Source organism: Pimephales promelas, chromosome 1 (assembly GCF_988280905.1).
Source record: "Pimephales promelas chromosome 1, fPimPro1.hap1.1, whole genome shotgun sequence".
In the NCBI taxonomy this organism is placed as follows: Eukaryota; Metazoa; Chordata; class Actinopteri; order Cypriniformes; family Leuciscidae; genus Pimephales; species Pimephales promelas.
Genome location: NC_142769.1, coordinates 8,608,655 through 8,897,012, shown reverse-complemented (window position 1 = coordinate 8,897,012; position 288,358 = coordinate 8,608,655). Strand labels below are relative to the sequence as shown.

The window sequence follows — 288,358 nt, the reverse complement described above, 5'->3', positions numbered from 1 at the left end:
GTCTTATCAAGCGAAAGTTTAAGTTTTATAAGCTCAAATGCTTGCCTTGCTCTGTTCTGTGACGCATGTTTGTGACTCTCCTGTTTGAACTCGTTCATCAAAAAAATGAACAAATCTTTTTCCGAGTCATTTGGTTCATTCAACGAACTAAACAAACGAATTGACTCGGAAAAACAAGAGAGTCACAAACATGCATCACAGAACAGAGCAAGGCGACCATTAGAGCTTATAAAACTTAAACTTTGTTATTTTTTTTTCAAATGAGCGATCGTTTCGTTTGATAAAGCCATTATTAATCGTCTGGAATCGTTTAAAGCTCTTTGAACTGTTCGCAGTTTGCATCGAAAGTGTATTTTGGACCTTGAACCGTTTGGTTCTCATTAAAGTGCATTATATGGAGAAAAATGCTGGAATGTTTTCATCAAAAACCTTAATTTCTTTTCGACTGAAGAAAGAAAGACACGGACATCTTGGATGACATGGGGGTGAGTAAATTATCAGCAAAAGTTTTTTTTTTTTTTTTTTTAAGTGAACTACTCCTTTAAATGCATCACAAAGTATACCTTCAGACATAAAATTATTATGGATATATTTTTTTGGGTTATGCATATAAATGGCACTTCAGACAAAAGCAATACCAATACTTAAAAAAAAAAAAAAACGTGAACATACACTATAAGCACAAACCAACATGACTGGCAGAAATCAATATTTTCATTTTATTTATTCATTTTATTATTATAACTGACCTATCCATGCACATTTTTTAAATTCATGTGCCTCATAATCTTTGAACAATTAAACTTCCCCTCCCTCTTGCAGCAACATGTCTTCTCTGATGACATGTTTACGGATGCGAGGGCGGGACCAGGACCCACAAGAGATCCACCAATAGCAAACCACAACAATCCAACCATCCAATCAATTCCTCATGGACACAATCAGGTCTCGCCTTCATTTTTTGTTTTGTTTAAGAAGCTGTTTCACTCAGATGTACGTCACATTAGAAAAGACAAACGCGACTTTATTAATGATTACACTTACATTTGTTTCACACTAAAACATATGTCAGAGGTATACTAGGAAAAGATGACATGGACTACTTTTATGTTCTGTTTATGGTGCTTTTAAAGCTAAGCCATTAAATGTGAGAGTGTGACAGAGGGATATTTATAAAAATTACTCTTTTTATTTCCCTCAAAGTGACTATGTGGTATAAGCAAGTGGCAATCATTATCTTTTACATCAATTCTGTGTGAATGAAAAGAGATGTAAGCTTTTGTACTGACTGTACAGTTATTATTTTGTCTTGTTGAATTTAAGTAAACATCTGTAATGTGAAAGAGCCTATTCAGGCCAATTCTAAAAAAACAAAATGCAATGTGTGTATATATATTGTGTAAAGCACAATTACATGCTTTTATTTAGCAAGTCCTTTGTACGCTAAAGTCACATTTCGTGCTCATGTGATGATTTTTTGCAAAAAGTTGTGGAATCGTCTGATGAAAAAACATTTTAAATAATTGCTGTGGCCAGTTGCATAAACGGCTTAGACTAATCTTAAAAGTTAAAAAAAAAAAAAATCTTCAAGACTGGTCATAACTTTTTAAAGTCAGTTACATAAAAAAAAGGTAGATTGTATAATTTGAATTGGAAAAGTAAGATAGATTACCCAGTGGTAAAATGCTGGGTAAAACTAATTCAGTCACAGTCTTAACATAGTGGAAAAGTTTATTCAACTGGCCCCAGATTGATGCATTTTTTTGCCCTGAGAGAGCGAGAGAGAGACACACACATGTATGTATGCATGTATGTATGTATATGTGCATGTATAGACAGCTAATGGCAGGAGGTGGACAGTCAGACAGTGTTTTAAATAGCCCAAATTATCAGCTGTTCATATGGTGATGGCATTTGCTCAGAAAAGTATCAGTCAAAGGAATTCCTACAAGGACAGGCATGCTTTTAATAGAGTGCATGTGGCCAAGACTACACAAATAAAACACAGGACCTCCAAAGCAATCGGAATATCACAAATAAAATTAAAGCTGCAGTCAGAATTTCTTAAATCATTTTAAAGGAAATCTAGGAGCTTGAAGTTGTATAAAAACTTAAGTAATTTAGTCATCAAACTCACTGCATAAACATCAACTTTCTGAATAAATTCGTTCTCGGCAACAGTGCCCTATACGCTTGTCTCACCACCACATCAGATTCAATATTCTTCACAAAAATATTTCACAGAGAATTACAAAACTTTACGCAAACCTGAAAAAATTCATGCATTAAAGTCACCATGGAATAAAAATGGAAACTTATATTGCAGTATTTATTAGAAACGATTTATCCTTGCACGTCTCACAATAGCGAAGAGAAGACTCTCTCAACTTTAGTTTCATGCCGACTTTAAATTATACAACACTTTATGGATTTAGTCTCACTTTATTTCTCAATGTTTTTATGTTGACCTTAAATCAGTAAATAAGACCATATAAAATAACGACTTGACTTGTTTGACTCATGTTTAATTAGCCTAATGTACATTCATTTCGAACTTGGTGCATTTTTTTTCACACCAGTTTGTTGTGAAAGGGCTTTTTTTTCTTTGAAAATATTTGTATTGTAATGCGTTTTAAAACCGAGTTTAGTCAGTGTCAACCATGTTGAAATGTGGGAAAATAATCAAAATTGCAATGACTGACATATCAAAGCGTCAACTTTGGGTAACAGCAATAATCTAATTCAGAAATTGTTTTGAAGAAAGGTAAAGTGCATGAAATTTACCTACAAAATTATTTGCATGTAAAGTCTATTACATTAATATTCACAATTACACTGAAAAAATAAAATGAGGATTTACTTTGCAATTAATTGTGAAATTTATTAGCAATTTATGAGTGCAAATTTCAAACAAAAGGCAAGTAACATTGAAACGAATGCGAAATTTAGTATGAAATGAATGAGTATTAGAAATGGTAAAAACTATAATAATATTGGCTTAATTTACAACTTAAAAGAATATTTTTTGTGTGTGTATGGAGTAAAATAATCAACAATTATGATATATAATCGTGTCTCTACTGTGTATTGCACATTTTTAACTATCTGGCTGTTATTCCATCACAATGAGGTAGATAGAAGTCTATCTATCTTGCAAAACCAATCAAACACTCAGATTTTGTTAAATAATTATTAAATAAAAACAGTGATTAATTGCAATTCTGTACACACTTTGTAAAGCAATTAGCATCTACTAATAAATATATTTCATGCACAGTATGTACTCCATTTAAAAATATAAAAACTATATAATATCGATAAAAAAACGGAAAAAAAAACGGCGAGATTCCAAGATGATCCTCACACCAACTGTGCTCGGGCGGGCCCTAATAATAATAATTCAAAAGAGCAGTTTTCTATTAGTTGTCAAGTGAAACTCGCTTATTCCAGATTGAAGCAGATTCCTGGGGACCTTTTGATTTTGTCAGCCTTGATGAGTGAACCCACAGCTTTTCCCACAAGCCTTTACTGGGGAGGGTTTGTCCCACAATGCTCGGCAGGGGTGCGAGGGGCCCAACAAAAGCACCATAGGCAGAACGAGCTGCAGTTAAAAGTAGAAGGGAGTCGTGAAACTCACACTTTCTTATCCCTCTTTTCAATGTCCCCCCATCTCCCAAACCCCAACCTTGGAGAAAACCTGAGCCACAGAAAAGGAGTAAAAGGAGGAAGCAAAAAGAAAGAGGCTGATTGATTGAAAGCTGTAGGTAGGAAATACTTGAATCTCATACCAAAACACTAACAAAGCCAGTTCGCCACAGGACTCAAAAACAGCTTAGCACTCCTGAAAGGTTCACACACACACACACACACACACACACACACACACACACACACAAACACACACACACACAAAAGCAGTTTAACGTCTAGGAGCAATGATGAATCAACAATGTAAAATTTACCGTAACTATAAAGGTACCCTACATGCAATCTCAAAATGGTGTCTGATTTACTGTTGTACAACAAACGACAGATATAATGCTATAGCGACTTTTCATGAAAACGTAACGTCCTCTGAGACTATTCAAAAAGGATAAGGTTTCATGTTAGCATGATGAAATCAGAAAAGTGACACCAAGATCACACAAAACCTTGACCGTCAGCATAAAACAGTGGCTATTAAAGGGTTAGTTCACCAAAAAAAATGAAAATTAAGTCATTAATTACTCACACCCATGCTCTACAAACCCCGTAAGAACTTCGTTCGTCTTGATTGAATTTGAGAGGTGGATCACTGCTACATAGGCTGCCTAAGGGATCGAAACTTGACGGCCCAGAAAGTCATTGAAGAAAATGTTTAAATATTCCATGTGACTACAGTGGCTCAAGTATAAGTTTATCAAGCTACGAGAATACTTTTTTGTGCGAAAAAACAAACAAAAATAACGACTTTATTCGACTATTCCTTTTCTTCCTTGTAGGCCTCAGACGAGAGTTCAAGAGATTTTCATGAAGCACGCACGAGAACTGTGATCTAACTCTGCTCCTTGTTCAGTTCTCGCGCACGCGTTGTGGAAATCTCTTGAACTCTCGTCTCAGGCCTACAAGGAAGAAAATGAATAGTCAAATTGTGTTCATCTTCAACTCTACTTCAGTTCATTTCTTGCGCATGTGTCGTGGAAATCTCTTGAACTCTCGTCTGAGGCCCACAAGGAAGAAAAGGAATAGTCGAATAAAGTCGTTATTTTTGTTTGTTTTTTCGCACAAAAAGTATTCTCGTTGCTTGATAAACTTATAGTTGAGCCACTGTTGTCACATGGAATATTTAAACATTTCCTTCAATGACTTTCTGAGCCGTCAACTTTCGATCCCTTAGGCAGATATGTAGCAGTGATCCACCTCTCAAATTTAATCAAAAATATCTCCATTTGTGTTCCGAAGACGAACGAAGGTCTTAGGGGGTTGGTTCAGCATGGGGGTGAGTAATTAATGACTTAATTTTCATTTTTGGGTGAACTAAAAAATAAATTAATTCATGATACCCGCTGAATTGGGTTGGGTTGTATGACGTTTGATCCAGAAAGGCGTGTTAGGGGCGGGGTTTAGGGCAGCGTTGTGGGGCTACTGGCCCGGCAGTGGAAACGCAAGCCCGGTGCTTCAGGCCCGAGGCCACTGGCTCGGCTCGGCTCGCTGTTAGCTCTGGCCCAGCCCTAGCCCGGCAGTGGAAATGCGGCTAGTGTGAACCAGGGCTAACAACGTGCCGGCCGGGGCCAGTAGCCTTGGACCTCGAGCACAGAGGCCAAAAAGCAGCCTTTCCACTTTCGGGCCCCCACATCGCTGCCCTAAAACACCTTCATAGAACGATGGCACACAACCCCACCATTTCATCAGCGTGGGGAAGCTAGAGGACTGAAAACTAACTAGATTGGGAGTGCACATCAAACACGCTGAATCAAACTATCATTATTTCACATAAAAAGACAAAACACCAGCTTCCATTTATTTGTGATCACGGCAATGCATAAAACTCTAAGTCCATAGACTTACACACTATTAAATTATCTATAATACTAATATACTATCTAAAATACTATTATATTATCATATTTTACGTATCATTTCTTATGAATCCGTAAATTTTCCACGGAATCATGCTATCTAAGGATGTTTGAGCGATCTCACAAATTAACCAGAGAACATGTCATTTATGACATACGCGGATGCAGAAGCAACAAAAGCACAGGGAAGGGACAGATGAAACCAAATAAATACACAGACAGAGCATATATGATTATAATTAATTCTTCAAGCATACTCGGGTATTTCTGTGTATTTATATTATGTGTTTACTGGTAATATGGCAATGGTTAGAATTTGGCATCACGTTAAATATTTATGCCGCCTCATACTGTAATCTTAATCCCCATCGGATCGCAATCGGAAGGGATTGCGATCCGATGGGGAGAAGTGTACAGGACTTTGTTTCTTGGTGGATGCATCAGAGGCCCATATTTAGTAAAATGCATGGACATGGAATTTCTGATCTTGCATACCTTTGCAAGCCATAATTAAAATACTGTCACTATACAATATTTAATAGAAGATAAACATGGCATCTTTGACCTTTATAATGAGTAGTTTGTCAAGATTAAATAAAGACTTTACTTATGCAGTTGTGTACTGTTTTATGTGGATGACCTTGTTCGCCAGCCACCACCGAAGACCTCGAAGCCAGGCAAAACCCTGTGTGCATGCATTTATCAGTCATCGGCCACCGAGAAACCTTGTATGCATGTCAGTCAACGGCCACCGAGCTTTCCAAATCGGCCATTGAAAACCTAATATTCACCACTAGCATGCGTGTGGGAGTATGTGTATATAAATTCAGGGTCCGTTCCTGACGGATATCTATTGTATGGATTAGATAACAGCACATGAGTTATGTTGAGCACTTTTATAATGAAATTTTAGTCATTTTAAACAAACTAATCCTTTAGGAATATGATTCGTTTTGCAGTGCAGGAGCATGTTTAAGAATAAACCTAGCTCATTATAGCCATTTGTCTCAATCTCCTGCTTCCTGTGTCTCAGTGTGGCAAGGTGAGAGAGATAAACCATCCCCTGGAGACGGATAAGGTCTGTTTGAGTTAAATGGCTATTGTCAGTGAAAGTTTATTTATAAGATTAGACATTTTGCTTTAGTGGGTTGATTTTTTTTTTTTTTTTTTTTTAAGTACACTCGCATGATTGCAGTCACAAATGTGGCCTATGTGTGCCATGTTGAGATCACAGCTAAACACTTACTTTATCTGCATACCTGTTAAAATTTCTACAAAATTGTAGTCGAAAGATTGTGTGATTCTACATGCATGACAAGATGTTGGTATAAAGTCTGAGATCGGTAAAACGAATGATTCGAGGTCTGTTCACACAAAGCACAATAACTACAAAGATGTAGTTCTAAACATAAAAGAATAGTAGCGTTGCACTAGTAGGGATGCACGATATATCGGCCAGCATATCGGTATCGGCCGATATATGTTAATTTTTAATGTTATCGTTGTCGGCCTGGAAATAAAATGTGGCCGATATATTAAAGCCGATAAATAATGTATTATTCCCTTCAGCTAAGACACTTGTTGAGAACTGTTTATGTTTTTGAATTTCTTGAAATATGATTGAAATCTCTTCAAAAAATGGTACAACATGTGCAGCGCAAATCTGTCATATCGGCTATACAACACTATAATGGGAACATCATTATAATCGTGCGCTTGGGACATGGATTTAATTGTGAGACTTTTGTTTTTGTAATCGGGCTCTCAAAATTATGTAAAAATTTGGATTTAAATTTATCGGCCGATATATCGGTTATCGGCTTTCAAATATAAAGAATTATCGGTTATCGGTATCGGCCAAAAATTTCATATCGGTGCATCCCTTGTTGTTATCACATTCGGAGCGATTTTTTTTCCAGCTGATGAACGATAAAAACATTGACAGCCAATCAGAACCCATCCTACCTAAAGAGCTTGACGATTTAAAGCAGCAGCCGACAAACCTAGGAGCGTACGCTTATAATAAATAGAAAGATATTGACCGCTATAAAGTGGATACTAATATAGTAATTGTTATAGTTATCTTTATAGTCACACTTGGTGTGAACCAGCCTTTATTGCACCAAATAAGTTCACTTTCAACTGCTTGCAACAAATGGCTAAGTAAAAAAAAAAGAGTAGAAAAAAATGCAGCATTTAAACACTACAAGTCTGTTACAAATTAGTTTTAGAAGTTTTACAAAAAATACTCTTTTCAGTCTTTCTACTGAACTTTTACTCAATGTCTTACTTGACCATTTCTTTGTAATTATTTTATGAAATTTACTAGCAACTGTTTTTCAGTGTCCACAATGTCAGTTTTTACTGACTTCCACCTGCCACACAAGTACAAAAGGCCCTCGCTGGCTCAGAGATACACATTTTAAAGCAGCAGAATGGAAGCTGTATTGGCAAAGGCTCATGGGGCCTCTGATTGATAGACCTGTCAAAGACCAATAGTCCTGTGTGGAACGCATGTGTCATTTGCTCTAGACACAAGAGCAATGAAAATAAAGCTCTGATCATATTTGCAGAAGAACAAAAGGAGACAGGCCGTGCGTCCTTTAGACAGGACGTGCTAAAACCGAGTGCGAGTTCAAGAGAGTCCCAGAGGGACTGACTGCTATTGACTGGGCACAGCTGACGGGCCAGTGGAGGAAAAAGAAAAAGGGGGCAGGGGTTCCCCAAGAGAGCTGGAGATCAGACAATGGTTCAAGAAAGGTGCATTATAGGCCAGTCTCTCTAAGCAGCTGGTGTGAAACTTACGAGAAGGTTGGGATGAGGGAAAGTCATAGCTAATAGCAAAACAAGTGAGACATGATGCATCAACCAAACAACTAAGGAGATTCAGAAAAAGAGGGGGGTGAAACAAGTTAAGATTACATGATCAATCAAAATAAAAGTGAGTAATTAGTGTGTGATTAGAGCGATTATCAAATCCCAAAGGCTGTGATTTAATTAAACGAACACTAACGGTTTGGAATTATTATGTATTTTTCAATGTTCTTGAAAGAATTTTCTTATGCTCAGTATTTATTTGATCAAAAAAGTAAAACAGTAATATTGTGAATTGTTACAATTAAAAATCAATATTTTAAATCAATAGGTCCTTGCTAAATGAAAGTATTAATTCATTTTCGTTTCATCTTTTTTGAATAGTGTTGCATCATGGTTTTCAACATTGATAAAAAATTACCTTATCACCAATTCAGCATATTAGAATGATTTCTGAATGATAATGTGACTGAAGACTGGAGTAATGATGCTGAAAATTCAGCTTTGCATCACAGGAAAAAAAAAAGAAAATACATTTGAAAATATATTCAAATAGAAAAGTTATTTTACATTGTAGCAATCTTTCACAGTGACTACGTTTACATGCAGCCAATAACCCGTTCAATAACCTGGTCATGAACGGCCATGTAAACACCGGCAAAAACCTGAATATGCTCGTATCCCGGATTTTAAAAACCAGGATATTCTACCTGTACCCCTTTTCTAACCCGAATTTTTGGTCATGTAAACGCGTATTGGATTCGGCATATCCCCATAGTGATTTGTGTTCTGCGCATGTTCTATTCGCAAGGAATCTTGGTATTTTGAGTAGAGAAACTTCTCGGCTCATAAAATAATCCGTGTGCAGTATACCGGAAGTAAACATGGCGAGACACAGCACAGCATACTTTGAGCGAGCTGAGTAACGTTAGCAGCATCAAAGCGTAAACAAAGGCGATCGCTATCTGCCCCGAACTATTCATTATCCGCGTGCTGCTGCTGCTGTTGTTGTCTTTGGATACAGGAAGAAGAATCGGAAATGCGTTTATATTGCGTTTTAAGGTTGTCCATACGTCTAGATGCTAACCGCGCATCGCCGTTTACATCGGGATATTGAAATTCCATGTATACGGGGGAAACTCTCTCTCCTCACGCATGTAAACGGGTTGTTCCTAATGTTTCAGGAACCCGAATAGTGACCTTAACCCAACCATAACCCGAAAATTGGCTGCATGTAAATGTAATCAATATTGCTGTACCGCACTGTTTAAACACACTTGACAGTCCTTATTTTGTCTTGTCAGCCCTCATAGAAATGAATGAATAAAAGTAAGAGATAATATATAGCGAGAGGGTTGTCATAGCGAATACAACCCCACGAACTCTAACGCAAAGTGGTCTTGAATCAGCCTGAAGGGTTTGTATTCGCTGTAACAACCATCTCGCTATAAATTTTCGCATTTATAACATAGCTACCTACCAAATAAATCAATAATTTGACACAAAATATTGATTTAAAAAGGAGTTTATTAATTTAAAAACGATTATATTAACAGAGTGAACAACTGCATCCAAAGCAACACGATCTAACGTTAGCTGTTAAAACACATGAAATGGTAAAATATGTGATCAACAAAAAAAGCAAACGTTATATGAAGCAAAAATTTAAAAAAAAAAATGAATTGGAAGTAACGGAACAGCTTTAAATCCCCTCTCTGCAAATCAGTTGGACCGATATGTTTACAAAGTAGATAAACCCTAAACCAATTTTTTTAGTTAATGATCTGTAAGAATGGATCTTTATTAATAACAGTCAATCGAGTAACTTTGACATGTGTATAACGCGTTTTATTTCTACAATATATGGTGTAAAAACGTCTTAGTGCTGCCCTCTTCAGGTTGAACGGTGGCTACTGCAGTTAAATTTTCCTATTGGATGTTCGGCACTTCGTGACGTACGCAGGTTTAAGCTCACCGCGCTCTTGGCACGAGCTACGCCCTTGGCAGTATAAATACCAGCTTGTTTCGTCGAATTGCAAGTATTGAAAACTATCAGGATAGAGTGTTTTAGCATCTATTTCATCCCCTCTATCTCCGCTGGGGTCTGCCCACTTTTCAGCATTTTTCAAATATTGCCAGTGGGTGGAGTCAGGTTCTGACCAGGGGTTTAGTTACCCTTTAATGTCAAACGTTAGGCTGTATCAAAATGTAACTTCTCTTGTGTTTTTAACACAAGAGAAGCTCATGATCTCAGAGACGCTCACTTCACAGTAAACACTTCCATGTATCTGCTCTGAGCTTGAGTCACTATAATGTGCATTTGGGAATGAAACATGAGCCAGCCATCCTCACAAACTGGTTACGAGAAGCGCTTATCAACAAAAGCGAAGGTTTATACAAAAATCACACAATTTTGGCCAAATAGCTAACATGAGGTGGTATTGTATACCAGTATTGCAGAGAGAAGGGTATGATTATCAAGTTTGTACCAAAGCACTTTTGTACTTTTGACATCACCTTTCCAAGTTGTGCTTTTTATGCTGATTTTGCATTTCTCATTGAATGTGTCCCATGTTTGGAGGGGACATTTAGAGATCACTTTAGACGTATGGAAACAGATGGCTACTGACCGGGATATAAAAGCTGTGATGCCTGTGACAGACTACATTAATCCTCCACCTTCATTTGACTGCACACTCAGGAATACAGAAAAAGGACAGCGCAAAGAGTCCGTCCACATACAAATAAGTTCTCCCTCCATCAGGGAGCCACATTAAAAGGTTTTGCGGATAAGCACTATGACCCAGATTTGCCATGATGTCCTGTCATCTGCAGCCTCCTCGTGTCTGGACATCATGCTCATGAAAAAATGATCAGAGTACCTGGTGCATACTTAAACAGCTCCAGTGGGATGTGTAGAGGCACTTTTAAAAAAGCCCAGACGCCATTAGAGTACACGGCTTAAGTGAACGATTGACCCCCCCGTGGGAGAAAACCTTCATTTACACACTCGCTTTTAAACAAACAGCTTTCTGACCTAAGTGAAAAAGAAGTACACTTTACTGTTATTACAGATATTAAAAGAGGGGGATCAATTTAAAATAACATTGTTGAATAGATATGATGACCATCAACACACTCCTTATCTGCATACAAAACTCAGTTGTGATGGAGACAAAAATAATGCAATGATTGTCAAGTCATGGGACGAAAGCCAAAGGCAATCCACCCATTATCACTATTGAGGGCTTCTTCTTTTAAATTCTTATCTTGCATGCTAGGAACTTAGTCCTATGAATGAATTCACTGTGAAGAAGCCAAGGGTTTGTTTGATCTTGGCGCTTTTCTACAAATCATGTGACTACTGACACAAGGCCCTCATCTGAACTCTATTCATTGCTTGCTGTTGCTTCCTCAATATTGTTAGCAATATTGTTCATTTTACAAGTGGCTCACTAGGTAATAACATAAGGGGTAAACGGTGACAAAAAAGGATAGGCAATCTCGGGACACATCACACATGAACCATTTGCACACAAAAAAAAACAGCTATGTGGGACAATGATAACAATAGCCGATTTGCCAGATTTAGGCATTCTATGCACGTACCTGTTTGCACATAATTTGGGGGAGGCCAAATTACAAAGAGGAGAAATAATACACATTTATTATTATTATTATTTCACTCTGATGCAATCATTCTGTAAGGCAATAACTTTATGAATTAATACATTTTAAAATAATGTCGCTGTTGAGCAGAAATTGCGTATCTCTATATTTAGTCTAATAAATCATTACTAATGGTCACCCTTTACATCTGTATGTGGGTTTTGCAATTATTTAATCAATAACAGGACCTTGTGATTAACCCTTGTAAATGCATTAGATCCTCAAACTGTCAGTCAAACCTCCTTCCCACCTCAATCTTGAATGAAGTCCTGTACACATTCTCTGCTTGTTTGCAATGCAATGGTAACAAAAGAACTGGTAAGAAATAAATACACACACATACATATATATATATATACACATCACCAATTATAACATGAGATTTTGTCTAAATGACAGAAAAAACTGGGCACCCAGCCGCCCACATATCTACAGCTACAATGCTACAACTTCATAACCAGCAAGTTAATGAAAAGGTAATGTAATGCACCAGCTGATGGGCAACATGTATATCATATTTATATCCGCCATTCGCTGGGAAAAAACTATGGAAATTGAATGCATTTCCATATGGTAAATGGACTGCATTTATATAGCGCTTTCAACAGACCCATGGTCACCAAAGCGCGTTACCTACTGCCTCACATTCACTCATTCATACACTTGGTCAGGTGGAACCAAGTTGAACCTTACTTACCGGTGGTCAAATGTTAATAATATAATGACACATGCAAGTATGATCACATAGCCAGTTAGTCACAATCTCAACTAGGACAACACATTGGGTTTAGGTGGGGTTTGCAATGTTTGGGGCTGCATGTGGAAAACTGCACTTTGTTATAAAACGCTGTAAAACGAAGTCTTGTGATATTTGTACTTCCCTTAAGTACAAGAGATTCTGTTGACTTTTGCTTCACTACATTTATATGACAAAAATAATATTTTCATTTAAAAATTCTCCAGACTCTTTTCTTACAAAACTACAAAAAAATAACAGCAGGAAAACTGAAACTACAGTACATGCAGGAAGATGATAACGATTCTGGATTTGCTCAAAATATTTTGATCAATCGGTCAAACCAGTTTAGGTCAGAATGATTCATTTCACAAATCTATTCAATAGATCCAATGGAGTATGAAAGGGGTATCTATTTTCATCTGTGTTTATAGAAGATGCATGCATTTTTGGTTTAAGTCTTATGAATACTATTATGACTTGTTAAATGTGATTTGTTGAGCATTCATAAGTTACCATTTAACCAAGGTGCTATGTATGAATCAATAATAACCAGACGCACAAGACAATAAAATGCCAATAAAATATCATATAATATCATTAAAGCTGTAGTATGGAAGATTTGGCACTCTAGCTGCGCAACAATGATTTTTCCATTTTTTGTTATGTACTTGCTCACTAATCTTCCTACAGCAGCTTTAAAGATAATTTTACATTTGCATGTTTACATCATTAAACATTTTGTACTAAATGTGCACTTCAAATCTTAAAAGTATGTTTTTTTAAACTGTACTTGCAGCTAATATAATATTAATAAAATGTTAACTTTACAATAAGGTCTCACTTTTTAATATTAATCAATACATTAGCTAACATGAATTAATGTGCAATTTTTTATCTTTTGTAACGTTATCTTTTTGTAAAAAAAAAAAAAATCAAATTTAGTGTGTTCATGTTAGTTCACTGTGCATTAAATCTTAACAAATACAACAAATTATATACATATATATATATATATATATATATATATATATATATATATATATATTAGTAAATGTTGACAACGTCAATTACTAAAGATTACTAAATGCAGTGGAAGTATTGTTCATTGCCAGTTCATGTTACCTAGTTAAATACTGAAACCATATGGTAAAGTGTTTCCAATAAAATAAATGTGTGTATGGTACGCAAGTGTACATGAAGTCAAAAAGCACTTTTTAGCATTAAAATGTTAACTATAAATGATAAGCTTTAAATAGAATTTACCATATGCTGTATTTTTTTAATCACCAAAATAAATGAATTCCTGCACAACATTACTGATACAATATTAAAAAAAACAATGAAAAACTAGAAAACAATGCCTGGTTGATGGATTCAATAGGGCATATAAATACCATAGCAACTGAGCAGAAATACTAATTTTAGAGTGTTTTAGAATAATTAGAAATACAACCCTTTTTGTATGTCTGACTATGTGGGAAGAGTTCAAAGAATACCACATGAAAAGAGAGGGTGGGTGGAAGTAAGGGCAGGCTGCCAATGGAAAATATCTGACCATTGACTATGAAGCCAGGCAGGCACCAAATGAGCCATTTTTTTCTACCCACTGCCACGACTGCCCAGCAACTGGACCGCGCCATGCACCTGTCTCACACACACACAAAACAGTCTTTAGACACATATGCAATAAGGATTGTGCATGTCAAACTGCAAAAAGTGGAGCATGACCAATACACACCCGCATAGATAAAAGTGTGCACACACACAGAACTAAGCCGTGGCACCTGTCAGACTGTAAATGAGGGCTTACGTATGAGACTGGCTGAGGGGAACACTGGCACATTCACAACATTCCAGCCCAAATCCCCATGATTCACTATGAAACCTGCAGGAGACAAAGTATCTCAACACTGGCCAAGCAGTAGAGACTAGGGGTGTACCTTAATTTAGTCTCACAGTAATATACCAGCTGAAGTATCATGATGCCAAGTAGTATCACCATACCATCCATATAGTTTGGAAGTGCCAGGGTCTCTTGTATATATTCATTCAACTTTACACAAAGATATGTATTATTATTGTGAATACTGAAACATTAAAAAAATATAAAATCTTTGAACTGTCACAACTTGATTGAATGATTCAAACAAACCCCTACTATATATATATATATATATATATATATACACACACACACTCAGCTAAAGGATTATTAGGAACACCCTACTAATAATCTGTTTGATTATTATCAACAGGATGCCAGAGGTGTCCGTTAAAGATGACGTGATAGTATGTCCCAAAGCTTGCCTACTCTTTTGCTACACACTCAAAACTATTTACTTTTTCTTCACAAAAAGAGTACATACTTTTAGGGCACGATATAGGTAAGCGAATTGGGACGCAGGGTATATAACCTGTCCTATACCGAACACAATTTGGTGTACATTTCGATTTTTGCAGTTGATGATTGGAGGACATTTTACAAGAGAATAATTTCATTCTTTCTACTTCAAAATTTAGAATTTTCGTCTAGAAAATAGTATTTTCTTGTGAAACATACCCAATAATATTTATTTTATTTAAAGCTTTGAAAAAACATTTTCAGACATGATGCGATAAGATTCAAGCAACTTCTGTCCAATCAGTCTGTCCACACCAGATGCATGACACCCATAAGAATAAAATGAATCACAAATAACAGCCAATCAGAAGAGTGTGTGGGAGGAATCTCTCTGCAAGCAAACTAAATGGAATGATTAACTAAATTAATTGAAACTAAAAATAACATAATCACATAAATTAAAAGTTAAAGCATTTTAACATTCACAATACATACTCTGTGGCGAATACGCTCTTTATTAAGTAATACACTTGTTTGTTTTAAGGCTGGGGCACAACAATGCGACGGTCAAGCATAAGGCAATGTCAGGCCATTTTTGAGCATCAATCGGCTTTTTTTTTTTTGGTGAGTCCTCTATCGTTGGCTCTAGTCGGACACCATCAGGCTTTTTTGGTCAATTCAGCATGTTTAACTGAGTCTGTACCATCTGTGAGAAAGAGAGAGAGAACTCTGATTGGGTGTTTGGCTCAGCGAACAAGTCAGTGCACAAGAATAAAAGCGAAAGGTATAAAAGCGGAAAAAAAATATACAAAAATCAAGGCGGTACAAACAGAAGGCTATTATAATTTGAATGCACAAATATTTTCATATTTTTACTAAATCATAATCAGTTTCAGCAATGACATTGCCAAAATAATCGTGTATCACACAAAAACCCTGAACAACAAGGCGTAGTAGCCTACATTGTGTACATTTTCTTACATTAAATTGGTTGGTCTACATATTCATGAGATAAACATTTTAGCTGTTGCATCGCTTTGTTTTTTCAGCATCTTGTAACATGTCTTCTGTTAAGATGCTGTCAGCGGAGCTTGAGAATCCCACTGTTTCATTATGGCAATATTTTAAGGCTTGTGTACTGTAATACTGCCACCAGCATACCATGCAATAGGAGACAGACTAAACAAGCAATATTTGTGTAATCGGTTTACAGATTTTCATTCAACAAACTATAGAGCATAGCATTGTAAAAATGTGTTATACTATCAAACAACGGTGAATCAAAGGCAATTTGCAGAATCAGTTAGTTTCAACTGCTTTGTTGTCAGTTAGTTTGACTACATGCAAACCCAAAGCAACATGAAGCAAAAGCTCACAATTTATATTTAGGTGAAGGTTTGCAATTCAAGACAATACCAAAGGTGCAAGAGCCTTGTCAAACAATCTTACCAACCTTATTATATAGGGAAAGGGAAGCTACTTTGAAGAAACACTATATATATGAAAAGTTTGGCCAATACAAAAGAAAAAGAGGATTGAAGGGACAGTAAAAATCATGTAAAAAAAGGCAATTCATTATGTATTTTGTGTCTAAAGAGTTGACGGGAAAATAGGAATACACTACTAGGAGCACTGTAATATTTTGTCCACTACTCGCAGACAGAAGCTGGTGAATATCAAATTTTACTAGAAGCATTTGATCCCAACTGTTGTCACACTCACTCAACAATACGGTATGACTGTTACAAAACTTTTACTTTAAACTTGTATATGACTTTAGGTTTTTAGATTTTTGTTAACAAGTATTGTATGGATCCAAATTCCAAAAAAAATGGTAATAGTGAGAGTTCAAGGCCACATCTCAAATGGGTTTGTAGCCTTAGATTTCATATATCCAAATCTCATAATACTGGTTGCTAAGCAACCACTGCCATAATAATCCCATTATTTAAATTATTATATTTATATGTTGACAAAGCTCACAACTTATTAGAAGTCACACAAAAAACATGAAGACTTCTTTAATATATCATTCTGCTTTAACTTTTTTTTTTTTGCAGTCAGTTCGGTGAAGAAACTACAGATTGGAAATGGAAATCCTTCTGCAAAATAGCATAGAAAACACTGTTGCCATGGTTTTCGTGGTCTTTAGGCTCTGCTACCTGAAAATCTGAAAAGCTACAGAGCTGGAACAAGACTGGGGGAAAAATTGAAAAAAGAACTCTAAGAGTGAAGATTGTGGCTGAAGATAAGGTTGTAATCATGAATGTTTATTGTAGAATTTAGTTTGAGCACAATTTCTGCACTGTTGAAGGACAGCAAATAAAGCTAGCAAGACAATACACCACTTTGGTGGAGGATTTACTCAGAAACGGCTAATTTCACACATAATTATAAAGAAGCAACACATAAAACATTGAATTAAACAGGAAATTTTGAAGTAGAAAGACAGAAATAGCATTTTGTAAAACAGCGTCTGTGTTGCTTGGCAACCATTTCGCTTCTGAAGAACTATATTGATTGGAGAGAATAAAATTGATCAATAACATTACATTTTTATATCTGCAAGTATGTAGAATAACCGGTTTATAAAAGCAATAAAGTTGGGGCTTCTTGTGACTTATTGCTTCATTATTTATCTAGTCCTTCAAAGGACTTGCATCCAAAAGGTTTAAATATTTTTTTTTACTGCTTTTGAAAGAAGTCTCTTATGTCCAACAAGGCTGTATATGATGAAAAATACAGTAAATTATGTAATTTTACATAAATAACTAGAAGATATTTTGTGATCAAAGCTGAAATTCCAGCGTCATTAGTATTTTCGAATTACCATGCTTTTTTTATGTTGGTTTTTTTTTTTTTTTTTTGTCTGGAAAAAAATCCTCAGATGACACAAAAACCGTCATTTTGCATCAACAGATAATTTTTTGGCCAGAGGCCAAAGACTACAGCCAGTAGTAGGGGCTGTCCCGCATGTTTTCAACCCGCCCATAGAGGGTGGGATCTCACTCAAAGAATACATAATGTCAGCCATCTGTTTTTTGGAAGTTAAGTCTTGTTCTGTGGAGAAATCTGAGTAGTAGGGGTAGGGGTGTGCGATATGACGATTTTTAATCGTGGACGATTAAAATGTCTCCACGATCTGCTTTTGAAGAAATATCGTAGTATCGTGTTACAGTGCATTCTATCAGTTCAGTTCTGGCGCCGTCTCAACTGTACAACGCGACGTAGCCTACACATCACACATTAATGAATAGGTATGGGACACTGCAATTCACAAAAGTTCACTATTTGCATAAGCCTTGCCGGTTAAACATTTAATTCACGCGCTGATGTGCTGTTCTAACGTGCGCTTTCCTGACCGCATACCCACGGCGCTCACAGGCACTTAAAGCCTGTCAAACAGCGCCTGAATACTGGACTAAGTTATCGTTCGAGTCTTATTATGCTAATACTGTTAAATACACACAATGTTTACATAAACAGGCTATGTCTAAAATGAAAGCAAACATTTGAGAGAATATCTGGTGTAATATGCGTCTATATTAAACGCGTCGCGTGCTGGTCTAAAAGCGACAGGAATAATACTGCCGCATGTCCTTAAAGGGATAGTTCACCAAAAAAAAAAAAAAAAAAAAAAAAAAAATCTGGATTCTGGCATTATTTACTTACTCTAATGTTGTTACAAACCTGTATTAATTTCTTTCTTGTGCTGAACACAAAAGACGATTTTTTTTTAATGTGGGTAACCAAACAGTTGCTGGTCCCTATTAACTTCCAGTAGAGAACCTATAAAAACTATAGGGGGACCAGCAACTGTTCGGTTACCCACTTTATTCAAAATAACTTTTATTTTCAACAGAAGAAAGAAACTTATTTGGGTTTAAAACATCTTGAGAGAGTAAATTAAGACCATTTTCATTTTTGAGGGAATCTCTTTAGTAAAAGGAAAAAAAAAAAAAACACAAGGAGAAAATCACTCACTGACTGAGAACTTTAATAGTAGCTTTAATAAGAATCAATTTATTCAGTGAAGTCTCTGTAGTGTTTTAATTTCATATTTGTTTAATTTAATTACTTTCTTCAATGCTACTTCTAAATACACCTAGTGCATCTGAAAAATAAAGCACTATTTATTTAATTTGAATATTAATTTGTGTAATGTTTATCTTGTCTTATTTTTTTAATAACAAAGAAAATAATGACAAAGATTTTTATCTTCGCCACTGGCCTAAATGTATGCCTTTCTTTTTTCTTTTGTTACCTAAGGCTTTGTTTTTAACATAAGGACATTAGTTTGGCTGTAATGAACAGCCACTTGCAAAATTTTAAAACCAACTTGAAAAAGAATCGTGATAAAAAATCGTGATCGTGATTTTCCTAAAAAAATCGTGATATGATATTTTTTCCATATCGCCCACCCCTAAGTAGGGGTTACCATCCTCTCAAAATGTCCGGGATTCAGCTTTTGCTTTCTGCAGTCACCATTCATTGTTTACATGCACACCTTTTGTTTCAATCTAACTGAATTCATTCCGATTGGTGAATCTGAACGTAGTGTTTACATAAACCCGAAACAAGTGATCGGTTGATGTGCATTTTAACTTTTAAGAAAATTCCCGCTCCTCAGTGAGAGATACGCGCTCATCGGTAATTACGCCACCGGCCTCGCGCCGTTCTCCTGCGGCCCTAGCCTTGTCCTGCTCGCCAACAAAATGAATGGTGAATGCAAAAGCCGAATCCCGGACATTTTGGGCGATCTCGAAACTTCAGGCAGACTCATCACGGAGACTCACTAGTAGCCTAGACTTGTTGTTTAACTACTGCGCTGTTACCGGTAGGCGTGGCCTCCTAGGTCTTCAAGTTCAGTTAAGTGAATTCTGGGAGTTGTTGTCTTTTATCCACATAAGCCAAAAATAAATTTTCTGGCTTTTCTCAGTCTAGAAAGCTCCAGATTCAAAAATAATTTCACATTTTTTCAACATAAATGAAAATGACCCATTTTAAATACACATTCATCTTTCCATTAAGCATTGTCCACTTATGATTGGGTGACCCAAGACCAATCTTGATAACAGCTGTAAATGAGGTCATTAAAGAAAGGGGTATTGAAAACACATGATGATGATATATTGATATATTATCTACGCAGACATTTTTTTGCCCAGAATACAATTCAGCGCAGTTTCCAGCTGAAATGAACAACAGTGTCTGTAAAACACCAACAAATTTCATTTCTTTTTACAAAAGTTATGATTAAAGGTGCAGATTATCGATTAATAAAGACTTATTTTGCATAATACTATGTTATGACCCCAAAACTATTTTACCAATAGCCTAGTGCATGATTTGTAAACTATTATATATTCTTGTTTCCATCTCATAAGCTCCATGTGCATTTGTGACATACTAAACTTGTGGAGTGTTCAGGTACAAGTCACGAGATATTAATGGGCTTGGTGTGACTTATAATTTGCCATTCTCAATAAATCATAGGACTTTCCATTTTCCTCAAAATAGTTTCATTACTTTAAAAAAAAAAAACACACATTCCATCCTTCCTCATGAAAATATATCCATCACAACCAACATAAACTAAGGGAAAAAAAATGTTTAATGCATTAGTTAACGTTCCCTAACAATAATCTTTACAACATTAATTGATCTTGGTTTGTCAACTTACACATTAACATTTCTTAACATTCAAGGTATACTACATTGACATTACTTAAAGCATTATTTACCACAAAGTTACAATAAACTGAATTGTATTAAAGTTACACAGAAACAATAAAGAATTTAATATACACATATAATCTTGGTTTAATACAATCCAAGATTAATAAATGCCAAAAAATCATTAGATCATCATTAGTGCAATGCTAACAAATTCAGCATTAATATTAAAAGATATCCAGTATTTAGTACAAAATAACATTAAAAGAGAGATAATGTTATGTACAAAAAAAAGTTAATTAAATGTTAACTAAATACAGATTCAAGCTTTTTTTTAAATGTTAAAAGTAATAGCACTAATTTCTTACTAAACACTTAAATTGAGAATTCAAAGTTGTAAACCAAACAAAGATTATTGAAGCAAGTTTAAAGAGAAAATACTATTTTAGTCTTACTGCAAAATTCCTAATTTAATTTGGTGTTACATGCAGTTTCTTTGAGATTAATTGTGCAATTTCTGAGTGAAAATTCTTTCAAAGTAAATCCTACACTGAAAGAAAAAGCGCAGACACACCACTTTTTTGTTTTCCAACCCTTTTCCAACTGCCTCCTCATGGGGGAAAAACAAACAGGGACATTACACAGAGTCAAAAGCTATTGTTTGCATACATCCTATACTGCTAGCGAGAGAGGCTGGCTTGTTTGGACATTTTGTCCTGACACTAAAGGACCACTTAAGTTCTCTGACTTCATTAGTGAGGGGAGCTTTTAACTTGCATACTGCTACTTAAAGCCTTGTGTTGTAGGACTATTACTATTAGAAACCCATATTGTCTCTTTAACAGAGCCTGTTGCTGAGGCCTCTTGGATGGTTTAGGGTATGCAGACATAGTGATGTGAATGTATTTCTGTGTGAGTGTGTGTGTGTGTTGGGGGTTGGACAAGGGGTTTTCAAAAAAGAGGGACCACTGAACGTGACATGGATGAGTGAAAGATTTCTAGCCCAAGGACACAGAAAGCCTTTGACAGAGAGAAAGAAAGACAGAGACAGCCTGGGAAAAAGAGTAGAGAGAGTTCATTAGACACAATACACCCAGTAAATAAAATTACTTACTGCTTCATTCTATAGCCGTTCTAGATTTAGAATGCTTTCTTTAAACACTAGGAATGCCAGCTATTATGAACACACGAATGAATACAACAGATACCGATTAAAAGGGTAATTTGCCATTACGGACACTAAACACCTTCTCAATGCACATACTAATGTTGCATTCACTTAAATTACATTTTTACATAGCGACCTTCATTTTTCTCTTCAACTTATACACTCAATAGCCGCGTTTCCACTGCCGGGCTAGGGCTGGGCCAGAGCTAACAGCGAGCCGGGCCGAGCTAGTGGCCTCGGGCCTCAAGCACCGGGCTTGCGTTTCCACTGCCGGGCCAGTAGCCCCACAGCGCTGCCCCAGACCCCACCTCTAACACGCCTTTCAGGATCAAACGTCATAAAACCCAACCCATTTCAGCGGGTATTATGAATTAATTTATTTTTTAAATTAGGAAGATAGCATGTATATTAACTCAACTGCCGTAGTGGCTGCAATAGTGTCCCGAGACCAGTACAGGCGATTCTCCATTTCAAGCAGCGATTTTTTGCGCGATATAACAAGTAGGGCTGCGGGCACGTTTTCAAGTTATTCATTAATCGTTAACCGAGGCCCATCGGTTAATACTCGGTGCATAGTGTGCGCGCCGCAACCTCGAGATACAGATTTTTATAACACCTTTAATAACTGATTGGACCCCATTTGAAACTAAATTAATTTATAGAAATAAAACGCAGCAAGTACGGAGCAGTTAAAGCCCCATTTCCATCACCCTTCAAACTGAAATTGCCAATTGAAAATAAGCAAAACGTCCATTTCACAAAAACTCTGTGTCTGCAAATAATAATAATAATAATAACCATCATCATCATTATTGTAACATTTTATTAGGCTGCATATGTAGAAGACGCCTTTATCCAAAAAAGGAACAGAGCACAAATAAACACAATATTTTTGACAAATATCAGCGCATATCCAGAGCACGCACTGATGGCTGCGAGACGCCCATGTGAACAGTTTCATTGCATTTCTTTCAGTGGAAACAACTTAAAATACTCTTTAATTTCTGGTCATACAGAAAATAATAATACATTATTCGCAAATAAATTTATTTATAACAAGAAAACGTTGTGCTTTAACAATTAATCAAGGCGCGCTTCATGATCTCCGTGAACTGAAGCGCGAGACCTGAAACAGCCACCGCATTCGAATTTGTTCGTTTTAAATTGGACATTTAGTCTAAAGCTTTAGTCTACAGGGGTTATATCCTTTGTAGATTAAAGCTTTAAATGTCCAATTTAAAACGAACAAATTCGAATCGAAAGCCATCTATGTAGCTTAATTTCTCTCTAAATGTGCATCCGGAGATGGAGATATGTTTTTAGCCGAAAATCATTTAGAAAACAATAGTTTATTAATAAACAATTAATGCCTCGTTATTTTATATTATTTTATTATCAGACACATTTATTATAGCCTATAAATCAAAATCACCCATAAATCCCCTTTCTGTAGGCTGTGGTTACGGCTCTTCTCATTCAGCACTGCGGGGAAAATATCATTTCCAGGTTCTAATTTGGCCTCAGAAAACCAGTAAAATATATATTTTTTTTCATATTAATTTGTCAAATATTTTAAATGTTTAAGGGGCAAAAAAATCAAACAAATATCTGAAAATTCGTCTTGGCTATATGTAGCTATATATAGCCTATATATTGTTGCGCAGCATTTGGCATAGGCCTACAGTTCAAATTAAAATGTTATGCAATTTTAAACGGTTAATCGGTTAACATGGACACCCCTATGTGCATCTTGCTTCAGATCATAACGTTCCATAACACCGATAAACTCCGCCTTTTACCTTGAGCACGCCTCTAGCCCGAGCTGGCCCCCTCTGGCCCAAGGTATTCGACGGGCCAGAAATCCTGGCCGTTGGCCCTGAGGAAGCCCCGATCAAGCCCCGGAAGTGACAGTGGAAACGCGACTGGCCCTGGCACGCACTAGCACGGCCCGGCCCTGGCCCGGCAGTGGAAACGTGGCTAATGTCAACTAATCAAGGCTTATTGTGGTTCCTTGCACAATAGAGCCAGGCCGATATATCGGCAGGCCGATATTATCGGCCGATATTAGGCATTTTCCAAACTATCGGTATCGGCAGTTATAATGGCCGGTAAATTGATATTTAAAAAATGAAATAAAAACGGACGAAATATGCTTGAACCATGTCAGGAGTGTTGGAGTTGTACAGTTTGTCCAACTGAGAGCACTCTACACCATCCCTGTTGGCAACACTCGTTGAGTTGGTCATGATAAATACATTGCTTGAATAACAATTAAAAGAACATCCCCATCAGTTCTCTTAACTCAAATAAGCATTACAAAATTTGTGACTATCATGTCCAGTTTTGCTGCTGTTAAATAAGCCACGAGTGAAGAGGATTAGCTAGTAATAATTTGTTACAGTGTAGTTGACTGACTGTTCTTTTAACTTTTGACAATGTGACTGAAGTATTTATTTGATAGCTCGTGACAGTTATAGCAATAAGCCGCATCATCTCTTCTTGGCCTGTTATATTGAAAATGTATGTTTAACAATTTGCAGTATGACGTAATCCATTGCTAAATTATGGCTCATCAGACTAGCTAACCATAAAGCTAGCTAATGCCACTATCATCAAGTCTGTTCTGTTGTGACAATAAAAGAAACAAGTTTCTTTTTAAAATGCATTATCATATTATTTTAGTTAAAACTCATAAATAGCTACAAATAACTAATGTTAGGGAAATCTGTTAATGTTTGGTTGCGCGTTTCTGAAAAATAATAATAAAAAAAAAAATATCGGCCGATATATCGGAATATCGGATTTTAAAACCCAAAAATATTTGTATCGGTAACGGCCTTCAAAAAATCCTTTATCGATCGGGCTCAAAATGTTATGGCCTCAAAATGTTTTTATCATAGGCAAGTACATGATTTGTATTGTAAACTAATACATTTTGAAGTTTGCATCACAAACTATATCTACATAAGTTTGACTTTTCCGATGTAGTATACTTGCACGATTGCTCACCATTGTAGTTGAAATGCAAAGCACTCAGGTAAAAGTCTACAACAAGTCTAAAACATCTCATTTCAAAACTTTCGTAATGATAAGAGCCCAAAGACTTGTAGAATCAACGGAAATGGCATGGTTGATTCAGCAAATGTGTTTTTATCTCACGTTTGGTTTTGTTAAAGGTACAATATGTAAGTTTTTGTTAAAAAAAAAAATAAAGAAATAAAGAAACCACTTACACAGTGTGATATATTAAACATAGATCAAATGAGGCAAGCAGGCTTTGGGACAAATGGAGAAATTAAACGAGTATCAGTATCGGTGTGGCATTTTCATGACAAACTTAGACTTGATCTGTCGACAGAGACTCTGCTCATGTATTTTACAACAGATAAGCAATATATTATTAATTGTACACATACAGTTATATTAGACTGTGTTTGTACTTCAGTAACGCTTTTGATCAAGTCTGGTGACCATAGCAGTGAAATGAAATACAGTAAAATTTGTGTTGCACAAAATAATTTAGCAATTACATGCAAATACTGTGGGTTTGTTCAAATGTACTTTTGGTACGATTGTTTTAAACACGCAGCATTAACGCACCAAATCATTTGACAAATAGTCACATATTAGTACCAGGCTAATATAACATTACATTTCATTTTCCTTGCAGAGAATTCATTATGATGACATAAAATAGTGTGGTTAAATGTTCAGATAATACAAAAACTAATTTATTAGCTGATATATAATTTATGATTAGTGAATTCCATACATCTCTGGATTGTGTAAACAACACCTCCCATTGGTCCACTCTCAGTCTCTGTTATTGTTTTAAAAAAGCGACCTCTGGTGGTGAAAAAATTACCGATTGCACCTTTAACACTATTGGTTAGTGTGCGTTACTTTCCAACACAATAGAGCATTAACCTTTTAGCGCCACTCGTCAGACATTTCATTTCCATACTGCCGCAATAATTTATACAACAACTAACATAAAACCTTCACGTTCATCTGTTTTGGATAGAACTAAATGCACTTTTAGCACCACTGACTGCACATTTCAATACACCCAAAAGCAAAAAATATTTTGCAGAAAAGGCGCACACGTTTTCCAATGTGCCTTAGTTGAGTAAAATAATGAATAACCCCTCTTCACCATGATTAAATGTGATGGTGTGCAGACTGAAAATCCTAGTAACTGTTGTCATGTACTGTGCAAAATAAGATCAATTTCATTCACAGGGTGAAAATCTCCACTTTCTGAGACAGAACTGGGCAGAGTGTCAGAGAACATGGGTGAGCAGGCCCGTAACTTTTTTGCCCACTTTATCCACATTTCAGTAAAACAGTAAAGTACTGCCTACTCACCAGTATAATCAACCAATAAGCTAAAAGTGGGTTTTCTTTAAATAGCCATCTGAAAGTTTGGTCTATTTGTCAGAACTGAGTTGTCTTTCATGACTTAAGCCCAACGACACTTTTTTTTCCCGTTTGCTAGCGTATACGCATAGCCTTTCAAAGTATACTCCATTTGATAGCATGCAGGCAGTCGACATTTTTCTCCTGAAGTTCTAAATTATAAACATGTCTTGTTCTTTTGAACTAAACTTCTAAACTATCTCATAACAACCTTGCACAAGTGCTTGTCAATGCAGGCGTCTGTTGTTTTTGCAGTCTTCGGTATTAATTACTCTTCCCTCTCTTTAGTTTCATTTTTTACTGTGAAACCTTATGGAACAACTAATTAAGTGCAAAACAAATTCAATGGGCATGTGCGACCTGTGCATACAAACTTAACACAGTTACATAAATCAGGCGGCGAGCATACTATTCTGGTGATGAAATTTGAGTCACACACATTGTATGCGGACCATTGCGTACACGTTAAAACTAGGGCTGCACGATTAATCGCAATGAACCCGAAATCGCGCTTAATTTGATTTGGCTTAGTGCGATTATTTTTTATGCACAGCTAGTCAGTGAAGCACGGCTCTGTGATCAGTAGTAAATGCTGCTCCATCTGAAATCACTGTGAGTTTGATTCGCTTATAACGTGCATTTGAAAAAGCAACACGCAACAAGTATTTTTCTAAACATAAGAAACAATTGTGAACCTCTTGCCCAACAATGTTCAACATTTAATAACATGATTTTACTCCACTCACTTCATAACGTCAGTTGAGCGTGAATTCATGCACCTGATTTAGAATTTTATTATTATTTTACATTTGATTGTTTACAATTTCTGCTAAAATAAATAAAAGCTTTATTTGGATAGACCTACTGCCCCTGAAAACTATTTCCTATTTTTTTGTTATTTTCGAGTTTATTATATTAAATGAACAAAGATAAACTGAAATCAAAATAACTATACTGTGGTGATACTGTTATTGTGAAATAACATAACTCATATGTGAAAAGATTTTAGTCATATCGCCTTCCCTTAGGCACAGAATTTTTTCCCCATTATTTACATGGATCCTCCAAATCAAACATAGAAACCTTTTTAACTTGTGCAAATAGCTCAAGACTCAAGCTTGTCACCTTTTTCTTAATCTTAGAAAAAAAAAGGTTCAGTGGATTTCTATGTAGAACCCTTGGGTTCTTGACTCTTTTTAAAGAACCCCTTAATGCCAAAAAAGGTTTTATTCAAGGAGAAATACCTTAAAAGATTGCATAATAATTTCATGTTTAATGGGTTTTCTATTTTGCCTAGTGTAAAAGTATGCTTATGTGCTGCTGTTTAATTCATAATAACATAAATGTAAATAAACAAAATTAATTAAACCATTAATTAATTACAACTAAATCCATAAAATGATCCCATGATGGGAAGGTTCTATGAAGCTCCTGACAGAACTTCTTCTAAGTGTATTGTATGAACTCTCTTGAAGACCTAATAATTACAAAAATATTACAGCCAACAAAAAAAAAAGTCACCAAGAGCTGTTTAAATGTAAACTTTTCTCCAAATAAGATACATAAAACGTCCTCATCGCATTAAGTAAACAATTCCAACTCCAACTAATGAGATTGCTTTTTGATATTTGACTTATTAGAAGAGGTTAACAGAGATTGGTTGCTTCCCTTTTTTAGTTTTATTTTATTATTTTAGTAAATTTTAGAATATTTATTATTTTGGTATAATGATTTAGGTCATTCAGAATATCAAAAATCAGTTTATACCTACATAATATTTTCATATATATATAATAAAATCTCAAGGAGAAGAATTAATTAACCGATTTATTACAAATATTGAATCTGTTCATTTGCGTGATGCATCAATGGAAATGCTTCAACTTGTGCTGTTTTTGACCGCCGGATTCCGTAGGCAATTAAGAGCTCATTATATATATATATATATATATATATATATATATATATATATATATATATATATATATATATATCTTATGAGTAGTTGAATATATATATATATATATATATATATATCTTATGAGTAGTTGAATGAGATCATGATATTAGAGCTAATGCCCAGGGGGTTGTGAGAAACCCAAGACATTGCCACACATTTTCACACACTATATAAAAAGCCCATACACTTGTAAGCAGGACACATATGCTGCCAGTGACTATAAACGCAAAAAAACAACAAGGAAGCATCAGCTTAAAAATACACCAAAGAGAATCCTCCTGTAATGAGTTTAACATCTCAAACCAACTACATTGATGATAAAGATTTAAAAAGTTCATCTTTAACATTAATGACAAAATTGTAAAACCAGTATACCATACAGAAACAAGTTGCTCATGCAGAACGTGGATGTTGGAATGTGTTGGCTGGTTCATATCAACCTTCATATTTGTTTCCTTAGAAATTAGCCTCTTTCCAACTCAATTTAAGTATATCTGATATCTGGTCAATTCTTCTGCAAAGTTTTGCAAAGAAAGAAAAACCTAGAGTAAAGAAACAAATGATGTCCATGTGACCAACCTTAACTGAATTGTAGCTGAAGTGTCTTAGCAAAAAAAGTTCAGTTGTGCACCTAAACAAAACATGATCTACATCTTTAACAGTGTGTGAACCTCAATGCAGTTTGTGAACAGTGCGTGAACAATCCAAAACAGTTTGTGTCATGACTCAAGAGAGATAAAGTTTATTCTTTAGATAATATTATAGGCTATTATTGAACAAGACATCAAGCTATAGCGATACATTACATTTCATTACAAAAGAATAATGTGAATATACAATAATGCACATAAGAAGGGATGGTTAACACAGATTGCCAACATATAAATTGCACGTGTTATGTAAGACGTGAAATTGTTTGGAAAGCATACAGTGAATAATGAATCTCGCAGAGATTGTGCACACTTTTTTTGGCAATCGCTCCAAGGGTCTTTTGTTTCCTGATACACAGGGGTAGATATCTAGTTGACATTTACAGACATTTTCACTGATGCAACACTGTAATTGATCCGTGTAATTCTGTCAAAGCTGCGTCCGTGTATTTCTTTATTAAGGCCGAACCTGCGCTTTGAAGTCGCTACATTCCTGCCCGCGTGCAGCGGCTGTTCCAACATGTTGCGAATATAGTGAGCGGCGATGTTGACTTACAACGAAGTGGCGTTTATGTATTTCATAAAAGACGGATGGTGTTCAAAAGAAAACCTACTTTGCGTGTTATATTGTAGAAACGTCCGCGTTTCCATCGAAAAGCATCAAGTTCGCTTCAGTCAGGCAGCATTTTTGCAAGGAAATTTCTCTGCACGGTAAATTAAATTCTATTTATATAATATAGGCTACATCAACAACTAGTATTAGTTTCATATCTTGGCAAACTGGCCATGGTGGGGTGATTTTCTGCTTTAACGCGGTCGGAATCTATCACGACTCTGTTTTGTTTTGTTTGTGTAACGTTAAATGTCTGACAACTCTTTGATGAGGATACGGTTTAATTCTGTTCTGTGGGCTATTTTTGTTTTGTAGACTGTATTTACAAGGAACGACGTGTTTACTTCTCAAAGCAAATTGCAAAGAACTCCAAAACACTTACCTTCGGCGAGAAGCATGAAAGTTAAAAGACTGCCACAAAGCACCGCAGTGAGCCTCATCGCGAAGAATCCTCTTTCGGTCGCGCTGTGTTTTCGCAAATGTTTTTGTTTTTGGGTTTTTTTTTAAGTATCAGCACCCTTTAGATCAACTGAATTAGATGAAGAACTCTTTAAAAATCATTGTTTAAGGCGTCTGTGATCCCGTTCGGACACGGGTTAAGTTGAACTACACAGACAAATCAGAACGCCGCCGCAACTCCACCAAGAACCTTGAAATGTTGTTCCACAGTCAGTCGCTGCTGCTTCTGCTGGAATGATCAAAAGGTGCATTGGATTGTACCATGTGTGTTTCAGGGGTAGTTCTTCTTCCAGCGGGAGATATCTAGAGGGAAACAGAGGGCACAAATCGCCGTTCCCTTAGAAACTTTTCTAACTTCGCACTCGTGGTTTCTGCCGCTCTGTATGTCCAATGAAAACAACTCCTCCGTTACATTTTTTCTGGAATACGATTTGGTTGTGACTCGCCACGGAAACTTTGAAGTTCTTTGAACCCTTTTCAAACGGCGGACTATCAGCGGCCCTCATACAAAAGTGAGGCAATCCAAGTCAAATAAGGAGACGTCAATAGCCAGTTGACTGTACTTAACCAACGAACACTGACGCCTTCAATTACTGTTGTAAAGCACACCCTATCTGCCCAGAATTTACTGAATGGTAGGATATCTTTACAACCAAAAAAATAAAATAAAATAAATAAATCACACAAAAAAAATATCCCAGTAAATTAGGCTAGCCTAATGCTAATCAATCAAGATCGGTGAACATTTTCACACCAATGCTTGCAATGAGACTTTATTCAGTTTTTCAGATTTAACCTCAAAGGAGTAGTTCACTTAAAAAAAAAAAAACTTTTGCTGATAATTTACTCATCCCCATGTCATCCAAGGTGTCCACGTCTTTCTTTCTTCAGTCGAAAAAAAAATTAAGGTTTTTGATGAAAACATTCCAGGATATTCTCCATATAATGGACTTCTTTGGGAACCAAAGGGTTCAAGGTCCAAATGAGAGTTTCAGTGCAGCTTCAAAGGGCTTTAAAAGACACAGACGATGAATAAGGGTCTTTATAGGACCCTTCGATTTGTTCATTTTGATGAGCAGGAGAGTCACGAATGCTCATCACAGAACAGAGCAAGGCGAGCATTTGTGTTAAACTTATTTATTTTTTAAATGACCGATCGTTTCACTAGATAAGACCCTTATTCATTGTCTGGTATCGTTTAAAGCCCTTTGAAGCTGCACTGAAACTCTCATTTGGACCTTGAACCGTTTGGTTCCCATTGAAGTCCATTATATGGAGAAAATCCTGGTATATTTTCATCAAAAACCTTAATTTCTTTTCGACTGAAGACAGAAAGACATGGACATTTTGGATTACATGGGGGTGAGTAAATTATCAGCAAACATTTTTTTTTAAGTGAACTACTCCTTTAAGTTGTTAGGCTAGCCTAGGTGTCTCATACATATTTTTATTTCTAAATAAGTGTTTTCCCTACTGTTATTTGTTAATCAGTTTTAACAACCCCCTCAGAACCCCCTTGTGCCCCCCCTAAATGTGGAGTGTGAAATAATTTTTTACAGTGTGACAGTCACTCATTTCTGTCTTTTGTCACGCACTCCCGTCACACATTGAATTTTTCATGCGGAAAAAATATTTATTATATATTTAATATACCGCAATTTCTCTGGCCGCGCCGCTCTCACTTAGCCTGGGTTTCCCCATGCTGCCTTGCCGCAGCACGGTTTAATTCATGCTCTTAGGCAGCCTGGACACCATGAACCAAATTTTTGCCTGAGATAGGCAACCAATCACAGAACGGGAAGGTAGCGGCAAAACGATGACGACGTCTATGCGACACCGAAGCAGTTTGTTTATATCTATGGATCCATCTTGGCAGCGGACGTGAAGTTACCTTTTGATACAGCCTTTGTGTATACATACCGTAAAACTTCAAATAGTAGTCCGGGGTTTTATTTTCCCAAATCGTCAAACTGCACCGGCTTGTATTTGAGACAGACGTCTTTATAATTTATAATTTATAATTGAGATGTTGTTCATTGAGTCTATAATCTCTAAAAATCTCCAAATGCTTCACGTGATACTGCGGTCTTCCAAACTTTTACTATCGTGTCAATTGATTTGATTAATATGCGCGAGGGAAAGAGAGCAAGGCTTGTGTTTGAAGACGTGAGAGTGCACGCGCGTCTCTCTCTCTCTCTCTTCTCGTTATGCGCCGTCAAGCGCAGTAGTCATTCTATTCTACATCACTCACCGATCAAAATAGCCTTTGGCCGGACAAAAATTTGCTTTGGCGGCCACCAAAAAGCGAACGATCTGACGGGTTTAGAAGATTAACAACCCGAAACTAAAAAACAGACCCGGCCTCTATTTGAGACCGGCTTTTATTTACCCAAACATTCAGTCACACCAGGCGTGTAAAAGAGACAGGCGTCTATTTGGGACTCGGCTATTAATTTAATTTTTACGTTAAATCTCCTAAATCTCTGACCCATCGTCTTTTTCCTTGTCTAATTTTCTGTCACTCTACATACGTCATCTGGTATCATTGAACCGATTGGCTATGAGCTACGTACAGGCGCTTTTGATAGACATTCGTAGCACCCAATAATACGGCTCTGGGCATTCGTAAACGTGGTTTCCAGACCACGTTTCATTCTCAATGAGAAATGGTCGGGCGTTAGCCAGGCTAGCTCTCACTATGGAACCGGTGAGAATCCATCACGTCTTGATTCAGCAGTTCAGCAGTTGACCCTGACACTTATCAGCCAATCAAAAAAAAAGAAAGGTGCTACTCAATAGCCAATCAGAAAAGAGCACTATTGTATCTGGGTAAGATTTAATGCAACAACCAATGTAAAAAAAAGCGTGAAACTAACTACTGGAGCTCCGAGCATCACTTTGAGCACAGAGTAAGTCATGATCTCCTGTATTAACGTTACAACAAATTCACAACTTGTTTGACAAAAACAATGATAACTTGACTGATGTTAGAGGACGTTTCCCTGATAATTGCATCAGTTTTTCATGAGTGTCTGTAACATAGCCAACAGTTTTACAGCCTGTTCACTGACAACACCTGCTCAGAACAAGTATTTAAGTCCTAGTCATTTTTTTCGTTATCACACGATAATTGACATATTGTCACATTATAAAAATAGGCTTAATAATTTTATTAGCACTATATATATATATATATATATATATATATATATATATATATGCAAATGTAAAAATAAATGTAATGGAAATTCAAATACAGTTACTGTGACTGATACTGAATATGTAACGCAAATGTAAAAATATAATGGAAATGGAAATACATTGCTGGATGATTATAAACATGGTATTTTGCCTGTTTATGCCTGTTAAATGATATGACAACAATAAGGTCTAAATGTAAATGGCCCCTCTAACAGTACAACTGGACCCAGCTTGGCCCCCCAGTTGAAATGTTCTAGAACCACCACTGATTAGCTTGCAGTACCTCTTAAAAGCAAATTACTTTATTTGGGTTGTGTATGTCAAGATAGTGTACCTTATGGGTGTGGAAAAATGGAGGAAATGGGTTGAATATATCATATAGAAGGTCTGATTTTGCTGATATAAATTATTAAGTGTATACTGTGTAGGTATGTTTGCATACAGTATATACAGAATATATACAGTACAGTATATATATATATATATATATATGTGTGTGTGTGTGTGTGTGTGTGTGTGTGTGTGTGTGTGTGTTTAATATCTACATAGATGTATGTTTATTTTCAAAATACTGACTTTAATGAAAGTCGTTTGAGTTTATTCTGGATGGAATTTAATTAGGCCACATGTTCTCTCCCTGGATGTAGTTACTATTTTTACCTTTTATTCTATTTTCCCATTATTAATTTATTCATTGTTTTGTTTAAAAAAAAATAGGAAATACTTTACTTCCTAAAAGGCTATACTTTGAAACAACTTACCAAATCTGGAGTACAATTTACAACAACTGGACAAAATACCTTGAGGGCAAAACACAAATTGTATCACCTTTGGGAGAACTGTAACAATGCAAATTCCAAGGTTGTGTGAAGCACATGGTGTATAACAAACATGAATATTTCATAACATCATATTTTTGTCCTGTGTTTATGCAAACTTTCTCTTCCTTTCATGCCAACCCCATCTATAAGAGGAACTCTCATGACAAACTAAATAGAAAATCCAATGGCCATATTGTCTGGAAATGGTTTCTACAAATATGGCGGCTAAATTATGGCTTTTTATCTTCAGTTGCAATTTGCAAATATAATATATCATGGCATTAGCCCTAGTCAATAAACTGTTTAGCGAGAGTCTACTTCATGCATTTACTGTTGTTGTTGTTGTTGTTTTGTTTTTTTTTTTTGACTATTTTCCCATTCTCCCTGCAGTTATCTTTCCACTTAATTTGCTGTTTAACGTAGTTAAGCCTGTTTTACTGGGTTATTTAGCTGTCCCCTTTGAATTTAAGCAGATTTGGGTTTGGTTCGCTAGTGCGCACACAAGCATAACATTCACACACCCCTGCTATTTTAGTGTATTGCTTTTATTATATTGCTATTTTTATCTTCAGTTTATAATTTCAGTGCTCAAACTTAAACTTATTTCAGTTTAATATCAAGGGGGAAAAAATCCAATATCCATGTAGATTAAAGGTGCATGAAGAGGTGATCTGGGAAATGCTAACTTTAGCTGGCTAGCTTTGAAAGCATATGTCCCCACCCTCCCTACAAATCGCCTTCCAAAGCCACACGGTACCTCCTCGAAAACACATGAACAAACCAGAGACAACATTTGATTACATTACGTGTCAATCGACGGTGAGAAAACTTTACAGTACAGAGTAACAGTCCTACAATTATGAGCATAAACAACTGTTTGCCAGCCATTCTCGCTCTGTCTGCACTGTGTTTATGGGGTGCAATATAACATGTATTTGTGGTTTTTCTTTTTTAAAAAGTCTTATTTTTCATAAACTTCACCTTTATTGTAAGCCGCGCTCTCCTCTGTCCTCGAACGACCGGTCGGTCGACTTCCTGAAACTATGAAACCACTCCCTCATAAACAGGCAGTGGGCTCAGATTGGTTAGTTTGGGCCGGTGTGTGGTGATTGGCTAAACTGTCGCTCATGTTGTCCGGAAGGTTAACGCCCATTACCTTTGCGGGCGAAACGTGCACGTCATGAGCTCCGGTCCAGATGTATATGTGTCGAACTGCAGTATCAGTCTGAGGCATAATCAGAACGAGAAAGCCGCGATGAAGAGAGTCAAACAGAACGGCTCTTACTAAACGTTTCTGAATGATAATTTGCTATATTTTTTTAACTTTATACACGTTTGTTTTACACAATAGCATCTGACTGGCAACAATAGCAACTGACTGGCTGCTAATGTTATACTCAAACAGTGTTGGCAAGTTTACGTTCTTGATCAAATCGAAAATAACGTCATAAAACATATATACATGAAAAATACATTTATAACATTAGTACTTATAGAAAATTCAGGTCCATAATGTTTGTACGCGTTTGTCGTAGACACAAAATAGCATAACTCGTAGCCTAATGGCTATAAAGCCAGCGCTGGCATTTGAAAAAAATAAAACACAAGGCTACGTCTAGAATTCTACATGCAAATCCATTTAAAATGATGAAGTCTTAGCCTACTTACAGGTTGTGGCTCAACAACTGCTGCCTCTTGTTTTAAAGTCGGAACTGCTTCATGTTTTAGTAACAGTTTCTTGTTGAATCCGGCATTGAATTCGTTCAGATTCTGGAAGCTGTCTCTCATAAAATGCGTAGCACAGAGAGCTAGATTACGATCGTCATTTTCAGGAACATAATCAAACATAAATTGTATCCATTGTTGACGAAGTACATCGTCCCTGGGAAGCCCGAACACAGAAGACCTGACAGCTGGGTGAACACAACACACTCGACATGCCGCAGAAATATGCGCATGCCCTTTTTTGCATATGCAAATGTGTGGGTTAGTGACGTCTAAAACCCAGCTGTAGTCCCAATCGAGTCGTTTTTGTAGGCAATTATACTTCCTGATTTTTAAAAGACTATATCTCTGCTTACACTAAACTTTCAGCGCTGAAACTTTGCAGATACTGTTCATGCACCAACAGCAACATTACACACTATTTAAAATGAAAAAAGTGAAATCGCAGTCAACCCCTCCTTTAACATAGTGAGTGCTATCAGGAAATGAGGAGGCTTTCAACCAGGAAAGCAAAGAAGACATTGTTGAGAATCACCTATTGCAAGTTTTTCAACTAATTGTTTTGTTTTATTTCGCCTTTATATCAATTAAAAGAAATGTTTAAATAGTTTTAGTAATAACCCTAATTCACACCAACCAAAACGAACCAAACTCACATCCACAAAATCTCTGATTGTGCTGAGACAAAGATTTCTCGTTTTTAAAAGCTTTACCAACAGTGTTTCTTTTCTGATTCCATTTTTGGACTGATGTTAATCAAAAGTTTTGCTGTGGTAAATTGAACACAGTCTGTTGTGTGATGTCTGCGAGTCTTTTTGAAGGAATTGCATATTCAGAAGCCATCTGTTTTAACAAGGACACGCCACTACTTTGCAAAGACTTGAATAACATTCACAGGATGAATATTAAACACTGTTGCAACACCATCTGTTTTTCTGTGGAGGTGTGTTGACACTATGTTTAAAATAATTCTGGTTGCACTTTATTTTACAGTTCGCTGTACTTAATATAATAACTAGGTATTAACCTGAACCTTACCCTGAACCCAACCTTAGTTCATATTAAGTTCAAGTAGTTACCTTATATTATGCCACACTTTGTTTTTTTTTTTTGTTTTTTTGGATAAAGTGAAATACTTTTTTTTTTTTTTTTTTTTTGCTTTTTTATGGTGAACAAAGTTAACCCTTTAAATACTGTAAAATAAAGAGCATCTTAATTCTGATAATACAAGATAATACTTTATCTTTACCTGAAACTTATTTGACTGAATAGCAAAAACAATCAAGGCCATCCATCCAGGGTGTTTCCCTGTAGAAGCATTGATGAATTGAATAGAAAATTCAGCTTTGCATCACAGAAATAAATTACTATGTAAATTATTTCCAGGATTTCACAAGATGTATAGATATTTCACAGTCAATTACATTATTATCACTTCACCGGCTTTAAATGTGACATCTCACAATGGCCTACCACATTCAGTATTTATTGTAAAAAATAAGGGAGGCTTGGCAATTATAGGAAATTAGCCTACTGTAAATTCAGTTTTTCCCGTGCGCTGAGCTCTCTCGTTTTCTCAATGGTCTCATACGAGGGATTCAGCGGTAAGTGTTGAAATGTCAAATTTTGTCAAATAAATGACAGTTTTTTTATGATAGGGCATGATATTAAAGTGTTAACCAATAGTTTTCACACTTATTCATGTATATGCATTTATGTCCACATCTATTTATTTCTCTTTATTTCCACATTTATTTATTTCTGCATTTATTTATTAGTACATGTCTTCCTCTGTATGCTAATGAGGGGGTGTGTTTTACAGTCTATGGTTTTACCTCAGACATAGCAATCGAGTTCAGAGTGGCAGTGCTGAAGCTTTGAGGCCACAGTGACACCCTGCTGTGGTGTGACCAAATGATACACACAAGGCTTGTGGAAGTGCCTTTAAAGGAGTAGTTCACTTTTAAAAAAACTTTTGCAGATAATTTACTCACCCCCATGTCATCCAAGATGTCCATGTCTTTCTTTCTTCTGTCGAAAATACATTAAGGTTTTTGATGAAAACATTCCAGGATTTTTCTCCATATAATGCACTTTACTGGGCACCAAACGGTTCAAGGTCAAAAAGACAGTTTCAGTACAAACTGCAAACTGTTGAAAGGGCTTTAAACGATTCCAGACGAGGAATAAGGGTCTTATCAAGTGAAACGATGGCAGACCCCGACTTCATCCCACTTACCCACAACCTGGACACTTCATGCCCGAGTGACATGGGCCCCTCTGCCAAAAAGGATTGTGTGCAGCCTGCAGTGGAGGGGGTTGAGGACAAGGATGACAATGATGAGAACAAGGATGAAGACCACTCAGCTCCCCAAGCAAAGGGGCCCACCAAGAAGGGGAAGCCAGCAGCCAGGCTAACCACCTGGAAGAAGACTTGACTTGGACAACCATCCCCTGCCTGAGTACCAGCACTTTCCCCCTGATTTTATTGAGACTCCTTCAGCAGGTACTTCAGCCCCCATGTCATCATAATATAGCATATAACATACCAAACCAACTTGTATGCAACCCAGAAGGCCACCTTTAAAACCACTGAAGAATAGATGACAACCTTTGTGGCCATCCTACTCTACATGGGTATTTCTGAGCTGCCCTCCATTGATGACTACTGGGCACCAGAGAGTCCCTCAAGTTGCAAACCTCATGTCGTCTAAGAGGTTCAGGCTGATGTGAAGGCTTGTCCACTTTAACGACAACACCCAGATCCTTGGAACCATCGACGGATTCTTCAAAGTCCGGCCACTGTTCGTGCTCCTGGTTAAGGCCTTCAGGAGTGAACCACAGACCCCCAAACAGTCTGTGGATGTGGTTATAGTTGCCTACAAAGGCAAGACAGCTGGAAACCTGAGGTAATACATCAATAACATGCCAGAAAATGGGGATTTAAGTTGCTTGCCAGGGCTTCTAAGGATGGCTTTATTCATGACTTGCTATACTAGGGCAAAACTACGCTGGAGACCCACTGTGTCCCCATGACGTCTGAACAACAAACCATGGGTGTCACCAGCCAGACAGTCTCCGTCCTGGCCCCACCATGTCCTCCTCCACCACCACAGCCATTTTTGCCGACAACTTCTTCACCAGCCTGGAGTTGGTGTGGTACCTCAAAGACAAGAATTTCAGGTAAACTTTCTGGACTGGAATTTTGATATGTGAAAATGGAAAAATGTTCCTGAATAATTTCCTAAATAAAGGTGTGGTATAATAGAGTAGCAAAACTCGAGAGCACGTAGATGTGAATTTGAGAGCTTGTGCAATATTTATTCAAACTTGTACGCTAAAAGCATCAGTCCTTCCGGCGCACTCAGTGTTCGAATTTGCTCACTCGTTTTCATTCACTCCTTTAAGTGGATTATATTGGTTGAGTAATGTAGGGGATAGTGAATGAGGGTATAGAGGGCGATTTCGAACACAGCTCCCAATAGCATCAAATATCTAATTAAAACCAAACTTATCAGAAAACAGACACTTGAAAATACGGTACATTGGTGTGATAAGAACTGCCTGAAATGACAGAAATGTATTTTACATGTCCTTTCTGCTAAGATGGAGTGGGCGGGTTTTATGACCTATACTGCAGCCAGCCACCAGGGGGCGACCAAGATATTTTGGATTTATTTTTGGGGAACTGTCGTGTCGTCCATCATCTTTATATACAGTCTATGCATGCTCCTGACCTGTATCTGATGTGCTTTTGACACCAGCCCACCATTAAAATAAAAGAAGAAGACATCTATCTGAATGATTATACATTGCACAGCTGCCCCATGATTGGCTGACTGGATAATTGCATGAATAAGGAGGTGTACATGTGTGCCTAAGCTGAAGTGCTTTGTGAGTGTACACAAAGTGACTCGAAGTCATGATAACAATTTTTAACAAAACGTTAACAAATGTGCACTTCCTAAGCTAAGATAAATCGATGGGGGCAAGGGATAATTAGTGTCCAAATTTTGACTCTGTGCTACCATAGTAAAGATTGTTAACAGTTGAGTCTTATTCTACAGATATTATTTTTGCAGGATTGTGCCACAGCAACGACATTTTGAAGGGATTGTGATGCTAGCAAGCACCCCTCGTTTGATTGTCCACGGTAATGTCTTCCTCATGTTTAATGTAGGCCTATTTTATAAGTATCAAGTCGTCTACAGATTTGTTGTGAGAAGTTTGGCGAAAGCCGAGGACAAATCAGCATGAAGTTTTAACATCTACACTCGTGTAATGGAAATCAATCATGTAGTTCCTACATGAAACTAATGTGTGGTGGGCGTTTTGGAGCTGCCGTCACATCATCCAGGTGGATGCTGCACAGGAGATTGTTCAAAAGTTTGGGGTTAGTAAGAATTTTAGTGTTTTTAAAGTTCCCCATTTCACCAGTGCTGATTTTATTTAATCAGAAATACAGTAAAACAGCCAGATTTTTTTTTAAAGGTTTAGGGTGTGACGAAAAAAGTTTGAGAACCACTGGTTTAATGGATTTTTTATATATATATATATATATATATATATATATATATATATAGTTGTATGTGTTTTTTAAGATAAACAGACACAGTAAGGACACATAAGGGCAAGTTTACATTATTTCTGGTTGATTTCCATCCGGGACATGACAGCATTCTCTGCAATGAATGAATAAATAAATAAATACAAAATAAAAGCAGTTTCAAAGCAGTCAGCAGAAAAGAAGATGACATGCAAAAAGCAGAGTTCAAAAAAATCGGAAGACAGTCCAAAGCAAGCATGGCTTATTTTTTCTGATACCCATTTGAAGTCATTTAGTATATATATATATATAAAAAAATGCACTGTGGCCTAATAAAAAAAATCCAACTTCCATTGAGTCAAAGGTTGATTCAGCTATAAAATAAATATTGAAAAAATTCACATGAAATTTAGTGTGAGCAACATAAAATAAACAGCAATGACTATGACTTGCAATATCAAGCTTGGTGTTGAGGATCCAATTAACATGCTCTGTTTGATCACTGGGTCAGAGCATGCGTTATTCCGAATTAACCGATTCAGAATGCATGTAGTGTTTCCAATAAGATATTGTTGTAACAGATTTGTTATGTTAAAAGTCACAATTGGAGTGTTCCCTTCGGTTAGGTTTATTCAAATTTAATGAGCATAGTTGAGTAAACCCTTGTTGAACAAACTGAAAAGGTTATTTCTTTACTCCAAAACTAGTCAGACAAGTACATAAAATATGCAAATAGACATTTTAAAAATGTAGCAACCTTTCCTGATCTGCTATTTCTTTTAAACATTTTTTACCCTGTAGTTAGTGAGATTAAAACAAATGATGACATATTTAATTTGAAATATTACTTTTATCCATCTTGCAGGTCCAATACCTGCGTACATTTTAAGAAATGTACTAGCATATTTAGATATACAGTAAGCAATATCTAGTCTCTTTATACTTTATGTATTATTATTTAAGAAGGTTGTGCTCCATCCTCATTGTGTCCAAGTATGGAAAGCAGGACAACATACATTCACTCCAAACAGGATGTATACCAACCAAGTACTTTTTTTTTGCATTAAACTTTTTCTTATTACAATAAACAATAAATAAATAAATCTAACAAAGAAAAAAAAACATATGACATTCTCAAAATGTACAATATAACAAACTGAGGCTTTGGACTACAATTTAGGCGAGAGCTCTCTCTGGTGGGCTGGAGAGAGAACTGCATGCCACAGAAGCTCATGCCAAAGAATCTCATTGTCTAGGAACTTTCTCACTGGATTGATTTCTTTTAGGATGTTGAAGGGACCAACATATCTGGGACTTAGGCCACTTAAGCCCTGATTGACAGCCATATTATTTAAGCTGTCTGATAACTGGGGTCCCCATACCAGTGGTGGCTGCTATCCTGTTATGCAAGTCCCAGTGGAACTCGTATGTCTATTTCCACATCCATGATTACTTCTTCATCTAAACACTATTCCTCTATACCTGAGCACTATCTGCATTATTTGTATCCAAAACCATTGACCCCATTCATGGTCCTGATTATACAATCTAAGCACCATGAGCTCAGAATGTGGATTTGATAATTATTGATTGCAATGCAATTGGTCAATGTAAATGTTAATTGCAATGAAGTGAAAATGTATTGTTAAATTGATATTAAATGCAATTAGCTGAACTTTTTTGATGCACTTAATTAAAATTAAATAAAATTGTAAATTAAATTAAAATTAATTAAAATTACGGTAATTAAATTTTATAATTACTTCTATGGGCTATATGCACGCATAAGTTCAGCATTTGACGCAAGGATGCTCGTCAGTTTCCGGTTGGGGAGATTAAAGCGGTGGAAAACCGAGGAAAACGGCAGAGTCTTCAAAATTGACTGTCCTCCCGTCTTTGAAACAAAACTTTAATACATTTAGATGTAATTTTATATATAGTTATGTTTATTTAATATAATTTTAAAAAGAAGCATAAACAAAACGAGGGGTGTCTGTTTTGTCTGTTTTTGTGACTAATGTTTCTTTACTATAACCATGGAGTATAAAATTCAATATAAATTCTCGGTATTGCATTGGACTCTACGATCGGCGGAAGTTATCGAGCATCCTTACACCTTCACCGGAAATAACGCCGTGCATAGAGCCCATTGTCAGTGAAATATAGTTAAAGTGTACTGCTGAATGTACTGGCAACCATTTATGTTAAATTTAAAATACATTTTAATGTAATTTCTATTGAAAAGTATGTATGTAATGTATTTATATATTTGCAGTTTAGTACAATAGACATATTTCAAACTTTAACTTGAATATCAAATAACACTGGTTAAAAGTAAAATTAAGTACTTACATGTTTTAGTATTATTGTCAGCACATCAAAATAAGTGTACTTTTGAAGCACAACAAAAATATTATTCAAATATAATGGCTTAAAATTTACTTATTTTAAAGTGTTATTAAGTGTTAAGAAACACAAAAGTGTTCTCTCTGCAACATATGATTGAGTTATAGGCTAATGTTACCAGTAGCTACCGCGATATCTTATCTGGAGATTCAACCAGATAACAGAATCTGGAAACGACACCTCCGGCCATTTGTTTGGGTTATTGACCCAATTGACACATTTTCGGTCCAATGATTCTAGATGGTCTTGGAAATGATTGGCTGGAGTTTTTTGAGTCCTGCCCGCTCCACCTATAATTAAATTGCTTAATTTTCACGTCAGTGCTTCTAACTCAGTGGCTGTAAGAGGGTTAGGAATAGGATTTTAAGTGATTTTGACAAAAATAGTCAAAAAAGAAAATCACATACCCCACCCCACCACAAGTAAGTGCATTTCATTTGCATAATGGTAAGTTTAAGGCCACACTAGTAGCAAGGTTTTGTAATCAAGTTTGATTTTGCAAATAGTCTTATTTAAAATAAATGTAAAAAGTGGTTGAGTTGCATTAGCGCTTTGTTGAAACTCGCAGTTCTGGTTAGGGAGGTGACATTTCCCAAACATGCTCACCAATCACACAACATGACATCATGACTTTTGCGTAAACATACACACCACTTTCGAGTCAGGTGGCGTGTTATCTCTATGCATTTTGAGCTATGCGCGTGTATCCGCGTGTATGCGTGTATGTCTACGCCATTAACGTCCGCGTCATTCCGCGTGTCTGTACACGCAGTCAAATTAACCATTAACCCCAGTGACGGTTAGGTTTAGGGACGGGGTTGAGGTAAGTCATATATTTATATAACGTTAAGTCAATGGCGTTCATAAACACGCTGAAAGGCGATTATGCGTCTTGATAGCACGCCAAAAATGGAAATACGAATTGGCGTGGCATACACACGCTACTTAATGAGATCAGTCTGAATCACAACACACTGGTCCAGCCGACCAATCAGAGCACATTGTGCTTTTTGGAAGGAGGGGCTTCTTATAGGCAGTGGTGCAGTGGTGCGTTTCCCGAAAGCATCGTTAGCCAACTATGGTCGCAAGTTCAAATTGCGACCAACTTGCGACCATAGTTGGCTAACGATGCTTTCGGGAAACGCACCCCAGATCGTTACTGACAGATGGGAAGAGAGGTGCTGCAATAATAAAAAATATTTCAAAAATGTGTTTTTTGAACATTAAAGCATATGGTAATTTTGCTTTGACAAATCACTTACATTCCGTCATTAACAAGAATTTACAAACAGTTTTTTTGTGATTGCTGTTTGTTAACATAGTGTCTTTCACTAACCTGATAACTGTAATTGGAAACTACATTTAGTCATTGTGAATTCAAACCTGAATTATTGATCAGACAGACAGTTGCAGTAGTAACCATCCTTTTTTCCCCACTGTTAGACAGTGAACATGTCCAAGAAGGTCAAGGTAAGCAAATGGTCTCTGTTTCATTTGTAATGGCCATATATATTTATATTTTTAGAGACTTATTGTTGGGGCTAGGGTGAGAAAGGGAGAAACTTGAGTGTGTGCACATGTTGGTGTGCATCTAAGTAACCATATACTCTTTGTCTTAGGAGTACAACATTAGTCTTCTTTAATAAGACTTTCATGTTATAGACACCATACAAAAAATATGCTATGTATATATAAAAAATATGCAACATAAGAATGTTGGTGTAATGTCTAGATTGTATCAGATCGTAAACTCAGTAAATAGAGAAACAAAGGATAACTGTATTAGCTGAGTAACAGTCTGATTAGTTTTAATTTGGGTTAAATCAGAACACAGTGCAAAAACGAACTGAGAGTTCAACTCAAACAAAACACACTCAGATCAAACGTAACATTAGCCACGTTAACAAAAATGTCTAACAGAAGAAGGCATGAGAGGGCTTAGGCAGAGGATGAGGTGCTGGCAGAGGAGACAATCCAGGACCAGGGAAGATCTAGGGAAGAGAGGACAGCAGGAGGAGCCAGGAATTGACCCTAAACCATGCTACCAGGAAGACGAACTAGATAGTCAACTGACAGAGGCGGAGCTGGTGGAGGTGGAGACCCAAGCGGAGCCGAAAACCCGGGCAACACCAAAGAACCTGGAAGCCAAGGCAGAGCCATAATGATGAGTGCCCATGGTGGACTGAGGTGGAGCCAGAGGGAAGAAGGAGCACGACTGAGCTGAAAGGTGGAGAGACAAAGCCTTTCAGCTCCGCCAGGCTCCTCCAACGGCTGGAAGTCTGTGGTGTAGGCAGAGCCACAACTGACCAAGATGGAGCCAGAGGGACTAGGGAGCTTGGTGGAGTCATAAGGACGATGGTTTCAGGTGGAGCCGAGTGAGCGAGGAACCAGGATGATGCCGACAGGCCGAGGTAGATGGTGGGACACGGTTGTTCAATGTGGAGCCAGGGGGTCGACACACCAGGGCGGAGCTGGTTAACTGGAAGTCCAATGCAGATCAGAGCTGCTAGGAGCAGCCAACGAAGGAGGAGCTGAAGAGAGCCAGCGGAGACAGGACTGAAGAAATGAATAGCAAAACGCTTATGAGACTGCCTCCGTGGCCAATACATGATAGACAGAGTTCTCAGAAAGCTTCCTTGACTGATACATGACAGACAGAGAGTTCACAGACAGCCTCCTTGGCCGATATGGGACAGGCAGAGATGTTGGAAGTGGGAGACAGATGGTTGACATGGTGCGGGGCGACGAAACAAGCTTGGGTGTTTGGTAACAAAACAGGCTTGAAGATTGATGGGAAAGACATCAGTTGGAACTGAAACATTTAAACAGCAGGATGGGTCTGGTGAGCCCGATCTCATGAAAGTTCGTATCTATATAGCACGAATGTCATTTCTCGTGTATATGTTACGCGTTTTCCGCCTGCATATGATACGCACTTTTTGGCGTATAATAAGTACGAACTCCCCTCCCCCCTTCCCCCTCAACCTACCCAGGGGGTTTTCAGTGCGTAGCATATGCACGCAAAAAACATTTTTGCCGTATAAATTCCCCGAAAAAATGACAGTCATGGTATAGATACGCACTTTTATGAGACTGTGTTGGTCTGGTTGGGAGGAGGTTATTCAAGGACCAAAACAAGGAGGAGAACTGGCTCTATGTCACTCAAGTTGATCAGCCACCAAAATTCCCTCTTAGACGGTTATGTTCATTACCTGTCTTGCAATGTATGTTTATGCTGACAAATAATTGAATAATGGTTTGTATTTTAGAAAACCTCTCTTGTGTGTGATTATGTGTAGTGAGTTGGCTCTTGTGATGTATGTTTCGCACTTTTGAACTTCCGTTAAGGGAACATAGCATTGATGGTCCCTGGTTTTAATGGTGCATTGTGGGACTTTTTAGAGAACGAACGTTTTAGTGCACTGGAAGGATTTTGCAATTGAGAAAAAAAAAAAAATTCCGGCTACCTGATCAGTGCCCAGACTACTAAACAAGGAAGCTGATAAAGACACACCCATTAACTAACACAGGAAACTGAACAGGAAATCCAAATCAAAACTCAAACAATCAAAAGATCAGACTTACTGTAACAATTATGTTAGTGTTAAAAACAGATAACGTGATTAAAAATAATTGTGCAATATATTTTTTTTGGCTCTTATTTTATATATATATCGTTGTATGTGTCCTCAAAGTATCACCAGAGCCTCTACACATGAACTTGAGCATTGAATTCATTGTTTGTGTACACAAAGTTTATTAAAAAGAAAGGTTTTGTACCACTCACTCACTTTTAGCAGTTAGTGATTCTGGTGGCGGGAATTTTGCAGGTCAAAAGTAGTCCATCTCCGAATGTTATAAAGTATAAATTATTATACATTTAAAAGTGGGCCAGTTTAGTTCCTAGGGCCCCACCCCCTCTAACGTATCACAAGATGTACAGCCTCTGAATGAGATTGCTGGTTCTTCTAAATATGCCAAATATGGAAGGCCAAAAGTGCCATATTGAAATACACTTAAAAGTACAGTATATTAGTAATACCTTGGATTTGTAAAAAAAATAATTGCAAGTAACATTAAAGTATTTTCTTGTAAAAAATTGTTTTATTAACAATTTGTTTTACAATACACTTAGTTTAACCTTTATGCAAAGTTCCTTACAAAGAATTTGAAGAATACTTTTTTGTAAGGGATGCCCTGCCCTGCCTTCAAAGTTACAAAATAAGTTCGAAGTGCGGGTAGGAACCCGAGCACAAAAAGAAATAAGAAATTCAACTGCTTTACGGCATACGTCACTTCTCCCACTTCCTCAGAAAGCCTTTCGCGAGAGCCCAACATGCATTTTTTCCCCCCCTCTGCATGCTGTCATGGCTGAAGCAGCAAGTAAAGCCAAGCCAAAGGTTTTTTCGGAGGACAGTAGAAAGAAAAAAAGAGAGAGTGGCTAAATGAAAGGCTGGACGAGAATCAATATTGGTCCAGCTTTAGCTCGCTGGTGTGAGCCAAAGGAGGAGGAGGGGTGCCCGACCGATCCAAGAGGTCCTCGCTACTAAAGGTAAATTTTTTTGCGTACGCCAAAATGAGCGAACGAGTGATTTTTTTTATACTAATACTATTTTAAATACATTAATTTGTAATACTACTCCACAAAAACGTAACAAAGTCCCCCAACTCCGGTCCGGTGCATCAATCTTCCCCCGCCTAGCAAACGTGAGAAGTGCGTCAGAAACAGAGCGCGCGCGCGTGATCAGTTTACTGTTGGTAATGTGTTGTATAGCTTCGTCCCTTGCCGCATCCAGTGTAGACTGCATTGCTTTCTTTTAAGGGCACTTAACACACTCAAGCATCCCCGTAGAGCCGGGGCGGGCAGCTCGCGCCAGCTCGAGACGTGAAAGTATACTGATTACTGAGTTTGGTAGGGGCTACATACATTCTTGAAAGTAAATAATACATGATTAGACGGACAAAATAATCGATTTGCAAATAGATTTTTCAAATATGAAGATTCATCTATGGTAGCTTGAAATTATAATATTGACAATATGGCTATTATCTACCAACAAACATTGAATTAAATTAGCATATCCATTATGTAAAACAGTAGACAATAGGCTAACGTTACTATAAAAACGCTGGCTTGTAAAAGTGAGCTACGCGATCTTTTGACGTTTGATAAAAATAAAGCCCATGACACTATAGTCTACATACATGCTGAAATATATGCCAATGTACCTGGGATGAAGACATTTCACACGCAACACTGGAGTCTGCCCAAGATGTGAGAACTCCTTCCTTCTGCAGAGTTCGGGGGTATCACTTTTCAACAAACGCACACGTGTATTCCGTAGTGTAACCATGACAGATTTTACGACAGTAGTAGAAGACAATACTGTTTCCCAACTGTAGGGGGACCCCGAGAGCAAAATTTAAAAAATAATATAATGGGGCTTTAATGCTTTACTGTACTTTGTTATACACTGAGAGGAAAAAAAAAATGTTGTTTTTTTTATGAATAACACTTTTCACAAAACCACTTATGAGGGCAATTTTTAGGGTGAGGAGTTTGGCAACGCTAGGAAAGGGAGAGCAAGAGTACAACAGCGTTTCTCACTTTATTTTCTTTCACGTCTGTATAATTTTGTACTCAAAACAACATAAAAGGGCTAAATAGGACTGGAATCAGAATACGTAATGCATTAATAGTATTCAGATACATCCCAAATCTGTATCAATGAATTATAGCGCTGTCACTTTAATGAGTTTATTTAGTCTCCCTTATTTGCATTAAATAGTTTTTACTAACCTTTGGTACGTGTGTGACTCCACATGTAGTTATGTGCATGTCTGAGAGAGCATGGGTTGTTTGTGGGATGGACTGTCACAGTGGGTTTTTTTCTTAGCGTGGGAAAGAGAGAGAATTCTGGGTTTAGTAGAGCAACTTGACGTGCTTTTGGGAGGAGAGAGAATGTAGACTAACAGACCATTCATTTTACAAGCACATATTTGAGCCCCTTCAAACTCAGCCCACAAGAGCGAGAGGAAACCGCTCTTCCTTCTCCCCCCTTCTCTTACTAGGACTGTTTGTAGAGCAACTGGGTGGAGTAGTGCTCTCTGACACACACATATTGCGCACACACACACACAGACAGATGTTCATAGACATGTACCTCTCAACCAGCGAGGAGTCTGATTTGGTGAGTCCCAAATATCAGTTTTAAGCTGCTTACACACTAGTTTTTGTCAGTCTTTGTGACGTTCAACTTCCATTTTGTTCTTTTTTAAACAATGCACGGCTCCTTTCTGGAATTTTCGAGGCTAGGATTTTGTGGGTGGGAATAACACATTTCCTGAAAGTTTCCAGAAGACTTTTTTCACAAACTTGCATTGATGTGTGAATGTGTTAGAGACTGCAAAGATGTGATTGTCTTAACTACGTATGCGATGGGTTTCAACATCATGTATAGAATAAATAGAGCTTTCGTAGGCCATAGTACATAGACTCACTGAACTTCAGGATTCTAAAGAAGTGTCTGCAACTGCTTGGAATGATAAAACTCAAGGAATAATAACTCGAAATTCATCTGTAATGTCTGGATCACTTTTTCTACTTTTTCTTTTAAGACTAGTTATAACATTCATACACATTTCCTATTGGGTTCGGCATATAGGCCGAAAACAAGAATCGTAAATACAATCATGCATTTTTTATTGTTTTCTTAATATACATTTTTTATTTATTTATCTTTGTTTAGTGAAAAGGTGTGGAAAATACAATTTAATGCAGTTAATGGGTGCTCCACTTGTAATGTAAATTTGTGCATTGGTAGCATGTGATTTTGTAGGTTTCTAGACAGAGATAATTCTTGGTAAAATATGTTTTGCCATAGTCATCTCGAGGACAAATAACTACACAACAAATTAAACGGCTTAATAAGTGTAAGAGAAAGGAAATCATAGATGTAAGATAGTGACTGTCACAATGTGTGTGTGTGTGTGTGTAAATCTTTGGGATTTAGTCAATATGTGTAATTATCCACATTGGCGTGTGGTGTTCTAATTTAAACTGACAGAGTGCAACATGGTCGAACACATCCGAGTGATTTTGGGTGTCTGTGTGTGTGTTTCACGCTCTCCAAATTGCCTGAGGAGCACAGCTGAGACTATGTGATTGTGTGTGTGAGTGAGTGAGTGAGACAATTAAAAGGGATAAAATAATAGGAACAATGGTCTCATTGGAAAAAACATGCTAATACCCGCATTTCTGCCAAACTTTTCTGCCAAAAACATGCATACAAGCTACTACAGTTTCCAGCTGAAATGAACATTAGAGGCAGTAAAACACCAATTTGTATTCCTTTTCACAGAAATCATGATTACCAAGGAAGAAATTAGATTAATAACAACTTATTTTCACACATTTCCTTGTGCAATAATGTGTTACGACCTCAAAACATTTTCACATTATGCATGATTTGTAAACTAATACATTTTGATGGTTGCATCACATCATCAACTCCATTTGTACAGCTTTTCTGATATAGTAAACTTGCTCGGTAGCTCACGTACAAGTCCCATGTAGAATGTCATGATACTCAAAAGAACTCAAAGATTTGTGGAAGCCATGGTATAGTTGCTATTTTGTTTTGATAACACTATTAGGCCACGTTTACACAAAGCCTTGTATATAGCAAAACGAATATTTTCCCCCTCTCCGTTTTCAAAAATAACATCGTTCACACACCCGCATAAATACGCCGTCGAGCGCCATCATAACTATGCCAAACCTATTGGCGGCAGTGTAGGGGTTAAGGATAAAGCCATGCAAGCCAATCAGAATCCTCAGAATCGACAAGCGAAAACCTAAAACGGCGTTTCTCCCAGTTTACACGGCAACACATTTCAGAAATCTCCACTTTGCCCGGAATTTTTAGAAATAATCGTTTTCTGTGATAAAAACGGCGTTTTCGTGTAAATGAGAGGGCAAAATGCAGAGAAATATCTGCGTTTTCCCATTGTGTAAACGGGGGCTTAGTTGGTTAGTGTAGATGGTAAGCTATTTTCACGGTAGAGCATTAACCTTTTAGCCGCTCGCTGAACTTTTGCAGATTTGCTTTAAATTGACTGTTGGTCCACGACCACTTCATCCAACGCTTAATTTCCTGTTACGACTCCCAAGTGAAAAACTACTTCAGACGATTTAGTGCGTGCAGGAAACTGAACAAATAATTCAAACTCAGATTCGCGAACCAATTTAGACAGTTTTGCTTACTTGTTTGATCAAGTCTTTGAAAAGAATTGACTCAAAAGAGTGATTCATTTCTCATTTGTGAATAGGGCATCGCTCGTGCCCCAGAAAAGAAGAGATGGCGCACTTGGAATAAATTATGCGTTTCGTATCATGCATTGCATTAAAATAAAGTGACTAGAGGAACATTGCCCAGCGTAACAAAGTAAAAGTACAGATTTTTCAGTAGAAATGCACTCGAGTTAAAGTACCCACAATAAAATCTACTCTTAAAAGAACAAATATTCCCCAAAAATACGTAAGTAAATGTTCTTCTTTCTCCGGAAAGCTTGGGTCTGTTGTTAGCCAGCCACAGCTTGTGTATAAAAGGACAGCCACAGGTCTGCTCGACACTTTGGGAAAGCATGGGATCATGGGGTCTCTCGCTCCCCAACGTGTCGTGTGCCGTTGCCCTGCTGGGCTGCAGTGCGGGTTGTCACGGCAACCCAGCACTCGCTCCGTGCTCTAGGTGAGCATTCTCTGTTGTAGGGTCTACTTTGGTAAAATAGCTTGGGAGACCTAAGTGGTGAGGTCTTCTCCAAGGTTGGGAACCAACCTTCATAGGGCCCCACCCCCTCTAACGTATCACAAACTGTGCAGCCTCTGGATGGGATTGCTGGCCCTTTTAAATATGCCAAAAATGGAATGCCAAAAGTGCCAAATTCTGCATAAAAGTTTTCACCTCTCTCACTACCCTTGACGGTGGGGTGGCTATGCCTCTGGCAGGCCACCTCCATCCTGCATGCTAAGCCAAGGCGCTCTTATTGCACAAGGGTAGTTCTGACCCGGGGTTGAGCTCCGCATGTTGACTGACCGTGATCAAGTCACGGCGCAGGCCCTCGGCCAGACGATCCAGAAGCGCCCCCTGGCTGGCCTTGCAGAGGTGCGAGAGGTCGTTAAAGTACGTTTTCTCGATACTCCCATCACACAAGGTGGCCTTTTCGGCGACACTTTGCTCTGTCCCATCCGCGCTCTGCGACGGTACGTAAACAGAACTCAAAGCTTCTGGACCTCAGACCAGCTCTTTGTCTGTTTCTGAGGGCAGCAGAAGGGAAAGGCTGTCTTCAAGCAGAGGATGGCCCACTGGATGGTGGATACGCGTTGGCTTACAAAGCACAAGATGTGCCTTGCCTGCTCAGGCTGTGAGCTCACTCAACAAGAAGTGTTGCATCCTCCTGTGTGGTGGCACGTAGCACCTCGCTAACAGATATTTGTAGAGCTGTGGGCTGGGGACACCCAAACCAACACATTCTCATCCCAAAAAGACCATACGTCAATATCCGCCTTTTTAGGGCCCCCTTAAACGTCGGTAGATGGCGATCCCGGGCCGTCATACAACTGACGCTTTACCTTTAACGTCAGTTAGGTGACGGGTTAGGTTTAGGGTTAGATTTAGGTCTGGGGTAGAGTTAGGATCCCATAACCTCATCTACCGACGTTTAAGGGGGCCCTAAAAAGGCGAATATTGACGTATGGTCAAAAGACGTCCCAAAACGTCGGTTATATGACTTTTTGGGATGAGACTGCGTTGCCCAAACACTTTAGCTAGGTTCTATAGCCTACGTGTAGAGCTGGTTTCCTCCTGTGTTCTCACCTCAAATGGGTAAAAATATCGAGAGGCTCGTCTCTTTTCGGCTTGCTGTGCCTACAGTTGCGTTCATGTCTCCAGAGTGAAAAACCTGTTGAGTCCTCTGTCGCCCTCGGCAGTTGGACTTGGCGGAGCGTCTGGTGCCAGGCCTATATCCCGCTGAATCCTTGAGAACCAGGTGCTGGGAGACTGGGTGCAATATGTTGCTTTTTTTCCATGGTTGCTCCTAAACCGAAAGCCTGTCTCTTCCTTGGGAGAACCCATCTCTTAGGAGATTGCTGTCACCCCTAGTAATTCCATATGCAAACAACCCCACAAGGTCCAAATGTTATCTCCACATGTCTCCTTCGGGGAAGGATGTGGCTTCCTCAGTGTTCCTTTTCCAATGAAAAGGACACGCTTTCCCCGTGTTATCCAATAGTCTCACTGAGTCAGAACAGCAATGATGAACTTCTCTGTGTAAGTCCTGTCCAATCAGGTAAGAGCGAGTAGGAGGTTTACACAGGACGCTGGATGGAGTCAGCAGCTGTGGCACTTCGGTAGGGGATTTCAATTCATCAGTCACCGACGTGACGTCGAGAGTGACTGAAAATAAAAGGACACACGTTTAAATTTACATTTGATTACCACTATTTTTGATAATATATTTGGATTAAATCATAAAAATAAACATTAATTCTCTGATTTTGAGTTTGTTATAGTAAAAGCATTTGTTCAAAAAAAAAAATGTTTTCATTAATTTAACTGTCATTTTAACTGATGAGAATAATAACCATAATTTAATAATACCGTTTATTTATTTAAAAATTAATTAATACTGTAAACCGTGATATTTTATATACTTTTACTCTGAGTACATTTAAAAATGAGTAAATTAATTTTTAGATCAGTAATTTTACTTGTACTTGTAAAATTTAATTGAAGTAGTAGTACTTTTACTTGAGTAGAATATTTTATTACTGTGGACGGGCCGCTCTGAGTATTTCACAATCTGCTCAGTTACTGGGATTTTCTCGCACAACCATTTTTAGGGTTTACAAAGAATGGTGTGAAAAGTAAAAAACATCCAGTATGCGGCAGTCCTGTGGGCGATAATGCCTTTTTGATGCTAGAGGTCAGAGGAGAATGGGCCGACCGATTCAAGCTGATAGAGCAACTTTGACTGAAATAACCACTCGTTACAACCGAGGTATGCAGCAAAGCATTTGTGAACCCACAATATGCACAACCTTTACCACTCATTTCCACTACAAAGAGGCTACAATTTGCAAGAGCTCACCAAAATTAGACACTTGAAGACTGGAAAAATATTGCCTGGTCTGATGAGTCTCGATTTCTGTTGAGACATTCAGATGGTAGAGTCAGAATTTGGCGTAAACAGAATGAGAACATAGATCCATCATGCCTTGTTACCACTGTGCAGGCTGGTGGTGGTGGTGTAATGGTGTGGGGGATGTTTTCTTGGCACACTTTAGGCCCCTTAGCGCCAATTGGGTATTGTTTATAAATTATAATTATTATAATAAATTATTATTATTAAGAACTTTACATGTGCTATATGAAAAGTTGTTAATGAAAAGTTTTACTTGTACATTTTAAATAATTATCTATGTTTTAATAATCTTGTTGTGTTTTAAAGAATACATCAAAATAAGTGTACTTCTTTAAAACACAACAAGATTATTAAAACATAGATAATTATTTAAAATGTACAAGTAAAACTTTTCATTTGAAATTACATATTTTTTAAGTGTGGTAAGAAACAGAAAAAGTGTTCTCTCTATAAGTAGGCTACACTTAGTTTAATTAACATTATCCACAAGTACAGATTTAAGTGCATATTCAATACAATTAAGCACACTTTTTTCACAAGGGTAGCTGCACAGTTTGCAGAAACAGCACACATGCTTTCGCACACAGGCACACACACACGTAAACGTGCAGCAGGATTAATCACAGAAGACGACACACAGATGGAGAGACTGAAGACCAACGCAGAGCACAGAGCGAGGAGGATGGGGAGGGTGGGAGATGTGAAAAGAAGGCTGAGTGGAGGCAAAACAGAGGACGTATCAGAGACACAGGAAGACTGAAGCTTACAGAAAGCTGGATGCCTGATGTTTAACTGAGGAATATGCAGAAGGCGGGAAGGACAACGTGTGAAAGAAAATCTGGCAGTTAGAGGTGCAAATCACTGCAGCAAACCTGCTTGCATTTTAGCGTCGGAGTGCTGGGCTCTGGGGAGCGGGGAAGGGCTCTTCATAGAGGAGCATGACAGCCTGGCTCGGTGGTGTTGCTGCAGCGGGATGGACCGAGACTCATTCATTTTAGGAGGAAATACATAGGCCATTGCAGCTCTCACCACTATGCGCAGGGATCGAGAGCAAGCACATGGAATTGTGTGCCATCGTCAACAACACAGCAGAACTCTTCCTTTCCCGGACCGTCAGCACATCTAGCATTGTTAACATTAGCCCGGGCAACTGCCAAGATATTAGGTAGCACTTGACTTTATCTGGGTTAAATTTTAGTTTTAGTCAAAGCTACAAAAACAGCAGTAGTTCATTTGTTGAGGTCCTTCGTGAACTTTATCAAACGAGGACCTTCTGCTCTGAAATTGATTCAGCTGTTTTTCCTCTTAACGATAATTTCATTTTTGACAGTAGCAGTTCTCGGGTTTAAGTATGATGTTTGCATATAATTTGATAGATGATGGGCGGTTTATAGTTGTTGTTGTTGTTAGAGTTAAATGAAGTTTGTGGTTGGTATGGTGAGGAGAGCAGATGCTCTAACTGGATTGGCTGATGAAGGCCTCCTGGATACGACTGCTGAAACGAGCAACAGGAAACCGAGTCAAGAACAACATTGGCGTAAGATGCTATAAATCTTAATCAACACTATCTGTGTGTTTGAGTGAGTTGTGCATTTGAAAATTAACAGCGAGTGATTTATTGTCTGCATGTTCTTGAATGACACCCACATTTCACTTCTGACCTTGCTTGACATTAGATTACCATGATTTCATGTTCACATAGTGTCTATTCAGTGTTAAGGTTCAATCTCTAAACATTTCCTTGAATCTCTCTCTGAAGTCGAGTGCACGAAAGGGGGTAGAAATACGTACAGAGGTGCACACATTCTAATATGTTTAGTTATTATTACTAGCCTTATGAAAAAGTGTGCTTAATTGTATTGATTGTGCACATAGTTTTCAACTCTCCTACTTAGGTATGTCAAAAAGCACTCCTAAAGGCACAATATGTAATTTTTTTGACTAAAATATCCCAAAACCACTAGAACAATGTTATTTATGTTTTACTGTATTAGACAGGTGAGCAACTGTTTGGATAACGTCATTGACCGAAAACTTGAGAACGCGTACTTGAGAAAAAAAAAGGTACCTTTTCAAAAGGTAAACTTTTGTCCATTTTAGGTGCTAATATTACATTTGAAGTGTTAATATGTACATTTTAGGTGCTAATAAGTATATTTTAGGTGTTAATGTGTACATTTTAGGTGCTAATATGTACATTTTAGGTGCTAATATGTACATTTAATGTTCTAATAAGTACATTTTAGGTGTTAATATGTACATTTTAGGTGCTAATATGTACATTTCAGGAGCTAATATGTCCATTTTAGGTCCTAATATGTACATTTTAGGTACTAGGTACTAAGAGAGCTCTCCCGCACATGTTATGGAGATTTTTAGAGATTAGAGACTCAAAGAACAACATCTAAACACTAAATTACAAAGTCTCAAATTCAAGCCGGTGCAGTTCTAGTTCTACGATCCCACGGCTCTCAGCCTCGCCCTGTCCCTTTAAGTTCATCTAACTGCATTTAAAATATTTTTTAAATATAATAATTTTTATTTGATTACAATTAACATTCTGTGATGTGTCTGAAGCATTCAGTTTGCAATTAAATAACTTACTTAAAAGTATTCCCATTGTAAAAACAAAATTTTAAAATACAACTTTAGGTGGTGCAGGTGGATAGGTCCTGACTTTGCAATCACATCATTCTCTATAGACCATTTCAAAAGATGTAAACAACACTGGTCCAGAAGCACTTCATGTTTCAGTTTTTTAACACTACATAAAAGCTGGGATAAAATACAACCAACAGAACATTTAAAATTGAATCAAAAAGTTAAACAAACATCTTTAAGATGTTTTCTTTACATGTGAAATAAAGAAAACCGTTACAAACTGAAACAGGAAGTATTTCTGGACCAGTGTTGTTTACATCTTTTGAAATGGTCTATAGGGCACAACTGATTCCTGCTGTATCAATAGCCAATGAGCTCGCTGCTCAACCTTCAAATACTTGGTCAGCATTTGCTTTAGCAGTTGCGGAACGCTTTCAGAATTCCTCTGAAATTCAACATCTAAGATAAGTGAAGTCTTTCTTGTGCTACAATATGCATTATGGCGTGGTCTACCTTAATTACTTATGAAGTAACCATAGTTAAGGGTTAAAATCATGCGTCATGTTAACAATCCTGGTTTAATGCTTAGAGCGAATTAAGCTTGCAGTAACTGCAATATTGCATATATGCAGCAGCAGCAAGTGGACAATTCAGTTGCTATGAGGATACAGTGGCAAAGCATTGCTGGCAATTTAACTGACTTGTTAAACTTAAATATGCTTAGTTGCGTATTTGCATAATTCAAGTGATCTTACAGCAATTTTAGTACTTTTGTTCAGCTGCAGTGTATAGTAAATTCAGATAGCAATGTTAGCGAAATATTATGTATCAACAGCACGCTAGCAATGTTGCTATAAAGTATAAAACACTGTTGTGTCTTTAGGAGTAGTTCACTTTAAAGTGAAAATTAGCCAATGATTTACTCACCCTCAAGCCATCCTAGGTGTAAATGACTTTCTTTTAAACCAACAGTATGAAGCTCAAAAAAGTGAATCCATCCATCATAAACAAACTCCACGCGGCTCCTGGAGGCTAAGTAAATGCCTTCTGAAGCAAAGCGATGAGTTTATGTAAGAAAAAAATTTGAAAATTGTTGAGATTCACACATCAATTCTTGATGTCTGTGTGTGTCTGGCTGATACGTTTCAAAGATAAATATTCATATTTTCTCATTGTCAAAACACAGATTGATGTTATTCTGTAATATCACAGTGATACCATACTCAAAAATACAAAACATTACTCTTATAAATATATTGGACTATAAATGAAATCAGTTAATCGGGCCAGTATATGGAGATTGTGACCATTAACAAACAGCCATTGTCATCTGTTCCCGTTTCCATTCCCGTTGCCATAGCAGATGTTTTTTTACAGACAGCTACTGCCATAGATATCTATATAAAGGCTAGATGTCTTAAGGCAGAGTTTCTATCGTCATCACCGGCGGCCATCTTGTCACAGGTAAGCTGATGTAAGATGGTCAGCACGAACACAAATACTCTTATCTCGTTGAAATCTTGACAGATTTCCAAACGGTTTGGTTTCTTACAAACGTTATTAACGTGGCTATAATTATCTGGATTCTGGATGATTATTTATTTATACACTTATTATTCATAAGTATGCTGTGTCATAACTACATCTCTGACGTTTATAACAAACCAAACCGTTTGAAAATCGGTAGAAAATTGAGCAAGTTATGGTTATTTAAATAGTACATGTACCATTAACACAATGTTATGAGTGAGCGAGCTGCCTGTGACAAGATGGCCGCCAGGTGCAGACGTCGACCTTCATTGGCTAGCAGCGTGGACGAGATATCTAGCCTTTATATAGATATCTAATGGTTTATATAGATATCTAAAACTAATGTTCAAAAGTCAAGGGTCAAGAGCCCAACTAAATCAAACACTGATCACCATCATGGTAACATCAAATGAAACAAATAAAATGACATCTAAACCTCTGTCACATTTTAATAAGAACTTCTGTAGACGTATGACAGAAATATGGTCAATCTGGTTAGTAATAAGTTAAGCTGATAATGCTGTTTGTCGAGTTGTTTAATCATCCTCTGCTGAGTTCTTCAGAAATTGAAACTTTTTAAAAACTTTTCTTGTTCGTCTTTCCTACAACGATTCTGCTTGTTAACAGAAGGTGTTCATCACTGTCTGAATTAACTCTCTTGTTTTTATTCACTCAGTCAAGTGGACTAATGTAGGGAATAGTAAATTAGGGTGTATGGTGGGATTTGGAACACAGTGTCGACTTGAAGTGGTGTTAATTCACAGTATATTGCTGCAGACTACTTTCTCGAAAATGACAAAAATCACCCAGAATGCATTGTTTTCTGCAGCATGTTACTGTCAGAATTTGGCCCTTTTTTACAGAATTCTTTTTTTTTTTTCTTCAATGTAGGCATGTAGCTAACACCACACTGGTAGTAGGGCTGCTTGATTATGCCAAAAATCATAATCAAGAGTATTTTGCCCAACATTGAAATCACGATTATTTAACACAATTATTGGTGGGTGTGATGTTATCAAAATCTTATTTCATAAGTGATTTTAAATGTCACTGAAATATCATCACTGAAATATCACTGAAATATGATCAATACTTCAAAAACTAATACTAGATTAATATAAATAAAAAGTCCTTACAAACAGTTACAGAAGAGATGTAAACGCTCAGCAATACAATACGAGCAAAGAAACTGAATTTGTTCTGTAGTATTTTTTGTTGTTTTTGTTTGTAATAAAATAAATAATTACTTAGGTTTTTCTGGAAGATATCCTAACAGTGGTATTCAGTAATAAACAAAAGAAATTTAATGAAGTAATCAAATGAAAAGTAACATTGCTGTATAAATGAAATATAGACTAATCCTTATTAAAACAACAGTTTATTCATTCAAGAGCAGTGAGTGAATTTATCTTTGTCTTTTGTTGTTTGATTAACAATAAAGAGCTGGTTTAATAGGCTGCTGTCACTTTAAGAGCAGCACAGATCTAATAGACTGAAACAAACGCGCTCTTATGCCTGGTTCAGATTACACGATTTTAGCCCGATTTTGGCACGATCCGATTGACGTAGGGTGTCGTGGGGATTCGTAAACGACAACGGGCGTCGGGACGCAAGATTCGATCGTATCAACTCGTATAGTGTTTCATAGTGGGCGACAACCTACGTCGCGTCTGCGATGCTTCACGACATCACGACAAAAAGACTAGCATGTTTAATTTTTTTAACGGTCGTCCACGACGGTTCCGTCACATGTATGAGGTTGACCAATAGGACCACAAGCTTTTCCGTATAAAACTTTCAAAAAAGACAAAACGAGAGAGACAATGGTGCTAACGTTAAAACTAGAAGTAAAAATATATAAGAAAACAAAATTTTACCTCAAGTTCTCTTTGGAGGATTGACAGCCCTACTGTCCTCTTCGAGCAGGGTTCTCAAGTCTCACGCAATGTCCGTGAGACACACGCAATTCAACCAGTTCACACACTGAACCAGGCATTACTCAGTGTTTACATTACCTTGAGATATAACCGACTGTGTTAAAGAGGATACTTGCCAAAACGGCATTTTGACATATTTGTGTACAGGCTATTTGACCGATTAGGCATGTGTAAAGGAGACCACAGTATACTTTGCTTATGTGTGTTCCGCCCCGTCTCAGAACGCACAATCAGGAGGCCGCCTAGGGAGCAGTATCTCTTTTGCGGCTTAATATGCTTTTAATAACACTGTTTAATATCAACACGTCCCACGGTTTAACAACAGTAGACTGCATTTTAGCCTACAACACTCACTTATTTGGCAGATATGCATGTATTAGCTGCACATTAATCGTTTTCACATATTAGGGAGGAGCTTTGGATTAATCACACAGCCCTGACTGGTAGATCATAATCGGGACACCCCTTTAAAAAAAACAAAGCGAAAGAAACCCATCTTAAATGCACATCATGGCAGCCAACTTGTCTAAAGGCCAAATCCATTTGGGGGGATACTTGAGTAGACGGATTGAGTCCACCAAGACCATTTCTGAACCAAACACTCGCAAGAAGTAATAAGGAAATAACGTAAGATCATGCATACGCAAGACTGAAATTGTTATTAAAAACGATAGCATGCAAGAAGATAGTCTGTGCGTTGATTTGCAGCGAAAAGGAGAAAAAGAAAAACAGTGTGTTCTAATAGAGTTATAATTTAACACAGTCTCATCCCAAGAAGTCATATAACTGACGTTTTGGGATGTCTTTTGACCATAGGTCAACATCCGCCTTTTTAGGGTACCCTTAAACGTCGGTTACATGACGATCCCGGGCCGTCATACAACTGACGCTTTACCTTTAATGTCTGTTAGGTGACGGGGTAGGTTTAGGTCTGGGGTAGGGTTAGGATCCGATAACGTCATCTAACCGACGTTTAAGGGTACCCTAAAAAGGCGGATGTTGACGTATGGTCAAAAGACGTCAGTTATATGACGTCTTGTGATGAGACTGCGCTGTATAATTTTGCAATGTGCTGCTGGTCAAGCAAATGTTGTTTTGTTTCCGTTTGATATAATTGTAAATATATCTTTTAAAATACTGATATTCTGGTCTATAAATACACCCCAAACTTCCCGTTGCCCATTGCTCTCATTGACTGTAGTAGGTCATCGCCCATGTAGTTTTCAGTCAGAAAACTTTCGCAGACCCCTTTTTTAGAGAAAATCGAGGGCTAAAAAAATCATTCAGTGTGAACTCGGCATAAAGGGCACACATAGCTAGCAAACACGCAGTTCTTATGGCTCTTCGGAGCAGTAGCTTTACATGTGTTTCACATAATAATGTCGTATTATGCTTATTACAAAGCACTTGGTCTGCAGCAGCAATAACCAGCAGAAAATCTATTTTTGCCAAGAAAACAGATCGACCATGCCAAACTCAAGAGATCTGTCATGACAGAAATGTATTTCTTTTTTTAGCCGGGTATTTCTTTCTTTTTAATTATCCATGGGACATAAAAATTTGCTCAGTAAGACTTTGTTTACTTTTAACTGGCTCTTTTTCATCCCAAATGGTCAATGGTTTTACCCTGACACATATGGCTCTTGATGCATTAAGTTTGATAAACTGCTGCTGAAGCTGTTTGTTTATGTTTTGTTTCAATGGTAACCAAAACTGTTTGGTTACCAACATTCTTTTATGTATGAAAACTAAATCTCTCTGCTCTTGCCATAGGGTTCTGCGGACTCATACACTAGTCGGCCATCGGACTCAGATGTGTCCCTGGAGGAAGATAAAGAGACCTTACGCAGAGAGGCTGAGAGACAGGCTCAGACTCAGCTCGAAAAGGCCAAGGTCTTGCTGCATGTTTTACTCACTTACTATTACTGAATCAATATTAACTGGCAGTTTGACAAGGGTTTGTTAAGTCTGTTTTTCTGCCTAATCGTCAGTCTATCTGTTGCTGTATTCAGAATATTATGCTCTTGCTATTACTCATGCTATATATTTAGTAATGGTGATTTTTAATACTGGCATCGAGCAAGGTTAAAAAAAACTTTTGCTGATAATTTACTCGCCCCCATGTCATCCAAGATGTCCATGTCATTCTTTCTTCAGTTGAAAAGAAATTAAGGTTTTTGATGAAAACATTCCAGGATTTTTCTCTATATAATGGACTTCAATGGGAACCAAACGGTTCAAGGTCCAAAATACAGTTTCAGACAGTACAAACTGCAAACTGTTGAAAGGGTTTTAAACGATTCCAGACGATGAATAAGGGTCTTATCAAGTGAAACGATCACTCATTTAAAAAAAATAAATAAAGTTTAAGTTTTATAAGCTCAAATGGTCGCCTTGCTCTGTTCTGTGATGCGCGTTCGTGACTCTCCTTTTCGAACTCGTTCATCAAAATGAACGAATCTTTTCCCGAGTCAACTCGTTCATTTCGTTTGTTGAATGAACCAAATGACACGAAAAAAGATTCATTCATTTTGATAAATGAGTTCGAACAGGAGAGTCACAAATGCGTGCATCACAAAACAGAGCAAGACGACCATTTGAGCTTATAAAACTTAAACTTTTTTTTTTTTTTAAATGAGCGATCGTTTCGATTGATAAGACCCTTATTTATTGTCTGGAATCGTTTAAAGCCCTTTGAACAGTTTGCAGTTTGCACTGAAACTGTCGTTTGGAATTTGAACCATTTGGTTCCCACTGAAGTGCATTATATGGAGAAAAATCCTGGAATGTTTTCATCAAAAATCTTAATTTATTTTCGACTGAAGAAAGAATGACATGGATATCTTGGATGACATGGGGGTGAGTAAATTATCAGCAAAAGTTTTTTTTTAAAGTGAACTAATCCTTTAAGAGTAGTTTGACCAACTAGAAAAGTGGTAATCCGTCGTACTTTTACGATTTAATCTAAAAGCTAGACCCATCTAGCTTTTAAAGTTAATGACTTTAAAAAGTTTGGACCACTCTTAAAGATGACTAATTTTAAAGAGTAGTCTAAGCTGTTTATGCAACCAGCCATGTGCGAAAAGTATTTCTGTTTGGTCAAAGTTTTAGAAGCAGCTTTTATTTTAACAGCGCTAAGAACGTAGTACTTGATGTTAAGATAAATTGTCAAATTCTTGTCAAATGTCATAATGTCACTGTGGACTGTACAGTTAACAGTTTGTTACCTGGTCTTTGCTTGAGAAAATATGATTCCCAGTGCTGTTGGTTAAACTGTATACTCATTTTCACTAATAGCCTATTTATTCATGTGTGAAAAGTGCTATAATAGGATTACAGAATCAAGACGTTGCTAAAACATGAATCGGTTTATTTAAAAAAATTTAAATAGTAAAATTTGTGTTAAAAATGTTTAAATTACATTTTCCATTTTGAGTCAAAAATGTTATGGTTTGTCTGCACATTGAGTGCCATCTTCATTTTTAAACAGAACTTTCTCTGAGGAAAACCAAAGCAGTTGTTTGGAGGCAATACATGACATCTCTCTACAGTAGTCTTTCCAATCTATTTTTATTCTTCTGTCTATTTAATCTTGTTATTGTCACTCTCTTTTTACCTCTAGGGGAGGTAGATATTTTTAGTGCTTAGCATCAATGAGATTTGATCTTTTATTTATGCAGAATCTCACATTAATATTGAAATAAAGCCAGATGGCAGTAAAATATTCAGACAGAAGAAATTCTTCACTGACCATGTGAAATATCTGCATCTGCTCTCTCACACACATGCAGTTTCACAAATCAAACCTTAAAGGAATAGTACACCCAAAATTGATTTTTTTTTCTTTATCATAACAAGAAATGCTCCAAAAAGAGCAAAACATCACATCCACGACTTCTAAAGCCATCCTCCAAAAAAACAAAACAAAAAATTTTTTATTTATTTTATTTATTTTTGTAACTATACAGTACCAGCCAAAAGTTTTGATTTAATTAAGATTTAGAGTGATTTCTGAAGGATCATGTGACACTGAAGACTGGAGTAATGATGCTAAAAAATCCAAGTTTGACTATTGTAAATTGATTACAATTTCAAATATATTAAAATAGAAAATAAAAATAAATATTAAAATAGTTATTTTAAATTGTTGTAATATATCACAATAATACTATTTTTACTGTATTTTTGATCAAATGAATGCAGCCTTGATTGAAATATCTACCCTTGATTGAAATCTGCTTTGTTAGCTTGCTAAATCTGAAATATTTTACGATATACTGGAGATGCAATTGAAATTAGTACGTTTTTTGTCAAATTTCTTTTTGGATAATGAATGAAAGCATATCGCTAAACAGGCGTGTACCCAAGGTTACGATCACTATGTCTGATCAATACTGCACGTATAATGGAAAATGTTGTTACATAATAGGCAGACAGTGGCTGTGAAAGCAAACAGGGATTTAAAAATGAATAGAGAACTGCTAACAATTAAAAAAAACACACAAAATATAATTTAAAGCTCTGTTAATAAATATTACATTGCATAATTTTGCCTTTTTATTATAAAATAAATGTGAAACGCAGCTCAAAATAAAGAAAAGACAGCTAAAAGGAGCATTGTCTTGAGTTGACAGATCATGGAGACTCATGAAGTGCATGTAAACACACCATACCCACTGCCATTAAAGGACACTGTGTCCTCTGATTGTCATACCCATAATTCATTGTGTGTGCAGTGCAGACCGTCTTGTGTCCATATTGATTTTGCCCTCTAGTACATGCTCCTGCTTTTTTCTGTTTTAAAAACATTGGGGTAAAATACATTGCAAAATTCCCCTCCCCCATAGAACACAAAATTAGAATTTTAAAAGAATAATCTAGCAGTTCTGTTCTGAATTGATTTGTAATGACAACCCCAATTTGGAAAAACTTCATTCAGCAAGATTTTGGCTGTTGCATTTGCTGTGCAGGTTTCTAAATGGAAACGCTTCTAAAAAAACAAAATTATTTTATGAGCTTGGGGAAGAAATAATAAAAATTAAATAAATACACAAATAAAAAACTCTGAGGCGAACTATTAATTACGTTTTTGTACAGCTCCGTCTTTTTATAGCACGCGATGTAAGATGCATCTTGTCCTCCAGCAATCTATTAACAAGGCAGATATCGTTCGTCAAACTGAACTATAATACATAATATACAAGTCTTTTTTTGTAATTTAGGATATTTTTATTCATATTCGCACACATACAAATACATGCATTCATAGGCATGCACACACCACATACTAATACCTCCATCCGCCTAGTTTTATTAAAAAATCATCCTATCATGATCCCAATCCCATCTTCTGCTGTCTAGCACTTCTTTCGCCATGTATTTGTTCGTTTCTTTCATTATTTTATGCAATCCAAAACACTCTAACCTGCCGCGGTTCGTATCTCTAGAGCCCGTCTAACTTGTCCGCTTTTCCGGGACAAATGGATTTTTGAAGGACAAGTAAAATAGAAGTACTCGCCCCAACGGACAAGTAGCCTGATTAGAACATCAATAACAAACAAAAAAAATAACTAGGGAATCACTAAACCGAGAGAATGATTCTGATTTTATTACATTTATTGCAAGTTGCGATCGATTGTGGATAATAAATGTAGCAGGCAGCAGCTAGGCTACTGTATTACTGATGGTAAGGTTGCGCTGTTGACGCTCGCGCAGAGAAATCTACACACGAGCGGAGCACACACACACAGTTAACAACATACTCTGCCTATAAAAAATCTAAATGTGGAGTTTTTATATTTTAACATATGTTAAGCACTAAGCAGCCTCAATTATGTTTCCTGAATACCATCACAATTGAAAAAGTGACATTGATTTCCTACAACAGTTCAATAAACAGTTAAGATTAAGTCACTTACTGTTTATAAGCAATATTGGGTGTTTTTGTTCCATTTCAGCAGCGAAAATAGTTCCAAAGAAAAGTCACAGCAGAACCACGACGCATCTCACCGGAACTCATCCTGTTTTCATTACTGAACTGAATGATTCAGCATTTTGAACGAATCGGTTGAGTCAAGGATTCAATGACTCATTCATAAACATCAACATCTGTCTCATTCTTGAATGAATCAACCGTTTGAACGAATCGTTTGAATTAATGAATCAATAACTCACTCATTTATACGGCCGCCTGCCGCCACCTATTGGCAGTTTAGTGTTATGTTTATAAGTAGCCTAGTATAATTCTTTCCAATATTTCTTATTTGCACATTTAAATCAATTTCATAACATTATTTTATGAAATTGTAATTTTTCAGTGTAAATGATTTAATTTCATCAGCCCTACTTAGGGTAACAGTATGCTTCATCTTTCATTTTAAATTCCTAAATTTGATCAATAAATTCAATTATTTAGAATAATAAGACACTATAGGGCATTTAATAATATTGGTGGAGGGGATGCCCTTAAAGGTGCAGATATTAGGCTACAATTTGCCTTTTTAAATATCAAAGCTGATTGAACACTGATGAGAATATTGCTTCAGAATAAAAAATAAATAAATTTTAAAAATCCGGACAAGCAATTTTTTTACTCGGACAAGTGATTGACAGATTTACTTACTTGTCTGGAGGACAAGCACGTGAAAAGGCTTAAGGGGATAGTTCACTTTGAAATTAATTTTTGATATGTTTTAGCTTAACTCAAGGGCATCTAAGATGTAGGTGTCTTTGTTTCCACAGTAGTTTCAATTTTGATATTTTTAGGTTTGACTATCCCTTTAATGTCGAGCCCTGAATAATTTCCTACCCATCCCTTGCTGCCACTGAAAAAAAAAAATCCCTACCGACCCATGACCTCAACTGACAACCAACCGGAACCAAACTTTTTTTTTTTTTTAGGCCTTATAAGTGTGTCAGCATGTCCCAAAGAAATGTTATGCTTTGACGGGGAATTCATTTTAAGACCTACTATACACCTTTTGCATAAATCAGAGCAAGCATTTCTCATCTTTGGCCACCACCATGTTTTTTGAAATCATTATCATTGCATGTTACTTTTCGGGACCTGCATGTGCCAAATCGTGATACAGAGACATTAATTCAGTACAAGCAGAAGAAGGGCAAACAAGTCACTCAGTAAATTTCCACAGCCCATCTGAGCTCTGGTGTGCTTAAAGGAGTAGTTGATGATAATTTACTCACCCCCATGTCATCCAAGATGTCCACGTCATTCTTTCTTCAGTTGAAAAGATATTAAGGTTTTTGATGAAAACATTCCAGGGTTCTTCTCCATATAATGGACTTTAATGGGAACCAAACGGTTCAAGGTCCAAATGAGAGTTTCAGTGCAGCTTCAAAGGGCTTTAAACGACACCAGACGATGAATAAGGGTCTTAAAAAAGATTTTGATGAACGAGTTTGAACAGGAGAGTTACAGTCCAAACCCTCATCACATTACAGAGCAAGGTGAGCATTTTTTCTTATAAAACTTAAACTTTGTTATTTATTTTTTAAACGAGCGATCGTTTCGCTAGATAAGACCCTTATTCATCGTCTGTTGTCGTTTAAAGCCCTTTAAGCTGCACTGAAACTCTCATTTGGACCTTGAACCGTTTGGTTTCCATTGAAGTCCATTATATGGAGTAAATCCTGGAATGTTTTCATCAAAAACCTTAATTTCTTTTCGGCTGAAGAAAGAAAGACATGGACATCTTGGATGACATGGGGGTGAGTAAATTGTCAGCAAAAGTTTTTTTTTTTTTTTTAAAGTGAACTACTCCTTTAATTTTGTCCATTGCTCTCATCAACATCATCAACTGCATATAACGCAACACTGTATTTCCTCCTCCTGTGGAGAAAGAGACATTAGACTGACAGTTCCTTCTGTTTGTTTTGCTGCCCCCCTGGCAGTGGCATCTGCAGCTTGGTTTTCCTTGGATTCAGACGAGTCGTCCTTTGAGTGTCCTGTTACTTTAATAACAGCTCCTTCTGTAGGGAGAGGACATGAATCCATTAGTTAAATGACCTGCTGTTGGTGACAGATAGGAAGTCCAGCTGTAGTTTCAAAAATCCGGTGTTTCCACACGGGTCTGAAATCATGCATCACTTTACATGCTATCTGTGTACACATTGACCCTTTTTTGGTTGGTTTTGACATTGGCTGTCTGTCATGAGGCCATTATAACATTTTTGACCTCAACTACAGTGGTACAAATTGAATTTGTCATTAAAATGTTATAATGGCCTCATGACAGCCAATGTCAAAACCAACCACATGGCAGTTTAATGTAATGTTAACCCATAAAGCTAAGTGCTTTCTTAAAGGTGTCACACGTTTTTTAGGCCCAAACATTTTTTGTCACATACAGCAAACATCTCTTCACTATCCGCTAGCTGCCTGTCCCCTAAACACACTGTAAAAAAAAAAAAAAAAAAAAAAAAACTTTGCAGACAACCTTTGCAGTCTATGTAGCCTCCGTTTTGTTTGAAAATATTTAAGCGCCAACAAGAAGTCACGTCACCCGACATCACTTAGAGCACCTTTAAGTTTGATCATTAATCTGCTATATGTCATGTTCATGACAGGTTATGTTGTCTTAGTAATGTCAAGTTGTCATGACAAAGACACTGCAGGTTATGATGTATTGGTTTATGTCAAGTTGTTGTCATAACTACATCTCAAACAATGTCATATTCGCTTTAAAAATGTCATAATTGAGCGAACGACACTTAATGACAGTTGTCATAAACATGCATAAAACCTCCTTCATATTCATGACGTGCCATGTCATGATTATGAAGGTGTGATGTCAGTCATGCACACCCCTTCAAGTAAAGTGTTACCTATACATGTTTTTGCCTGTATGTGTCTTGCCTTCAATGACAAAAAAGCAACATAAAAACACTAACTTGTCAATCTGCTAAACTAAACAAAACAGAAGGAGAAGAGAAGACTGAAATGTAGCTTGTCATATTTTAAATGACAATTCTGCCATATGACGTACTTATTCTCATGTCATTCCTAAACTGTGTGGATTTCTGAATTCAACACACAAGAAGATATTTTAAAGAATTTTGGTGTCCAAACAACATGATTGTCTTTCATCGTACGGACAATGTCAAAATACTGATGCATTTTTCGAAATAACTTTTTTGTGTTCCAAAGGTTTGGAATAGCATTAGAGTTGTAATGTTCCAATCTTCTCTTCTACTTCTCAGTAATATTTTGTACTCCTCGTTTTTCTACACAGGCTAAACCTGTGGCATTTGCAGTACGTACTAATGTTGGCTACAGCGCCTCCCTTGAAGATGATGTCCCTGTGCCTGGAATGGGAATATCATTTGAGGCTAAAGATTTCCTTCATGTTAAAGAAGTTTGTATATACACACACACATATCCATATTCACATATTTACAAAAAAAAAATGAATAATTATTACGGTTTACTCTGTTTTACTCAAACAGACACACATATAAAACAATTGTTTATGGCCAATTCTGAAACAGATTTTTACTTTGTAAGGTTCTTTGAGATTGGTATTGTATATACTTTGTGTGTTTAATTACAGAAATTTAATAACGACTGGTGGATTGGTCGCTTGGTGAAAGAAGGGTGTGACATTGGCTTCATCCCAAGTCCAGTGAAGCTTGAAAACACTCGCATCCACCAGGAGCAACGTGCAAAACAAGGAAGATTTTACTCAAGGTATCTGTTCCACAAACGCACTACATAAAGTTCTCTACCAAACAAAATGTTACAGAAAATCTAGCTTTGACACACAGAACTAGATTTAGACTGCATTTCTCAAAGGCATTCCTTGTGAAAAAGAAATGCACTTAAATGTATTGAATGTGCACTTGTATTGTACTTAAATCTTAAAAGTATATATATTTTTTTAAAAGTGTACTTGCCGGTAATGTATTATTGAAAAAAATGCCACTTAAGTGTACTTAAAGAGTACGCTTTCATGACTTTAAGTACACTTTAAAAAGTGGACTCTGTAATAATGTCAAATTAAGTTCATTTCTGTAATAAGCAGTCTTTAGATTTAGAGACCATTGGAGCCAATGTTTTCTAGAATGTACTTAGACTTATGATGCCTTTAATCTTAAATATTGATGAAAAAAAAAACAGCTTAGATCAGTTTTTAATGGCTTAACCTGGTCATTTAAGGTCTGTTTACACGACACCATTTCAACTGAAACCGGTAAACTTTTCTTGCGGGTTGGCCGCTCATTAACATGACAGGAGGCCTGAAAATGCAAACTTTTAAAAACGGGGTTCAAAGTGCACGTTTTTGAATATGATATCGTTAGTGCCTCCATATAAACAAACAAAAAAAATGCTTTACATGTTCAGTCTATCCACAAGTTTCCGAGGGGCGCTCTTGTAAAAAATAAAGTGGGTGAAACTTCCGGTAAGGCGGCGGAAGTAGCATTCCAATGGTATTTTGTGTGTTAGTTAGCGAAGAGGCTAGCTGTTTTTCGGAGAATTATTTTACTATTTAAAGACGCAAATCTTACGGAGCTCAGGGACAACATGTGCTGTTCGCGGTTGTATGTATAACCGGACTAAACTAATTCAGTGGCTAAAACGTGATTGTTTTGAACATAAGCTGAAAACGAAATCAGAGTGATCCTGCCAGAGCCCGTCTCTGATCCTGCCAACGACAGTAGTTTCCATCACCTCCCAAAAGACGACGAATCTTCCTGTGTACTTTGTTTAAATTCTTAATATTCTATAAACTCTATCAGCATGTGATTGGCTGTTCGCTACTGATGTTACACCTAAACTCAGGATCAAAGCCTGTGTTGACAGAATACCAAATGTGCCAGTTAATGTATTCAAGTAGCACATTCATTTTTAATTTTGAATAAACTCCAAAGCACAATGACTAAGTGTGTATTTTTTATTTTAATTGTTTGTCAGCTCGCACAACTGTCTGTCACCATGCCTTGATGAGTATTGATTATTAATAATGTTATTATAATACTCCCATCCAACTACTGCAGAGGGTAAAGGTTCTGTTATTTCACCCTTTTTAATTTCGTTGAAGTTGTGTTCTCACATCGTTAGCTAGTTTGGATCGTTATAACTTGAATGACTGTCAACTGTTGAATGAACGAGTGTCAAGCATGTAAAGTCGCGCTTTGTTTACTTCAAACCGGAAGTCGCGCCCACTTTTGACGCAAGGCCTCATGGGGCGTAGGAAACTTGTGGATAGTCTACAGCCTGTAGTCTTTCTTTAAAAAGTGATATCGCCAACTACTGGCCTGGCAGCAGAATACAGTGTTTTAATCGTTTTTGTGGTCCCCTGATAGCGGAGATCGATTTGACAACGTTGTCGTCTGTACGTAAAAAAGGCAAAGGAAAACGTTTCTCTGTTTAGTACATCGTTGTCGTGTAAACGCGCCCTTAAACTGTCGCTCAGTTGGTCTAAACCTACTTAGCTGGTCTAAGCTGTGTGTTCAGAGCACTCTTAAATACATAAAAGAAGAAAAATATACACCTTAAACCTTTCTTTTTTATTAATTGATTGTATGTTATTTTTCTTCACAGTAAATCAGGGGCAAACTCTTCATCTAGTTTAGGAGACATAGTTTCAAACTCACGTAAATCAACCCCTCCCTCCTCAGGTAAGTCATCAAAATTGGGTTAAATCAATGTTATATTTCCAACATTATTCAGTGCATCAAATTAATTTGATTTTTGATGCACTTAGTACATTATATTATATGTCACATCAGCGCAGTCTCATCCCAAGACGTCATACACGTCAACATCCGCCGTTTTAGGGTTCCCTTAAACGTCGGTTAGATGACGTTATCTAATCCTAACCCTACCCCAGACCTAAACCTACCTACGTCATCTAACTGACGTTAAAGGTAAAGCGGCAGTTGTATGACGCCCCAGGATCGTCATCTAACTGACGTTAAAGGGTACCCTAAAATGGCGGATGTTGACGTATGGTCAAAAGCGTCAGTTGTATGACGTCTTGCGATGGGACTGTGTCAGTCACATTATATTATATTTTAGTTTTCAACACATTCTCTGCCCTGGTCAAACAAATTCTAGATGAATGTGAACAGGATTCACTTTTAGGAATTTTCTATTGTAGCATGGAACTAATCTTTTAGTTATAATTTATTATCATAAATCGGTCTGGGCTTTATCAGCAAAGGTTTTTGGTCATTGTGCAAGCATTGAAAGCGACAAACTCAAAGCAACAAAGGGGAAACTATCTTAATGCTGAGAGTTTGTTAAAGCTAACAATACTGGGGACTGTGGAGAGTTAACATTTGAGATAAGATTGGAGGAAGAAAGCGCTGGAAATACAGTTTCACGATTACAAGAAAATATTTTAAAAGGTAAGTTGCTCTGTCAGCTTCTGAAGTACAGCCTGGTAAACTGGGATGAAGATATTTCTTCAAATGATGAGAAAACACTATTTGATTTGAGAGTAGTGAACCAATAATGAGTGAGGAGCCAAATGTGCGAGGGAAGCTGGACTTGCTCCTCCTAAAGTTTTGTTTGTTTGAATGGATACTCCATCCTGAAATAAAAGATTCTGTGATCATTCACTTACTCTCAAATCCCTTAAAAACTTTCTTCTGCCGAGCATAAAAGATGATGTCTTTTTGTGCGTACAATGGGCTTTAGTGTTGTTTGGTTCCCATGCAGCCTTCTCCAAAATGACATCTTTTGTGTTCCTCAGAAGAAAGAAATGCATACAGGTTTGGAACCACATGAGGGTGAGAATGACAGAATGTTCATTTTTGGGTGGACTATCCCTTTAATAAAACCATTTTGTATAATGTTCGAATCCTATTAGACAATTCCAGTTAAAATCCTTTAGGATTGATTGCAAATTAAATTATTATTATTAGATTTTTACTAGAGCATACTGAAACACTTGTTGTTTTAACAAAGTGTGCTTAACTGTGTTGAATGTGTGCTTGTAGTGTACTTAAACTTTATTTGCAGATAATATAATATTAATAAAATAAAAGGTCACTTAAGTGCATTTTAAAGAAAGGAAATGTTCTTGACTCTGTCTTAACACACTTAAGTACACTTTAAAAAAGTCCAATCTGTAATAAGGTCAAATAATCATATAATCATTTAATTACTTTTAAAGTTAATATATTTTAAATGTACTAAATTGCAACTTCATCTACAAATGCGTAAATACAAATATTTACACAAGATATTTCAATACAAATTACATACATTTTAGTTTACCATCAATGCTTGTCAGTACATTCGACAGTATTCAGACATATTTCAAAGACCATGGATCTAATTAATTACCATAGATTGTAAAATATAGGTAATTACATATAAAGATGTACTTAAGTCCTACTTAAGTGTGTCAAAAAAATAAATTCAGCAAATTGCATTTAATATAAATGTATCACTTTAATTGCAGTTAATACTAGCACTGTAAAAAAATATTTTCAAGATTTGTTATCACAACATTTTTTTCTTTTGTAAAATCAACTTTATAATCATTTATTTAGTTGAGATAACTTATTATTTTGAGTTTGTGATGATTAAATTAATCTCCTTCATTGTATTAACTCACTTTTTCCAGTTCAATCAACTTAAAATTTTAAGGCAACCCAGGTTACTTTTTTAAGTTAAACCAACAATATTTTTTTTACAGTGTAGTACTTATCACATCTTTTCTTTTGTCAAATCAACTTAAATAATTTATTTAGTTCAGATAACATATAATTTTGAGTTTCTGATGATTAAATCATTCTCCTTCATTGTATTGACTCACTTTTTCCAGTTCAATGAACTTAAAATTTTAAGGCAACCAGGTTACTTACTTTTTTAAGTTAAACCAACAATATTTTTTACAGTGGTTAAGTGTTTGTAACCATTTACAGTTATTCAGTTTGCACTTAAGCGTATTCTTTTAAAGTATATTATTTACATAAGTACTCTTTTTAAAAATATATGTACTTTTTCACAAGGGTCTGCTTTTAATGAAATGCAGTATTCTTAATTTTTAAGTACCAAATAGTTGTAAATTGTTGAAGTGTTGTTTTAAAATGAATGTTGTGCATTTACAGGAGTGTGTCTCTTACAGTCTATATGAATTCCCCCTTGTGTTTTGCTGAGGCTCATATGTAAGTGTGTGCATTTATATATGTGTGTTTAGCTGTGGACATAGATGCTGCAGGGTTAGATCCAGAGGAGAGTGACCCTCCTCCCCATCAGCATTCTCCCAAAGCCAGCCCAAACACAGTAATATCCCCTTTAGCCCGTGAGAAACGAATGCCATTCTTTAAGAAGGTAAAGCTTGCCGATGGACGCTCCCTCGTTCTTCATGTGCCGTCACCTCCTGCACAGCAGCAGCAGCAGCTTCTGTTCTCTTTGTCATTGTCTCAATGTTCATGCCATCTTATTCTTTCCCTTCTCTCTCCCTGGCTTTTCTTTGTTCCTCTGTACCCCCTTGATCTTTTCCTGTTTGTCTGTTTCTCTTCCTCCTTTCCTCAGCTATACAGAGGCATAAGTCGGTAAGTTAAGTCAGAGAACTGTGCAGTGTTTTCCTGAGGCTTGCTGCCGGTCATTCCTGTTCTGCAGTACCCGTGCTTGTGCTGTAGTTTATTCATGATAGCTTTTTGTTTTTTACACAATGGAAAAATTGTACAGGATGCCTAAGAGGAAACAGAAATAAAGAGCCATTGCTGAGGGATATATGTAACAGTGAAACCAACTTGCACCATAAAACATCTCTGAAGGCGCAAACACATTTTCTGATGTTTGGGAAAATTTCACAGTCAATTCAGTTATTTCAATAGAAATCCACTTTTGGTGGAGTTTTGTGAAAAAGTTCCCCACGCAGTTTACGCTCATGCAGGGGCGTAGAATTTAGGGATGGTAAGGACGTGTCAGTTACACTGTACCATTCGCTAGCAATCATTTCGACCAAAACTTCCCCATCTCCACCAACTTCAAAATGTTTAAGTTTGTCACACAAGTTCACTGAAACAAAACCAATAGAAAGTTGCTTGGTTGAGACTTTTTTTGCCTGTGAAATTGTGACAGTGAAAAGTGACTACACCTTAATACACTCTTCAAAATAAAAGTTCCAAAAGGGGGTTTGGCATAGAACAGGGGTGTCCAATCCTGCTCATGGAGGGCCACTGTCCTGCAGAGTTTAGCTTCAACCCCAGTTGACCCATTTGCAGGGAGCTTGATTGACAGGTGATCTGACGAATCATACTTCGCCATCCGCCATTTTGTCCGACAAAGCAGTCAGGAGAGTTAGTAGATTAACATGGGAGGATTTGAACTTGAAAAATGGAATATACTGACCATAGACAGTATAAGAAGTGGACAGAGTCATCCATTGAGACAAGTGAAGCCCGTTTTTGGCGTTCCGTTCCAGACGCGCAGAATCAAACCAACTCAAACAGAGCTTGATGACATAGATGTGACGTGAGCAACCCGTCTGTAGTGGCTGTGGCATGAGAAATCTGAACCATTCCCTTCCGAAACATGCAGAGGCGGAGAGTGTAAGTAGGAGATGTCCATGAGCTAGGAGCAGGAGAAACTTTTGCTAGGTATTCTAATTAATAATTTTTTTCATTTTTTTTGCCTCCACGTTACCCTGATTGGCCGCGAGCTTCTCCTCCTGTCCATACGGTAATCTCTCTACTGTGCGACAGAGAGTCGCTTGGTTATGACTCAATCGTTAGCCTACTTTACACAAAAATGCTTCTACAGGGCCATAACATAAGCTACAAGGTAATGGAGCATTTTATACATTGTCGTGTTTCTTTAGAAATAAATAATGGACAAATGGGGTCTTCAAACGCCTCAGAAGTAAAGTTATTCGCTGTCAAAGTGACGCCAAAATGAATGGGAGTCAATGGAAATGCTAAAGGCCAATTTATACTTCTGCGTCGAGGGTACGCCGTAGTGCACGGCGTTGGCTACGCACGTAGGCGACGCCGTTGTGAGAATTTATACTTCTGCGTTCAGGTCTTGGTTGCTCTGCAGTACTGCTCCGAAACGCTAGTTGGCGGCGGAGAGTTTTAATGTTCCACTGTGTTTAGATTCCTCACGGCTAGGTTACTACAAGCAATATCGACTGAAAGAGAGCTGATCATGTTGGAGTTGGAGCTTATTGAGGTGGAAAAACAGTTCACTTTAGTGAAATTACTAAAACTGAAAGGCAGAAATGACAGAAGACGTCGGAGGAGATGGTACGTGTGGAAATCATAGACAGTGGTGGAAATGGTACGTGCGGAAATGCGTAGGAGGAAATGCGATGCTACCAAGCCGACCAATCACCGATCTTGCGGTCCGCGTCGTCGCGACGTGTAGTTACATTTTTGAGGAGGTGCGCGTCAGGCGACGGCGAAGGGTACGCGGCATGGGACGCGTCTGTGCGTATGCTACGCCGTACCTACTGCGCGCACCCTACGCAGAAGTATAAATTGGCCTTAACGCAAGTGAAGTTCTGTTACAAGATGGCAGCTCCCGCGAGGCTTCAACTTCCGGTCGATGGATTACCCCCTTGGTACTGTGGCCTTTCTGCGGTAAAAACAACATTCCTTCTAATGTTCATTCATGTTTATTTGATGCTATAAATGAACTAGAAGGAAGAGATGATCGGATCACGAGCAGCTTTAACTGATGCTCTACAGCGATCTGTCACGACACATTAAAGAGCCACAAAACGGTATTTATTGTTTAAATTTCTTTTAAAAAATGACTAAATTTGAAAGGTGAAACTTTGTTTAATATGTTTAATATCAAAAGTAACCGAAGAGTAACCTGGTCTGTCAGCGTGTTGTCAGTCCACGATGTATTTTTTAATGCGTGAGAACATAGTGTGTGTGTGTGTGAGAGAGAGAGAGAGAGAGAGAGAGAGAGAGAGCAGTAGCTTGTCGGACATAGCGACAGTAACTAAGGGGGGCGGGTCTTTGCGAACGGTCAACTTCCAGGCAGGTGTGTTGAGGCAAGCTGGAGCTAAACTGAGTTTGGACACCCCTGACATAGAAGAACCATTTTTGGTCCTTCAAAAACCCCTTCAGTGATCAGTTCTTAAACAAAAAATTTTTCTTTTTTTTTTCTTTTTTCTTGTGAAACCTTTTGTGCATTGAAAAGGTTCCATGGATGTTAAAGTTTCCTCATGGAACCATAAATGCCACTAACATTTATTTTTAAGAGTGTACAAGAGATGTTTGTGCTGTTGTTTTGCACCAAATGGCATAGGCTATGAAAGATGAAAAATGTCACACCTTATGTTTAGTTATTTATAAGAAGAGTAACTATTATAATCTGCTATGTATCCTACTCCTTGAGAGCCATATCTATATTATATTATCTATATTAAGAAATGAAAAGTCCGACAGGAATGATCGGGTGGCCACTTCCTAGTAACCCTGTGTGTGCGTCTCCTTTCTGACATTTCTCTTATACAGCTTTAAATTTGCATTTGTTGTGTGTGCATGTTTAAACAATTAAATTATTATTTATACAATTCTGTGCAAAATTGTATATATAATAGTTTTCTAATAACAGTGCTGTTATAAAAGCTTGATATTAACAAATCCTATTACTAATCTCCCCAGTATGTTTGAAACATCTGATTTGTATGAAAATTGTGTCAAACTTAATTTGAGCACAGGCAAAATTAACGCATTACAGTTATTATAACTACTTTTTTTTTTTACTTTAAATTAAATGAAATAGCTATACAGCCATGTAAGAACAGGACATACTGAGCCTGCGGATATTAAATTTGACACTTGCAATGTAGATTTTGATGTTGAATATGGATAATTCGTATTTGCAATCAAATACAAATGTTATCCCTCATAGATGGTATTGTAAATGGGGTGTTCTGTGTTTGTATGCTGTGAGGTGTGTATGTATGCACACATCAGAGGTTAATGTTGTGTTTTTGTGGTGCTCTACAGACAGAGCACATTCCTCCATATGATGTGGTGCCCTCTATGAGACCAGTGGTGCTAGTTGGACCCTCGCTCAAGGGCTACGAGGTCAGGTGCTGCAAAAAGCATTGTGACTTCATTTGAGAAGATATTTAAAGGCTAATTCACCCTGAAATTAACTTATGTCACTCAAATCTCTTATCATGTGTTTATTTATTTAGCAGAATGTCCAAGCTTCTCTTTTCCATAAACTTAATGTACTGTCGAGGTGTACAGTAAAACTTATAAAACATTGCAAAGATAGGTTGTTTTAAGGGAAATCAGGTAGCACTAAAAATAAATGCACTGTAAAAAATAACATGCCCATGGCCTTTTGTTGTAGTTTTGTAAAATTTATAAAGAAAAAGGGGTAACATTTTACAATAAGGTTCCATTAGTTAACATTAGTGAATGTATTAACATTAACATTGAGCAATACATTATACAATTGTTTTCATTTTTGTTAATGTTAGTTCTTCAAAAATACAACTGTTCATTTGTTAGTTCATGTTAGCTCTGGTCCATTAAACAGTATTAACAGATACAACTTTTGATTTTAATAATGTATTAGTACATGTTGAAATTAACATTAACTACTTTAGAAGTATTTTTCATTGGTAGATTATATGTAGTTAAAGGGTTAGTTCACCCAAAAATGAAAATTAAGTCATTAATTACTCACCCCCATGCTGTACCAACCCCGTAAGACCTTCGTTCATCTTCGGAACACAAATAAAGATATTTTTGATTGAATCTGAGAGCTGGATCAGTCCTACATAGACTGCATAAGGGACTGGCTCTTGACGGCCCATAAAGTCATTAAAGAAAAGGTTTAAATATTCCATGTGCCTACAGCGGCTCAATTATAAGTTTATCAAGCGACGAGACTACTTTCTGTGCGAAAAAAACATAAATAACGACTTTATTCCACTATTCCATTACTTCCTTATGGGCGCATGCGCGAAAACTGAGACAAGGACGTTCTCATTCGTCTACTTCTTGTTACCGGCTGCTCACCGCTTAGGAGTTTTACCGCCACCTACCGTATAAGATGATGTGCTGATATAGCTGGAAGCGCAAAACTTTCTGTTTGCAAGCAGAGGAAGATGCGTGCTGTACATGCGCTTTTCAATTTGCGTATTTTCCGCACTATAAGGTGCACTTAAAAGCCTTTAATCTTCTCAAAAAACGACAGTGTTTCTTATAATCCGGAGCGCCTTATATATGGATCATCATTTTATACGGTAGGTGGCGGTAATACTCCTAAGCGGTGAGCAGCCGGTAACAAAAAGTAGACGAATGAGAACGTCCTCGTCTCAGTTCTCGCGCATGCGCCCATAAGGAAGTAATGGAATAGTGGAATAAAGTCGTTATTTATGTTTTTTTCGTACAAAAAGTTGTCTTGTCGCTTGATAAACTTATAATTGAGCCGCTGTAGGCACATGGAATATTTAAACCTTTTCTTTAATGACTTCATGGACCGTCAAGAGCCAGTCCCTTAGGCAGTCTATGTAGGACTGATCCAGCTCTCAGATTCAATCAAAAATATCTTTATTTGTGTTCCGAAGATGAACGAAGGTCTTACAGGGTTGGAACAGCATGGGGGTGAGTAATTAATGACTTAATTTTCATTTTTGGGTGAACTAACCCTTTAACTGATCAGTAGTTACTGAAAAATCTATATCTTTGGTGCAAACGGTCACCATTCATTTAGTTTTTCACAATTTTGTATCACTTTTTTTTAGCTTTAGCTTTTTATAGTAGGCTACTGTATGGATTGTAAATATATATATATATATATATATATATATATATATATATATATATATATAATAGGAGAAAGTGTTTGCAATGTTTTATCATTGAATTTAAATTCTTGAAATAGAATATCAGCTATCACAATTATATACCTGTTTGATTCAGCTAAAACAAAATTAAATAATAATAATAAAACATTAAAGAGGCCATGACATAGATTTTGTTTTAATATGTTCATTGAGGTTCACTTATGCTAATGTAAAAATAAAAAAGATTATTTTCATTCTGGCCCTGTCTGAAATGATCCGTTTTTAAGGGGCGGCTCAAACCGTATTAAAAACCTCTGTCAAATTGAAGTTTATTTCTTAAAGGGATGAGAAATCAGATTTGCTTTGATCTTTTAAGTTGTGACATTCATCTTAAAGAACAGATCTGTAATATTTAATATTATTATTAATATAATTTTACATTCTGTAAGAAGTTTTTGGATCTTTATGTCGGCAGTGTTTGAATTTGTTACCCAGATTACTCTTGATAAAACATTAGACATAAAACATTATTTTGTTCTCTAAATGTCTGTAATTGTGTTAAAACTATTTCATGTGTATAAACTTAAAACCCCTAAAATTTCTGCGCTACACTTCAAGTCTTCAAAAAGTCTTAGACTGGTTTTCACTGAAAATCCTGCCATCTGCACTAGCTCTCCTGATGTCTTCAGCATACACTTTGAAAAGAGAAACCTGGACATTTTGCTTATCTAGTATGTGTATCTAACTGGCAAATATTATACATATGGTCAGTGACACAAGTTTGAGTTGGTAATGGCTGTTTTTTTGGGTGAACTATTTCTTTAAATGTCATAAATCTCCATTCATAATTATTCTTGTCTTTTTAGACATGTTCAGTATTTAAGAGCTTTAAATACGTCTATTACTTCCTTATTTCTTCATATTTACACTTAATTGTAAACTATTTGGATCTACAGTATGTTGGCTTTATGAATGTTCTGGAAATACAATGTGCAAAAGTTAAGGCTAAGGCAGGAACAAAACAAAAAAAACTTGACAAGTTCCATTTGTGTGTGTAAACAGGTTACAGATATGATGCAGAAAGCGCTGTTTGACTTTCTGAAGCACCGCTTTGAGGGAAGGTAAGTCTTCAAGCCGTTTCTCTTCGTCCTTCACCCTCCTTAGGGATAGTTTATATATTTGTGTGTGTATGTCACGTGAGTGTTCAGTGTTTCTTAAAATAGTCACATCTCATTGCCTTAATTGGCCATGCTGGTCCATAAACACAGCTGGGTCACATGCTTGTACCTTCCCTTGACTGCAGTTTTCCCGACACGAGTCATCACTGCTCTGTATTTCCAGTATGACATTTAAAAAAAAAATCTATTGGTGAATGTTTTCATTTTGGTTTCAGTTCATTTTGAAATCTTTTTATTAACTCTATCCTGACCCAATGATCAAAATTAATTATCCCGACCATATCATACTAATATTTTTCATCTGTGACATGTATATGTAAAGTCATGTACAATGGATGCAAAGATACTAATTTAATGTTTTCCTCTAGTATCTCCTAGGCATATACATAAAAGACTGGATAGAGAGAAACAGATGTGTGCAATGACTAATTCCACTGTAGTTTAAATGGAAAGCTTGTAAAAACTAGTGTAAATCTAAGAAAGCATCAGAAAACATTGTGTTTAATGCATTTGAAATATTAGTATTCCATAGCCGAATACACAGAAGCTATTTACGTAGTTCTAGATCTAGATTCAGGACATTGGTAATTATACTGCTCTCACTGTCTCTTTCACCTTTCTTGTTTTCTGTAACTCAGGATATCAATCACAAGGGTGGCTGCTGATATTTCTCTGGCCAAGCGTTCAGTGCTGAACAACCCCAGTAAACACGCCATCATTGAGCGCTCAAATATACGCTCCAATTTAGGTCAGTGAAAGTGTTGAATTTATTTTTTATTTGGTATGATGGTTTGATGTGAATGACCAAGAAATATAATATTTTGTGAAATATTTTGCGAGGCTTTAATTTCCTTCAGAGGCATTCTGACAAAAACAAGTCCTCCCCAAGTTGGGGGGGTTGATTAAAGGAACTATATATATAGTAAAGGAATTATATATATATATATATATATATATATATATATATATATATATATATATATATATATACACATATATATATATATATATATATATGAAGAGTTCAGATGCAAAAGCCTCTAAATGCCATTTGAAATTTTCTTCTTTAATGATGATTTTTATCAAACTTGTATATTCAAGTCCAGTAATTTCACTTAAATAACAATTAATAGGTAATTACCATTGCCATTGTAACGGTTACCAGCTGGAGTGCCCTCTTGAGCCACCAGAGGGCACTCCAGATAAGACTATGTTTCACACAAACTACATTTCCCAGAACTCACTGCCCGGACTCATCATCACTGATCACATTCACCTGTACCTCATTCACTGATTGCATTCACCTGTGTCTCATCCTGTTAGTGTGTCTATATATACCTTGTGTTCACGTTCAGTGTTTGCGAAGTCTTGTTTAAGTGTTACACTGCATTTCTGAGCGTTTTTCCGTGTTTGGTTTCTGGTTTTTGACTTTGGATTGTTTTTTGGATTTTGATTATTGCTGCCTGCCCTGACCTCTGCCTGTTTCCCGGATTCCCACTGTGTTTCCTCCATTGTCCTGTCTGCTAATTCTTGACCCTGCCTGTTTGACTACTCTTAATAAAGACACTGCATATGGATCTGCACGCCTCTGACCCTTCGTAACAGCCATTTAAGTGAAATCACTGAACTTAAATATACAAGCTTGACATAAATCATCATTAAAGAAGAAAATTTCAAATGGCATTTAGAGGCTTTTGCATCTGAACTCTTCATATATATATATATATATATATATATATATATTTCCTTAATCAACTCCCCTGGTAGTCACTCAACCAAAAAAATATATAAATATAAATATTGAGAATCATGGTTTTTGGTTTCAAACAAAGACTCAATTCTAAAAAATAAAACAAATATTCTAATTTACTTCTGACAGTAATTTAGGTTCTGAAAAAAATGTTAAATGCTGCAGTCTATTTACTCATAAATACTTGACTTGTTTCATTACTGGATGACTAGCCTGGGAAAACCCAGACAACTTCCGGCAAATTTAGATTTGCTCTGAAAGTTATGCTGCGTCCCAATTCGCATACTATCCGTCCTAAATAGTATTCGAAAATAGAATTAGTACGTCCCAAATCGTAGTATGTTGAAATGAGTGTTTCAAAAATACCCGGATGCTCTACTTTTTCCGGTCAGAATCCGAAGTGTAGATCGATGCACACTCAAACGGCTGATATTGCCCACAAACCATTGCGCGTTGGACGAGGATTCGGTTAGAACTACAAACACGAGTAAAAAGTGTTAAAAAACTACAGACACGTAATCGATACGGAGGACGTGCGAGTCCCCGCGGTTGTGTAGAGAGGTTTAGATTAAGAGTTTTGAGTGATTAATTATCAGTATCTAACCTGACAAAAAAATTGAATTTATTCAATGTTGTCCACATTATATTGCATTTGCAGCAGCATTGTGAACTTTTGTAAAGACACGTTTAGCCATTACGTTTTAAATGCATCATTATATTCAAATTGTAAACACGAGGAGAGCATGAAAGACTCACAACTGACAGATGAACGTGCTCTCCGAAACGGTAGGAAATAAAATTAGATTGAATGGAGGATTTTAACTGTGACAAGATGATTGACAGGGCAGTTTACGGTGACAGGATGCACGCATCACACGACAAAGCTGTCCGTTAAAGATGACGTGATAGTATGTCCCAAAGCTTGCCTACTCTTTTGCTACACACTCAAAAGTATGTACTTTTTCCTCACAAAAAGAGTACATGGGACGTATATAAGTAAGCGAATTGGGACGCATCATTAGTCTGGCAAAGAGCTCATTTAAGCCCATTTCCAATTTGTCGAAATCGCGGCACCAATCAGAAACGTTGAGGCGATGAACTTTACGCGATGACGACAGCGTTGGGATTTTGAAGCAGATTTTTTTTAGCTTACATTACAAAGATGGATGCCGCCGTCGAACATCACTCGTTCGAATCAGCTATCGCGTCTGTTTTAAGCGATTTGAACGTTTCTTTTTTTGTTAAAACCGAGCAAAGAACAACACTCGGAGATGTTTCTCCGCCAGCCGCCGCTCAGCATACGTCATCTCCTTCATCGCTCTGATTGGTTTTAGGTCTAACCACGACGTTCGTTAGTGACACCCCTCTTGTCTATGACGCTTTGCCAGATCATAACTCAGTTACAACTGAGAATGGTCTGGTTTTAACCAGGCTACTGGATGACTGCATTATGTAACAATACGTAACAATGTAATTGACATAACCATTGAAGGTGATTTGCTATTTTACCTTTACACTTTCATTTGTGTGTGTTTATAGGGGAGGTACAGAGTGAGATTGAGAGGATCTTTGAGCTGGCTCGGACATTGCAGCTGGTGGTTCTTGACGCGGACACAATAAACCACCCAGCCCAACTGGGAAAAACTTCTCTTGCACCTATTATTGTCTACATCAAGATCACCTCTCCAAAGGTACACACAAAGATAAAATCACAATCATGGGTATTTGTGTGAAAAACCTGTTCTTTCACTGACTATCCCTTGTGAAAAAAAAAAAACTCACTTAAGCATAGTTTTAAAATGAGTGCTTATTACAGAAGTAATATCCTTTATAAGAACGTACTTAAGTGCGAGACACTTCATGACAATTCAATTAAATTGACTAGTTTAAATTTATTAAATGCAATTAGCTAAACTTTAAAGTGCTTTTTGACTCACTTAAGTAGGACTTAAAGGTGCTATATGTATTTTTTAGCAGCCTCTATCAGTGATGTTTCAGATTGCAACCAATTTTTACTCTTGCTCATACTCGAACACAAGTGCTTTCAACACACCAGAGAAAGCATCACACGACATGCTGGAAACTCATATAAACTCCCACTGCAACGTTACAATAATAGTCTACTTTTATCAGTTTGACGTTGAACTAATGCTCGTACCATGATAACGTTACATTTGTGATGTTATCTAGCATAAGGCATTTCACTAACTATATTCACTAACACTAACTTTCACTGTATCTTTCGCAATCAGCAATGTCAACATAGGTGAATGTATAATATGATAACGAAAACGGTTAGTGAACTAGACTGAACAATAGCAGTGTAATAGTAAGATCGTAAAAAGCAACATCACTGTACTGAACGTGTCTGGAAATGTGTATTATAAACGATATGATAGTAGTGGGATGAGTGACGTTAGAAAGTAGATCTAGTACATAGAATGAAAGTTACATCCTAAAGCACCTACTTTTTGTTATCCTGGAACAGTCTTTTGTTCTAATTTCATGTCTCATATATGTTGTAGTTTAACTTTGCTACATTAAAGTTTATCATTAATTCAGCATATTTGAAAACTTGTAATTTAATCACGATAAAAATAGCAGAGGTCTCCATAATGCAAACGCTGTGCCGATGTTGATCCGTGTTTTCATCCTAAGTCGATCCGATTCACGTTTAGCCTGACGAGCTTCAGCAGATAAATTTTGTTTTTATATTTATGTGGAGTTTGTGTTGGAGTGCGTGTTGTGCTAGAGACAACGCATTTTGGTTTTGGCTCAATTAATTAAAAAAATAATTAGGTTAGATAATATTTTTTTTACACAAGCAACATACACATCTCTGCTACAAATGAACACTTAAAGTTTTTTTTCTAGGACCTACCATTTTCGTATAGTTGTACTGATAGTGACAGAAGTGCAAATGTTACAACTTACCCCATATGCGGGGTTAATTCTAACAGACAGAGGGGTTAGTTGTAACACTTGTGTGTAACACAAAATTCATTACTGTTTTATTTGTATAGTTTGATATTGTTTGTGCATCTGTATAGACAGATATCCATACATCCATCCCTCATCCAATCATCCTTCTATCATGGATAGAGACATAGAAAAGGGCTGCAAAGTTTTGCAATAAATAATAATAAATAAAATGATAAAATATTGCCATTGCAATTGAATTAGATTTGTGTGTGGCAGCTGCATGTACAATTATTATTATTAATAATAATAACAGTAATAATAATACAAATGAGCTTAAAATAAAAATTTAAAGGGTTTATTGCATTAAAAACAGGCCATATTTTTAATAAATAAACAAGTTATCATTCATAGTACACTAAATTTTAAATTCCAACATTGTTTGTGAAAGTCCAACAAAGTTAAATGTATACTCAAACCTGAAAAGTTGTGTGGCTCCGTTTTCATTTGATTATCATTGTACACTTGGCGGCTTAGTTGTAACACTGTGTTACAACTAACCCCGCTGTGTATTACATATTTTAACCCTAGCTAACAGTCGCTAGGAATTGCTGACATGTTTCAAAACGGTGCTATGTTTGAGCCAACAAGACAGTGATTTAGGCAATATAAAGTTAGATTTGGAAACGTATACACCCAACTCAAAAAACGAAAAAAAAAAAAAAAACTATGATGAAAAAATTTACTTGCATGGTGTCAAAACACTCTTTGTCCAGTATCTTCACGAAATATAATCAAAACGTTCCGCAAATTCGCGGGAGACCGTCTTCTGGCAGCAAGAGAAAAAGAGCGGAAAGACAACCTGCTTGATCCTGACGAACTATGTAAATGGTCCGTGTTACATTTAACCCCGCGTTAGGTTGTGCCCCGCGCTCCCCTAATATCAAAAACCCAACAAGTGGATCATTGTAATGTGTGATTACAACCCCTTCACACACAGGCAATAAAAAAGGATTCATTTTAGAAGAAAAGTTACATATAGCACCTTTAAGTAGAACTTTATTAATCTACAACATTAACATCTCCTTCACCTCAAGACAATGTCTGTTTTCTTCATGATGTGTCTCGGTGGAGGGTGGGACTAAATATCCTTCATTACTGACAGTCTGCTGCAAGCTGTCATTCAGATCTACCTCCATTTAGTTTGCAACGTCCCAACTTCCTACGACGCGATCATTCCTCACAGCCTACATTTCTCTCTCAGATACACTCAGATATGTCACAATAGGGAAGAAAAGACTATCACAACTTAAAGGGTTAGTTCACCCAAAAATGAAAATTAAGTCATTAATTACTCACCCCCATGCTGTACCAACCCCGTAAGACCTTCGTTCGTCTTCGGAACACAAATAAAGATATTTTTGATTAAATTTGAGAGCTGTATAACTACCACATTGGCTCCTAAGGGACTGGCTCTTGACGGCCCAGAAAGTCAATGAAGAAAATGTTTAAATATCCCAAGTGACTACCGTGGCTCAACTATATGTTTATCAAGCGACGAGAATACTTTTTGTGCGAAAAAACAAACAAAAATTAACGAGTTTATTCGACTATTCCTTTTCTTCCTTGTTGGCCAGAAACGAGACTTCCTTAGATTTCCACGACGCATGCGCGAGAACTGAACTGAAGTAGTGTAAGGAGATCGCAATTCTCGCGAATGCGTCGTGGAAATCTAAGGAAGTCTCGTTTCTGGCCTACAAGGAAGAAAAGGAATAGTCGAATAAATTCGTTATTTTTGTTTGTTTTTTCGCACAAAAAGTATTCTCGTCGCTTGATAAACATATAGTTGAGCCACGGTAGTCACTTGGGATATTTAAACATTTTCTTCATTGACTTTCTGGGCCGTCAAGAGCCAGTCCCTTAGGAGCCAATGTGGTAGTTATACAGCTCTCAAATTTAATCAAAAATATCTTCATTTGTGTTCCGAAGACGAACGAAGGTCTTACGGGGTTGGTACAGCATGGGGGTGAGTAATTAATGACTTAATTTTCATTTTTGGGTGAACTAACCCTTTAAAGACTTTCATGAACAGTCATGAAAGTGTACTCTCTTTAAGCACACTTAAGTGCTGTTTTATTTAATTAACATTATATTATCTGCCAGAACACATTTGGGGGGGGAAATATTTCTAAGGTTTGAAGTACACTTCAAGTGTACATTTAATTCAATTACACCCTGATTATCTCTCACATTGTCTGTCGTTCAACAATGAAATTGTTTGTTTCTGGCTTTTCCATCTTTCAGGTTTTGCAAAGGTTAATCAAATCTAGAGGGAAGTCTCAGGCAAAACATCTCAATGTACAGATGGTGGCAGCAGACAAATTGGCCCAGTGCCCTTCAGTGAGTACACACACACACAATTTTAAATAATTTATAACATAACAAATTAACTCAACTCTAATTGTACTCTCAAAAGTTCTCAAACATTAACTGTATAAACAAAATAATTGTTGTGATTTCTTCTAGATTTACTAAACTTTCATTATTTAAGAAAAAAAGTTTACTTTATCCAAAGTGATTCTCTCCCTTGATAGTTGATATCTGTCATCGCTAAATAATAAAATATGTATTTTGTATAACTACTAGCCAAACTAATTTGTGTATAAAGCAAACATTTTATAAATACTAACTTAAGATACAACTGCCAGTGTTGTAGTACTCGAGACTCGGACTCATCTCGGACTCGGTCTCGAGACCATATTTTAATGGTCTTGGTCTTGTCATGGACTCGTGTGCATTTGGACTCGGAAATTGACTCGGACTCGAACATTTTTTTTTTAGGACTCGGACTTATTCCCGAGTCCACTCGTGTTCAATTCAAAATATTTTTCATGATTATTAATGTATGTTAATTAAATATTTCTTTAAATTGATTGACACGCCCAGTGATTGGTGATTTTCTAGTGCGCAACTGCGCATGACAAATTGTAATAAAATTACTTTTAACACCACCTACTATGTGGCCTTTTTACCCTAAACTGATCATATTTTTTAAACTCTAAGTAAATTCAGTAAAAAAAAAAGAAGAAGGATTTCTCTAAGTAAATAAAAGTAAATTAGGTAATCAACCCTCACTGGTCTCGGTCTCGACTTGGACTCGACCGTCTCTGGTCTCGACTCTCTATGGACTCGGTCTTGACTCGGACTCGACTCTCTCTGGTCTCGGTCTAGACTCGGACTCGAGTGAGGTGGTCTCGACTACAACACTGACAACTGCACTGTAAAAAATTTGGAGTAGGATTTACTTGAAAAAACCTTGCTAAACTATCTCACTCAGAAAATGCTAGTAAATTTACAAAAAATTGCCAAGTAAAAACCTAAACATATTTATCAGTAGCTTTAATTAGAAATCTTTAAGTTAAATTTATTTGGAATGTGGAATTAAGTAAACTTTACAAAAAATAAGTAATTTTAACTCAGCTAGTAAAAGGTTAATTAATATCGATTTCCTTTGCCTTTGTATTACATTTCACTAAAACAATAATCTTGAATTTTATTAGTCATTTATATGTGCTTTACTTAGATCATCTAAGTAATTTATATATACATCATGTCAGACATTAAGCCTCATCTGAATGCAAACACCTCAATACTTGACAATACACAATGGCGGTAACATTTGATGGGTCATTTTTGTGTTTGAATGTGTCATTTTGAGCAAAAAATGTACTCGAAATGTCACAAAATGGCAATTTACTAATACTGAAAACAAAAATCAATGATAAAACAGTGTAAATACACCTGGAAACCAGTGAAAAATGAGCCTCATTAATTATTCAAGGTCCAGTGCATGATGGGAACCCCAGTATCAGAAAAGTTGAGTAATTTGTACTTAATTTTATTGAGTTGAGATTTACACTTTCATTTCTACTGGCTTGAATTAAGTACTGATATGGAATTTACTTAGTTTTTTTTAAATTCTTGTCTGAACTAACTTTTTCAAGTAAATTACATTGGGTTTTTTCACTAGTATTTACTATTTACTATTTTTTACAGTGTGACAACTCTCTAACAACTGATATTCCTGTTCTTATTTGTTCTCTGTCCAGGAGCTTTTTGACATCATTCTGGATGAGAACCAGTTGGAAGACGCCTGTGAGCACATGGCTGATTACCTGGAGGCGTACTGGAAGTCCACTCATCCTCCCTGTGACACTCTGCTAGAAAAGCTCACAGTGGCTGCAGCTGCAGAGGCCTGCGAGGAAGCACTGTCTAATCCACAACTAAAGGTGCTTATGAAACTTCAGTACAGTTTAAAAGTAGTACATTTATTTGAATGTGTTCAGAGGAAAAACTATGGACTGCAGCTTTAAATACATGACAAACATGTTTGAATAGAAAACATTTGTGTATTTTAGTTTACTATAATATACATGTCAGTATATCCGGGAGTCCACTTTACCCATTTTTTAAACACAATAAAGGTTATTATTGAATTATAATTTAGCATTTAAAAAATATAAGATTTTAAAAGATTAAAAAAAAACTCACTCTTTATTTTGTCATTATGTCAAGATTTTTTTTTAATCTCTTTTATTTCATAACGTTGCAAGTTAAAATGTTTTATTCACTTAATTCTGTAGATGTACAAATTTAATTGCATTGTGTATAAATTGCAATTTGAACAAAATTGGCAAACACAAAACAAAACAAAACACAGCTTTAACAAAGATTAATCTATATTTAATGTATACAGTGAACACTATAGTGGTATTTTAAATTCAGGCCTAATAATGTACACTACAGTTAGACTACTTTTTTTAATTGTTATATTGTATTTATATATACTCTATTTGTGTATTTCATCACTGACTGCTAACTTGCCTTTGATAATGTTTGAACTTTATTAGGCTAGTATAGTTTTTGCTGTGGTATCAATGTTCTTAAAATGTGCTTTAAGTTATGAATGGAAAGCAGTTACATTTGCCACCCCCGCTCCCAAAAAACATTTTTTATTGCTGATCAGAAAAATTATCCGACCATTGACTCAAAAACTGTAAAATGATCCGAACCGTGAGTTTTGTAATCATTTGAACCTCTAATGTCTATTAATGGGTAACGCTACAGTAACGTCTTTAGCTTGTGAGCTTGACATCTTTTCCATCTAAACTAGTTATATCTCAAGTGCAGATGGATGTGGTCACCCAGAGGTTTTTTTTTTTTGTTTTTAATGGCTAGCTAGTGGGCCAGAGGGTCAAGCAATTTCCAGAAACAGTCGCAACAAATAAAATTAGTAATAATCCTGAATAAAAGTCACAAACATTACACTTGTAAATAAACATTTAATAATAATATTAATTTACATATAAACGGGCCATCTATTAACTAAAAGTGCATTGTCTGAGTTTCTAATGTTGACCGCTGTTAAATTAGCTGTGGGGAGCGTAACTCCGTAAACTATTATCAAGACTCCAGTTACAAGCCATACTCCGATTGTAACACTACATGTTGTGATATTCATGTTTTTGCAAATATGCTTATTGTTCTGTTGACAAATACTGCTGCTGCTCAGACTGAGGAGGTTACTCCTATTAAAGACTAGTAGCCTCAGTCACGGTGAGTGTGTGCGTATGTGCAACACTGACTCTTGGTCACGATTCCATTTGAACAAGTTCAGAATGGTGACATTTCATTAGGATTTTAGCCTGAAGGAATTACTCACCCAAAAACCCAAAATGAAAATACTGTCATCATTTACATCAAACCCATATTATATTTTCTTCTATGAAACACAAAATAATTTAAGCTGCTGTTATCCAGCGCAAAGGGCAAGTTTGAATATGCAAAGCACAAATGAGATTTATGTGCTCAAAGCTTTTGTAAGGGATATTTATATGGGCTTCTATTTATGGTACTTTAGAGATTTTTTTTTTTTTTTTATCTTGACAGCACATGTGCTTTCATTATATGTAAAAGACCAGCATCAACCTCCATGTTTCCACAGGAGAAAGAAAATCATAGTTTTGAAATTGCATAAGGATAAGTAAATGAGGTCGGTTTTGGGTGATTGATGACTTTTAAGCTTTTTAATATGGAGTTATAACAATGGCATTCTAGGAAGAGTGGTATTAGATTTAATGTGGTTTGTAGTGATTTGCAGTGAATTTTTAAAGACTTGCATGTGCGTGTGTGTTGTGGTGCAAAATAACTATAATTTTGGTAACATTTTACAATAAGGTTTCATTTGCTTGACATTTGTTGTCTACATATAGTTGATACTACTAACTAACAATGATTAATACTTCTAAAGCATTTTTAAAGGGATAGTTCACTTTGAAAGTAATTTTTGATATGTTTTAGCTTACCTCAAGGGCATCCAATAGGTGTCTTTGTTTCCACAGCATTTTCAATTTTGACATTTTTTGGTCAAACTGTTGTTGTCTGTCAGTCATATAATGAAGGTATATGGGGATCTCCTAAAAGCATGGACAGAGAAGTCAAATAATTAAACAGGATTTAAAGACTCGTAAATGTAAGTACACACTGATGGCTTAAGACACGAAACGAGCGGTTTGTGTGAGAAAACGAACAGTATTTATATAGTTTTTACCTCTTGTTAACAGCCGCCGAACTGATCTGAATCAGATGTTCAACTGAACCGAACTGAACCGTCTCAAAAGTTACGCCGGAAGTGATCTCTCGCGCGTCTACGTCACGCATTGTTTACACGGAGATTTCGGGAAGTTTTACCTTTCACTAACCAGATTGGACCCCCTAAAACTGCATTATATGACTGACAGACAAGAACGGTTTGACCAAAAAATGTCAAAATTGAAAATACTGTGGAAACAAAGACACCTACATCTTGGATGCCCTTGAGGTAAGCTAAAACATATCAAAAATTAATTTCAAAGTGAACTATCCCTTTAATCTTAATGTAAAGATTGTTATTTCATGCACTGGTCAATTTTGAGATTTTGGCCTATTTGGTCTTTCATAACATGTTGGGTTTTTTTTTTAGAATAGTTGAAAGAAAACATCCAGAATACACATTTAAGAGTTTATTTTAATACCCTTAATCTATTTGGGTCTGTATTTATTTAGATTACAATAAATATCTTTAAAGGCAGGGAGTTAAAAATATCCAGTTGACCGCAGTTTCTGATTTATAGAGTGATTTTAAAAAGAGCTATCCAAAGTCCCCTCTGCAAAAACGTTCAACTCATATGTCAACAAAATGAAACAAGAATGTTGAACTGGGCTTTATCCAATGTTTCGATTTATGTTCTGGAAATGCAGGCAAATTAGTGCATATTAGATAATCCCTCAATTGTGTATTTAAATGCAGCATTTTAGAAAACTGTGATTAATCACCTGGTAAAGTATGGTGATGTCTACTAGTAAAACTTGTATATTTACCTGTGTCTTACCTTGATTTCAACATTCACTAATACATTATTAAAAATAAAGTGTATACTGGTATTTTTAATAGGCCTGAGCAAACATGAACAAATATTGATGCATACTGTAGCAAATGTATATAGTGGTGCAGGTATGATGTCACTTTATAGCAGTTGGCATCACACTGGTTGGTTCCCTTTTGGATTATTAATCGCAAAAAACAAGCTCTATAATCAACAAAAGTTTATGATACTTGCATGTTTTGTCCAATATTTTCATAGATGAACACAACTTTTAAAGCCTAAATGCAGTCGCCAGAAGTTAAAAGCAAACTACAACACAGTCGCTCGACTTCAACGTCACCATCACTAACTCTTTCAGTTTTTATCTAAAAACATTTTAGAATAGTTTTTAAAAGCACAATTATAATCACAATGAGTCGGTAAAAGCGGACTGAGTTTACCTGTTCACCGTGATGTTGTTTAATCTCCCCGATAGCCTCTGTAGTCGCATTTAGCCACTTGTTAGCAAACGCCTTTTTCAAGACACATAACAGCTTAAAAAAATCATGAGTTGGGTAATACTGATGTATTTTATGTTGTAGAATAAAATGTAAAAGTGTCTTGTCTTCACCACAGACCTTATTTCAGCCATTTAACCAAAACCCCATTTCAAAAAACCCGTTGACTGAGACGATGGAACTGGACGTGCTAAAATGCTAACTCGCTTCTGCGTTCTGGCCTACAAAATGATATCATACCTGCAACACTCTATTGTTCATTGTCAGTTAAAGGGTTACTCCCTAGTTCAGTCAATAGGGCCCATTTGGACGATTCATTAAGATCTTATTAAGCGAAACGATCAGTCTGTGCAAGAAACTAAACATTATTTACAACATTATTACCTGTAATCCACAACCTTTTGTTTTGCCTGTCTTTTTTACTCAAAGTGTTTGACTTTGACTTTGTTTGACTTTGACTTAGCCATTGACTTGCATTTATATGAATCATATAAATCATCTTTACTGTACTGAAGAAATAGACCTTATTCAGAGCAGCGCCATGACAGGTATGAAAGTGAGGCTGTGAGGGATAGACTTGTGTTTCCAATGGTATCCGCTGTAAAAAGCTGAATAAAGCTCCTAGATTACTTACAATTTTCCACAATTTACATTGTCGGGAGTTTTTTTTATCAACTGACATTTCTTAGAAAGATATTTTTCCAGTGTTTTCATGTTCCAGTGTTTCATGAGTTTCATAACAGTACAGCCCATTGAAGAGATGCATGTCTATCCCTCACAGCCTCGCTTTCATTCTCATTAAAAATCAAAGATGGCGCTGCCGTGAATAAGGCGTATAAAAGCCCCCTACATCTTGGGTGAGCAAATCAACAGCAAATCTTCATTTTTGGGTGAACTATCCCTTCAATGGGACCTCCCTATTGTAAAATGTTACCATCATTTCAAGGACAACATCTTGGAACGGTACTTGCTGGAATGACCTTGTGAAGTAATCCCAGAGGATGATATTTGGTTGGGTTTCAAACATTTATTTTTAGACCAAAAAAAAAAACAGTTCCAAGGCACTTCTTCCTGACAATGACTAAAATTATTTTAGTCATTTATAGCCGTGATGTGAATAAAGGCTGAACTTTTTGGGACTGGAAGAAGTGCCTTGGATCTTTTTTCTAAATGTAACTTGTTTTCCAGTCAAAATATATATACATCCTTGCAATTTTGGGCATAACTGCATTGTTTTATGTGTGTGTTGCTAAAACAGGGCACAGGAGGTGACCAGGAAGCAGATCGACCAATGGGCGACAGGACAGGCTTTTCTGAAAACCATCATCATCATCACCATCATCATCACTACCAAAATCAGAAGCAAGAAAGTTTGGAAGAAGACAACACTACGGACAGAAATGCTAAAGACCAACAACAGTTACAGAGTGAATGGAGAAGTAGTCACAAACATCACAATTCCTCAACCACGCGGACTGAACACCACAGTCATCCTCATCATCATCACCGCCATCACAATCGGACCATGCGGACCTTTTCCAAACAAGAGACGTTAGAGTCCACGTATCCCGAGCCTCTTGCTGGACAAACACAGACTCACAGAGGCGCGGAGGAACTGGACCCGTCGAGTCAGCCAAACCATCATCACCATCACCATCATCGCGGGGACAAAGAGAAGGAATACGACCACAACGAGAGGAACTGCAGACAAAGAGGAAAGCTGAGATCGCAACGAGGACATCACCATGAGAGGGACAGGAAGCGAGGCGAGGGGGAATGGGCGAGAGAGCATTACATAGAGCAGTGATACAAACACACACTCTTCCGTGGCCTTTGATTGGCCTCACGTCAATGTTATGTGTTTTTAGAGGGCAGTGTAATGTTATGACACGTGTGGACGAGTTAAAAACAGTTCTATAATATTTTAATATGGCATTAATGATGAAATTGTGTCTTTCTTTAAAGGTAGCCTATTTATTATTTTTTTATTTGCATTCCTGGTCTTATTGAATGAATCATGGGTGCATGTTATTCCAAAAAGAAGAAACATCTGTGTGACATTTTCTGAAATTAAGAAAATTCCAGCGAAAGTGACAAAAATTTAGAAATCTGTTTGTTTGTTTGTATCTGATATATTTCCAAAAATTCTAGTTTGATAATTCAATTACTAGTAATTATTTGAATTATTATTTCACTGTTGTTCTTGATTATTCTGTTCTCCCAGAAAGATGTCACATTACAGAAGTAAAATGTGTCGTGAATGCCACATCGTGTTGAATTCTCAACTGCATCTTCACTGCTGTTTTTGGTTAGTTCTACAACAATATAGTTTATTTATTATACGTTGTGTGGATGTCATTTAGAATTGTTATTTAATGGTAATTACTTGTGTGTTAAAGGTGTGTATTGCCTTGCATATAGGACATTACAAAAAATGACATGATAGACATTTCGGATTGCTTAAACTTTTGTCCTGGCGAACTGACCAGGAGTTAATGAAATGCCATAGTTAAATTAAAAGATGATGATTTTTAGCTGTATTGTCTTTGAATTGCTAGAGATTTGAAAGCTGCTCATAGAGAGTATTTCAGGATTTTGGAGCGTTTATTTGAGCTGTAACGTTGCCTTTTAGCAGTGAGACTTTTGTTTTTATAGTTTTGCAGATGGATGTTTCCGGTTTTGGATCACTGAGGCCGCGTTTACACAAAGCCGGGTATTTAGCAAAACGAATATTTTCCCCCTCTCCGTTTTCAAAAAGTAACATTGTTTACACACCCGCATAAATACGCCGTCAGCGCCATCATAACTATGCCAAACCTATTGGCGGCAGTGTAGGGGTTAAGAATAAAGCCATGCAAGCCAATCAGAATCCTCAGAATCAACAAGAGAGAACCTAAAACGCCGTTTCTCCCAGTTCACACGACAACACATAACCAGCGCTTTCAGAAATCTCCACTTTGGCCAGAGTTTTTAGAAATAATCGTTTTCTGTGATAAAAACGGCGTTTTCGTGTAAACGAGAGGGCAAAAATGCAGATAAATATCTTCGTTTTCCCATCGTGTAAACGGGGCCTGAATTTGTCAGGACGGGGACAAAAAAAAAAACGGTTAATTCAAAGATAATCTTTCGAAGACTTAGGCCCTGTTTACACGAGAACGCTCACAGGTGAAAACGTAAAAATATTTTATCGGATATGCCTTTCGTTTACATGGCGATGGCGTTTTTGGGGCTTAAAAACGCAAAAAAGTGAAACCACCCTCCAGAGTGGAAATCTTAAAAACGCTCCGACGCCGCATTCCCATCTAAGGCCGCGTTTACACGAAAGGAAAACGCAGATATTTCCCTGTGGATTGGCCTCTCGTTAACACGAAAACCCCGTTTTTATCACAGAAAACGATTATTTCTAAAAACGGCCAAAGTGGAGATTTCTGAAAGCGCCGGTTATGTGTTGTCGTGTGAACTGGGAGAAACGGCGTTTTAGGTTCTCTCGTCGATTCTGAGGATCCTGATTGGCTTGCATGGCTTTATCCTTAACCCCTACACTGCCGCCAATAGGTTTGGCATAGTTTTGATGGCGCTGTGAACGATTTTATTTTTGAAATCGGAGAGGGGGAAAATATTCGTTTTGCTAAATACCCGGCTTTGTGTAAACGTGGCCTAAAGGTAAAAACCGGTAAAAACGCAAAAGTCTCCTTGACAGTGAAGGTTGTACGCAAGCGCGCGGACTTGGTGTTGATGTGTGGCAGTGCTCCACATTGCCGCCTGGAGTGCATACTACATTGAATTTCACACACTTTTGCGTCACCATATGCACGTGGATTTCCCACCCAAAACGCTCGTCTAAACGCAGAATAAAAAGTGATAACGCAATGCCACTTTTGCGTTTTCTCTTCAGAATCGTTTCCGTGTAAACATAGCCTTATTCAAACAAGTCAAATCATGAAAAATTTATGAATTTCCAATAAAACCGTCAAATATAATATGCAAACATAAAAAATCTGCAATCTCGATACTTCTGGCCATCATTTGAAAACTGGTGAAAATTATCAGACAATTTGAATTACACTGCTATTTGTCACTCAGAATTTCAAAATTACACATACAATTGTTTTATTGTCGATTAAATATATTTGATTTATTATGTATTATATTGATATAACATTTAGGCCTGGTTTCGGAGACAGGGCTTAGATTAAGCCTTAGTTAAATTAGGACATTTAAGTAGCTTTTATAAACGTGCCTTAGAAAAAAAAACATTACTGGTGACAAAACAGCTGACATATTTTAAGATAAGTCAGTGCAAGTTGCTTTCAGTTAAAACACCTCACACATACATTTGAGTCTGGGACTAGCTTAAGCCTTGTCTGTGAAACCGGGGGAAAGTGTTTGCATTTCCCATTCGTTTTGAAGCAATAATACAGAATCTGTAGTCTGTTGAGTGGGTAAACCGAGTAAAGAGCTGATAATATTATACACACACAAACCTAATAATTACACAGGGTAGTTGTTGATTCTATGTGATTCTATGCAGTTGTGCTCATAAGTTTGTGGAAGATGCAAGATGTTTATCATTTAAAAAAAATAAATAAATAAGGATCATAAAAAGTTTTTGTATTATTATTGTATTAATATTTATTGCACAAATGATCCTGTTCAAAAGTCCTCTACCTCCCCCTATGATCTTATTATGCTCTGTAACGTCTTTCATGTTCAATCGCTGTTTGTATGTAATGTGATAGTTGATCCAGTTTTTTACTCTGGACGATCATTACTATTACGAAGAAAAATAATAATTAGATGGTCAAGGCAACACTCTGCAATAATAATAGTGTTTCTTTCAGAAATATGTAAATATATATATATCTTTTGAAGAGCAGTAAAATGTTTAAATATTTCCTAAAAGAAAAAGTAAATAATTTGCACAGACCATCGTATTGAAAAGATTGCATCCCCTTGTGTTGTCTTTTTGAGAATCGATAAATGTTTTTAACCTTTGTAATGTTATTTGTGTCCCTCAAATAAGTGATTCAGGCACATGGAAAAACCGCAGCAGAAAAATGTACGTTTTTTTTTTTGTCCATACAATAAAAGTCCAAGGAACCAACTAATTTATATCTTTGTTGTCTGTTCAATTTCTAAGCAGATTCTCTGTGACTAAATTATTTTCTATATTTATAAACTGTGTAAACGTAAATAAAATGTGTAAACTATTCCTTTAAATGCGTTTTATTTTATATATATATATATATATATATATATATATATATATATATATATATATGCGTAAGTATATTTGACAAACAATTAGGGACCAAGAACTAAATTTGCGATGGCACCAATTACTGTATACTTTGAACCATTTCCTACACTCGATCGCTTTATATGATTTGCAGATTCAATTTAGGCTTTTATTCACATATTAACATTGTTATAAACAGAAAATAAACAGAAGCACGTCAAGCAAACATGCTTGAGCTTCTGTTTACCACAACTGATGTGTGAGTTGATGAATGTTTATATGTGAATAAAAGCCTAAATTAATTCATTCAAATATCTTCGCCTGACGTTTCGAAGATAAAGTCTTACGGGTTTGGAATGGCATGAGGGTGAGTAAATGATGACAGAAGTTTTTTTTTTTTTTTTTTAACTTACTTTTTTTTAATAGTATTTTTAATTTATTTACTTGTATGTGACTTCTAGGTATTATATGACATGACACATATGGCTAATGGGCCAAGTTCACAAAAATCATTTATGTTTGGAGATGGTCTGTATTTAAACAAATAGTTCAAGTCATTCTTCAGTCTTATAAATAAACAAATTTATTGTAATTTAATACACTGTGCCACAGTCTACAGTACAAATATTTACTAATATGCGTGTACAACATTGCATTAAAAAAAGATGAAAACAATAATTGGAAACAAAACAATAAAGAAATGATAAATGGTGTGTATATTAAGAATTAAAACCCTGCCAGTTGTTCTATATTAAGGTTGTGTGCACTTCTTACCATTTTTTATAAACTTGGCAATAAAAAAGCCAATAGTATCAGTGTTGGCGTTTTGTAGAAAGCTCTCAGGGGACTGTGAGAAACGAGCTCCTCTCCATGCTAATTCTGGCCGAAATCTCTGTAGTAGCCGTCGTTGGTCACATGACAGACCAGCTCCTTGCATCCCCTCAGATCCTAAATGAGGCACCTGGAAGAGATGACAAACACAAGGTTTCACTCACTGTTACAGCTTTCCATTAAGCCGCTGGTATTGGTAACAGGATTTTATAAAAAAAAAAATAGCTTTTTCCAGGTGGATAGAGCTAATGCAGGAGAAAGATTTCAAAAGAGACGCTGAAGTCCTGCTTTCTTCTCGACAGGCAAGGAAGTGTTACAGTCTTAATTACAAGCTTTTTTTCAATTGTTTGGTTGAGTACTTTATTTTATAGACAGATGAACATTTATAGTTAAAAGTTAATAATGATATCTTCAAGGGCTGTGCTCAGAATATCGAAACATCGTCATGAACTCCTGGCGATGCGCGTATCGATATAGCAGCTGCCGTATCGATACCGTTGTGCTTTTAACATCGTTCACATAAAGTTTACCATTTGCGCGTCTTTAAGTCTTACCAGTTCACATTCAAACGATTCTATTCAGTACTTGCACGCTGGTTTTCTCTGCGTGCATATAGGGCTGTAACTCCACCTCACATTGAGCTCGCGAGATTATATTGCTTTAACAGACTAAAACATGCAAAATGATGTCAAAAATTTCGGTCTTGGTAAGTATCCTCTAACCCTCTGGGGTTGTTCGGCCCAAATGGACCCGAAGAATTTAAATAATTTTTTTTTTTTAATCACAGCTTCCTCGGAATGGTCCGAAATTTGGTGACTTTGTTGGTATTTGCTATTTGAACACCCAAAAAAATTGGGGACAGGATGTGAATAGTCTAAGTGGTTGTAAAAAAAATAGTCACACTTGGGATGTTCGGGTCCAAATGGACACGCATGGAAAATGAATGGGAAATTGGCAAAAATGTGAAAATACTGAGTTTTTTTGTGCATACGATCTACAAATCAGCCACGATCTTGAAAAAAAGCACACAACAGTGAAGGGGTGAATCTATAAAACATCAAGAGTGCAAAACAGACACACACACACAGACAAACACACCAAAAAATTCAGATTATACATGTGTTTTGCATTTTTAAAATGCTCAGTTTGTCCACCAGATAGCATCCATCTCATTTCAAAAATTGCTTTTATGAGGCCTAGGCTTGACTCTAAAATAAAATACAGCTTTAAACATTTTTTTTTTTTATATATATATATATTTTTTTTATATTTTTTCTATTATGTTCAACATTTTCTCAAAACACCAAAAAAAGAAAAGGAAAAATATTATAAAAAAAAAAACGATTAAATAAAAAAAAAATCATGATTTTTTTTTTAAATATCAATCCCTCCCTTTGGGTCCATTTGGACCCGAACACCCCGAGTGTGACTCTGAAACGACCAACCCCAGAGGGCTAAACACAGTTGGTTATGGTTATAAGCATAAAAGTTTTTAACAGAAAAGTATATTCGCGGTTGTATGATGAATTTAAGCAAGATATTCTGCTGTCACTCACCCTGAGCATGTCAATCAATTGTTGTTTCTGCATAAAAATCTGAAAATGTAATCATTTAAAATGATTTCAACATTGAAGAAATTACTTTGTTTGGTGCACATTTCAACAATTAGACCAAATTGTCAAACACTAGGTGTTTAAAAGAGTTTGAGAAAACTAAGTTAAGTTGTTACCGCTTTTGCTTTTTTTGGAATGTTTTAAGTTCTTTTTTTGTCATTGAGCAGATTGAGGCAGACTTTAAAAGTAGAAGAAAAGCCATTCTAAGCATATTTTTTTTAACCCACTGTTTTTTTATGACAAAAACGAAATTGTTTTTCAGTTATCACAACTGTTTTGACACTGTTACTTAACTCAGCTCAAAATACATTTAAATTCCATATTGATCCATATCGTGATACGCATCGTGGCTTTAGTATCGTGATGCGTATCGCTAGATGGGAGAAATTCCTACATATAGTCCCTTTAATGTTCTTTGCCTTGTTTAAAGATCCAGTAATGACACTTCATTGTTTCCCTTCGTTTTTGTTCAGTTGTAGCTAGACTTAAAAGTATTCACTACTCAATTTGTTTTGACAGGAAGGGTTATACCAAAAATGTTTGTAGTTTTAGCAATGTATTTCATTCTTACCTGTGGTTCTAGTGTTAAACAGGGGAATGTCTTGAGAACCCAGGCAACCTGCTCTTCATTCTCCGCAAGTGTCACAGTACAGGTGCTGTACACCAAAACACCTCCCTGTTTTAACAAACGTACAGCCTGCAACACAAATGTCAACCAACAAGAGATACAGTCTATAAGCTATAAAAGACTTGCACTGTAACATGTAGTTCACAGCACCACCTTCTGTTCACATGACACTGAATAAAAGTTCAATAAAATTAGACAGATGGCTCCAAACAGTGATTATACTTCCCTAAAACTATTATAAATAAATAAAACGTAAATAAAGCTGATATAAAATATAAATATTAGATGTAAACCATAAACAAACTAAAATGATAATTAGAAATGTTGCCTTGGCAACAAGCTGTAATAAAAGGTTGAAGTACTAAAATTAATAAAAAATAAAATACAAATAATTCCCAGCTAAATAAAAAACAAAGGCACAAAAAAATACCAAAATAAACTTGAAAAATTACATTAAAATACTCGGTCATTTTTGGTCATGCAGATAAGAGATCAAGACATTCCAAAAACATTGTGTGTCTCAGTTTTCGTGAACTTGCTTGTGGAGCGCGTGACAAAAATAAGCGTACACTACTTGTCACATAGCATTTTAAACTTAATAAAGCATGTTATAAGCAGCATGGAAACCACGGTGGGAAGACAACATGTTCTGGATGAGTTGGATCAGTAGATGAGTGTTACCGTAGTGAGGAGTTTTCTCTGTAGAGGCTGGTAGGAGCAGACTTCTTTCAGACTCCAGCTGTACGTCATGTTGGGCCTTTGACCCAGTCCACTGCAGGGAGCGTCTAACAATATCCGGTCAAAACTCTCCTCAGGATATGGGGGACCATCAACAAATATACACAAAGTTGCAATTAGTATGTCTACAAAAAGTTTTTTTTTTATTTTTTATTATGTTCAGCTGAAAATCTGATCTAAACTGTTTAAAGCTTTTAATAAATAATACACTTGATGGTCAAAAGTTTGCCATAATTAAGATTTTTTAAATGTTTTCAAAAGAATCCTCTTATGCTTACCAAGGCTGCTTTAATTTGTGCATAAATATAATAATCAGAAATTTTTATTGATCACTAAATCAGCATATTAGAATGATTTCTGAAGGATCATGTGACACTGAAAACTGGAGTAATGATGCTTTGCATCGCAGGGATAAATTACATTTTAAAATATATTCAAATAGAAAACAGTTATATTGAATTGTAATAATATTCACAATGTTACGGTTTTTACTGTATTTTTGGTCAAATAAATGCAGCCCTGGTGAGGATAAAAGCATCTTTCAAAAACATTTAAAAATTTTAATTATTCAAAACCTTTGACTGCTAGTGCATATAATTGTCATTATATATATATATATATATTGTAATTATTAATCACTGTGAAAGATAGATTAAAAACAAAGTAGTAATAATAATAGGAAATAAGAGGAACCTGACATGTTTATAAAGTGTTTACTCAAATAACAAGCATGAATAACATGTAAACGGCCCATAATGCAACTGCGTGTCGCAATAATTCACCACGTGTGAAAAAGTTCTAGTAGTTATATATTACAATATTAACCTGTAAACTGTCACCCCCCCCCCCCCTTTTTTTGAATAGACATGGAAATGCACATTTCGCACTTAAATGGTTGTAATTCAAGAATGCTTTGGAATATAGACGTAAAATTCTATACGTCTTGTTTTAATGAAGACATTTGGCGGATTTTTGTCAAAGTGAAATAAATTAAGAAAGTAAAACAGAAAAAAAAAGTTATAGAAGTTTGAGTTTGTGGAAATGTACAATGTAAAAAAAAATAATTATTCATATTTTATATAAAATATATATTTTCAAAACCTGGGCTACTCTAAAACTGCAGAAAAATCAAAGCCAAAAATCTGAACAAGTTGTGTATAAAATTTTAGGTTGATATCTCAAAAAATGAGCTTTCTGTGAGATTTTGTTTGGGCGCAGTACCAAACTTTTTCACTAGGGCACAACCAGACTCCATTACTGCACATTTAAGGGCGCCTCCATTTCCATATGTTTTGAGTGATCTGAACCATCATTCACACAATTTTCATACAATTTATGAAGTAGACATCCTATTCAGAAGTAGTATGGGAAGTTTAGCAGATTTTGATATGAATTCAACCTCTAAGAAACACGCATGTGCGTTATAGCTTCCTGCCACGTCACAAATGGTGAATTTATAATTTTTTTCTTAATATTTAAAACATTTTCAGACCTTTTTTTTCTTGGCAAAAAGTCTCTTGGCATGAAAACAAACTGAGGTTTCTACCTTTTTTTCATGATTTTTCATGTTCATTGCTATTTCAAAATAAAGGTCTGAACACGCTTTATGAGTATTAAAATATTCTTGTTGTAAATTGATAAATTACGGCTCCTGTGCAATTTATTTTGAAAATCAAATATGGAAACTAGAGATTGTAAGCTTTCAAATGATATATAGTTTGTCAATATTACTTAAGGTCTTTTCTAAGATATTATTGATTTAAAAATATAATGGCAAGCATCCCACCTGTGGGACGTGACAGATAAGGAGTTAACAGAAATAAAGAAATTAACTCATTAATATATATAATTGAGTGATTATTATGTTTTGTGACACTGTTTTTAAAATATAGAGGCTTACCTGCGCTGTATTCCTGAGCAGGGTCGGCGCTCACTGCATGAATGCTGTTACAGCAATATGCTTTAATACAGTCCAACTTCAGCATCTTTGCATTCTGAATAATCTTTTCCATTTTGGATCGGATTTTGTCCAAAGCCACAACAGTACCCTGTAGAGACAGCAAATATAAATGAGTTTGTGGTAACAATTTACAATAGGATCCTATTTGTTAACATAAGCTAATGCATTAGCTAACAATGAGCAATGCACAATATCTTTTTTGTAAAGCATTTATCACTTTTTGTTAACTTTAGTTAGTAAAAATCTAATTGTTCATTTTCTTGTTCATATTAGTTCACATTGTATGAACAAATGCTAACAAATACAACCTTGGTTTTTGAAAATGATTATGCCACTGACTAAGACAATAAACTGTTAGTTCATGACTAGGACACTTATCACAAATTGACCTCACAGAATTGCTAAAAAACACTTGCCTGGTTTCCCATAAGAGAGGCAATGTGTGTCGTCTTTCCTCCAGGAGCAGCACACATGTCAAGGATTCGCTCTCCCGGACGGGGTCCTAAAACATGACCCACGACCACTGACGGCAGATTCTGTATAAAAAATACAAACACATCAATTCACAAAGATGCCTCGATTTGTATATATACATGGCTGGAAGGTGTGATTTAAAACACACAAATAGATCAGAGATCGCTCTGCGCACACACAGAAACATTCAGGAGCACAGAACTTTTATTAATAAAAGAGTTTCACTAGTCAATCGTTACATTACATTTCTCAGTAACAAAGGGTTTTGGAAATTGCAGCTTCACTATTAGTAGAAAGCTACTGCAAAGACGCAAGTAATTCACACACACGGATCTCTCAATAATTCATTCTAATAAATGCTATATTTTCACTACATCTCTTTGTCAGCAGGCAGAGTGCTAGATCTAATGAGCTGTAACTGACAAAAATAACTATCATTTTTACACACTGTGCTGCAAACATGAATAACAGCTTTAACTGGGCAAATGACCATGATATAAGCAGATAATCCACAGCTAGCTGTGCATAACATGATCTGAATGCATTTTGTTTCTATTAAAATCATTTAATGCACAATTATATATATATATATATATATATATATATATATACACACACACACACACACAATTTATATTTTCACACAATATATGAACAAAAGTATTGGGACACCTGACCATTACACCAACAGGGACTTTAATGATTAAATTAAATTCTAAATACATAGATGTACAGCTGTACAGCTGTCCCCCCTTTGCAGCTTCTGTATAACAGCTTCCAATCTTCTAGGATGGCCATCCACAAGATTTTGGAGTGTTTCTGTGGGAATTTTTTGTAGCGCATTTGTGAGTTCAGGCACTGATGTTGGACAAGTAGTTCAGGCTCACAATCTCCATTCCAGTTCATCCCAAAGGTGTTCGATGGGGTTGAGGTCATTGCTCTGTGCAGGGCAGTCAAGTTCTTCTTTATACAGGTGAAACGCGTGCAAAAGTTCATTTATTTCAGTAATTCAACTTAAAAGGTGAAACTAATACATTAGACTCATTACATGCAAAGTGAGATATTTCAAGCCTTTATTTGTTATAAATTTGATGAGTATGGCTTACAGCTTATGAAAATCCCAAATTCAAAATTAGAATATTGTGAAAAGGTTTTCTTAGCTGTAAGCCATAATCATCAAAATTATAACAAATAAAAGCTTGAAATATCTCACTTTGCATGTAATGAGTCGATAATATATATTAGTTTAATAATATATTAGTTTCACATATTAAGTTGAATTGCTGAAATAAATTAACTTTTGCACAATATTCTAATAATTCTTCTAGTTTCACCTGTACAGTAGATCTTGCTTTATAGTCTTGCTGGGATAGAAAAGGCCTTTCCCAAACTGTTCCCTCAAAGTTGGAAGGCATTCCATAGCATTAACCAAAATGTCTTGGTATGCTGAAGTATGCTAGAACCCTACACTGGAAGTAAGGCAGTTGCATGCAGGTGCTCGGCCATGAAAACCCATTCCATGAAGCTCCCGCCGCAGTTTTTGTGCTGATATTACTCATACCTGTGGAAGTTTGGAACTTTTCAGCTATGGAATCAGCAGAGCATTGGTGTCTTTTACACACCATAGTCCTCAGCACCCATTGCTGCTGTTCCTAAATACTTCCACTTTCCAATTATACCAATTATTCCAATTATTAGAGTACAATTTAAGAGGAAGGGGAAATGTTTAGAATAATAGATTTAGAACTACAAGGAAAAGATTATGTTTATCAATTCGTGGAGTTAAATATGGAATAAACCAAATGATAAACTAAAGCAGTGCTCAAACATATTCCTATTTAAAAAAATGTACAAAGAAATTATTTTCAAGAGGTATCAAGAAGTACTGTAGTGAAAGTATTGTTTGTTTGCTCTGTCATTTTTAGTTGTACTTTTTATTTTTTATTTTATTTATTTTTTTATGTTTTGCTGCTTGTATAAATCTGTATGGATGTATAGAACAACACGATAATAATAATATAAAATTGTAAATGTAAGACTGTAAGAATTTAAAGGGGTAGGAGTATATAAGTTTTACTTCTTCCTACTCCTTTTCGCACATATAATAGAAGTACGTCAACAGCAAAGAATTATACATATATATTTTTGTGGCTCATTTGTTTAGATTTTTCCTAAGTTTTTCAAACATTGTTTTATTTTATATACTTTCTTTTTATGTTCGAAATAAAGATTTCAAATTCAAATTCAAATACCACTTACAGCTGACCATGGAATATCTAGCAGGGATGATATTTCACAAACTGACTTATTGCATCCTATCACAGTACCACAGTTGAATTCACTGAGCCCTTCAGAACGACCCATTTTTTTCTACAAATGTTTGTAAATGCAAGCCAGGTGCTTGATTTTATACACCTGGGGCAATGGGTCTGATTGAAAAATCTGTATTCAAAAATTAAGAGTTGTGTCCTTATACTTTTGTCCATATAGTGTATATATTATTTGTCTATATAGTGTGTGTGTGTATATATATATGTATATATATATACACTCACCGGCCACTTTATTAGGTACACCTGTCCAACTGCTCGTTAACACTTAATTTCTAAGCAGCCAATCACATGGCGGCAACTCAGTGCATTTAGGCATGTAGACATGGTCAAGACAATCTCCTGCAGTTCAAACCGAGCATCAGTATGGGGTAGAAAGGTGATTTGAGTGACTTTGAACGTGGCATGATTGTTGGTGCCAGAAGGGCTGGTCTGAGTATTTCAGAAACTGCTAATCTACTGGGATTTTCACGCACAACCATCTCTAGGGTTTACAGAGAATGGTCCGAAAAAGAAAAAACATCCAGTGAGCGGCAGTTCTGTGGGCGGAAATGCCTTGTTGATGCCAGAGGTCAGAGGAGAATGGCCAGACTGGTTCGAGCTGATAGAAGGGCAACAGTGACTCAAATAACCACCCGTTACAACCAAGGTGGGCAGAAGAGCATCTCTGAACGCACAGTACGTCGAACTTTGAGGCAGATGGGCTACAGCAGCAGAAGACCACACCGGGTGCCACTCCTTTTAGCTAAGAACAGGAAACTGAGGCTACAATTTGCACAAGCTCATCGAAATTGGACAATAGAAGATTGGAAAAACGTTGCCTGGTCTGATGAGTCTCGATTTCTGCTGCGACATTCGGATGGTAGGGTCAGGATTTGGTGTCTACAACATGAAAGCATGGATCCATCCTGCCTTGTATCAACGGTTCAGGCTGGTGGTGGTGGTGTCATGGTGTGGGGAATATTTTCTTGGCACTCTTTGGGCCCCTTGGTACCAATTGAGCATCGTTGCAACGCCACAGCCTACCTGAGTATTGTTGCTGACCATGTCCATCCCTTTATGACCACAATGTACCCAACTTCTGATGGCTACTTTCAGCAGGATAATGCGCCATGTCATAAAGCTGGAATCATCTCAGACTGGTTTCTTGAACATGACAATGAGTTCGCTGTACTCAAATGGCCTCCACAGTCACCAGATCTCAATCCAATAGAGCATCTTTGGGATGTGGTGGAACGGGAGATTCGCATCATGGATGTGCAGCCGACAAATCTGCGGCAACTGTGTGATGCCATCATGTCAATATGGACCAAACTCCCTGAGGAATGCTTCCAGCACCTTGTTGAATCTATGCCACGAAGAATTGAGGCAGTTCTGAAGGCAAAAGGGGGTCCAACCCGTTACTAGCATGGGGTACCTAATAAAGTGGCCGGTGAGTGTATATGAAGAGTTCAGATGCAAAAGCCTCTAAATGCCATTTGAAATTTTCTTCTAAAATGATCAATTGCCATTTAAGTGAAATTACTGAACTTAAATATACAAGCTTGATAAAAATGATCATTTTAGAAGAAATTTCAAATGGCACTTAGAGGCTTTTGCATCTGAACTCTTCATATATTATTTGTTAACAATGGTAATGGATGTAAGGAATGAGACACATGAAGAGTACCTGGAGAAAGACCTCATCTGTAAGAACACCATCAAAGGAAGGACTTTGATAGAGAGGCTCTGTCATTCTAATCGCAACACCCCTGAAGTGACAAACACACACACATCCACATGTTAAAGCAAACTAACTTTCAACAGGGTAAAAAGAGAACTTGACTCACTTGGTAGGTCCATCTGAGCAGAATAATTCTGAGCGATCCACCTCAGAAATTCCATTACCCAGAAATACCTTCTTGCCCTTGAACTCTTTGGCTCCACGTGTGCACTTCCCCTCAACATCAGAGAACACAGACACAATGTCACCCACTTTCATGTCTGAGAAACACACAAAAGCAGACAGATTGATGCAGCAAGAAAACACATTAAACATTCTATTCAATCAAAATTTAGGTGTTCCCAAACTGAAGAATCCTATGGTCCTCCAAAAAGCGGGAATAAACGGGCGGATCACACTAGATTATTAATTATTTATCAAAAGAAGCTAGTATTGATACTTAGGCCATGTTCACACAGCAGCAAAATACAGTTATAAGTCCAATATTTGAGTCCTTAAAATGGTTAATTAAAGCTATATTGGTCTGTGTGAATAGAAACGGACTGGACAACTAGTTCAAAAAATTCAAACAAATTCCAGTGCTATGTTGATAAAGTGGACAAAGCATAAAAAAAAAAAAATTAAAAAAAAATGCCCTCAGAATATTAAGCAAGCATAATTGCGTTCAAGCATGAACTTGCCAACTAAAATCTACACCAGATCTAAATATTTTTGAGCCACTTTAGAGGAGCAAGTCAGAAAACCTTGTCACTGTTCTGGAAGAGGAACGGCTCAAAATTGCTCTGGCCACTGTGCAGGACTACAAAAGGGGTCCTAGTACACCATACTAATAAATCGTTGTGGTCTAAATGGTTTCAGTTTCCAGCCCTTGAATAATACTCATTGTTAGTTCAAGTTAGTAAATGAATTAACTCATGTTAACAGAAGCAAACTTATTTATTGTAGTGTTACCAATAATACTAAGTACATTATAAAGATGCAAAGTGATTTGTGTATGTGCTGCTCACACTTTGGCGTGCTGAGGATGCCTGGCGTGAATACGTGAGCACCTCGAAGGACAGCATTGCCACACTGAGCGCCAACTATAACTTCAGAGGCCAGCAAATCCACATGCCTGCAAAACAAGGTTGACAGAAGCAGGCACATAAATGAAGAGACACTATAGTTAGTTAGGGGCTGTTCACACAGAATGTGTTTTTCCATTCCACCGACCTACTTTTCCATTGTTTTGCTACATGGACATGTTTGACTGTTTCTCTGGCATCTCGAAGTCTTTTGCCGTGTCTCACACATGAGAGAACATTCTAAAAACAGGGAGCTCAAGTTAAAATAAGTTCAAACGGGTCTCTAGACCTTGCATTTTTCGTTCAATTGACCTGGTTAACACGTTCTGTGTGAATAGCCCCTTAAGCTTCTGAGAGAAAAGATGTCATGTCAATGATCTGTTTACCATCATCTCAGACATTAAATACAACTTCTGTTTTAAAGGGTACATATCATGCTTTTAAATCATTCATTTTTACATATAAATCATATCGTTGTGGTCTATATAAAACGTAACTGCAATGCTTGGGTCTGAATTCCTCATTATTATAGCCCCTTTTCTACCCCTTTTCTGATGTGCCTCTTTGAGCGACCCGTTTCAATGCGTCATACCCCGCCCGCTCTCCAGGTTGATGAGTTCACGGTCAGTTCAACTCCCCACGTTCGGCCATTATAGTAGTTTGATTAGAGATATACGATTATATACGATACCTTCAACAAACATTTTTATTCACACGTTAATAAAATGTCAACAACAGAAGACTTGTCCATCAAGCCTTACATATTCGAGCCAGAGCGAGCGAGTTGATAAAGACGACGACGAACCTGCAGAACAACCTCTTCATGTATTGGTATGTGAGTTAACTGTTTTGTGTTATTAGTGAACGTCGACTATTTCTCTTGTTAAAACAAGCACACTGACAAGATAAATGACTACGGTCTAATCTTACCACCACAAACAATCTGTATTGATAATATGATACGTTTAGAAAAGCATCAGAAAACACAGCAGCTAATGATGAAACTCAAGAACAATAATACTGCAGACGTGTAACGTTACTTCAAAACAAAAACAAAGAAAGACAAAGCCGGTACTGCTAAACCATGACCACTATGTGTTTTGAGAAAGTAAAGTACTTTATTTTTATGAACGATATTTACAGCTTATCGAAATTCTCTGTTCGTCGTCTCCAAAGATAGAAGGAATTTACCCCTCATTCAGACGAAGTCAATCGGCAAACCCTTCTTTATACTGGCGGAGGTTGTTGAAGTGGGAATCCTTGAAGTGCTTCAGGTCACTAACGTACATCCAACAACCGAACATTTTGACTTGCCCTCTCGTAACTTCTGCATCATTGAGCTCGGACTACAAATACGGAGCGAGAAATAATAATGGACGATTGCTCGAAGTTTTGGACCGGTAGTCAATGTCCTTATTTGTCAGTTCCGCTGCAAATACGGTGACGTTGTAGTTCAAAAAACGTCATAGAAAACAGAAAAATCTGAACAGGTTGAAAAATATGACCAAAACAGAATATAAAGATATAAACGAAGCACCTGAAGAGAGTAATTTCATCTTTTCTGAACTTATAAACACTCCAAATATACAACAAAATGCATTTAAGGGCTAAAAAAGTGGATTTTGCATGATATGTCCCCAAACAATAAGAGTAAGACAGATAATACAAGCATTTTTTTAATATTCCACTACATTCTCAGCATACCTAGGGCCGTGGACTGGAAGCAGTAGAACATCTGGAAGCTGTGGGTGAGTGTAAACAGCTGGAGCTTGTTTCTGCTGCAAAGAGACAGGACATTGAGATCATTGAAAAAAGGTCCTGAAAATCATTCAGAATCAAATATATTTAAACGTACATTGCAATCAACACTTCACTTTAAACTCATGTTTAGAGTTACACGGATTGATTCACAGCACCATACAGTGACCCCAGAAGGTATTCATATGTAACTTTGTTACTTAAAGGAGTAGTTCACTTTTAAAAAAATGTAAAAAAAAAAAATCCGATTCAATTCGTTCATTTCGTTCGTTGAATGAACCAAATGACACGAAAAAAGATTCGTTCATTTTGATAAACGAGCTCGAACAGGAAAGTCACGAACGCGCATCACAGAACCCATTTTAGCTTAAAAAAATTAAACTTTGATATTTATTTATTAACTGAGCGATCATTTCGCTTGATAAGACCCTTATTCATCGTCTGGAATCGTTTAAAGCCCTTTGAACAGTTTGCACAGAAACTGTCTTTTGGACCTTGAACCGTTTGGTTCCCATTGAAGTGCATTATATGGAGAAAAATCCTGGAATGTTTTCATCAAAAACCTTAATTTCTTTTCGACTGAAGAAAGAAAGACATGGACATCTTGGATGACATGGGGGTGAGTAAATTATCAGCAAAAGTTTTTTTAAACGTGAACAACTCCTTTATTGTATTTACTTTTAACCAACCAAAGTGATTTTTAGATATTTAACTATTTGCATGTTCATGGTTGTCAGTTAATGGTCACTTGGCGTGCTGGTAAACAATTAAAATATTTGATCTTTATTAGCATGTTTTATTTTATTTGGTTGACTAATAATAAACAGATTCACTTATAGTACAGGGCTCTTTTTAGCTGTGATAGTATCTCACAATTCTGACTTTTTTCAAAATAGTGAGTTTATTCACAATATAACCACAATTTTATGAAAAAAAAGTAAGAATTGCAACGTTTTTTTTCATAATCGCGATTCGCGAGTTTATATCTTACTTAGACTGTTTTACTCAAAGTTGCAACTTTACATCTCACAATTTTGACTTTTTATCCTCTGAATTCTGAGTTTACATCTGTCAATTCTTTCTTTTTTTAACAAAAAAAAAAATAATTAATTACGGCTTTATATCTCACAATTCAGACATTTCTTCTCATAATTGTGAGTTTGTACCTAGAAATTCTTTTTTTGTCAGAATTGATTTAAAAAGACGCAAACACAAGCTTCCATTTTAAGACGAGATCTGTATGCAGTGTTGGGGAGTAACTAGTTACATGTACATAATTTAAATAAATGTAACTGTAATCAGTAACAGTTACTGAGAAAAAAATTAGTTACAAATGAAAATGTTAATGATAACAAAGGATGTTGCATCTGAATATTTTTCTGTAAAAAGCTAGGATATGTTAAATAATATTAATTTGTTGCTTTGCCTGTTTTTGATGTGCACAATCCCTTCAGCCATTTAAAGGCCATTAATAAAGTGATGCTGTTCTTATGTTTTTGATTGATTATCTTGTTTGAATTTCCAGCACCACATCTGCCAATTGCATCAATCCATGTCGCCACTGAAAGCTTCAGACTACAACCTGCCTGAGAATTGCCACCATGGCAAGGTATAAAAATGCGTTTCAGCACTGGAAATTGATCTCTAAACTATTACATTTCCAGTAACCTTCCCAACACTGTCTGTATGTGCACATACAAACACACACAGACCTGTTCTAAATGTTGCTCCAGTCTATGCTGAATCTCCTGTAGTGGATGCAGGTGTGTGCTAGCTCTCAGACAGGTGAACAAGGGTGGATGAGACAGACAGGACAGCAGAGCTTCAAACACCTCATCTTTATCAAGCTCAGACAGCCCCTAAAGCCAAACACACAAGAAAAGATATGAGAAAAGAAGTCACTGTCTTTTTAAATGGCATATTGTAGACTTTGCCCGTCATAAGGAAGAACATTTCGATAACACTTTATTCTAAGGTGACGTGCACATATTTACTATAGTAATAATAGTAAATTATGCATAATTGCAAGCAACTGACCATAAACCAAACCCTAACCCTACAGTAAGTACATGAATAATAGTTCATTTTATATTACTCTTTTGTGTAATTACATTGTAAGAACGTCATCATAAAAAAGTGTGACCAACATTTCCATATAACTAATTTGGGATGAACAACAACAATTTGCTTGATCTTAAAGGTCAATTAACATGATTTTGAGTTAAAGTGCCAACCTCTTTCCTTGGATAAACATTGCAAAGATGTTCTCGCACTTCTGACTTCATGGAAAGCTGAGGGAAAACTGACATCGTGTCTCATGTGGGGAAACATAAAAAGACATTAGTATTAGTTGTAAAACAACTATAAGTCAATCAGTCCAACAGTCTTCCACATTGCCATGCAATAAAAACTTACAGTACACGCGTTCCTGTGTTCTGCCGTAGATAGAAGGAAGCAAGGGTCTCGCGAGCAGTAAATAAAGACCACGTGCGAGCTATTTTTGCGGTATTTGAAAGAAACACATGACTCACCCAGTTGTGTATGTTTCTTAAATAAAATACGTTCATATGAATTTGAGCTCTTACCGGCTAATTTTAACCATAAGTAAGCAGAATGTTTTTGTTCTTCTTCTTCTTTTAATTTGAACGCATTCGTGCATTCACATAGCGCCATCTACTGTTTCATTTGCAAAACCACTAGGGGTGAATATCATTGAGATGATGATATCACTAGGCTTCCAATATTGAATCTTGATTGGATCGATCCAGTCATGTGAGTAACCAATTTATATGCCCGGGTACCCGTAGATACCAGCTCTCTTTCTTGCCTTATTATTCTACGATTTTGTCAGAATAAAAAATATTTGACACATTTATGCTATTTAATAATAGTTGTGAATTGTAACAGGTACGCCCACTATATATATATATATACACACACACCTTATGTTATAAATATAAAAAAGATAGACTTGATAGACTCTAGTCATAGATTTAAAATCCAAAAGTCGTTTAGACTTGGAGAAGCAATAAAACTTCAGAATAATGATTGCATCTAAGCACCATGCTTGTAAATGCATAATGAAAAACTAAAAAGATTGCATAAGCCAACTGATTTGCTTGTAATTTGCTGTGCTTCATAAAGTTAAGATACACTGTCTTCTAACTTTTTGGTCTGATTATTTTCTAATACTTTTCGCTTCAAACCAAAGTCATTTGAAAATGCTAAATGCAACTGCACATGAACACAGGCTAAACAGTGACATTGTTCAGCATTATTTAGTCATTCTTCGCAACAAGCCAATGAGCTAATTGTCTGAACAGAATAATCAAACCATCATCAGCACAGCAATTATGACTGTATTCATAATTACATCCAAGTCCAAAAACATAGTTTAAAAAAAAAAAAACTCATCAAAATGTTTTAATATGAGAGATTTATTCAAAATACTTATCAGATGTAAAAACTCAGTTAGGCAATGAGATCAAATGCATCTAAATACATCAACATGTTCACATTTTTTACTGTCTGATTAAACAAAAACAAGAGTGTCTTAGAGGTCTGAGATAACTTACCTGTGTGCGACTAGCTAAATGTAACTACTAACAGTTACATTCTGTTTAAAAAAAAAAACCTTAGACATGGACAAAACATATGAAAACATGATCCATGAGAGCCCTATACTTACAAAATACTTCCCCAATCAACAGTAAGGTGTGACAAATAAAGTGGAATTTGTTCCAGTTGGCATACACCTCAAAACGAAACACTGGCATGCTAACGTAAGAAAAACAACATATAAACACCTCAAAACAAAAGAGATTTTGATAGCCCAAACCATGAGGATTTCAGTATTAGAGTGACATGACTTTATCTGTGATACCGTATCATAACCCGTTCATAATATGAGGTCTAGTGAGTGGTGTAGAGTGAACACACTTCATTTCCAGAGTTAAAGTTGTGTTCTCAAGGGGACAGCACAGGATTTCTCTAGCCTAAAAGGGATTTTTAAAACGGATACAGGGTGTTTTTTTCGTTGTTTTTTAATCGTCCTTGTCTTTGGCTCCATGTTTAAGAATACGGGTGAACTCCACGTAGTTGAAGTTGCTCTTTTTATCGATTGGCGCTTCTCTGAAGAGCTCATCGACTTCTTCATCTGTGAATCGATCACCCATAGTGGTCAGAAGTTCTCTCAGATAGTCCTCCGGAATGAAGCCTACGGTGAGAAAAAAAACCAAAAGAACCAATCAAATGATCCTCTTGGTCCAGAGACAATCTGGTGATTTGGAAAGTCTCCAAGGGTGATTTTCTTGCCTCAGTGTTTTAATACTTATGCAGTTTTGGAGAGAAACTGAGTAGAACTCGTCACACTCAAAAAGATTTTCAGTATCTGAATTGCATATAAAATGTCCATCAATTTGGAGTACAGTTAACACAAACTAACTAAAGGCCTCGAAATACTCACAACAAAGATCTTTTTCATTCAACGTTTAGAGTAGCTGTTATCTTATCAAACATCGAATGCCGCCCAAACTGCTGAGAGCGACTTGTTAGATGAATATGTATTAAAATAAAACTCACAACACAGCAAGCATTTTAATAAAGCATATGATCAAAGCAACGAGTTAATGTTTGCTGGAGCTCAGTGGCACTCCTGTGAAATCACACCACGTTTATTTATCACTTAGCTTAAATTCAAGCAGCTTTACCATATTAAACATGAAAAACAGTGTCAGTGTCTCGTTTCATCCAAAGTACAACTACATGTTTCTACTATAAAGCAGCTCTCCATGTTTTCACTCACAGACTGCACAGGCCACATGAACCAGAAATATTTTCACGTGAAAGAAGGCGGAGCCTTTGCGCACATATCTAATATGTAATCACCAAGGACCTATAGAGGGAATGCGCGTGACGTCACTGTCGGCTGGAGTGCCTGTAGTTACTCGCAGTGAGTGGCAAAAAGACTGAGCGGCTGTATTTGTTTTCAGCGTGAATGCAGCGAAAAACAAACACAACACATATAAAGTGGGAAAGAGCTTTGCGATTGATTTTTACAGACTGCTATATAGAAAGAGGAGCAAATGGATCGCTGCAATTCACAGAAACAACTGGACTCCAGTCAGCGAAAGGTGGATTTGCAGTTATCATTTTGTGTCAATATGATGAATTTAGGTGTAAAACCATACCCATATATTTTGTATTGTTATATATATATTAACAACGCATCAATTAAATATTTATCATTGCATATTCTGCATTATTGGACGTTTTTTTTAATAAACACTGACCAAAAAAAAAACTTTAAAGTTTTAGGGCTGGACGATATGATGATATATATATATATATATAGGCTATATATAACACTGATATAAGTGATCACCCGGATTTAGACCTACCTATATTGTATTTATATAAAGAGTTCACAGGCAAATTTGCTTTGTTTAGGTCTATATTGCTTTTATTTCCCCGGTGTCGAAATCAGGCAATCATGAATGTCAGGAAACATGATTCCTGGCTGCATGTCAATATCGATGGATCACTGGATCTTTAGTAAGTAAGGAACACTATATTGAGTCCAACATTTAGTTTAAATTGCTAAAATTGTTCATTTTAGTCACATTTTGGCAGTTTCCCTATTAAATCCAGTCACGCAGCAGATCTTTTGCCACTTAGTCAGGCTGAGGGGGGGTTGTTCCTGTGGGAAAGTGACGATAATGCATCCCCTCTATAGTAGCACGAAGGTGTTTAGCAGCCGGAGCTTTGGCAAGCTGTTTCGAACTCCCAAAATGAACTTCGTTTCTGCTTAATTTTGTTTGAAATTACATTACATCAGTTCCTTCTGTGACTTCGCTTGAAGTATCCTTAATTATCTTACCCCCGCTTTCACAGACAAGGCTTAAACTTAGTCTCAGAATAAAATGCATGTTTGAGCTATTTAAATTAAAAGCAACTTGCACTGTCATATCTTAAAATACATCACTGTCATTGTTTTGTCTCAGGATGCACAACAGTAATGTTTTATAAAAAATAAACATCCTATTTGAACTAAAAACTAATCATGGCTTAATCTAAGCCCTGTCTGTGAAACCAGGCTTAAATGCGATGCATATTTGTCAGAACATTCATAAATTAAACAGGTAAGATTTCAACAAATAGTACTTTTAAACAATGCTTTTACATGTACAATCACCCAGTTTATACATTTATAATCAATTAATTTGTTTCAATTCATACATTTTAACTAACTGAATATTGCTTGTTCCACTTTAACCATGTTCATACTTTTTAACTCAATAAATGTGATTTTTATTTACAATTAGCAATTTATGCGGATTCATGAAATTTAAATGCATTTTGAAAATGATTTTATGATCCAAAAAATAGTTAATAATAAACCATCCCTTTAAGTTCAAGTTCAATTAAAATGCATAAATCTATCATTTTTCTTTGCCAGGTGCAACATTTAGTAATTCATTCTAAAGGGATTCAGTGATGCAGAGCACACTTGTAGCAGAAGTTGTGTTGCATGGATGGATTTGATGAGACAATCTTTTTACCTGTTCCTTCCTCATCAAAGCAGGCAAATGCATTGCGAATGACTTCCTCTGGATCTGTGCCATTAAGCTTCTCTCCAAACATAGTGAGGAACATGGTGAAGTTTATAGGCCCGGGAGCTTCCGTCATCATCGCCTCCAAATAATCATCTGTTGGGTTCTTGCCTGAAAGACAGTGAAAAACAGACTCATTCTATTGGGCTGTGAAACTACTCAGTCCTAGAATTACCTTTTAGGCTTTTTAGGTACAATATAATAGTGCTCCGATGACAAGATGGTGTAATACGATGGTTTTGTTTATTCACCCAAAAAATAAAAAAAAATAAAAAATAAAAAGTCAATACAACGACAGTAATCCAATAAAAACTTCTTGTAAACAACAGTTAAAAACCTTACATCTGCTGGCATAATCCAAAGTTCCTCAACTACAATTACGTAACTTAATATATTTAAACAACTATTCATATGCAAATCATTCTTTAGCCAGCTGGTCTCACTATATTGACTTTAAAAAATGTATTGAATGGCTCATACAATTGGATTTTTAGACCTCTTTCTGAATATTTACTTGAACATTCCTATAATAGATCCTGCTATCAGATACCCCCCAAAAAAAAACTGTACTTTAGTAAAACAGAACTTTGTTCTTTTTATTTGTTAATTTGCCTATAAATGTTTCTTTATTTTAGTATTGATAGTTATTACTAGATAAAAACTGTTATACTTGCTTGAAGAGTACATCCGAATATATAAATTATTAATAGGATATTTTCCACTGTGGTATCCGACTTGGTATCTGGCATTGACATCAACAAATAAAATTATTGTCGGGTCAGAGGTCACTCTTCCACCGAACTCTATTCTCTCGCGATCACGCGTACGGCCGATGCTGGAAGCAAGTGATTATAGTTTATAAGTTTTAAATATGGATATTTTTCTTTTAAAAAATCCATTGCTTCTCGTCAGAATACATTGGAGTCGTATGAATTACTTTTATGTGGATGGATGTGCTTTTTGAAGCTTTAAAACCTCGAACACTATTACAAAGCTGGGAAAAGCCAGGGTATTAATTAATATAACTCAAGATTGTGTTTGGCTTAAAAGAAGAAAGTCATATACATCAAGGATGGCTTGAGGGTGACTAAATGATGAGATCATTTTCATTTTTGGGTGAACTATTCCTTTGAAATGTTTTGTAATCTGGATCATTCGCTTAAAGGAGTAGTTCACTATTAAAAAAAACTTTTGCTGATAATTTACTCACCCCCATGTCATCCAAGATGTCCATGCCTTTCTTCAGTCGAAAAGATATTCTCCATATAATGGAATTCAATGGAAACCAAACGGTTCAATGTCCAAATGAGAGTTTTAGTGCAGCTTCAAAGGGCTTTAGACGACACCAGATGATGAATACGGGTCTTATCTAGCGAAACGATCGGCAATTTAAAAAATAAATAAAAAAAGTTTAAGTTTTATAAGCTCAAATGAGCGCCTTGCTCTGTTCTGTGATGAGCATTCGTGACTCTCCTCTTCAAACTCGTTCATCGAAATGAACAAATCTTTTTTCGAGTCATGACTTGAAGGGTCCTAGATAAGACCTTTATTCATTGTCTGGTGTTGTTTAAAGCCCTTTGAAGCTGCACTGAAACTCTCATTTGGACCTTGGACCGTTTGGTTCCCAATGAAGTCCATTATATGGAGAAAATCCTGGAATGTTTTCATCAAAAACCTTAATTTCTTTTCGACTGAAGAAAGAAAGACGTGGACATCTTGGATAAGATGGGTGTGAGTAAATCATCAGCAAAAGTTTTTTTTTTTTTTAAGTGAACTACTCCTTTAACAGTCATTAATAAGAGAACTGTGGTATGCAAGCATCCACAACATATTTAATCCAAATGTCATCAGTTCCTCTCACATCTAGATTATAGAGAATAGGCTATTTGATTAAACTGAAAACAGTGAAACAGCAAAAATTGTAACCCATCATGGGACTTTAAAGAGCATGGTCATCAGTGCTATAAAACCTTACCAAGAGAAGCAAGCATGTCATGAAGATCCTCCTTATCGACAAAACCATCCCGGTTCTGGTCGATCATGTTAAATGCTTCCTTAAATTCCTGAATCTGTGACTGATCGAACATAGCGAAGACATTGGAAGTCGCACGCTGAGGGCGCTTCTTGGTGATCTTTGCCTTGGCACGTTTGCTCGACATTTTGGCTGTATTTGGTTTTTCCTACAAGCTTAAAAAAAGACAGAAGACATGTCACACAAATCCCAAAACACCACTAGATACTTTTGGAAAAGGAATTGTGCACTCAAAAAAGTAAAAGCAAACATGTTTTTTTTAATAATGATATAATAGTAACTCTTCTTTCTAAATGCTCTATACCTTACATAAGCCTATTGGAAACATGAAAAGAAAACACTAAGATGGTATCTACTAAAAAAATGCCAACATACTTTATGGCGTGCTGAGGCAAGTCCACTGGATTACAAAATCTATTTTCGACTTTCCTTATACTAGGACCTAAAAGCTAAACTTTGAGAAAAAATGTAAAAACAAAACAGGTAAGTTACAATTGCTGCTTAAACAACTTTATTTCAAAAGACAACGAAAACACCGTCGAAATAAAGAGTGCGGGAGGAGGCCGGGAGTCTTCTGCATCATCATCTCAGCCTACATTTGTGACCTATTTGATTTATTTATAGCACATTAGACTAGTTACCGAATACAGATCTACTATTTACAGTGATGCTCAAAACAATAATTAGCCTAAATTTCGATGACAAGGTCAAAGTACAACCATAACATGAGACCGGAAGCAAGTAAATGCACTTTACATATTAACTTACATATTTCTCGATGTTAAACCAGCTTCTACTTCAAGTAGATAAGATATTAAAGGCAAAAATATTTAAAGATTTTTAACCTGAACCGTCAGCGATTAGAGAACACGGTGGCTCGTTTAATCTCCTAGCTCGTATAGGTTGTATTGGCCCTCATGAAAACACATTGAAGTTTAAAATAAAATGTTATAAAAAATCTTTGCGAGCGGTAACAACATATCAAATAATTTAAAAGAAAGAAAAATAAGCTTCTCACCAATCACCCGAAATCGACAGCTGCTTAGTTTCAACCACCGCCCAAACTTCCGGATTTCACTGTCGCTTCCGCAAGCCTCGACCAGACCAACACACAACTGAAAGGGTGTCACGGGTGAAAGATAAAGACTTACGAAATCTGCAGTAACAAGCACTAAACCGTAATGAATTTAATTTATACAAAAAATCAATTCAATTACTAGACTTTAATTATGAGACTAAATTATTAAAATAAGTATCGAGAAATAACATGCTCTTCCCGTACGTTTTCCGTATTAGTTTCTCCAGACACGCCCACAGTAACGTAATCGTTCTTAAACATGACCATATACGGTCTGAAATCATTTTTTTCCCCTGTTCACCTTGAGCAGACGTAATATCTACTGCATTGTTTTACTAATTCGTTTTTTGGTTTGATTTTTGAGACAGAAACATTTGCTTGTTATCACACAGACATGAACTACCTAAAAGGGATTCACAAAAAAATGAAACAACAATAAAAAATATACCCTTAAAAATACCCTAAATCAGGGCTTTTCAAACTGGGGCTACACGACAAGTAGAAACGTATGTAAAGGTTTAGAGAAAAGCAGTGTAAACATAAAAAAAAAATCATAAAAAAGATTAAACTAAATAAACAAATATCTTTAAATTGATAAATAAACAAAATAAATATTACAACAATAACATTTGAATATATATACGTATACATATATATATATATATATATATATAGAGAGAGAGAGAGAGAGAGAGAGAGAGAGAGAGAGAGAGAGAGAGAGAGAGAGAGAAAGAGAAAGAGAGAGAGAACGGACAAAAATGTACAATGTAACACATTTATAATATGTTTTGTTCCAAATCAATGGGTCTTTATTATAATAGATTGTAAAAAAGTCTTTACAGGCCTACTTGAAAATAAATTTCAATTCTACTGTATGACCACAAGAGAGCGTAGCCTACTTGTGTGCTGTAGTACCATCGCCTACTCGCGCATGTCACACTTTTGAGAAGCCATTATGACATGTTTTTCTGCCAAACTTTATTTTTCCAGTAGTCACACATTAGTTATTACATTCGAAATTATGACTTATGAAAAAATATCCCTATAAAATACATGTTTAAATACACTATACTTCAACACAGGGTTGAACATTGTAACAATGAAATACTGCTGTATTGTATGACAATGACATCATGTTGAAAGGCTTGTAATTTCACTGCATATTTTCAGAAGTAGACATAGCGCAGCAGCTGTGTTTAAACCCATGCTACAATCCCAGGGTCAGCCAAACGTGTGTTCTTCCAAACACTATCACAAAAGCTTCTCTGATGAGGGACAGAAATACTACACAAGCATACTCATGACAACAACAGAGTCTCATAAACAGGCAGCTGGCCTGAACATGCACACACTTTTTCCAGGACGAGTATTCTCTTTTGGTTTGATTGGCATCAATATAACAGAACTTCCCAGCTAACAGGAAACTTTCTCAGAACATTCTGGCAAGGCAAGGTTCTCTCTAAGTTTTCAATGAACATTCTTCTAGTAACATTAATAGAACGGTTGTTCAAAGTTATCTGGTCTCTGAACATGTTCTCAAAATGTTAGCTCAAATACATAATACCAATAAGCCAAACAATCCAGAGAACAATCCAGCCATAACAATCCAGATATGGGTGGTGATGGCGCAGTGGATGAGACACATGCCTTTGGTGTGAGAGACCCGGGTTCGAATCCACTGCGAGACACCAATGTGTCCCTGAGCTAAATGAATAAATGTAAATGTCATGAATTATATCTTAAGCAATATATGATGTTCAACAACAAAAGGTCAGAAAACACAGGCAAACGAGAAAATCCGGAAAACCATTACACGGAAAACCAGAAAGAGTACTCAGAAATTTAGAGCGACACATGCAGCAAGACTTCGCAAAGAATGACTGAACACACAGGGCTTACTTAGACAGGCCACACACTTGAAGATTTTAAGGCCGGTGGGTGTGGTCCGATTTGAGGCTTGTCGTAACCGAGTTTTTGTCCAAAAAATCCTCGATGTGTGGTTTCATTACGATTATTTACTGCTCCTGAGCCTATGTCGTAAATATCAAACACGTTTTATATTTACGACTCTAAATCGTGCTGACTCTGACGTGATACCCAGCGAGCAAGCGTCACCATGTTGCGTGCTTCTATAACTGAAACTTGGCAGCCACAAACATGCCGTGAAAGTGGAGTATTGAGAGAGAAGATGGTCCTCAACCCCTTGGGGATCTTCAGTTTCGCTCAGATGGTCTTCAGCCCCATCAGCTCCGCCGTAGTGGTCCTCAGCTATGCCTTGGGGGTCTTCTGCTTATAGTGTGTAGTGAAAATATCCAGGATGGGTGTGTGTATACTGTTTAAACGAGTCCACTAACCGATACGCTTGTTATCTGGAGTTTTGATGAGCTTTATAGACTTGATATTGTTTCTTATTCAAAAGTGGTGAATAAGAGGATTTGTCGTGCAGGGTTTGGTTATAATATGTATTACCATGGCTGTATATAAAAACAATAGCATTTACTGTTCCTTTGTATTGTAGATAGCTAAGTGTGTGTGTGTGTGTGTGTGTGTGTGTGTGTGTGTTATTTCTGTTTTTGTTTTTTGTTTTTTTGTTTTTTGTAGTCTGGCACCATTTAAAGGGATACTCCACTTTTTTTGGAAATAGGCTCATTACCGCTACCCCAGAGTTAAATAGTTGTGTTTTACCGTTTTCAAATGTATTCAGAATTTTTTTTTTTTTTTTTTTTTTTTTGATATTTAGAAGAATATCAGTAACCAGACAGTTTCTGGTCTCATTGACTTCCATAGTATATTTTTTTCCTACTATGGAAGTCAATGAGACCAGAAACGGTCTGGTTACTGATATTCTTCTAAATATCAGAAAATCGTTCGAATGGATTTGAAAACGGTAAAACTCAACTGTTTAACTCTGGGGAAGTGGTAAAATGAGCTTATTTAAAAAAAAAAAAAAAAAAAAAGTGGAGTATCCCTTTAAGCATATCAGTTAGACCTGCATGAGACACTGTCTGGTTGCCTCTGGGCCCCTCCCCCTCTTTCTATTTATTTATATATGTATCTCTCTTTCTCTCTTTCACACACACACACACACACAAACACACACATTGTTTTTGGCATGTGATGCATGTGACGGAAGATAACAATAGCATGGCTATTGTTAGTGCGGACCACAGCTGAGAAGAAGGCCTTTGAAAGGAAGAGAACCATAAGGTCAGAGGCTTAGGAAGGTAATCTAACCATTTCTAAAATTCCATACCGGAAAAATCTAGTTTGCTTGTGTAATGTGAATACATACAGCAGGCCCACGAAATGTCTAGGATGCTGTCACTCTTGGTTCAATAAATTGCTTGGTATAAAACCAAGTTCAGTTCCTTTCCCCTCCACATTTGCCTGCTGGTCTCTGAGCTCAATTGCTTGACACGCAAAAATAAACCTCATTAGTTCTCACACGTCAACCAAGCATGGTTTCAAAATGCACAAAAATCGGATTTGGACTGACAGTCTGAACGTAGTCTGAACCCAGAGATTTAAAACCGCTTAATTTATATGGATTATTTTTACAAGTTTTACAAAAATCATAATACAAAAACAAGTATTATTATAAGTTTTTGTTACCTTTTTGAAGCATCAAAATTTTAGTTGCATAGACTTTCATTGGAGGGACATAATTCTCTCAGGTTTGATTAAAAATAGAATATCTTCATTTGTGTTTCAAAGATGAACAAAGGTTGTTGAAACATTTGTACACTGCAAAAAATGATTTTCTTACTTTTGTTTTCCATATCGAATCACGCTAACTCATTGGCTGCTCTCTCATTTGTATCAGATAATTAGCTTTATCTCTTGAAATGGCTTAGCTTTGGCTTCATTTAAGAAAGTTGGTGACCTGAATGGACTTTGATCCAGGAATATCTCTACATCCTTTAGGTCTAAAGTTATTACTTTACAGACCATCTCCCCTTTTTGAGTCAGAGGAACAGTTACAGTTACAGTTGCATAATCTCTTTCCACTCAGGGCTTTGAAGACTTCTATTGACCATTCAATCAATGCCACAAATCCGATCAATTTTTGCGTGCTTTGGTGGTCGCAGCAGAGGTTGTGTGGTCTCCAAATAGAGACTATTGCATTGGCTGGTTGGAATCTGAAAAGGAAAAAAAGGAATTGCTTCTAGGCCCTATGGGTTTAAAGTTACACCATCAGTGCATCTTTGACCCATTGGTGACGCTATACGGTTTGAAAGACCTACAGGAACGTTTTTCAGTTCACTTTGAAATTAATTTTTGATATGTTGATATGGCCCTATAAATCTCCATTATATGACTGATAGACAACAACGGTTTGACCTAAAAATATCAAAATTGAAAATACTTTGGAAAGAAAGACACCTGCATCTTGGATGCCCTTGAGGTAAGCTAAAACATATCAAAAATTAATTTCAAAGTGAACTATCTCTTTAAAGCTCCGACCACCCCCCACAACTGTACCGATTTTCAAAACCTCTTACAAAATGGTTTTCCGTATGTGTAGCCTTTACTTTGAAAGGCATAGTGCTGATCGACTAATGGTTCACTTGATTCAAATTGTATGCACTTTCTGTAGTGATAAATAGTTTTACAAAGCTTTAGTTGACACGTGGTTTAAGAAACCACAGCTGTAGTTGATCATGGTGTGAAGTCTTAATTGTTTATGTAGGCTAAATATGTTTAGCCTAGGCTACATAAATCCTTACAAACATAATCCTAACAAACTTTTTTTTTGTTTGTGACATGTTTTGTTTGAACACAATACTGTGCCCAAGTCATTAAATGTAATGGAATTTAAATGTAATGTAAATGTAAATTTAATTTAAAAACACAATCATTTTTTTAAGTGTTATAGCCTACTGATATGACAGCAGTGCCGGCGCTATGGGGCAATGCCACCCCAAATGTAGGCTATTTTATGCCCCCCCAAATTGAATTATGATATAATTTACAAAATAATATCAGTTTAATGTAATTCACATTTCAGTGAGAAATAGTACAAATATATGTGTACAAACGGCTCATTAGATCGGTCTTGCAATTTTTATTTTTTTTTTATTTTTTTTTTGTATAGGCCTATTTAACCCTTAATCAAATTTCTTAAGAGTCGCTCGTCTTGCAACAATGTGTAATGTTTTATGTGTTTATTGTGTGGGTTCTGGGTTGCATTACTTCATGGTAATAGCTAACAGAAAAGGCAGTAGCAATAATACATATAGGATATCTGATATCCGAAAAAAAGTCTCCATATAGTGCCCACCCATTGAAAATAAATGCCCCCCTGCTAAAAGCGGTCTGAAGCCGGCTCTGTATGACAGCCTATAATATAAACAAACAATAACTCGTCAAAAGTCGTCAACGCACGGAGCAAGCGTAAAATGTACCGATACTCCTGTGCACCATGGCTATATTTAACAGCCCCTGTCGCCATAAAAGGTCGTGAGAGTCGCCTGGACATTCCTGCCATTGCCAATATTATTTTTGTTGTGTGGACAGCAGCTCCCGTTCTCAGCGCAGTGCCAGTTTGCGTCTTTGCTTGGATTTGGATCTTGGTTGAGTATTCCTGACGCGCTGCTCTCCGATCCGGCTCTGAGCTGTTTGCAGACCTTTGGCAAGGTGAGATGATCCGCTGCATGAACGCATGAGGTTTGTCAGGTGAAATCGATTTGTCAGGAGTTTTTGTTCTTGTGAATTTTACAATTGATAGCCTACCAAATCCGTTCTAGTTTAAGGAAGAGGTGAGCTGTCAAAATATAATAGCTAATCATAAAAATCGAACAGATATTTATTTTACACGTCAAATATGGTGGCAGTGTGAACCTTATAGCTTTATTGTTTTGTTTGAAATATTTAGAAATATCTAAAGAAAAAAAAAACATCTACCACAACATTTATTTAGAATGAGTTAGCCTATATACCGTCTTTTTAACGATAAAACAAACTATGAATTTTAGGCAACTATGCAATATCAATGTGTGAAATTAAAATGTCCTGAGAACAGTAACTTTGCAGTCACTATTTCATTAGTTGTACTTACCAGTGTGTTCTCAGTACTCATACTCAGCAGCAGGCTATATATAGGCTATATTATGTATGTACCTGTGTTTGTGTGTATGTATACATAACAACATAAAAACGAAAAACCCATTCAATTAGACACAGATTGTTTGTTTAAAAAGAGTTAAGTATTAACCTGATAGCACACCTAGGGGGAGCGGGGCACAACACTTTTTGACTTTCTCAGTTTGTGTAAATCTACTTAGGGTTTATTATTTTTCCCCACATGAGTATTTATTTCCCCCCACATGTTTTGTACAATTATGTGGTTTTGTTTTGTTAATACAGCGTATACTTTTTTTCTTGATATACCCCGAAAGAATGGAAGTCAAATGTGACAACGTGCCCCATGGGGTACATTGTAACATGTGAGGGGCATATTGTAACATTACCATATAACAGCTTAAAATGTTAAATGATCCAATAAAAATTTATACAAGTCAAACCAAAATATTTTCTCAATAAAATACAATTATTAACTTTTTCATGTAAAATAATGGAATTTTTTAATAATTATAAATTAACATATTTTTTGAGTTTGACGATAAACACAACGGAAAACACAATACAATAATACAGCAATACAACATTGACTCTCAGTCTTTATTTTAATTTTTCTCATGTTTTCACAATATAATTAATAAAAGTATAGAATAAAATATCTTATTTCTAATAGGCGCACATGTAACACCCATGCAGTGTTACAACATTCCTCATATGTACAACTGGGATTTAATCCCTGCGTTTTTTGCAAGTTAGCGAAGCATTAAAGAACTATATAAACTGTTAAATAACATATTGGAGATTCATATCAGATTTATCTCATTTTAAATAAACACAAAAAATAGAGATGAAAAATTAACATTAGTAAGAAATGTAATTTTGCTATAAATGTTCAGTGATATCTTACAAAGATTTCAGCATTTTTTTCTCTATACAGTGTTGATATAAGTTTCGTCATGCTGGCATGTGTGCCCCGCTCTCCCCATACATAACGGAGTCGTCTATTTGACGCCCGTGTTTACATCTGGTAGACATATTTTTTAGAGAGTTTGCTTATCTGCAATACGTCTTTAGGACGTTTTCTGTTAGATGTCAAATAGACGTTTAGAAAATGTCTATCAGATGTTAGTAAACAGCAGTTGCTTTATAGATAAAGAGATATTTTACTTGCAGACGTACGTGAGCTAACAGAAAAAAAAAGTAATCTACAAATTGACATTAAACTTAATTCTGTGCAAATTTATTGTGAAGTTAAAGCGCTGATAAATCTTTCCTGTGAAATTATTACTGATAAATCACTGGGTGCGATATTCATATTTGATATGTTGTTAGAAAGTTTTAAATCTTCTGACTAAAAGAGATTCATATCTGAAGACAGTATCTGAGCTAAAGAGGACACAATGTCGGGATCGATACCATTCTACCAGAAACACCACCGCCATTACGATCGTGGCTACCGTAGCCGGGAGGCGGAGTCTGCTATCAGCCAATACCAGCAGAACGCTAGTAGTTATTCTTCTCATAGCAGCAAAAGCACCAAGGGGTAAGAGAGCATGGCAAGATCAACTGTAAATCCTTCCCAGTCCCATAACTTGAACTCATTCTAGCAGCCAGCTCATCGTTATCCCCTTACCTGTCTTTAAGGTGCGGTCACGTTTACCGTTTCTTGCTGAAAATTTGTGGGCGAAATCCAGTCATTTCAATAGGGATCCATGTGTTTAAATTCCCCTCGCAGATCATAAGCTGTTCATGCATCATCGCAAGATGCCATGACTTTTTTGCCTGTGAAATTTTCCCGCCATTTCGTAAATGTGACCGCAGCTTTATCCTTCACATAAAGACAAAAAATACCAACTACTGTTGGCCCACTTGTTTTGTGTAATCTGTGCTAATCAGTTTTTCCCACCCAACCTTAAATCTTCCTTAAAACGTGCAATTGATAAGAGTATTCTGCATGCAGTGTGCTTGTTGCTGACACTTACAATATCCTTCGGTTGGCTATCATATTTAAGAAGGCGTGGGCCTACTGTATTAGCATTTCTTTACAAAATAGTGCCATTTGGAGTAGGTTCTGCTTAACTTTGACTTAACTTTGGTTCCTAGATAGACTGCTTCTTGATTCAAAACTTGGTGTGAATCTTTTTAGGCCTTTCTGTGGTTTGGATCCATGCCTACACTTTGTTTGATTTACGTCAGGTCATGTGACTGTTGGCTCATGTTTGTGTAGGCAGTTGCTTTCTGGGTCACTCTGAATGTCAGAATGTAAGGTTATATCTTCTGTCTTGTTTGGGACTAATGTTACTGTACCCACAAGAATCTTACAACAATCTGCACATATTAAAATATTTCAAGGCTCAGTCATGATTTTATTGGTTTCTTGGTTTCTTAATCTCGATTTCATGCCGTAATATAAATAACATTCATAACATAACTTGGCACTTCATTTGGTGTTCTTGACGTCATGGTGTATTTATAGAGGCCACAGAAGCAGATTTGATTATGTGTGTCATATCATATGCATTATGCATTAATCATTTTCTGAGCCTTTCTATGTAGCCTATACTGTATGTGTGTGTGATTTAGAGTTATTGTTATTGGCAGTCCCTCGTTCCAAGAAGTCAAAGGGTGACTGAGCGTTTACAGTAGTTGCTCCTAAATTGTGTAACAGTCTTCCACTCTGTATTCAGCAGACTCATCTATAAAGGGTTTTAGGTCTCAGTTGAAAACGTATCTTTAACACTGTAGAAGTTTGTATAATAATAACACTTACAGTAGTTGCTTAGTTGGAGCAACTAAAACAGTTAGTTGCTCCAGATGAACCACTTATATTTCTCATTTGTACATCACTTTTGATAGCCTAAAATTTTCTGCTAAATGAATAAATGGAAATGTAAGATAGGTTGCCTTTTTGAGCACTGCTTTCCAAATCCACCAAGCATTCCTCCATCCCAAAGGCCAATCATTGAGAGTGTGGTGTGGACAGCCAGAATACAGAATTAGTTTATGTTCTGATTTGGATAAATAATCTGAATGATGTGCTGACCCTTGTAAAAAAAAGAAAAATTACAACCTCATCATTACCAATGTTTTGTTTAAATACATAGAGGTTTCAATAAAATTATTTTAGTCAGTATAGGCAAGTAATTACGAAACTTACGAAAATGTACGAATTTTTTTTTATTTAATTGTAAAAAGACATGCAATTAAGTGTCCGAAAGCATTATATTCAGTTCACACTGGAGGATATTCTATTATTTGCGTATTATTACACGGCTCTGTGGAATACTTGATTCTGATTGGTCAATCGCACCATCCAGCGGTACATAGCAACTGCTGAAAACTGATAACACCGGGTTACTGAAGTTGGCTGGCTACGTTTGCTAGCGTTTTTTCTTCGTGGACGTTATGCGTTTGGTGAGCTAATAAAATATTTACTCAGTCAAATCAATATTTTTTGTAGTTATTTAATTATGCCATCCAGTATCGTGGACTCGCTCTCTCTTGTTTCATGCTGCTGCCATTTTGTACACTGTTGGATTAGATACAGGATTTTAAAACAGTTTCATCTCAAATGAATGTCTCTTATCACTATATTCCCAGACAGCAACAGATCCGGCCCACATCTGATAAGCATTGAATCCACATGTTCTGGATGTGGCCCGGATCTGGGTAGACACTACTACCCCTTTTCCACCAAAAAAAGAACTGGTTCGGAACTGGTGCTGGTTCAAAATTGGTTCGAAGTTGGTTCAACTTGCGAACCGCTTCAGAACCTGTTTGTTTTTCCACTGACTAGAGCGCCCAGGGAACGACGTCGTTCCGTCACTGTGTACGTCGAAACACAAAGAACTGGTACCGCAGGCACCGGCTCCGAACCGGCTCTCAAAATGCTTTGGTGGAAAAGGGGCTTATGTTGCTGGGTTATTTATGTGGCGAAATGATGTGTAATAAGTAGTATGACTAGCTACTGTATCCCTTAAATGTCCATCTTGTTTGAACTTGCCGTGCTAGCGACTGCTCTCTCCGTGGAAGCTTTGCGTTTAAAGACCTAATAAAAATATTTAGATTCAGATCAATATTTTGTGTCAGCCGGCTGTTATCTCAGAATAAACCCCTCTAGGGCAGGCTGATGCAAGACCCCTCTGAGATAACAACCAGTTAGATGTACATTATCCCTTATAGTACTCTTTTTAAATATAGGCTATGCTAAAGTGTACTTTTTCACAAAGGGATAAGCAAACAGACCTTGTTGAAACTTTTGTTTTCAGCCTGAATAGATCCCTCTTTTCATGAGCTGTGCTGTAGAGGATTTTAAGCAGGATTTGGGGTGTCGCAGGATGGCAGGTCGGCACAAATGCTCCTGTTTAAACCCCATTACTCATGTTATCCACTGTCATACATGCTCCCAATTGTCTAAACTAAAATATTTTCCATGCTGGGAGAATATAGTTTTGTGAATCACTTTAGCTGTCCTAGTTCCCCCCCCCCCCCCACCCAATCTCTTCTGAACCCTTGAATGTCTAAATATACACACTCATGAGAGGCATGGATAAGATAGTGATATGTGAAGGATATATGAAGTGTCGGCTATATGTCATCTAAAGCAGTGGTTCTCAAACAGGGTGACGGGACCCACTATGGGCCTCAACTTGTAAGGGGGGCTCAAGATGACTAAAAACCAAGATATTTTTTTAATATACTTTAATATACTTTTTTTAATATAATGAACATATATGTTAAAATATAAGCTAGCTATGCCAAGCTCTCAGCCATTTTATTGGGTAGAAATTGGGAATGAGAGGGGGCCTAATTGTATTGTATGATCAGATTCGCTGTTCTGAAGGCATGAGTGTAAGGATGGGGCAGAGGAATAAGGATCTACATGATGTAAACAGAATGCAAATTCACAAAATGTAAATCTGAGCAGTCTATTTTGTAGTAACTAGCATGTGAATCAATATTCAGGTGATTACCTCTGGTGGTGAACTTCAGTGCAATGGATATGCTTTTTCATTTTCATTTTTTTATACATTTTAATTTACCAGATGTCTTATAAATACCAACTTACTGTACAAATTAGGAATATTATAACACAAGCAATTTATTCAATTGGCGCGAGTTCCAAACAGCCTAGAAACTTGGTAGCCTACAGAGATGTACAGTATTTGAGAGCTTTTTAAAGACCCCATTTAGTTTTCATCTTGTTGTAAGCGATTCATCGCTGCATATCACCCTCCCCTCCAACCACTTGTCTTATTGAAAGCACTACACAAAATCAAAATCAACAGAAAAGTTCATTTATTTTTGCATTGAATATCCTGTTGAAAATCTATTTAAATTTAATATCCTTTAAGCCCGGAACACACCAAGCCGACGGCGACGAACTAGCGCTGATGAAAGCCGACTGTGTTGTCGCCTCTCGTCCGCTCTCGTCGGGGTAAAAAGCTGCACTTGAACACACAGAGAGAACTACAGGCGACTGTCAGCTAGAATGTGTGTTCTGCGCCCGTGTTTAATGAGCCAACTGTCTATTTCTGCAGATATATTAGTCTATATTCGTCATTCAAAAAGGAAAACCGACCGACGCTGCCGGCTGCAGATACACATACCGTAAACAAAGCAGCGCGTGCTTACCGTTTTAAATATCAATCCTGCTAAACACTTTCTTTATTCCACTCCGCTCATGTTAATATTGAAATATTCGCCAAAGGAACACTCAGGTAACATAAGAACAGCCGTCTATCTTTACCGTTTTGACTTCTTTGCTTGCTGTTTTGCTTTTATTCTCGTGCACTGACTCGTTCACTAAGCTGGACAGCCAATCAGAGTTCTCTCTTTTCCCGACGGCCCGACGCCGATTCAACATGTCAAATCGGGTGAAACAAAGCCGACGAGGACTAAGCTGAAGACATGGAACCATGCGCATCACACCGAGGAAACTTAGTTTGCCGACGCACAAAAACTGCCCTACGGCCGACCGTCAGCTTGGTGTGTTCCGGGATTTAAATGTAATAGCAAACAGTAACAGTATGTGCTTTTATATAACACATCAAAATAAGTGCAGTTCTTTAAAGCAAGACAAAAGATTAAAACATAGTGATTTAAACTGTCCTTCAAAGAAAAACCTAAATGTTATATTATTACAAAGTGCTCTTTTAAAATTGTACTTAAGAGTGTTAAGAAACATAGTCATGAAAATGTGCTCTGTTTAAGTGGCCTTGTATTTGACTAATATTTCATTATCTGCATTGCATTTTTTATTATTATACTTAAAAGATTTTAAGTAAATATTCAAAATATTCATTATAAACAATATAACAAAATAATTATTAATTATAAAAGAATGTCTGTTTTCGAACAAATTTTATGTTAAAAACACACAAAAAAAGTGTTTAGGGTCACTAGCAACCCGAGGTGTAATGGTGTAAGTATATATTTTTTCTTCATAGCAATTAAGTATGATGATTTAATAAGCTCAATTCACCTTTATTCCTCAAGGTGCCAATGTTTGATACACAGTGATTGCGTGAGTGATCAAAATATTGATTTTGAAGACATTGAAAATGATAGTTTTGAGAATATGTTTGAGTTCGTGAATAAGGGAAATGAGCTCTAAAATGACATTGACAATGGTAAAAAGCATCTGCACAAATTGAACCCTTCAAGTTTTGAAAGATAACGAAATATACTTTGATTCTTTTGTAATTGCTATTAGAATATCAAGAGAGTTTTATGGCATTTGCGGCAGTTAGAGATCCATCCGTGTTAGTTATACATCCGGATTGCTGAAGACCCAAAAACTTAATAATGTTAGGCAGAACATTGGATTTAAGGGTTAATGAAGTAAAACGGGTTGCTAATGCTGTTGTGTGTTGATTCATTTAGTAGAGTAGAAAAGTAGATTTTTGTTAAATGTTTTGTGGAGATTGAGATGTGAAAGTTCATAGACTTAAGAGTGAGTATAGATGGGGGGTTCTATTACTTCATTTTTTTTTTTTACCATTGGTGAAGTTTTTTGGTGCTTTGATACATTTCAGGTCCTGTTATAGGACCACTGAGGCGATTAACCTCCTTCCCACTCACTATCTTAAAATTTTTTCCTCTCGCTCCCATAACAGTCTTTCTTCATCATGACACCACACCCCTTCTAAAAATCATAATAGTGTGTGAAAGAAGTGCTGGATACTCACCGATGTGTGTGTATGTTGCCATTTCTGCATCATTGTAGCATTAGAGCTGCCACATACACGTCTCTAGAAGAGGGGGGGATTAGCCCTCTGCCCAAGAGAGCCAAGCCAACCTATCTCGCCATGGACAAGGAGAACCAGATCATCGGTTATGTGGTGCCCATCTTCAGGGGCAGGTAATAAAAACAGTGGGTTTTCTTAGTGTTGGAACTTGGAACAAACACATGATGCAGCTGTTCTGTACTTCACATTTTCCATTGTTAGCATGCATTGGGGTTAATAGCAGGCATTGCAATAATATGCACATGCCTTCAAACAAGTCCCATTTACCTACACTCACAAAAAGGCTTCACATATGATTTTACAGTCAGAGTCAGATTCCATCGAAGAAAGGTATCATGGTTCTTTAACCCTTGTGAGTAAGAAGTACACTTAGCCTTATTTTCAATAGCAATTCAACAAAAATAGTTAACATTTGTATTAAATGTAATTATCTGAACTTTAGAGTGCTTTTTATGACCCATCTATATTTGAAGACTTCAGATGCAAAAGCCTCTAAGTGTGAACGTAATTTACCACACGTACCACACGTTCCTGGATCAACTTTCCAATCAACCAATCAGATTTGAGGGACAAGTTTAAAGTTAATGTAATGTCAAGATTAGGCTTAGAACCAGAGTGAAGTACTTAAACCTTATTGTTATTCACCTATAATTATCCTCTGATTTTAGGGAAAAGTTATGGGTAGGGTTAGGTTTAGGGGTTGGGATTGGGCAAGGACTACATTTTGGGACAGTAATGTTGATCCAGGACCATGTCTTACTTCATCAATGCCGTCATTATGTGCTGAGACTAAATCCCACTGAGTTTGAAATGAAAGTATTTGATGAACATATAGTAGAGCATCTTATTTTTGACATAGGTGACTTTTAGAGGCTTTTGCATCGGAGGTCTTCATTTGTAATTTTATAATTACATTTATTGTCTTGGAAAGATGGTTAAAGTGTACTGCTGAATGTACTGATAAGCACTTATGGTAAACTAAAATATTCTTTAATGTAATTCCTTTTTAAAATATGTATTTCTTGTATATAAATATTTGTATTTATTAGGGCTGTGCAAAAATTAATTGCGATTAATTGCATTCAAAATAAAAGTCTGTGTTTACATAATATATTTGTGTGTGCTGTATATAATTATTTTGTATATATAAATACACACACATGCATGTATATATTTAAGAAAATGTGTTATTCATATCTAAAATATTTATATTTATCTAATATAGATTATGTATTTATAAATACATACAGAATTTAAGCGCAAATAATTCTTAAATATATACATGCATGCATAGGTATTTATATATACAAAATAATTATATACAGCACACACAAATATATTATGTAAACACAGACTTTTATTTTGGATGCGATTAATCGCAATTAACTTTTGCACAGCCCTTATACATTTGTAATGATAAAGGTGCAATTTAATATATTTAAAATGTCTTAACTGTAGATGAAATATTGACACATTTATTATAATAAAGTCATTTTATATGTGCACTAATATGTTAGTCAACACATCAAAGCAAGTGTGCTTCTTTAAAGCACACCGAAAGATTATTAAAACTTAAAGGTTTGACTTTAAATGAAAACTTTTCATTTGACATTAGGCTATAAATTGTATTCTCTAAAAATTGCTGGGTTGTTTTAACCCAACTTTGGGTAAAATATGGACAAACATTTTTTTATTATTACATTTTTAACATTTGTCCATATTTGACCCAGTGTTGGGTTAAAACAACCCAGCATTTTAACTGTTTTAAGCAGTTTTGAACGTTTACTCTATTTAAGTACGCTTAAGTGACCTTTTATTTAATTAATATTATATTATCTTTAAGTATTTTTTATATACTTTTAAGGTTTGAAATGCACTACAAGTGCACATTCAGTACAATTAAGTGCACTTCTTTTTCACAGGGGAAAGCCTTTGATGGAACCTTTCATTTAACTTTGAGTAGAGAGAACCATTCAGCTAGAGTAACTTTGGCCAAAATGGTTCTTGGTAGGAAAAGTTATTTCAAAGGACCATTGATTAACCTTTAAGGGTGTATATGGGAAGATATTGGATGTTCTCTTAAATAACACAGATGTAAAGTGGCATTTCTCTCTCTTTTTTTTTTTTTAAAAACCCTTGTGTATATATGCGACAGAATATGTGTTGTACTGCTTTGTTTAATTCATGAGTGAATATGATGATCTCCCCTCAGTCATGAGTTTCAAAGTGGCCTATCAGACACTGAGGAAGCGCGTGCTAAAGAGAGTGCTGGCTATCTGGCACGCCGTGACCTCTTCTCTAGCGGAGTGGAGTCGGAGCGCACCGAATACAAGTCCCGCAGAACCGTCATGAGGGAGTCTGCCGAGCGCATCTCCCTTAGCAAGAGGGTCAGTGGAGATCCTAAAGTCCTGTTCCTAAACACATAACTCATGATTACGGTTTTAAAAATGCTTTTCTCTTGATAACCATTCTAAATGAATGACTATTTTTCAAGTAACACTTCTCACTTAAATTTATTACAACTACAAACTGTTGAACTGAGCTGCACCACATGTTTGACAGCTCCCTTGCTCAGTTCCCTTGTGAAAAAGAAGTACACTTAAGCAAAACTTTATTTTTTACTTATTACGGAAACAATATGCTTTAAAGAATATGCTTAAGTGCAAATTTGATGTGATATTTTTCGGACACTTAATTGCATGATCTATTAAAGTCTTAAAATGACATTAAATGCAATTAGCTGAACTTTAGTGGGTTTTTTTGACCCACTTAAAGTAGGTCTTAAGTATATCTTTACATAAATATAATATTAATATTACATACAATTTCATAAATACTTAAAATGTACTGCCGAATATTCTTATACGCCATTTCTAATGACACTTACATGTCATGTATTTAAATATATTTGTAATAACACATTGGTAAATTTGATAAAAGTTGTAATTTGTTACATTTAAAATATATTAACTTTAAATGTAATATCAAAGAACACACTACAGATAAAATTATAATTAAATACTTTACATGTGCATTAGTATGTTAGTCAACACATTAAAATGAGTGTACTTTAAAGTGCGACAAAACATTATTAAAATAATATTGATTTAAAAGTATACTTAAGTGTATACTTAACTTAGTGTGAAGTGAACTTAAGTGGTCGTTTATATCAGTAATATTATATTATCTGCACGTACCATTCTTTTTATTATACTTTTAAGATTTAAAGTAGGCTACACATTTAATAAAACAATTCAGTACACTTCTTTTTCACAAGGGATAAGCATCACTACGGTATTTGAATCACCTAACCCATGTATTAAACTTCAGTGTATAACTTTTTCTGCACAATTTGTGCAATGGACTTAAATTGTATGTCAATTGAATGACAAAACAATTTTAAACATCTCATCTTGACATTGACATAAATTGAAAATGTTATATCTAGCAACAAGAATGACATAGACCCAGAGGTGGGCTCATTTTACTGCCAGTAAGCAATCCACTAGCAACCACGTAAAGCAAGCTTAGCAACCGAATAGCAACTGTATGGCACCAGAAATTTTATTCAGAAAATGTAGCTTTAACTTTATAATTATTTTTTAGTAACATTTGATGTTTTTAAATTGTTACAACAACAAACTCATACATTTGCAAACTGATTGTCCCATGTTACTAAACATGAAGCCTACACACTAAAAACAAAAAAGGTGAACATTTTATTTTTTGTGAATCAATTGTGCAACAGAAGACTTGAATTGCTTTCATCGTAGGCTTAGACCTTATGTAGCCCCGCCCCTTTTCAGCGTTGTACTCGTTGTCTTTTGACATCCGGTCTGTATTTCCACAGCGATCTTGCATAGGTATGAATGAACTGCTCGTAAAAAAATTCCCGTTCGACATTTGTTAAGACATCTGCTTTATAATGCTTATGATAAACATTACAATGCTCATGATAACTTTTGTTAACAATAAGTAAATCCACTTCACCAGCTAATTTCTCCTCGAGCGATGCCATAGAAATATACAGAACCGGAAGTTCAAAGACAATATTCTAAAGATGACGGCGCCCACGTTTCTCTGGTGCATAAGGTCTAGCCTATATGTTCCCTATTTTTTTTAGATAGGAAAAAGAGCAAGAAAGTATCAAGAACCAAACCTTTATTTAGTTCTGGTCCTGGTGCCAACAAACTATGCCACCGTGGTGCCAGATTTCAAGGGTTGTAATGTTTTATGTGGATGTGTGGTGTTGCGTTAATCTGTGGTGCGTGTTAAAGTGACGATGAAACTACTGTTGTCGACAAGTGATGTGCTGATAGCTGAGGGAAGCCTTGAGGAGATCACGATTACACTGACATGACTGGACAAATAGAAGCAATGACTTCAAGGAGGCACTCGATCCATGAGTCCTGGTGAAGAACTAATTAGACATGCTCCATACATTTTGTTTACATATTATGCAAATAGAAGATTCCTCATTAGAAAAGTTCCATATTACACTCTTTGTTCTGACAGGATTTGTGGCAAGGGATAGCTTACCACTGTCAATAACCTGGTTTGTAAAAACAAAAGTCATAACAATATAATGTACTTTGGGGAAAGGCATTCTGGGGGGTTTGTGCGTAAATGTGAAACTTAAAGTTTTATTTTAGTAGTGGTACTACTTTATAAGCAAAATTTCTGTTTACTATGCATTGCTACTAGTTCCTCTGGGTGGATTTTCTTTTTGTTTACAATCATTTTCTGGTAAACCAGCTTAACACTGGCTTGTGAAAAAGAAGTGCGCTTAAATGTGACTTGAAGTGTACTTCAAATCTTAAAAGTATATATATATTTTTAAACTGTACTTCTAGATAATATAACATTAATAAAATAAAAGGCCACTTAAGTGTGTACACTTTCATGACTATGTTTTGTAACACACTTAAGTACACTTTTAAAATGTACACTTTGTAATTATGTGAAATTAAAAGTTTTACTGTAAAGTACAACGTTTAATTACACATGTAAATTTACAAGCACATGTAAATGACTAATTATAATTTTAGTTATTCAATATTACATTTTAAGTAAATATATTTTACATGTAGGCCTATAATTGCAACTTCATTTTGTATACGTGTCATTACAAATATGTTTAAAATGTGTTTTACAAATATTAATATTCATTATATGTATAAAAATCCTACTAATAATTCTGCTGATAGCATTGAAATTAATTTTAAACTATAATTCATTTTCATTGCTATTAACATGCGATTAAGTGTCTGGAAACATTACATTCAATTCGCACTTAAGTGAATTATTTTTGTAATAAGTACTCTATTTAGAAGTATGATAAAGTCTACTTCTTTTTCAAAAGGGATAGATATGACAGGAGCTGAAATATTTGACATTGCACAAACAAGTTTAGCAATGATTGTTTCTAATCACACATAACAAATGTTTAACTCTCGTGGTTGTATTTTCAGAAAAGTTTATTTTAATATTTATATCTGCAAGGAAATCTTGCCAGATTTCTATAAGTGAATTACTGTATACATTTAATTTTTTACAAATCAAGAGGATTCATCGAAATCTTCTCGGCTTACCTTGAACACAGAACATACGTTTAGGCAGTTTGCATCTTAAAATAGTAACGTGTTTGGTCATAAATACCTTACAGTTAGTTTTTCAGCATGCTAATGCCTTTATGACCAAACAATGTTGCCACTTTCTAAACAATACATGAATGGCTGCATTCCCTCAGATCCATGAGAACGAAGAGTACCATAAGCGTCTGAACGAGGACAGCCTGATGCACACGCCCGAGTTTGTGACCGCGCCTCGTTCCCACACTGTTTGGGAGAACCAGTGTGTGAGGCTGCACTGTACCATCTCAGGATGGCCTGAACCACGCGTCGTGTGGTGAGTTAGCATGCACAAACAAGCATGCACATAATGTATGTACACAAACACACATGCATAGACACATGTGTGCACGCTACTAATGATGACTGCATTAGGTCAAGAATAATATGTGACAAACAGTGTTTTTTTAGTATTGTAATATTCAGTTTGTATTAATGTCTTATTTATTTTTATATTTTCTGTTTTCATTTTATTTTGTTAGGTGGCGAGAGAAATGCAATACCTATTTCGACCATTCTTACATACTGCACCTTTAATGAAACTTAGCAAACTAGCAGCTCATAGGCTATAACGAAAAGATCTTGAAATCTGTCATGGAAACTAGCATGTATAAACCTTAATTAAAGAAATGAATAATCAGTTAATGTATATCCTATGTATGATAAATATATAGCTACATTGGACCAGCTGTTTGGAAAATATGGATGATCAGCTGCGTTCATCTTCTGGAGAGACACAGGAATTCATTCAGTGAGCCTCGCGGTGCATTATGGGTATTCTATAGCCGTTGAGCGTGATATACTGACAAATTACAAATTACATTTACAGTACCATTATGACCAATGAAATCTACTAAAATAAATAATTCTCATGTTTTGGGCAGCTCGGATTACGTACCTTTCCCACAGCAGTTCACTCTGTTTCCGTCAATAATATTTTTAACAATATGCATTTTGTACGGAGCACCCCTAGTCCCACTTTGGCAAAAAAAGTTAATTATAACTATCTCGTGGCCTCAAGATACTAACTCGTGGCCTCAAGATAGTAATTCGTGGGCTCAAGATACTAACTTGTGGCCTCAAGATACTAACTCGTGGCCTCAAGATAGTAACTTGTGGCCTCAAGATAGTAATTCGTGGGCTCAAGATACTAACTCGTGGCCTCAAGATACTATCCCGTGGCCTCAAGATAGTAACTCGTGGCCTCAAGATACTATCCCGTGGCCTCAAGATACTAACTCGTGGCCTCAAGATACTAACTTGTGGCCTCAAGATAGTAATTCGTGGCCTCAAGATACTAACTCGTGGCCTCAAGATACTAACTTGTGGCCTCAAGATACTATCCCGTGGCCTCAAGATACTAACTCGTGGCCTCAAGATACTAACTCGTGGCCTCAAGGTACTAACTCGTGGCCTCAAGGTACTAACTCGTGGCCTCAAGGTACTAACTCGTGGCCTCAAGATACTAACTCGTGGCCTCAAGGTACTAACTCGTGGCCTCAAGATACTAACTCGTGGCCTCAAGATACTAACTCGTGGCCTCAAGATACTAACTCGTGGCCTCAAGATACTAACTCGTGGCCTCAAGGTACTAACTCGTGGCCTCAAGGTACTAACTCGTGGCCTCAAGATACTAACTCGTGGCCTCAAGATAGTAACTCGTGGCCTCAAGATACTATCCCGTGGCCTCAAGATACTAACTCGTGGCCTCAAGATACTATCCCGTGGCCTCAATATAGTAACTCGTGGCCTCAAGATACTAACTCGTGGCCTCAAGGTACTAACTCGTGGCCTCAAGATAGTATCTTGTGGTCTCAAGATAGTAACTCGTGGCCTCAAGATACTAACTCGTGGCCTCAAGATAGTATCTTGTGGTCTCAAGATAGTAACTCGTGGCCTCAAGATAGTAACTCGTGGCCTCAAGATACTATCCCGTGGCCTCAAGATACTAACTCGTGGCCTCAAGATACTAACTTGTGGCCTCAAGATAGTAATTCGTGGCCTCAAGATACTAACTCGTGGCCTCAAGATACTAACTTGTGGCCTCAAGATACTATCCCGTGGCCTCAAGATACTAACTCGTGGCCTCAAGATACTAACTCGTGGCCTCAAGGTACTAACTCGTGGCCTCAAGATACTAACTCGTGGCCTCAAGATAGTAACTCGTGGCCTCAAGATACTATCCCGTGGCCTCAAGATACTAACTCGTGGCCTCAAGATACTATCCCGTGGCCTCAATATAGTAACTCGTGGCCTCAAGATACTAACTCGTGGCCTCAAGGTACTAACTCGTGGCCTCAAGATAGTATCTTGTGGTCTCAAGATAGTAACTCGTGGCCTCAAGATACTAACTCGTGGCCTCAAGATAGTATCTTGTGGTCTCAAGATAGTAACTCGTGGCCTCAAGATAGTAACTCGTGGCCTCAAGGTACTAACTTGTGGCCTCAAAATAGTATCTTGTGGTCTCAAGATAGTAACTCGTGGCCTCAAGCTCAAGATAGTAACTCGTGGCCTCAAGATACTAACTCGTGGCCTCAAGATACTAACTTGTGGCCTCAAGATACTAACTTGTGGCCTCGAGATACTAACTCGTGGCCTCAAGATAGTAATTCGTGGCCTCAAGGTACTAACTCGTGGCCTCAAGATAGTATCTTGTGGTCTCAAGATAGTAACTCGTGGCCTCAAGATAGTAACTCGTGGCCTCAAGGTACTAACTTGTGGCCTCAAAATAGTATCTTGTGGTCTCAAGATAGTAACTCGTGGCCTCAAGATAGTAACTCGTGGCCTCAAGATACTAACTCGTGGCCTCAAGATACTAACTTGTGGCCTCAAGATACTAACTTGTGGCCTCAAGATACTAACTTGTGGCCTCAAGATACTAACTCGTGGCCTCAAGATAGTAACTCGTTGCCTCAAGATAGTAACTCGTTGCCTCAAGATAGTAACTCATGGCCTCAAGATACTATCTCGTGGCCTCAAGATCTATCTTGAGGCCACGAGATTGTATCTTGAGGCCACGAGTTACTATCTTGAGACCACAAGATAGGTATAATTAATTTTTTAAGTGGGAGTAGGGGGGCTCCGTAATTTTGTCCATAGAAATGTGTCGATGTGACTAGCAGAAGTTTTGAGTGCACGTTGCGCAGACGAGACTAATATATATAATGACATGTGTTGTCAATGATTTTTCATTATCGATTATTGTCGATGCTATCGGCTTAGGTGTTGCAGCCCTATTTCCATCTGTTGCAACTTTCATTGTCCACGAAACGAAGGGTGCATTTCAAGCCCATATTGTAAGGAGATTTTGATTTGGGACAGCCCTTGTTGTGCTGTGGTGGCACAATGGACTTTGAATGTAACATTTTATCTGAAATTTCTTTCCATATGAACAGATCAATGAAGGCTTGGCCTTCAGCCTCCACTTTGCAGTCTGCATCATCCCTGCATTATTTCAATCCATCCTTTTCCTCCCTCAGGTACAAGAACAATGTTAGCATTGATCCTATGTCCAAGCCAGGAAAGTACAAATTGGAGAGCAGCTATAATGTCCACTCCCTGGAGATTAACAGGTGAGCACACATGGACTTCAAAGTGCACAGTCAAAGTGATTTGCAATGGTTGTGTGAGTAACACATCTGTCTCTAATTCAAGGTGTGATTTTGATGACACTGCACAATATCGAGTGTCAGCCATGAACAGCAAGGGCGAGAACTCTGCTTTTGCTTCTGTTGTCGTCAAAAGTAAGTCTGAAATAAATCATCCTAAACTCTTATTTATACCGTCCTAGAACAATGATTGCAACTACATCCAGTAGTTACCTAAAATATCAATCCAGAGAATTACTATCCCTAACTACTCACTACTCAATACAAAAATTGTATTTTTTGTTTTATACATTTAATAAATAGGTCCATTTTGATCACAAATCAGAATCCTGTTAAGCATTATACTCCATTTCATTCAAATGAAAAAATTGTATGTTGCCACACTCTAAAAACAAATGTTTTGCCTAAAAAAATAATAAATAAAATAAAATGTAACAGTTTGCATCAATCTTTTTGAAATGTAAACTTCTAATAAAATTATGTTCAATCAACAAACTACATTAAGTTAGAGGGACATAATTATATGTAGCATAAACACAATTTTTAAGTTGTTTTTTTACTAAAAAGTTGTTTTTTTAAGTTGTAAAAATTAAGTTGTTCCAACTAGCTTAATTTACTTCAATAGAGCGGTGGCCGTAAAACCAGTTGATCATCTCTATTTAAATTAAAATCAACAGTTAACATATACAGTAGATCATTCCAAATTTAGCTTGTAAATTTAAAGAATGTGCAAGTTATTAACAAGTTATAGCAAGTTATGTCATGGCACTTGCGCGTTCATTGCTCAGAGCAATATACAATATAGTCTTTGTATAGAGTGCCGAAGTGATGACATCACTTTGTAGGACAACTCGGAAGCTAGCGGCGCACGAGTTCCCTCGATTGAAAAGCATTTTCCCCATAGACTTTTGGAAAATCGCAAAAATAAGATCTGTGTTTAACAAAGAGTTGTGACCCTTACACGTTTTGTCTATCAATACACAATAAAGTTTAAAAAAACACAAGCAGGTTATAACTTTGTGTTCTATGTCATAGATCAAATTGTTAAAATATTTAGAGGCCTTGTTCACCACAGACCTTATTTCAGGCGATTTAGCAAAAACCCATTCAAAAATCCCATAGACCTTAGAGCGAGGGAACCGGGAGTGCTAAAATGCTAACTCACTTCCGCGTTTTGGCCTACAGAGTGACGTCGTAACTTCGGCACTCAATTGCCACCCCCACAATCGAGCTCTATACTCTTCAGCAAAAAGTTAGCATGAGATTTATGAGAAACAAATTAGCATGAGAACGCAATTCCATGATTACTGCATCGATAGGAGATACGGACGATGCGCAAATTAACAAAGTTAAGTGAACTCAATAACTAGGGCCAGTTGCATCAACTGCCAAGACTTACAAGTTGGACGCATTTTCTTTAAGATGGTTCATGACTTTTTTATGTCAGTTACACAAAAATGCAGATTGGTCTAATTTGATACAGTCTCATCCCAAGACGTCATACAACTGACGCAATTGACCATACGTCAACATCCGCCGTTTTAGGGTACCCTTAAACGTCGGTTAGATGACGTTATCTAATCCTAACCCTACCCCTGACCTAAACCTACCCCGTCACCTAACTGACGTTAAAGTTAAAGCGTCAGTTGGATGACGCCCCAGGATCGTCATCTAACCGACGTTTAAGGGTACCTTAAAACGGCGGATGTTGACGTATGGTCAAAAGCGTCAGTTGTATGACGTCTTGGGATGAGACTGTGTTAAAAAGTACGTCTGATTACCCCAAACTAACTGCTTGTTGGTCATATTAGTTCTTTAGATACAGTCTTAACATAATGGCAATGTTTATGCACTGTTACTGGCCCCAGATTATATCAAATTGAACATAAACTGAATGAGTTCATTCCAATAAAGTCATCAAGGCAATTTCATTAAGTTACTCCATTTAAAAAATCTATTAGTTGAAATTACATCTAATAATAAGAACAGAGCTCATCAAAGAATAATGTTTGCAACTTTTAGAGTAGAAAATAACCTTTACTTTCTGTTTTCATTACATGCATTTAATATGTAATTGGTGGAGCTCCTTGTAATTTAATCTGAAACATATGAATAAGGAAGTCATTTGAGGCTGCTGACAATTTTCTTTAGAAGGAATAGTTGGCAAATGGATCGTTCTCAGTTATTTGATAAAACAGAAAAAAATCTCTCTTCTCTTGTGTGATTTGATGTTTAGGATTCAAAGGAGAATTTGATAACGCTCTGCCATCTCCCAGACTCCGTAAGTCATTCAAAATAAAATCAAATTCAAGCTGATTTCTTTTATTTCACAGTTAATGTATGTGCTTTGCTTAAGTGTGTGAAGCTTTGAGCATGAGACTAAAGTTTTTAATGGCAGCTGGCTAACGGCTATTTTGTCTCCAATTCGCTGGATACAGAAAGCAGAAAGGTCAGCTTTAAAGGTAACCTTGGTGAAGGTTTTTTTTGTTTGTTTGTTTGTAATGTTCTTGTCATGTTTTAGTTTCATCTGGTTTCCCTGATCATCTTAAGTGCATGATCGTCCCTTCTCATTGTTTTCTATCTTTGTTCATTTGATGAACATATTTACCGATTGTGTTTCAGGATTGGTTTGACGAGTTAGACACAATGCCCTGTTTTGAGAACTGACTTGAGATTATTCACATATTAAAGGGGTAATAAATTGAAACAACAACAAAGCATGCTTACTGTAATGCACATGTAAATCTAGATGTAATCGTACACTTCAACTTTCATTGTAAGTGCATTACTGTAGATGTTTTTGTTTGGTGTATTATTACGATATTCCTTCACTGCATAGTGGCGATAAAGAAAAAAATGCTGGGTTGTTTTAACCCAACTTTGGGTCGAATATGGACAAACCCAAACATTGGGTTAAAAATATAATGTAAAATTTTAACCCAATGACCCAATGAGTTCTTCTCTAAAAGTTTTGACAAATGATGTGTATGTCACTATCTTATATAAACATCTTGTGTTTATTCTTTTAGTTTCCATTTCCTGTGTGTGTTTGTATATGTCTTCATGCATTCAGCATTGTTAATGCAAACACCCTTCATTAACATTCACTCTTCTCTTGTTGTGTCTTGTGTATTTTATGAATTTGGTGCCAATATTTCACTAAATGTTGCCTGCTGTCAGTCTTCTTTCGAGTCTTGGTGTTAGATTATATTAATGTGAAAACCCTTCAGAGTAATAAATCATTGTACACATTGTACAATATGAATTGAATGTGTGTTTTATTAAACAAATGTGTCTATATGATGAATCCTGGAGCCAATCTTATCCAACAACATTGAATTTTCATAAAATAATACTGGATTTAATATGTGTGTGTACTGCAGCACCATGTCTGGAGTATGGTGTGACATTCGAGACACACATTGTGGAGAAGTTTGGTGTGTCTTTTGGACGTGAGGGTGAGACGTTGAGTTTGGGCTGCTCTGTTATCATCTACCCTTCACTGCAACGCTTCCAGCCTGAGATCGAGTGGTACAGAGATGGTAAGTCTGTGAGAAAAATTATAATAAGCCCTCATAAGATCTTTTGCAAAAATTAATGTAATCAGATAATATTGCTAATAAAAATATAAAAATATTTTAAAAAGATAATATTGGTAACATTGGGTGATTCTGATATCAATTTATCATTACATATCTAATCTTTACTTCTTGTAAATTGGTGCATTACACATACCAGTCATAAGTTTGGAATAAGTAGGATTTTTTTTATGTTTATGAAAGATGTCTCTTATTTTCACAAAAGCTTTAAAATGGCAATATTGTAAAATATTATTACAATTTAAAATAAATGTTTTCTATTTAAATGTATTTTAAAATATAATGTACTCCTGTGATGCAAAGCTGAATTTTCAGCATCATTATTCCAGTCTTCTGTGTCACATGATCCTTCAGAAATAATTCTAATATGCTGATTTGACACTCAATTATAAATTATTATTGGTGCTCAATTATTAATAATGATTCTTATTATTATCAATGCTGATAACAGTTTTTGCTGCTTGATAATTTTGTAGAAATCGTGATAACATTTAATGAAAAAACAGCATTTATTTGAAATAGGAATTTTAACATTTTAAATGTCTTTACTTCACTTTTTATCAATTTAATGAGTCCTTGGTGAATAATAGGATTGTCTTTTTTAATCTGACTTACCCCAATTTTTACCCCAAAAATATTAAGCAGCCCAACTTTTTTCAATATTGCTAATGATAAGAGTTGTTTCCTTGAGCAGCAAATCAACATATTAGAATTATTTCTGAAGGATCATGTGACACTGAAGACTGGAGTAATGATGCTTTGATCACAGGCATGATTTACATTTAAAAAATATTTTATAACTAATTTCACAATATTAATGTTTTTTATTTGTCAAATAGATGCAGCGTTGAAGATAAGAGACTTAATTATATCAAACTTTTGATTGGTATGGTACAATTTCTTTTAAATACCTAGCCTAAATGTATTTTCCGCTTACCCTGCAGTGCTTACTATTGCTACCTTGAGATTCATAATGCATGGATGTGTTTGTGTATCAGATAAACTGCTGGCGCCATCAAAATGGTTTCAGACGCACTGGAGCGGCGATAGAGCTACACTCACTCTCACACACCTCAACAAGGAGGATGAGGGGCTGTACACACTTCGTGTCATAACCAAGTCTGGCTTTGAGACACATTCTGCATATGTCTTTGTCAGAGGTGAGGACTACTAAAGTGAACTATTTCTAACTCAGCCTGCTACATTATTGCAAGCCACTTTATTCATACTGGTAATACAGTAACTATGTGTTAAATGAAGGCTACAGTACTATTACAAATAGATGTAAATAGGGGTGGTGATGATGGCTCTGTGGATAAGACACATGCCTTTGGTGTGAGAGACCCGGGTTCGAATGCGAGACACCAATGTGTCCCTGAGCAAGACACTTAACCCCTAAGTTGCTCCAGACGAGTGCGACCTCTGACATATATAGCAATTGTAAGACGCTTTGGATAAAAGTGTCAGCTAAATGAATAAATGTAAACGTAAATATTAAAAAGTGCGGTTTTTGCGTGTGTTAAATAACGGTATGAACTGGCAAGTATCAAAACAAGTGCACATTTCACCCCTGAATTATTGATATATTTACTGGTATTGTAGAAATCCACTAATCAATTTGATTCTTCCTCAATGAGCAAAATTATAATTTTGTTTTTATAGATTTTGTTATTTTATATTGCAGATTTTCAAAATATTCTAAATTATTACAGATTGCTGTAATATCACAATTCGTTACGTGCTAATTGTTTTACAAGAAAAAAAGCATTAAACTAACTCTTTTGGCTTGTACTGTGTGTGAGTTTTGCATGTCTCTCTGAGCCTCCCTTCACAGTTCATGTTTCATTCTAAATTTATCCTTGTCGTCCCGTGTCTATGCTGTCATGACATTCAAATGAAGGAGTCACACTTAACACTTCCCAAGAGTAGTTGCAATACACTTTTTAAAACTTGAATTGCATTTAGATTTTAATTTGGCAACCCTTTATTTTAAGGTGACGTAGTTACATTGTACTTACTTAAGTAATATTAATTAATTACTTTTAATTAACTGTACTTACCAAAGAGTTACGGTTAGGGTTTGGTTTAGGGATAGTTAATGTATTTATGAATAATTCAATGTTATTCCTATAGTAAGTGCATGTAGTAATGTGTAACTACCTCACCTTAAAATAAAGTGTTAATACTTTTAAGAACAACTTAAGTACAAATGTATATGCGATTAACATCTCTATTGAAAATTGAATGTCATGTATATGAAATAGATTTGTTAAATTTAGTATTTAGTACATTTAAAATATTTTAACTTTAAATGTAATATTGAATAACACACCAGTTAAATTATAATAAAGTGCTTTAGTTTTTTAGTCAACACTTTAATGAGTGTACTTCTTTAAAGCACGACAACATGAAGTTTTATGTAACAAAGTTCAGGAGGAGCAGGTTCAGGTAATCAACCAATCAGCACAAGAGGAAGCCGGAATAAATATAGCCTTCCCTCACCTCTGTCCCATGACAGTTTCACAGCATCCCTCCACCACCCCATCGCCTCACTCTCGGCTGGTTTCTATCCCAGTAAAGGGAGTACTCTGGGCTCGGGCCAGATTTCGAGCTCGGAGCCCTCTCCTGGACAGCACGCCAAATACATATAAATTACTACATCTGATTTCATGTATGTGTGAACTTGTGAAATATTATTAAAACATAATGATTTTAAAGTATCACTTTTAAAAAGCGTGGCCTTTTACTTCAATTACAGTTCAATTAAGTGCACATTCAATACAACTAAGTGCACTTCTTTTTCACAAGAAGATGGCATGTGACATTGTGAATTTGAACTAATAGTACATGTTTAAATGATTCAATTGTTGAAATGATTCACTTCATTTTATTTGTGTGTTTGCTAGATGCTGATGGTGAGGTTGCTGGTGCTCCTGGCGCTCCTTTAGATGTATATTGTCAGGATGCCAATAAGGATTATGTCATCGTTACCTGGAAACAGCCTGCTGTGGACGGCGGAAGCAGCATTTTGGGCTACTTTGTTGATAGGTCACTGCATCTGTATAAAAAAATATCACACACAATCATAAAACATCTAAAGTAGACATAATGAAGATATTAGCCATAAATTACGTATATTGTAAATTAGGTTTTCTACTCTGGGAATGAAGGTCAACATTTCCGCAGGGTTCAGTTCCAACCCTAATCAAGCACACCTGAACAACCTAATTAAGGTTTTCAGGATTACTAGAAAGTTACAGGAAGTTAACACAGTTTTCAGTGTACTCTAAATGCTTTGATCAAGTGTGGAGCTAAGATGTTTACATTCGTAACCGAAATGTTTACATTCGTAACCGAGATGTTTACATTCGTAACCGAGATGTTCCCTTTTGCCATGCTCATTCGTCGTCATCCGACGAAACTCAGAGTGACAACGAAGGGGAAAATCTCAGTTACGAATGTAAACATCTCGGTTACGAATGTAAACATCTCGGTTACGAATGTAAACATCTCAGTTACGGATGTAAACATCTCAGTTACGGATGTAACCCTCGTTCCGAATGAGGGTTACATCCGTGACCGTTGTTCCCCTTCGTTGTCACTCCGAGTTCCGTCGGTAACCGAGATGTTTACATTCGTAACCGAAATGTTTACATTCGTAACCGAGATATTCCCTTTCGCTATGCTCATTCGTCGTCATCTGACGGAACTCGGAGTGACAACAAAAGGGAATTGTTTGTGCATCTTACCATTTCATTTAAACGACAACAGAGTTTTGGAGGACTGAAAATACTAAAATTTTTCAAAAGGGGTTTGACAGTGCATGTTTTTGAAAACGATACCATTATTGTCTCGGTGTAAACTTCAAAAAACGCAAATTTGTGAAAACAGTGACGTTATGCGCATGCATATAGAGTGCCGAAGATACGACGTCGCTCTGTAGGCCAAAACGCGGAAGTGAGTTAGCATTTTAACGCATGCATATAGAGTGCCGAAGTTACGACGTCACTCTGTACGCCAAAACGCAGAAGTGAGTTAGCATTTTAGCACTCCCTGTTCCCTCGCTCTAAAGTCTATGGGATTTTTGAATGGGTTTTTGCTAAATTGCCTGAAATAAGGTCTGTGTGGTGAACAAAGACTCTAAATATTTTAACGTTTTGATCTATGACATAGAACCCACAGTTATAACCTGCTTGTGCTTTTTTTAAACTTTATTGTGCTTGTGTTTTTTAAAATCTTTATATCGGCTTTATAAACGTGTAAGGGTCACAACTCTTTGTTAAACACAGATCTTATTCTTTGCGATTTTCCAAAAGTCTGTGGGGAAAATGCATAGCTTTTCGACCGAGGGAACCCATGCGCCGCTAGCGTCCGAGTTGTCCTACAAAGTGACGTCCTCACTTCGGCACTCTATTACGTGTACAGTCTATAAGCACATAGAGTTTCTTTCATTGCCAACTACTGGCCTGGAAGCACAATGCTGCATTTTTAATCTTTTTCGTGGATCTATGTAAATGGGAATACTTTTGTCAACATACTTTTGTCTTGTGTCTAAGCAAAAAACGATTATTTTTTCTTCCATTTTTAGTACATCGTTGTTGCGTAAACGTACCCTAAATCTCAAATCACTGGAAAATCAGCTAGAACCACCAAACATGGAGTTTTCTAAAATTATGATTTTGAACAATTTAGAGACTAAATGTACGCTGTATACAGTGTCCTCACAGCTGTAGCTAATCTTCTATTACAACTGTTCTGGTTCTTGCGGCTAATCTCACAATTCTGAAAATTTTCTTGCAATTTCTCACTATTTCTAATTTTTGTGAAATTAAGTTTCTAAGTTTTGTTAAAATGAAGTTACAATTACTATTTAATTGTGAGTTTATGTCTCACAACTCTGAGAACTAAGTCAGAACTGTATATTATAATCTCGCAATTGCAAGAAAAAAGTCAGAATTGTGAGATAAAATGTCGCAATTGCTTTTATTTTCTATTCTGTGGTGAAAACAAGCTTCCATAGGATCTAGACCATTTCTTGACTGGTTTTTTTATTGCTTGTTCACAAACAGCCCTGCTCTCTGATTTTTTTTTTTTTTTTTTTGTAACATCAGATTGTATTTCTTCATGCATTAAATTGTATTTTCCTTTATGACCTTTCTCCTGTGTAGGTGTGAGGTTGGCACTACACACTGGGCACAATGTAACGACACTCCTGTTAAGTTTGCACGTTTCCCTGTAACTGGTCTTGTGGAAGGACGAAGCTATGTGTTCCGCGTGCGTGCTGTCAATAAGGCTGGAATGAGCCATCCATCCCGTGTCTCTGAACCAGTAGCCGCTATGGACCCTGCAGACCGCACAAGAAAAGGTAAACAGACTGGCACGGCAAATACACAAAAACAAACTGAAAACAAAACAAGCAGAACAATATACTGTTCATTCTTTCTCTAGGTGCCTCTGCTCCTTGGACTGGACAAATAATTGTAACTGAGGAAGAACCTGTGGGTGAGGAGCTTTGACAACTTTTTTATCCAATTCAAATGTTATTTTTAATGTGATGACCAAAAAAAATATTTGTTCATCCTTAAAACTAAAAAGTTTCAAGATGTAGGATAAGAATTAAGAATCTTTATAAATAACGTTTGTCATTATTTCGATGTTAAGTCTTTATAATGACAAAGTTCGTCATTATTACAAAAAAGTAATTATCTCTTTATATCTTTTGTTAGTGTTATATCTTAAAACTGATGAATTATACAGTACCAATATAAAATTATATTTTATCCTTAATTAATTTAGAGGGAGTGGTTCCTGGCAGACCATGTGACCTCACTGTCATTGAAGCCACTAAAAACTATGTGGTGTTGAGCTGGAAGCCCCCAGGCGATAAAGGCCATGAAGGGGTTATGTATTACGTGGAGAAGGTCAGTGCACAAAAATCAATTGATAAAGCTTTAGTGATTTTTAAAGCAACACTATGTAACATTTTTTACCTTAAAATCATGTTTCCAAAATCTTATCAGTGGTTCATCAAGTCGTAACAGGGTGAAAGGCACTTCTGCCATGGCCTGACGGGGTCGGTATCGCTTTTACTGGCACTGTGTAACTCCGTGGTTTGAGTAGTAACCCGACCACAAAAAAACTACAAAATTCGACTGCTTTACGTCAAGCATTACAATAGTCATTATTTAGTTTTTCTTCGTTTCTGATGTCACAATACATCATCCTTTCAAGAAATCATGTAACACTCTCTACCTTGTCTGTGAACATCGTTCATTCTAAAGCCGCTGCTGGATAAACAACGAGCGTGCGTGCGATGGAAGGCTAAATTATTTACGACAGCGGTAATGGACAATTTCGTTTCCAACCAGTAGGGCGACCAAAGAGGAAAAGATCCATGCTGTTGCTTTAAGGGAATAGGCCTTGAGTGATACAGTATGTTGTATTTTTTCTTTGGTTTAGCAATAATATCTCTGTGTGTGTGTAGTGTGTGTCTGGCACAGACAGCTGGCAACGAGTGAACACTGAAATCCCTGTGAAATCTCCACGATTTGCTCTTTTTGATCTGGCTGAGGGCAAGTCTTACTGTTTCCGCGTTCGTTGCTGCAACTCAGCTGGCGTTGGAGAACCATCAGATCCGACAGAAGCCACCACAGTTGGAGACAAGCTGGGTATGATAAACACAACAGCCTTCAATGAAAATGTGATGTTTTTAATGAGTTGTGGTGGAGAATCTCACTCTTAAAAATAAAAGTTCTGTATTGCCATTTATGGTTCCATGAAAAACCTTTAACATGCATTGAACCTTTTCCATTGCACAAAAGGATTTTGTTTTGTTTTTTTACTTTTAAGAAACCTAAAATGGCCCTTCTGCAAAAACACGCTTTTGGAACCTTTATTATTTAGTTTATTGTCTCTTTAAAATACTAAAATATTATGTTAATGTTTTATTATGCAGCTCTCTGGAATATGCTACTTGATTGTAGTTGGTGTATCGTTTAGCATTCCTGCTCATCTAGATAACTAAAAACATGCACAACAGTCATCTCATATCTTAATATCTTGTTTCATACTAATGCAACTAGTGACATCTTGTGTTATAATTTCTGATGATTATAAAAAATTGGATGACAATGTAATTGATTTTTTTTTTTTTAGTGGAATATATTCAAAAGTGGAAATTTTTTTAGGATATTACATGTATGATTTTAAAAAAAAAATCAACTCAAATAAATATTTCATGTCCAATTAATTATATATTTGGTGAGTAGTCATGTAAAGATTAATGTTAAAATTGTTTAAAAATTATCCCTATAACTCAACTCCAATTATTTATGTTAGCCTTTACTTTACCAAGTAGCTTTTACTTTTTTTTATCTGGATATACCATTAACTCATTATTTACCATAAATTTGTAATATTGTATTAATTATATTATATTATACACTCCAAAAAAGGTCTTATCTGTTTGCATTAGTTAAAACATTAACTAATATGAACTAACAATGAGAAAAATATCTTTACAGTATTTAATAACCTTTGTTAATTTTTGTTCAAAAAGTTCATGTTCATTTTCAAAGTGCATAAACTAAAGTTAACAGATAAAACTTTGAATTTCAAAAATGCAGTAGTAAATTATGAGATTAACATGCACTAAGATTTAAAAAATGCTATAAAATTATTGATTGTTGTCAGTTCATATTAACTAATATTATTACAGTAATGCTAACAAATTAAACCTTGTTATATTACAGTATTAAATTATTACAGCATGCAGATAAATGTTGCCTGAACTTGAATATAATTCTATTACAGTGTAAATAATGTGTAATGGTGTAATACACTTTTTTGTTACCTGCCACCAGATATCCCATCAGCCCCTGGCCGTGTGGTGCCTACCCGCAATACAGACACATCTGTGGTGGTTTCATGGGAAGGGTCACGTGAAGCTAAAGAGCTGGTGGGCTACTACATTGAGAACAGCATTGTGGGCAGCAATACTTGGGAGCCATGCAACAACAAACCAGTTAAAAGCACAAGGTATAACAACACATCGAGTATAATTAATAATTCAGTTGAATTACACAGTCTTGTTGTAAAATGACTGTCAGCAAGTGCGTTCTGCGCCTGTGTGTAAGTGTATATCTGTCTATAGCAGGTTGCAATATTCTATTTTCATCATTTAAGAAGGGAAACCGAAACTATCACTGAAGATATGAAGAGTTCAGATGCAAAAGCCTCTAAATGCCATTTGAAATTTTCTTCTTTAATGATGATTTTTATCAAACTTGTATATTTAAGTTCAGTAATTTCACTTAAATAACAATTAATAGGTAATTATCATTGCCATTTAAGTGAAATCACTGAACTTAAATATGCAAGCTTGATAAAAATGATCATTCTAGAAGAAAATTTCAAATGGCATTTAGAGGCTTTTGCATCTGAACTCTTCATATACAAACCGTTAAAGGGGACATATCATGCAAAATCCACTTTTTTAGCCCTTAAATGCATTTTGTTGTATATTTGGAGTGTTTATAAGTACAGAAAAGATGAAATTACTCTCTTCAGGTGCTTCGTTTATATCTTTATATTCTGTTTTGGTCATATTTTTCAACCTGTTCAGATTTTTCTGTTTTCTATGACGTTTTTTGAACAAGTACGTCACCGTATTTGCAGCGGAACTGACAAATAAGGACATTGACTATACCGGCCCAACACTTCGAGCAATCGTCCATTATTATTTCTCGCTCCGATTTTGTAGTCCAAGCTCAATGATGCAGAGGGCAAGTCAAAATGTACGGTTGTTGGATGTAGTGACCTGAAGCACTTCAAGGATCTCCACTTCAACAACCTCCGCCAGTATAAATAAGGGTTTGCCGATTGACTTCGTCTGAATGAGGGGTAAATTCCTTCTATCATTTAGCTGCTGTGTTTGCTGATGCTTTTCTAAACGTAAGTTATCATATTATCAATACAGATTTTTAGTGGTAAGATTAGACCGTAGTCATTTATCTCATCAGTGTGCTTGTTTTAACAAGAGAAAATAGTCGACTTTCACTAATAACACAACATAGTTAACTGAACTTACATACTACTGCATCCATATGATGACGTTGTTCGGGAAACTCGTCGTCGTCTTTAGCAACTCGCTCGCTCTGGCTCGAACATGTAAGGCTTGATGGACAAGTCTTCCGTTGTTGACATTAACGTGTGAATAAAAATGTTCTTTGAAGCTATAGCAATCGTATATCTCTTATCAAACTACAATAATGGCCGAACGGGGGGAGTTGAACCGAGTGTGAACTCATCGACCTGGAGAGCGGCCGGGGGGAAAGACGCAACTCCTTTTTATTTAAAAGGGAACGCTTCGAAACGGTTTGCTCACAGAAGCACATTAGAAAAGGGGCCTGTTGAGCTATAATAATGAGAAATTCAGACCCAAGAATTGCAGTTATGCTTTATATAGACCACAAATGTATGATTTATAAGTAAAAATGAATGATTTAAAAGCTTGATATGTACCCTTTAACAAAGCAGCGCTTGCTTACCATTTGGAATATCAATCATGCTGATCACTTTTATAATTCCAGGCGGCTCATGCTATTATGAAAATATTAATGCATTTGAATGTTTATATAGATGACGTAAAATTATAACAGCCTTCTGTCTGTCCCGTCTTTTGCATTTATTCTTGTGCACTGACTCGTTCGCTTGGCTGAACAGCCAGAGTTCTCTCTCTCACCGACGGCCCAGCGCCGATTCGACATGCTAAATCAGCCCAAAATACCCAGATGGTGTCCGACTAGAACCAAAACCGGAAAAAAACTAAGCCAACCAATATGAAGTTACTGTGCTGGCGTTCTATCAACTAATGCTGCCTATCAGATTATACGGTGTTCTGCCTTTTGTTTTATTCTCCATTAAAATTGAAATTATGATGTAGCCTGTGTACTTTGTACAGCTTCCATCCGTCCCTGTAACTTCTGATGTCCTCAGAGCTTTGTCCTGAATAATGCGGTCAGAACAGTTAGTATGCTCTTAACCCGCTCCATCGTCAAATGTGCGATATCGATCTATGCAGAGTTGACAGAAAAATGCACTCACGTGCCGTCGCAGGTCAATGCAAAAAATATCTAAAGCGCCGCCTCACGCAGTTCGGGTACCGGACCTAGTTGAAAACAATCATGCGTCTAGCTGGCAGAGTGCCAAAACTTCCACGACTCTTTTAGCTCCACCCTGAACATGGTCGAGCCGACGCGGGACTAACATATCACAGGGAGTGATAATAATGAAGCAACAAGGGTATATTGGTGCATACAACATAATGAATCAAGAAGTGCTGCTTCATTAGCCTGACTTCGTCATACTCATATTCAAGAAAGAATATGAGTCTGAAACTCCTCCATTGGGCTTTGATGGGCTATATGCACGCATAAGTTCCGCATTTGACGTAAGGATGCTCGTCCATTTCCGGTTGTGTAGATTAAAGCGGAGGAAAACCGGAGAAAACGGGATTATGGCAGAGTCTTCAATATTTACTGTCCTCCCGTCTTTGAAACGAAACGTACATACGTTTAGATGTAATTTTATATATAGTTATGTTTATTAAATATAATTTTAAAAAGAAGCACAAACACAACGAGGGGTGTATGTTTTATCTTTTTTTGTGACTAACGTTTCATTAGTATAACCATGGAGTATAAAATTCACTATAAATTCTCGGTATTGCATTGGACTAGATGATCGGCGGAAGTTATCGAGCATCCTTAATCCTTCACCGGAAATAACGCCGTGCATAGAGCCCATTATGAAGCGTGTCGTAACCGAACCAGGAAAAAAAAAAATCCCTCTGCACTCAATTGGATAGTCGGTAGACCTACAACCAATCAGAGCAACGCATAAGTCAACTCCTTTGCATAGCGCAGTTTTCAAATAGAGAACGTAGCCTGCTTTATTTATTTTAGAAGTTAAATAACGAGTGTTGCTTCTTTAACTTACTTCTCCATGAGTGCCACCAAAGGAGAAACCACAACGACCACAGGCTTTTCATTACGTCCCATCTTCTTAGCGACCGTCAGAGCCAGCTGATAAGTTACACTTTTCCCGAATCATGTGGGAAGGACGCCAAAATATCTTTCTGATCGACAAATACCTTGATTGCAGTTCTCTTTTTGTCTATTAAAATGAATGCGCTGTCGATTTTTTTTTTTACAAAAGACGCGACAGCGGAATCCATACATCTCAATTCTCCCGCTGCTGCAGTCATCTCTGAGGGAAGACAGTTAAGCGTTCTTTGATAACGTGATGATTACGTCCCTGCAGATCATCTGTCCATCATCGTATAAAGCCCGCCCTGGCAATTTGATTGGCCCGTTCATTTTTTGCCTGATCATAATTACTTCACCTCTATTTACATAATTAAAGGTATAGAGGAGGATCTTTCCGAATTTTAGAGAAGACCCGCCCTCTTCATTTAAAAAAAAATAAATGCACATGCACAAGCACAACACTCTTGCTCCCGAGAGGGAACGCCTATTACGCCTTACACAATTATGTTGCAAATTATAAACTAACTCAAAAACATTCATAAAAAAGACAAAATGTCAAATGCCCTTCCGTGTTTTATTTACTTATTATACTGATCGATTGAGTGACCCAGGACTCAAGACATGATATGTACGACCCTTTATCACAGGAAATACGTTCGGAGGAAACTATTTTGCAAATCGCAATTACGTTACATGGCAACATATAAGCAATGCTATTACGTTGGTCCTTAACCTAATGTCTCATTGTTAATACGTTAATACGTATAAATTATTTTTATACATAGTTGCATATGTAATGGAGAAGTAGCTTGTTGCATTTGTGTAATAATAAACACACAAGGTTTTAGAATATGAACACATGAACACACAAGGTTTTAGAATTTTCAGCATGATACCATTTACCATTTGGTCAAAAGGCTACTTTAGACAAATTGAGATGTTTACCGTGTCTATGCGGTGCATGACTTGTGCCAGGGCTAGCATTGCTAAGTAGCTTGCATTAACTTTTACTAGTGATTTTAAATGGATTTCTCCAAATAGCATGACAAACTTTACCTGTCTATTAGAATCTTCGCGACTGCAGCATCAGTGAGAAGCCCAACCTGTGCTTTGTTTTAGCGCACGCCAGCGTGTGATATTCACCCAAAATCACTCTGGTCTTGTTTCTATATTCTGCGGCCTTTCTCTTCTTATCAAACACTTCGTATACATTTTTTCTCTTTCGACCCTGAGCTATTTTCAAAGGAATGGCTGAAACCGTAACTCCGACATAATACACCTGAAAGTGAAAACTACATAGGGATGAGCACGTACGACGGCCTTACGTAAACATATCACCAGAATGATTGACACTTAGGTGGACCAATAGTATAGACTACCCACCCGGAAAAAGAAAATCCTCCGCTATACCTTTAATTACCTCAATGGATCGAGTCCAGACCGAACTTCCCGACCAAAAAATATTGTGGGCGGAGTTCGGGCTGGCATCCAGGCTACTGGTTCATATCTACAACATCAGAACAGCTGTTAAAAGCATGCATACAAAACACAGCGGCGTCCGGAAAAAATCCGCGGGTTGAGCGAAGTGCACGCACAATAATAGGGCAGACAGCCGAAACCAATGCACACTGAAAAGACGCAGAACACAGAAGGTTGTAATTTTTTGTTTGACTTGCATCCCATTCAATTACATGGAGAGGGAAGGGTCTATGACCTATACTGCAGCCAGCCACCAGGGGGCCTTCGAAATATTTTCGTGAAAAACGCTCATATTGGTGTGAACATGCAATTAGGGTTAATGGTCTGTTAAATCAACTAAAGTATGATGAACAACAGTACTATTTGTGTTTGTCTTACTGAGCCCACTAATAAATGCCATAATAACTTGTTTTCACGTGACGTCACGCAACTGCGTTGCCATGGCGCGAAACGCAGATGGAGGGCAGGAAGTAATTTCTATATAATTTCTTTATAATTTCTAGAATTTCTATAGGAAGCACTATAACACACTCAAAATGCCTATATGTTTTCCATCGTTTACGGATGCTCAAATAGATCAAACCACAAGGAGTTTTTATCGTGTGACAAAAGTTGTTGTTCATAAGGGTGAAAAATACAAGAAATTGACAGAAAAACACCTAAAAGGCCTTGCAAACCTACGTCTGCGGTCGGGAGGAGCCGAATGGGAAAATGCCTGTGTGTGTGTGTGTGTGTGTGCGCGCGCAGTGATCACTTCGTCAAATGTGAGTTAATACATTATTTATGTGGCTTATAATTACATTATTCAGGTGTTTAAATACACTTATGTGGCTGTTTGTGTAACGTACCAGTTTCCGAACTTTGTAAAGTCAAAGTATGTCTGTAAGACGAGTTAGTTGCTGCAGCCTCGATGGCAGGCAAATCTCTCAATTCAGTTGAAAATCGGTCCTCTTCATAACGTAAGGATCACGTCCAACATATGTTTCGATTTTCTGTTCATATATTTCTCTTTTAATAGCGTATAAAGTAGTACAGTACGGATTTCCCTCCATCTCGTCCATTGCGTTCTTCACTCCTTGCCCTCCATCTGCGTTCCGCGCGTCAACACAATCACGTGACTGCAAACCACCTATTGTTTGTGTGAGATTTGAATTGTTGTAACATATCTGTCCTCATGTGTTCATGCAGGTTTATCTGTCATGGCTTGACAACAGGCGAGAGTTACATTTTCCGTGTGAGAGCTGTCAACGCTGCTGGAATCAGTGAATTCTCACAAGAATCAGAAGCCATTGAAGTTAAAGCTGCTATTGGTAAGTCATCTGTGAACTCCTATTGATATAACTTGGATATTATGCAGATCTTTGAAATATGATTTCACTTTAAATTCCAACCTTCACTTTAAATTCTGCCCACTGTTCTTGACTTACGCATTTCACACGTCCTAAATGGCACTTCAGTGTCAGGGCCACAACCACCAAACTTCAGCTCCGTTTCCTGCATTTCTCCCAGTAGACGGGGTCAGGACTTGTAGACCTCCTCTAGTTTGGGTCAAAACTGATCCAACGTAGTGGTGACTACAAACCAGCTCACCCTCGTACACCCCTGCCCACTCTCTCAGCCTTTTCAGACCTGTCCCTTTTGCATGCCTTTCACATTTTCTAAGTTCATGCACCTTAACAACCATAAGACTTTGTGTTAAGTTCACTTATCCTTTATGAAACGCACATTTATTACACACTTTTTTCTAATCAAAACAGTATTTTATGGGAAACAAAAACTATAAATGTACACTAAATACAAAAATAAAACACAATTCAACTTAAAAAATCATAAACTAAACGCTATGCTACTTTTTCATAGGGTTTTTGTCTCTGTTTGCTTGATTGATTGGCTGCAATGCAATATCTTAAGATATTTACATTAAATACATTAAAAATACACATATTTCATGCATGGATAACATAGCTTCCAACTTCAATAACTAGCAGTGCCAAATGTGAGTACAAATTTTGGCTAATATATGAAACCTAATATATAAATATAAGTATTGTAATTTTATTATTATTTTAATGTTATAAAAAATAACAAAATAATAATAATTATTTTATTTTACTACGGTGTTGTTGTAATTGTAATGTATTTATTTATTTTATTTTGTTTAGGTTTTTTAAATTTAAATAATAATACAATATAAATATTTTGAATAATATAAATAATAATAATATTATTAGCAGCAGTTGCAGTAGTAGTAGTAGTAGTGTATGTTCATATTGACATATTACATACATATTATATATTCCTTAATTGATCACATGCCTATGATACGTTTTTGTTTTTAGTTTATTTTTAATCAGTAAAAATGTCATTATTTTATATGACAATCAATAAATCGTTTTTTACTCAATACTTTAGTGTGTCTTGCATGTTTTTTTTTATTAGATCAAATTAAATAAGTTAGAGAACCACTAAGTAGATATACAAAAATAAAAATAAAAATAAAAACATAAAGTGTTAGCTTGTTTCCTGCTCTTTCCTACTTTTAGTTCATTACTGTAATTATAATTAAATATTAATGTTAAATATTAATGCTAAAAATAAAATTAGAAGAATATATATACTCACTGGGGATAGTCAGCATGCAAACCTGTTGTAGTGTGTAGCATCTTGTGTCTTTCAGTGAATGTAACACTCGTGTGATGCTTTTTTCATAAAGGTTCAGCACAAAGTCAGCACAAAACCCCTCTGTGACATTCACATGCATAAACTACATTAAATAACGGCATCCTCTCTCCCAAATTACAATCTACACTTTCTTCTCATCTCTTTTGCATTTTCATCGCCTCATTACAATAAAAAAAAGCAAAGTTGACTCTCTCTTGCATGCAAACCGATTTCTGCTTAAGTTTTCCACTGAACTTGATTAATTAGATAAAAGTAAATAAATGTGAAGCATTTTGAATGTGATTGTGTTTGAATTTGATTTATGCTTTCTCTTGCTGTTTTCTCTGCTAACTCCTTTAGGGGGCGGTATTCTTCATGGTGTGTGTCTGGAGTCGGGGGGTAATGTGGTCGGACTAACCCAGCACAGCACTAGTGGAGTGGGCAGGCATGTGGCGCCTCACTCCCCTGCTGACACGCCTCTAACACGCATAGCTAATGTTAGTGCAAGGGTTGAGGGAGGGGGGCATGACACTGGCCACACAGGGCATCCAGTTGCATTAAATGAAGGAAAACAGGGCGAGAGGGCCACTCAGGGGCCAACAGAACCTGCTTGTGGGCCGCAGGATACCAAAACTTCTAAAAAGGTTGAAAACTCTAGCAATGAATTGTTAAAGCCCAAGCTCGTCCAAAAGGAGTCAGCAACAGAATTGCCGGAAAATCGTAAGTCGTCTCTAAACTCTCCTCCGGAACAAGAGAAAGCAGGAGAGCGAGGGAGAGGACGAAGAGGCTCAGGTGAGAAAGAGAGAGAAAGCCAACTCTCTGGAACGTCGTCCATCGGCATCCCTCATCAGTGTTGGCCTGTCTCCATTTTCACCTTTCTTATTGTTGTTGTTTTTCCCCTCCATTCATTTTTAATTCTTTTCTTTGCATTTTCCAACTTGAATTTTGCATCTTGAATTTTTCACTCTCTATTTTTTTAAACACTTATTTAGTTTATTGATTAATCATTCATGTGCGTATTATTTTCAATTTTTCTTATTCTCCCTTGTGAAAGTAGTAGTACACTTTAGCATAATTTAATTTTAAAGAGCACTTATTTTGAAAATAATATACTTTAAAAGAATACATACTTAAGTGTAAACTGAATGTAAATTGCATGTTTATTGAAATGAAATGAAAATGCATTTTATTAAATACGTTTAGCTAAACTTTAGAATTTGACCCATTTACTGTAACACAAATGTGATCATGGAGTTCCGATTCAGCATATTTAAATATATTAACTTGAAATGTAAAATTGAATAACACACTGCAATTAAATAATCAATAACTTTAATGTATTATTTAACGGAGCGTATTATTGTATGACAAAAGATTAAAACATAATTTTAAATGTACTTTAATGTAAACCTTTTCACATTATGAAAAAAAGCACTTTTTAAAAGTCTACTTAAGTGATAAGTCATAAAAATGTGTATATTCTTTAAGTTCACTTTAGTGGGTTTTAATTTAATTAATATTATATTGTCTGCAAGTAAATTGTTTTTTACAAATTTTGAGCACATTCAATACAATTAAGCGCACTTCTTTTTCACAAGGGACATAAGACCTCTCATAAAATTAGCATATTGCAGTTGTTTTAACAGCCTTGTAGTCATGCTCTGGATAGGCTGCCTGCAGCAATTGACTGGTCAGTCAACCCCATTGGAAAATCCAGCTTAAACCAGTTTCTTTTAGTTTCATGTTGGTACAATCTGTTTTTTTTTTTTTGTTTTTTTTTCAAATGGGGTATTTTCTCAGAGAACTATTATATATGGTAAGTCTTCTCAGCTACAGCCTTTTTAAGCCCTTAAATAACATCACTATCCGCACAAATGCTTCTAGGGATCTTCTGTGGCTTGTTTTATGCCACCAGCAACAACTGACAATATGCTGGACACCCTCCCTACTACACGATACACTCCTTGGGCTCACCAACTTGCAATGTCATATTAGTGTCAGTATTTTTACAATTCTGTGCCTGGTTTGGATATTTTGCTCCACTTACGCTGGTACACGCTCAAATCATTAGTTTCCTTTGTTCTGTAATAGTGCTTCACTGCTAACTGTAATGTTCTGTTATGCCAGCTTCACCCGCTCCACCCTATGGTATCAATGTGTTGGAATGTGTGCGGGACTCGATGGTACTAGCCTGGAAACAACCCACTTTCATCGGTGGTGCTGACATCACTGGTTACTTTGTTGACTACCGTGAGGTCATCGATGGAGTCCCGGGAAAATGGCATGAGGCGAACATTAGGTCTGTCAGTGAGAGAGCTTATAGAGTAAGTAGCACATTTACTGTAAGTAAAAGGAGGCAAAATAAAAGGCTTTGAGCAATTTTTGATCTCCAACCTTTTCTTTCTGTCTAGGTTTCAGAGCTGAAGGAAAACATGCTGTACCAATTCCAGGTACGTGCTGCCAACATGGCTGGTGTGGGCATCCCGTCTCTTCCCAGCGAGGTATTCAAGTGTGAGGAGTGGACTATTGCTGTACCGGGTAGGCACAAACTAATTTGAACAATACATTTTCTTTTCCTTTCAGAGTTGTAATGCTTACGGTGACCCTTGTGAAAAAGTAGTGCTTTTTGAAGAAGTGAGATATATATTTCATATGTAATTTCATAATTATTACTTCTATAGTCTTTTGAAGTATGGTTTAAGGGCCCTATTTTAACGATTTAACCGTGTGGTCTTAAGCGCATGGCGCAAGTGCACGTAGGGCGTGTCCGCATCCACTTTTGCTAGTTTAAAGGCACACTATGCAGCTCTAAGGCCGTGTGCCCACCAAAGCGTTTTTCCACGCGCCTGGCTTATGTTTTCAATGGGAGCACTGCGTTTTTTAAACGCCATGAGCGTACCGAGGCGCTGAGCGTTTTCTTTTCACGCTGCAGCTCCGAGCGCCCTGCGTTTTTACTGGTCGCTGGGAGTTGAAAAATGTTCAACTTTGGATAAAACGCAGCGCTCATCACTGTCACTCAGCCGTCCAATCACAGAGGAGGAGGGGCAGGACTAATACCACATTGACCAACTGTCAACATTCAAACTGCTGCGGATATTCTGTATCATAGCAACGAAACGTCTCAACGGAAAAAACGCTGCGCTTCCAAAACGCTCTCGAGCGCCCAACGCACGGCGTCTTCAGCAGAGCATCTAGCGTTTTCAGCTGGCTAAAAACACTTTGGTGGACACACAACCTAATATTTTTGTGAAACAGCGACCCCTAGAGCTGCTGTGGTGTACTTGCACTGTCGTAAATAACCGTAACTCCCCTGTTACTGCATATTCTACTGAACTACTGATGATGGTAATAGGTTAATAATATCTATATGTCAAGTGTTAAACTACATTATAATAATAAAGTTGCCCATCACGTTTGCTGATAACGTTTTTACATAATTTCTGCTTAATCACAAGTTAATAGCCTATAGTGTAGGACTACTGTATAATTTCATTTGTGTTTTTGATTGTAATGTAAACATTACAAAATGTCAGATGACATCAATAAAGTTAAATGTATGTCGCATTATTTCATAACATTGGCCCTTATGATTTCATTAGACATCCGACAACTGGACTCTTGTCCAGTTTCTAGCACGTTTCCCTTTTCTCTTTTCCTTTTTGAGTCTGACCGAATTTTCTTGGATGCGCGCAAGTGGCTTCATAATTATGTTGTTGTTGATGTGTGTGACGTCGTAGAAAGAAGCACACTTTTTTCACAAGGAAATTAAAATTAAAACCATAATTTGGAACTATTAAAGTTCCAACTAATAAAGATTAATGTAACTATTAAAGATACCAATTCCAAAGATCGTGTTTAAACACTAGATCTTTTAGAACCCATAGTTACCATTAGGATTAGTATCATTCCAATAAAATACACATGTAGATCTAAAGTTGGCTACATTCAGACTCTACATGTTTTTGATGACAAAGTCCAGAACGTTTTTCTCGTTCATCACATCAGCTCTGACGCTTTTAAACTATGTTAAAAAAAATTTTCAGGACCACCCCATGACCTCAAAGTACAGGAGGTGCGTAAAGACTCTTTGGTCTTGCTCTGGAAACCACCTGTCTACCAGGGTCGCGATTGTGTCAATGGATACTATATCGACATCAAGGAGGCTGAAGCAGACTTTGAAATGTGGAGAGGGGTCAACGAGAAAGCTAATGAAAAGACATTCATGAAGGTTTGTATATATGTAGAAGACGCGGGGCAGTGGACTTGGCTTGTTAAGGTTGTGACATTTGCATACTCCTGTGAAAAAGAAGTACACTTTATCATACTTTTAAAAAGAACATCTATTACAGAAACATAATATATTTGAAAAGAACTTGTGTGAACTGAATGTAGTGTTTTTGGACACTAAATTAGAATGTATTATAGTTTGATATGCAATTAGCTGAACTCTAGAGTGCTTTTTTAACCAAATTAAGTATGACTTAGAATAAAAATTAAATATTACATTCTATAAGCAGATTAGTACTAGTTCTAAGATTTAAAAGATTATAGCTAAGTACAAACTGCATGTGCTTTCGGACACTTAATTGCATGTTAACTTCAATTAAATGAAAATGTATTATAGTTTAAAGTACAATTAGTTGAACATTAGAGCATTTTTTGAACCACTTAAGTAGGACTTAATTACATATTTATCTGTGATTTCAAAATGACTTTTAAATAACTGAAGTGCAGAAAGTGCTGGCAAGAATTTATGGTAAGCTAAAATTTACCAATAATTTCTATTGAAACTTGTATGTCATGTATTTAAATATATTTGTAATTTAGTAAGCAATTTAGTACACTGAAAATATATTAACTTTAAATGTAATCTCAAACAGTGCACTACTGATAAAATTATTGTAAAGTAACTTTAAATGTGCTTTAGTATGTCCAATACATCAAAACAAGTGTACTTCTTTAAAGCACAACAACATATTATTAAAATGTACTTACATTTTTTAAAAGTGTACTTAAGTGTGTTAAGAAAAATAAGCCAAAATACTCTCTTGAAGGACGCTTAAGTGGTCTTTTATTTGATTATTATTACATCAGCAAGTGTAGTTTTTTTAAATAAATATACTTTTAAGATTTAAAGTACACTACAAGTGCATATTTAATATAATTAAGCACTTTTTTTCATAAGGGTAGGTTTATGTTAGTAAATGTTGTTCCTCTTCATTGTTTTAGATCAAGGATCTAAAGGAGGGTGTGTCGTATGTTTTCCGTGTACGCGCTCAGAACAAGGCTGGTGTAGGAAAAGCATCAGAGCCTACTGAATCGGTGGAGGCAGTGACTAAACCAGGTACTAAACTGGACTAAATGAAATCATCTTCTACCCAAAATAAAATTGAAATCAATTTGAAATAAAAATGTACTTTCTTAATGCATGTTGCTGGTCCTGTTGTGTACAATTCATACTTTTCTCTTCATGATCTTTCTTCAAAATGTAATAACTTGATCTGCTTCTGAAATGATTTCCTTTTTGGATGACACCACCATTCCTTATTATTTTCCCCCAACATATCGATCCAATCTGTTTGCTAAAGTGATTTTTAAATCCAGGCTAAGCTTAAAGCAAACCAAAAATAAACAAAACTTAACTAGCCTCAAAAAATCCTACAAACTATTTCTTTCTCTCAGGTACTGCCGAGATAGTTGTGAATGTTGACGATGATGGCGTCATTTCACTCAATTTTGAGTGCTCTAACCTCAATGCTGAGTCCAAATTTGTCTGGTCCAAGAACTACGAGGAAATGACCGAACCTGAACGCATGACCATGGAGACCAAGGGTAACAAGTACGTATTTGCGTGCTAATGAGTCTTCCTGCAGTCAATAGTTGTATCCCTTGAAACTCATCTAGGATAATCACAATGACATATTTAAAGCTACACTGTGTAACTCTTTTAGTTTGTTCTTAGCTAAAAACACTTAGTTCTTTCAAAAATAGATGTGCTCATTAATGTATATTTACTTCGTTCAAGTAATAAAGTATTAAAATATGCCATTGAAAATACATACGGGTAAGGGGTTCTAATGTCGGTCGCCATGTTGCCCCTCCAATTTGAAAGTACATTAGCCAAAGAGGGACATACCCGTTAATTCAAGCTTCGCCTTTATGTTTGAGTTAACACTCATGGACGAGGTCGAACTGGAAGCCATGTTAATCTTGGACTACACTGGCCGCCGTAGGAGTTAAAATGAAATCTGAATTGAGAGGAACAGAAACTAATATTCACTGGATGGTCATATAACTTTTCACCGCTAGATGGGGGTAAAAATCACACAGCGTAGCTTTAAAGAAAATAATTTCTTTATGCCTTGAAATAGCTTGAACTTAACCATGCTTCATTTAGGCAGATGTATGCATATTAGGGGTGTAAGAAAATATGGATACACCGGAATATCATGATATTATGTTTGGCAACACTGTATCGGTTCTCAAAGAGACTTATCGATTTCCATTACACAAGATAAGCACAAACTAAGATCCCACACGTTGATGGAATTTTTATTTCTGGGTGAATTATATCTCTTCAACTAGCTTGTTTACCTTCTGATTAATCATATTCATAAATCTTTGAAACATATTATTTATGAAATGTAACAAATAGATTAAAAAAATAGATTAGCATGAAATCATGTTGTAGTAACTCAATATTTATCTGTAGGTCCAAAGCCATCTTTAATACGCCTTCAGAAGATGACCTGGGCATCTACTCTTGCTTTGTGACACACACTGATGGAGCGTCTGCCAGCTACACACTCTCTGAAGAAGGTCATTTTATATCCCTTTTTTATTTTCTATGTTAAAATGTGCCAAGTTAACATTGTTGTTGATTGTGACATTCTCACTGTCCTTTTCCTAACAGCTCTAAAAGAACTCCTGAAGGTCAGCCATGACCACAAATTCCCCAGTGAGTACACATTATATAAGGTTTCACATTATCAGTGTTTGTTTAAAAAAAAAAAAAAATATATATATATATATATATATATATATATATATATATATATATATATACGTATATGTACTGTGTGCTCTTTCTCTATCCTGTGCACATTACCATACTTTTAAGAGTACTTAATATGGAAATAATATACTGTAAAATAATAGAGTTAAGTGTGATTGGAAATGTAATGTTTTCGGACACTTACGTAATTGCATATCAATTGCAATTAAATGAAAATGTATTATTGTTTAAATTTATATTAAAAGCAATTTGCTGAATTAGAGTGCCTTTTGTAATATGGTTAAAATGTAATTCTGAATGTACTGACAAGCATTCATGGTAAACTAAAATATACTTCTGTTATTTCTATTGCAACTTGTAAGTCATATATTTAAATATATTACTAAAAATACATTTGCAATTTAGTACAATTAAAATATAAGATTATGGTTAAAATTGTAATCAAGTTCTTCACATGTGCTTTAGTGTGTTAGTCAACATGACAAAAGATTATAAAAACATAATTATTTAAAATTTAGATTGACATTATTAAAAAAAGTGTACTTAAGTGTTAAGGAATATAATCATGAAAGTGCTTAAAGGGATACTCCACTTTTTTTGAAAATAGGCTCATTTTACAATTCCCCGAGAGTTAAACCGTTGAGTTTTACCATTTTTCGAATCCATTCAGCCAATTTTCTGATATTTAAAAGAATATCAGTAACCAGACAGTTTCTGGTCTCATTGACTTCCATAGGAAAAAAATATACTATGGAAGTCAATGAGACCAGAAACTGTCTGTTTACTGATATTCTTCTAAATATCAGAAAATCGGCTGAATGGATTCGAAAACGGTAAAACCCAACTGTTTAACTTTGGGGGAGTGGTAAAATGAGCCTATTTCCAAAAAAAAGTGGAGTATCCCTTTAAAGACAGCACTCTCGTTTTTTTTAATAAACATTTTAAAGATTTACACAACCAAGCACACTTATTTTTCACAAGGATATTTATATAAAAATATAATATATTTAAAATAACACAAAGTGTCCTAAACAGTACGTTTTTGTTCTGCCCTATAAACGAAAGCAAATTACACTTACTATTATCCACTTTCATCCCTCTTCTTCAGTCATCCCTCTGAAAACAGACCTGGCCGTGGAGCTGCTCGAGAAGGGAAGAGTTCGCTTCTGGTTGCAGGCTGAAAAAATCTCTGCCAATGGAAAAGTTGAATACGTGTTCAATGACAATATGATCTCCCAGGGAGAGGTGAGAGGAATGGAGAAACAGACATGAAATATTACTCAAGTACTTCTTTGGAAACACTCTGCATTAATGGTTTTTGTGTGTTGTAGAAATACAAGATGAACTTTGATAAAAATACTGGCATTATTGAGATGTTCATGGAGTCTCTGGGAAAAGAGGACGAGGGAACATTCACTTTCCAGCTTCAAGATGGCAAAGCCACTAACCAGTCAAGTCTAGTGCTAATTGGAGATGGTACTAATCTAAAAGCCCATATACACGTACACATATGCATCTCATTTATAGAGTTTGTACCAATGACGGCATCTCATTTCCTTCAGTGTTCAAGCAGTTACAAAAGGAATCCGAGTTCCAGAGAAAAGAATGGCATAGAAAGCAAGGTAGTACTTTTTTTAAAGCTTGTGAACAGTGTGTTAAATGTTTCAAACAGTAATATAATACATCATTACGTGGCCTCGTTATTACATGGATCCATAGAATGTACATATTATTCTGTAAAAAGTACTAGTATAGTATCGTATGTCATTCCAGATATTGTGCACCCACTGTTTGTCTATTATTCACTGCTTTTTTTGCACTGCAAGGTCCACACTTTGTGGAGTATCTCGGTTATGAAGTCACACCTGAGTGCTGTGTAAGACTGAAGTGTAAGGTGAGTCTTCTCTCTAGTAAAAAACACCTGCAGTGCTGCCTGTTTCTTTATTTTTAACATATTATGTGATCTAGGTTGGTAATATGAAGAAAGACACCGTGGCCCTGTGGTATAAGGATGGACGAGAGGTCAAGGTCAATGAGAAACTGGATTTCTCTGAAGGAGTATTAACTTTGGAGATCACCCAGGTGAGAAGGATTTTACTCATGCAGAGAAAATTATTTGGTGTAGAAACAATTTTCGCTTTGAAATGTCTTGCCAATTTTACAAGTAACGGCAAATTGCATTAATGTAAAATTTTGAAGTACTGTAGTATTTTCTTGTAAAACGTACTCCAGTAATTTTAGTTTTATGGAAGCTTGTTTCCGCCACAAAAGAAAAAAATAACTGCGACTTTTTATCTCACAATGGCGAGATATGTGTTATAAGTCTGAATTGTGAGAAATAAAGTCGCAATTGCGTGATATAAAGTCAGAATTGTGTGTTATAAAGTCAGAATTGCGAAATATAAAGTCAGAATTGCGTGATATAAAGTCGCAATTCTGAGAAAAAAAGACGGAAGTGCGGATTTTTATCTCATAATTCTGACTTTTTTCTCACAATTGCGAGTTTACATTTCGCAATTCTGTCTTTATAACACATAACTGCAGGTTTATATGTTGAAATTCTGACATCTTTTCTCAGAATTGTGAGATATAAACTCGCAATTGCGAGTTATCAGGCCAATTCTAAGGGGAAATAAGACTAACTTTTCCCCCTCAGAATATTTTAAATCTCACAATTCTGACTTTATATTATGTATTTCTTAGCCTGGCTGCGCCCTCCTACGCACTTCCGCTCAATTTCATTTTACTTCTGTACTACGAAGTCTATGTGGAAATGAAATGAACTAGAGTCTGGTTGAACCAGGCTATGTATTTCTGACTTTATATCTCGCAATTGCGACTTTATATCTAGCAATTCTGACTTTATATCTTGCAATTCTGACTTTATATCTCGCAATTCTGACATAACACGCAATTGCGACTTTATATCACGCAATTCTGACTTTATATCTCGCAATTCTGACTTTATATCTTGCAATTCTGACTTTATATCTTGCAATTCTGACTTTATATCTCGCAATTCTGACTTTATATCTTGCAATTCTGACTTTAAATCTCGCAATTCTGACTTTATATCTTGCAATTCTGACTTTATATCACGCAATTCTGACTTTATATCTCGAAATTCTGACTTTATATCTTGCAATTCTGACTTTATATGTCGCAATTCTGACGTTATAACAAGCAATTGCGACTTTATATCTCGCAATTCTGACTTTAGAACACGCAATTGCAACTTTATACCACGCAATTCTGACTTTATATCTCGCAATTCTGACATTTTATCTCGCAATTCTGACTTTATATCTCGCAATTCTGACTTTATAACATGCAATTGCAACTTTATATCACGCAATTCTGACTTTATATCTCGCAATTCTGAAGTTTTATCTAGCAATTCTGACTTTCTATCTCGCAATTCTGACTTTATATCTCGCAGTTCTGACGTTATAACACGCAATTGCGACTTTATATCACGCAATTCTGACTTTATATCTCGCAATTCTGACTTTATAACACGCAATTGCAACTTTATATCATGCAATTCTGACTTTATATCTCGCAATTCTGCCGTTTTAACTCGCAATTCTGACGTTTTATCTAGCAATTCTGACTTTATATCTCGCAATTCTGACGTTATAACACGCAATTCTGACGTTATAACACGCAATTGCGACTTTATATCACGCAATTCTGACTTTATATCTCGCAATTCTGACTTTATAACACGCAATTGCAACTTTATATCACGCAATTCTGACTTTATATCTCGCAATTCTGTTTTTATATCTCGCAATTCTGACTTTACATCTCGCAATTATGAGAAATAAAGCCAGAATTGCGAGATGTAAACTCGCAATTGTGAGAAAAAAAGTCAGAATTGTGAGATATAAAGTCAGAATTGTAAGATAAAAAGTCGCAACTTCCTTTTTATTTTTCATTCTATGGCGGAAACAAGCTTCAATCTATGTTTACTTGCAACTTTAGAAAAAAAAAAGTTTAATAGTGGGTTACCTAGATATTACTCTTCATAAATTTACAAAATATGGTCAGCAACTTACACAAACATTTAGTATATATGTATCTAGAAGTATTTATTTAATGATTTAATTTGAATATAAATTTGACTATACTGTATATACCATATCGTTTCCACAAGTTACAGGCATAATTTTATTAATGAACTCCGTTGTTGTTCATTCATTACAAAATATTTCTTATTCATTCTCTTGTTTTAGTTCAAATCAGGACAAAAAAATATTTCTGACACTTTTTCTTTTTTCTTGACCCATCTGTTTGCATACAGTACATGTTGTTTTGTGGATCTGTCCTCATACTCGTGCAAGTTTACTTCTTGCTTGTTACATTACTTTTTTTTTGCTTTTGTCAGATTGTTGTGGCCTACCATCCAGTGCAGGGGAATAGCTTGTGTTCCTGTAGTGTTAGATTAGAGATTGCTACTATTTTTTTAAAGTTCACACATACTTAAATTGTTAGGCATGTAATTGTTTTAATGAATTTTGTTTGTCCATGTCAACGGCAGATTTCAAGAAAGGATGCTGGTATATATGAAGTAGTTCTGAAGGATGACAGAGGCAAAGACACCTCCACCCTCAACCTTACTGACCAAGGTAATAACAGAAATTTGCTTTAAAAGTACTAAAAGCTACTATTATTAAACTATCCAGAATTACTTCATGCACTTTATTTTAAGGCACTCTTGCAAATATGCATAATTTACTGATGATATTACTATAGTAAGATGTGAAACATAGACGCTGTAAAATAAAGTGTTACCAAACATTTTATCCTAATTAAATCCATATATCCCAGAATTTCACAGATTTTCCCCCACAATTGGTGCAGGAAATGTGAAGAAACGTATTTCTTCTTGATTTGATCTGTATGTTAAAGATGTTAATAATACTTGATCTTTTGTAAATAAATGTCTAACTTCTGTTTTCCAGGATTCAAAGACTTGATGAATCAGGTTTTCAGTGTTATCGGTAAGATTTACAACCTAATTTTCGAGCGTAAATGATTTTTATGAGGACATAGTAAACATAATTGAAAATATCTTCTAAATGTCCACATTTAAACATGTACTGTAGATATACAACGCATTCTCACCCCAAGGCGTCACCTTTGACCATGCTTCAATATTTGACGTTTTAGGCGCCCTTTAGCGTCACTTACATGACGCGATCCTACGGCGTCATCTAACTGACGCTAAAGGAAAACGTCAGTTAGAGGACGCGGTTAGGTTTAGGTGTGGGGGTAGGGTACACGCGATCCTAGGGCGTCATCTTACTGACGCTAAAGGGCGCCTAAAGCGTCAGATATTGAAGCATGGTCAAATGCTTCCCAAGGCGTCAGTTAAGTGACACCTTGGGGGTGAGAATGGGCTGAGATATAGCAATGCAGATGTTGACTTTCATTTTGTCCAGCAAACTCTTCAACTCAACTGAAGATCCAGAGCACAGAGGAGGGAATCAGACTCTACTCCTTCGTCAACTACTACAACGACGAGCTGCACGTCACCTGGCATCACAAGTAAGAACGTCTCATCAAGCAATGTTACTGGAATTACTGTATATTATACACTGTATGCTTTTCAAATGGTTTTACTGGTGACTGAAGTTTTGTGGAGGCTTTTATGGATTTGTAATAGAAGTTTAAATTCAACATTAGTATGTTGGCTTCACTTGTAGTTGGTGACAGAGTATAGTTTTTACTGTGTGCGTGCGTATGCTTTATTAAAGGGATGCTGCGATCGCCTTCACCGAGCGCATTAAGAGTGGTGTGGTGGGTGAGCAGCTGTGGCTGCAGATCTCTGAGCCCACCGACAAAGATAAAGGCAAATACGCCATTGAGTTCTTTGATGGGAAAGGAGGTTTGCGCAGAACTGTGGAACTGGCTGGACAAGGTGAGGAAACACATTATCGTACACACACACACACACACACACACACACACACCATATAGTAGCTTTGTGCCAAAAACTAGTCACATGCTTTGCTATCTAATAGGGGTGGGTGATACGGCAAAAATATCATCACAATTTTCTGAACATCTATAAGAAGTAGGCTTTTGAGAATTAAATTTAGATTTCTAAAAGATTTAAAAGTAGTAGTAGGCAGAATATATCAATTATGAATAATTTACTGCCATTGTGAGAATAACATGTACAGTAATAATGCAATCAATAGAAAATAACTGTAGTCTGATTTGAAAATGTAATATAATTACAAGTACTTCATTCGGGTAATGTGATTATATTATCCAGATTACATTTAATCGGTTACTGTTCAGCACTGTGTAATAATATTTTGTGGTGCTTATTTTGATGTGTTGATTAACATACTAAAGCACATGTAAGTACTTGATTATAATTTTATCTTTAGTGTGTTTTTTGAATGATATTACATTACATTACTCTATATACACATACTCTATATATTTTAAATGTACTAAATTGCAAGTTTATCATTACAAATGTGGAATAACAAATACATGAGATTCAAGTTTAATTTATGGCTTTCAAGCATTTATGGTATTGGTTTACTGAAAAACAAAAAAGTACACAATACAAGTAATAATAAAATTGCAATTCAGCATATTTCCGTTACAATTACTTTTTTTTATTAAAGTATGCTAAAGTGTACTTGTTTTTCACAAGATTCAGTCTATAACACTGTTCACAATAAATGTTGCAAACAGCAGATTTAAAGCAAACTGTACTCTCAAGATGTCCCAAAACAAGGGAACTGGGTTTAAACACATATTGGATACATGAGAGATACATATCAGATGAAACAACAAAATATTCCAAGGCACTCATGTGGTTAAACATAAAACTTATTAGTCATTAAAACATTTAAAGTGTTGATCAACGTGTTTCGGCTTGACAGCTTTCTTCAGGATGCACCTGAAGAGCTCAAGATGTTCTCAGTGTTGTTGAGATCTGCTATTTGCCATCAACCATGATTCATTTATTAAGTGTGTAAAAGTGCCACAATTAGTTGTGGCTCCAATAAGGAATAAAACAAATTTTATAATAAATAATGATGCATATACATTACATTTTTCTCTTTCCAGCATTTGACGATGCATATGCTGAATTTCAAAGACTCAAGTAAGTGCCTTTCAGCTGAAAATGGTTTGTGGTTTGTGATGAGATGGTCCTTACTGCAGAACATGAAATCCACGGGGAGGAGTCGGATCCAGATCCAACTCCTCCCACCTCATATTACCTAAACCTACCCAGCTCCACCCCCTGATCCCTAAACCCACCCCTTAACCTACCCAACTCCACCCCTCAGATCTAGATCTGACTCCACCCCCTGGATCTTGTGTACTGCAATGAGGTGCTACTGTTTGTGATAACATTCAGCTTGATTGACTTGAATAACTACAAATATTTTCTTTTCCCATCTTCAATTTTTTTCCCCTTAGGGCTGCAGCTATCGCAGAAAGAAGTGAGTTGATGAATGCAGAAATATGTGCTTGTTTGACACATCAATTTAACTGTATCTTTTATAAGGTGATATCAGTGTAGCGGATATTTGTAATCTTTGTGTTTTCCTCAGATCGTGCTCGTGTGGCAGGTGGTCTGCCTGATGTTGTGACCATCCAAGAGGGCAAGGTACTGTACACGGTTCTCCACACGATTTGAAAATAACATTTCTGCACAGCTCCACAGATAATTTCCCTCAAAAATAATCTGTTTTCAGTATTGTTCCATCTGTCTCTTCCCTTCTCTCTCATAGGCTTTGAACTTGACCTGCAATATCTCGGGTGACCCTGTACCAGAGGTCACTTGGCTGAAGAATGAACGCGAGATGGTTTCGGACGATCACTACATTCTGAAGTTTGAGTCTGGCAAGTTTGCCAGTTTCACCATCAGCAGCGTCAATACGGCTGACTCTGGAAAGTACAGCATCCTGGTAAAGAACAAGTACGGTACGGAAAGCGGCGATTTCACCGTAAGTGTCTTCATCCCAGACGGGGAACACGGCAAGAAAAAATAAAGAAAATCAAAATCAATGAGATTAATGAAAGATTTGAAAGGATTCTAAAAAGATTTATAGCAACTTTTGACAGTAATGCCCTATTATATTGAATATCTCAGACTCAAGGTACACTATCAGTCAAGCGTTTGGAATAATTCAGATTTTTTTTAAATGTTTTTGAAATGAGTCTCTTCTGCTCACCAAGGCTGCATTTACTTGATTAAAGCATACAGTAAAAAACAGTAATATTTTGAAATAACATTACAAATGTAAGGAACCTATATAAATATATTTTATAAAAAAGTAATTTATTCCTGTGATGCAAGGCTGAATTTTCAGGATCATTATTCTAGTCTTTAGTGTCACGTGATCCCTCACAAATCATTCTTATATAAAATAACTTTTACTGTATTTTGATCAGACAATGCTCAAAAATGTTTTTAAAAAATCAGTATTCTAAACTTTTGACTGTTTTATATCCTTAGTGGAGTGTACAAAATGGTGCTAATATCTTGGTTGCAGATTGAAAAGTGTTGGTCCAAGTTTTAATCCACCAGTACCCACATTAACAATAGTGCTCGAATTGGAAACTGTTTTAACCAATTATTTTCTGTATAGATCCAGCTTCATAAGAATTCTCAACCTGCATTATTTACTTGACCATTTTCTCCATTGTGGTGTTAGTAAAATAGTTTAAAGCCCAGATTTGAAAATGAATGCCGTTTTGACTGCAGATTGTATTGTGAGTGGCTTTCCATATGTAGTTTTACTGTAAGAAGAAACAAAAGATCAACAGTTTTGAATTGAGAGACAAATAGATGCTCCGTTTCTGTACAGTTTATCATTATTCTGTCCTTAAAAGCAGGGGCTTAGATTCACTGCTAATAAATCACTGCACGTATGATCCCATTGTGTATAGCATAGTTATGACTTCACCTCCTGTTTTACCTCACAGATAATGATATGACTTCCTGTGTTATTTCCAATAAACGGAGCACATATTCTCTCAACTCCCTCTCTGTGTGGTTTCAGTGTGTCCCTTGTTTCTTGTCCACACTGTCCTCGTCTTTCACATCCCTTTTTCCTGAATCCTGCATCTGAGGATGAACACCTGGACCAACCTGAACACGGTCACTAACTTTACCCTCAACTGCAGACCTAACCTGCCCACTCTCACAGAAACTGAGTTCACAAATACTGTTTTTGTTTTCATAGCCTAATAGAAATGTTCAGAATAAATTTGAGGGTAAATAACTACTTTGTAGAACAGCATAGGAACAATTTTACATGTAACATGCTTATGACATACGTTTTTATTAACATCCAAGTGGTTATTGTGCAAAACTTTTTTAGTGCACTGGAGAAAAAAAACATACAGGGATCTTATTTTAAATTATTTATGCCACAATTATAGTCAGGTCACCTGTACCAGGTCAACAGCTATACAGATTAAAGTTATGGTCCAGCTAAAGTTAGTTACGATAGATTGATTCACTTCCATTGCAAAGAGTTAATTAGTTATTAACTTTGGGGTCACTAACACGACACTGTTCTAACAGAAAACACTCGACGCGTCCGGCCTGCTCATCCACACAAAACAGTGCCTGGTGGCTTGAGAACGCAAACCCTGAAATAGATTTAAAGGTGCAAGCCTTAAAAAAATTTGTGAGAAAAAATTTGCTGTAGAATTTCAACAGTATCAACATTAATTCCATGTGATAATATTAGATCTAGAGTATGAAAGTATGAAAACTCTGGAATTGACTACATGACTTTTCAAATGGGAACAGATTTTCAAACTCTAGATATCACATTTTATCTGTAAAGCCGGGCAATAGTTTACTGAAATTGTAAATAATTTGCAACTAACACTATGGGCTCTATCTTGCACCCGGCACAAATGACTTACACTGACGCATTTATCATTCCTATTTTGCACCCGCGCAAAGCGGGCTTTTTTCCTCTACAGACGCACGTCGGTAAACTAGTAAATGAACTTGCGCTCCCTGGGCGGGTCGGCGCAAAAAGGAGGCGTGTTTCGGCGCAAACAACCCCTGGTGCTATTTTGCAGTTCCAGAAAATAATTGCGCCACTGACCAGAAAAAAACTGGTCTAAAGTCAGTGGCGCGTTGCGCTTACATTCAGATGCTATTTTATATAACATAATACAGAGTGTGAACAACGCGCACACTGTAGATGATTCTCTCATCTACCCAGATGCATTTTACTTTTTGCAAATGATACATTATTATAAGAAAAATATATAAACATGAGGGAAATCATTGTTGTGTCCATGACGATGAGAAAAATAGGGCTTACACATTTACCCAAATTATTATATGCATGTTTAACCGAAGCTAATTTGGGTTGGTTTGTCCCATACCCAACGTCACTTCTCGTTCTTTTGCGGACTTGACGAGAACATTGATCTCCTCGGCTGTTAACCGGTGCTGAAGTGCGCCTGGTCAATGCGTCGTTAACCCCTTAAAATAGAATTGTGCCATAGAACAAGCGCACCTCGTTCATCATGCTCTTAAAGGTAAATTGATATGACGCTCTTACTGGTTTATTTCTGTTATGCCTAAACCAAACCTATGAATAGTGAAGCTACTTCAGACCAACCCCTTTTAAACTTGCGCCCGGCGCAATTTATCCTGCTGGTAAAATAGCAACAGCGCCCAAGACCCGCCCACAAAGTTACTTGCGCTTTGCGCTTGCCACCTGCGTTTCAGATTGTTAAAATAGGTTACAAATTCACATAATTGTCAATAACATTGTGATTGAAACTTTTTCATAAAAACACAGTAGAGTTAGATTTGCAATAATGTAACTAATTTTCTCAACTTTTTATATAAGTAAACTTGGTAAGTGATATTATTTAGATCACACACATATATATACTAGGTCTTCACTACCACAAAATAATTAACACGTTCATGGTAATGTGGATTGATCATTTATAGTATTTAATCAAGAATCATGATTGATTGCATATGTACATCCATGTAATTTGTGCCTCTTGCTCTTGCCAGTTGAATACGATTGAAAACATGGGTGATTATGGTGTGATGTCATATCTGGCTGATGCAGATGGAAACGTGAATATTGGACCTAGGACTCCTGTACCCACTTGTCATTCAATAAAGCCTTCATCCAGATCAATTCCCACAACACCAACCCGAGTCACTCCAACTCAAACACCAACCCCAGCTAATCCAAACCCCCCCAAAAAAACTACAGATATCCTGACCCCTGAAAATCAAACCCCAAATATGCCAACTCCATCAACCCAACCAACTCAAATCCCTGAAAATCAATCCCCAGGCACCCAACCCCCTGAAAATCAAACCTCAGATACCCCTATTCCCCAAATCCCAGCTTATCCGACTTCCTCAATCTCAAATACACCCACTCCTCAACCCTTTACTCCCACACCAAGTGAGAAATCTGCAAATATACCAATGGACGATAAGACGATAACAGCAATGCTGAAAGGTGAGAAAGGGTACAGAAATACACAGACATAAACCTATTTCATGCATCCTGACAAACAATATATGTGGCTTTGTGTGTGAAAGTGAGTGTTTGTTGGGGCAGGTGTAATTTACAGGTTTTGTTTCATACAGACTCTGTGTCTAAAGCAGATAATACCACTTTCACAGAGGCGGTTGAACCCATACATCACACTGACCATGACCATGATGATGTACCTGTTTCTACAACTGCACCGGAAACCACATCTTCATCCAAACCGGAGCCCGACCCAGAGGAAACTACAACAGCTCTTGAAACTGCAAATGAGGATTGAAATGTGTGTGAAATGAAAGATGATTAAAAGTGCATGAGGTCACGGTTTAACTGCATTTATGTTGTAGCACTTGGTATAGGAATAGTAACTATGTTAGATAATTTCTTAAAACAAAGTATATTATTTGATTAATAATACTGATAGATCAAAATCTAATAGATTCTAATATGAATAAAACAATATTAGAAACCCAAAACCCAAATAATTAAAGCATTAGACACTGAATATGATAGGTATTCAGGTTATTATTGGTTGACGTCATTGTCGTTATCATCAATAAACAGGCAACATCACCCGATCTCATCTTCTCTTGACTTTTTTGCTACAACTACCGTGCATTATAAACACACAGTTACAGAAGCCAGAGAAAATCTAATATTAAAAAGTCAACGGTCAAGAGCCAAACTAAAGCAAACACACCATCATGGTGACTTAAAATACAACTCTTGAATTCGTTCCAACGGAAATTAAATAAAGGAAATTTGGTTAGCAATAAGTGAAGCTGCATGGTAATGTTGTTTGTGGAGTTGTTTAATACTCTGCTGAGATATAATGTCTTCTTTTTCTCTTCAGTTGATTTAGCTGTGGCTAAAGTCAATTGTAGTTATTGCATTTCTCTTTCCTTCTCTGATTCTGCTTGTTAAAAGTTAGGGTTCCATGTCAATACAACTCAACAAGATTAGTTTCAGCTTGTGTAAAAACAAAAGTGTTCTTGGCTGGGGCAAAAGGTTTTCATGTGATTTGCGAGTAAAGTCGACTAATTCGGGTTAAAACATGAAAGAATAAGTAATGATGATCACTCGTAAGTTTAATTAGAAACAATATCTGGGTTTACAGTGTTAAATCCAAAGTATGTCCCTTAACACCATCATTGACTTAAAAGGATCTTTCATGCTTACCATCCATAATCTTCCTTGTCCTGAAATGTATCTTTGTCCTGGGGCCTCATGCATAAAACTTTGCGTAGATTTCATCCTTAAAGTGTGCGTACGCACATAAGGCAGAATTTGCGTACGCACAAAAGTTTTCAGAAACCGTTCGTACGCCAGAACCTGCGCAAAATTCACTTTATAAATCCCAGTCAGCGGGAGATTATGCGCACGTGCGTCTCCTCCCCGAAATAACCATATATGGAGATTACAACGCCTAGTTTAAATATGCATATGTGCCGTCACATTATTACAAACATTTTTTTTTAGTAGCCTATATCCTTGCCTTGTTTTTGAATGAATAAATCAAATAGTGTTAAATACATTTCAGAGAAAGTTTTTCTCAATCTTTTCCACTGGCCAAATAGTATTTTTAATTGATTTATATTTTAATAGAAAGAGATAGACATGGTTGTGCATTATTTGCACGAAACAGTTTTCTCAGACAATCTCTAGTTAAAACATTAAAACACAGCATGCCAGAAGAAAAGTGTTCAAAAGCAATGCATCCACAACAAATAAGTCTATTTCTATTTATTGAATATATATATATATATATATATATATATGAAGAGTTCAGATGCAAAAGCCTCTAAATGCCATTTGAAATTTTCTTCTTTAATGATGATTTTTATCAAACTTGTATATTTAAGTTCAGTAATTTCACTTAAATAACAAGTGAAATTACTGAACTTAAATATACAAGTTTGATAAAAATTATCATTAAAGAAGAAAATTAAGTATGGGGCGGAGCGACACTGTAGCCCCGCGCCGTTCTGCCACTAAAAGGAGGACTTAGAGAATCGAAAGCAAAAGTGGAAGAAAAGCCATCTCGAGTCTTAAAACTACTTGTAAAAACTAGTTGTTTAAAGGGAGCATATTTTCTGGTAAGTCTATTATTCATGAAACCATATTATAGGCTATATAAAAATAAGCTTCTGTTTCATATCCTTTCCTTAAGGAGCATCAAAGTCGGATCATTTCATTTCAACAGTTTAATGTGAAAATGACCAAAATTGCATAAACACCGACGATTTTAGGTCTGAAGAATATTCATACATTTAATGTGGATGGGGGCTTTCAAGTTTCAAACAAAATCCCCACCCAGCTGGCATTCGACTGACATTAAACGTTTAAATGTTGAAATAGCTAATGTTAGTTTATGAAAAAACATGAATTCAACGTCAAAACAACGTTGAACACCTTATAGTTGAAGTGGTGTTGTCACTATGGTTTCAACATAGAAATATCAACAATTTTTTAATTGTACGTCAAATCAACATTAGGCTACAACCACATTCAACTGTTATTCAAAACTGGCACTTGCATTATTCAACATTGACTCGACGTTAAAATGGCAGCAGCTGGGCATGAAGACATCGTAAAAGTAGTCCATGCAAGGTTGTGCACTGTATTCCAAACCTTTCGAAGCCATGAGACCTTATGTAAAACAGCAGAGTGAAATTTATTTCATTATTAATTCATTCCCCTTTAAACTGTATCTTGACAGCCATGGCCTTTTTTCACTTCCAATGTATGAGCCTTTTGGACTATATTGTGGATGTGTATATATATATATATATATATATATATATATATATATATATATATATATATATATATATATATATATATATACTGTATGCACACAGTGTCATTACACACTCAATGTTGAGATACATGTAATAAGCTAATTTAATTAGGCTACAATTTGACATTATTTCAAATTGTTTAATATAGCCTACAGACTTACAGCACCTTAAAATTCTTTGTATTATTTAATGATCATTTTTATGATTTTTTTAACTAAATGTGCCTGTCCCACACTTTTGAGTCCTTACCACAACAATGAAAAAAATATTTTATTATATTTATCATTTTATTATATTAAATGTTATTGAACACAAACAAGTCTAGTTTCTATGGAAATAGAAATTATCACTTGAGCACATTGCTGACAGACTGAGCACTTACAAGATACCAAAAATATAAGGTAAACATAATCTTTTCTGCTCTAGTATTTATTATGCATCCTTACCATTAAATAATTGTGTATTTTGAAAGTAAAATAAAAGTATTACTGTTGAATTCATGTATATTAAGATGCTAAGAGTCATAATGTGGTAGGCCTTGCTAGCTGCTGATTAGCTAAAATATTAGCAAAAAAGTATTGTCCGCAACATGCCTTTACCGCAGCAAATTTAGATGTTGCGGTAAAGACCTTGTGTTGCGGTAGAGACAATAGCGCGTGTTCTCTGTAGGCATATATTCATTTTGATATTTTTCCGCTATGTGAAAAATCCAGCAAAATGCGCCAGCATGTTTGTCAGCCCTAGAGGATTAACTTTAGCCCAACCATAAATTGTGACTTAAATATACATGATCACTCACATCAAGACGCTGCTGTGGTGGTGGAGTCCATGCAGGAGGTGCAGTGTTTGCTACTGTTTGACTAGCAGTAGTTTTGACGAAACAAGATGGTTTTTACACTGCCAAGGGCGTGGTGAGCTCGTACCAAGGGCGTGGTGCGCTGGAACCTGCTTACGTCAGCTCTCCCTGCTTACGTCACAGATCACTGCAAACATCCATTTCAAAAACACTTTAAACCCAAATATCAAAAAAAGTTACTCGAATCATTGATCAGCACTAATAAAGCCCCATTCTTACAGATCATTTACAAAAAAGAAGTTGGTTTAGGGTTTAGTTACCCTTTAAAGTTTACTGTATATTAAATTACAAATACCGTATTTTCCACACTATAAGGCGCACTTAAAAGCCTTTAATTTTCTCAAAAAACGACAGTGCGCCTTATAATCCGGAGCACTTTATATATGCAACTAAATAAACGTACTAAATAAGCTTACTAAATAAATGCCTCGCCTCGTTACATTCCCTTTAGCCTTCAGCACATCTAGTGGATGCATAACGCACGCAATACCTTTTGTTTTCTGTAGGATATTTCTTTTTCTCCCCCCACCCCCCTTTTTTTTACAGTAGCCTGTTTTTGATTTCGTGGCAGTTTAACATTGTGTCCTTACCGACACAAGATGTCATTACAGCAGAACTGCTCTATTCTCTTTTTTTTCACATTTTCATTTGCAAAAAATCTTTTTATATGTAAGATGAGATGATTAAATGCGGGAGCAAAAGAGATGTTGTTTCGATGCAGTTAATATTGACACAAAAAGGCCCTGTGTACACGAAGGGAAAACGCAGATATTTTCCTGTGGTTTGGCCTCTTTTTACAAAAAAACCCTGTTTTTATCACAGAAAACGATTTTTTCTAAAACCTCTGGCCAAAGTGGACATTTCTGAAAATGCTGGTTATGTGTTGCCGTGTCAACTGGGAGAAACAGGGTTTTAGGTTCTCTCTTGTTGATAATATATTTAATGTTTATGACAGATGTTGCAATTTCAATGTGTTAAATAAGGGCGACATACACAATGTGCAGAGTAGTGGGTAGTGAGGACTGGAGTTGAGAACCCCTGATGTAGATGTCAATCTAACTTCTTTATTTTACTGTTTTTAAACTTTGTGTTTCTACTTAAAGGTTTGCCATCAATCTCTCTTTTTAAGAGAGGCACTGCCTCTAAAATGAGTATCCAGGAAAAGAGAGAAGATGAGGGCACTGTCTCTAAAATGAGATCTTCATCTCCTGGATCATGTGTGTCTATAAGCGATGAATACGAAAACAATAAACCATCTGCATCCAGTGATGTAACAGGGAGTTCTGACCTCAGGTAAGACACTGCCCAATTCTAGCGTTGACAGATGTTTTTTTTTTCCCCAGAATGCCATACAATGCATTCCAGAGAGAGAGGTGTATAGTCCAGGGGTCAGAAACTAGGGCGGGATTTGGCGCCAAATGTATTGCGGCCATGGATCAAAAAATAAGCATGATTCAAAAATGTAAAAACACATGTAAAAATATAATGCACAAACTGAAAAAATAATGCAAAATTATCAGAAAAGCATGGTCACATGGCCACGAATCAAAATATAATTAGCAAAATAAAATATAACAGGTCGAGTTGCAGGCACACATAGTTTAATGGTTTCCTGCCACAGAAAGATTATTGCCAGATGGTTATCTTCACCTGTAGCTACGCGTGAACATCAGCAGCATGAGTCGCATTGGAGTGAGGTCAACTCCCCTCTTCGATTGATCGGCTAGAGGAGGAGCTGTCAATCTAGAGCTGTGGACCAATGGTGACGCTAAAGCCCACCCTAATTTACATGCAACATTTGGAAGAGCAAGCGCAGAACGGAAAGAAGAGCGAAAAACATGAACATAAATTAAGGTTTCGTGCAAAATATTTTTAATGTGTTTAAAGTTTTTATTCATGCTTGTTATTTTTTGATTCACGATTATATTTTGATCCTTGACCATGTTGTTTGCTTTATTGATAGTTTTGCATTTTTTTCTCTTGACTCTTGACCCTCACATCTTTAACTTTAGATTTTGTTTGGCTGCTGTACATGAGTTATATCAGCCAGATGAACAAATAGAAAAGGTGATCTGATAGTGTTGGTAATGTTTAAAATAATCGTTTTTTCACAATCATTTACCTGAATCGCTAAACTCATATAGAACCTAATTTCTGAGTGAAGTTTAATTTGTGGATTATAGCAGCACGGTCATTGTAGCACATACCATTTCTAGCCTTTTCAATGAAAATGATCAAATTAATAAAAAATAAAGACATTTCAAAACAATATTTTATAAAGGCACACACAGACATCAAGAATCAGCCTGTGAATCTCAACAATGGTGACAATTACAAAGTATGTTGCAATGCATTCTGGGTTCCACCATTAAAAACACATGCATGGCTCCCATCATGCATTTCTAAAAATAAATTATGCATAAATAAACTATGAGCTTATGTTAAGAGGTGATCTGTGTGTTACCATTGCTGAGATTCATATGCTAAATACGCACACACACACACACACACACACATATATAAATATTAAAATATTAAATTTAGAACCAATATCTGATTTAAGTTTACCTCATGCTTTATAGCAGCTCTGTCATTCGTTTCAGAGCTGAAAAAAATCTTTGTTTCTTTATTTTTTATTAATTTGACCATTTGGATAATTGGATTTCATTGAAAAGGCTTAAGTTGATGTGCTCTACAATAACAGAGCTGATATAAAGCATGAGGTAAACTTAATACAGAAATTGGGTTATATATGAGTTAAGTGATTGAAGTCAAATGATTGTGAAATATTGATTATGTTAAAACATAACCAACACCATCAGATCACCTTTTCAATTTGTTTATCGGGCTGTTATAATACATATGCAGCAGCCAAACAAAATATAAAGTTAATGATGTGAGGGTCAAGAGACCAACTAAAACAAACACTAAGTGCCACAATGGTGACTCAAACATTTCGGTTTTCTCCTTCAGTGATTCTGCTTGTTACCATCACTTGTCTTCAATAATGCACCATCATCACTCAATACAAAAATAATTACTCAATGATCTCATTAACTTAACACTGCTTCAGTGTTCATGTAACACTCTGCTCAGAGCTTAATTGGGTCACTTATAATGACTTATTCCATGATGTTGAAGTTACATGAGCAAATTATGTTTGTTTATCGTACCCAATTATGTGGAACCAGTTGACATAATTTATGGATTATGAAATAATTTTTTTTAGTGTGGCATTGCTATGGCCTGCTTGTAGCCCTGGGCCCGTATTCATAAAGAATCTTAATGCAAAGAGTAGCTCCTAGTGACAAAATAGCCTCTATGCACGATCGCTTCCGGGTTTGTCTCAGCACGCCCAGTAACATCCGGTGCTGTGTCAGTCTATGGTCAGAGGCCGGTTTTGCGTTAGGTGGAGATAGTGTCAAATTACACTTGCTGTTTATAAAAACGTCCTGCGGTTAACGTGAATGATGTTAACAACACTGTGAGGCAGTTAGCTGTCACACAAGAGTTAAAAAGAGAAGTTATTTAAATTATATATTTCGAGCTACAACAACAACTTTGAGGGTTAGTATTCTCTCATATCGTACGAATTTCGACTAGCGAATCAGTGTTTCTAAAATCGTTGTCTCCGTTTCTGAGAAAACGGATTTTATTAAAGTTTTGCCACTATACACTTGCCCTGCAGAGCGCACTTCCGGAAGTAAAGACGCTGACTGAGATTCTTTCGGACACACGACAGCAGGGTTTGTGCATAGAGGCTATTCTAAGAAAATTCTTAGAAATGTGGGTGTTTACTCTTAAAATTAAAGAAAAAATTCTAGTAAAGAAAAGTGATTCAGAAAGCATCTTAACCCTTAGAAGAGGTATTAAGGTCAAAATTGTTAGGAGTACGGTTGAGGACTTTTAAGAGGCTTAAGAGCTTCTTTAGCAGAGGAGAAAATTACAGAATATTAGCCAAAGTTATGAGAATTTACTTGTTAGCTGGGATATCTTGTAACTGATACTGTTTCTGATGGTCTTCAGCAGTCTTTGTCTTTTTATTCTTTTAAAAAAAATAATTAGGAGGGGGGAAATACATGAGCTGATTACATCCGCGCCATCCTCTACATCCCTCGATCATACTCAAATCAGCCAGGATAAAACTGAAGCAGTCCTGAAAAAATACACACCAGAGACTGGACACATGCAGAGAGTCAAAGACCAGCACAAAACCAGCATGAAGAAGAAATATGAGAGATTATTTGAGGGAATCAAACTCCAAGAGAATCAAACACTCATGAACCGGATCTACACACAGCTCTACATCATAGAGGGAGAGAGTGAAGGAGTGAATAAAGAACATGAGGTTTTACAGATGGAGAAAACAGCCAGAACACAACATTCACGAGACAGTCTAATCTGCAATGACATCTTTAAAGCCTTGTCTGAAACAGGATGTGAGGAGAAAGACCAAATCAAGACTGTTCTTACTAAAGGCATCGCCGGAATTGGAAAAACTGTGTCTGTGCAGAAATTCATTCTGGACTGGGCCGAGGGAAAAGCCAATCAGGATGTAGATTTCATGTTTGTGCTTCCATTTAGAGAGTTGAACTTGATAGGAGATCATCAGTACAGTCTTCACAGACTTTTGCTAGACTTTCATCCTGAACTTCAAGATCTGGACTCAAAGATTTATGAGGAGTGTAAAGTTGTGTTCATCTTTGATGGCCTGGATGAAAGCAGAATGACACTGATGTTTTCAGATGCTCAGAAGGTTTCTGATGTGACTGAGATTTCATCAGTGGGTGTGTTGATGTCAAACCTCATGAAAGGAGAACTGCTACCATCTGCTCTCATCTGGATCACCTCCAGACCAGCAGCATGCAATAAAATCCCCTCCAATTACATAAACCGTCTGACAGAGATTCAGGGATTCAATGAGCTCCAGAGGGAGGAATATTTCAAGAAGAGAATCAGTGACGAGCATCAAGCTAGTAAAATCTTCTCACATATCAGAAGAGCAAGAAGCCTCCAAAACATGTGCCACATACCCGTCTTCTGCTGGATCTCATCCACTGTGCTTCAAAAGCTCTTGAAAGAAGATCTCAGTGCAGAATTCCCTCAAACTCTGACTGAAATGTACATCCAGTTCCTTCTGATTCAGATCAACATGAGGAATCAGAATTATGAAGAGACAGATCCAGAGAAACATCTGCAGTCCAACAGGGAAGTGATTGTGAAACTTGCTGAAGTTGCTTTCAAACAGCTGATGAAGGGCAATGTGATGTTCTATGAGGAGGACCTGATTGAGTGTGGCATAGACATCACTGATGCCTCAGTGTATTCTGGGATCTTTAAGGAGGAATCTGTGATTTATCAAAGGAAAGTGTACAGCTTCATTCATCTGAGCTTTCAGGAGTTTCTCGCTGCTTTCTATCTGTTTTACCTCCATGTAATAAAAAATGTTGACGTTCTTAAGTTTTTTGATGTTATTTATAGCTTTCTAAAAAATGGAGTAGATAAAGCCCTTGAGAGTGAGAATGGACACCTGGATCTGTTCCTGCGGTTCCTGCTGGGCGTGTCACTGGAGTCCAATCAGAGACTTTTACAGGATCTACTGACACGCACAGAGAACAGCTCAGAGAGCATCAAGAGAACCATACAGTACATTAAAGAGAAGATCAAAGATGGACATGGACTCTCCTCTGAAAGATCCATCAATCTGTTCCTCTGTCTGTTGGAAGTCCAAGACCAGACTCTGTCCAGAGAGATTCAGGAGTTTATGAAATCAGACAAACACTCAGAAAATAAACTCTCTGCTGTGTACTGCTCAATAATAGCCTACATGCTTCAGATGTCAGAGGAGGCGCTAGACGAACTGGACCTCAAGAAATACAACACATCAGATGAGGGTAGAAGAAGACTGATACCAGCTGTGATCAAATGCACAAAAGCACTGTAAGTGTTACAATGAAGAAAATGCGTCTGCTGAGCAGCATTATGCTCTCAGAGAGGAATAAAAATGTAATATGTTCACAAGAGTTAAAGTCATAATAAATTTTGAAATGTAATCATTTGGGAAAAAAAAGTTAAAGAGTAAGGTTAAGAATTGATTTTCTTTTTTCCAGTCTTTCAGGCTGTAATCTGACTGCTCAATGTTGTGAGAGTTTGTCATCAGCTCTACACTTCTCAAACTCTGTCCTGAGAGAGCTGGACCTGAGCAACAATGACCTGCAGGATTCAGGAATTAAGCTGCTCTCTAATGGACTGAAGAGGACGCCAAACTGTCAGCTGCAGATACTGAGGTTTGTAAATAGAGTGGGACATTCTCTCTGTAGTGTGGTTTATATAAAAAACGATTCATCCATGATTCCCAGCATGCATCGGGGCATGAATATATTATTTCGCTGAAATGTTATTTTCTTTCATTCTCGTTATTTGCTATAAACACGCATATATTTATATAGACAAGAGCCCAGCTAACAGAATTTTGTTAGAAGTATGTTCTCTAAATATTCAGTGTTGGGGAACGTGAAAAATGTACAGTTTTCTTGACATTAGAGGAATGCGTTTGAAAAAGGTTTTTCATCTTTATTTTGATTACTGTTTTATAACTCGCACCCACAAACGTCTTGGCAGTTGAGCGCGCCTAGTTTGAGCACTGTCATAAACATGACACAACACCTGTCATGAACATGAAGGAGTGTTTATGAATGTTTATGACTGTTGTCATTAAGTGTCATTCGGTAAATTATGACACTTTTAATCCAAAGTTGACATTGTTTAAAATGTCTTTGTTATGACAACTTGACATTAACAAGGACAAAAATGTCTTTGTTATGACAACTTGACATTAACCAAGACAAAAATGTCTTGATTATGACAACTTGACATTAACCAAGAAATCATAACTAGTCCAACGTCTTCCTCTTTACTTGAGGTAAGGGGAAATATTAATGACACTGTTGTTAAAGCATTTGACAGTGTAAGTTTTCACCCGCGAGCGTTCTCGTGTAAACACGGCCTCATTTAATAACTTATTGTCACGGTGTGGGTGCAGGCAGAAGAACAGACAGATTCCAAAAAGCTCCACTACAAAGGTTTACTCACAAATAATACGGATACAGGCAGGTAGAACACAGAGTAACATTCACATTGACCGACAAAGACTGAATGAACACAGGCAACCTAAATACAGACAGGAATCAAACATAACGATGTGAAGACAGGTGATACTGATAAACAAGACGAGGAACAGGTGGCTGATGAAGGAGTGAGTTCAGGGGTGGAGACAAGAGGATCCTGGGAAGTGTAGTGCTGATGACAAGACAGACTGGTGCAGACGAGGACTGTGACACTTATATAGCACATTAACTTTAACAATCTTCAGTGTTAATTTAACACTCAAATTTGAACACCTTAATTCTCTTGAGTCTTTAACATTCTTGAGTTTTTGCTGTGTAGTAACATTCAGGAAACTGAACATTTTTATGTTGTTGGAATGTTAGAAATCAACATTACTATCATGTTGAATTTTTAATCGAAAATTATGTTTAAAGAACGTTTGAGGAATAATATATCTTTAAAACACATTCCTGTAAAATCAAGAAAACTGGACATTATTTACATTCCCAGAACCAACACTGAAAATTTGGGGGTGGTTTGCCAGACAGGGTTTAAATTAAAGGGTTAGTTCACCCAAAAATGAAAATTATGTCATTAATGAGTCACCCTCATGTCGTTCCAAGCCCGTAAGACCTCCGTTCATCTTTGGAACACAGTTTAAGATATTTTAGATTTAGTCCGAGAGCTTTCTGTCCCTCCATTGAAAATAAATGTACCTGATACTGTCCTTGTCCATAAATGCAATACAGACATCATCAAAGTAGTCCAAGTGGGTTAGTTCAAATTTTTTGAAGCATAGAAAATACTTTTTGGTCCAAACATAGCAAAAACAACGACTTTATTCAGCATTGTATTCTCTTCCGGTTCTGTTGTCATTGCTCATTCACGATTCCAATGACGCTGCTGACGTGTTATCTTTTGCGCCCGATTAGGACGATTAGGACATCCGCGACATGCACACTTACGAACCTTTTTTAAAAAATATTGCAATACCAAGATACAAACAATGTAGAAAGGCTTGAATACAGGCACGAAGCTCGGGTGCACAAGATAACACGTCAGCAGCGTCATTGGAATCGTGAACGAGCAATGACAACAAAAAAAGTCCACCTCAGTACTTTGTTCCAATCACCTTCATTTGCTAATTAGCAGTTTTTTAATCAGGAGACAGAAATCAGCTGAAATCAACTGTCAATCAGTTCATGGGTGGAATAAACATATAGCAGGATACTTCTACTTTCTGACCCCTGGACTATACACCTCTGCGTGAAACATACATATTTCTACCATATTTCTAAAATGTAATTAATCATTGCTAATCCGTAGGTTGTCAGGCTGTATGGTGACAAAGGAAGGCTTTGGTTATGTGTCTTCAGCTCTGAGTTCAACTTCACACCTGAAGGAGCTGGATCTGAGCTACAATCACCCAGGACAATCAGGAATCTTGCTGCTCAACCAAAAACTGAAGGAACTAAACTACTCACTGCTGAAACTCAAGTATGTCAAACAAAATGTAACTCTTTGACCTTCAACCAACTTCAAATAAAAGCTGAAATCTGGAATGCAACTTTGTTTAAAGGGTTAGTTCACCCAAAAATGAAAATTAACTCATTAATTACTCACCCCCATGCTGTACCAACCCTGTAAGACCTTCGTTCATCTTCGGAACACAAATGAAGATATTTTTGCTTAAATTTGAGAGGTGGATCACTGCTACATAGGCTGCCTAAGGGAATGAAACTTGACGGCCCAGAAATTCATTAAAGAAAAGGTTTAAATATTCCATGTGCCTACAGTGGCTCAACTATAAGTTTATCAAGCGACGAGACTACTTTTTGTGCTTTACTTCCGCATGCGTGAGAACTGAGATGAGGACGTTCTTCTTCGACTACTTCTTGTTACCGGCTGCTCACCGCTTAGGAGTATTACCGCCACCTACCGTATAAGATGAAGTGCCGGAAGCGCAAAACTTTCTCTTTGCAAGCAGAGGAAGACGCGCGTGGCGTGGCGCCAGAGGTGAGGCGTTTATTAGTGTGAGCGCGCTGGGGCGGCCACGTAACTTACATTCACAGCCTGCCTGACTCATATGAGTTATCATGTGTGGCGGCTCGCTGACAGCAACAGCAAGGTCTTACGGAGTTGGTACAGCATGGGGGGGGGGGAGTAATTAATGAGTTAATTTTCATTTTTGGGTGAACTAACCCTTTAACATACATTTAAGAAAATATAATTCAGACTTCAGATTTCAAAGACCTAAAATAAAGAGCTAAGCAAAATCCCATGTGTGAAATTAAAGGTACAATATGCAGGATTTTTGCAGTAAAATATCCAAAAACCACTAGGACAATGTTATATATTTATTTAAAACATTTTCAAATGTTAAAAATATTTTAAGTTTTTACGAAACGGGGCGTGTGAGCAGGGGTGAGGAGTCACCTGTCAATGACATCATATCCGCGTTACCGCCAGTTTCCGCAAAGTTTGACCTCCTACTGCAAAAGTAACTATGGCGACAGACGTTGACAACTGGGTCAGTTATGCCTGTTATGCACAGCAGGACGCTCACACTGTTGTTGTTTTGTTCAAACATTATGGGCCATGGCAAGCAGACTTTGAGACAAAAAGAGGACTAACACGAAGATCAACATCTTTCAAGATGCCGAGACCTCCACGTCCGCGACTAACTTCAACTTAGAGATGCGAGTGTTGCAGTATTAAACAGGTGACCAAATGTTGAGCATGGTGAGCAAACTAATTAATGTTATTTAGTTCAACGTGATGAAAAGTAAGAATGTGATCTCTAATGTGTATGTTATTCTCTAATGTTTATCTAGTTTACAGCCAACACACAATCTAACTAACAACATTCAACACACTCAAATCTTGTTTAGTGTAGCAATTGTTAGAGCAAGTGAAACAGCGCTGCGTCACCTCAAGTTTAATTTGTCTAGTAAACTGACCTGTGTGAGTAATTCAACTTCACCTATGTGTAGTTCGGTAGAATAAAATGTCCGTATTCCTTTACATCCGCGGGACTCGCGTTGCGTGTGGCGCTGGTATACGTCTAGCAATCACGCCCTGCTTCACACCACAGTCATGTTAAAAACATCACTGTATTCACTCATCCATAAAAGATCCATCAGCTTGATGACAAGATCCATAATTCCGCTTAATGCAGAATATATGTCATCAATATACGCCTTTTTTATTGTAAGAGGTTAGCGACCCCTGCTGGTGAAAAAACCTTGCATATTGTACCTTTAACTCTGCTTAAAGAACATTTTGTCCCTATCTACAGAGTGTTAAAAAGTGTGAAAGGTAATTGGCATTAGTGATGAACACCTGCTGTTAACAAGCAGAATCACTAAAGAAAAGATAAATACAAGAACTACAACTGATTTCCAGCTGGTCTTAAATTAAATCAACTCAAGATAAAACAAGATCACAGCAGAGGAGGTTTAAACAACTCCACAAATAGCATTACCAGCTTCATCTATTTCTAACCAGATTTACTTTATTTTTTGCCATTCTTCTACAGAAGTTATTGTTGAGAGTTGATGTTGATGTGTTAGTGATCGAAACAATAATGTGCTATTTTATTTATTGATAAAACAACTTCAGAGGTCAAATCAGTAAAATAAAGTAATGAACTGCTAGATGTAGATTGTCTTTTATGTGTTATACTTAGCAGTTTTGTGTGTGTTTGGGTATCTTTAGGCTAGATCATGGAGGAGAGAAAAGAATTAAACCAGGACTGAAAAAATGTAAGTTTAATAAACACATACACACATACAGTATAAAACACCATATTACCTTCCATGATACACATTTATATTGAATTAAAATGATGCAGAAGAAAGAAAGAAAGAAAGAAAGAAAGAAAGAAAGAAAGAAAGAAAGAAAGAAAGAAAGAAAGAAAGAAAGAAATATCACGATTCAATTTGATATCGATGTTTAGGCTCAAGATTCAATTTAAAAACGATTCTCGATTTAAAAAAAAGATTCACAGTATGTAAATGTAGTTTACTTTTTCACATGTGATTGATTGTAGTAGACATATACACTCACCGGACACTTTATTAGGTACACCTGTCCAACTGCTCGTTAACACTTAATTTCTAAGCAGCCAATCACATGGCGGCAACTCAGTGCATTTAGGCATGTAGACATGGTCAAGACAATCTCCTGCAGTTCAAACCGAGCATCAGTATGGGGAAGAAAGGTGATTTGAGTGACTTTGAACGTGGCATGATTGTTGGTGCCAGAAGGGCTGGTCTGAGTATTTCAGAAACTGCTAATCTACTGGGATTTTCACGCACAACCATCTCTAGGGTTTACAGAGAATGGTCCGAAAAAGAAAAAACATCCAGTGAGCGGCAGTTCTGTGGGCGGAAATGCCTTGTTGATGCCAGAGGTCAGAGGAGAATGGCCAGACTGGTTCGAGCTGATAGAAGGGCAACAGTGACTCAAATAACCACCCGTTACAACCAAGGTGGGCAGAAGAGCATCTCTGAACGCACAGTACGTCGAACTTTGAGGCAGATGGGCTACAGCAGCAGAAGACCACACCGGGTGCCACTCCTTTCAGCTAAGAACAGGAAACTGAGACTACAATTTGCACAAGCTCATCGAAAATGGACAATGGAAGATTGGAAAAACGTTGCCTGGTCTGATGAGTCTCGATTTCTGCTGCGACATTCGAATGGTAGGGTCAGAATTTGGCGTCTACAACATGAAAGCATGGATCCATCCTGCCTTGTATCAACGGTTCAGGCTGGTGGTGGTGGTGTCATGGTGTGGGGAATATTTTCTTTGCACTCTTTGGGCCCCTTGGTACCAATTGAGCATCGTTGCAACGCCACAGCCTACCTGAGTATTGTTGCTGACCATATCCATCCCTTTATGACCACAATGTACCCAACTTCTGATGGCTACTTTCAGCAGGATAATGCGCCATGTCATAAAGCTGGAATCATCTCAGACTGGTTTCTTGAACATGACAATGAGTTCGCTGTACTCAAATGGCCTCCACAGTCACCAGATCTCAATCCAATAGAGCATCTTTGGGATGTGGTGGAACGGGAGATTCGCATCATGGATGTGCAGCCGACAAATCTGCGGCAACTGTGTGATGCCATCATGTCAATATGGACCAAACTCCCTGAGGAATGCTTCCAGCACCTTGTTGAATCTATGCCATGAAGAATTGAGGCAGTTCTGAAGGCAAAAGGGGGTCCAACCCGTTACTAGCATGGGGTACCTAATAAAGTGGCCGGTGAGTGTAATTTAAAAGAAGAGAAACAAAACAAATTAAATGTAGTTTGATATTACTTTATGTCTTCATATGCAAAAATAAAAACTTTTGCAACCAAGAAGTGCAAAGTGCCAAGGCCAGCTTTTAAATACATTTCATTAAGCTTTAAAGTGCTGTAGGCTACTGTTACACCCCTGGGAAAGGGGAATAATGAATAATAAGACACAGGACACGGTGTTTCTTCTATCACGTCCAGTGTAATAATGCATTTCTTTTACGAGAACAATAATTCAACAATATATAATGTTACACAGTTATCACTAAATGCAAAATCAGTACTAAATAAACACTTTACACTCACTGACAAAATATCAATGCAAAGTAATGCAACTGGTTCCCTTAAATACGTGGGACAGGCTGTATTATCCCTCTTATATACATAAAAGTTGAACAGACTAATTAACACACATGAATTTAATTATCCTAATGTTTAACACACCTATAACCACATTGATGGTTTAGCGATTAACATCACTCTTCTCAAATACACGAAGTAATATAACATATCCCAGTTATTTCTCATTAAACACATCTTCTCTTTAAGTGCTGAACACTGCTCATGAACCGTATAGTTGTATATTCCCGCCATGCGATGTACACCACGTGATGCAGCTAGCTAACTAACTATAATGGAGCTAACGTTAAGCAGCACTTACTCAAAGTAATAACAATTATACAGACAAATTTGACTTCTAGCTTTCTTAGGCTACAGGGGACATAAATACAGACATAAAATGCATTAATAAACAGATTTTACCTGGAAAAGGGGAATAATGAATAATAAGACACAGGACACGGTGTTTCTTCTATCACGTCCAGTGTAATAATGGACGAGCTGACGCAACACGCTTCCCGTGTGATACATCAGGCATAATTAACCGATTCCCGTTCACCAGGCGAACTCTTAAACACAAACTTTGAATAGCAACCACGTGAAGACAAGGTGCAAAAATAAATGAACAGAGTAACTTTTAAATAATACCATTTTTGGCATGTTATTGTGCTAATGCATCATCTTATGATGACTCTTTAACTTGAAGACCAAAATAATCGCTAATAGATCATTCAATCAGGAAATCACAGTGTTAACTCTTACCAACATTCCATATATGGGCATGAATTATGATGTTTTCTTCACTCTTTTTTAAGTACTTCTCTGAATTAAAGCAAATTGCTTATTTTCCTCTTTTTAACATACAAAATTACATATAATGAACTTTTCTGGCTGTACACATTCTCATAACCATTACACTACCAGGTTAACTGAAATGTGAACTTGACTGGGCACATTGAAGTTCATAAAATTAGGCCCTTTCTTTTTAGAACTGTGGCAACTACAGTCCATTCAACAGAACACTTGTGAGTAGTCAGAATCACATAATGGATCAACATTTAGATGTATGTGTGTGTAACCAGTTCATAGTCATCCACTGGCTGGAATGTGTAAATTCTTTTGCAGAAGTAGAAGCTGGTCTACGTGTTCTGGAGTGAGCATGCTCCGCTGGGCAGTTACTATGTCTTCAGCAGTTGAGAACACTCTTTCTGACGCCAAGCTAGTTCCAGGGATGCATAAATAGCACTTAGCTAACTTTTCCAGGAGGGGAAATACTGTCTCATGGCTCCTTCACAAGATGAGGGGGCTTCTGAAAGTGATAATGTGGAGGTTTCCAGCACCTCAGCATAATCCTTAGTCCCCACCTCTTGCTGCAGTGAAAGATCATAAAAGAAATCACAATCAACCACAAACCTCATATTTAAATTCCAAGTTCAGTTGTATATAATAACTCCCACTAGATATTAGGTCCGACTACAAGATACAATGGAATACATCTGAAATATGTGACCCTGGACCACAAAAAAAGTCATAAGTCGCACAGGTATATTTGTGACAATTAGCCAACAAAACATTTTATGGATCAAAATTATATTATTTCTTTTATGCCAAAAATCATTTGGATATTAAGTAAAGATAATGATCCATGAAGATATTTTGTAAATTTCCTACTTTAAATGGATCAAAAATGTATTTTTTGTAAGTGAATGCAGCACAATTGCCAACAGAAATGGAAAAACTTAATAGCAATTTCCTTAATATTTTGATTTTTTTGAGACTCTCAGATTCCAGATTTTAAAATAGTTGTAGTTCAGCTGAATTATAAATCTCAGTTTTAACAAATATACTGGTTTTATGGTCCAGGGTCACATATTGGTGCAGCTCTCCACAAGTAACATTCATCACACACACACGCGTACGCACGCATGCGTTCTTTCGGATGCCATCACCATTGGGATGATCTAGACTGGCTTACATCATCCAACCTAACTATTATTTCCAATAAATCATCATCATCTAAATCTCTGTTACTCAAATTTTTTGCCATAATATGATTACACAGTGAGTGTGCTGTGAGGTTACACTTTTAGCTCACTTTGAACTCACATTGTTATCATAGGGACAGATCACTGTGAGATCGACGTGTTGACTGGGTGTACTTTAAACAAAAATGCCTCTCGCTCATTTCACCATGTTATGAATTATCTTGCTTTTTATCTCAACTACAGACAACTGTGATCTCACACTGGATAAAAATACAGCAGACTCCCGTCTTGCTCTGTCCGAGAGGAACCGAAAAGTGACCCGAGTGAAAGAGCGTCAGTCGTATCCTGATCATCCAGAGAGATTTGATTACTATGGTAACGTTTTATGCAAAGAAAGCCTGACTGGATGCTGTTACTGGGAGGTTGAATGGAGTGGAGTGGCTGACATAGCAGTGGTATATAAAGGAATCAGCAGAAAAGGCGACAGTACTGAGTGTTTTCTTGGATACAATGAAAAGTCTTGGACTGTTTATTGCACAAGTAGCAATTTCTCTGCACTACATAATAAAAAAAGCACTGACATACCAGCTCCTTCATCCTCTAAGAGAGTAGGAGTGTATGTGGACGTGTCGGCCGGCACTCTGTCCTTCTACAGCGTCTCTGACACACACACACTCGCACACTTACACACATTCAACACCACATTCACCGAACCCCTCTATGCTGGATTTGGTTTATATCCAGGCTCCTCTGTGTCTTTGCATTAGGGACATGTACTTAAAAAATTATACTGATTAGTAAGTAGTTACACAGATCATTTTCAAAGGTAGTTAACAGCATAATACTAAAAGATTACATTGTTATGTAGAATATCTAGACTCTGTCTGTTGGGACTCATTCAGATCCACAATTGAAAAGCTTTTAACCTTTGACTTCCATGCTAGTAATTCACCAGCGAACGCCAGGGATTCTGTTCCTAATGGCCTTCACTGACACTTTCATAGTGAACTGAGTTAAAACAAAGCCTTCCCCTTTTCCGCCAAGAACCGAACGTTGTGAACACCACACACACACATCCATATACATGGACTCTCTACAGGACTTCCCCCACAAATGAAGTCAGCTCTGACAGATACAAGACTGATAAATTTTATGACCCCAGGGGGACTCTGTCTTAATTCTTGCTAAGAAGAAGGAATCCTTTTAATCCTCTCTCTCTCTCTCTCTCTCTCTCTCTCTCTCTCTAATATATATATATATATGTAAATGTATTAACATGTACCTAATGTTCCATCTCATGATTTTCCTTTATGTTGTTGGTCTTCCGACAAACTCCTATGACCTAATGTTCCAGACTGTGCATAATATGGGTAACCAGATTATGTGTGGCATATTTGGTCTCTATAACCTGGTACTTTGATCGAAATGACTGTGTACATGAAATGTCGATAACAACAACATATTAGAAGAAGTACAAGCATCTTTCATAGTTTCTTCATCGGCTATCGATCTTTCAGAGTGGTGAACTTTTTTTCTAAAGTGTTTGAAGACCAGGAAGCTCAGAAGTATCTTTTTTATTGCTGTTACATTGCTGTAGTCTGCTTCGTCCAAAAAATCTTAGCCAAGTCTAACTAAACTAAAATACAGACTGTTAATCTACCTTACAAGGGGGGAGGAGTTACATAGAGGAGGGAACTCTTGAACAAAACACGTAAATGAAGTATGTTTAGAAACCTGCCCTAGACTGAGAGAGCCTAATCCAATCAGCATAACTATTCAAACTAAGCCAGGGGCTCCCAAAACCATTTAAAACAAAAGGTGATTCAAATGCATAGAAACTAATCTAATCGGTCGGACTATTCTGTGACAAAAGTGATAGTCTCCAAACGCTGAGACAGGAACTCAAAGAGCCATTTAAAACAAAAGGTGATTGTATCAATTTAGCTTGCAATAGAAAGATCTGGACAGACAGCAAGTTTGTGACATAATTTACCTTAGTTACAAAATTCACAATAATAAACTTCCTCAGTTTGTATACTATTGTATTGGAACCATAATTAAACATTTAAATAAAATATGTAATCCTACAAGAGCATTAAGGTTGTGTTTTTTCTTGTTGTCCCTTAAAGGTTTAAACTGTCCAGGTGAATTTCGCCATTCTGTGATCCTTACGGATCTCTCCCCTTACGGATCTCTTAATTCCACAGGGACTATCCTTAGAGTTGATATATGATAGACCTAATTGATATATTAATATTTAATTATTATCCATTTTGATTAAGTATTGATATACAATTGAGCTAATTTTAACCTGTCTGTAAAATATAGTCTACATAGGCAATTAATTATGATCCTTTGTGGTTAATTGGCTTTATGCCCAGCTGCACTACTTCCTGAACTTAAGCCAGCTCTTTGTTTCCTGTCTGTCATTATTGGACAAATTGATTAATTCAGGTGTGCCTGACCTCAGTAGTCACGGCAACAATAATCAGACACACCTGAATTAATCAAGTTCGGCCAATAATGGCAGACAGGAAACAAGGAGCTGGCTGAAGTTCAGGAAGTAGTGCAGCTGTGCATAAGGTCAATTGTCTGGGTTCATATATGAATTCAGACGCAGGGAACATATTGTCACTTTTCTGGAGATTTAATTATGTAAAGTTTATCTGGTTCAAACCTGTATTAATAATTATGAATTATAAGTTATTAATTATTGTATACATATGACCAGAAATACTCTACAGTTACTATGCCTCTGTAACCAAATGGAGGCAGTGTAAATACATAGTGTTGGCAAGTAGCTACCCATTTAACAGAATTTTGTTAGATGAACGTTATAAATTACTTTTAAAAAATCTTTTTGATTATAATGAAAAATCTGGATTTTATGCTGTTAAATCACTTTGATACAATAATGACCAATATACATCTATATGTCAGAGATTAGGACTAAATGAGTTCAGTGATTCAGGTCATATGATATAATGAAATAATGATTATGTTAAAACATAACCAACACCATGAGATCACATTTTTTCTTTGTTCATCTGGCTGTCATAATTCATGTACAGCAGCCAAACACAATCAGTGCAAACTACAACGGGCTTTAAACAATTCCAGACGATGAATTAGGGTCTTATCAAGCGAAACGATCGCTTATTTAAAAAAAAAAAAAAAAACAAAGTTTAAGTTTTATAAGCTCAAATGGTCACCTTGCTCTGTTCTGTGATGCCCGTTTGTGACTCTCCTGTTCAAACTCCTTTATCAAAATCTTTTTCATGTCATTTGGTTCATTCAACGAACGAAATGAACGAGTTGACTTGGGAAAAGGTTAGTTCATTTTGATGAACGTACGAGTTCGAATAGGAGAGTCATCACAGAACAGAGCAAGATGACAATTTGAGCTTATAAAACTTAACCTTTATTTATTTTTTATTTTTTAAATGAGCGATCATTTCGCTTGATAAGACCCTTATTCATCGTCTGGAATCATTTAAAGCCCTTTGAACAGTTTGAACTAAAACTGTCTTTTGGACCTTGAATCGTTTGGTTCCCAATTGAGTCCATTATATGGAGAAAAATCCTGGAATGTTTTCATCAAAAACCTTAATTTCCATTCAAATGAAGAAAGACATGGACATCTTGGATGACATGGGGGTGAGTAAATTATCAGCTTAAAATAACACTTTGCACTTTGTTTAACATTAAACCCAAATGTTTAAATTTGCACTTTAACACTCGAGTTTTTGCTGTGTAACATTCAACAAATTGGACATGGAATGTTAGAAGTCAACATTCCTATCATGTTGAATTTTTAATCTAAAATTACGTTTAAAGAATGTTTGAGGAACATTATATTTTAAATTATACTTTTAAAACACGTTCATCTAATGTCAAGAAAACAATACATTTTTCACATTCCCAGAACCAACGCTGAATATTAGAGAACGTTCTTATAACAAAATGTTGTTAGCTGGGTTAACGTTTTTTAGCTTTTGTAGCTCGGTTGCTTTTAAAACATAGCTTTTCCAGGAGCTAACTACTTTTTTAGGTACCTGTTATTTTTTAACAAATTAAATAATTTGCTTGTATATCTGCTTGTTACCCCCTTATTACCTCAAACTTAACATATTGTTCCCTTATACCTACACAGAAGTACACTATATTCACAGAAACGTACATCGTAATTTCAGTGTACTTACGAAGTTATTTGCAGGTTGTATATCTACTTGTTACCCCTTTATTACCCCAAACTTAACATATTGTTCCCTTATACTTACACGGAAGTACAATATAATTACAGAAATGTACACCGTAATTTCTGTGTACTTACCCAGTTGTTTGCGGGTCGTAAAATAAAGTGTTACCAATTTAGCATATATTTCACTTATTCTTAAAAAACGCTAAACCACCTGATGTATGTAGCTTTTATAGGCCTATTAGTTTAATTGGAGTTACTACTCTCTAAATTGCTGGCCAGAAGACTCGAGACATTTTTTCCCAACCTAATAAACCCTGATTAGACTGGCTTTATTCAGAAGTGTTTTTCTGTCACCAATATAAGAAGGGTCCTGAATGTAATACACTATACAAACCAACAGAATTGTAAGGCTATCTCTGTATCTCTGGATGGGCCACACACAGTTGGGGACATCCTTTCACTGTTTTTGGAGCTTCATTGCTTGAAAAATTAAACTCCATTCTTTAGATAAAATTGAAAAAAGATCCTGGTCTTTTTCTCCTGGGGCTTCCATCCAAGAGGCAGGCAATGACACTTACAATGGATACATCAGGATACAAACCGTTAGATAAACTACTACTTGTGGCAAAGTAATGAAAGGAAATGATGAATCAATGATATTTTTTTCCAAATATGGTTATACAATATGGTATGGTAATAATGTATCTTATCATTTATGCGCTGTTTTTTGTTTGTTTGGGGTTGTTTGTGTATTTCATTTGAAACCAAACCCATTGTCACCATTTTTTTTTTCACCAATATAAAAGTCACATTTCATATTTTGTTCATGCTAACACTGAATAAACATGTAAAAAAAATATTAAAAAATACAAGGCTTAAGACATTTATTTTCTTTTTTAATACAAGACAAACCACACCAGCAGTGAAATGGTTAATCTAGCCCCCATCCCCCTCCCCCTTAAGACAGGCACAGACACAAGCCCCTTACACACAGAGATTCCGGAAAATACACGGATAATGTGACCCGGCATTTGTCCCGGGATTGTTTGATTTCGGTTCATTCACACTGCAGTCATTTGCCGGGATCTGTGAGTGCGTTCACACACAACCCGTAAAGATCCCGGAAAAAAAGACACATGACGTCAGGATGAGATGTGTAACGTACGCGTCGAAAACATCTACATGCGCATACTGTTCCACAAAGCTGGTGAACGATCTCAGCTTTAGCATGGATAGTGAGGAGCTCCTGATCTCTGCTTCGTTCCAGTTTGCAGACATTTGTTCGTCCTTTCTTTGTTGATGGTGAACACAAACTTTCACACAGAAGGCGTTCTGGCAATTTTTCTGGCAATTTCCCGGGATGAACAGAGATGTAGGCTGAGAGATAGAATGACCATATTCAAACAAAAATATCAGACTTTCTGTTGGGTCGAGCTAATGACTGTAAATTAGAAAGTTATCTGGCTTGATTAGTACAATATACGTACTGAGTTTTGATACTGGAGATCAAAAACTACACCCGTTTCTGAAACTTTGCACATGTCTACTGGCTAATAAATGTAATGTGTCTGTCAAGTTTCAAGCAATTTCAAGCATGCTAAGACTAAGAGTCTAAAAAGCATCAAACAAGAATATTAAAGTTTGATGTGTTGCCACGGCAACAGTATCTAAGATGTCAATATTCCTTTCACAAGTCTAAATCTGGCATGTGGCATGTGTACATTAAACACATAAAGTTTGAAGCAAATCATGTAAATATTAGAGGGTGATTTCAAAGCATTTGTGTGACACTTCCTGCTGCCAGTTGGTGGTGCTATAACTTTGACTCACAAAAGTCACATCAGTGGGATCGGCCTCTTACAATGAACACACTGCTGAAGTTTCATCAAGATCAGTTAATATTTCTTGCCATAATTTTGTTTCCTCGCCCAGGTACCTGCTTCAGCCCGGCTCTGATGGCCGCGGGTTCTGACCCGTGTGCAAAGTTTCAAGAGTTTCGAGCACGTTAAGGGCCACAAAAGTGCCAAAAAGTTAGTAAAATAATAATTTTCCTAATTTTCTAAGGAAATAGGGCCTTCGCCTTTTCAAGGCTTGGGCCCTAATAAATAATAATAATTAATAATAAAATAATCCCAAGGAAAACAATTGGGCTCTGCACCCTTTCAGGGCTTGGGCCCTAATAATAAATAATCCTAAGGAAAACAATAGGGATCTGCACCCTTTCAGGGCTTGGGCCCCAATAATTCTAAGGAAAACCATAGGGCCTTCACCTTTTCAAGGCTTGGGTCCTAAAAAAATAATCCTAAATAAAACAATAGGGCTCTGCGCCCTTTCAGGGCTTGGACCCTAAAAATAGAGAAACACAAGACCTACATTACACATTATTACACTTATTATTAACCAGTATGGCTTTATGTCTGTCATACATCTACAGAAGTTGTTATTGAGATGTTTAATTGAAAATGTTTGGTTTGAAGTTACCATTGTAGAGATCAGTGTTTGCTTTAGTTGGGAGTTGCAGTGTTTGCTTTAGCTGCGAGTTGCAATGTTTGCAAGCAAACCTTTGCCTTTTTAACTTTAGTTTGTTTCTTGTTTGAACTGCAATTTTACAAGTCACACTTGTACACACACACGGTCTATGAATGCAGTTTGTTATATTAATTTGACAAAATTATAATTTAGCCTGTTCTTTCACTAATGTTATTCAGAGTATCCTGTATCAAAAGTGTTTACCTACTACTGTGAAACTACAGCAATCAGTTACAATGATCAGTTATAATCATTGCAACATGCAACATTTGATTGTCACTATTGTTCAGATTGTGCTGATTGTTGATGTCTGTGTGTGTCTGACTCATGTACAAATTCAAAATGTTTATTTACATTAATTATTTCAATATCATTCACAATAACTAATTAACCCTGTTAACTCTAATGCTGCAGATTCAGATATCTGATCAATAAAAATTAAACATATAGAAAGGGTGAGATCAGTGATTCAGATTAGTTTAAGACTATTGTGGATTACCATAACAACCATAAACAACGGATCATCTTCTGCCTGACTTCTTGCCACAACAAATGTGCTTTATAAACTCAATTACAGTAGACAGAGAGAAACTAATGCTAAAGCAAACACTGATCGTTATTATGGTGACTACAAACTTTATTATTTTCAATAAAACATCAACTCAATCTGTTAATTCTCAATGAATTGCTTTGTACATGTATAAAAGAAATAATGTTAAACTGGGTTTTAAACTGTCCCCACACGGTGTTTCTTGAAAACTACAAATATTACCCAGAATGCATTATTTTCCACGGTATATTACTTATTTAATGGGCCTTTTTAACAGCGAGGGTTAACAGTTTAGTTATATGACAGGGATGTCTATGGGGTCTGGCCATTCTGTTGCAACAACACAGGGGAGTCTGGATAAACCTTAAATCCAGCATAGAGGGGTTCAATGAATGTGGTGTTGAATGTGTGTAAGTGTGTGAGTGTGTGTGTGTCAGAGACGCTGTAGAAGGACAGAGTGCCAGCCGACACGTCCACATACACTCCTACTCTCTTAGAGGATGAAGGGACAGGTATATCTGTTTGCTTGCAATTGTGATAAGCAGAATAACTTTTGAAAGAGCAATACAGATTCCAGGACTTTTCACTGTATCCAAACCAACAGTCTTCACCCAGCCCTTTCCTCCTGATTCCCTTATAAGCTACTGCAATATCAGCTCCCCTTCCACTCCATACAGCCTCCCAGTAACAGCGTCCAGTCAGACTCTGTCCACACAGAACCTGCTCAAAGCCATCAAATCTGTCTGGATGATCAGGATATGACTGCTTATCTTCCACTCGTGTCACCTTTCTGTTGTCCTCAGACAGAGAGAGTTTAGCATGTGCTGTGTTTGGATCCAGTGTGAGATCACAGGCATCTGAATACAAGGAGATTAAAAGAGAGAACTTTTACAACTCACATATGTTTTGTTACTATATATGTTGGACATACAGTATGTTTTCCGGATAACATGGCAGATAGGGATAACTGAACCCCATCTAGCGTATCAGTAAGCAGTTTTCCTATCTCAAACAGTAGAGTTTTTTTTTTTTGCTTGCAATGCTAAGGTATTGGGTTTGATTCCCAGGGATAGCAAGAACTAATAAGAATGTAATGTGTGTCTTAAAATGCAATGTAAGTCGCTTTGGATAAAAGCGTCTGCCAAATGCATAAATGTAAGTAGGTTTGAGAAGCTCGCCATACTTAATTCATGGTTTAGTTTTTACAGGCCAAATCACACACACACACACACACACACACAAAGCCATGTTCCTGAATCATGAGCAACTGTGATAAAGAAAAATTGGAAGGTAATGGAGGGGAAAACCCTTACAGGAACCACACTCATCTGACATTACAATGATAGAAGAGTGCAATAATACGATGAAATAAAAAGTGTGCACATAAGCAAAGCAATAAGTGATTAATTCCCAGTCAACACGTTGATCCCACAGTGATGTCTCCATGTGGTCACACCGTCTGTGAGTTCACAGTATTGAAAAGTGTAACCTCACAGCACTCTCATTTTCTCAAACTATGACAACATTATGAGCTCATCCTAGCTAGAAATGCTATTGTTCTATGTGTTGAATGTTTTGAGAGCATTATGTTACGTTCTTGTAACGTTTTCTGTTATCAATTTTATTTTTGTTACCAGAATGTTCTTCTAAAAGGCAGAGATGTGCACAAATACATCAAAAAGTATTCAATTACAAATTACAAATACTTACCCAGACAGCAAACTGACATTGAATCAACGTGGAAACGACGTCTCTCATGACATCGAAACAACGTTGATTTTGCTCATCAAATTAACGTTGAACCAACGTCAGACGCGGCATTCTTCAAAGCTAAATGAAAATCGAAAATTGGTTTGCTTTCATAACGTTGAAACAACGTTGATTTCAAGTTGATTTTCCGTTAGTTTTGAAAGAATGACGCGTCTGACAGTTCAACGTTAATTCGATGAGCAAAACAATTTCAGATCAACGTTGTTTCGATGTCATGTTTCCACGTTGATTCGATGTCAGTTTGCTATCTGGGACTCATTAAATGTATTTGTGATGCGATCTGGGAAAACCACCACATGGTGAAATTTGAAATATTACAGGTTTTGTGATCATATCAAAGCTGGGTTCAATCAATCCCCTTCCAAATCTGTTTTTATTTCGATTGGCGACACTGGCGCTCTTTTTATATTGCCTTTTTTTCATATCACATATTTTAGTAATCATCATAGATTATGTATCATTCGAAAGCTTGCAAACTCAAAATTCATCCTGTGAAAACCATTTTGAAATTGAACGATTGAGAGGCGAGCAAGGTCTTTTAAACAAGCAGCTTCAGACTCTGTTGTTCTCTTGTGCTCCGCATCACACCTCACGATAACGCTGGCTAAAAATAAATAAATAAAAACTTGCGTGCCTTGTTTGTAGTTTACAGAGGACTGACGGGACCTTTATTCTGTTATACGGTTTATTTTGATAGGCGAAACTGTCTTTGTAGTGTTTAGAGAAGGAGAAATAAATGGTCATTTTATTTGCACCTCGGCTCCGCGCGTGTTATGTTATGTTCTTAAAGAGGCTACATGCGTTTTCCTGAAATTTAAACTCGCGACTGAAACTGCTCTTCCTTTCTGCTCGCACTCGCAGCGCGCGCTCGTACATGCAAACTTCACAAGTCATCTGCTGCAATGAGGTCAACATTATTATGTTTACAGAGGTAAGAACAGTCAAATATATTGTTTGAGATAAGTGTTCTGCTTGTGAGTGTAGGCTTCTTGCTGACTAGCAGTGGTGGCAGAGTGATCTGAAACGTTTAAAGCCCGGAACATACCAAGCCGACGCCGACGAACTAGTGCTGATTAAAGCCGACTGTTTTGTTGCCTCTCGTCGGGGTAAAAAGCTGCACTTGAACACACCGAGAAAACTACAGGACACTGTCAGCTATAATGTGTGTTCTGCACCTGCGTATAATGAGCCAACTGTCTATTTCTGCAGATATATTAGTCTATATTCGTCATTCAAAAAGGAAAACTGACGCTGCCGACAGCAGATACACACACTGTAACAAACAAAGCAGCGCTTGCTTACCTTTTTGAATATCAATCCTGCTAAACACTTTCTTTATTCCACTCCGCCCATGTTAATATTGAAATATTCGCCAAGGAACACTCACGTAAGATGACGTAACATGAGAACAGCCGTCTATCTTTACCGTTTTGACGTCTGTTTGCTTGCTTGTCCCTGACGGCCCAACACCAATTCAACATGTCGAAAAGGGGGAAACAAAGCCGATGAGGACTAATTTCCGCGGTCGGCTTGGTGTGTTCCGGGCTTAACATGAACGCGCTTGACGTCACATCCGCAGACAGCGCGGGGAAAGTCCGACCCGACAGAAAATAGGAAAAATAGGAGCTTATATACAGGCTTATAGGTGCACCCACTGTGAGCGGACAAGCTGTCAGTATGCTCATGAGGAGATGTTTGAGTCATAAATGATAAAATAAAAAGGCTATTGTTACGTTTATTTTTGGGGGAAAAGCTGCATATAGCCTCTTTAAAGAGAAAGACACATCTTTTCAGCTTGCCACTGTAAATCGCTTTTTTTCTGTACTTAGTGCAATGTCCCTCTCTGTGCTGACAATGATGCACCTGAGCCCCTTGGGGACCCTAACCAATCTCCTGCATTCTGCCAGAACGAACAAACAGGACGTGCAACAAGTGACGCAATAGTTAGACACTATTTCGGATTTGGATTTGTTTTGGATTTCAAAAATTAGTGATCGCCATTCTTTGCATTTTCTTGGTTATTTTGTAATCATTGCATGCCATGCATCACTAATAAATATTCTAAAAACAAAAAGTATTTTTCGATTGTGATGAATATATATATGTATATTAGGGCTGTGCAAAAATTAATTGCGATTAATCGCATCCAAAATAAAAGTCTGTGTTTACATAATATATTTGTGTGTGCTGTATATAATTATTTTGTATATATAAATACACACACATGGGTGTGTAAATTTAAGAAAATGTGTTATTCATATATAAAATATTTATATTTATATAATATAGATGATACATTTATATATATATACAGAATTTAAGCGCAAATAATTCTTAAATATATACATGCATGCATAGGTATTTATATATACAAAATAATTATATACAGCACACACAAATATATATATATATATATATATACGTATATTAATCACATATTCATCATCAAATTCGGATCCGAATATTCCACATACGCATATGATGGAACTCCCCGTAGCTCCCGTACGACTCTCCATTGAAAATGAATGACTTCCGGTCTGACGACTGTCGTTTGTCGTGTGCAGTGGAAAGGCGGCTTGAGTGTTATTCCCTGATCTGTTATCCCGTGTTTACCTGGACTCTTGACCCTTGCCTGTTTACGAACCAGTGCTGCCTGCCTCAACCTACGCCTGTTAACACCACGAATTATTGGATTGCCCTTGTTTATTTTTTGTGCCTGGTTTATACCTGTTTAGTTAAAGTTATAATAAAGCTCTGTGCATGGATCCGACTGGCTCTGTCTGTATGTTACAGATATCTTGTAAGATACTGCATGATCCAAATATAGTATTAATTTATACATTTTTAAAGTTTTCATTACATGTTGGGCATGAAATACATGCTGAATCCACCCTTCTGATGGGATCAGTTTAATCCAGATTTTTTGGATCGAAGTGATCTAATCCGATTATGTAATCCGTTTTTTCTTTAAAAAAAAAAACATTTTCAAGATTTGATTCAATCCGTTATCCAAAATGGATTACTTTTGAAAAACCGGGCCCTGGATTTGCTTATTAGCAGTTTTTCAGCTAGTAGACAGCTGAAATCAACTGTCAGTCAGTTCATGGCTGGAATAAACAAATGGCAGGACTTCTACTTTCTGACTCCTGGATAATACACCTCTTGTCATATGGAGAGATCACTGTGAGATCAATCTGTTGACATGGTTATATTAATAATTTAAACAGAATTTTTATCATGTCATATGGTAGGGGGCATTATTTCACTAGTAATGAATCTCCTGAACAAAAGGCATATGAAGAAGCATAAACAGGCAAAAGCATATGTAAGCAGATGCATGTAAAAATATTGAAACTTACCCATATTCAAATGTTGATAATAAAATAATGCAACAATAAGCTACTATTAAACTTTTTTTAAGCAGAGGCTCTGCTCTTTTTTTTTTTTTTTAGATATTTCAAATGTTGATAATAAAAGAATGCTAGAATATGCTAGAATAAAAAAAATTAAACAGAGGCTCTGTTCTTTCTTTTGATATATTTCCTGTTCAGACATTCATAGTGTTGTACAGTAGGCTAGTAGCTAAAATCGACATCTTCACTCTTTATTCAAGTATTATTCAAAATGTGTTAACGGTTTTGTCAGCACATTGGATAGTTGTGTTTGGACTCATTGTGTTTTGACTCACAAAAACTATTTTTTTTATTTGTGATCATTTTTGCCCAGGCTGTCATATAAAGAAATTATAATAACAAAGACAAGAGAGAACTAATGAAACATTAATAACTGATTATGTTGTTGTCAATGTATGCTTTCTCCTCCTTATAGCTTTTTGTTTTTTTGTGCAGTTTTTTGCATAGTAAACAAAACCTGTAGCTGCAGTTTGTCTTTTTTTAACCAAATAATGTTGTACCTTAACCAAATTTACTGTTTTGTTCTTCCCTCATATTTAGAATATTTTAAAAAATATATAAAATATATATTCCTCATGTTTCAGAGGTTAACTTGAACTCGTAGGGTCTTTGAAAACAAACATCACAAAATTTTTATTAGTAATGATGTAAATATATTAAAAAATAATTTAAAAAAATACTGAACTGAACTCAAAACTTCAGATTAATTTAAGAAAAATGTGTTTTTTTTGTTTTTTTTTTGTTTTGTTTTTTTGAGAATGATCCAGATGACATCAGTACACAATTTGTATGTGAGGATCTGTGTGTTTGTGTTAAAACATACATTTTTGCAGTCCTTTTGAAAGCCTCCCCTCTCCTCCATGGTCCAAACTACAGTAACACAAACATACCAAATTACCATGACACATCTACTATATATACACATAATATACACATCTGTCAGTGTATAAAATTCAACAATTAAATGGTGACAAACAGGATTCAATTATGAAAAAGAAATCAGTGGTGTATAGTCCAGGGGTCAGAAAGTAGAAGTCCTGCCATGTGTTTATTCCATCCATGAATTGATTGACAGTTGATTTCAGCTGATTTCTCCTGACTAAAAAAACTGCTAATAAGCAGATCCAGGTGATTGGAACAAAATACTGAGAAAGACTGGACTTTTACTTTCTGAACCTGGACTTTACAACTCTGCATAGTAGGGGTGTTTTGTTCTGCTTTCATTACATTTGCCATTTGATCAATGTTGTGGTGGTTGCGCCAGAGCGGATTTTGGTCGGCAGGAAAAATAGTCCAATGAATCCTTCGTTTTTTGTAATGTGTACCGAACCGAAAGCCTTGTACTAAATGGTTCAATATACGAATACAATGTACCAGTACACCCCTACTGCATAGCAATGCTATATGTCAGCCAAGAGTAGAGAAATAAACCAGACCTGGATCTTATCTGAGCCACAAAATCTATGTGTATTAAATATATCATTTCAGCCTTAAAGCTTGATAACAAGCAGACTCACTGAAGAAAACGAGACAAGCAGAAACACAAGAACTACAACTGACTTTGGACACAGTCTTAGAGGAAATGAACTGAAGAGAAAAGAAGACATTAAATCTGAAGATCTCAGCAGAGGAAGATTAAACAACTCCACAAACTACATTACCAGCTTCACTTCACTAACCACACTGACTTTATTTTCTGTTAGACGTCTACGGAAGTTTTATTGAGACAGAATTTTAACTGTTTCATTTGAACTCACCATAACAGTGATTAGTGTTTCCATTAGTTGGGGTCTTAACTGTTATCATTTCTTTAGGCTCTTTTTAGCTGCTATGATGTTTGTCAGACACATTTACAGCAGCAAAGAAAGCAAAAGAGAAATGAGATCAGGTGATGATGGTTACCTGGTGATGGTTTTATAACACAATTGTATATAGAGTTGGTGGGCGCACTTAACATAGTAGGCTTGTTTGAGATGCGCCTTGCCTCGCCTGACATGTATGTGAGAGTGGGCGGCTGCAGTAAGAGGAGGAGTGAAAAAAAGCGTAGTCAAGCCGGACAGATCTCGCTTCTCACAGTGGGACAGATCTCGCAGTGGATCTGACACCTGTGAGATCAAAGACTAATATCGCGGGATTCACACTTATACACAGTGTTGCTAATAAACTGAATGTAATTTAAGTTCCCTTTCGTAGTCACTCCGAATTACGTCGAATGACGAGAATGGGGTTTCGCTTAGAAAGCTTGTCATCTTCGAGTATTATAAAACGAGCCAATGGCGATGAAATGCCATGGATCTGCGGAATCTGCATAGCGTATTGTGGAGTTGTTTAATCCTCCTCTGCTGAGATCTTTAGAGAGGGTCAGTTGGGTTTCTGCAGGTCTCTTTTTCTGTTCTCTTCTTTCCTTCATTTATTCTGCTTATTAACAGGCTTTATTAAGGCTGAAATGACTCCATATTTAATATACACAGATTTTGTGGCTCAGATAAGGTCCCGTTCTGTTTTATTTCTTTACTCTTGGCCAGGGGTCCTCAACTCTGGCCCGCAAGATCCACTTGCCTGCAGAGTTTACCTCCAACCCTTATCAAACTCACCTGAACAAGCTAGTCAATGTCTTCATGATTTGCAAAATCCCCAGTGTTAAATCAATACTGCTCAGAGTACATATTGTTCCAATCTAAAGAGTGTTAAAAGTGGTAAAGTTAATGAGATAATCAACAACATCAATAATGGTCACTCAATTAATCACTTAATTAGCTCTTAACTTTAATACTGCTTCGGTATTAATTTAAGGCTACGTTTACACATAGCCGGGTATTTAGAGAAATTAAAAAAATCGTTTTCTGTAATAAAACAGGGTTTTTGTGTAAATGAGAGGCGGGAAATGAGAAATGTAAATGAGAAACGGGGCCACAAACTCTTGAGTGTGGAGTCAATTAAACTCCCAGAAGGGTTAATTTAACACTGGAGTTTTGCAGTCTAGCTTCAAGCTGCATTTATGGGCCAATCAAACCAATGGCAAGGTGTTATGGCATTCATACGAAACAGAGAGTGGGGAAAAAAATAGATTACTTATGTTTGACATACTTGAGTGTTTTTAGTGAACAGTTTGGATCATTCAGTTTCTCAGAGAGCAGCTTGACTCCTAAATTGCCTGGGTGATTGTAGCTCAGATCCAGCTCTCTCAGATGTAAAGGGTTTGAACTCAGAGCTGAAGACACATAACCACAGCCTTCCTCTGTCACCATACAGCCTGACAACCTGCAGATGTACAATGATGAGTGTTAGTATGTTTGTATCATCTTTTTCAAAATACTCATATGTAGACCTGCATGCATACGGATTAATTAAATGGTGTAAATATTATCCCAGACATTAAATAGTGTCGGCCCAGAAACGGCACATCTGGAATGAGTGAAATCTATATTTACCAGGCGTGGCCCAGATCTGGCCCCACACTATGTTGCTGTCTGACTATTTTGTTTAAATTATTTTTTAAAAATATCATCCATAAATCAATGGTGATGGCATTGAGTCAATGTTACAATGGTGATGTTGGTTCAACATCATGCATGCACTGAATGAAAACACAAAACAATTGCAACTGACTTAAAGCCACAAATCCTTGAATCCACTGCAAATAAAAGAAGACAATAAATCGCGCAAGATCTCAGCAGCAGTTTTTTTTTGTTGTTGTTTTTTTTTTTTGAGAATTAGGTGTAGTAGTTGATGTTTTAATAGGGTTGGTCACCATTGTTGTAATCAGTGTTTGCTTTAGTTGGGCAGTTTGACTCTTGTCTTTTGTTTGCTTCTCGTTTTTGTAGTAGTGTTTGCCAAAACATAATGAGTTGCAAAGAAAACCAGAAACAAAGATAATCAGGTGAAACAGTTTTAGGTGTCATTAGAATTAGAAGTGTCCACCTCAACAAAAGTGGTTACTGCTTTCTTGCAACATATCTAATGTTCAGATTTACATTTTAATAGGTGGTTTGCAGTCACGTGATTGTGTTGACGCGCGGAACGCAGATGGAGGGCAAGGAGCGAAGAGCGCAATGGACGAGATGGAGGAAAATCCGTACTGTACTACTTTAGACGCTATTACAAGAGAAATATATAAACAGAAAATCGAAACATATGTTGGACGTGATCCTTACGTTATGAAGAGGACCGATTTTCAACTGAATTGAGAGATTTGCCTGCCATAGAGGCTGTAAATATCAGCAACTAACTCGTCTTACAGACATACTTTGACTTTACAAAGTTCGGAAACTGGTACGTTACACAAACAGCCACATAAGTGTATTTAAACACCTGAATAATGTAATTATAAGCCACATAAATAATGTGTTAACTCTCACAGTTGACGAAGTGATCACTGCGCACACACACACAGGCATTTTCCCATTCGGCTCCTCCCGACCGCAGACGTAGGTTTATAAGGCATTTTTCCCGGTGTTTTTCTGTCAATTTCTTGTATTTTCCCCCCTATGAACAACAACTTTTGTCACACGATAAAAACTCCTCGTGGTTTGATCGATTTGAGCAACCGTAAACGACGCAAAACACAGGCATTTTGAATGTGTTAAAGTGCTTCCTAAATATAGAAATCACTTCCTGCCCTCCATTTGCGTTTCGCGCCATGGCAACGCAGTTGCGTGACGTCACGTGAAAACAAGCTATTCTTGTAATCGTTCTTCTCACATTTATTTATTCAGTTCACGACCTCACCATCTGTGTCGCCAATACCCTTTGTCTCCAGAATGTGAGTACACACGCCTCAAAGATTGCTTAAAGAAGTGCACATTCTTCCGTCAAGTTTTTTTTTTAATAAAGATCACAACCCTTGTGTGGAAACTGGCGTACGTACGTTTCCAGCCCCGTTTTGTGCGTGCACACACTTTATAAATGACACCCCTGATGTTTTGTTGGAACCAGTAGTTGAGAGTGTTGTGTATCTCTATTTATTTTGGAGCTTTACTTATGGTAGTAGTTTTCTCTCGTTAGTTCCTTTTTGATCATTCTATGATTGAGATTCACAAAGGTAGAAGTGAATGTTAATTTTCATGATTTATTGTATGATTTAATTAATCTGTTTTACCTCTTACCAGCAATTTGCAAGTTAATGATTTCTTTTGGTCTAAAAACAGATTGAATGTCAGATTTTTGTCAAAATTGGGTTTTCAATCAATTATTATTCTATATCTTGTTTATCATCTCTGAATATATCTTGGGAAAATTCACTAGTTTAGTGCAGAAAAATAGCGATTTATACTGGCAAGCTGAAAACGTCTTTCTCTTTAAGAACACGCACGGCGCAGTAGAGGGGCAAAAAACAACAAAATCACCCATTTAGCTCTCCTTCTCTTAACACTACAAAGACAGTTTCGCCTATCGAAATAAACCACATAACAGAATAAAGGTCCCACCAGTCCTGTGTAAACTACAACAGCACGAAAGTTTTTATTTATTTGTTTTTATCCAGCGTTATCATGTGGACGTGGTGTGATGCGGAGCACAAGAGAGCTGCTCGCTTAAAAGACCTTTCTCACCTCTCAATCGTCCAAATTCAAATTGGTTTGCACAGGATGAATTTTGAGTTTGTAAGCTTTCGAATGATACCTAATGATGATAACAGATCACTCTAAATTATAATGTTGACATACTACTTTGAAATTATGTATTGTGAAAAGCACTACATATAAATGTGAATTAAATTTCATTGAATTGGTTGATGGTCAAAATGGCACCAGCTGGCGTAAATGTGACATTCAAATGTAATTATTTGACATTTACCCGATTTGAATGCACATACTTTAGGACACACTGATGTCATAAAAATTTGTGCCCGTCATCTTTTAGAAGTTTACAACTGTTTACAACTGATTTTATTACCTCAGTATCTGCAGTTGACAGTTTGAACTCTTCAGTCCATTACAGATCAGCTTCACTCCTGAATCCTGCAGGTCATTATTACTCAGATCCAGCTCTCTCAGGAAAGAGTTTGAGGATTGTAGAGCTGATGCCACAATTTCACAATGCTGAGCAGTCACATTACAGCCAGCAAGACTGAAATGGTGTAAAACATGAAAATGCATTCCTTATTATTCATCTCTATATCAATGATATCAGCTTCATTCTTGAAAAGACATTCAAATGAAATAATTAAGACATTATTAATCACTCACCGGGCTTTTTTGCAGTTGATCACAGCTGGTATCAGTCTTCTTCTACCCTCATCCGATGTGTTGTATTTCTTGGGGTCCAGCTCATCCAGCACCTCCTCTGACATCTGAAGCATATAGGCAATTGTTGAGCAGTGAGCAGGAGAGAGTTTCTTCTCTGAGTGTTTGTTTGATTTCATAAACTCCTGAATCTCTCTGGACAGAGTCTGATCTTTGACTTCCAGCAGACAGAGGAACAGATTGATGGATCTTTCAGAGGAGAGTCCATGTCCATCTTTGATCTTCTCTTTAATGTACTGTGTGGTTCTCCTGATGCTCTCTGAGCTGTTCTCTGTGTGTGTTAGTAGATCCTGTAAGAGTCCCTGATTGGACTCCAGTGAGATTCCCAGTAGGAATCGCAGGAACAGATCGAGGTGTCCATTCTCACTCTCAAGGGCTTTATCTACTGCACTTTCCAGTAAACCATTAATTAAATCAAAAAACTGGGATGTATCAGATTTTTGTCTATTGTAATAGTAAAACACATAGAAAGCAGCAAGAAGCTCCTGAACACTCAGATGAATGAAGCTGTAAACTTTCCTCTGATAAATCACAGATTCCTCCTTGAAGATCTCAGTGCAAATTCCAGAATACACTGAGGCATCAGTGACGTCTATACCGCTCTCAATCAGGTCCTTCTCATAGAACATCACATTGCCCTGCATCAGCTGATGGAAAGCCACTTCAGCAAGTTTCACAATAACTTCTCCGTTGGACTGCAGGCGTTTCTCTCGATCTGTCTCTTCATACTTCTGATTCATTGTGTTGATCTGAATCAACAGGAAGTGGATGTACATTTCAGTCAGAGTTTGCGGAATTTCGGCACTCAGATCTTCTTTCAGGAGCTTTTGAAGCACAGTGGATGAGATCCAGCAGAAGACGGGTATGTGGCACATGATGTGGAGGCTTCTTGCTCTTCTGATATGTGAGAGGATTTTGCTAGCTTGATGCTCGTCACTGATTCTCTTCTTGAAATATTCCTCCTTCTGAGGCTCATTGAATCCCTGAATCTCTGTCAGACGGTTTATGTAATTGGAGGGTATTTTATTGCATGCTGCTGGTCTGGTGGTGATCCAGATGAGAGCAGATGGTAGCAGTTCTCCTTTCATGAGGTTTGACATCAACACACCCACTGATGAAATCTCAGTCACATCAGAAACCTTCTGAGCATCTGAAAACATCAGTGTCATTCTGCTTTCATCCAGGCCATCAAAGATGAACACAACTTTACACTCATAAATCTTTGAGTCCAGATCTTTAATTTCAGGATGAAAGTCCAGCAAAAGTCTGTGAAGACTGTACTGATGATCTCCTATCAAGTTCAACTCTCTAAATGGAAGCACAAACATGAAATCTACATCCTGATTGGCTTTTCCCTCGGCCCAGTCCAGAATGAATTTCTGCACAGACACAGTTTTTCCAATTCCGGCGATGCCTTTAGTAAGAACAGTCTTGATTTGGTCTTTCTCCACACATCCTGATTCAGGCGAGGCTTTAAAGATGTCATTGCAGTAGATTGGAGTGTCTTGTGAGTGTTGTGTTCTGGCTGTTTTCTCCATCTGTAAAACCTCATGTTCTTTATTCACTCCTTCGCTCTCTCCCTCTATGATGTAGAGCTGTGTGTAGATCCTGTTCAGGAGGGTTTGATTCTCTTGGAGTTTGTTTCCCTCAAAAAATCTCTCATACTTGTTCTTCATGCTGGTTTTGTGCATGTCTTTTACTTTCTGCAGGTCTCCAGGCTCCAGTGTGTGTGTCTGTAGGACTGCTTCAGTTTTGTCCTGCTCGAAGTGGGCCTGATAGTGGGATGTTGAGGTCCGCACAGACCTGTTGTATGTCTCATGTATGTCTCCCCTGTTGAAATTATAAAGAAAAGAGCAACAAAAAAAAAAAAGTAAATTACAGCCGTTACAATGACCCTCAGTGACCATTGGAAATATATATGATTTCGGTACCCCTATACAGTTAGACCTTACCAGGCTTTTTTTTACAGTGAATTTACTGATAATTGTATAGTTCTTTACTGTAATCTACAGTATGTTACTGTAAAAACACCATGCACTAAATTAATACTCAAGTTAATTAATTTTACTTGCAGAAACCGACTGATTTAAACTGTCATTTTAAATGTATCAACTAACATTTATAATGCACTAATAATGTGAGCAAAGTATTACCGTGAATTTTCATTTGGGACCACTAAAAGTATTGTAAATAAAGAGATTTTCGCTGGACCAGCAACAGCACAGACACCACCTGATAAGTGCAAACGAGACTCTTTTCTACTAATCTCTACTAAGAGATTACTCTGCAGATTTTTATCTTACATATAAGTGTTATACATTTGATCCTGTTAAGTGTCTATTTTTGTGTATACTCACAATAGAAACAAAGTGTTCTGCTTTTTGTCAAATAAAGAAAAATAAACATGATGCAGTCTCTCTGTCAGTGAAGTTCATTATGAAATGCGTCCATAAAATGAACTGAAACTAAGTAAATACTTGTCACAGAGACACAAAAGATTTCTCAAAACCACAAATAAATCTAGTTTTAAATATACTTCTTTTGAAGTATTGGTGCTTAGTGTCCAAGCAACACAGCAGTAAGTACTTTATGAATTTTTTCACTTATAAGATTGATAATATCAGGGACAAAATTATAACTATGCAACTGTTGTCAGACTGGAAAACTGGTTAAAGAGAAAATATCTGACCAGTGGCCTCTAAAGACAATGGCAAAATTAACATTTGACACCCTAACCCCTTCCTCTGAGCTACATCTCTCTCTCTCTCTCTCTCTCTCTCTCTCTCTCTCTCTCAGACAGACTTTGAAGTTATTTTCATTAGAGTTAAAATGAATAGTCGATCATTAATGTATTAATGTATTAAATGATGCACATATATCATTGATAAACCTTTTTAATTGTATGGAATCCGATGAAACGAGTTAATACATACGATTTAATGTGTTGCATTTAATTTAAAATCACTTTGCCATGGGAAAGACGGAACACGTGTGAAACCTTCACCACGAATCGAATTCCGCCATCGGATTGATTTTGTGTCGACTTTACACTGTCTATTACAGTATCGCATCAGGGGATGCATTGTAGTTTCCCTGAGTAAAAAAATTGGTTCATTTGTTAATATAGGAGAGGAAGAATTTTGCAAACTCGTTAATTCATCTAAATCAACCTGTGGGGCTTATCATGTCTGTGAGTGAATGTGGGTGCGGGAGAGCAGGCACATTCACTGCACTGAAAACACCGTCGGCCAGAGCTGACTGTAACGTTATGTGTGTTGGTTTATTTTTATATTTTTTAAAATAGACTAAAAAACTATGTTGCCATTTGTGGAATTGCATTAGCATGGTTTAAATCATACTTATATAAGTTTGTAGCAGTAAATGAAGAGATGTTTGTTACTTCAAGATGTTATCGATCACAAGTTAAGTATGGCGTACCACAAGGCTCAGAACTAGGACCGCAGCTATTCACTCTGTACATGCTACCCTTGGGAGATATCATTAGGAAACATGAAATTATCTTTCACTGTTATGGTGATGATACTGAGCTGTATATTTCTTCAAAACCAAACGAAACTTACCAATTCACAAAATTAACGGAATGCATAGCTGATATAAAAAAAAGGATGACTATTTAATTTCCTACTACTGAATTCTGAAAAAAAACTGAGATTCTAATTATTGGACAAAAAGTTCCACACGTAACAGCCTAGAATACTGTTTAACACTTGATGGCTGCTCTGTTAAGTCTTCGTCGTCGGTTAAGAACCTGGGTGTGCTTTTTTACACCAATCTCTCATTTGAAAGACACATGTCTAGTAACTGTAAAACTGCATTTTTCCATCTTAAAAATAGAGTACCAGGAAGTATGACCATATTAGCCCGGTTCTGTCAACCCGCATTGGCTGCCTATTAAACATCGTATACATTTTAAAATATTGCTGATTACTTACAAAGCACTAAATGGTTTAGCTCCCCATTACTTGAGCGAGCTCTTAACGCATTATAGTCCTTCACGTCTATTGCGATCTCGGAATTCTGGCCAGTTGATAATACCTAGAATATCTACATCGACTGCATGCGGTAGATCCTTTTCCTATTTAGCACCAAAACTCTGGAACAATCTTCCTAAAGTTGTCCAGGAAGCAGACACACTCTGTCAGTTCAAAGCTAGACTAAAAAACTCTTTGGCCTTGCATACACGCAACACAATATAGAAAATATTAATATTCCTTAATTCAAAATTAGGCTGCATAGTTTAGATCAGCCGGAACCGGGAACACGTCCCGTAAATCCTGATCATAAGAAGGATGGTGTCTATGCCAATATTAGTTTCTCTGTTTATCCCGAGGGACGCTCTATGGCAGACCTGCGCCTGGACCTATCCCAACTCATCATTAAGTGACGGCCTCATCAACACGACAGCCATCGGCACTGATCCTTAACAACTCGTCTCTATACCAGCGTGATTACTTTGACTTCCAAATAGATAGAAACGGAAAAATACTCCGACTGACCCTGGTTTCTCTCTGGTTTTTTCTGCATTCTGTAGGTGATGGAGTTTTCCTTCCTTGCCACTGTCGCCTTGGCTTTTGGCTTGCTTAGTTGGGGACAATTAATATTCAACAATATTTTTGATCTGTGTTGTATTATTTTCATGTTATCACTGTGAAGCTGCTTTGATACAATCTGTATTGTAAAAAGTGCTATATAAATAAAGGTGACACACACGCACACACACATATATATAGATGCAGTATATAGATATATAGATTATATATAGGATATATCTAATGTAATCATTTAAGCCAGTCATGTAATCATTTAACTGTTTTGTTACCATTTAATTACAGATTCTATTTGTAATTTTACATACATTTTTATGTAATTTAAGAAAACAGAAAAATACTGTATGAAAAATACAATCAATTTCTGTAAAAAAATGTGAATGACTGGAATTTGTCTTTAATGTAACAATACCTAAAAAATCAGCTGCATTTTTATTTTGCAGATATTATTTTTAATTTTACAGTGTTTTGAGTACAATTTAAAATACAGTACATTTACTTTGTTACATTTACTTGAGAATTTTTAATTTTTTTTAACTTTACTTTTAAGAGTAGATTTAAATGTTGGTACTTTAACTCGACATTTCTAATGAAAAAAATGTACTTTTACTTTATTACATTGGGCAACATTCCTCTCGTTACTTTATTTTAATGCAAAATGTTGTTAAATGCTAGTTTATTCTAAGCACGCTCAAAAACACGGCAGGCAAAAACATTTCACAGGTCAATTTTGAGATTTTGGTCTATTTGTCTTCAATAACATGTCTTCTTTTATTGAAGCTGAAAAAAACAGACTTCTGCTAAAAAAAAATCCAAAATACACATTTAGGTCATTATTATACTACACTTTGTCAATTTACATGTGTACATTTTGCCTAAATTAATCAAAAGTTGGCGTGTTCTAAATCCTCCAGTGATCGCTGTCTGCACCCTGTCATATACTGTTAGAAAGTTCTCTCTCTCTCCTTTAAATAGGGAAAACATGGAGGTGTGTGGTCGCTTCTATCTCTGTTTGGATCCTAATGAATGAACCGGGCTAAGTGTTGCCGTGTTTGAATGATCTGTTCAGTTTTCTGCACGCTCTGAATCGTCTGATGTGTCTGAATCGTCGTAGAAGGAAGATTTAAGAACATCAAGTGTTGGATGAAGTGGCCGTGGACCTAAAGTCAAGTGAAATCAATTATGCATGCCAATTTTGTTAACCAGCGATGAAAATCTTTTTAGTTAAACATCTTCTATCTAAAATAATTCTATTTGGGTTACCCAAGCAAAGCCTAAGCAACAGCCCATAAAAACACACATAGGGCCCACGTGTTGGTTGGGATGTTGCATGCTGCAAAACATTTTTGGGGAACATTGTTATTTCACTGAAAGCATTATTCATCTGAGATGCACTACTTAAAATTAGCAAGTTAATGTTTATACTAACGGAGGTTTAGAGGTCACTGGTCCATCACTGATTTCAGGTGGTTGCATCATGGATTTGTTACTCTTCAGAGACACACCGCTGGGTTCTGGAGACTCTGATCTCCTGTTGACAAATGACAAAACAAAACAGTGCTTGATTTACATTTGTTCATTTAGAAGTAGCTTTTTTTCTAAAGTGATTTTCAAATAAAAAAAAAATACAATTGTATTTCCCCAGCAAAATCCCCAAATTAACACTCCCAGTGTTTATATGAGTCCACACTCACGCTCCAAAAAATGATACGTTGACTTTAAATAACTTTTTATGTAAACAGGTTCCACATAACTGGGTTACATTTAACAAACATAATTTGTTTTATGTAACTTCAACAATGGAATTAAAGCTGCAAGCAGCGATGAAAGGGCCCTTGCAACCGTGCTATTCCCACCCAGTGCAGTCAGAATCGTCTGATGCGGTTTTACACTCGTAGAAGGAGTATTTAAGAACATCAAGAGTTGGATGAAGTGGCCGGAGGACCTACAGTCAAGTGAAATCAATAATGCATGCCAATTTTGTTATGAAAAAATGCCATGCATGAAGCGATCATCCAGCGATGAAGATCTTTTTAGTTGAAAAACAACTTCATATGCAGTGGACAGTGTTAGGAACGTTACTTTAAAAAAGTACTTAGTTATAATTACTCACTACTTGTTCCAAAAAGTTATTGAATTACTCTACTGAATTACTTAAAAATCATGGAATTAAATCATTTTAAGCAACCCAACTCAGGGGCTCTTACACTGGGCTCGTTTGCTGCGGTCCGAGCCGGAACACGTTTGTTCCTGGAGCACCCCGCAGCAATGGTCTGGTTTGACACTCAACTTGATTCTATCGAACCCTGGTGCGTTTGCGTGCATCTTACGTCATCGCAAACGTGCGCGGCGCATGATAGAAAGCAGAACGTGGTAAATATTGTGGTTTTTTTTTATTATTTATTTTTTTATTTGCTGCTATTCTGAGCAGTTGAGTGCACAATACAGGTTTACTGTGCGTGTGTCGCATAAGGTGGACTTCTGCTGCTTGCAAACAGACTCTTTTGAGGAGACAGTGGATTTCCAAATGTGTTGCTCTGATTCCACACGCAATGCACGGAGACACTGCAGGCTCACTCTCCCTCGTATAGACCATTTCACAAGATGTAAACAACACTGGTCCAGAAACACTTCCTGTTTCAGTTTGTAACTGTTTTCTTTATTTCACATGTAAAGAAAACATCTTAAAGATGTTTGTTTAACTTTTTGATTCAGTTTTAAATGTTCTGTTGGTTGTATTTTATCCCAGCTTTTATGTAGTGTTGAAAAACTGAAACAGGAAGTGCTTCTGGACCAGTGTTGTTTACATCTTGTGAAATGGTCTATACAAGGTAAATCATCAACACTATCATCCCTTACAAGCGTTTTATTTAACTGAATAGATCACAATAAGCTAAAACGCATGTGTAGGATATTTTACTTCCTGAACAAGTGCGCGCCCGAATCCGTGTTGCTTTCACATTCAGGCAAACCGCGGCATGGTTTGGATGCAACCGAACTCAGACCACCTCCTCCAGGTAGTCTCGGGTTCGCTACCCCAGTGCGCACCCGGGTCCCATGACAGTATTCACATTAGCAATTTTTCATGCGAACCGTGCCTGTCCAAACTAAACTGCCAGTGTGAAAGCCCCCTTAAACTCTGAGCAAAATGTTAAATGAACACTGAAGCAGTGATAAAGTTAAAGAGATAATTAAGTGAATAATTGAGTGATGATTGAGCATTATTGAAGACGCCTGATGTTAACAAGCAGAATCATGGAAGGAGAAAACCAGAATTTAAAGTCGCCAATATGTTTTAGTTGGCCTCTTGACCCTCACATCATTAACTTTAGATTTTGTTTGTCTGAGTTATAACAGCCAGATGATCAAATTAGAAAAGGTGATCTGATGGTGTTGCTTGTGTTTTAACAATCATTAATTCACAATCGTTTGACCTGAAGCACTGAACTCACACAGAACCCAATTTCTGAGTTAAGTTTATCTTATGAATTATAGCAGCTGTCACGGGGTATGGTGCAGGAGATCATGAGTGCAGGCGGAAGGAATAGGAGGAGTCCAGATTCACACGGAAGGTAACATTTAATTCAGGAAACAGGCAAGGATACAGGGTAACACGGGGTAACATTCGACATCGACCGACAACCATTGAGTAAACAGAGGGAACTAAATACACAGAATAATCAAACATAATGGGGTGAGAACAGGTGAAACAGATGATGATGACGAGGAACAGGTGGCTGATGAGGGAGTGAACACGGGATAGGGTGACGAGAGGATCCTGGGAAGTGTAGTGCTGCTGACGGGACAAACAGGTGAAGACGAAGACTGTGACAGAACTCCCCCCTCCCGGGAGGCGTGACCTCACGCCGCAGACCAGAGGAAGGAGGGGGGACGAACTGAGGGCTGAGAGGGGTGTGGCCAGGGTGGAGCAGGCTGAGGGCGTGGCCAGGGCGGAGCAGGCTGAGGGCGTGGCCAGGGCGGAGCAGGCTGAGGGTGTGGCCAAGGCGGAGCAGGCTGAGGGCGTGGCCAGGGCGGAGCAGGCTGAGGGCGTGGCCAGGGCGGAGCAGGCTGAGGGCGAGACCAGGGCGAAGCAGGCTGAGGGCGAGACCAGGGCGGAGCAGGCTGAGGGCGTGGCCAGGGCGGAGCAGGCTGAGGGCGTGGCCAGGGCGGAGCAGGCTGAGGTCGAGACCAGGGCGAAGCAGGCTGCGGGCGAGACCAGGGCGAAGCAGGCTGAGGGCGTGGCCAGGGCGGAGCAGGCTGAGGGCGTGGCCAGGGCGGAGCAGGCTGAGGGCGTGGCCAGGGCGGAGCAGGCTGAGGGCGTGGCCAGGGCGGAGCAGGCTGAGGTCGAGACCAGGGCGAAGCAGGCTGAGGGCGAGACCAGGGCGAAGCAGGCTGGACGGTCTCCGGCACAGGCTGGACGTTCTCTGGCGCTGGCTGGACGGTCTGTGACGTTGGCAGGACGGTCTCTGGGGCTGGGCTGGTCGGGCCCAGCGAAGAAGAGAGCTCGGGCTCGGAGAGACTGGACGGAACCAGCAGTGAAGAGCGTTCAGTCTCTGGAGGGCTGGACGGAACCAGCAGTGAAGAGCGTTCAGTCTCTGGAGGGCTGGACGGAACCAGCAGTGAAGAGCATACTGTCTCTGGAGGGCTGGACGGAACCAGCAGTGAAGAGCATTCAGTCTCTGGAGGGCTGGACGGAACCAGCAGTGAAGAGCATTCAGACTCTGGAGGGCTGGACGGAACCAGCAGTGAAGAGCATTCAGACTCTGGAGAGCTGGACGGAACCAGCGGTGAAGAGCATTCAGTCTCTGGAGAGCTGGACGGGACCAGCGGTGAAGAGCATTCAGTCTCTGGAGGGCTGGACGGAACCAGCAGTGAAGAGCATTCATTCTCTGGAGGGCTGGACGGAACCAGCAGTGAAGAGCATACAGTCTTTAGAGGGCTGGACGGAACCAGCAGTGAAGAGCATTCATTCTCTGGAGGGCTGGACGGAACCAGCAGTGAATAGCACACAGTCTTTAGAGGGCTGGACGGAACCAGCAGTGAAGAGCAGTCAATCTCTGGAGGGCTGGACGGAACCAGCAGTGAAGAGCATTCAGTCTCTGGAGGGCTGGACGGAACCAGCAGTGAAGAGCGTTCAGTTTCTGGAGGGCTGGACGGAACCAGCAGTGAAGGGCATTCAGTCTCTGGATGGCTGGACGGAACCAGCAGTGAAGAGCATACAGTCTCTGGAGGGCTGGACGGAACCAGCAGTGAAGAGCGTTCAGTCTCTGGAGGGCTGGACGGAACCAGCAGTGAAGAGCATTCAGTTTCTGGAGGGCTGGACGGAACCAGCAGTGAAGAGCATATAGTCTCTGGAGGGCTGGACGGAACCAGCAGTGAAGAGCATACAGTCTCTGGAGGGCTGGACGGAACCAGCAGTGAAGAGCATATAGTCTCTGGAGGGCTGGACGGAACCAGCAGTGAAGAGCATACAGTCTCTGGAGAGCTGGACGGAACCAGCGGTGAAGAGCATTCAGTCTCTGGAGAGCTGGACGGAACCAGCGGTGAATAGCATTCAATCTCTGGAGAGCTGGACGGGACCAGCGGTGAAGAGCACTCAATCTCTGGAGAGCTGGACGGAACCAGCGGTGAAGAGCGTTCAGTCTCTGGAGAGCTGGACGGAACCAGCGGTGAAGAGCGTTCAATCTCTGGAGAGCTGGACGGAACCAGCGGTGAAGAGCATTCAGTCTCTGGAGAGCTGGACGGAACCAGCGGTGAAGAGCATTCAGTCTCTGGAGAGCTGGACGAAACCAGCGGTGAAGAGCATTCAGTCTCTGGAGAGCTGGACGGAACCAGCGGTGAAGAGCATTCAGTCTCTGGAGAGCTGGACGGAACCAGCGGTGAAGAGCATTCAGTCTCTGGAGAGCTGGACGGAACCAGCGGTGAAGAGCATTCAGTCTCTGGAGAGCTGGACGGAACCAGCGGTGAAGAGCATTCAGTCTCTGGAGAGCTGGACGGAACCAGCGGTGAAGAGCATTCAGTCTCTGGAGAGCTGGACGGAACCAGCGGTGAAGAGCATTCAGTCTCTGGAGAGCTGGACGGAACCAGCGGTGATGAGCATTCAGTCTCTGGAGAGCTGGACGGGACCAGCGGTGAAGAGCATTCAATCTCTGGAGAGCTGGACGGAACCAGCGGTGAAGAGCATTCAGTCTCTGGAGAGCTGGACGGGACCAGCGGTGAAGAGCATTCAGTCTCTGGAGAGCTGGACGGAACCAGCGGTGAAGAGCATACTGTCTCTGGAGAGCTGGACGGAACCAGCGGTGAAGAGCACTCAGTCTCTGGAGAGCTGGACGGAACCAGCGGTGAAGAGCATTCAGTCTCTGGAGAGCTGGACGGAACCAGCGGTGAAGAGCATTCAGTCTCTGGAGAGCTGGACGGAACCAGCGGTGAAGAGCATTCAGTCTCTGGAGAGCTGGACGGGACCAGCGGTGAAGAGCATTCAATCTCTGGAGAGCTGGACGGAACCAGCGGTGAAGAGCATTCAGTCTCTGGGGAGCTGGACGGAACCAGCAGTGAAGAGCGTTCAATCTCTGGAGAGCTGGACGGAACCAGCGGTGAAGAGCATTCAGTCTCTGGAGAGCTGGACGGGACCAGCGGTGAAGAGCATTCAATCTCTGGAGAGCTGGACAGAACCAGCGGTGAAGAGCATTCAGTCTCTGGAGAGCTGGACGGGACCAGCGGTGAAGAGCATTCAGTCTCTGGAGAGCTGGACGGGACCAGCGGTGAAGAGCATTCAGTCTCTGGAGAGCTGGACGGGACCAGCGGTGAAGAGCATTCAATCTCTGGAGAGCTGGACGGAACCAGCGGTGAAGAGCATTCAGTCTCTGGGGAGCTGGACGGAACCAGCAGTGAAGAGCGTTCAATCTCTGGAGAGCTGGACGGAACCAGCGGTGAAGAGCATATAGTCTCTGGAGAGCTGGACGGGACCAGCGGTGAAGAGCATTCAGTCTCTGGAGAGCTGGACGGGACCAGCGGTGAAGAGCATTCAATCTCTGGAGAGCTGGACGGAACCAGCGGTGAAGAGCATTCAGTCTCTGGGGAGCTGGACGGAACCAGCAGTGAAGAGCGTTCAATCTCTGGAGAGCTGGACGGAACCAGCGGTGAAGAGCATTCAGTCTCTGGAGAGCTGGACGGGACCAGCGGTGAAGAGCATTCAATCTCTGGAGAGCTGGACGGAACCAGCGGTGAAGAGCATTCAGTCTCTGGAGAGCTGGACGGGACCAGCGGTGAAGAGCATTCAGTCTCTGGAGAGCTGGACGGGACCAGCGGTGAAGAGCATTCAGTCTCTGGAGAGCTGGACGGGACCAGCGGTGAAGAGCATTCAATCTCTGGAGAGCTGGACGGAACCAGCGGTGAAGAGCATTCAGTCTCTGGGGAGCTGGACGGAACCAGCAGTGAAGAGCGTTCAATCTCTGGAGAGCTGGACGGAACCAGCGGTGAAGAGCATATAGTCTCTGGAGAGCTGGACGGGACCAGCGGTGAAGAGCATTCAGTCTCTGGAGGGCTGGACGGAACCAGCGGTGAAGAGCATTCAGTCTCTGGGGAGCTGGACGGAACCAGCAGTGAAGAGCGTTCAATCTCTGGAGAGCTGGACGGAACCAGCGGTGAAGAGCATTCAGTCTCTGGAGAGCTGGACGGAACCAGCGGTGAAGAGCATTCAGTCTCTGGAGAGCTGGACGGAACCAGCGGTGAAGAGCATTCAGTCTCTGGAGAGCTGGACGGAACCAGCGGTGAAGAGAGTTCCGGCTTGGGAGGGCTGACGGTGACCAGAGAAGATGAGGGCTCAGGTTTTGGAGTGGTGCTGGTGACTTCCCTCACGGAGAATGGGGATCCACAGCACACCCGCACCCACTCCACACAGGCGAGGAAATTATCTTCTGGACCGCTCCCTGGGAGGCGTGCCCGGGACCGCTCGCTGAGGCTGGCGATGTAGAAAACACACAGCGAGTGGTCCGAATAGTGAGTGAGGCACGCCAACTCCAGAAAGTCCCTGGTATGGGACTCCAGGGAGCGGTCTTCCTGGTGCAGACAGAGGAGGCGTACCGCTGGAAGGTCCATAATGCTCAGATTTCTTTAGTGGTCGGTCGATCTGTCACGGGGTATGGTGCAGGAGATCAGGAGTGCAGGCGGAAGGAATAGGAGGAGTCCAGATTCACACGGAAGGTAACATTTAATTCAGGAAACAGGCAAGGATACAGGGTAACAAGGGGTAACATTCGACATCGACCGACAACCATTGAGTAAACAGAGGGAACTAAATACACAGAATAATCAAACATAATGGGGTGAGAACAGGTGAAACAGATGATGATGACGAGGAACAGGTGGCTGATGAGGGAGTGAACACGGGATAGGGTGACGAGAGGATCCTGGGAAGTGTAGTGCTGCTGACGGGACAAACAGGTGAAGACGAAGACTGTGACAGCAGCATTATCATTGTAGAGCTTACCATTTTTAGCCTTCTCAATGAAATCCAAATGATCAAATCAATAAAATAAAATAAAAACGGTAACACTTTACAATAAGGTTCATTAGTTAACATTAGTTAATGTATTTACTAACATGCACTAACCATGACCAATACATTTGTTACTGCATTTGTTCATCTTTGTTAAAGGAGCTAAACGCAAGTCTCTGAGTTTTTGCAGAACTACGCCCCCTCTGGCGACAAGCGAAACTGCAACCAGAGCTGTGCGCGTTCATGGAGGAACACACACACACATACGCACGTTTGCACGAGCTGTTCATAACTAAGGAGCATCAGCCGCACACTGTGCGGCACACATCTTTTGTTACAGTCATAATGAGGTAATACAGTAATAAATCTGCAAGTCATTTAAAATATATGAAAGGAAAGGCATTCGAGTAAATTACACACTTGTGTGAGAGGGGGAAACGGGGGTAGTAGAAAACTTCGGTTTTTGTTTCCATCTATCTCCCTGTGCTTACTGTATCCACTTATGATTGAATTATTATGGAAACACGTTCAGTTATCACTTTGTATAGGCTATGACCCGTTTGAGCCCTAGAGACGACCGGAGATCTCTCCGTTTGTTGAAAGCTTCCCGATGTTGACTCTCGTCTTATTCCGACGCATGGCACTGGACAGACAGAAGTTTTATTTTCTGTCTCACGTGGAGTTTGCGTTGGGGTTTGTAATGAGCTACAAGCCGGTCTCTTTCCGCGCCATATACAGATTTAATGAAGTGCACGTCACCGAAAGCAACAGATATGAGCTGGATTTTATTAATCATCGGCTAATTTCAAAATCAGCAAAGACAGCAATAAGAGAGATCGGCAACAGAACTGGTAAGATCATTTCATTTCTTTACTTTTAATGAAGATGGTAGTGTTAAGCGTCTGCGACTTACTTTCACTAATTCACTTTGATTTGCGATAGATTGCGGCGCTTGATGAAGGGGCTCAGCTCAGCTGCTCAGGTGATGCGCGTCGTCATTCATATATGACTAAAATATCATGACATATAGCTTGGTTTCAACAACCAGATGCATTTACACTTGTCCAGTTTCGTCTGGAATACGGCACAGACCACGTCCTCAAGTGGTTTGAGCGATCGAATTCAAATCCGTCTCGAATGCGTTTCGGAGGGCATTTACACCCTGGTCTTTTCACGATCGAATAGCTATCCGATCACAGAAGACACATGAAGTGACCAGGTGTAAACAGCCCCTTTGAATCCATCGTCTACTTTTGTGGAAAGCTGACTAGAGTTGTGTCGCTCGAGTTGTCTTGTCTGATACGGAGAACGGCGGCGAATAGCTACACGAACCTGCCAGACATAGCCAGGCGAGCGTGAACGCGCATGACGTCACGCCCAGTCTCAGATTCGAGCCCGAATCCCTCTTATATATTTCACTGTACAGGGTTATAGAGGCGATCGCAGTGATCAAAGAAGGGCTCATTCAGCCCATCAGGCGATTGTTTAAGCATGTATGGGTTAGAAAACGGCTATTTTTAACATGAAAAGTTGCGCAATGCACCTTTAATGTTAGTTCATGAAAATACAGCTGTGTCATCATTTGTTCATGTTAGTTCACGGTGCATTAATTAATGTTAGCAAGATTTTAATCAAGTATTAGTAAATGTTGAAAATAACATTAACAAAGATTAACAAATGCTGTATATGTGCTATTCATTATTAGTTCATATTAACTAATGTAGTTAACTAATATTAACTAACGAACCTTATTGTAAAGTGTTACCATAAAAACCTTGTGTGCTGTTGCGAGCTAGAAGTTAAATGCTAGATATTTAAGATAACTTGATGCTTCTAGTTTTAATAAGCTTAGTTTAATTCAATTTATTTAACTTCAAGAAATATTTTTACTGTAGTCATATGAAATAAGTTAAAAGTAATAATATGCTCACATTATCAGCACGTTACAAATAGTTGTTTATTAACTTTAATGGCAGTTGGGTTTTAACAATTTTTTATTTCTTCAACTGGAATCCACTATTAATCAATAGGGCCCAATTTTCACTCACTGTATTCCCATAATAAAACAATACTGGGGGACCAATTTGTGGGACCAATGTGATCACCCAATTGGGCCCCATAATATTTTTGTGTGTGGCCCACCTCAGCCCCATTATTAGCACCCACTGGCGACCACAGTGAGCCCATATAATGAACATCTAAATGGGCCCCTCTTAGAGCCCACTATGGACCCATCATGCGCCTCTATGGGTTAACCTACATGGAGCCCATGTGGAGCCGAAGAACAAATTTCTATTTGGGTTACCCAAGCAAGGCCTAAGCAACAGCCCATAAAAACACACATAGGGCCCACATGGACATGTTGGTTGGGATGTTGGATGCTGCAAAACATTTTTGGAGAACATTTAGTGTTATTTCACTGAAAGCATTATTCACCTGAGATGCACTACTTAAAATTAGCAAGTTAATGTTTATACTAACGGAGGTTTAGAGGTCACTGGTCCATCACTGATTTCAGGGGGTTGCATCATGGATTTGTTACTCTTTAGAGACACACCGCTGGGTTCTGGAGACTCTGATCTCCTGTTGACAAATGACAAAACAAAACAGCGCTTGATTTACATTTGTTCATTTAGAAGTAGCTTTTTTTTACTAAAGTGATTTTCAAATAAAAAAATACAATTGTATTTCCCCAGCAAAATCCCCAGTGTTAAATTAATACTCCCACTGTTTACACTCACGCTCCAAAAAATTATATGTTGACTTTAAATAACTTTTTTATGTAAACAGGTTCCACATAACATAACATAATTTGTTCATGTAACTTCAACAATGGAATTAAAGCTGCAAGCAGGGATGAAAGGGCCCTCGCAACCGTGCTACTCCCACCTGGTGGCTTTAGGAAGACAGAGCACTGTGGGCAATGTGCTTTTAATTAGGTAAATATAGGTGTAGAATGTCAATGTCAGTTAAGAAAAATGTCCTTTATTATAGGAATAATAGCATGCGTTATCACTCAGACAAGTGTTGCTAGCATGTTTCTAGCATGTTTAGAACTCAATGGCATATTTAAAAAATCTTTTTAGCAAAAACACGTCCATCACAGAACAGCTACAGTGGCGTAGATCATAGAGCGTGTAGTTCGTGAATGAACTTTTTGATGCGCTCGGATCCGAGTTCGAATCCGCCTTTTGCCGAACATATGAGATGTAAAATGTATGTAAACTAACATGAAGGTCTCTAGCTTTATATTTTGCCAATGAACTAAAATCGAAACCATGATATGGCTTTTTGCCTTCTTAAAACAGCACAAGACTTTAAGAATAGGCATTATGTTTGTGATTTAGAGAAACGTGTGCACTTTGCTCACGCGATCAGCATGGTTATCTGATGTTTTCTTTAAGTGTAGAAATAAGGACAAAAGTATTTTTGTCGGGGGAGCAGTCAGTAAAACATAAGATTATCTTTTAAAATCGATTGAACACGGGGCAGTTTTTCCTGTGAGTGAGACTGGAAAACCCATAGTGGACGGAATCGGAGTGATTACAGAACGCTTAGAGTGCAGAGAGGAATGTGCTTTGGCTCCAGTCCTGGTTTTGCATCCGCGCCGTTATGAGCTCAACATCTGTCTCGCATGCACGCTCGCTCTAGATTAGAGGATATTTTGACTAATTTGCAGTAAAACTAGTCGATCACGCGTGGCTCAACTGGTGGATCTATAGATAAACTAAAAGGTATTTTGCCGACTGGCTTGACACTTTAGCGTGAGAAATATTGGGTTTGGCGTGCATGAGAATTGGCTTAATTGCGTGAGTCTCACGCTCAATGCGTGAGAGTTGGCAGCCGTGTTGTATGTTATTAGGAGTCCACAACAGTGTTCAACATGTCACTTCCAGTTGCAAGCAGGTGGCGCTATGACTGTAACTGAATATGAGCATGGACATGTGTTCAGAACAGAACTCTTATCAAACGTGTGAAGTTTGGGGCAGATTGGACATTGTTTATCTGAGTTACAGCAACTTCCTGTTTCATGGCGAAACATCGAAATGTGTCAGGCTGCCGAGGACACACCCTTCAATGAAAATTCAACATCTTGGCGTTTTAACGTCACAAAGGCCTTTAGATTACACTCACCAAATTTGAAGATGATCAGATTAAAACTGTTGGAGGAGTTTGTTAAATTATTAGGCCTGAAAATGGCAAAAACTGCACAAAAATCAGAGAGAAAGTTCAAAATGGTTGACTTCCTGTTGTGTTTCGGGATACGCTCCAAGATACTTTTTTGTAGGCATTGTGTGATTACATGCATGTACCAATTAGATTAGGTGTCCAACACTGTTAAACATCACTTCCTGTAGCCAGCCAGTAGGTGGCGCTATAACTGTAACTGAATAGTGTAGATATGTAGATGTGTTCAGGACACGACTGTTATCAAACGTGAGAAGTTTGGGGCAGATTTTATATTCCATGCCAGAGTTACAGCAAATTCCTATTCAATTGCAGTAATAGCTTGCTTTAGCACTTAGGTAAGTGTTTGCTAGCAGGTTTTAGCACATTTCTAGTATGTTGATAGCATATTTAGCACTTGCTGGCACTTTTTTATTTATAATTAGAGGTACACAACAGTGTTAAAGCAGGTGGCGCTATGACTGTGACTGAATATGAGCATGGAGATGTGTTCAGGACAGAACTCTGATCAAATGTGTGATGTACTTGGTACATCATAAGAAGAAGATCTACGCTAATATTAGTCTCTCTTTTTATCCTGAGGTACCCTCTATGGTGGACCTGCGACTGCACCCATCCCAACTCATCCTGAAGTGCCGGCCTCATCGACACGACAGCCATCGGCACTGATCCTCAACAACTCGTCTCCATACAGCCGTGATTACTTTGACTTCCAAACAGATGGAAATGGACAAATATTCTTAATGTTTTGATCCAATTTGTCTTGTGATGCTACCCGAATCACACACTGTTCCTTCGTTGGCCAGAGGAGAACTGGCCACTGGTTTCTCCCAAGGTTTTTTTCTCCATTCTGTCACCTGATGAAGTTTTGGTCACTTGCCACTGTTGCCTTGGCTTTTGGCTTGCTTAGTTGGGGACATTTAATATTCAACAATATTATTGATCTGTGTTGTATTATTTTAATGTTATGACTGTGAAGCTGCTTTGATAAATCTGTATTGTAAAAAGTGCTATATAAATAAAGGTGACTTGACTTGAATATCCTGGAAGCTCATGGTGAGATCAATCTATGTGACCTCACATTGTGAACACATTCTGAGTATCTTGTTTTATGCATTAAAATCCTTTATACATGATAAAGACACTGTTGGATATCATGCACAGAGGTGTATATTCCAGGGGTCAGATAGTAGGAGTCCTGCCATATGTTTATTCCACCCATGAACTAACTGACAGTTGATTTCAGCTGATTTCTGTCTCCGGGCTGAAAAACTGCTAATAAGCGAATCCAGGTGATTGGAACGAAATACTGAGGAGGACTTTTACTTTCTGAACCTGGACTTTACATCTCTGCATAGCAATGCCACATGCCAGCCAAGAGTAAAGAAATAAACCAGGGCTGGACCTTATCTGAGCCACTGAATCTGTGTATCTTACATATGGAGTCATTTCAGCCTTAATTAACCCTGTTAACAAGCAGAATCACTGAAGGACAGCATTACCAGCTTCACTCTTTACTAAACAGACTGACTTTATTTCTGTCAGACGTCTAAAGAAGTTTTATTGAGAATTAACAGAGGTTTAACTCTAATGTGTTTAATTCGAAGTCCCCACAACAGTGATTATTGTTTCCATTAGTTGGGCTCTTAACTCTAATTATTTATTTGATCTATTATTGGCTGCTGTGCTAGTGTGTTTGTCAAACATATTTACAGCAGCAAAGAAAATTAAAGTGTATTGAGATCAGGTGATGATGGTTACCTGGTGATGGTTTTATAATCGTCATGAAACAGACTGATACACTGAGGATTTTATAATCTAACAATAATGTTATGCCATTAATAAATTCACATCACAAACCCTGTGTTACTGCAGCATGAGATATAGCACTATAATAATCAGTCAAATATTTAAGCATGACCTCAAAAAATGTAACTTATTTGACACAGATCAACAATCAGCACATGAATATCAACAATGGTTGACAATCACAAATATTTAGATAAACAGATTAATGCTGATACCCAGCATGCATTGAAGCAAAATACTTTTGATTGTCACCATTGTTGAGATTCATACGCTGATTGTTGATGCCTGTGTGTGTCAAAGTAAATTACTCTTTTGTGTCTTTTAGTCTTTCGTTAAAATCTTCCCGCCCTCTGTTCGTTGATTGGGCCGTGCGTTTTCAGGCCGGAGGAAAACGAAGAGACGCGTCGATGTCTCAGACTGAGAACAGAAGCGAAAATAAATAGAGCGGGAGTGCGAAGTCTGACATAGTCAGGCTAGCATTATCCACCTCTATACATTGCTGACATTGTTAGTATCACCGTATGACAATGGTGTGATGTCACTTTGCTCATCACATGATCTCATGTGTTGACTGGGAGTAAGTCAGTTTGGATAAATGCATCTGCCAAATGCAAAAACAACTAGTGATGTACCTGGGGTCAGAAGTCACTGTTGCATCACTGAAAGAAGAGAGCAGATTCTTCATGGGTTGATTACAACTTGATCCAGGAAATGGAGAACTCATTTTAAAGGCAGTGTCTTCATCTTCTCTCTCTTCACTGAGACTCATTTTGGAGGCACTGCCCTCCTTATTTCTTGAAAAGAGTGTTGAGACCTTTTTTGTAAAGAAGAAGAAAAATAAATTAAATTGAAAGACATACAAACAGAGAATTCCATGAAATTGAGTAAACGATGACAGAATTTTCATTTGTGGGTGAACTATTGCTTCAAGATATACAGTACAGTACAGTTAATTAAATATTCTCATATACTCCTTAATATGCATTTAATCTGCTGTAGTTTAACTGCAGAACAGCTTAAGCAGCTGGCCGATTGACCCAGTCAACATGTTGATCTCACAGTGATGTCACCATGTGGTCACAACGTCAGCAATCTGAGTTCACAGTGATGTAAAAGTGTAACCTCACAGCGTTCTCATTGTGTGCTCCAACTATGACTAACATATGAGCTCATCCCTGCAATTTTTGTTTTTCTATGAATGTTTTGAGAGCAGTTCTGTTCTTGTAATATTTTCTGTACTAGATAATTTTATTTTTGGTACCAAAATGTTCTCCTAAAAGGTCGGATAACACTCTCTAAACATATTTAGTGATAACATTGATAGAACATTATCCCCTAACATTATAAAGTTTTAAATATATTAAATCATAACAATCCAGAATTTCAAACAATTGAGATTCTGCAGCATTAAAATCAGAAAATCTGAAGTATTGATATTAAAACTAAAACTGTGTGAACATAGTTTTATTAGAAATTTTGAATAATAATATTAGAATAAACTTTTTGATTAACTGACTCATTTTAACAAACCTCAGGAATCATAGCGTGAATCTCAATAACACATGCTTCATGCAGCAATACATTCTGGTTGCATCATTCAAAACTCATCAGTGGCTCCCAGAATGCATTGCAGCAAGCTAGAGCTATTATAAAAAATAGGCCTACTTATTTTTTATGTGCAATTACTTCTTACAAACTAATTGTTGTATAACCAACATTAGAGCAGTTATGTGTTTACTAAATTTGGTGTGTGACAGTAAAGTTATTGAATATATTTTTTTATAATATAGTATGTGCAAAAGCAGTGTATTATGACCAGTGGGTCACCATTGATGTGTAAACTGAATTGGGTGGTTTGTAGCATTGAAATTAATGATTATTTTTATATTTTTGACTAGGAATTGATGCTGTAGTCGTTTTTGCAGATGGTCCCTTCGGACTTGTCTCACAGCCGCCTGCACAGAGATCTTTTCAGCCTATGAAGCTCGATCGTTTTGAGGGGAATTGAGTTGTAGCCTTCTTATACTGTCTATGGTTATGGCTCGTTGTCTATGTTGTGATTGTAAAGGTGTACGTCATTTGTGTTTTAACAAAGTTTAACTCAAATATTGATCCGGGAAGTTTGAATATTGCTATATTGCCAACTTCACTTCATTTTTTTTAATATAAAGCCTATTTTTTCCCATCCTATTTTTTTCACCACCACGTACAGCTTCGTAGCCTATACAGACCAGATAAGTAGAACAGCAGTAGTTTTAAATCTACAAGTATAAAACAGAACGGAACAGCGGTACCGTATAATTCTTTTAGTGTGAAATCTAGACACAATAATATGAATGTGGCTAGTTTTGCCGTTTACGTAACTTGGATTCTGTAGACGCGCAGTGCCGCAGGCTATCCATCACTACTTTTAGCGGTGGTTTTGTGCACCACTCCTTTGGTGTTTTTCATGGGGAAGTAAAATTATGGCAACCAGCGCGCGTCTAAAAATATAGGCTACCCTCTAAGTAAGGTCAAAAAATACTTATTTATGACTACATGAAGAAAAAGTTATGAACTTACCACAAAATATGCGGCCGCACAATACGATAATTGAAATAATTGAACGCACAATACTACCTAACAGCCTCCAAATAGCGTCGATTTAGTTCTTTCACTTTCGTTTTAACCTCCGCTCTCATGAAAGACACAGGCACTCCCTCTAGCGCAGAGCGTCAATGAGGCTGGGTGGACTCACACCCATATAGGCCTACGGTTCCTTCTCGAAAAATTAGCATATTGTGATAAAGTTCATTATTTTCCATAATGTAATGATAAAAATTAAACTTTCATATATTTTAGATTCATTGCACACCAACTGAAATACTTCAGGTCTTTTATTGTTTTAATACGGATGATTTTGGCACACAGCTCATGAAAACCCAAAATTCCTGTTTTAAAAATTTGCATATTTCATCCGACCAATAAGAGAAGTGTTTTTAAATAAAAAAAAAAAAAAAAAAGTCAACCTTCAAATAATTATGTTCAGTTATGCATTCAATACTTGGTCAGGAATCCTTTTGCAGAAATGAGGCTTCAATGTGGCGTGGCATGGAGGCAATCATGTGGCACTTCTGAGGTGTTATGGAGGCCCAGGATGCTTCGACAGCGGCGGCCTGAAGCTCATCCAGAGTGTTGGGTCTTGCGTCTCTCAACTTTCTCTTCACAATATCCCACAGATTTTCTATGGGGTTCAGGTCAGGAGAGTTGGCAGGCCAATTGAGCACATTAATACCATGTTCAGTAAACCATTTACCAGTGGTTTTTGCACCGTGAGCGGGTGCCAGGTCGTGCTAAAAAATGAAATCTTCATCTCCATAAAGCTTTTCAGATGGAAGCATGAAGTGCTCCAAAATCTCCTGATAGCGAGCTGCATTGACCCTGCCCTTGATAAAAGACAGTGGACCAACACCAGCACCCCAGACCATCACTGACTGTGGGTACTTGACACTGGACTTCAGGCATTTTGGCATTTCCTTCTCCCCAGTCTTCCTCCAGACTCTGGCACCTTGATTTCCGAATGACATGCAACCACTGAGCAACAGTCCAGTGCTGCTTCTCTGTAGCCCAGGTCAGGTGCTTCTGCCACTGTTTCTGATTTCTGGTATGCGGCACCTGTAGCCTATTTCCTGCACACGCCTGTGCATGGTGGCTCTGGATGTTTCTACTCCAGACTCAGTCCAGTGGTTCCACAGGTCCCCCAAGGTCTGGAATCGGTCCTTCTCCATAATCTTCCTCAGGGTCCGGTCACCTCTTCTCGTTGAGCAGTGTTTTTTGCAACACTTTTTCCTTCCCACAGACTTCCGACTGAGGTGCCTTGATACAGCACTCTGGGAACAGCCTGTTTGTTCAGAAATTTCTTTCTGTGTCTTACCCTCAGCAGTCAGGTCGGCAGTCGTACCCATGATTGCGGTTTTGAGTAATGAAACAGGCTGGGAATTTTTAAAAGCCTCAGAAATCTTTTGCATGTGTTTAGAGTGAATTAGTTGATTCAGATGATTAGGTTAAAGGGTTAGTTCACCCAAAAATGAAAATTAAGTCATTAATTACTCACCCCCATGCTGTACCAACCCCGTAAGACCTTCGTTTGTCTTCGGAACACAAATGAAGATATTTTTGATTACATTTGAGAGCTGTATAACTACCACATTGGCTCCTAAGGGACTGCCTCTTGACGGCCCAAAAAGTCAATGAAGAAAATGTTTAAATATCCCAAGTGACTACCGTGGCTCAACTATATGTTTATCAAGCGACGCGAATACTTTTTGTGCGAAAAAACAAACAAAAATAACGAGTTTATTCGACTATTTCTTTTCTTCCTTGTAGGCCAGAACGAGACTTCCTTATAGATTTCCACGACGCATGCGCGAGAATTGCGATCTGAAGTAGTGTAACCGTGTAAGCAGATCGCAAATCTCGCGCATGCGTCGTGGAAATCTATCTAAGGAAGTCTCGTTCTGGCCTACAAGGAAGAAAAGAAATAGTCGAATAAACTCGTTATTTTTGTTTGTTTTTTCGCACAAAAAGTATTCGCGTCGCTTGATAAACATATAGTTGAGCCACGGTAGTCACTTGGGATATTTAAACATTTTCTTCATTAACTTTCTGGGCCGTCAAGAGGCAGTCCCTTAGGAGCCAATAGCCGCGTTTCCCGGGCTAGGGCTGGGCCAGAGCTAACAGCGAGCCGGGCCGAGCTAGTGGCCTCGGGCCTCAAGCACTGGGCTTGCGTTTCCACTGCCGGGCCAGTAGCCCCACAGCGCTGCCCCAGACCCCACCCCTAACACGCCTTTCAGGATCAAACGTCATAAAACCCAACCCATTTCAGCGGGTATTATGAATTAATTTATTTTTTAAATTAGGAAGATAGCATGTATATTAACTCAACTGCCGTAGTGGCTGCAATTGTCCCGAGACCAGTACAGGCGATTCTCCATTTTAAGCAGCGATTTTTGCGCGATATAACAAGTAGGGCTGCGGGCACGTTTTCAAGTTATTCATTAATCGTTAACCGAGGCCCATCGGTTAATTCTCGGTGCATACACTCTAAAAAATGCTGGGTTGTTTTAACCCAACTTTGGGTCAAATATGGACTAACCCAGCCGTTGGGTTAAATTTTTACATTACATTTTTAACCCAACATTTCGGGTTTGTCCATATTTGACCCAAAATTGGGTTAAAACAACCCAGCATTTTTTAGAGTGTAGTGTGCGCGCCGCAACCTCGAGATACAGAGTAAATTTTTAACACCTTTAATAACTGATTGGACCCCATTTGAAACGAAATTAATTTATAGAAATAAAACGCAGCAAGTACGGAGCAGTTAAAGCCCCATTTCCATCACCCTTCAAACTGAAATTGCCAATTGAAAATAAGCAAAACGTCCATTTCACAAAAACTTCGTGTCTGCAAATAATAATAATAATAATAACCATCATCATCATTATTGTAACATTTTATTAGGCTGCATATGTAGAAGATGCCTTTATCCAAAAAAGGAACAGAGCACAAATAAACACAATATTTTTGACAAATATCAGCGCATATCCAGTGTGTGTGGAGCTGGAGCACGCACTGATGGCTGCGAGACGCCCATGTGAACAGTTTCATTGCATTTCTTTCAGTGGAAACAACTTAAAATACTCTTTAATTTCTGGTCATACAGAAAATAATAATACATTATTCGCAAATAAATTTATTTATAACAAGAAAACGTTGTGCTTTAACAATTAATCAAGGCGCGCTTCATGATCTCCGTGAACTGAAGCGTGAGACCTGAAACAGCCACCGCATTCGAATTTGTTCGTTTTAAATTGGACATTTAAAGCTTTAGTCTACAGCCTTTGTAGATTAAAGCTTTAAATGTCCAATTTAAAACGAACAAATTCGAATCGAAAGCCAATATCTTCTATGTTTATGTAGCTTAATTTCTCTCTAAATGTGCATCCGGAGATGGAGATATGTTTTTAGCCGAAAATCATTTAGAAAACAATAGTTTATTAATAAACAATTAATGCCTCGTTATTTTATATTATTTTATTATCAGACACATTTATTATAGCCTATAAATCACCCATAAATCCCCTTTCTGTAGGCTGTGGTTACGGCTCTTCTCATTCAGCACTGCGGGGAAAATATCATTTCCAGGTTCTAATTTGGCCTCAGAAAACCAGTAAAATATATATATTTTTCATATTAATTTGTCAAATATTTAAAATGTTTAAGGGGCAAAAAAATCAAACAAATGTCTGAAAATTCGTCGATATGTAGCTATATATAGCCTATATTGTTGCGCAGCATTTGGCATAGGCCTACAGTTCAAATTAAAATGTTATGCAATTTTAAACGGTTAATCGGTTAAACATGGACACCCATATGTGCATCTTGCTTCAGATCATAACGTTCCATAACACCGATAAACTCCGCCTTTTACCTTGAGCACGCCTCTAGCCCGAGCTGGCCCCCTCTGGCCCAAGGTATTCGACGGGCCAGAAATCCTGGCCGTTGGCCCTGAGGAAGCCCCGATCAAGCCCCGGAAGTGACAGTGGAAACGCGACTGGCCCTGGCACGCACTAGCACGGCCCGGCCCTGGCCCGGCAGTGGAAACGCGGCTAATGTGGTAGTTACAGCTCTCAAATTTAATCAAAAATATCTTCATTTGTGTTCCGAAGACGAACGAAGGTCTTACGTGGTTGGTACAGCATGGGGGTGAGTAATTAATGACTTAATTTTCATTTTTGGGTGAACTAACCCTTTAATAGCTCGTTTTGAGAACCTTTTCATGATATGCTAATTTTTTGAGATAGGAATTTGGGGTTTTCATGAGCTATATGCCAAAATCATCAGTATTAAAACAAAACAAGACCTGAAATATTTCAGTTGCTGTGCAATAAATCTAAACATATAAAAGTTTAATTTTAATCATTACATTATGGAAAATAATGAACTTTATGACAATATGCTATTTTTTTTTTTAGAAGGACCTGTATTGTCTACGGAGGCGTATTGCATTCACTTGAAGAAAAAAAAAATCTACTCTGTTTTTCTGAATTAACGAGTTAATTTTTCATGAGAAAAAAAAATTGCTCTGTTTTTCTGAATTAATGAGTTAATTTTTCATGAGAAAAAAAGTTTTTGCTCTGTTTTTCCGAATTAACGAGTTAATTTTTCATGGAATTTTTTTTTGCTCTGTTTTTCTGAATTAATGAGTTAATTTTTCATGAGAAAAATTTTTTTGCTCTGTTTTTCTGAATTAATGAGTTAATTTTTAATGGAATTTTTTTTTTTGCTCTGTTTTTCTGAATTAATGAGTTAATTCAGAAAAACAGCAAAAATAAATTTTCTCATGAAAAATTAACTCATTAATTCAGAAAAACAGAGCAAAAACTTTTTTTTCTCAAGAAAAACTAACTCATTAATTCAGAAAAACAGAGCAAATTTTTTTTCTCATGAAAAATTAACTCATTAATTCAGAAAAACAGAGCAAAAACTTTTTTTCTCATGAAAAATTAACTCATTAATTCAGAAAAACAGAGCAAAAACTTTTTTTCTCATGAAAAATTAACTCATTAATTCAGAAAAACAGAGCAAATAAATTTGTCTCATAAAAAATTAACTCATTAATTCAGAAAAACAGAGCAAAAAAAAAATTTCTCATGAAAAATTAACTCATTAATTCAGAAAAACAGAGCAATTTTTTTTTTTCTCATGAAAAATTAACTCGTTAATTCAGAAAAACAGAGTAGATTTTTTTTTTCTTCAAGTGAATGCAATACGCCTCCGTAATTGTCAGTTAAGTTACTTCTAGAAAACTTTTCAGGTGTGTAGGAATAAAGGGAATGACTAAATTTTTATGAACATAAGCCTTAAACCATAGAGACTGCACAGACTCCATTTTAGATACTTGTCTAGATAAATGTTTTATCGAGAGCTAATATTGGAGTATTCAAATATTTTCTTTTGACAAATCCACATAGTGTGACATACACATAGTGTGATAGCAATAATCTTCTGTATCGCAGTCACCAGTTTATTTTTATTTCGCAGAATAATAATTTGTCACAACTGTACGCCTTTGAACACACTCTTGTGTTGGGCAGGCAGAAACATATCATGTGTTATTGTTAGGCCTATTTGAAAATATAACATTACAATACAGTTTAGGCTTTATTTACATGAATACAAACATTTCATCTAGAAACCTTTAGGAGACCAGAAAGCATCAACGTCTGGTCAATGTTTGGTATCAGTTCTTGCTCAAAGTCCCAGACTCTTTTGTCTACAAACAGTTGGTCTTTGGTAAGATTCCTCTGCAATGGTACTCTCACATGGACAATCCTACACACATTAAACGGTACATGGTATCGACCTCCAATTTCTTTCAAAGTGGAATGCACTGAGGTTTGCTGCACCATCCTTGGGTTGACAATCATCTTAGTGGGATTGTAAATGTTCTTTCGATCAGGTTCTCTGTAAATGTGCTCCATGATATTGACACCTGGAATATTCTTCCATTCTGCTCGTTTGAACTTCCCACTGTCCTCAAACTGTGTTTTGGAGAATATGTGGTTCTCTATGAGGAACACTCCAACATTGGGATGAGCAGACTGAAGATCCTCCATAAGAGGTGTTAAACTGGTGTGTTCGTACGGCATGATGATCTCATCAATGTCATTCAGGAGAACGTACCTTGATTGATACATGTGCCTGTAAATGCACTCGTTGAGTGTTACTAACTGACCATAATAATGGACATCGCCCTTGTGCTTCTTGATGTTCCAGCCAGAGGACGGGTTCAGAAACGTGTCGATAGCCCATGAAACAATCTCCAGAATCCCCTCTGTTTCATAATGTTTTAAGAGCTTTTCCAGATCTGGTCCACATTTCGTTTTATAGATGACAACATGCTGTACACCCAGAAGCTTGTACATCTCTATAGTTTGAGCAAACTGCAGTGCATTGTTGTAGTCGCCAAAAAGGTTGGAGATGCATATCGTGAAGTTAAACTTGAATGTCTCTCTTGCCACCTTATTTCGAATTGGCAGATACTCCATCTTGGGGTCAACTGAATCTTCCTTATTAGATGTTATGAGGACATGTGTTGCATTTTGCATGTGTTTACCTTTACAAATCACATCTGAGGCACCATACGGAAAGCTAAAATGGTCGGTGTGTATCTGGACATCTGCCTCAACAGTTCTGCAGTCATGTTTTGTGCTGCAGTAAACACAGTAAAGTGGCTGAAGACTGTTTCTGTTGATTATGCTGATGACTCGAATGACCCCGTCCAGTCTGTGGTCGATAAACGCAGACACCATGAAATGCTTTGAGCCATTGATGGGCGTTATCGAATTCGAAACCTCCAAGATTTTTTGTTTATTATTTGTTGGAGTAGCTCTTATTTTTGGAGGAGTGTAGTGTATGTATTTTGTATTGTCCATGCACACCAAAATCAGCATGCCAAAAAGTGTGACAATAAATGATAGGCAAAGAAGTGCCTTCAATTTTTCCATCTGTAGAAAAAGGGAAATTAATAAATGTGTCAAAAACAATGCAAAATGTTAAAAACAAACAAACTCTTATGTTGACACACGCACAACATGCGAGAAGTGATTAGAAAATAACGCAAGCGCAGTCTATCATTAAAAATTTGATTTGATTTGCAGCGAAAAGGAGATCAAGTGAGACACACTGAGTGATTGTCACTCGCGTGAAACGAGCACCGATTTGCCTATGATTTCGGATATTTGACGGCGATCTTTCAAAACCTGTCAGCGAGTGAAAATCGGGGCTAAAGTTGTCCAGTGTGAACTCTGCTGATTTGCAGGAGGAGCATCACAATGGAGCATCAATAAAGCACATTTTGAGTTTTATTTACACCAAAAATTACCATATAGCCTAGGCCTATTGGTCATTTCATGCATCACTGTATTAACTTAAAGCTGCAGTCCGTAGCTTTTTTGGGGTTAAAAATGATCCAAATTAAAAAATTTAAAGTTAAAGTGTTAAAGATGATAATTCCGCGATTGACTGCAGCTTTAAATATAATTTAAATAAAAAAAGGTATAAAGACAATGCGCCTACCTGTTTCCTTGATGAATTCAACTCTTTTATTTCACCTAATAAAAAAAAAATGTTTTATGACAATTTAAAGATATGACTTTATATGACCCATGTTTATATATATTTTTTATATTATAAATGTTTTTTACAATAGATTTCTTCGTGTTTTCCCCCTGATAATGTTTGTATTCTTGGGTTTTTGTTTTTTTTTTACTGGATTTCCATAGTCAAACACAACTGACTTTTATGAGATGAAAGATATAGCCTATAATGCGAGACCATGACTTACATTACATAATCAACAATAAACAAGTAAAACACCTGATGAAGACTGATTTAAACAACAAAGAATAACTTCCAAGACACTGTTCTCTCATTATGGATTCTAAAGTGGTTTGTCATTGTTACTTCACGGGTAAGTTAATCTGCAAGGCTATTCAAGAGGTGCATTTACAGACGAATGATTCTTTTTTGAGGAGAAAAAAAAGAAAAATTGATCATTTTAGGATCAAAAATATAGATGGTTTAACTATGTAAGCTTTTGCACATAAAAATATATATATATATATATAATAATAATTGTGGCCCCACATTGTGGCCCAAGTAATTTATATTATGATTATCATTAGTTACAAAAAAGTAATAAAGAGTATTTATATTTGTTTAAAAATAAACAGTTTAAAATAAAGTTAATATCTGTAACCAGGAAGCTATTTTGTTGTCATGTGACAAGAAAATCATAAGGCTGAGAAGACAGAAAAAGTTTTGTTCAGATCAGATAGAATAGCCCATCTTAATATCCATCTCAAAAATCTTGATGGTTTACTTGATGATAAATGTCACAAAAACTGTATTCGTTGTTTTTTTTTTAAAAAAATGCATGAAACCAAAACGAATAGCCTACATTAAAGTAGCCTATATTTAAATTTCTCATTAACACTTACAATAAGGGTTCGTCATTTAACATTATTTAATATGTGTCAACAATTAACAACACTTCCACAGCATTTACTAATCGTAGTTAATGTTAATCTTAAATGAACTTTAAAACAAAACAGTCCTCCGTATGTTAATGCTACTCCACGTAAGCCTTCAGGTGACTAGTTCATTAGATCCATCAGCCCTTAATCAGATAATTATAAGTAGCCTAGCTAGGCCTACCCGATGCACATTAAAGTCCTTAGGCCGAATTCAGTAAATATACTGCGTCGCTAACACTCAGACGCACAATTGATAATATATCTGCAAACAGTAGCCTACCTGCGTGTCACTTTTACAACGATTAACTTATTCCTCAACAGATGGCTGAGTCCAGTCCACGAAAATGACGGTTCAGCGGATGCAGGTGCACTTTGCATTCAATTAGCTGCTCATTTAATTAGCTGAACACATTTCCATCTTCGCTTTTTTTCATAGTAATATTTCAATGATTTATCTAACATAGACATTTTGTAATATATAAATTGCAATACAAACAAATCGGAACAAATACAAATTAAAGAATAAATACATAATAATGATAATAAACAGATAGCCAGGAGGAGCTCTAGCTAAAGATATAGGCTAAAAATATCAAAGTATTTACAAATATAAATAGTTTGAATTGCTTTCTTATTGTGGGAATGAAAGTTCGTCTTGATATAATTGCATTTCTTTTTAAAGAACCAAAAGCAAAAGTTGGGTTGTATTGTACTTATATTTATGTATATAGAATTTAGCAAAAAATAAAAATAAAATTGATTATTCCGTCACTGGAATTTTATGGAAATCTAGAAACTCTAGAGTAAGTTAGCAGCATACCTTCATGATTTAGTAAGTAACGTAGACTCACTGTATTCCGGTCACTTTGGACAGTAAAACGTCCTTTAAAGAGTAACTAAACCAACTTTTTTTAGTTTTAAGAATGGATCTTTATTAATACCAGTCATTGAGTCGAGTAACTTTTTTGACATTTGTTTATAAAGTGTTCTATTTCTACAATATGTGTAAAAACGTCTTAGTGCTGCCCTCTTCAGGTTGAACGTTGGCTACTGCAGTTGAATTTTCCTATTGGGTGTTCCGCACTTCGTGTGGTGATTAGGTGTGTTTCCTATGTCTGTCCTCTAGATGGCTGTAGCAAACATACAGTTAAAGGACAAGTTCGGTATTTTACAATTAAAGCCCTGTTTTAAGATCGTTTCTGATTAAATAGAATGGTTAGCATTGTTTTTTAGACAGATGCTGCTGTCACGAGAATTTTCGATTTCTGTGTTAAAAGATCCAGTTCTCCAGGCTGTTATTCAAAATCTGAACAATGTCTGGGTCAAGAGCTGAGCTCAGAGTAGCAGATGGCATTCTCCTGAGACGGGACAGAATAGTTGTTCCACAAGTGCTGAGAAAAGAGATGCTTTCCATGATACATGAGGGACATCTTGGAATGGAGAAATGCAAAAGGAGATCCAGGGATTCAGTCTATTGGCCTGAATAAATTCCTGAAACATTTATTCCAGATTTGTCTGAAACATCGAAACAAACAAGCAAGAGAACCAATGATCAACAGACTTACCTCAGCATCCTTGGCAAAAAGTAGGTACCGATCTGTTTCATTTCCATGGTAAAGAGTACTTGCTGGTAGCGGATTACTTTTCTAGTTTTCCAGAAATAGCCCTGCTGTCTAACCCTTCAAGTGCATGTGTGATACAGCAGATGAAGTCAACTTTTCCAGGCATGGCATTCCTCTGGTTGTGGTGAGCGACAACGGCCCATGTTACAATTCCAAGGAATTTCAGGACTTTGCTGCTCACTATGATTTCAGACACATCACTTCAAGTCCTCATCATGCTCAATCTAATGGGAAGGCAGGAAAAGGAGTGCACATTGTGAAGCAGTTGTTGAAGAAAGCATCTGAAGGAAAGTCAGATCCATATCTAGCTCTTCTGAGCTATCGAGCAACTCCTCTGGAATATGGTGCAGAGCTCTTAATGAATCGCAAGATAAGAACGACACTTCCCTGCAAACATGACACAAAACGAGATACGTTGAACAATGCAGCAATAAAACAGAACGGAAGGATCTTCAAAAGAGACAAAAAAAAGCACTATGACAAACAATCCAAAATGCTGAAGGTGTTATCAAGAAATGATATTGTGTGAGTGGAAAATGTCAACTGCTGGGACAAAAAAGCTGTTGTTCTGGAAGAAGTGAATCCAAGATCATATGTTGTCAGAACAGAGAATGGACAAGTGTTTAGGAGAAATCGCAGAAGTCTTCTTAAAACGCAAGAAACGAGCCAAACACTGACTGACACTAAAGGAGAAGAAGTTCTGGCCTCACCTGAAGATGTAACACCACCAAGCTGTCAGACTTCTTTATCTTCTTCCATTCCCCTGGACAATGGTCATTCAGCAGAAGCAAATGCATCTCCTATATTAAGAAGATCATCACGTATAATAAAGAAACCTGATCGACTTAATTTGTAAAATAACCCTGTTCAGTTACAATTGAAATGTGCCACACAAATGTGTTGTTTTGAAATCTCAGTTTATCGTCACATGGATAATTGATTTGTGTTATATTATTCCCATTGTTAAATGCATTTCAGTTTATATTTTTCTAAAGGAAAGGGGATGTGGTGATTAGGTGTGTTTCCTATGTCTCTCCTCTAGATGGCAGTAGAACCAAACATACAGTTAACAGATACCCAAGAATGTAAAAAGAAGAAACACAAGGATATGGCACAGAGAGCTAAGCTCATGGTTGTGGAATGTTCTGAAGAATAAAGAGGCTACATGCCAGTTCCAACATTTATTTGTTCAGAGTGTTTTAATCAATAAAACACCACAGCTACAAACTTAGATCCTCATTATTCCAGGGCGTGGGACCCACTCACCCTACAGACCTATTACAGATCAGTGGGTGGGACTTCACTTGCAGAAACTAAAATCATATCAGCCATCTTGTTTGGAAGCTAAGCTAACAAGCGCTGTGGAGATGGGAAGTTATGATAATGACGGAAACTAAACATGATATGGAAGAAGAGGATTTTGAAAGTCTGCTGCTCGAATCCGATGTTCCTGGCTATCTTTAAGAGTCGCAGTATAGTGAAGAGCAGCTGAGGCTGATGGAGGAACAGGAGGCGGCTGCCTGTCGCGGTCGAGGAGCCCAGACTGGCTCGAGCAGAGGCGGACTGATGGTGCTTGTGCTATTGCTGGGCGCGACGGACACAGCTAGAGTCCGTCTGCTGCAGAGAATGTCAACAATGGCATTTTTTTCCTGGAAGAAATCTCTGAATCAGACGAGCACACAGACGTTTGTGTTGTGATCGTGATGTGAACCAACCTTTTGCCTGTCTGAACATCCAAGTATGATGCAGTAATTCGCCATAGCTGATATAGAAAGGAAAACAAACAGGAAGTAATTCACTAATGAGTTTGCCAATGTAACATTAACGGGGTTCGTTGTTGTGGGAAGAAGGAGGCGGGAACGGGTAAACATTTAAACATTTTAATAGTAAAATGAACAAATACAAAATGAAAGTATAAGCCAGCAGAACAGTCCCTCATTGACGACTGATGTCCACACACAGCATAAACAAAACACCACATAAAATCAAACCTGTTTCTCTCTCGTTCTGCTGCCGTTGCTCCTCCTTTATGCTTTCGCTCCTCGGTGAGAGACGTGAGACCGGTCGGTGTGTCTCATCACGGGGTTCTTTCAATATCACTCGCGCCACTGGCCTCGCGCCGTCCTCTCGCGCTGCCCTCACATCGCCCTCGTCCTGCTCGCAACAGCCAACTAACTTGAAATGCTGTCTGAGATGAATTTCAAACTCTGCTGGCAGCTAACATTAGCCTTGTAGATGCAAGAATGATTTCTATGATGTTTTGGTGCTGGCTCTGGATTAGTGGGTATGGCTTGCGGAGCTGTGCAAAGTGGTGCATTGTGGGAGTTGTTGTTTTATAAACAAATGTGCCCTTCAGTTATTTTATGTCTTTTCTCAGTTAAGAGGGCACCAAATTCAAAAATTATTTTACATTTCGACTACATATATATGATCCACTTAATGTTGATATGGGTAAAATGCTCCTTTAAGAACTGCTGGGACTTGGTATTGATCTTTCAGGAACAGTGCAGTATCATCTGCTAACTGGGATATTATAAAAGGGGGTTGACTGCCTTTTTTCTTTGCATGATTGTGTTTATGGGGTGCTATATAACATGTATTAGTGGTTTTTCTTTTTTAAAAAGTCTTATTTTTCATAAACTTCACCTTTATTGTCAGCCGCGCTCTCCTCTGTCCTCGAACGACCGGTTGACTTCCTGAGACTATGAAACCACTCCCTCAGAAACAGGCAGTGGGCTCAGATTGGTTAGTTTGGCCCGGTGTGTTGTGATTGCCTAAACTGTCGCTCACAATGTCCGGAAGGTTAACGCCCATTACCTTTACGGACAAAACGTGCAGGTCATGAGCTCCGGTCCAGATGTAAATAATGGTGTCGATACTGCAGTATCAGTTTGAGGCAGAATCAGACCGAGAAAGCGGCGATGAAGAGAGTCAAACAGAACCTCACCACACACGGCTCTTAATAAACGTTTCTGAATGATAATTTGCTACATTTTTTTACTTTATACACGTTTGTTTTACACAATAGCATCTGACTGGCAACAATAGCAACTGACTGGCTTCTAATGTTTATTTAAACAGCATTGGCATTAGTTTATGTTCTTGATCAAATCGAAAATAACGTCATAAAGCATATACATGAAAAATACATTTACAACATTAGTACTTATACAAAATCCAGGTCCATAATGTTTGTACGTGTTTGTCATAGACACAAAATAGCTTAACTAGTAGCCTAGCAGCTATAAAGCCAGCGCTGGAATTAGAAAAAAAATAAAACACAAGGCTACGTCTGTAATAATACATGCAAATACATTTAAAATGATTAAGTCTTAGCCTACTTACAGGTTGTGGCCCAACAACTGCTGCCTCTGCTTTTAAAGTTGGAACTGCTTCATGTTTTAGTAACAGTTTCTTGTTGAATCCGGTGTTGAACTCGTGGAGATTCTGGAAGCTCCATCTTCCGTAAAATGGGCAGCACAGAGAGCTAGATTATGATCGTCATTTTCTGGAACATAATCAAACATAAATTGTATCCATTTTTGACGAAGTATAGCATCCCTGGGAAGCCCAAACACAGAAGACCTGACAGCTGGGTGAACACAACACAATCGACGAGCCGCAGAAATATGCGCATACCCTTTCCTACATATTCCGGAGGGAGTGGTTGATGCAAAAGTGTGGGTTAGTGACGTCTAAAACCCAGCTGTAGTCCCAATCGAGTCGTTTTTGTAGGCATTAAACTTCCTGATTTTTAAAAGACGATATCTCTGCTTACACTGAACTTTCAGCGCTGCAACTTTGCAGATACTGTTCATGCACCAACAGCAACATTACACACTATTTAAAATGAAAAAAGGGAAATCGCAATCAACCCCCCCTTTAAGAACTTTCTTACCTTTTGATTTACTTCTTTGGGAATGAGACATTTTTACCAGTCACTCTGAGACCTCAAAATGATTCTAAGCAATCCTTAAAGATTGTCACATTCACATTAAAAACATATAAATTCTCGTGTGATTGATCTCTGCAAGAGTGGGTGTGTGTGTGAGTCGTTCACATGTTAATTTGAAAGCAAGGTCCTTGTCTTCAGGGGAATCTGGTGAGATTCAGTTTTCCAGTCTTACAGATACATGTTCAGTCAGATGATCCAACGCATTCTCATCCTTTAACGTCATATAGAACGCTATATGACAAAACGGCGCTATACTACGCACATGGCACCCATTATCGTTAATATAACACGCTCTGTGAGGGCTAAGTTTAGGTGTGGGGTAGGGTGTGCGTGTCATATTCACGCTAAAGGATAACGTCTTGGGTTCGCGTGTTATATTAACGATAAAGGGTGCCATGTGCGTAGTATAGCGCCGTTTTGTCATATAGCGTTGGGGCTGGATGATCTTTGTCTATGTGCCAGTGAATCAAACCGTGACTTAACCTCACAGTCTACCTCACATTATTTCTCTTAGTAGGATGAAAATAATCAGTTATTTAAACGGATTAAATTAGATATAGAATACGATCAAAGAACGCTGTCTTTGCAATCGCTGTAGCTGTCAATCAAACAGCATGATTTTCAGTGACTGAGTTCTGGAACTCGCTCCAAAACTGCCCTAATAATCAACGAATCTTATGTTTGCAATAGTTATGATGAAAGCATTCGTTGGTGTGCAGAAATCAAACTGCAATGACAAGATCATATTTTAATGCGCTCACTGTGATCGCCTACAATGCTCATCATTGCAAACTTTCATGCCACAAAATAAATATAATGCCATAGATCTAAATATAATACTATATATAAAAAAGTGAACGATTAGTTAACCTTGAGAGCTTTAATAGTAAAAGCGCACAAAATTTTTTCGATAGAGTTCCACAATACTTATTTCATATACAAAGCTGTTAGCCAATCACAGCAGTGGGTGTTTACACTGAAATCTAACACAGACACACCCCTTCAAACAGAGCGTTCAAACCAGAGGCTGAAATCAGGGTAGTTAAATGCCTTTTATTTCTAAATTATGACATTTTTGATGTAAAAATAATACTAACATTATAAATGCACCAAATTATAAAACAATGCAGTTCATGACCCCTTTAATGTCTGCTTTCTGCTATCGACTATCGCTTGGCTACCGTTGGGTAAAGCAGAACTCCGCTGAACGAAGACAGAATTTCACTGGAGGTTGAAATCGCCAGCCTTCCAGATGTGAGCACAAGTCCCGTCCTCTGGCCCCGCTTCAAATGAAGAGCAAGACTTGCAGTGACCGACCCACCACAGACACAGTCCTCAGAGCCTCTGCTCCCCGTCCCAGCGGTGTAAAGCTTCTGGATGTTGCGATTGGCTACTGAGAGAAAGGCCTCGACTCTTTCTCCTGCTGGAGCAGTTAAGACAGCGCTGAGAAGATACCGTCCGTCCATGGGCGCAGTGAACACACCTGGGAAAATAAAGATTCAGATTACAGCAAAGGCATACTGGATGTATGTAGATTGCTACAGTGGTTGTTGTGTTTGAATAGCCTGACTTTGTCATACTCATATTCTAGTCAGAATGTGAGTCTGATACTGCTCCATAAGGCTTTGATTATGAGGCGTGTCTTAACCGAACTAGGAAAAAAAAAAACTCTGCACTCAATTGGATAGTTGGTAGACCTACAACTAATCAGAGGAACGCAGTAAGTCAACTACTTTGCATAGCATAGAACTTACTTATTTTAGAAGTAAAATAACGAGTGTTGCTTCTTTTACTTGGTCCTCCATGAGTGCGACCAAAGGAGTAACCACAACGACCATCAGAGCCAGCTGAAAAGTTACACTTTTGCCGAATCCTGTAGGAAGGATTCATGACATCGACAAATGTCTTGAATGCAGTTTTCTTCTCGTCTATTAAAATTAATGCGCTGTCGATTTATTTTACAACAGACGCGACAGCGGAATCTATACATCTCAATTCTCCAGCTGCAGTCATCTTTGAGGGAAACCAGTTAAGCGCTCTTTGATAACGTGATGATTACGTCCCTGCAGATCATCGGCCCATCATCGTATAAAGCCCGCCCTGGCAATTTGATTGGCCCGAACATTTTTTGACTGTTCATAATTACTCCTCAATGGATCGAGTCCAGACCGAACTTCCCGACCAAAAAATGTTGTGGGCGGAGTTCGGGCTGGCATCCAGGCTAGTGTGTGAAGTCAATCTATGTTTGTACATTTTCTAAAGACAAGTATTGCACACTTTTAAAGCGTACTAGAGAAATAATATGCTCTAAAATAATCTATTTCAGTGTAAATTGAATGTAGATATCATTCACTTAATTGCATGTTAGTTAACATTTATTTATTTATGAACATTTATTAGGATCAACCCCATGAGATGAAACATCAGCATACTAATAATAAACATACAACACACTCACAACCACAAACACACCCCATTGCTCTCACCCCCCCCCCCTCCCAAAAAAAAGTGTTATTTTATAAAAAAGGGGAAAAAAGGGGAAAAATGAAATTCACACATACATGACACACACTAAAATGCTAGAAACATAGACAAGTATATTCCGAAGATTTATATTACATGCAGCTAGCTGAACCTTAGAGTGCTTTTTAACATCTTTATGTCATTTCATTTTTAAATCTATTGCCTTTGAATATGGTTTATAAACTGCCGAATATACTGACAAGCATTTGTGATAAGCTACCACATTGGTGTCAATTTAGTACATTTAAAATATATTAACTTTAGATGTACAGTTAAAATTATAAAACAGTACTTGTGCTTTAGTATGTTAGCCATCAAATCAAACTCTACAAAAGAGTTATTTAAAATGTATTTTAAAATAAAACTTTTCATTTGGTATTATTGCAAATTACACTCTTAAAGGTGCTCTATGTATTTTTTAGCGGCCTCTATCTGTAATGTTTCAGATTGCAACCAATTTTTACAAGAGCACTCGTGCTCTTGCACGTGCTCGAACAGAAGAGCGAGCACTCATGGTACACGGCCACACTTTCAACACACTGGAGAAAGCATCACACAACATGCTGGAAACTCATGTAAACTCCCACTGCAACGTTACAATAATATCAATGTTATCAGCTTGACTGAACTAATGCTCCATGCTCATTTCAGTGTAAAAGTGTATTATAAACAATATGATACAGTAGTAGTGGAATGAGTGACGTTAGACGAGATCTAGAACATAAAATACAAGTTACATCCTAAAGCACCTCTTTTTGTTATTCATTTTAGAAAAAAGTTACATTTAGCACCTTTAAGAGTGTACTTAAGTGAGTTAAGAAAGACAGTCATGAAAGTAAACTTATTTACTTTTATATTTACTTTATCACAAGTGCATATTCAATAGAATCAAGTACTGTACTTTTATTCACAAGAGCGACTTTAGCAAACACCATAAATGAATGTCAAAAAACATGATTTTAAAACTGTGTACCTGTTTGTGGATCGTAGTGTCTTCCATCATTTAACAGAACATTGTTGAATCGGATGATTCCGATTTCTCCAGGAAATGGCACAAGTGTCAGACCAGCCGAAAACGACACATAGGTCATTACTCGCCCTTCTCCTGCATAAACACACACACATAATCACTTTCCCCTCATTCACGGACAATACAGCGCTGTAAAATACATGTGAGGTTTAGTTACCTGCAGCCATTTGAATGGTCTTCAGTGGAATCTGTGCTGTAGATAGATGGAAATACGGCATATTGTAAATATCCTGTAAATATCCTGTTCAATTTTATAACCACATATTTTGAATGTTCATAGTGTTGGGGACGCTGCTTTAAATAGAGGGAATGCATTGACGTCACTTTCCCGCCAGAACAACCCCGCTCAGCCTGACTGAGTGGCAAAAGTCAGATCTGTGTAACTGGATTTAATAGGAGAAAATGCAAAAATGTGACTAGAACGAACAATTTTAACAATTTAAACTAAATGTTGGACTCAATATAGTGTTCCTTACAACTTACTAAAGATCCAGTGATCCATGGATATTGACATGCAGCCAGGAATCGTGTTTCCTGACATTTATGTTTGCCTGATTTCGACACTGGGGAAATAAAAGCAATATAGACCTAAACATAAAGCAAATTTGCCTGTGAACGCTTTATATAAATACAATATAGGTAGGTCTAAATCCGGGTGATCACTTATAGCAGTGTTATATATCCTATATATTGTCCAGATCTAAAACTTCATAGTTTTTTTTTTTTTTTTTTTATTAAAACACATCCAATAATGTAGAATATGCAATGATAAATATTTAATTGATGAGTTGTTAATATATATAACAATACAAAATATATGGGTATGGGGTATTTTAAATACCAAAATATAAGGTATTTTATACCTAAATTCAGCATATTGACACAAAATGATAACTGCAAATCCACTTTTCTCTGACTGGAATCCAGTTGTTTCTGTGAATTGCTCGTCTTTCTATTGAGAATGAGGAGTTGATGTCATTGCCCCTCCCCTTTCCGCCATGTTGGTAGGATTCCCACGACAAAACAGTATTGATTACGTGTGTTTTTAGCTCGGTAGTAGAGGAGTTTCTCGCAATACCGCACTGTTTTACCATGCCTGGAAGTAACTGCTGCGTTAAAAACCGATAAAAACCCTGGTAACCGATAGCGTCACCTACCATCATGGCCGAATGGCTCAGACCCCGCCCAAATAGGCACGTGACTCCTCCTCAATAGCAGTCTGTAAAAATATACCTCAGATTGTTTGTTAAATCTAGTTGTACAGTCAATCGCAAAACTCTTTCCCACTTTATATGTGTTAGGTTTGTTTTTTCATGGCATTCACGCTGAGAACAAATACAGCCGCTCAGTCTTTTTGCCACTCACTCTAAGTAACTGCAGGCACTCCGGCCGACGGTGACGTCACGCGCATTCCCTCTATTATGGCAAGCTAGTGTTATAGAACTACAGCCCAGCTACTGAATTGAAAAAGTAACTACCAGTTAGCTTCACTACTAGTATAGTGCTACACAGCAAGGTGCCAAATATAGCAAAATCAACATATTTTTCAAAATAAAATTAAGAATATCAGAGCTATTTGTCCCAAAATCAATGACTATATAGAGTGAGAATGACTAATGACTATGTGAGAATAATATCATTAAGGATGATAGCATTGATTAACCAATAAATATACACCCCAAAAACTGACCACCCCTGGATCTGGTGATTTCATGAGCTTAAGGAATAGTGGATCACACAAGTTCACCTACTTCAACTGAAAAACTTAAAGGGGTGATGAACTGAGAAATAAAATTTTCCTTGCGCTTTTGACATCCAAGAGGTCATCATATTATAAGAATATCCTGTAAGTTTCAGAACTGAAAACGTCCTTATTAGTCCAATAAGACATTTTATTGACACCAGCCTCAGCAAACTAATCGTTTTTCAAAGTGGGGAACTATGACGTCAAAGAGGATAAAACACCACCCCGGCAATGCCTACTTCAACACGGCCGGTTTAGCCCCGCCCACCGATTCATGCATTACACCCACAGCTATATAACATAGGCCTACCTCGTGATGACAAACCAGATCGAGCTACCGAGCAATACAAAATATTGTGTAGTGCCTGGTTGTGGAAGAAGACAGTCGCTGCATAATCTTTTGCTGGATTCCAATAGAAATGCATGGTTAAACTTTATTTTTAATGACATTCCAGCTGATGAGGGTAAAACATAATATGCAAAACTGTTCTCCACTCACAGCAGTGGCCGTTTACTTCCAAGTCTTCAATGAGAAACACCCATAAAAACAGTGTGTTTTTGAGCTAGGCTCAAAACTAGGGTAGAAAATAGCCTATTACTTGATCATTTTGATGTTATTGAATGTAAAAACCTCAGACAACAATATAATAAAATTTAAAAAGCCAGTTCATGACCCCTTTAAGTTGAGTTGCTGCCTTAAATATAATTAAATTGGCAGAACAAGTCGTTTCCACTATTTTTTTTATCACTCATTGATTCATACTATTTCTCCATATTCAAATGTATCCCTTTCTGTGAGGAAAAGGTTAAAAAAAAAAAATACAATATATATATATATATATATATATATATATATATATATATATATATATATATATATATATATATTAATCTTCACAACAAGGTCTTGTTTGTTACCATTAGTTAATATTTTTTACATCATTTATGGGACATCATTATAATTATGTTAATATGTTAATATTAGGTAGTAAAAATACAATTGGCTTTATGCCCAGCTGCACTACTTCCTAAACTTCAGCCAGCTCCTTGTTTCCTGTCTGCCATTATTGGCCAAATTGATTAATTCAGGTGTGTCTGATTATTGTTGCCATGACTACTGAGGTCAAGCACACCTGAATTAATCAATTTGGCCAATAATGGCAGACAGGAAACAAGGACCTGGCTGAAATTCAGAAGTAGTGCAGCTGGGCATAAAGCCCATTGTCCATTGTTTCGTCATGTTATTTCAGAGTGCAATTAACTAATGTTAACAGATGAGTAAATATAGAAATTAACATTAACTAAGGTTAATAGATGCTGCAGAAATATTGTTCCTTGTTAGTTTACTAACATAGTAAACAAATGATAACAAATGAAACCTTGATGTAAAGTGGTCCCGCCATCTATCAAAAAGCTCAAACTCTGATAATTGGCAATTGCAGCCAATTTAATTTAGTTTATTTAGTAATTCCCCAACACTGTGTTCAGCTACAATAGAGTGTTGAATACCAGAAATCGAATCAGGACTGAGGGCAGCAGCAGGAATCGGAGGATAACCTGTCAAGAACAATACAACAAATACTGTGAGACAGCATTTTTCTGTAAACAGCTTTGTAATAGAACTTAAACATTTGCAATACATAAACACACATACACATGTGAACACAATTACCTGGTGCTCCTGCATAGCCAGTAATGGATGTCCCGCTCCCATTGATCCCCTGAGGGGTGCGAGATAAGATTTTGGTCACTCGAGGCCCTTCTTCCGCAGACGCCATGGCAGACAGTGATGGGAGTGGTTGAGATCCCACTATGGAAACTTTTACTGCTGCTGTACCTTCAGGAACACCTGGAGAGAGGTAGAAGAGTGATGGCTGAGAAGAAATAAAGAATGCCTGACAGCTAACAGGTGTGACTATACAACAATTTTTTAAGTCGTCTGCAACAGCAATAGTCTGCAAGCATAGATGGGCTCCATTTGAAGTTATCTGCACTCTTCACACATGTAAAATACATCTCTGCTCAGTTTGGCTAAACAGAAATGTGTTCCTTTGCGAAATCAAAGACTGAAAAATGAGAGGGCACAACACTGTATGACGGAAGTGTAAAACTCAGTTCCTGAAGGGCCACAGCAAAGCCATTTGGAGGCAAAAAGAAAAGAAAAAAGAATAAAACAGTTTTTTAAACGGACACTTCGCCCATTTGCAATAAGCTTTGTATCTTTAGACACCCAGTCATATTTTTGAATGGTCATGGTTTATTCCCTTATTTTCCTCTGAGATGAGAGAAATAAGGATTTAAGTGTTTTACTTCCTGCTTATTATGACCTAAAAATCGTCATTTTGCGTCATAATAAGCAGGAAGTCACATTTCATTGAAAAGTGTAGAGACTACAAACTTTAGCTCCTCATTATTCAAGGGTGTGGGACCCACTCACCCTACAGGCCTATTACAGATCAGTGGGTGGGACTTGGAGATACTGAAATCAGTATCCGCCATCGTGTTTGGAAGCTAAGCTAACAAGCGCTATGGAGATGGGAAGTAATAACAATGAAAGAAGAAACAAAACATGATATGAAAGAAGAGGATTTTGAAATTCTGCTGCTCGAATCCGATTTTTGTGGCTATCTTTACGAGCCGCAGTATAGTGAAGAGCAGCTGAGGCTGATGGAGGAACAGGAGGCGGCTGCCTGTCGCGGTCGAGGAGCCTGGACTGTCTCGAGCTGAGGCGGACTGCTGGTGCATGTGCTCTCACTGGGCGCTACGGACACAGATAGAGTCCGTCTGCTGCAGAGAATTTCAACGACGGCAATTTCTCCTGGACGAAATCTCTGAATCAGACGAGCACACGGACGTTTGTGTTGTGATGTGAACCATCCTAGTTTCGCCCTGACTGAACATGCCGGTATCATGCAATAAGTCATCATATAGAAAAAAATACAAACGAAGAGTAATTCACTAATGAGTTTGCCAATGTAAGTTAACGTTAACGGGGTTCATTGTTGTGGGAAGAAGGAGTCGGAAACCGGCGAACGTTTAAACAATTTAATAGTAAAATGAATAAATACAAAACAAAAGTATAAGCCAGCAGCCCCTCATTGACGACTGATATCTACACACAACAGAAACAAAACACAACAAAAAAATCAAGGCTATTTCTCACTCAGTCTGCAATTATATTTTTCAATTATTTTCTGTCTTTTCTCAGTCAAGAGGGCAACAAATTCAAAAATTATTTTACATTTCGACAACATATATGATTCACTTTTAATAAAGATTAATGTTGAAATGGGTGAAATGCTCCTTTAAGGAATAACATGATGCAATTCATTTCATGTATGATGCAATAAGATTTAGATTGCATCCTTCCAAATTCATTCATTGATTTATTCACCAAGTCAAAGATGTATTTTAGTCATGTCTGGTTTAAATTAAGATCCCTTGCCAGTATTACTCACTTATCCTCCACCCAAGAGGAGCTAAGCCAAGGGCCATGAATACAATGTATACTGAACCAATTGCATAGCTCGAAAACCAACAAACAATTTTAAGCATCATTTTCATTCTCAGCGACCCAGAATTAGTACAGTTCGACTACATTTATTTCAGAAGCTTTTTGGCTGTAGACCAGTGAAATCAACATCTGGTTCTCTTCAGAATTATTTTTAATTAAGTGAAACAGTCTGACTCCGAAATGATTCTTGATTGATAAGACACAAATTAACTAGGAAAGCAAAAGTGACTTGATGTTAAATGATGTGCTAAGATTTGCATAAGCCAATAGAAACAGAAAAAGCAGCTATAATAATCTAATATCAGATATTCGCGCAAATGTGCAAATGAAATTCTGCTTCAGATAAGTCTTAAATTTAATAAATCACAGAAGCGTGCTCCTCCATTCATGCGAAAGGATGGTCAGATCAGGTTAAAATCTCACACTTTAATAGTATATCACCTAAAAAGTTTTACATCTTCATTGACTTAAAAGTTCTGTGTAATCTTAATAATAAAAAATAATAATGTAAATGATGGTTTGTATGGTGGTGAGGACTGCTCGTTATTATTAATATTTGATTTAAGTGAAAGAAACAAAATCTTTTGACACCCCTGTTTTGAAAGGCCCTACTGAATTTCTGACAAATCGTTTTGGAGATTTATGTCTTTTAAGAAGATAGGAGAGGATAGGTATGCCTTGTATTTAGCCCACTTTAAAACAGCTGTATGGAGGTGTTACCAAGATAGCTGTCAAGTAAACTGATTTATTTTAAAGGTACTGGTGTATCTGCCTCAGAGTCCAGGTGTTTTTTGTGTATTTCTCACCAAATACTTTATGTTCAAAGAACCACAATTAGTCCAACATTGTGCTCAGTGTGTCTAGTTAAGGTCTTTTTAGCTGGGGCAACAATCAACAAAGAATGAACTAATAGTGCCAATGAACTAATAGTACTAATAGACCACTAGACCGCATTGTTAGAAGTCCTGAAATAAATTCAGCTGAGAGCTAAATGGTTAACAGTGAACAAAAATGCATATTATGATGCACAAGACATTTTTGGAGTTGCTGCACTGATAATGTGAATTACCTACGCTATCTCACGACCAATTCGTACGAATTCGACGCATGATTAAAAAGTGTCTAATTCGTACGACCTCACGAATTTGTACGATTTGTCTAAACCCACGTGATGGTTAGGTTTAGGGGCGGGGTAAGGGGTAGGTCATTCGTACGAATTCATACGAATTGGCCAATTCGTAAAATATGTACGATTTAGCTAAATCGTACTAATTCGTACGAGTGAGGTCGTATGAATTAGACACCTTTTAATCATGCGTCGAATTCGTACGATTTGGTCGTGAGATCGGGTTGGAATTACTATGAATTAAATTGGTGTGAATGCTGCAACTGTTATTCCTGCAAATATTATTCCTGCTGTCATTTTTGGTCATTTTACAGCTCATGTGAAAAGCTACTTTAGGGCCTGTTCACATATCGCGTCTTTTACACGCTCAAGTTCGTTATTTCAAATCTAGGCACGTGGTATGCCCGCTCATAATGGAAGCGACGCATTCTCGGTGCGACAGGCTTGGTTTTTCCAAGTGCGTCCGCCCCGCATCGAGATAAAAACATCTCAACTTTTCAGAATGACGCAAGTGCACCATAAGCGCACAGTAGGTCACTGTAAACGTTTCCAACACTACTTCCAGTTAGTTGCTCCCTAACAATGAGAGAAATAGAGGGAGCAGCTTTACATGTCACACCCACTTGTTCACATGACCTCATCCAATGACAGATCTCTGACACATCAACTTCATAGCAGTGACTTATACACAAAAAAACCCTGTGCTGAAACACACTCACACTCACACACACACACACACACACACAAGTTGGTACTCCTTTTATTTCAAGGACTTTCCATAATGCGTAATGGTTTTTATACTGAGCTAGTCATATTTTCTGTTCCCTAACAACACCCCTAAACATAACCCTCAAAGAAAATGTAAGTGCACGACACACCTCTCCTCATAAAATTGCACTGGTTGCCAATTGCCGGCTGCTTCAAATTCAAGGCACTGGTGTTAAGCTACAGAACAACCACTGGCTCTGCACCCCTATACCTAAACTCAATACTTCAGACCTATGTGCCCTCCATGAAGGTCGACTTGTGGTGCCAACCCAAAAAGGCACAAAATCCCTTTAGATTAACTATTCCATGCAGGTGGAATGACCTGCCAAACTAAACTCCGAGCTGCTGAGTTTTCTTTAGCCATTTCCAAAAAACACTTTTTCATCAACACTTGACTCATTAATACGAACAATTGCTGTTCTTTATATCTATAAAAAAACTAACTGGATCTAGTCACACAGCACTTCCATATTGTTGCATTGTTGTTCTATCGTTCTCCTCATTTATAAGTCACTTTGGATAAAAGTGTCTGCTAAATGATTAAATGTAAATGTACCATATGTAAGGGCAATATATCAATCAATACATTATAAATGTGTTCAGCATTCTAATACAAATATTTTTTCTGATTTCCTTGACTATTTTAAGTCGTTAAGTGAGCAGGATATTTTAAAATATAACGCATGACTTCTGCATGACTGTATTATGATACTAACTATCTCTGAAGAAGTCTGAACTGGTCACTTGACCCCCAAAAAATTTGGGTCGGATTTGGGCCACTTTTGTCTGCAGTGTGAACGGGACCTTAAGGCGCTTTTCCACTGCATAGTACGGTACGGTTCGGTTCGGGTACGGCTCACTTTGGCGCTTTTTCACTGCATGGTACAGTACGGTTCGGTTCGGTACGGCTCACTTGTGGTGCTTTTCTACTGCATGGTACAGTACAGTACGGTTCGCTTCAGGTCGCTTTAAATGGTACCTGGTCTGTTGAGGTTCCAAGCGTACCGTACCGGTACTAAAATGTGACGTGAAACACTGCAGATCACTGATTGGTCAGACAGAATCGTCACTACCAGCGTCACTACTAGCGTCATTGGATTTGCGACACGAGACACGAGACACTTTTTTAGCAGTATTTTGTTTTGCTGACATCAGCCTCATTTTAAACACATTTTTCCGTGTAGCAGTTAAAAACAACCACGTACCGAGAATCAGGAACACCATCCCCTCGATAGCCTCAATTGTTCCTGTGTTGTGGGTTTGAAAATGTGGCGCTTTTAAGATGATGTCATGGCAGTAGAGGAGCATGCAAATAACGATCAGTCCCACACACTTTGAAGGGGTACTACTGCAGTGGAAAAGCAACCGAGCTAAGCGAACCGAACCGATCAGTACCGAGTTGAGTCGTACCATGCAGTGGAAACGCGAAGCGAGCCGAACTGTCCCGCACCAAGTCGAACCGTAATGAGCCGAACCGTACCGCACTATGCAGTGGAAAAGCGCCATTAGTGAGACAGACGGTGTCTGAGCACTCCCCAGCTCTACAGCACCCCCTATTTTCCAATGTAAATCTGTGGTGAAAAATGGAACTGCAGCGAGCTCTAATTGAGAGCCATAGGGTTTTTAGACTACCCACTTATTTTCAAGGTACCTTATGTAAACCTAATAACAATATCAATCTGCTTCAGCTGTGTCTGCTCTGCATCAGGTCATTAACTAGCTGGCATGTCTATTGTTCCTATGTGGAGTAAAGAATCAAATGAATGAAAGTATAAATCATTTAATTGAAACATGCTCATGTTTATAGCCTTTTTATCTCTCTTCCTCAGAGGAATTTCTCAGCAACTTGTAATGTTCTAAAACAACATTCGGAGGCAATAAATACACAAAGGCAATTTTAAGATAGCATTCTATGCGGGTGAACATTAAAAGCAACCCTCAGACAGAATAACGCAATAATGTCTGCCAAACGTTTGTCTGAATGTGTGCAGGGATTAGAATATATAAAACTTACAAAATGTTTATCATAAACTACCACTAATAATCTGCCAATAAAGCAACATTTGAATAAAAATGTAACATTTAAGAGAGAGAGTTTTTTTTAACTGTCAAACAACACCCTTTGATATTAGAATATAATAGAAATCATCTTAACAAAAAGGAAAAATACAGGGAGAGAATGTAAAACATTATGGGACACCAAATGATGCAGTGGTTATTTCAATATCCACTTTCCCAGAATGGAGTTTCACAAAATAGACCTCCAGATAAGATCTATATAAATACAAGTGTGAGCTTTGAGAGATGTTGAAAGGAAACTACCATCCCACAGGTCAAATGTCACAGGTCAAGAAGAATAAGTGACTGAAAAGGAAAAGCGCATATAACTAGCACAGCTGCTCAAACAGGATAAAATGCAGGGTCTGTTCCATAAGTAAACATAAGATAATAAGAAATATTTTAGTTGTATGTAGGCAGCTGACAATATTATTCACTCAACAACAGAGACTGAATCAATTTGATCCACTTAAAAAAAATAATTTTGCTTTTTTTAGTGCTTTTTTATTTATTTATTTTTGTTCAGTAACAGTGTATCTACTACAAACGTCCTTATATTCAGGTTCGTGATGCATTGGATTTCTTTATAGAGCTCTTAGGTTTGTCCTTTGGGTTTACTTCAAACAAAGCTAAGTTTAAATCACTTAGTGGCTATATCTTATGCCATTGGATTTTTATACATTATTCTGAACGCTTCAAGGTAAAACTGCAAGATAACTAATATGTCCAGAACATCTTGTAAATTACGAACACAAAACCCCCAAATGAGAAGCAGATGCCCACATTCATGCTCACACAAGCACAGACACACAATATAATCTCATAAAAGTCCAGACATTGCTCTGAAGCCTGTCCAGTTGAAACATGTGTGTACAATTAAAACGTAAAGGGGAAATGCTGCTACTTCCCCTGGGAGTTACCTGCTCACAATACATAAACATTCTTCTGCATTTAAAGGAAATCCCTCTAAAACACTACCTTATGTACACTTTAGCCTACATTTGTAGTGTGGAGTTCAAACAACAGAAGCTTCCAGACCAAAAGGAGACCTGCGGATTTTGACTAGTATTACTGATAAAAACAGACCAGGGGCCAGTTGGATAAACATAGCTACTTTTTTGTGTCTTAAGAACTAGTCTGAACAACTAGCTGTTATCCAAGGAGAGTTCAAAAAGGATAAATCTATTTATCTATTTTTTATGTAATTGATCAGTTTACATGACTCAACTACATGAGTTCAACTACATGACTAACTGGTAAGACTATAGTCTAAGCAGTTTATGCAACTGGCCATAGTTTCATATTGTGTTATAGTCTGCTATATATTATAGTGTTATGACATCATAGATTTTTGGCCGCTTTATTAGATAATGGGGCCAATTTTCAGGGACGAGAAGTTTTAACATTACTAGTAAGTTACTGTTTCAATGCTATGTGTGAACAAAACACAAGATTACCAGTATGAGCATGTACGAGGTCAGGATGGGTTGGTGTATAAGAAATCATAATGATCTGATGGAGATGATGTGATGACTGCATACTGTTTACAGTAACATCTGTCACTCGAAAGTCAACAAAAGTTGTTAAATTGGGCAAATAGTGAAACAAAAGTGCTTCTCATTTGTGCAGAGTAAGAAAAGGGCACAATGTGTTTAAAGGTCGTTTTCATGATTGACAACAGTTTACTGATATTTCGGTGCTGATTATGTGTGAATGAGTTCTTAAAGTCAGCATGAAACGGAAGTTGAGATGTGAAACGGCTTCTGAAATTAGAAAAAAAAAATGTTGGGCGGGGCTTGATTTCGTCCTTCGGGAATTGATTGGATCGTTGGAGGTTGGGTGTTGGGCAGTCTGAGAGGCAGTGCACTGATAGCTGCACACTCATCGGATCTGGCCACACCCTTTCGCCATGGCACGTGACCAAAAGAGAAGAGAGGTCGTTTTGAGGGGGGAGGAAAGGGTAATGTATATTTGATTAAAGATTATATAAGGTTACATGAATTTAAAAAAAATAATGAAGTGCACAGATAAATCATTTAAAATAAACACTACAATATCAATATCACGTATAAAAAGAAGATTTGTCAAATTTGATTTCATGCTGGCTTTAACAGCAAAAAGATTGAATGCTGTTCCTTGCATGAACAATAGATGTGGTGTAGTTACTGAAAAAGTCAATCTGGAAATTGTACTCTAATTTACTACGATTTATTGAGTCAAATTGGGTTGTTGGCATATCAATAGCAAATATACATTGCACTGCACCACAGATCTGAAAGACCAAATGAATATTTATAATCAAGGGACCGTTAAAACGCTATAAAAAATGCTTTTTGAAAAAGTTATCATTTGTTGCTAACCATTGCCAATGCATCAACAAGCTAGTCTAATGCAAGAAAATCAGATCACAGATTTTCTTGAAAAATGTCAGAAATATTTACCTGAAAAAGTGAGTACTAACATTAAGAAATGGGAATATGGTGTAGAATAGATTATGGAAAATGGTACATAAAAGCAAAAACAGTCCTATCTTCATTTAAAAAAAAAGTTGGTTCAATTTTTAATGGTTACAAAAATTCAAATCATTTTCTAATACTTCCTTAACCTTTGACTTGATCACACGTAGAAGCACGACTTCCGACTTAACTCATTACTGTCTTGCAGTTTTAGGATTTCCATCTTTTGTTAGTTGTGGTTCCAAAAATGTGCTTTGTGTGTGTTTTTTTACTGTCCATTTCATTAAGAACTTTTTTTTTCACCTGCAAACTTTTTCAATAATTTTCTACATTAACATTAACATCTACATAACTTGTCTTGTGTACTGCTGCATCTAAATTGATCATGTAAACTAGTTGTTCAGCCCTTCGTTCTTGCATATTATGGTGGAGAAAATCTCAAGTCCAAACTGATGTCTTTGTCTCATTTTAAATAAACACCCTCCATCAATTTTCCAATAGAAATAGGCTCCTGAAACTCCAAGTCCTTCAAGTACGATTGCCCATGCAAATACTGCACTGCTTCTTTGGAAAAACTAGTCTGGAAAAATTACAATTACAAAGTTGACCCAAAGTTGACAACATTCAACCCGAAAATAGACATATAACCATTTCAATAACTCTGAAGCTATTCAGTTAAGGTAAAAAAAAAAAAACTGCATAGAGCTGCTTTGAAATATAAATGTTGTCCCCAGAGGAGCATTGCTTACCTGTAGGTGCATTAGGGATCCCATCCTGTCCGTCTTTTAAAAGGTGTGAATTTGCTTTAAACACGTTGATGTCTCTTGTATGTGTTAGAACTGTATTGTTCAGTTGACGGACGCAAGTCCACAAGCCGGTAACGTGTTTATTCAGTCCATCTTTAATTCGTTTGAGACTATCAGATATTGGCTCAAACCGTTCGCAAATGCCTTCAATGCCAGCCACCCGTCCATCAAGACCATTAAGCAAGCCATTCATTGTCCTCACTTGTGCTTGGCTTTTCCCAAAATCCACGTCTAGATTTTCCACCCGTTGCAGTAGAATTTCAAAAGTTCTGGATTGATTGAGGTCTGGTACAGAGATCTCGCTCTTAATCTGCTGTGCAAGAGAGCTAACCTTGTCCTGCAGTTGCTGTGTGTGCTTTTCTAAGACATCTAGGCGTTGGTCATGACCTAAAACTGTGCTTAGTAGCTGTGAAGTGCTGTTTTCATGTTGAACAGCATTTATTTTCTCTTCCAAGGCTATGCTTTGATCTTCCATTTCCTTAAGTCTTTCCCTTCTTAGTTTCTCCTCAAGATAGAGGCAATGTACCTCTGTACTCTTTTCCGCAAGACTAACCCTTGCCTCCAGAATATGCCCTTTTGCATCAATCTGTGCAAGGGTGGCATTCTGCTGCCTAATGGCATCTTTCAATATCTGCTGGGTGTCCTTGAGATTCTGGACCTCACGACTGTCCATGCCTGGGTCTTTTCCAATGGGAAGTTGGAGACGCAAGTCTTGGATCTCTTTGCGGAGTTCAGTCTCTTTAGAATCAAGGAGCTCGGCCAAGCTTAAGTAAGAGGTTTCTTGTTCCTCACACTGCTCCTGAACAGACCGCACTTTGTAGTCACATGCATTCTTCATGTCTGCTATTTTGATGTCCATTCCTTGAAGAAGCTCCTCACGAAGGGCAGAAAGCTTCTCATTGATGTATGCCTGACATGGACACTCATTGGTTGCAGCAGTTGAGGAGGGTTGAAGTGGTCCAGTACTGGCTGATTCTGTTAGTCTGTGCATCTGTCCATCAATGTTCTGGATCCTAATCTGCAGATCTTGGATACTATCAGTATTGGAACTGATTGAGTTGGAGAGCTGGGTAATGTGGTTTTGCAGTTCATCAGTATCTGATGATAAACGGAGGTCTGATGGCAACACAATGGTCTCAATTTCACCCGCCTTGACATCCTGTGGCTGTTGCAAATTCCCCAACGTGTTCAGAATGAATTTGGTAACATCTTCCTGTAAATCTAACCGTAAGTTTGCATTGGCTGACGTCATAGCTTGTAGCTCTAGTACTGTCTGAGAAAGACGCTCCACCTCTTCTTCTAATACCTGAACTCTGCGACTCTCGTGTTGGCGATCTCCATAACCTCCCAGTTGAGCGTTGTGATGCTCTTTCTGAGCAGGTTGAGACCATGGATGTGTCTCAGAGAACACTTCTGGTCCTAGAACAAACCAAAATTACATACACTTATTAGGGGTGGAAATTACCCGCGGACCCATGATACAATATTATCACGATACTTGAGCAAAGCCACGAGATTTGGGCATTCGTTAAGGTAGAGCTTATTGTTATAGTGAAGGGTAGGGTTAGTGGTTGGGGCGGTATAAGCGATCATCCGCGCTACCCTTACTTCGGGTCTAATGCTGCTGCCCTGGCACTACTGTCCTCAGACTCCTGTGACGTATTGTTCTGTGGTTCTGCAGTTATATATATCTCGCTGTCTTTTTTAATCAGTCATGTTGTATTATGAACAAGTACGCTGGCAGTTGCATTATGGCATTTTATAGACAATTTTTTTTTTTCTAATCACAAGCAAAAGTTTAGTTGCATTCAAGTTTAGTTGCATCCAAGCATGGACATTTTAAACCAATGATTTTAAACCATTCTAGCACAAGAAGACTTGTGCGTTGTTTTCTTTGCTGCACGGAAGTCCGCCTCTCACAATGAATAGTGCGCAATAAGGAACTGAGTTCTTTTTTACACTTGTCTTTTTGCACTCAAACAGACAAATACATACAAAAGTATGTCAAATATTCTCGCAAACACAGTCATTATGTCTTAAATGTACCTAAACAGTTGACAAAGAAAACGCATAATAGTATATTGGATCAGTGCAGCTCTTAAAGTGACAGTAGCCTAATATTCCTCATGCCGTCTCTTTAATAACGTTAAACAAACAACAAAAGACAGATAATATTAATTCGCTGTTCTTTACTAAAAAACTTTTGTAACTATACTTGTAATGTATATTTTATTTACGAAGTGCAGTGTAATTTTACATTTTATATATCTGAATACCTGAAAATCTTAAAAACACTGTTTATTTCAATCATATCTTTGTTTAGTTGTATTTATTTGTGCAATTGCTTATTTATTTTTTATTTTTATTACAATTTTTATAACACTTGATGATGTTTATTTTTTTTAATAACTGAGTGTTTACTTGTCTTTATTAATGCTTAAAAAATCATATAAGTTAGGCTAGTTGTTTTTACTATTGTATTTTTAAATCAGGCAAAAGTTCCTTATGTAAGTGTTGTTTAGCCTGTTGATTTTTATTCATGGTCTTCAGCTACAATGAAATGTTTTTCAGTAATACTTAGAATAAATGTGAATGATATCCAAGTTATTTTTTACCTTAATGGAATTGAAATTATGAATCAATAAGAATAGGAATCGATAAGCAGAATCGAAATCATTATTATTCAAATGATACTCAACCCTACGTAATATATTAACATTATTATGTCAACATAGTTTCAAAAAACTAAAGAGGCCTAATTTAATTGTTTGCAACCATGGATTAATTGAAATTGTGGTAATTGTTCACCTGAATTACTTTTTATGAGTGTACTAATATAGATTAAAACTGCAGTCCATAACTTTTTTGAATTCAAAATTTAGTACATTTATATAAGCGTGTACATTATGAATCCATATTCCAAACATTTTTGTCTTATGCTCAATCACAATGGTACACCTATAAAAAGTGTTTATAAACTGATGGGAGCTTTAATCTACGTGTCTTATGCGGTTAATAAACAGAACATAATATAAATATTGGGACTATTTTAGACTGGGATGGGTCGTCCCACTGTGGAATAGCCCAGTACCTGCGTGACTCATTAAAGACATAAACAGAGAGAAGTTACTTGGGCTACAATGTTCGTCCGCGAGACACATGCAGTTCTGTTTATTAACCGCAACAGCACCAAAAGTAATGGACTGCAGCTTTAGATACTGCTCATTTAATTTTTTCCAAATCCAAAGTAATTAAAAATACGCACCCAGTATACTTTGTTGTTGACTGTTGGCAGAAGGGGCATCTGGACTTGGTTCCTCAACAACTTTGTTTTTTTCTGGGGTAACTTTCAGCTCTGTACAGTCATGACCTTGATATGCTGGGCAACACCTCCATTCCAGTTCAGTCACTTGTTTGTAGCCTATTTTGTACATGGGTCTCAGGGGAGTATGATACCTAGAAAGACAGTTATAAATTGTGATGGTAAAAGCAAATATACGATTCAATTTAAACTAAGAAACTAAAAGTATGCACTTCACAGGTGTCTGTAATACAATACAATGTTTTGGCCTCAGATTCCTAGACACTTATCTGTAACTACATTAACATCAAAAAAATGTCTCCCACTGCAAAAGGGTTGACATATAAGTGTCCAGGTTGAGAAAAGAATTGTTGTTTAGCCAGCATTGTGTTATTCAGCTACAATGAAATGTTTTGGTAAGACTTTACAATAAAGTTTCATTCGTTAACATTAATGTATTAACTAACATAACCTAACAATGAGAAACACATTTTTTAATGTATTTGTTCATCTTTGTTAACGTTAGTTAATACAAATACAGCTGTTCATTGTTTGTTCATGTATCAGTAAATGCTGAAATTAACATTAACAAAGATTAACTAATGCTGTAGAAGTGCAGTTCATTATTAGTTCATGTTAACTAATGTAGTTAACAAAGTAACCTTATTGTAAAGTGTTACCAGCGTTTTTATATAGATTTTTCCACAAAATGACTAGAGCCAGACCGATATATCGGCCGATATTAGGCATTTTCCAAAATATCGGTATCGGCAGTTATAATGGCCGATAAATGAATATTTAAAAAATAAAATAAAAATGGACGAAACACACTTTAATCATCTCTCCTTGGCCTGTTATATTGAAAATGTATGTTTTACAATTTGCAGTATGACGTTATCTATTGCTAAATTATGGCTCATCATAGACTAGCTAACCACAAAGCTACCTAATGCCACTATCATCAGTGGAAGACCGCTAACGTTAACATTAATGAGCTTGGAAACCAGAGTGAACTTTTTATGCCTAAATAAAGTAATGATTACTGTATTTATAGCTAGAATATCTCTAGTTACAATCCCTGCATTGTAAAATGTAAGTTATACTTGCGAGGAGTGAACATTTAGACAGAGAGAAAAAGTATCAATTGTATCTTGTGCAGAAAAGTTAGCTTTTCTTTTACACGTGTGTGAAATCCAACAATATTTATAATAAAATTACAAAACAAACCACAAAATATAATAAAAAATATCGGCCGATATATCGGAATATCGGATTTTAAAACCCAAAAATATTTGTATCGGTATCGGTCTTCAAAATCCTTTATCGGTCGGGCTCTAAAAATTACATTTAACCTGAACTAACTTCGTTTATAAAAATGTATAATTATCAGCAGAACCAAATGTCTTTACTCGTTGTCCCGGCTTATTAAACTGGGGATGGAGAAAGTATTTAAACAAACAAAAACAAAAGATTCACACTTGACATTAGTCTACCACAAGTTATACTAATATACTACGCATGACTGCTAAGCAACACGTCCTGAATGTGTGCAGCATGTTTCAGAGAGAGCAAAGTGACAATATTAGTCCGGTGAGATTTGAAAAAAATCGTATAATTCGTCGTCTAACCACTCTGTCCGCAAATGGAGGCATTCCTTTTTTTCATGAGCCATGCAAACATAAACAAAGTGCAGAATTACGTACATCATTTATTATGATTTACTCAAACAGTGACACACATCTGGAGTGCAGCTTTAAAGGCAAGATGTGCATGGACATGCGGGACATTCTAATTGCAACATTTCTTAAAGCTTCTCTGGAAAATGTACACAAGCTAAAACCGTTTAGTGCGGCCCCCAGCACTTCAGCGGTCATAAATAATTCGGATACTGATAAAACAGTAATGACCTGCCAGTCGATGGGTCTAACTTAACTGCATTGCTTGTTCTAGGAGTAATTCCACTTCAATCTATTCTGATCTCATCTAATCTGATCTCTGGTCACTTCCAGCAATAAAAGTGTCTATGCAACCCCCCCGGCCTACTGCACGCTCTCCAGAGACACTTACATCAGCCCTTGCGTGCAGTCAGGATGATGCGGCGGACAGGGCAGGAGCTGCGGCTCCATGAGGTTTTCGTTCGCCGCCAGCACAGTGCATGTCACGTTTTTATGCACTACAAATGCACACCAGTTTCTGCAAAAGAGTAAAGAACAATCAAAACAAACACTGTACACCCAAGAAAATACCCAGCTAAGCGGGAACATTCTCAGACACTTCTGGCAAATTGTTCCACTTTTTTCTTTATAGTTGGATATTCGTCTAACTTTTTAAAAATGCTGCAGAACATTCAGAGAACATTCAAAAGTAACATACCCATAATGTTCGCACAGATGTTGCTCATTTAATGTTTGTAGAACCAAGAAAAAAAGCTTTTATAACCTTTTAAAAACTGGACGTTTTGCACATTCAGATAGCATTCAGAAAAAAACTTCATAGCTTAATGGGAATGTTAACAGAATGTTCTTAGACCATATTTTATTAGCTGGGTAGCACCCATTACCAAATCCTCTAGAAGAAATTACTAATTATTTGGAACATAAGTAAAGTAAAAAAAAAGCATAATTGAAGCAAGACAGGAGAAACCATATGTCTGTGAGGAATAGAGGAAAGTGGGTATGTTGTAACACTTTTTGCTTCAGGATCTGCAACTCAAACTTTTATACAAAATACCCACAAATCCCCAATTTAAACCTCTGCAAGAATATCACATTTATGGTGCGACTTTGTTACAATCTACCCCACGATCGGGGTAAGTAGTAAAAATTAAGAAAAAGCAGTGGCCACACCATACAAAACCCTTCAAAACAGGTTTGTAGTTTGTAAAAACAGTAGACATGTAGTCTACTACACTGTAAAAATGAATATGCTTTATCTAATCAATAGAATTGTGGCAACAGATTACAAGCAATATTATTAGTTAAATTTAACAAAAAAAGAATTGAGTAATAATTAATTAAATTATTCCTTAAAAGTTAACCATTTAAAATGAGTAAAGTTTACACCAAAAAAAGTTAACAAAATATCTCACTAACAAATAGACGTCAAAGATTAATTAAGAACTCTTTATTTTGATAACTCAATGATTAATGAGAACTCAATTTGTATTACTGTAAATTTAATTATTAATATTGCTTGTAATCTGTTGCCACAATTTTTTTGATTAGATAAAGCAGTGTACTGTAAAAAAAAAATCATGATTTGTTAGAACTTTTTTCTTCTGTCAAATCAACTTAGATAATTTATGTGGTTCAGGATCAGATAACATAATATTTTGAGTTTCTTATTATTAAATCAATCTCCTTCATTGTATTAACTCAATTTTTCAATTTCAATGAACTTAAAGTTTTAAGGCAACCAAGTTAAACCAACAATATTTTTTACAGTGTAGAACAAACTTAGAGTAAAGTACAGTATTTACTTTATGCTTAATGAACACTCGGCTGACTAAAAAAACTGTCAATATGTGTGTGAGTTTGTGTGAATATTCTCAATCAGTGGTGAAAAATGAATGTTGTTAACCCTTGAGTGTAGGCTTGGTGGAGACGTTTAACACTTCCTTTGGCTTTGAGTTGCCTACTGGTCCAAGGTCTCACCTTGGCAGAATCCTCACCACTGGCTTTCAACTTTGTCTTTGCAACTGATCTGACTGACCAGCACTTCTTTGAAACCTCATGAGTTTTTTGTTTTTTTTTAAATGACACTGGCAGGCACACCTCGATCTATCTTTCTTTTCCACTGTCTTGGCATTCTGTAAAATTATTTATAAAATAAACTGTTCGTAGACATATATAAGGGGATTGTTGAAACACTGTTTTAAAAGATGTGTAACACCTCACCTCTGTCAGCCAGTGTTTAGCTTGTCATGATGCGTGGAAATTGGCAGTTAAAATTCATCATATTTTGCCCTGATGAACTACAATTTAATCTAATATAAACGATTTTATCTGCAAAGGTTTAAGTAAACAACAAAATATAGTGTTGGTCAAAAAATGGTCAAATGTGCCAATTTATAGCATAGGCATTTGGGATCTGTAAGGAAGTGAGTAATCCTGATTTGGTGGTGTTAAAACTCTCCCTATGTATGTTACAACTATACCAGTTCTGGGCTTAAATCAATAGCCTATATCACTGCATAGGTTACCATTTTTTGTCATTTAAGGTTATGTGACTTGAAATGTTACAGTGGAGTATATGACTAGGGATTCAGTGAGAAAAGGAGCTGTCTTCTTTTAAGTGGGGCCTGTATAGCATAATAATAATAGTGTGAGGGGGAAATTGATAGGCCAACAAATAAGGATGAATTTAGAAGGGAGAAACCCAACTCATTTTGAAATTATCCAGAGCTAGTTCTATAGGAGAAAATAAACGAATTATTACCAGTTTACCCACATCAAATACCTGCTATTACCTGTTGACATAAAAACAATCGTACTTATAGTGTACTTACCTAGAAAGTACTGGCTAATATAAGGTAAGTACATAGAACAGGGGTAGGTTCAGAGTTAGTACTAGTTATTACCCAGTAATTGTAGTAGTTACTAAAATAAGTACATAGTATTGTAACTGGACTGTGAAAGGAAGCGTTACCAAACAATCTTGAATAAGTTATTCGTTAACAGGTTAAAATGTTAATGTTAGCGCTAGTCATTTGTCCTGCATTAGTTTCACATTAATTACGAAACTGTATCAAGTTTATAACTAGTTCTCCAAAGGGATGCTATTTCTAGTTCGTTAATCTTAGTTAATGGTAGCCTACTGTACACATTTGTTCCTGCATTTTTAAATTAATGACATGTTTGCACAAATATGCTGCCATTTACTTACTTGTTTCGTTGTCTTGAAACAGAGCTGGAATAAGCACTGCCCTGGAACAGACTATACCTCGACGGAGTCCCGTGAGCCAAAGGAAAGATTAGACTAATAATAATAATAACCCCTGCACAGAAGTCCACGTAACAACCAAGGACGCACTTCATTTCAAATCACTCAACCAGAGCCAGCATCCACCTTATTCGAGTATTTAAAATAAGCTCAACCAAAAATGTTTTTAAAGTTTCTTGACAGGATGGCAGTGAAATGTGACAGTGTTGAGTTCGCTCGAGCTCCCGCCCCGCAGAGCGCGCGCAGCTTTCTACTGGATGCTGCAAGCGCGGTATCAGGTTCCCAACTTCATTACCGTTCGCCCAATAAATATATATATTATTTTTTTTCTGAAGGCCTAGACTCTATATTAAACTTAAATACTGCATTAATATTTTTTTGAAAAAAGTAATATATACTGTATAGAAAAATATATTTTCCATGGCAAAAATAGACCATAAATATTGCATAAATATTAATCAATCAATCAAATCGTCTCAAAATACTAAATTACAAATAATAAATATTATAGAACAAAACTAAATTGCATCGGTTTTACTGGGATGGAGTAAATTGAATTTTTAGGTGTCCGGTCACTTTTGACCAGGAAGATAACAAGTGTGACTCCGAAACGAAGAGCACCTGAGGGAGGTGGTTTCTCTGTGTAATCACTAACACTCTGTGTAGTATATACTTACATGCTCTTCAGGTGATTTTTTTTTTTTTTTAAATGCAGTTGTCAAACGTAAAAAAAAAATAGCATGTTGGTTGAAACCATGTCGTACAATCTATCCTTAGTAAAAATGTAAATACTTTCACTAGATGCATTCTATTGTTTTGGGGTTTTTTTTTTTTTTACTAAAAATGCTGCTGATACAGCTGTTATAGTGCTGTTAACAATGTCTGTTTATGTTCCCTCTAGTTCAGGGTTGTCCAAACTCGGTCCTGAAGGGCCACTGTCCGGCAGAGTTTAGTTCCAACCTGCCTCATCAAACCTGCTTCTAAGTTTTTAGCATGTCTAATGACCTTCAGTTAATCAAGACCTTGATGTGTGTTTAATTTGGGTGAAGCTAAACTCTGCAGGACAGTGGCCCTCTATGACCGAGTTTGGACACCCCTGCTCTAGTTGATCATGATTTTTGCAAGTTTGGTCATGGCACTGATACATTGTATGAAATACCAGTCTTCCATAAAACAACAGTTTTCTACCAAGTCTGCCAAATTTCTGCTGGTTGAAGACTTTGGTGGTGTTCAGATGTGGAATGTAGTGGAATTTTTGTTTTTAACAAAATGTGTTTTCTCTCTAAATTCATGCTCACGTAGTGTATTTTTAATATAATGTATTATAGCCTAATAATATACCTGTCCAATAAAGCTGTTTTCATGTCATATATTATTTTTTTCAGACAATAGAACAAGTGGCTATAGTGAATGACACAATTTTGTATGTTAAAAAAATATGAATTGACTGAGAGAGTTCGGGAACAGGATGAAAACTAAGTAATAAGCACAAGAAGCAAAGAAATGGTCAAACTAAATTAGTCAAACTTTAAATATAAAACAAAAAAGAAGCAGATAAGTGATAAGTCCATGAAACTCCTCTCAGCCACTCACTAAACCTAACTTTAGGGTCTGAGTGTCCGCTGCATAATCCATGGAGATATGCTTAAGCCTACTGTATATGTGTGGTAATTTGCTTAGACTTTATGTGTCCTGAGCCAATCAGAGACTGCAACCTAAAGCAATGACGTAGCTTAGACCTGGGTGAAGGGTATAATTGCGGTGATCTTTTAACTGTAAGCAGGGTGGCCTACAAATTCCTGAATTCTGCTGATGAAAGTAGAAACTATCTTAAGTAAATCTTTTTATCTTCTCTTCATTCATCATATCTGGTTCTTTAACGGTTTAGGCTACATTTAGCTTTTTTGAGAATCAAACTTTTGTTGATTAGAGCCAATAAAAAATTCTATTGTGTTTTTTTTTTTTTTTATCAAGGGAACCACCGTAATGCTAACTTCCGGGTTGGCCAATAAGAACCTAATATCACTGCAACGCTCTGTAGACATTAAACAGAACATGCATTGAAATGCTAGTGTACACTGTTTTCATGCATGTGTGTGTAAAAACCAAATTATACATTGGGCTTTAAAGTCAAAGGAAAAAGATGGCATTAGTAAAAGTGTGATTGCTGGAAGGTTTGTTGAATAAAAAAAGGATGACAGGACCCGATGTTACTGAAAAAACTTGTTTTTTTTCCCCTCAAAGAACGATACAAAATATATTAACTTTTCTTTTTTTGCTTTCTTCTTAAATCCTGGAATTTAAAACAACGTGTAAAGAGTTTAAAGTAAAAAAAAAAGAGCAGGATTTACAAAGACAAAACAATCTTTGATACTCTGAATAAACTACAGCATTGCTTCAACTGTCAGCTCGGTGCATCATGAATCTGCTGGGGGCGAAAACAACAAGCGATTAACTTCGGTAAAAAAGCAACAGACAAGACAGAAACAACTATTACGCCCATTTCACATAATTCATTTGCAGTACATATGCCTACGGAAACAGCCATTGTGCTTTCACACAAGATGCGTTTGCAGTGGGTCACCAATCTGCGGCTTCTGAATCAATAAAAAGAACTGCAACAAAAAAATTGTTTTATGCCACAAAAAAAGTAAACAATATATACTTATAATCAAATACATGCCGACGTAATTACAAGTACAATCGAAGAACTGTTGTGACAATTTCTATTGGGACAAAATGAAATTTGGATAGAGTGAGAAACAGCTTGACAAAGCAAACACCTTCAAACTACAATTTGTCAATGGTAATAACGTATAGGTAGGTGTGGCTCTGAAGCTCCGCCTTCTTTGACTTGGAAATCTCTGGTTTATATCTTTTGTTCAGTCAAGGTCAAGTTTGGACAAGTAAAAACATGAACACACTGGAGAGCTGGATCGTTGTAGAAAATGAAGTTCTTATTGAAAGTGACAATGTTCCTGTTTAACACTGTAAAGCTGCTTGCTTTAAACAATCCACTGTCTAAAGTGCTATATAAATAAATGTGACGTGACTTGTTATCCACATCACTATGATCAGATGCTTTCTTAACAGCCATTTTCTCACCGCTGACATTTTTGTGGCGTTTTATTTATTTATTTTTTTTGAGAGGAAAGCATGGAGCACATACAGCAGTGTGAATGTTTTTTAACCCATTTTTAGTGACATAATAGTACTTAAAAATACCTAAAAGACAAAAAGAAAGTGCGACTAAATAGAAGATGTAGGTGACATTAAGATAAAAGAAAAACTTTAGAGCCAAATAATAACTTTAAACTACTAACCTATTTTCAACAAAAGAAAAAAAAAATCAACTTAAAAATTAACAATAAATAATTAGAATTTAGTGTTAAAACAATAGTAATTAGCAGTGCACAGGAGAGGAATCCTGTTCTGATCCATGCTGATGGTAAGATGTAGTTAGAGGTGTTAGATGGGGAGGATGATGGCTCTTGACTACATGGGAGGAGGAGATGGGGTGGAATGCCAGAAATCCTGCTGTTTATGGGGGCTGTAAACGTGTGTCTTGATGTCGCTGATTTGCATCCGCTACCTCCGGATCTGAAAGGTAGCTGAGGATATAAATGTGTGCTCGGTTCTGGTTCCTAAGCCTGTTAACTTTAGGCACTAAACTGAGGGCAAAATAGTAAATCCCATCGTCCTGTCACGGTACATGTGGTTGTGGCGTGGGTTATAGCGGTTTGTCTGCTGCACTTGGTGATATAACTCTTCTCCTTTTCGGTCTCTGTCAACCTTTAGACATTAGTGCTGGTGCTCTGGGATGTTTGATGGGGGAATCTGCTATTCGAGCAGATAATGGAAGAAAGGAGGTGCTCAGAGGTGGTGAGGGTCATAGAAAATATTTGACCTTCTGGTGTTAGTGTTGCATGCTTCTGTACAACAGTAAGGGGACTGTATGGTCAACGTAAATGGCAAAATTCTGGTTCCACATCCTCCTGAGTCATTCTCATATCCACTGGTTTATTACCTTTTTGGGTAACACTTATAATAACTGCACGCTATTAATCATTAGTTAAGCATGAGTAAACAGTTAATACATCATTTATAAAACATTAATAGACATTACTATGCAGTTCATAAATATAGCTATATATGCCTTTTTCTTGATTTATAAGCATATCTATAATGCGTTTAATGATTGTATTTTCATACTTTGTTAATGATCAATTAATAATTTCTAAATGAAGTATAAAATTATTTGCAAACCAGTTGTTTAAGAGTTGTCAGTCATTTATAAGACCACTAAGAAAGTGTAAGTAAATTTAGTAAATACAGGTAGTTATAAAGCATTTATTAGTGGTCAGTTAACTATTTTTGTGAGCTAATCTAAAGTGAGGACTATTCATGCTTTGTAAAGCATTTATAAAGGCGATTTAAAGACTCGTCAATCTTCTAAACAGTAAAATGTAACAAACACAACACAGTGATACAGAACATAGAAATATTTAACAGCCTTTAAAAATGCTTTACAAGGCATGACTAGTCCTCACTTTAGATTAGGTCACAAAAATAGTTAACTGACCACTACTAAATGCTTTATAACTACCCAAATTAATCCTTAATTACAGCATTAATACATGTTAATAAAGCATTTATTAACACATTAAGTAACCATCACTGTCTGAATAATAAGATGTATGAATGTACATTTAAATAGTTTATTAATCATGTACTTACTCGCTCTAAGTAATCGTATGAACCACGGACAACTCTTAAATAACTGGTTTATAAAAAATGCAATTCTTCATTTAGAAATGATAAATTGATCATTAATAAAGGATGAAAATACAATTATTAAACAAATTATAGATATGCTTTTAAATCAAGAAGAAAGCATTTATAGCTGTATTTATGAACTGCTTATTAATGTCTATTAATGCTTTATGAATGATGAATTAATGGTTTACTCATGCTTAACTAATGATTATTAGCGTGTAGTTATTATAAAGTGTTACCCATTTTTGATCATAGACCGTCTTGGGCAAAGATTGGTTATCTGGTGGACCTTTGGTATTCAACCATCCAGATTGAGAGTGCTGTTGAGCACTGAAAGCTGTCTCTGTGGTCACTGTATCCTATAATCACAACTACATCCTCAATCCTTATGAGAACCAAAAGTGGCTGGATGAGATGGAAGAAAGAAAGAGGAAGAGTTCTACCACATGTGAGAAATTTTAGTTTAAGGGATGCAAAGAAGCCTACTGTATGATGTGCGAAAGATACTTTGCACATTTTCAGCTCCCCTGTGTCCAGGCAAGACCACATGGTCTAAGACTAACTACCAAACTACTATACTACTTCCTACCAACTACCATAAAACAATCTTTAATCTACAGGACTTTTTGGAAATTGTAAATAGCTTAGCTTTTTTGAGAAAATTGCGGAGCTCTTTATATAATTCTAACTCATGCTTCCAGGGAAAATGTTTTTTTAAATACTGAGAGTTGTCAGAAGTCCCTGTAAAGTCAAAATTAAGTATGTGTTCTGAGTTCGTCACACCACAGAAAAATTTGTTATTAGCCACCCAGCCAAATTTGAATGATAAAAAAATGCCAGCAAGTACATAAAATAAGCTATCAAAATCTTGAAAAAATGAGCAGTTATCTCTGTTCTCAAACGCTGGGGGCGTGTCCGCTGGCTGCGCTGAAACCACGCCCACTAGCGGGAATGCTGTCGCTGCTTTCGCGACAGGAGGATGAACGCCGAGGCGGGAGATAGTTGTTTCGGCCCCGTTCACCAGTAACAGTGGATTATCAGTGAATCCCAGGTGTCTCCGAGGAAAGTTTATAAAACGATCCAGTGTAAAATGATCACTACAGAGGCGGGTGTTGCTGTCGGTGATCCTCAGCTCTTCATCAAGGTTTGCTCTCTAAAAACCTCTTCTTGATGTGATCGTTTTTAGGGAATTTAAATGAAGATACAGATCTGTTTTGTACACGATCGCATCCAGGTAGCCTATGCATGTCCGTGTCGAAGGCATAGCTAGCTAGAAAACTGTAGGCTCAGCTGTAGTAACTAATAGTACTGACAGTCACTCGCGATTGAGCGGTGAATGCGAATGTGCTCGGGGAGTGTTATTGTGTGTTAGGGGAGAAATCAGACTCTATGCGTCATCAAATAGGGGTGTGTCCAGGAGCTCATGGGCTCCAGTGCGTCATTGAGCCCTGTTTTAGCCCCGCCCAAACAATCCGTAAAATTGCAATGGTGAAAAACTGTTGAACGGTCTAACTCCACATTTCAGTACTTCACAGTTCACAGTCTTTGTAATATGTTTTAGCAATACATATGTAACATTTATAATGTGTTTAGAACTTTTTTGTAGAATTGCCTTTACAGGGACTTTAATGGTGGTGGTGATGGTGGTGAAGTCATGCAACTGCAGTATAGCCTACATTCAGCTTCTTTGAGACTTTCTACCAAGAATGCTGATACAGCTCTTGCACTGGTTGTATAGAGACTGGAATGACATGCATAAGCGCCATTGGTACCCCATAAACCTGTCCCTATTGCGGTAACGCTTTCTTTTACAGTCCAGTTAACCATGAAAATACTACAGTATGTACTTATTTTAGTAACTACAATTACTGGGTAATAACTAGTTCTAACCCTGAACCTACCCCTAAACCTACCCCTGTTCCATGTACTTACCTTATACAGGGGTTGGACAAAAAAACTGAAACACCTGGTTTCACTACACAATAATTTGTTAGAATGGTGAGGGCCTCATTTTGCATCCAAATACAGCACCAATTGACAGATAGTAGTCCTTCACAGTGACCAGAGGGATTATGAGCCGTTCCTCTTCCAGAACAGTGTCCAGGTCACTATATGATGCTGGTGGACTCGCTCCTCCAAAACACCTCAATAATATTCAGATCTGGTGACTGTCAGACCATGGGAGATGTTCAACGTCACTTTCATCTTCATCAAACCCTTCTGTCACAAGTCTTGCTGTGTGTGTTGGTGCATGATCATGCTGATACACGGTTTGAGCATCAGGTGCTCATGATCCTCCAGAAGGGTTTCGTAGTCCTCGGCAGTGTCGTGTCCATCAAATACAATCAGGATTGTCATGATATTGGAGCTCAAACCATCACTGATCCACCCGTGCTTCACCCTGAAGATTGGCCGCCAGGCCTATAGATGTGAAACCTCCAACATTGGCCAGTGTTTCAGTTTCATTGTCCAACCCCTGTATTAGCCAGTACTTTCTAGGTAAGTACACTGTAAGTACTGTACTGTAAAAGGAAGCGTTACCCCTATTGCTATCTGCCTTGATTGATTGCTCTTGTCTGCTTTGCTGCTGTTTTATGTCTGTAATCTCTATTCAATATCATTCCTTGTTGTTTTTATTTGCTAAATTTAACTTACTCATCAACATCTATTAAATAGTGTCTATTATTGCCCATCACATTAATCTGACATAGCTTTTAATTAAATCATTATCGCTAACACAACACACGCTGATATCTTGCTAGCCTGTTAACCTGCCATCCGTGCTTTCTCACATCAGGACTTTGAAGGCTTTTTAGATATTTGGCATTTGGTACTTCCGGCTACGTCGCCCGTGACCTTTTGAACGTAATTACGTATTACGTGACATTACAAACGCGCCTCACAGAATAGAGCAAGGCTAGCATTTGTCCTTAGAAAAGTTACATTTTTGGAATAAGTTTTGAAATAACCGATAGTTTCGCATGATAAGACCCTTATTCATCGTCTGGTGTTGTTTAAAGACATTTGAAGCTGCATCTGAAACTGTTACTAACTGTCTTTTGGACCTTGGACCATCTCGTTCCCATGTAAGTCCATTATACGGAGAAAAATCCTAGAATGTTTTCATCAAAAACCTTAATTTCTTTTCGACTGAGGAAAGAAAGACATGGACATCTTGGATGACATGGGGGTGAGTAAATTATCAGCAAAAGTTTTTTCAAAAGTGAACTAATCCTATAAGTGGCAAGTGGCAAAACATTCAAACATGGTACTTCTCTTACGTAAAAATGCAGTATCACGAACTTTTTTAAATAAAAACTTACCAACCAGGCAAACTGCCTCCCATGCTTTTTTTCTTGGGAAATTTTGTAAAAGAAATACAGCAGGTCATAAAGATTTTTTTCCCCTCACTTCCACATTCAGACTTAAGTGTCATTCATGTCGCCTTGTTTCTTAGGTAATAAATAGTGTATTGTATTTCACAAGGAAAAAAGCATACAGAAGCCGTGGATCAACTGCACACTGCAAACGCATCTTATGGTAAAGCACAATGAGCATGCAGCTTCTGCACCACATAGTACTGCAAACACATCATGTGTGAAACAGGAGTTATAGAGCAAACACTTCAGATGACCACTAATTTACCCAGCTTGCAAGGTTTGCGACGGATCCGTTTAGGAGGGACTGAGGGCTCAGAAGTTTCAGGCTCGAGGCTTCGTTTCATTCTTTTTTCAGGAGTTCTGGCTGCAAACACACATTTCAGTCAACGTTTGTCAGAATTCACCAATTATAGAAATTATAGAGTAAATAAAGGGTTAAGGAATCATTCCTATTTTTAAAGAATTTGTATTGCTATTCCTAAAGCACAAAAAGCATTAAAATAAGCTGAAAGTTCACACACTCGCAAATACATTGCTTTCAGAAAGTATTCAGACCCCTCCATTTTGTCCACATTTTGATATGTTGCAGCCTTATGCTAAAATACACGTGAACAACATCTTTTTAAAGATGAACCTAACCCCAGGTTAGCAGAGTCAAACTTCTACTTAAACCTGAATTAAGTGATATCATATAATAATAGACTGTTATACTAAGGCTGTGGTTTCTTCATGTAAACTGTCAATGGTGAAATTATACAGTATTGCATGAAATACAAATCTACAATGGTAAAAACACATACCAAGGGTTTGCTCAAGTTCTTTTAACTCTTCCTCTTGCTGCTTGAGCTCTTGTCGCTTCTGTTTCATCTGAGGACTCTGCAGGTACTGGAAATGATTTTTATATTCAAATTCGACATCAGAGGCCTTCTGCATTGCACCACTGTACTGCTGTAATAATTCTGTAAGTGAACATTCAAATATAATAGAGAGATTAAATACAGTTTTCATCCATTTATATGAGTTGACTCATCACATAAGCATTTTTCAAAGACAATACAGGTGAATAGGGTATTATGATTTTCTGAAATGTTATGTTTAAATGTGCAAAGTATGCATTATCTAATTAAATATGCACCAATTATATATATATATATATATATATATATATATATATATATAAATAATCAGAACTGAAATCTGATCATTGAATTATTATTTTCATTTTCTTGATATTTCAGAGATAAATGTTCTTACTTTATCAATTATGGAAATTTTAGCGCATGTAAGTGCTACTGAAGTGGATATTTCTGGTTCAGTGCAGAAAAAAAAATCTAATATTGAGGAAAAAAGCCTTTAAAGATATGTATTGTAATTGAAATCAGTCAGAAATACTGTAGAATAAAATGTAAGAAATTAAACACAAAGGAAGAGTTTACTTATAAATTAAAATTATGTCATAATTTACTCAACCTCAAGTTGTATCAAACCTGTATGAATTTCTTTCTTCTGCTGAACACAAAGGAAGATATTTTGAAGAACGTCATTGACTTCCATAGTAGGAAACACTACTAAGGGAGT

At 37.1% G+C, this 288,358-nt stretch overlaps 10 protein-coding genes and 2 long non-coding RNA genes across 24 annotated transcripts in view; 3 read left to right on the top strand and 9 right to left on the bottom strand.

The window, feature by feature from the left end:
• The window catches only part of lrp4 (low density lipoprotein receptor-related protein 4), a 156,613-nt gene extending 90,522 nt beyond the window's left edge, over window positions 1-66,091 (bottom strand). Inside the window, exon 1 of one of the 3 annotated variants that reach the window (XM_089123626.1) lies at window positions 65,954-66,091. In XM_089123626.1, coding sequence (XP_088979752.1) covers window positions 65,954-65,987 — 34 coding nt within the window. In that variant the 5' untranslated portion in view covers window positions 65,988-66,091. Of the gene's footprint in view, window positions 1-29,989; window positions 30,574-65,953 lie in introns of those variants that run through there. The other 2 variants (XM_089123603.1, XM_039668971.2) reach the window with 2 other exon arrangements.
• cacnb2a (calcium voltage-gated channel auxiliary subunit beta 2a) lies at window positions 48,670-98,652 on the top strand. Of its 3 annotated transcripts, none has more exons than XM_089123716.1 (13): window positions 48,670-48,956; window positions 61,809-61,928; window positions 69,287-69,409; window positions 69,605-69,741; window positions 71,596-71,672; window positions 74,207-74,340; window positions 77,982-78,062; window positions 80,843-80,901; window positions 81,597-81,706; window positions 84,248-84,399; window positions 87,932-88,027; window positions 89,737-89,916; window positions 94,807-98,652. In XM_089123716.1, the coding sequence occupies exons 1-13, from the start codon at window positions 48,912-48,914 to the stop codon at window positions 95,353-95,355; spliced, it is 1,863 nt and encodes a 620-aa protein (XP_088979842.1). In that variant the 5' UTR covers window positions 48,670-48,911; the 3' UTR covers window positions 95,356-98,652. The 3 variants fall into 3 exon arrangements, with proteins under 3 accessions (XP_088979842.1, XP_088979824.1, XP_088979867.1); XM_089123698.1 differs by lacking the exon at window positions 48,670-48,956 and adding an exon at window positions 54,488-55,504; XM_089123741.1 differs by lacking the exons at window positions 48,670-48,956; window positions 74,207-74,340 and adding exons at window positions 54,491-55,504; window positions 74,545-74,564.
• Window positions 91,974-114,566, bottom strand: nsun6 (NOP2/Sun RNA methyltransferase 6). Its single transcript, XM_089123769.1, has 13 exons — window positions 114,322-114,566; window positions 114,141-114,220; window positions 113,619-113,765; window positions 111,853-111,926; window positions 110,092-110,198; window positions 109,191-109,344; window positions 109,031-109,112; window positions 104,974-105,093; window positions 104,499-104,645; window positions 102,541-102,690; window positions 101,803-101,928; window positions 99,562-99,748; window positions 91,974-92,103 (listed from the first exon to the last, which is right to left on the bottom strand). Exons 2-13 carry the CDS (start codon window positions 114,213-114,215, stop codon window positions 92,072-92,074), a joined length of 1,401 nt encoding a protein of 466 aa, XP_088979895.1. The 5' UTR covers window positions 114,216-114,220; window positions 114,322-114,566; the 3' UTR covers window positions 91,974-92,071.
• Window positions 114,567-115,325: 759 nt separating this feature from the next.
• Window positions 115,326-121,751, bottom strand: myl12.1 (myosin, light chain 12, genome duplicate 1). 2 transcript variants are annotated; one of them, XM_039668994.2, is made up of 4 exons: window positions 121,568-121,751; window positions 120,493-120,697; window positions 118,467-118,628; window positions 115,326-116,122 (listed from the first exon to the last, which is right to left on the bottom strand). In XM_039668994.2, exons 2-4 carry the CDS (start codon window positions 120,674-120,676, stop codon window positions 115,950-115,952), a joined length of 519 nt encoding a protein of 172 aa, XP_039524928.2. In that variant the 5' UTR covers window positions 120,677-120,697; window positions 121,568-121,751; the 3' UTR covers window positions 115,326-115,949. The 2 variants fall into 2 exon arrangements, with proteins under 2 accessions (XP_039524928.2, XP_039524929.1); XM_039668995.2 differs by having other exon boundaries at window positions 120,493-120,704; window positions 121,568-121,734.
• Window positions 121,752-129,102: 7,351 nt separating this feature from the next.
• Window positions 129,103-181,874, top strand: myom1b (myomesin 1b). 3 transcript variants are annotated; one of them, XM_089123428.1, is made up of 39 exons: window positions 129,103-129,251; window positions 134,937-135,071; window positions 137,171-137,345; window positions 140,708-140,865; window positions 144,068-144,160; window positions 144,243-144,331; window positions 146,433-146,477; window positions 147,580-147,738; window positions 148,794-148,955; window positions 150,702-150,843; window positions 152,964-153,160; window positions 153,244-153,297; window positions 153,592-153,716; window positions 154,280-154,463; window positions 155,658-155,832; window positions 161,511-161,632; window positions 163,344-163,361; window positions 165,111-165,307; window positions 165,395-165,521; window positions 167,027-167,211; window positions 168,213-168,327; window positions 168,666-168,822; window positions 169,696-169,802; window positions 169,897-169,941; window positions 171,107-171,243; window positions 171,330-171,474; window positions 171,561-171,620; window positions 171,825-171,892; window positions 171,967-172,080; window positions 174,542-174,629; window positions 174,966-175,004; window positions 175,446-175,551; window positions 175,761-175,924; window positions 177,097-177,133; window positions 177,454-177,476; window positions 177,588-177,643; window positions 177,768-177,983; window positions 181,043-181,505; window positions 181,637-181,874. In XM_089123428.1, exons 1-39 carry the CDS (start codon window positions 129,109-129,111, stop codon window positions 181,816-181,818), a joined length of 5,007 nt encoding a protein of 1,668 aa, XP_088979554.1. In that variant the 5' UTR covers window positions 129,103-129,108; the 3' UTR covers window positions 181,819-181,874. The 3 variants fall into 3 exon arrangements, with proteins under 3 accessions (XP_088979554.1, XP_088979573.1, XP_088979532.1); XM_089123447.1 differs by lacking the exons at window positions 163,344-163,361; window positions 181,043-181,505; window positions 181,637-181,874 and adding an exon at window positions 146,635-146,658 and having other exon boundaries at window positions 177,768-179,020; XM_089123406.1 differs by lacking the exons at window positions 129,103-129,251; window positions 134,937-135,071; window positions 137,171-137,345; ... (4 more) ...; window positions 181,043-181,505; window positions 181,637-181,874 and having other exon boundaries at window positions 147,486-147,738; window positions 163,344-163,775; window positions 177,768-179,020.
• On the bottom strand, window positions 147,458-181,809 carry LOC120477407 (uncharacterized). 3 transcript variants are annotated; one of them, XR_016147572.1, is made up of 7 exons: window positions 181,721-181,809; window positions 171,078-171,187; window positions 154,379-154,459; window positions 152,949-153,139; window positions 150,787-150,853; window positions 150,298-150,420; window positions 147,458-147,744 (listed from the first exon to the last, which is right to left on the bottom strand). It is a non-coding gene; the product is annotated as an uncharacterized LOC120477407 (long non-coding RNA). The 3 variants fall into 3 exon arrangements; XR_016147563.1 differs by having other exon boundaries at window positions 152,949-154,459; XR_016147580.1 differs by lacking the exons at window positions 152,949-153,139; window positions 154,379-154,459.
• Window positions 181,875-183,550: 1,676 nt separating the features above from the next.
• Window positions 183,551-202,030, top strand: LOC120477398 (NACHT, LRR and PYD domains-containing protein 3). Its single transcript, XM_039668974.2, has 7 exons — window positions 183,551-183,634; window positions 186,299-186,488; window positions 189,261-191,135; window positions 191,306-191,482; window positions 193,629-193,799; window positions 196,020-196,066; window positions 200,179-202,030. Exons 2-7 carry the CDS (start codon window positions 186,343-186,345, stop codon window positions 200,700-200,702), a joined length of 2,940 nt encoding a protein of 979 aa, XP_039524908.2. The 5' UTR covers window positions 183,551-183,634; window positions 186,299-186,342; the 3' UTR covers window positions 200,703-202,030.
• On the bottom strand, window positions 199,235-240,381 carry LOC120477391 (protein NLRC3). Of its 2 annotated transcripts, XM_089123312.1 has the most exons (9): window positions 240,265-240,380; window positions 238,335-238,516; window positions 234,187-234,288; window positions 224,638-224,739; window positions 218,584-220,470; window positions 218,291-218,464; window positions 215,486-215,659; window positions 213,222-213,268; window positions 199,235-199,320 (listed from the first exon to the last, which is right to left on the bottom strand). In XM_089123312.1, exons 2-9 carry the CDS (start codon window positions 238,469-238,471, stop codon window positions 199,304-199,306), a joined length of 2,640 nt encoding a protein of 879 aa, XP_088979438.1. In that variant the 5' UTR covers window positions 238,472-238,516; window positions 240,265-240,380; the 3' UTR covers window positions 199,235-199,303. The 2 variants fall into 2 exon arrangements, with proteins under 2 accessions (XP_088979438.1, XP_088979465.1); XM_089123339.1 differs by lacking the exons at window positions 199,235-199,320; window positions 213,222-213,268; window positions 215,486-215,659 and having other exon boundaries at window positions 218,287-218,464; window positions 240,265-240,381.
• Window positions 205,004-213,143, bottom strand: LOC148998330 (stonustoxin subunit beta-like). The gene is made up of 2 exons (XM_089123378.1): window positions 211,460-213,143; window positions 205,004-208,072 (listed from the first exon to the last, which is right to left on the bottom strand). The coding sequence occupies exons 1-2, from the start codon at window positions 211,461-211,463 to the stop codon at window positions 207,528-207,530; spliced, it is 549 nt and encodes a 182-aa protein (XP_088979504.1). The 5' UTR covers window positions 211,464-213,143; the 3' UTR covers window positions 205,004-207,527.
• A 5,090-nt stretch (window positions 240,382-245,471) lies between the features above and the next one.
• LOC120464065 (uncharacterized) lies at window positions 245,472-249,175 on the bottom strand. 2 transcript variants are annotated; one of them, XM_089123147.1, is made up of 3 exons: window positions 249,061-249,175; window positions 247,822-247,856; window positions 245,472-247,250 (listed from the first exon to the last, which is right to left on the bottom strand). In XM_089123147.1, exon 3 carries the CDS (start codon window positions 247,248-247,250, stop codon window positions 245,928-245,930), a length of 1,323 nt encoding a protein of 440 aa, XP_088979273.1. In that variant the 5' UTR covers window positions 247,822-247,856; window positions 249,061-249,175; the 3' UTR covers window positions 245,472-245,927. The 2 variants fall into 2 exon arrangements, with proteins under 2 accessions (XP_088979273.1, XP_088979308.1); XM_089123182.1 differs by lacking the exon at window positions 247,822-247,856 and having other exon boundaries at window positions 249,061-249,137.
• Window positions 249,176-255,397: 6,222 nt separating this feature from the next.
• emilin2b (elastin microfibril interfacer 2b) lies at window positions 255,398-278,999 on the bottom strand. The gene is made up of 9 exons (XM_039668961.2): window positions 278,568-278,999; window positions 275,751-275,876; window positions 273,648-273,838; window positions 270,326-271,801; window positions 261,327-261,503; window positions 261,164-261,211; window positions 258,068-258,103; window positions 257,854-257,985; window positions 255,398-255,840 (listed from the first exon to the last, which is right to left on the bottom strand). Exons 1-9 carry the CDS (start codon window positions 278,717-278,719, stop codon window positions 255,524-255,526), a joined length of 2,655 nt encoding a protein of 884 aa, XP_039524895.2. The 5' UTR covers window positions 278,720-278,999; the 3' UTR covers window positions 255,398-255,523.
• A 1,835-nt stretch (window positions 279,000-280,834) lies between these two features.
• On the bottom strand, window positions 280,835-287,774 carry LOC120477388 (uncharacterized). Of its 2 annotated transcripts, none has more exons than XR_016147415.1 (3): window positions 287,581-287,774; window positions 287,046-287,144; window positions 280,835-281,052 (listed from the first exon to the last, which is right to left on the bottom strand). It is a non-coding gene; the product is annotated as an uncharacterized LOC120477388 (long non-coding RNA). The 2 variants fall into 2 exon arrangements; XR_016147410.1 differs by having other exon boundaries at window positions 280,835-281,049; window positions 287,581-287,771.
• Between the last annotated feature and the right edge of the window lie 584 nt (window positions 287,775-288,358).

Excerpts from the sequence above, each read along its gene's own strand:
- LOC120464065 (XM_089123147.1), bottom strand. The coding sequence starts at position 247,250 with ATGGAAAAATTGAAGGCACTTCTTTGCCTATCATTTATTGTCACACTT.
- cacnb2a (XM_089123698.1), top strand. The coding sequence starts at position 55,439 with ATGAAGGCCTCCTGGATACGACTGCTGAAACGAGCAACAGGAAACCGA. Across the intron at positions 61,929-69,286 it reads CTCAGCTCGAAAAGGCCAAG|GCTAAACCTGTGGCATTTGC; the intron begins GTCTTGCTGCAT and ends TTTTCTACACAG. Across the intron at positions 74,341-77,981 it reads GAATGCCATTCTTTAAGAAG|ACAGAGCACATTCCTCCATA; the intron begins GTAAAGCTTGCC and ends GGTGCTCTACAG.
- LOC120477391 (XM_089123312.1), bottom strand. The coding sequence starts at position 238,471 with ATGAGTCTCAGTGAAGAGAGAGAAGATGAAGACACTGCCTTTAAAATG. Across the intron at positions 218,465-218,583 it reads ATCAACTGCAAAAAAGCCCG|TCTTGCTGGCTGTAATGTGA; the intron begins GTGAGTGATTAA and ends ACACCATTTCAG. Across the intron at positions 215,660-218,290 it reads TGTCAACTGCAGATACTGAG|GTTGTCAGGCTGTATGGTGA; the intron begins GTAATAAAATCA and ends GTACATCTGCAG.
- nsun6 (XM_089123769.1), bottom strand. The coding sequence starts at position 114,215 with ATGTCAGTTTTCCCTCAGCTTTCCATGAAGTCAGAAGTGCGAGAACAT. Across the intron at positions 110,199-111,852 it reads CTTCCAGTCCACGGCCCTAG|GCATGTGGATTTGCTGGCCT; the intron begins GTATGCTGAGAA and ends CTTGTTTTGCAG. Across the intron at positions 104,646-104,973 it reads CCTCTCTTATGGGAAACCAG|GGTACTGTTGTGGCTTTGGA; the intron begins GCAAGTGTTTTT and ends CTGTCTCTACAG.
- myom1b (XM_089123428.1), top strand. The coding sequence starts at position 129,109 with ATGTCGGGATCGATACCATTCTACCAGAAACACCACCGCCATTACGAT. Across the intron at positions 155,833-161,510 it reads AAACCAGTTAAAAGCACAAG|GTTTATCTGTCATGGCTTGA; the intron begins GTATAACAACAC and ends GTGTTCATGCAG. Across the intron at positions 175,005-175,445 it reads TCAGGTTTTCAGTGTTATCG|CAAACTCTTCAACTCAACTG; the intron begins GTAAGATTTACA and ends CATTTTGTCCAG.
- emilin2b (XM_039668961.2), bottom strand. The coding sequence starts at position 278,719 with ATGAAGTGCGTCCTTGGTTGTTACGTGGACTTCTGTGCAGGGGTTATT. Across the intron at positions 261,504-270,325 it reads GATCCCTAATGCACCTACAG|GTGTTCCTGAAGGTACAGCA; the intron begins GTAAGCAATGCT and ends ACCTCTCTCCAG. Across the intron at positions 261,212-261,326 it reads TGGCTATGCAGGAGCACCAG|GTTATCCTCCGATTCCTGCT; the intron begins GTAATTGTGTTC and ends TGTTCTTGACAG.
- LOC120477398 (XM_039668974.2), top strand. The coding sequence starts at position 186,343 with ATGAGTATCCAGGAAAAGAGAGAAGATGAGGGCACTGTCTCTAAAATG. Across the intron at positions 191,483-193,628 it reads TGTCAGCTGCAGATACTGAG|GTTGTCAGGCTGTATGGTGA; the intron begins GTTTGTAAATAG and ends GCTAATCCGTAG. Across the intron at positions 193,800-196,019 it reads TACTCACTGCTGAAACTCAA|GCTAGATCATGGAGGAGAGA; the intron begins GTATGTCAAACA and ends GGGTATCTTTAG.
- myl12.1 (XM_039668994.2), bottom strand. The coding sequence starts at position 120,676 with ATGTCGAGCAAACGTGCCAAGGCAAAGATCACCAAGAAGCGCCCTCAG. Across the intron at positions 118,629-120,492 it reads TGACATGCTTGCTTCTCTTG|GCAAGAACCCAACAGATGAT; the intron begins GTAAGGTTTTAT and ends ACTGTCTTTCAG. Across the intron at positions 116,123-118,466 it reads CTTTGATGAGGAAGGAACAG|GCTTCATTCCGGAGGACTAT; the intron begins GTAAAAAGATTG and ends TTCTCACCGTAG.